Consider the following 288,358-nt stretch of genomic DNA (forward strand, 5'->3'; position numbering starts at 1 on the left):
CTCTGCCCATCTATTCAGATCTCAACTTAAATATTATGTATTAAATAGATTGTACCTGACAACCCAATCTGAAGTGGCTATCTAAAGACCATCCAGCACATCACTGTTGTTCTAGTTCTCTGCACAGCACCATTGTAATGTAGTGCTTTCCTTACATACTTAGTCAATCATTTCTTCACACAAATATGTTTAAATGAATGTATTCATATTGGTATCTGTTTAGCACTTATTTGTTTGCTCATTTTCTCCTCTCCCACCCATTCCAGAGAATTTAAGTTTATAAGAACAGGGAGCTTGCTTGTTCCATTTATCACTGTATCCCAGCTCTTATGACAATGCCTGGCATGTACTAGATACATACTTAATCAGTGAGAGTTTAATTATAAGATTATAGTCTATAAGCATTTCTCCCTGCACATTGAGTAAATATCCAGGTTACTGAATTCATTTACTAAGTTCCCACTAGTTCCACTGTTTGAGGAAAAGGGAATAAGGTAGGAATGAGAAGTATATCAGATGGGGAAGAGAGTTTGTGTTCACATCTGGCAGCATGAAAGGAAATAAAAGATTGAAATGAACTTTAGTAAAGAAAGACATTCAAAAGTCATGTCATTTGGGGCAAATGGCAGAGTAGAGATCACAGAACTCAATCCTTACACCCAAAGAACTATTAAACAGGCAGGAACTATCTGAAACAAATATTTTGAAACTCGTAGCCAGAAGAAAGTTGTACAGCACCAGGGAAGAGCAGGAGGAATAGGCTGATAAATATGATAAAGGACAATAAATTGTTCTCTTCTTGTGGCAGTTACCAGCACCCATCCCCCACTCCCAAAGCAGACTGCCTTGGGGTCCAGCCCCTGACTAGCTCACTGGTGACAGAAAGGGACATAAAAGTTCTCTTCCTCAAGAACAGTGGTTGACAGCTGGTTGGTGAGCATGGCTTTTGATTAGCAAATTTGGCTCCCTGGAGGCTCAGCTCTAAGGGCAGCTATTGCTCCAGGGGGAGTGGACAGCCATTGTTTCAATCTTCCCTGGATAGGGGCAGAGGAGTTGAATATTTAAAGATGCAGCACTTCCTCAGGGTTGCAGGAGAAGTTAACAGAATGTCTACATTTTCTGGACAAACACGGAAAGCTCAGCTTTGGGAAGCTGTCAGAGAAGTTTTTGATGCCCTTCATGACCCACTCCACAGGGCACTTTGGAGCTGGTCTTCACCGCCTTCATGGGTCCATGGTCCTGTTTTGGCTGGGAAATATGGGATGGAGAAAGTCGTTCCTGAGGTGATTTTTGAAGAATTTGCCCTCCAGATAAAACCAGTGTGAGATAATGAATGGAGAGTAAAAACTATAGAGGTGGACAATCTGGGACAAAGACCTGCTGGCTTCAGATACCCAGGAAAGGAAGGACTGCCCTATGAGAAACAGAAGGGACAGTCAAACTCTGGTAAACAGAGGGACTCCAAAATAAGTAACAAGAAAAACTCAGGAGAAGACAGAGGTCCAGAAAGATGGGGGTAACCTTGCATACCTTAGGCAGACCTTCCTGATAGGAGGGCTGAAGCTCAAGAAAATCACTGTCTTGTCACTCACTGCTTACAAAACAAAGAAATAGACATCTTGGGGAATAAATCACAGGGTTAACATTTTAAAATATTAAAATGTAAGTAAGCAACAGGGTACAAAACAAACAAAGAAATAAGAAAGGATGGCCCTTTCAAAGGAAGGGGATAAAGACTCCAACATAGAAGATATGGATGTACCAAACCATTTTAAAAATTATCTTAAAAATACTCAAAAAGATGAAGGAAAGTTCAGAGAAAGAAATAAAGGATATCAGGAAAACAATGAATGTGCAATATGAAAGTCTAAGTAGAGGTAAAGAAATTTTAAAAAGGAACCAAACAGAATTATTGGAGTTGAAGACCACAATAACTGAAATGAGAGTTTTGAGAGGAAACCCTCTTAAAAAACCCTCTCAGAAGAATCAGTGAATCAAAGACAAGACATACGAAATGAACCAGCCTGAAAAGCAGAAAGAAAAAAGAAATATTGAAAGCAAAAATAGCCAAAGGCAATTATGGGACACCATCAACACACCAATATACATATTACAGGTTTCTGAGATGGAGAATAAAGAGAGAAAGGGAAAGAAGGAAGAGTCAAAGAAATAATGGCAGAGGACTTCCCAAACTTCGCAAAAGAAGTGAATACATACATCCAAGAAGCTCAGAAAACACCTAACAGAATCAACGTGAATAAAAGTACACCCTAGCATATGTTGATTCCATGATCAATGCAAAGGATAAGGGTAGAGTTCTGAAAGCTGTGAAAGAAAAGCAACATATTATGTACAAGGGAGTTCCAATTAGGTTGAGTGCCAATTGTTTATCAGAAAACATGGAGCCAAGAAGGCTGTGGTTGAAAAACTTAAAGTGCTATGAGAAAACAACATTCAGCCAATAATTTTATATCCAGTAATGCTCTTTTTCAAAACCAAGGGAAGGATTCAGACATTCTCAGATAAACAAAAGCTGAGAGAGTTCATCACCACTAGACCTACCTTAAAAGCAATGCTAAAGGGAATTCTTCAGACTGAAAGGAAAGAACACCAAACAGTGGGACAAAGGAGCATAAGGAAATAAAGACACATAGTAAAGGTCACTTTTGGTAATTATAAACACCAGTAATATTTTATTATATTGTTCAGTATCCGACTTCATTTTTTACTTCTTATGGATGCATAAAAAAAATGACAAATTTGATTTTGGCCATACAATGTACCAAGATATAAGAGGTGTAGTAGTTAGTTTCAGGTGTCAACTTGGCCAGGTGATGGTGCCCAGTTGTTCTGTTGCTGTGGACTTAAATCATCAGCACAGTAAATTCATCTATAGCTAAGGGGATTGTCTTCTGCAATGAGTGAAATTTAATTAATTGGAGGCTTGAAAGACAAAGGTCAGAAGAGAGCCCAGCAACTTAGACCTAGATATTTGGAGATGCAGAAAGGGACTTCCCTGGGGAAAACTGTTGAAACCCAGAAGCCAGGAAAGAAGGCCAGCAGATGTTGATGTGTGCCTTCCCATGTGACAGAGAACTTCAGGTGAAAGCTACCTACATTTCCTCTAACAAACTGTAAATTTGTAACTAATAAATCTCCTTATTAAAAGCTGATCCATCTCTGATGCATTGCATTTGGCAGCTTAGCAAACTAAAATAGATTTTGGTACTAGAAGTGGAGTGCTGCTATGTTTGCAAATGATGAACATGTTGGAACAGCTTTTTAAATGGATAAGGGGAGCATTCTGAAATAATTGTAAGGAGCTTGATAAAAAAGCCTAGATTGCTTTGAAGGGACTGTTGATAGAAATATGAACTCTAAAGATACATCCATTGAAGATTGGAAGGAAGGTGACATTTGTTTTAAGGGGGCAGAGAATTTGGCAAAGTTGAATCCTGGTGCTGGATGGAATGGAGAATTTGAATGTGATGATCTAGAATACATGGCTGAGAAAATTTCCAAGCTAAATGTAGAGGATGCATCTTGGTTTCCTCTTGCAGATTACAGTAAAATGTGACATGAAAGGCTTAGGCTGAGAAGTGAACTTTTGGGTACAAAAAAACAAAACAGAAATTAATGGTCTTAAAAATTCAGGACCTTCAGAAAGTGAGACCTCAGAGAATGATGCCACATATGAGGATCTAACCAAATATGGAACCAGTCAGCCATTACAGGAAAAGAACTGGAAGTGGAGTTTTCCAGAAAGGTTTTGTGGAAGGTCCTAGTGTCTGATGACTTCGATTACTACATACTGCATACTAAGTCAACAAATTATTTGCAAGACCTGTATAAATCCAGTCCACTGCTAGTCTGGACTAAAAGGGACAGAAAAAATATTGAAGGAAGAATGGCCTCAGGGACAGAACTATGGAATCTAAGGTCTGAAGCCAAGAAAACTCCGGCCATGAGAGCAGATCTGCCTGTGCATGTGGAGTGGATGAGTTTTCCTCAGAGGCAGAGGGCAGGCCTTCTTCCTTGAAATTTAGGAATAATTCTGGTACCCCAGGCCTTGGAGAGGGTGGGGCACATTCCTTGGGGTTTGGCCTGGTTGCCACCCCATTGTTCTGAAGGGGTTGAACATGTACCATGGACATAGCAGAAAATCTGGTGCCACCCGGGCTGAAAAAAAAAATTGGTCTCCCCAAAGTTCTACAATGTTGTAACCCTTATTCCTAGGTTTGGCGAGAATTGGGCCACAGGATAGGCCCTTGGAAAGGATGGGATTGGTGCCTTCTAAAGCCCTGAGGATGAATAACTCTCAGATGTTTAAATCTAATGGAATTTGCCCTGTGGGTTTTTGGAATTGTTTAGGTCTGGTGAAACCCATTTTCCTCCGAATTTCTCCCTATGGCAATAGGATTATTTATCCTATGACTGTTCCTTCTTCATATATTGGAAACAGATAACTTGTTCTAAGTTCACTGGTCCACAGCCAAGGGAGAATTTTACTTTGGGACAGACCATGCCTGTAAATGACTTTGATGAAATTTTGTACTATTTTTGAGTTGGCATTGTATTTGTATTGTTACTGAAATGGTTGAAGGTTTTTGTAATATTGTGATGAAACGAATGTATTTTGTGTATGTAAAGATTTAGAACATTGTGTGTAGGACAGATGATAATTATTAGGGTAAAAATATATCTGTTATTATTTTCTAATTAGAGATTAAATATGGTTTAAAGTGATATGTACAATCACCAAGTTGAGGAGAGGAGGACTATGTAGTAGTTGGGTTTAGATGTCAACTTGGCCAGGTAATGGTGTCGAATTGTTCTGTTGTTGAGAACTTAAATTATCCACATGTGAAAATCATCTATGGCTGATTATATCTATAGTTAACTAAGGGAATTGCCTTCTACAATGAGTGACATTTAATTTAATTAGCTGCAAGCTTAAAAGAGAGAGGTGAGAAGAGTCCTCAGCAGCTCAGACCCAGATATTTGGAGATACAGAAAGGACATGCTCTAGGGAAAGCCATTGGAATCCAAAACCAGGAGAGAAGGCTTGTAGAAATTGCTGTCTGCCTTCCCATGTGAGAGAGAAACTCAGATGAAAGCTAGCTGCCTTTTCTCTAAGGAGCTGTGAATTTGTAGCTAAATGGGTTGGGCAACAGTGGCTCAGTGGCAGAATTCTTGCCTGCCATGCTAGAGACCCAGGTTCAATTCCCAGAGCCTGCCCCATGCCAAAAAAATAATAATAATAGAAATTAAAAAGCTGATGCATCTCTACTGTGTTGCATTCTGGCAGTTAGCAAAGTAAAACAAGTGGTAACAGGTACAAGAAATGATGGGGCACAGATGGGTCTAGGAAGGGTATATATGCATGCTATTGAAGTTAGGCTGGTATCAAACTAAATATGATTGTTGTATATTTAGATGTTAAACTTTAATCCCATAGTAACTGCAAGGACAACAGATGAAAAATATAACCAGATATAAATGAGAAGTCATTCAATATGGTACAACACAAAAAAATTAAATAAATAAAAGTAGGCTTTGGCCATGTATGGCAGAGCATGGCCCTGGACTCACCATGTCTGAGTTGATGCAGAGTCTGCAGGATTCCCAGCTCATCACTTGCTTCCAGCACCACTGTGGGTTCTTCCTGGTGCTGGACAAACGTCCCCAGGAAAATGGTGTGGGGCCTGCAGAGGGTATGGCATGGAACAGGGTCAAGAATCTCCCTGCAGTCAACCACGATGGCTGTAGCAACAAGCTAAAGAAGAGCTGCTGACTCACAGACCCACATGCAGAAGTAATTCTGAAGTATTCAAATTTTCAGCTGTTTTGAGTAAAAAAAAAAAAGAAGGTATTCTTTTTTACATTTTATTAGTTCACCCACTGGAAGGTTGGACCCTATTTGTCTGGAAGGCTGATCACTTTGGATTTTGGTGAAGTTTATTGGTCAGATGACCAAGGACATTTTGAAGTGGCCCTGTTCCTTCTCCCCTCCTGTTGTGAAACTGGAAAAGAGACCAGGATCAAAATGACCTGCCATTTGACTGTTTTACATCAAACTCTGACCACCATATGTGGCACCATGATAGAGGAGGAAGAGCCCCCCTTACAGGGAACCTGAGAGCAGCCCCTTTCATGTAGTAGATATTGGATGAAGCAGTTTGTGTTCTTCCATGCCTTCCAAACCAACAATATATTGCATAATATTTATGCAAAACAATTTTAGTTGATTTATCTAAAGCCAACTGAGAAAAATATTAGCTTTTTCCACTTTTACTATTTGAAGAGAGGCCAATAATTTCCATAGCAGTGGATGTTGGCAAGATCAATTATATATATATATATATATATATATATATATATATATATATATATATATATATATATATATATCCTTTAAGTCCCAACAGAAGGAAGATTGATAAATTCTATTGATATATTTAAGACCGTATTTAGAAATATCCTATTACAACAACTATAATATATATTGGTGAATAGTATATATTGGTTAAGCCAAGCTAGGGCTTAGCTTTTGAGCACTCCTGCTCTGTGGTATAGAACAGGCAGAAAATAGTTGAAACAAAATTGTTACCTGATTCAAACTCCAGCTTTGCCAGCCCTCTTCCATTCATTTATCCCAAAGCACTTCTTTTGATTAAATCTCTCACACAGTCACTCAACATGCTTGATCCTTTTAGGAAAATGGATTTTTTTCTGGGGAAAATCTGCCGGTTTGGTATCAGTTCTGGTCCAAAGCCTCTCTCATGATCTGGAATCTTGGAGAAGAGGAATTGAGAAATCAAGCTTCAGACCATGGCAGACAGACTCACCATGTTGCAACCAATGTCAGCTCAGGTCCATGGTCTGGCCAGCTCTGTGTTTGGAAACTGTAACACCAAACCCCTAGGATTACTGGCCCCTCCAGGAGCCAATGAGAAATATGTCTTTTTCATAATTATTCCCAACAGGCCCCTAATCCATGACCACTCTGGCCAGTGCATCTGTCCCATAACTTTCATATTAAACAGCTTTCATTTCATGCCAGTTTTGCTCATCCTTGCCTTCAACAGAATACACAGAAGGAAAATCACAGAAGAAAGTCCTGAAATAAACACCCTTAAATGACAGTGGCTAAAATCTGCCTCTGTCCCCCTGCAATATCCTTCATGACCTCAATATAGCATGGAATTTTCTCACCCAATAGATAACTCCTGCCTCCCAAGTACAATCAGAGATGTGAAGTTTCAGGAACATATGCTCTGTGTTTTTACTTTGGAAGCCTTCATCTATTTTGCTTATGCATAAATTTTCTTTCTAAAATAGAGCAAATCACTTTTGTTTGATTATGACTTATTAAAGGTTTTAAATTTTTTTTTAAAAAGTAGGCTTTAAGGTAAGTGAGGAAAATAAAGTTATAAGACTTACAAAGACTAAAGAACCAAATGGCAGAAGAAAGCCCTGTACTACCAGTATTGACATTAAATGTAAATAAATTAAACTGTCCAGTCAAAAGGCAGAGATTGCCAGCTTGGATAAATATGCATGACCCAATTATATGCTGTCTGCATTAAACTCACCATCAATTCAAAAGTACAAGTATGTTGGGAGTGAAAGAATGGGAAAAATATATATACCATATAAGTAGTAACCAAAAGAGAACTGGGCTGGCTATATAAATATCAGATAAAATAGACTTTAAGTTAGAAAGAGTTATAGGAAACAAAGATGGACCTTATATACTGATAAAGGGGGCAATCAAACAGGGAGATGTAACAGTCATAAATATGTATGTTCCTAACAGTCTACTCCCAAAATCTGTGAAGCAAGTACTGACAAATTTGAAGGGAGAAATTGATAGATCAATATTAATAGTACTAGAGTTTAACACACCATTGTCAATAATAGATAGAACATCTAGTCAGAATATCAGTAAGGAAGTACAAGACTTGAATGATATACTAATCAACTAGACCTAACAAACTTATATAAAACACTGCACCCAACAAAAACTGAATACATGTTTTTTTGAAGTGCACATGGATCATTCATCAGGATAGACCATTTGTGTGTTACCAAAAAAGTCTCAATAAATTCAAATATATTAAACTCATACAATATATATTCTCTGACCTCAACAGAATGAAGGTGGAAATCAATTGAAAAGGAGAAATGGAAAATTCCAAATATGTGGAAATTGAACAATCTATGGGTTAAAGAGAAAATAAGCAAAACATTTTGTGGTGAATGAAAACTAAAATCAACATATCAAAACTTATGCTAATTGGCCGTAGGCTCCCCGGGCCTCGCCCCGCCGCCCAAGTTCGCGCGGAGTTGGCCAGACTGGTGCGGGTCGCCCGCGCACCCCCCGCCGCGTCCCGCCCCGGCCCCGTCAGGTGTCCCGCCAGGTGTCCGGCAGGTGTCCGGCAGGTGTCCACGCCGTGGCCCCGCGCGTCCGGACGCCGCCCTGAAAGACGGCCTGGCCGAGCGCGCCACGCCCAGCAGGCCGGGCCCCAAGATGGACGGGAGCGGCGGGCGCGTCCGCCTGAAGGTGCACTACAGCGGGGACATTCTCATCAGCAGCTTGGACGCAGCGGCCACCTTCCACGCCCTCTGCGAGGAAGTGAGAGAGATGTGCAGCCTGCACGCGGGGCAGCCGCTCACCCTCAAGTGGGTGGATGACGAAGGAGACCCCTGCACCATGTACTCCCAGATGGAGCTGGAGGAGGCCTTGCGCCTGTGCTGCCAGCGCGGGGTGGAGGGGCTCGTCATTCACGTCTTCCCCAGTGTCCCCGAGCAGCCAGGCCTGCCCTGCCCAGGAGAGCACAAAAGTCAGCGCATCAGGCAGAAGAATCCATGGCCTCTGGCCAATAACAATTTGGCGACCCAGATGGGATGAATGCCAGAATCTCTGGAGCCCCAGAAGAGCAGCACTTCAGACACTTTTGGCGCCTTCAGAAAGCTTCAAAGAGAGAAAATGTTTCCAGGCCCAGACAACTGACTAGCCAACAGGACGGGCAGTCTCAGCACCCTCCCCCTCTCGGCGTGGGTCATGACTCCCAGGGGTGTGGACCTTCCTGGCAACGTGGGACAGAGATCCTGGAATGAGCTGAGACTCAGCATCAAGGGACTGAGAAAAACCCTAGAATGAGCTGAGAATTAACATCAAGGGATTGAGAGAACCTTCTCGACCAAAGGGGGAAGAATGAAATGAGACAACGTGTCAATGGCTGAGAGATTCCAACCAGAGTCAAGAGGTTATCCTGGAGGTTATTCTTATGCATTAAGTAGATATCACCTTGTTGTTCAAGATGTAGTGGAGAGGCTGGAGGGAATGGCCTGAAAATGTAGAACTGTGTTCCAGTAGCCATGTTTCTTGATGATGACTGAACAATGATACAACTTTCACAGTGAGACTCTGTGAATGTGAAAACTTTGTGTCTGATGTTCCTTTTATCTACCTTGTCAACAAACGAGCAGAACATATGGAATAAAAATAAATAATAGGGGGAACAAATGTTAAAATAAATTTAGTTTGAAATGCTAGTGGTAAATGAAAGCGAGGGGTAAGGGGTACGGTATGTATAATCTTTTTTTTCTCTGCTATTGTTTTCTTTTTCTGTTGTCTTTTTATTTCTTTTTCTAAATCGATGCAAATGTTCTAAGAAATTATGAATATGCAACTATGTGATGATATTAAGAATTACCAATTATATATGTAGAATGGAATGATATCTCAATGTTTTGTTTTGTTTGTTGTTAATTTTTTTAATTAATAAAAAAGAAAAAACTATTAAAAAAAAAAACTTATGCTAAAAGGGCAGTGCTGAGAGGGAAATCTATAGCTCAAAATGCTTACATTAAAAAGAATAAAGACTAGGGTGGGCCACGGTGGCTCAGCAGGTAAGAGTGCTTGCCTGCCATGCCCAAGAACCCGGGTTCGATTCCCAGTGCCTGCCCACATAAAAAGAATAAAGACTAGAAATCAGAGCCCTAAGCTCAGAACTGGAAAAACTAGGAAAAGAAGAGTACACCAAACCCAAGAGAGATAAGAGCAGAGGTAAATGAAATGTTCAAAAAAAAAAAAAAAACAGTAGAGAGAATCAACAAAACCGAAAGTTGGTTCTTTGAAAAGATCAACAAAACTGACAAACATTTAGCTAGTCTGACAAAGAAAAAAAGGAGGATACAAGTAATTAAAATCAGAAATGAAAACGAGGCATTGCTACTGGCTCCACTGAAATAAAAAAGAACAAAAAAAGATACTATTAACAACTGTCTGCTAATATATTGGATACTCTAGATAAAATGGACAAATTCTTAGAAACACATGAACTACCTGCATTGATTAAAGAAGAACTAGAAGATCTCAACAAACCAATTATTAGTAAAGAGATTGAACCAGTAATCAAAAAGCTTCTCAACAAAGAAATGCCCAGGACCAGATGGCTACACAGAGGTATTTCACCAAATATTCCAAGAAGACGTAACTCCAATTCTGCTCAAACTCTTCCAAAAGATTGAAGGGGATTGATCACTGCCTAAATCACCTTACCAGGCAACATCACTCTCAAAGCAAAATTGGATAGACATATCAAAAGAAAACTACAACCAATATTTCTCCTAAGTATAGATGCAAAAGTCCTCAACAAAATGCTAGCAAACCATATGCAACAGCATATTTAAAACATTATACACCATGATCAAGTGAGATTTATCCCTGTTATGCATAGTTGGTTCAAAATCAGAAAATCGATAAATGTTAATTCATCACATTAAAAGAATGAAGGGAAAGCCTGTGTAATCATCTCAATTGATGCAGAGAAGGCATTTGACAAAATCCAGCACCCTTTCTTTGATACAAACAGAATACTAGGAACAGAAGGAAATTTCTTCAACATGATGAAAGGTCTATCTGAAAAGCTCACAGTTAATATCCTACAAAATGGTGAAAGATTGAAAGTTTTCCTTCTAAGGTCAGGAAGAAAATAAGAATACCCACTGTTCCCACTGTTATTCAACATTGAACTGGAAGTTCTTGCCAGAGCAATTAGATAAGGAAAGAAATAAAAGGTATTGAATTGCAAAGAAAGAGGGAAAATTTTTCCCATTTAGAGATGATGTGATCTTATATACAGTAAATCCTGAAAAATCCACAGCAAGCTCCTACAGCTAATAAATGAATTCAGCAAAGTGGTGGGATCAACACCCAAAAATCAGTAGTGTTTCAATACACAAAAAAAAGCAACCTGAAGAAAAAAAACAAGAAAATTCTATTCACAATAGCAACTAAAAGAATCAAATATCTAGGAATAAATGTAACCAAATATGTAAAAGACATACACAGTCAACTACAATACATTGCTAAAAGGAATTAAAGAAGACCTAAATACATTAAAGGACTATCTGTGTTCCACAGATTGGAAGACTAAATATCCTTAATGTATCAATACTATCCAAAGCAATTTATGGATTCAATGCAATCTTAATCAAAATTCACCATTCTTCTTTGCAGAAATGGAAACAACAATCATCAAATTCATATGGAAGGGGTTCCAAAAACACAAAGCCTCTTAAAAAGAATAAAGAAGTTGTAGAATGCATGCTTCCTGATCTTAAAATGTATTATAAAACCATAGAAATTGAAACCACATAATACAAACACAAAACAGACATATAGATCAATGGAATTGACTTGAGAGCTCAAAAATCAACTCTCACATTTATGACTGGCCAGTTTTTAACAAAGTCATGAAGAACATTCAATTGGGAAAGAATAGTTTCTTCAACCAGTGGTTCAGAGAAAACTGGATCTATCATTTGAAAAAAAAAGGCCCCACCTCACTTTAAATACAAAAATCAACTCAAAATGAGTCAAAGACCTTAACATAGGAGCTAGAAAACTATTGAACTCCTAGAAGAAAACATAGTGAAGTATTTTCAAGGCCTTATGTCAGACAACAGTTGTTTTGACTTTATGCCCAAAGCCCAAGCAACACAATTAAAATAGGTATTTTTTAAATCAAAATTAAAAACTTTGAGCCTCAAAGGCCTTTATCATCAAAATAAAATGAAAACCTATACAATAGGAAAAAATATTTGGAAACCACATATCTGATAAAGGATTAATATCCTGAATATATAAAGAAATCCTTCAACCTAACAATAAGACAGACAATTCAATTTAAAAAGGACAAAATACTTGTACACACATCCCTCCAAAGAAGATCTACTAATGGCCAGAAAGCACAAGAAAAGATGATCATCACCACTGGCTAACAGGGAAATGCAAATCAAAATCACAATAAGATACCACTTCACATCCATTAGAATAGCTGTTATTTGTTTTTTGTTTGTTTGTTTTTGTATGGGCAGGCACTGGGAATGGCTGCTTTTTTTTTAAATGGAAAATGCTAGGTGTAGGAGAGGATGCAGAGAAATAGGAACACTCATTCATTGCTGGTGGCAAGGTAAAATGGTGCAGCTACTGTGGAAAACAGTTTGGAGGTTCCTCAAAAAAGCTAAGTATAGAACTTCCATATGAGCCAGCAATCCCACAACTGAGTATATACCCAAAAGAATTCAAAGCAGGAACTTGAACAGATATCTGCACACCAATGTTTATTGTAACATTATTTACAATTGCCAAGATATGGAAACAGGCCAAATGTCCATCAACAGATGAGTGGCTAAACAAGCTGTGGTATATACATACAATGGAATCTTACTCAGCCATAAGAATGAATGATGTTCTGGATGCATGAGTGATTCAGTGGTAGTATGCTCACTTGCCATGCAAGAGACCTGAGTTTGATTCCCAGAGCACGCACCCCCCCCAAAAAAGAATAACGTTCTGATATATGTGACAACATCGATGAACCTGGAAGACATCATGGTGAGTTTTCACCCATATGTGTCAGACACAAAAGGACAAATATTGTACAATCTCATTGATGTAACCCAATTAGAACAAGTAAACACATAGATTCAAAATCTAAAAATAGGTTACCAGGGAACTGGGTGGGGATAGGGAATGGGAAGCTAAGACTTAAAATGTACAAGTTTCTTCTTTGGAACTGTGTTTTCGTAATAGATGGTGGTAATGGGAGCAAAACATCGTGAGTGTAATTAATAGCACTGATGTATGTACTTGGAACTGATTAAAGAGGGATAATTTTAGACTGTATAAATAGTGCCAGAATAAAGAAAAGTCCATGGAACTACACTACAAAAGCAGTGAACCCTAATTTGAACCATGTACTTTAGTTAATAGCATAATTATGAAAATGTGCTGTCATCAATTGTAGTGGATGTTCCACAGTAATGCGGTGTTTTCGTGGTGTGGTGGGGTATGAGCGCTTCGCATTTTGTGCATGGCTGTTATGAAAACACACAATTTCTGTATTAAAAAAAAGAAAAGTCATATAGAAGTAATCCTGGACATCCAATATCCATCTAATAAGATAACAGAATAGATAAAAGAGAAAACAATGGAAAGAAGATACAAGGAAATATAGAAAAACATTTCTGAAAGATGAAGAAAGACAAGTGCTGAGCAGGCAGAATTTTCAAACAGGAACAAAAACTTACACATATTTTCATTATGTTTCAGATTACTGAACATAAATAGAAGATCCTAAATTTAATTGTTTGCTCATTTCCTGAAAATTATTTGAGGTTGATCTCTGGTAAAGTAAATACAAAAATGTCAAAATGATGTCTTCTAGAAGATGCTAGAGTAGGGTAGTCTATATTCACTCCTGCTCCATAGAAAAAGATATGGAATGGGGAAAAAAATGACAGGAATTGCAGCTCCAAGATGTGAATGATTGAAGAGGGTCTTCAATAATTCATAGGGAAGAGAGAGGTGGGGAGGTAGGGATGGGGAGAGCAGAATGAGTCTGATCAGCCATGACCCCCACCTGGAGTGGGTGGCAGCATGTGGGGAGCTTTGGATCTGAAGGAACTGACCATCCTTCTGCTCCAGCCTTTCCCAGCTGCTGCATGGGAAAACCTCCCCACATGGCTCACAGCTGGCAGTACCCATGGAGAGCCCAGAGATCTGCCTAGCCATCCACTCCAAAAAACTACACTCCCAGATGCAGGGAGCAGTTGCAAAAGCAGGCACTGGAAGTAGCCATCTGGTCAGATGCAGTGAATGGCAGATCCACCACAGGAGCCAGGCACTGCAGTCAGCTGCTCCCCCTAGCACTACAATTGGTGCCCCTCTCCCTAAACTGGGACTGGCCATACCCTGTCATGCACACCATCCTCCCAGCCAGCCACTGCAGTCAGGGAAGGTTGGGCATGAAGGAAAGGAGTGCATCAGGATTGCCACCTGCTGGGAAGAAGTGGTAAGTGCAGACTGGCAAACTCCCTATCTGCCTAGGTTGTTTATAATATATATTTTTTTTCTATTTTTAAATTATTAGTATCATTTGCTTTATTTTTATGTATGCATAGTTTATATATTTAAATTTTATTGATATTTATTTTTATTTCTTATTTTTATTTTTTCTCACTCAGTAGGCACCAGTCTGAGTTCATTCTCAATATATCTTGGGGTGTCTCCTTCTGACTTCAGGGCCTACTATTGCTTAGGTGTGTTTTTATATATATTTTTTATTATTTTGTGGTTGTTCTGCATGTGCTTGGAATCGAGGCCAGATCTCCCTCATAGTGGTCAGGCATTCTGACACTGAACTACCCTTGTACCCCTGCCTCACTTTTAATAGACTCTTAAGTAGAATTGTAACCCCTACATGAGATCTGGGTCTTGGTTTGGTGAGGAATTATACTGACAAACCAAGTGCAAAAGGCAGCCTTCAATACTTTAGGCAAGTGAAGGAAATTAACTTGCAAACCAACTTAATTAAGATAATCAAATGGCCCAAACATGAAAGAAAATCACAAAGCATGTGAAGATCAAGGCAGAAATGGACCAGTCAAACAACAAAATCAAAACACTGGAGGGGACACCAAATATGGAACAACTATTCAAGAATATTTATAAAGAAATAAAGACTATCAGGAAGATGCTAGAAGAGCCTAAAGATGAATTCAAGATGAAAAGAAAAATAGCAGCTCTCACAGAGATGAAAGACATAGTAGACCAAATTAGAAATTTACTAGAAACAATGCGATGACAAATTTAAAGCAGAAGGAAGAATAACTGAGCTAGAAGACAGAACAATTGAACTAGAGTGCCCAAAAGAACAAATGGCAAAAAAATCTGGAAAAATGGAATTGGCTCTTAGGGGGATGATGAACAAGAGAAGGTGCACAAATATAAGAACCAACAGTGTTGTAAAAGGAGAAGAGAAGAGTAAAGGGCTGGAAAGTTTAGTTGAAGACAAAATCAGGGAAAACTTCCCAATCCTTATAAAAGACATAACTATGCAATCAAATATACCTAATGAACCCCAAATAGAATAAATCCAAGTAGGCACACTCCAAGACATGTACTAATCAAACTGTCAAATGTTGAAGAGTAGCAGAAAGTCCTGAAAGCAACACAAGAAAACCAATCTACTACATACAAGGGAAAACACACAAGACTGACTTTGTATCACTCAACAGGCACTAGAGAGGCAGGAAGACAGTGGTCTGATGTATTAGAGATCCAGAATGAGAAAGACTTCCAGCTAAGAATTCTTTTTTCAAACAAGTCATCCTTCAAATTGAGGGAGAGATTAAAATCTTCAAGGACAAACAAAGACTGAGAGAACTAATCAACAAGAGACCTTCCTACAATTAATACTAAAAGGAGTCTTGTGACCTGAAAGAAAAAAAAAAAAAAGGAAAGGGAGGTCTGAAGGAGGGTACAAAATTGTAGAGTACCAGTAAGGGTAATTTAAAGGAAATAAGAGAGAGGGAAAAGAACATATAGATATGACCAATAAAAACTAAAGGGTAAGATGGTAGAATCAAGAAGTGCATTTACAGTAATAACTTTGAACATTAATGAATTAAACTCACCAATTAAAAGATAGTTTGGCAAAATAGATTTTAAAATATAATCTATTTATATGCTGTTTACAGAGACACATCTTAGATCCAAGGACACAAATAGATTGAAAATGAAAGGATGGGAAAAGATGTTCTATGCAAGCTGTAACCAAAAGAAAGCAGGAGTAGCTATATTAATACCAGATAAAATAGACTATAAATGTAAAGATGTCATAAGAGACAAAGAAGAATACTACATATTAATAAAAGGGACAATTCACCAAGAGGAAATAACAATCATAAATGTTTATGCTCCCAATCAAAGAGCTCCAAAGTAAGTGAGGCAATCATTGGCAAAACTGAAGAGAGCTATAGCTGTTTCAGCAATAATGATGGGAAACTTCAAAACGCCACTCTCCACTATGGATAAAACCAGAGAGAGGCTCCAAAAGGAAATAGAGAACTTAAACAATATGAAAAATGGATTAGACCTAATGACATATATAGATCATTGCACCCCAAAACACCAGGATATATCTGCTTCTTTAGTACACATGGAATATTCTCCAGGATAGATCATATTCTGAGACAGAAAATGAGACTTATAAATTTAATAAGATTGAAATTCTACAAAACAATTTCTCTGATCGCAACGGAAATTATACAGCTAAACAGCAAAAGAAGAACCCAATTATAAAATGGTCAGAGGATATAAATAGATACTTTTCTGAAGAGCAAATATAAATGACTGAAAAGCATATGAAGAGATGCTCATTTTAATTAATGATAAGGGAAATGAAAAGTAAGATGACAATGAGCTATCTCCTTACACCTATAAGAATGGCTGCTATTAAACAAACAGAAAACTACAAATGTTGGAGAGGATGTGGAGAAATTGGTACAGTTATTCGCCATTGATAGGAATGTAAAATGCATGATGATTTCTCAGAAAACTAAATATTGCCTATGACCTGGCAATACCCATACTTCATATAGACCCAGAAGAACTGAAAGCAGTGACATAAATAGACATTTGCATAATGATGTCATAGCAGCATTATTCACAATTGCCAAAAGATGGAAACAATCCAACAGTGCCCATCAACAGATGAGTGGATAAACAAACTGAGGCATATACATACAATGGAATGCTTTGCAGCAGTAAAATTAAATGAGGTCCCAAAGTACATAACAACATGGATGAACCTTGAGGACATAATGCTGAATGAAATAAATCAGTCACAGAAGGGCAGATACTGTATGATTTCATTATTATGACTCTGGTAAAGGCAATCTCAGAGGTTACACTGTAGAATATTTCAGACCTAGAGGTACACAGAGAAGAGGAAAAGCCTATCCAATGAGGTTAAACTTGAATTCAAGCGAATGGACAGAAGTGAGGGTAACAAATTAGTGGGGTTATAGGTAACATTACCAGATTGATAGTGACTATTGAAAGGAAATGTATAGGGCCATGTATCCCACCGATTTAATCTACAATTATAAATAAGTTCTTGCATGAACTATTTCAAAGATTTGATATTGGACAAAGAGTCAATAATAGAGGAGTCTAGGGGGGAAGCTAAAATTGCATGCTATGGCCAATATTAACAGGAAGGCATCAATAGTACCACAGCACTACAAAGGGCAACTAATTTTGGAAAGGGACAAGCGATAAGGGGTAATTTTGATTTTGGTGAGGCTGTGATTGTCCGTTCTTTATCTCTATGGACCACTGAAAATTGTCTAAAATTGAGAGTGCTGCTGATTCCACAACCAAGTGAGGATACTGTAAGACATCGTTTATTTATTTTGTACATTATCCATGATGCCCAATAGATGGAGGAAGCCAAAGTTTACAATGACTCAGAAGCAGAATGGCAAACTGTGATATATCTATATGATGGAATATGGTGTGGCTACAAAAAGGAAAGATGTTAAGAGGCATGTAATGAACTGAATAAACCTTAGAGACAATGTGTTATGCAAAATAAGCCAGAAACAAAGGGGCTAATATGCTAAAGTCTCTCTCAGAAAATACTTATAAGAAGACTGTAGGCCAAATTGTAAGCCCTTATAGCAGCCACACTTAGTCTGAAACTGTAAATGTATTTCTAGATTCTAACACACTGAGCTATATGTGTATTACCTGTTATTTCCCTGGAACTTTGAATAAATGTGTGACACCTAAGACCCAGAAATGGAGTGCTGCATCCACTTCATTTAAAGCCAGCATAGTTATATACAATAGGATTTAACAAACAAGTCTGCTGAATAACTGTATTGATATCTCTTCTGGCCTCTATTGTTCTGGGGCAACTAAAAGGAAAAATCTGAAACAGTGGAATGGTAATCCATAGCAAACTTTGAAATCTGTTCTTTAACTACTCATTGAAGTAATACATGTTGCATGTCAAAAAGTTAAAGGGTCAAAAAATAGTAAGCAACATAGAAGTTCAGTAAAAAGAAGATGCATTATTATGGCTATGAAATGAGCTTGAAAACAATGGGTATAAATTATAAGATTATATAGGAAGACTCCAAGAATAGTGCTTTCAAGGCAAAGAATTAAATTGGAATCATAACAGATTGTATGATTAAGAGTCTAAAAGATCTTAATTATGTAATAATACGAACAATGAAGAAGGCTGTCAGAAATTCCAGATGAACTCTACAACTCCTGGTACTAATATGAAGTAAATTAAAAAAACTTTATTTTGGACCATTGATGGAAAGACAACTCATTTAATCTTTTTTTTTTTTTTTTTGGTCCTTTTCTGTTTTATTAATAATTGTCATTCTGATGGGTGTGAGATGATATCTCATTGTGATTTTGATTTGCATTTTCCTGGTAGCAAGTGAAGTTGAGCATCTTTTCATGTGCCATTTAGCCATTTGTATTTTCTCTTCTGGGAAGTGTCTGTTATGTCTTTTGCTCATTTTGTAATTGGGCTGTTTGTCTTTTTGCTGTTGAGTTGAACAATCTCTTTACATATTCTGGATACTAGACACTTATCTGATAGGTTGTTTCCAAATATTGTCCCCCACTGTGTAGGCTATCTTTTTACTTTCTTGACAAAGTTCTTTGATGCACAAAAGTGTTTAATTTTGAGGAGTTCCCATTTATCTATTTCTTTCTTCAATGCTCATGCTTTGGGTGTAAGATCTAGGAAATCAACTCCTATTACAAGCTTTATAAGCTATTTCCCTACATTTTCTTCTAAAAGTTTTATGGTCTTAGATCTAATGTTTAGATCCATTTTGAGTTAATTTTTGCATAGGGTGTGAGATATGGATCCTCTTCCATTATTTTACATGTGAATATCCAGTTCTCCAAGCACCAACAATTGAAGAGACTGAGTAAGCTTGACTGCTTTATCAAAGATCAATTGTCCATAGAAGAGAGGGTCTATATTTGAACACTCTATTTGAGTCCATTTACTTCACAAAGTAAGTTTTTGGGATTTTAATTGGTATTGCATTGAATCTATAAATCAATTTAGGTAGAATTGAAATCTTAACTATATTTAATCTTCCAATCGTGAACATGATATGCTCTTCTATTGATTTAGGTCTTTTGTGATTTCTTTTAGTAATTTCTTGTAGTTTTCTTTGCATAGGTCTTTTTAATCCTTAGTTAAATTTATTCCTAAATATTTTATTCTTTTGGTTGTAGTTGTAAATGGAATTTTTTTCTTAATATTCCCCTCAGATTGCTCATTACTAGTGTATAGAAGCACTACAGATTTTTGAGTATTGATCTTGTAACCTGACACTTTGCTGTACTCATTTATTAGCTCTAGTAGTTTTACTGTGGATTTTTTGAGGTTCTTGACTTATAGTATAATATCATCTGCAAACAATAAGAGTTTTACTTCTTCCCTTACAATTTTGATACCTTGTATTTCTTTTTCTTGTCTAATTGCTCTGGCTAGAACTTCCAACACAATGTGGAACAACAATGGTGATAGTGGACATCTTTGTCTTGTTCCTGATCTTAGGGGGAAAGCTTTCAGTTTTTCCCCATTGAGGATGATGTTAGCTGTGGGTTTTTCATTTATTCCCTTTATCATGTTGGGGAAGTTTCCTTCTATTCCTATCCTTTGAAGTGTTTTCAACAAGAAAGGATGTTGAATTTTTTCAAATGCCTTTTCTGCATCAATTGAGATGATTATGTGGTTTCTCTGCTTTGATTTGTTGATATGGTGTATTACATTAATTGATTTTCTTATATTGAACCATCCTGCATACCTGGGATGAATCCCACTTGGTCGTGGTGCATATATCTTTTAACATGCTGCTGGATTCGATTTGCAAGAATTTTGTTGAGGATTTTTGCATATATATTCATTAGAGAGATTGCTCAATAATTTTCTTTTTTTGTAGTATCTTTGTCTAGTTTTGGTATGAGGGTGATGTTGACTTCATAGAATGAGTTAGGTAGCCTTCCCTCCTCTTCAATTTTTTGAAGAGTTTGAGCAGGATTGGTACCAATTCTTTCTTGAATGTTTGGTAGAATTCATATGTGAAGCCATCTTGTCCTGGACTTGTCTTTTGTGGAAGCTTCTTAATGACTGATTCAGCTTCTTTACTTGTGACTGGTTGTTGAGGTTGTCTATTTCTTCTCAAGTCAATGTTGGTTGTTCATGTCTTTCTAGGAAGTTGTCCACTTCATCTATGTTGTGTAGTATATTAGCATAAGGTTGTTCGTAGTATCCTTTTTTTTACCTCATTTGTTTCTGCAGGGTCAGTAGTTATGTCTCCTCTTCTATTTCTGATTTTATTTATTTACATCCTCTCTCTTCTTCATTTTGTCGACCTTGTTAAGGGTCTATCAATTTTATTGATATTCTCATAGAACCAACTTCCGGTTTTGTTAATTTTCTTGATTGTTTTCATAGTCTCAATTTCGTTTATTTCTGCTGTAATCTTCATTATTTCTTTCCTTTCACTTGCTTTGGGGTTAGTTTGCTATGTTCTTTCTCTAGTTCTTCAAAGTGAATGTTAATTCCTCAATTTTTGCTCTTTCTTTTCATTTAATCTTGATGTTTGCAATGGTCTACTTAGTGGAGAACACTTTTAGTGGTGTAGGCATATATATATTTGCTGTGAAGTCAAATGTATACTTGAGTCTACAGTAAATAATACTCACCTTTAAAAGTATTATGCTCTTGTTTCCAGCATTTAAAAACACTGTATAGCTACAGTGCCCAAAATTATATTTGCATAATATGATGTAAACTTTATACTGGCAAGTAAAGTTTCAGTTGAGAGAAATTAGAAGGGGAAGCCTGGCGAGAAGGGTATAAGAAGGTGTACGGCCAATTTCTTCATACTACTTAGAGGAGAATCATGAGGAAACTATTTAAAGATAATGGAAAAAACAACCAAGGATTTATATTTAGCATTTAAAGCTAAAAATTTTATCAACAGAAAAGCCAAATACAACAAAAATTGGAAATTAAGGGTATGAAGTACTTGGATATAAACAGAAATGTTTTCATTTTTCTGTAAAAACTTCCTTTAAATATGTTCTGTCAGATCTCCCTCTGCCTTCATTACTAACATGTGGGTAGATCCTTTAGCTTTCTGGTAACTTTCAGTTTTAAAAACAAGTCCGACTTTTGTAATGAAGGATTTTCAAGTAGGAAAACTATAAAATGGCCTAAATCAAAACTCATATAGAATTCAAAATGTTTACCTTCACCTCATGGCTCTTCCTTAGAGCAAGTTCTACATCTTGGGTCAATTCCAAACTGGGTGAAAGCAGAAGCTCCCATTCAAAATCCTGATAAAAATATATTCAATAAAAATTAAGTAAGGGAAGGAAAGCAGTTATAAGTGAGATAAATTTCTCACCTTTCATGCCATGAAATCAATTGTTTAAAGTTAATAAGTCAATAAGCAGAAGAATGTGTACTATTAAAATTATTTGGTAACCACTAAGAGATCTGAAAACAGAAATAAATGAAGCTATTCTTGGAGTGAAACTGGACAGGTGACATTTACTTTCCAGTTAATATCATTGGATACTCTGATAGTTTTACTCCCCTCCTATATATTATATTTGCACTAAAATATAGTAAAGTAAATAATGAAGTACAATATTGGGAGGGAGTGAGCACGAATGTCAAAATGTCAAATACTACTAAAAAGTTCAAGTGAGATCATTGAAAAATGATCACTGAATTCAGCAACATGAAAGTCATTGATCATTTTAAGTGTGAGGGTTCTAACAGGAATAAAGGGGAGCAGGTGCCAAATTGAAGTGGGTTAAGAATGTGTAGGTGGTGAGGAATGCAAGACAATAAATATCAGTTCTCAAAATATTTGGCTTCAAGGAATAACATAGAAGTAGGTCTATTGTTAGAAAGGAAAATGGAGTCCATATTGTTTTTAGATTTTGTTATTGCTATTTTAAGATGAGAAACAATATTTACATGTATTTGGGAAAGACCGAGATTGAATATCTGGGAAAGAAAAGCTAAATAAGTTTACTAAGAAGGGTAGAGGGAATATGATTGGGAGCAGAGAGGTGGAGAACTGGGTCTTCTCATCTTTTATAAGAAGCCCAGTTCATCTTTTATAAGGAAGGACTGGAAAGAGAATGCAATGGCCTCAATGTATGGGTAAGTGCATAGATTTGGTGTTGAAAAGTTGAGAAAATTCGTCTAGTGATTTCTATGTATCCTATGAAGAATGTAACAGTTACATTCAGGAGAATGAAGGAAGTGCAAAAATTTTGAAATAGTTTCTGCAAAGAGTCAGGGAAAGTTGATCAGTAAAGTGTAAAAAACTCCCTGGGTAGTGTCCAGGGTCCTAGCAAGATCCTTATGTTAGAAGCGGTCTGCTGAGGTTCATTTTCTCCAGAGGTTCATTTGTCTATGCACTTAGAGAAAGCAAATATTTAGGTTGATACAGTGTGTGTTTTGCCACAGAAATGTGATAAACGAAGAGCAAGGCAATGTTGCCTATTTTTAGAAAGGTATGAAAATTGTAGCAGATATATTATTTGTGAAAAAACATATCTAACTTTCCTTTTTTTCTCTAGCTGCTTGTTTTTCTCTAACTTAAATTCGAAGTTAATTTGTCTCTCAATCTCCATGTAGCACAGAGACAGAAAACGATTTCTTTAAAAAAATAAATACATGGAATCTAAGCTGGATAGGAAGGAAATCGAAGAATGAAGAGGGATAACAATTAAGGAGATGTCACAAGAGACTGGGTTTAAGTAATTGTCAGTATGGATGATTGTGGGGCTATGACTGTTCTGCCAGCTTAGTCCAGAATTGACTCTGAAATTGGATAACTCTGGCCCTGATGGTGCTGGAACTCCCTGACTCCAGATGATCAGTACTGGGGAAGATTGGTGCTGACAGTAAGGTATTGCCAGATGCAAAAGCTGACTCCAATATTGTAATACCTGAGGAACTTTCCAGACATTTTTTCCATCTCGGTTTTGTCATGTGATTTTCATTTAGATGAAGCATAAAGATATTTGGTTATTGTATTAGTTTTATTGGTTGCTTTAAAGCTAATGCTGTTTTCAATTCTTGTTCAGAAGAAAAGTAAAATTATTTCTGACAGCTTAAGCAAGGTGCTATTTAGTAGTCTAAATCCCTCTCCTATACTTAAAATTGGTTTCTGTCTCATTTTAGCATCAGTTATACAATTGTCTAACCTTTGCATTTTAAGTGAATCACAGCCACAAAAGCTTACTCAGCTGGGTTGTTTCTTAATTCTATAAACTCAAGTCAGAATTATCCATTTCCACCCACATATATCTAGCTTTCAAGTTTAAACTCCAAGAAGCATTTAAATTATTAAAGTCAGTCTTGTGAGACAAGATTTGTCACACTGTAAGACAAATAATTCTTTTAAAATTCAATGTAAATTTGAGCTTACATTGGCCAGCCAAGGCTCTCTCCCAAATCAAATCAGTAAGATAATATTTGTTATCTTTTGATGCTTTGTTTTAATGAATGAGTTTAGGGATTGCTTTTTTGTTTCTTTGTTTGTTTGTTTTTTGCATGGGCAGGCACTGGGAATTGAACCCAGGCACGGCTTTTATGTTTTATTATTTTTACTGCTCCTATAATAAAGAATTAATTTGCAGAATAATTAATTTAGCAGATATCTATTGAGTGTCTGCTATGCTTAAGACACTACACTATGTGACCAGGCATAAAAAGCAGGAATTCACAATTCTTGATGTAAGTAAATCAAGTATGCAAGTAACTACAATACATAACAACACGCACACCATCAAATATTTGTAAACCAAAGGCTATAGTGTTTCAAAAAGGACAGATCTTACAATGGTACTTAACTAAAATAGGGCAGGAGTACTGAGGATGTGAATTAAAGCAAAGACTGGCAGAATTAAGAAGATAAAAGGGGGAAGAAGATATATTAAACAGAGATGAAGAATTCCAACACAGCTGAATATTTTTTAGGCTTAGTCAATGGGAGAAATGCTCTATATTTGGCAGAAATTGAAATTTAGGAGTAATGAGTTGTTTTGTGGAGGAAGGTGATAAAGTTGGTTTAAGAAATTTTTAGTTTAAGAAGACTTTAGAGCATGCAAATAATGATGTCTAGCAGACAGTTGAAAATGTGTAGCTTTGAAGCAAAGTTAGGGAGCAGAGCTGTAGAACTGAGTCATTTTCAAGCAATAAAAGATGATACAATCTTGAAAAACAAGCAAAGAAGTAAAACAAATTTGCATGGGGTGGGTGCTATGAGCATACAAAACATGGGAAATTGTAGGGAGAAGAAAAAGTCACAGCAAAAGGAATGAATAAAGACAAAATTAATTCAAAGATGGCCAAAGAACAAAGATAATACCACACAAATCAGAAGAGAATTTTTTTCATTAATAGTAATGTGATCAATCTTGTCTAATGCTACATAGATTTTGAAAATAAAAGATTTCCAGAATCACTCAGTATTGTTAAACTTGTTAATACAGAACATTTTACTCCCAATAAGACTTGCAGCATTATATATTTTCAAACTAAGAATGATGTTTAATTCCCTCCTCAAATTTAAAAAAGGAACATAAAGCATGAGTACAAAATATCCCTGAATTTGACAGAGTCAAATTTCCGCTTTACTAGGCAAGGATTTTCAAGTGTGCTGAAATGTGATATCTCCTTCTATTGTCATGATTTCACATCCTTTTCTAATAATCATTTCCAAGTAGATATCACTAGTCTCATAGCAGAAAGTCTCCTTCTTCCAATTTGGAATCTGCTAGAATTCTGCCTTGTTCTTCAGCTTTAATAATTCAATGCCCCTTAACAGTTGGACAATGGGTTAAGAACTGGAGCTGTGGGTAATAGCTGCTAATGTTTTAAGGACCCATTTGCACTGAAAATTCAAATATACTGGAAAAAATTGAAAACCCAAGATTTCTGATTTCTGTACAGAGTTTGAAAGTCAGCATTCTGGCCCTAACAGCAAGGAAAAAACTGAACAAACTAAAAAAATGACAACTCTTCATAAATCCATCAAAGAATTGAGGCCACAGAGCCATGGCTACTTCAAGAACTGGAAAGAGAGGAGTATACAGTGAATCATATCTTACCAAGAGAACAAGCCTGGGAATGAATCTGTCTTCTGGAGCCAGTACTGATAGGAACACATAAACCATTACTGATGAATTGCTAGAGACTGATTGTGAAATAACTTGAGAGGTAAGAACTCTGAGGGGGTCCAGTCTTAATGTACTCCCATGCTTTAGTGAATTTTACCTCTGAGGGTCCCATCAGGTACTCATTGTGAAGACAGAAAGAAAATACCTTCATGCTTCCATTAGGGACAGGGGGAAAGTGGCCATTCTGATATATCCCCAATGGATTCTTTCCTCTTTATCAAAGGACAGCCATCACAAGAAATTTTTTTACCAGCACCTATTTTACTGTAGCTTAAGTGACATGGGACAAGGAAAATACCCAGCTTCAGCCCCCTCTAGACTTCCATGTAAATGAAAGTAATTACCAATGTAGGGGAAAGGAAATATCTACCTCCAGAATCTTGTAGGCTTCTTATATTACCTGGGGGTGCCGGAGGTGGGGCAGTAGGTGGAAGGAAAAAGGAGCTGAGAAGCTCTTGTGAAAGTCACAGCCCAGAGGCATAGCCTTACTAAAACACTGAGACACAATCACAGGATTAAAGGGTGCTGCTTCTTCCCATCTATGGCTACCTTATCAGGAAATCATTAGAGCTCCTATACTCCTCCTATACTATAACAGAGGAGTAAAATGAAAAAATTCCAAGACCCAAATCTGACCTAAGAAGTATCTAGGGAAACTCAGAGACAACAAGGAAGACAATAACAAGGAGACTCGAAGGAATTTTAGCCTCTGACACCCACAGCTACAGCAAAAAATAAACACAGCCTGATTCCTAACCAGATAAACAAAAAATGTCACAGGAAAAGCCTATTTACCTCAATTCCTTTTATTCAGTACATGTCCAGCTGTCAATGAAATATTATAAGGTCTACTAATGGCACAAAACACAGTCTGAAGAGACAGACCAAGCATCAGAACCAGAAATGGCAGCATTTTAGGAATTACCAAACTGAGTATTTAAAATAACAATGATTGATAAACTAAGGGCTCTAATGGGGAAAGTGAACAACATGCAGCAACAAATAGGTAATGTAAACAGAAATATGGAAATCCAAACAAATTTAATAGGAAGTGAATGACAGTAAAATGCATTGTAATAAAAATGAAGAATGTCTTTAATGAGCTCATGAGTAGACTGGACAAGGCTGAACAAAGAATCTGTGAACTTGAAGACATATCAATATAAATTCCAAGATTGAGGTGCAAAGAGAAAAAAATGAATGAAAAATATGGAACAAAATATACAAGAAGTGTGGGGTAATTCTGAAAACTGTTTATGCAATGGGAATACCAGAAGAAGAAGAAAGAGAAAAGAATGACAGAAAAAATATTTGAAGTAATAATGTATAAGAACTTTCCAAAATTAATGACAGACACCAAACCACGAATCCAGGAAACTTGAGAATACCAAGCCAGATAAATACCAAAAGATGTACACATAGTCAGGTCTTATTCAAACTGCAGAAAATTAAAGAATAAGAAAAAAATCCTGGGAGGGGGTGACTTCTAGGGGAGAAGGTGGAGTAGGAAGCTCATGAAATCACTCCTCCAAACACAACTAGTGGACAGGAAGAAATTGTCTAGAACAAATATTCTGGGGCTCCAGAGGCCAGGGGAACACTGTACAGTAACCAGGGAAGAATGGGATGAAAAGAATGAGAAACTGCAGTAAAAAACTGTAAGTAACTTGATCTGCAGTGGCGGGCAGTGTCCATCCCCTACTGTTGAGGCAGGCCACTTCAGGTCTGGTGTCAGATTGGGGACCTGAAGATGGAGAGGGACATGAAAGACCTCTTCCCCTAAAATGGGGGTGGGGGGAAGGGTGGAGCAAGGCCAAATACTCATAATGGCTTTAATCAGTTAATTTAGATTCCTGGGTCCAGGGTCTGAATTGTTCTTCTAGTGCACCCTGGACAGGAAATTCCCAGGCCGTTGTTTCAACCCCATCCCTGACAGGAGCTGAGAAAGTGGAAGTTTAACAATAGTACCTCCCTAGGGTTGCAGGGAACAGTTTGCCTAAGAGTTTCATCTATTGGGTAGGCCAGCAAAGTGCAGCTTCAGAGAACCAAGAAAAAGGGATTTTAGTATCTTTCCTGACCCTCTCCCCAGAGCCCTTTGAAGCTGCTTTGCTCTAACACAAAGCCAATCAACAAAACTCAAGATAAGAGCGAGAAACTGACCTTCAGCCTCAACTCATCAAGATAATCAGATGTCTAGATATCAGCAAAAAATTACAAGCCCTACTAAGAAACTGGGAGATTCAGCCCACTTGAAGGAACAAATTAAAAAGCAAGAAGAGACAGAATTTGGAAAACTAATCAAAGATGTTCAAAGAAATCTCCTAAGTCAATTCAAGGAGATAAAGGAAAATATGGCTGAAGAGATAAAGGATATCAAAAAGACACAAATAAGAAGACTCAGCATAAAGAAGAATTTAAAAGTATGAAAAGAAACAAAATAGTTATTATGAAAATGAGAGGCAGAATAGAAGAGTTTAAAAACACACTAGGGGCAAACAATAGCAGATTTGAACAGGCAGAAGAAATAGTCAGTGAGCTGGAAGATAGGACAGGAAACAGACAGAAGAACAGAGAGAAAAAAGAATGGAAAAAATTGAGCAGGGACTCAGGGATTTGAATAACAGCACAAAGTACACACACATATGTGTCATGCATGTCCTGGAAGTAGAAAAGGAAGGAAATGGGACAGAAAGAATATTTGAAGAAATAATGCTGAAAGTTTCCCAAATCTTATGAAAAACATAAACATACATGTTTAGAAATGCAACATATTCCAGGCAGAATAAATCCTAATAGACCTACTCTGCGATACATATTAATCAGAATATCAAATGCCAAAGATAAAGAAAGAATCCTGAAAGCAGCAAGAGATCAGTGATTTGTCATGTACAAGAGACAAGCAGTAAGATTAAGTGCTCATTTCTCATTAGAAACCATGGAGGCAAGAAGGCACTGATATAATATATTTACGGTACTGAAAGAAAAAAACTACCAGCCAAGAATTCTTTATTCAGCAAAACTGTCCTTCAAAAATGAATGAGTATTCAAAATGTTCACATGTAAACATAAACTAAGAGAGTTCAACAAGAGATCTGCCCTACAAGAAATATTAAAGTGGGTTCTGCAAAGTCAGGGAAAAAAGACAGGAGAGATAATTGGCAAAAGATGGGCACACCTCATTGTCCATCAATTGAAGAATGAATAAAATAAAATGTGGTATATGCACACATAATGGAATATTATTCAGCTGTAAGAAGGAGTACATCCTAATGCATGCCTCAATATAGATGAACCTTGAGGACATTATGTTGAGTGAAATTAGCCAGACAAGGACAAATGTATGAAATCATTGATATGAATCAATTATAATAAGCAAACAGAGTTAGAATCTAGAATACAGGTTGCCAGGAGATAGAAACAAGGTAAAGAATGGGAAGCTAACACATAATTTTGCTGAATTTCTAATTAGATTGAATGTAAATGTTTGGAAATGGATAGTCATAGTGGTAGCACATTATTATGAGTATAATTAAAAGCACTGAATTATATGTGTGAATATGGTTGAAAGGGGAAATTTTGGGTTGTATATGTCACTACAAGGTAAGCTAGAGGTAAAACATAGGACTGCGTAACATAATGAACCCTCTAGTGGATGACTGTGGTTAATAGTACAAATATAAGAATATTCTTCATGACATACAACAAATGTATGTCACTACTATATGGTTTTAGTAATAGGGTGCTATATGGGAAAATACACCAATACAAGCTATGGACTATATAATAATAATATTTTAATATTCTTTCATCAATTGTACAAAGGTACCACACCAAAGTGAAGTGTCAACAATAGGGGGGTATAAGAGGTATGGGATTTTTTCTTTTTTGGAGTAATGAAAATATTCTAAAATTGATTGTGGTGATGAATGCACAACTCTGATTTTACTGAAAGCTATTGATTTTACATTTTGATGAATTGTATGATATATGAATATAAGTCATTAAAATGCTATAATAGTGAAGAAAAAAAAAAAAGAAAATCCTGAAAAAAACCAGAGGAAAAAATGCCTTATCTATACAATGGCAAGAATAAGAATTATATTGAATTTTCCTTCAGAAACCATGTGAGCAATAGGAGAGTAGAGTGAAATATCTAGTGTTGGAAGAAAAAAATGCCAATACAGAATTCTATATCCACCAAAATTAACTTTCAAAAGTGAAGGAGAGGGCGGGCCGCGGTGGCTCAGCGGGCAAAGTGCTTGCCTGCTATGCCGGAGGACCTCGGTTCGATTCCCGGCCCCAGCCCATGTAACAAAAAACGGAAAAACAAAATACAATAAAACAAGAAAATGTTTAAAAATGTTTCCCTTTCTTCCTTCCTTCCTTCCTTCTATCCTTCCTTCCTTCCTTCTCTCTGTCTTTCCTTTAAAAAAAAAAAAAAAAGTGAAGGAGAGGGCGGGCAATGGTGGCTCAGTGGCCGAGTTCATTGCCTGTCATGCCAGAGATGCAGGTTCAATTTCCAGTGCCTGCCCATGCAATAAAAAAAAAAGAAAGAAAGAAAGTGAAGGAGAAATAAAGACTTTCTCAGACAAACAAATACTGGAAAAAAAATTGTCACCAGTAGATATGCATTGCCAGTAAGTTATTGCAAGAGAAAGAAAATAATATATGTCAGAAATTTAGATCTACATAAGAAAAGCCAGAGCATTCAAGAAGGAATATGTGAAAGTAAAATGAAATCTTTTATTTTTCATGATGTTCTTATCCATCACTAATCTAACAAATAACTGTTCAAAATAATAGTAACAACTGTATATTGGATGGCTATATGTTATGGATAAGTGAATGACAGCAATTGTATAAATGATGGGAAGGAAGAATTGTAAATACTCTGTTATAAGGAAAAATTTTAAATACTCTGTTATAAGGAATCTGCATTATCCATGAAGCAGGATTATGCCATTTGAACATGGAGTTAAATGAGCTTCAAATATTTATTATAAACACTTGGGCAACAACTAAAATAATTTTTAAAGAAAGCATAATTGATATGCATTGAGAGGAGAAGGTGGAACCATGTAAAAATTCATAAGGTAGAGTGAAAGATAAAAAAAATAAGAAAAGAGCAGAAAAGAGTTACAAATATGATACATAAAATTAATAATCATATTAAATATGAATAGTCTAAATACACCAATTAAAAGACAAAAACAAGTGCAGATAGATTAGAAACAAGTCCCAAATATGTATCATTTTTATGATACCTACCTTAATTCTAAAGACATACACTAATTAAAAGTAAAGTCAGTACCCCTTAAAATTAAGGAGCAAGAACTCTCTGAAGGGGGAATTTGAAGCAAGCTAAAACAGGGAGAGAAGGAATAGGAAAAAAAACATGAAGAAGCCCTTAAGAAAGCATGGTAATCAAGCTCAGGAGGGTCTGAGTCCTGGACAGATAACCTTCTCAGGGGCTACCCACTTACAGGAAACATCCAGCAGCAGCTGACCCAGCTGGACCCAAATGATACCCACCTAAGTCATCTACATAGAAGCGTAGAGCCAACTCACTTACCCAAATGCACTGTTTACCAACAGGCACCACCCTGGAGAGAAGGAAGGGTAGAAAATTATTTGCCTATTTGAAATATAGATTCAATGCAATCCTAATAAAAATTCCAGCAAGTTGTATTGTGGATATCCACAAAATGATTCTTAAGTTTTACAAAAAGGAGAAAGGTCCAGAATAGCCAGCATGATACTGACTAAGAACGTAATTAGAGGAAGGACAATACCCAACTTCACAACTTTCTGAAAAACTACAGTGATCAAGACAGTGTGGTGTTGGTGAAAGAACAGACAAATAGATGAATAGAACAGAAATAGACCTACACAAATAGATTCCATTCATCTTTGAGAGAAGCAAAAGACAAACAAATGGTGCTGTGTTATAACAAGTGGACATCACATGCAAAAAAGAATGAATCTAGATACAGATCTTACAACTTTCACACAAATCATGCAAAATGGATCATAGACCTAAATGTACAACACAAAACTATGAAACTTCTAGAAGATAACATAGGACAAAATCTAGGTGCTCTTGAGTTTGGTGATCACTACCAAGATTCACCAACAAAAAAAGTGATATATTCTGCTGGTTTGAAACTGTTGTTTACCCCATAAAAGCCACATTCTTTAATCCTCATTCAATATTGTTGGATGGGATCTTTTAGATTAAGTTGTTTCCCTGAGGAGGTGACCACCCAATTGTGAATGGAATCTTTTGATTAGGTGGTTTTCAAAGAGATGTGTCTTCACCCATTCAAGGTAGATCTTACTGGAGCCCTTTATGAGGGAACCATTTTGAAAAGAACTGACAGAGATCCCACACAGTCAGAAAACTTTGGAGATGCAGAAAGAATTCTCCCCTAGAGAAGTTGTTTGAAGAAGTCAGGAGAGAAAACTAGCAGTCATCACCACATGCCTTCCCAACTGGGAGAGAAACAGCTGAATGTCATCAGCCCTTTCTTGAGTCAAAGTATCTTTCCCTGAATGGCTTAGTTTGAACATTTTCATAGCCTTAGAACTATAAACTTGCAACTTAATAAGTTCCCTTTTTAAAAGCCATTCCATTTTAGTATATTGCATTCTGGAGTCTTTAACAAATTAAAACATGCATTAAACAAAAATTGATAAGTTGGACTTCATTATTTCAAAAATTTCTTCTCTGCAAAAGGGTTGGTTAAGAGAATGAAAAGGCAACCCACAGACAAGGAGAAACTATTAGAAAAAAATACCTGACAAAAAACTTGCATCCAAAATATAAAAAAATTTTTTAAAACTCAATGAGAAGAAAACAATGTTTGGTAGCTTGAAGCTGTATGTATCCAAGAAACACATGTTCTTAAGTCTAATCCATTCCTGTGGGTGTGAATCTATTGTAAGTAGGCCCTTTTGATGAGGTTACTTCTGTTAAAGTATGGCCCAGCCCAATCAGGATGGATCTTAATCTGATTACTGGAGTTATTTATAGGTAGAGTGAAATTCAAACAAAGAAAGAGGAAGCTGCAGAGGGAGCAACCAGAAGCTGAATATCAATGGACCCCCAGAAGAGAAGGGCGAGATCAGGGAATGCCAACATCAAACTTTACCAGGTGACAAGCTAAGGACCAAAAGTCTCCTCCAGCAAGCCCCAGGACACTAGACTTCATGAAGAAAGCATTGCCTCAATAATGCCTTGATTTGGACTTTTTCCTACCTCAAAACATTAGCAAATAAATTCTCATTCTTTAGCCTGACTCATTCCATGGTGTTTTCTTAAGCAGCCTAGGAAACTAAAGCACAATGCAATTTAAAAGTAGGCAAAAATCTGAAGACACCTCACCAAAGAAGATGTATAGACAGAAAAAAGATACTCAGCATTATGTCATTAGGGAATTGCAAATTAAAACACTGAGTTACCACTACTGTTAGTCTGGCTCAAATACAAATACTGACATCAAATCCTGGCAAGAATGAAGAACAACAGGAATTCTAATTAATTGCTGGTAGGAATTCAAAATGGCACAGCTACTCTGGAAGACAGTATGGCAGTTTCTTACAAAGCTACACACAAGCTTACCATATGATCCAGCAATTAAGGGTAGGTATATTACTAAAGGAGGTGAAAATGTGTGTCCACACAAAAGCCTACACATAAATTTTTATAACAGTTTTATTCATACTTCTAAAAATTGGAAGCAAACAAGATGTCTTTCAACAGATGAATAGATAAAAATTAAAACAAAAAAAATAAGATTCATCCATACAAAGGGATCTTATTCAACAATAAAAAGAAATTACTATCAAGAGCAATGCACATTGTTAAGTGAAAGAAATCAATCTGAAAAGGCTATATACTATATGATTCTAGCTACATAATGTTGTGGAAAAGGCAAACCAATAGAGATGGTAAAAATATCAGTGGTTGTACAGGATTTTGGGGAAGGGTCTGAAAGAAAAATAGGTGAAGCACAAGATATTTTAGGGCAGTAAAACTATTCTTTATTATACTATAATGGAGATACATGACATTATGCATTTGTCAAAACCCACCAAATGTGAACCCTAATGTAAACTAAGGACTTAAGTTACAAATAACATATCAATATTGGTTCATCAAGTGTAACAAATGTGGTACACTAAAGCTTGATGTTAATAATAGAGGAAATTCTGTGTGGAGGGACTGCTTACATGGGAACTTCCTGCACAATTTTTCTGTAACTTTAAACAGGCTCTAAAAATAAAGTCTACTTTTATATAGTATAGGGCAGGCCACAGTGGCTCAGCAACATACCATGTTGGAGACCCGGGTTCAATTCCAGGTGCTTACCAATGCAAAAAATATATATATGTATATACTACAACTCATATATTACAGAATATATTGAGGCCAGGACTACATAATGGATCATACAATAATAATGTACTTGATTGGATCAGATGGTGAAATTCTAGATTATTTGGGCCCAAAATGACAATGCAGAAGTAGCTGGTACAATTGCCGTGCACATGAGGGAGTGCAGGAAGAAGAGTTAGCAAGGTAGTGTTACCAGTTACAGTGCTCTTGCTAAAGATGTTGGTTTTGTCTCCCATAGAAGCTGATGTATATACAACCTACGGGGAATGGCCTTTGTGCCATGAGAACAACTATACTTGAACCAGGAATCTTGCCCTGAGGTTCATCCAAGACACATTCTTGGAACTATAAAGATTATAACCAAAAATCTCCCAGGTAGCTGTAAAACCAGAGGACCAAACTGATGTGAAGCCAGTGAGGAGTGGACTTCACAGAGGACACAGCAGTATGCAGCATGTACAATGATTTTACCCACTTAAATGGGGCTCTCCATTTAGTTCTGCTGCCCCTCCAGTATCTGGGCCCTTGCTTATGCAGGTGATGGATTTAATTTCCAGGAAGAGAATGTAACAGTCTCCTAATTTCCTGTTCTGAGTTCTTAGTGGCCAATCTGCAAAAAGTCACATTAGGTTTTCTGACATTCAAAGTTAATCTTTATTCTTAGAAGCATAAGGGTGGTCTTCCTTGTTAATGAGCATCAGTGTCATGTTTGCAGTTCATTCCACCATCAGTGAAGTGCTGATTTGACTAATGAAGAGAAAATGTATTGTTTGGGAAGACTCCTGATCATTTCTGGAACAAAATAAAATGATATGCCAGATTTTCAATGACATCCCAAATGAAAATATATTGATCATGTGTGTGATGAAGAGTACTTTTCCACACATGCTGGACTGTACTGCTTGGAAAATAAAGGTGTATTTAGTTTTGCAGAGAAAAAGAAAAAAGACACAGGAGCTGCTCCAGTTAAAGATGGAATAATGATGATAACTGTCATGGGTTGAAATGCATCATGTTGCTTAAATCTAAGTTCAGAATTATAGTAAAAATAAATGTAAAAAAGAATGGGTTGGGGGACTTCCAGGAAGATGGCCAAATGGAGTAGATCAAGTTCAGCCTTGCTCCATGGAAAAATTAGAGAAGGGATAGAAGGGTGACTGAGATGGCGATTTAAGAGGGGAAGTGAGGTGGGGGAGACTTCTGCACCACAAAGGGCAGCCCTGGTTGCAGAGGCCTAGGAAATGAGAAGCAGAAAGCTAGAGCCTGGCACGGAGGTATGGAGCCCACGGGAGTGCATGGAGGGGAGCTGGGGACTAGGAAGTAAGCCAGACCATGCTCCTTGAATGCGCTACCCTCACCAGCACAGATCCGTGACCTGCGACTCACCCCACATCCCACACACCCAAACTCTGCCACTTGCTCCCATTCCTCACACTCCAAGCACTCCTGCCCCAACAGCCCCCAGCACTCATACCTGCCCCATACCCCACAGCCCAAGTGCAGCCCGACCCACCTCTCCTGCACCCCTCCTGAGCACTACCACCCCTGCTCTAACCCCCTGCAGGCTGTTGCCAGTGCATAAAGTCTACAGGCACTAACCTCCGTACCTAGGCTACACCCACCCATAGTGTTGCACAGCCTCACCCTGCCCTCCCTGAGCTCTGTGCATCACTTTATGGCACTCTAAGTCTCACGTATGTGCACAGGCCCCCAGTCACATCGTTCAGCTCTGGGAACGCCAGTTTATGACATGCCTAGACCTCCACATATGTACAGGCCCCCAGTCATGTTCTGGGAACTTCAGTTTATGGCAGGCCTAGAACCATGTATGTGCACAGCCCTCAGTCACACTCTCCAGCTCTTAGAAGTGTCAACCTGCACAGCTGGGTCACATCTGCCCCCAACAAATGAAGGCATAATACCAACCTGTTGCCACAGCTCTATGCATGAACACAAAGAGCCCCATGCCCTAGACCAGCACACACCAGGGTTACATACCGCAGACTGGCACACCCGCACAGCTACATCCTCCTTGGTCGCTGGGCATCCACATTCATAAGCATCAGTGTAACATCCCCAACCTGCACCTATACCTCCCCTTAAATGAATCACTGCACTGTTGTGCCCTGCCAGTACCCTGCTCCCTGCTGCACATCCATTCTGCAAAGACAATACCTTAGGTTGCTCAAAGAAATCAACTCCCAAAAATAAATTAATCAAGATATTTACAGGCAATGAAGACAGCAGAAGATCACTAAGCATATCACAATGCAAACAGATATAGTCCTGCCTAATGACCAAACTAAAACACCAGAGGAGACACAGACATTGGAACAACTAATCAAAGATGTTCATACAACTATACTTAATAAAATAAGTGGTATGGCAAATGACAGAAAAGATATCAAGAAGACAGTAGAAGAGCATAAAAAGGAATTTGAAAGAATGAATAGAAAAATAATGGATATCACAGAGATTAAAGATTCTGTTGACCAAATAAAAAACATACAAGAGGCACACAACACCAGATTTGAAGAGACAGAAGAACAATATATAAGTGATATCTATATCTAGTCTTACAAGAGACTCATCTTAGACACAAGGATACAAATAGATTGAAAGTGAAAGGATGGAAAAAGATTTTCCCTGCAAGTTGTAACCAAAAGAAAGATATAGCTATCACTTATATATAATATAAAGGACAGGATAACTGACTTCAAAGACTCAAAACAGCAAATGGTAAAAAAAAAAGATGGAAAATTTGAATTGCATCTCAGGGAAAGGATAGACAAAACACAGCACAGAAATATAAGAATCACTGCTGTCCCAAAAGGAGAAGAGAAGAGTAAAAGGCTAGGAAGCAGAGGTGAAGATATAATGGGGGAAAACTTCCCAACCCTTATGAAGGGCATAAATATACAACTCAAAGAAACCCAACGAACTGCAAAAAGAAAAAATTCAAATAGGGCTTCCCCAAGACACATACTAATCACTGTGTCAGATGTTGAAGAGAAGCAGAAAATTCTGAAAGCAGCAAGAGTGAAACAAATTACTACATACAAAGGAAACCACATAAGACTGAGTTCAGACTATTCAACTAGCACCATGGAGGTGAGAAGGCAATGGTATGATATATTTAAGATCCTGAAAGAAAAAAACTTCCAGCCAAGAATTCTGTACCAAGCCAAATTGTCTTTTAAAACTGAGGGAGAGATTAAAATCTTCACAGACAAACAAGTCCTGAAAGAATTTGTCGACAAAAAAACAGCCCTACAAGGAACACTAAAGGGAGTTCTGTAGGCTGGAAAAAAAAAAAAAAAGGACAGGAGAGGGAGGTCGGGAGGAGGGCACTGAACTGAAGAGTACCACTAAGGGTAATTTGAAGGATAAAAAGAGAAAAAAGGAAAAGAATATATAGATCTGACAAATAAAATTAAAAAGAAGATGATGGATATAAGAAATGCCTTTTCAGTAATAACTTTGAATATTAATGGGCTAAGCTTACCAATTAAAAGTTACAGACTGGAAAATAGATTAAGAAACATAAACCAACTATATGCTGCTTACAAGAGACTCATCTTAGACACAAGGATACAAATAGATTGAAAGTGAAAGGATGGAAAAAGATTTCCCATGAAAATTGTAACCAAAAGAAAGCAGGAGTAACTGTACTAATATTGGACAAAATAGACTTTAAATGTAAAGACATCATAAGAGACAAAGAAGGACACTATATACTAATTAAAGAGTCAATTCACCAAGAAGATATAACAATCATAAATGTTTATGCTCCCAATCAAGGAGCTCCAAGGAACATGAGACAGAAATTGGCAAAACTGAAGGGAGCAATAGATGTTTGAACAATAGCAGTAGGAGACTTCAATACTCTCTCCTCTATAGATAGGACAACTAGACAGAAGATCAACAAGGAAATAGAGAAGTTAAATAACTTGATAAATGAATTACACCTAACAGACATATATAGGTGTTCTAGTTTGCTAGCTGCCGGAATGCTACACACCAGAGATGGATTGGCTTTTAATAAAAGGGGATTTATTTTGTTAGTTCTTCAGAGGAAAGACAGCTAAACTTTCCACTGAAGCTCTTTCTTACGTGGGAAGACACAGGATGGTCTCTGCTGGCCTTCTCTCCAGGCCTCTGGGTTCCAACAACTTTCCCCAGGGTAATTTCTTTCTGCCTCTCCAAAGGCCTGGGCTGAGCTTCAAGTGCTGAGATGAGGTATGCTGAGCTGCTTGGGCTGTGCTACATTGAGCGCTGTCATTTAAGCACCAGCCAATTAAGTCAAACGTCATTCATTGCAGCAGGCACACTTCTTAGCTGACTGCAGATGTAATTAGCAACAGATGAGGTTCACGTACCATTGGCTCATGTCCACAACAACAAAACTAGGTGCCTTCACCTGGCCAAGTTGACAAATGAATCTAACTACCACAATAGGTCATTGCACCCCAAAGCCCAAGGATATACATTTTTCTCCAGTGCTCATGGAACATTCTTCAGGGTAGAGCATATGCTGGGGTACAAAGCAGGTCTTTATAAATTTAAAAGCATTGAAATCATTCAAAGCACTTTTTCTGATCAACTTCTGGATGAAGCTGAATCTCAATGACCACCAAAGAATGAGAACATTCAAAAATATATGGCGTTTAAAAACACACTCTTACACAACCAGTGGGTCAAAGAAGAAATTGCTAGAGAAATCAGCAGCTATCTGGAGATGAATGAAAATGAGAATACAGTTTATCAGAATTTATGGGATGCAGCAAAGGCTGTGCTGAGAGGGAAATTTATTGCCCTAAATGCCTATATTTAAAAACCTATCTGTATAGCTAATTTGAACAATTCAACCTATCTGTATAGCTCATTTGAACAACTGAAACACAGAGCACAGAATAAGAAAGAGATTCTTAAATCCTGTTTAGATTATTGTAATGCCTGGATACATCTCAGAATATATTAAGCAGATAATCAAAAAGTATTGCCAAAGTCCCCTGAGGGAGGGGAGAAAAATATGAAACTTACCATCAGGGAATCCCCTGAGACTGTATCAAACTTTAGGAATACCCAAATCAATAGGCCATTACCTTGACCCTGAGGTTTATGCTTGTGAAGTTTATGTAGGTAGCAGAGAAGCTTGGACTACCTATAATCATGCCTAAGAGTTACTTCTGGAGGACCCCTGTTGTTGCTCAGATGTGGGATTAGACATGACATCCAGGTGTCAAAGTCTCCCTGTCAATGTGGGAGATGACTCCCAGAGATTAATCCAGACCTGGCACTGTGGGATCAACAATTCCATCCTGACCGAAAGGGGAAAAGGAAGTGTAATTAATAAAGTATCAGTGGCAGAGAGAATTCAAATAGAGTCTAGAGGCTACTCTGAAGGTTGCTCTTACACAAGCTTCAGGTAGATCTTGCTACCTATCATAATCTGCCAACCCCCAACCAAGACAATTCCAGCCAATCCTAAAGAACACCCAGGGCAATAGATAATATTCCACAAGGGTTCCAGGCAGTAGAGTAACTTTCCAGAAACTTCCAACTTCCAGAGGGGTCCCTGGTCAGATAAGTCCTGAAACCTAGCCCAGCCTCTCCAGAACATCAGATAATTCCATATTCCTACCCCATATTAGTGACAGACTCTTCCAATAAGAACAATTTAGAATGGCCAGAGCCCAAACACTCCTAAAGAGAAGGATGGAAAGATCAGAGGTGATGGTGGAATTATACAGAAAAGAGAGGATTTAACAAACAAATATGAATGCTGAATCATTAAATTGGTATATCTTTTAGTCTCCAGTATTTTAGAGCAACTAAAATTAAAAACCTAAACTTGTGAATTTGTAACCCATGTCAAACTCTGAAATATGCTTTACAACTAACTGTGGTGTGTGCTTTAAAATTTATAGCTTTTTGTATATATGTTATTTTTCACATAAATAAAGGAGGAAAAAGTCAAATGTGGTGATAAAAAAAATGTATATTCTAGAGCAGCTAGAAGGAAAAATCTGAGAGGATTGTGTCATAGCCCATGACAAACTCTGGGATCTGTCCTGTAACTATTTGTTCAAGAGTGCTTTCAAAGGTATTGCCTTTTTATTTCTTTGCTTTGTATATATATTATACTATAAAATTTTTTTAAAAGTTAAAAAAAAAGTACATTGACCAACAAGTTCTGGGAAAAAAATGCTATAGAAGACAAATTCATAGTGTTGATACTTTCAGTTCATGTTAAGTTTAGGAATAGGTTTGTAATTATTGGAATACATCAGCTAAGAATTGTTAGTATTTGAAATCTTAGATTTGGATAATTGGCATATGAGAATATAACAGGTTATGTTATGACTCTGTGATAGTTAAATTCATGTGTCAAGTTGGCTAGGTTATGATGTCCAATAGTTTCATCAAGATAGCATTGGAGTGATTGTTATTATGAGGATAAAGTTTTATGCATCTATGGCTGATTACATCTACAATCAACAAAGGAGATTGTCTACAGTAATGAGAGAAATTTCATCCAATCGTTTGAGAGTATTAAAGTGAGAACTGATAATTTCATCAGTTAGAAAGAAGAATTTCAATCTCTACTTTAGCCAGCCAGCTTCTCTTGGGGAATCTTTTGAAACCTTCACTGGAGTCCACAATTTGGTACCAGATCTACAGAATTTGGCCTTGCAAATCCCCATGATCATGTGAGTCAATCCCTATAAGTTTCATGATATCCACATAAATATGGATATATCCTGTTGGCTCTGTTCCTTTGGAGAACACTAAGTAATAAAACTCCACTTTGAATTGTGAAATTGAATTCAGACTCATGATATAAAGACTGTTAAATAAAATAAATTGTCCACCTTTGCTGGCAAAGCTGGAGCCTCCCCCTTTCTGGCAAGTGACAGGACCTTTTATTAAAGTTAAAAGTGAGGCTTAAAAAAAAAACAAAGTTTAAGCAATGATTGGAAGTAGACTGGTTTCCTTTTTAATATGGAACTTAAATGTCTATCAGTTATTGTAATTTCCCCTTTGGAAATTCTCTAACTGTCTTTATAAGCTAATATAATTTCCTAGCTATTGTGAGGTTCCTACTCTGATTTGAGATCTCCCTGTTCAAACAGTTTGTCTTCCAATAAATTCATTACATTGATTTTTTAAAAATTGAAGAGAAACTTTCCATATGCTCTTCCCTACTTGCAAGGTTAAAACTTCTAAAGATGGTCATAATCATGCCACAGGCCAGTTTTAAAAAGGAGACTGGAGAGCAAGCATGTAGTTTACTGTCCATATGGATTACTTTGCTCTCCCTGACACTTTCCCTTCCCACACCACTCTCATTTAAATGCATCCATACACACAAATAAAGTCAGCCTTCAAACTTGTCCTCACATGCTCTAAGTTAGATAATTCAGAAATTTCTTCTGAACATAAGTTGAAGGTATAAAGAAATGATGCAGTGGAAAGGAAGAATAATTTATTTTTACTTATAGTTAGCACAAACATTCTAATTTCAAGTAGTTTGTACCACTTTTTATCATGTTCACCACTTTGATTTAGTCATTGCAATTGCTCTAACTTGGAGCACATGACAAGTCTTATATAATATTTAAACTGCTTATTCTCTGAGAAAATGAGAGACCAAATATAAGAATAAATACATAGGGTCATATCTAATGGTTCAAGAGATTTCCTTTGGCTTGAAAATTAATCAGGAAAGATTAAATGAAATAAGTAGCCTGGGGATAATTTCCTAAATAGACCACCCATTAGAACACTTATTTTTCCTGAGATGTTACTTGGGACAAAGTCAACATACATGTGGACACTCCTCAGAATTTGAGAAAATGAGAAGCACTATCATTGAAAATATATTTTAATGCTCTTCTATCTAAACTGTCTCTTTTTTCCTGCTAAATAAACCCAACTTAGTGTTTTTTAAACTCTAATATAATTACTTCTTGTTAATAATATTTAAATATGTTTCCTTTCTGGAAAAGAGCACTGTAGCCTTGATTTATAAAATTCCAAAATATGCAACTAGAAGTGATTCTTTTATTCATACAATTATCTTTGTGTGTCTGCTCTAAGCACATATTTTAATTCCATGCCTTAATTTCACAGATGAGAACACTAAAACGCAGAGATTTTAAATGCCATAGCCAAGTTCATAATAAGGCCAAATTTGTTTTAAAAGACAGAAGTAGTCTGAGTCTGAAAACCAAGTCAGTTTAAATCCAATGAGTAATGTAATTGATTTCTCTCCTCCCTTTCTTCCAGAAAATATTAATTTAAAAATAAAAGCTACTATTACAGAACACTCAAATTGTACCTTGATGAAATAAAGAACTTTAGATAATGAAATCACTCGGCAAATCACTACATTTAGAAAGAAGCTTTGGATCCTTGCAAATCACTGAGGTCCTAAGATCAGCAGTATCTGGGGGCTTATTAGAAATACAGACTCTCAGGCGCCACTCCAAACCTACTGAATTATTTCTCCATTTTGGCGATATCCACCATTGATTTCTGTGTGCAACAAAATTTGAAAAGCACTGTTTTAGATGATCTTGGCAAAATTTTCTAATCACGAGCTAAAATATATATGTTTAAATGACATCAGTGTCATATAAACTAGGGTATCTCACTATTCAGAGTGATTGTGGTGTGATTATTTTCATAAAGTGAATCCTTAAAAAAATTACCAGATTGTTTTTACCACCAACCAAGATGGCAGTATTAAATTAGTATAAGATGTTTCAGGGTGAACTTCCAGTCTTTCCTTCTTGAGTACACTCAAACAGAACCACAACCAGACATATAGCAGTCAACTGTTATATGCCAAGGGCAAGGAGAGAGTTCTGAAAGTTGCAAATTGAAGCTATGTGTTATCTACAAAGGAGTTCCAATAAGATTAAGTCCTAATTTATCAACAGAAACTATGGAAGAGAAAAGTTAGCAGACAAAAAAAAAAGTCCTGATAAGAAAAAAATGTCAACTAAGAATTTTATATCTGACAAGTCTGTTATTTTAAAAATGAAAGGAAGATTAAGACAATACCATAAAAACAAGAGCTGAGGGGGTTCATCACACTAGACCTGCCCTACAATCAATGCTAATGGGAGTTTTCAGACTGATAGGAAACAATACCAGCTAGTATATCACACCAAAGAAATAAAAAGGACTATAAAAGAATACTGTGAACTAACAAACTACATAACCTAGAGAAAATGGGCAAACGCCTAGAAATACACAAACTACCTACACTGAGTCAAAAAAATTAGAGAATCTTAAGAGACCAATAATACATTTTAAAAATTAAATTGGTACTCAAAAACGTCCCAACAAACAAAAGCCCAGGACCAGAGGGCTCATTGGTGAATTTTGTCAAACATTCTAAGAGGAATTTATAACAAACCTGTTGAAACTCTTCCAAAAATGTGAAGAGCATACTATAATGCTAACTATGCTATTATGCTACCAACACTCTAATACTAAAGCCAGATAAAGATAGCCCAAGAAATGAAAGTTATAGATCAATATAGTTTATGAATATGGATACAAAAATCCTCAACATAATACTAGTAAACAGAATTGAGCAGGACATTAAAAGAATTGTGCACCATGATCAAGTGGGATTTATCCTAGGTGTGACAGGATGCTTCAAAATAAATAAATCCTTTAATGTCATACACCACATTAATAAAGCAAAAAGGAAAAAAAAATGATCATCTCAATTTGCACAGAAAAATCATTTGACAAAATCCAACACTACTTCTTGATAAAAACATTCAGAAATCAACGAATAGAAAGAAATAGTCAACATGATAAAAAGTATATATGAAAGTCCACAGATAACATCATACTCCAGGAGGAAAGACTGAGAGTTCTCCTCTAAGATCAGAAACAAAACAAGGATGCCCACTGTCACCATTAATATTCAACATCGTACTGGAAGTTCTTGCCAGAGCAATAAGGCAAGAGAAAGAAATAAAAAGCATCGAAATAGGAAAGGAAGAAGCACAACTTTCCCTTTTTGCAGTTGGCATGATCCTATACATGGAAAATCCTGAAAAAAAAAAAAAACAAACAACAACAAAACTACGAGAGCTAACAAACAGAGTCAGCAAAATGTCAGGGTAAAAGATCAACATGCAAAAATATCAGCAATGCTTCTAAACACTAATAATAACTAATTTGAAGTGGAAATCAAGAAAAAATCGATTGCAGTAACAACTAAAAGAATCAAATACATAGGGATAAAATTATCCAATAGTGTAAAGGACAATACACAGAAAACTACAAAATACTGCTAAAGGAAATCAAAAAAGAGCAAAATAAATGAAGGATTATTTTTTCTTCACAGACTGGTAGACAAAAAACTATTATTAAGATGTCAATTCTACCCAAAGCAATTTACAAATTCGATACAATTCCAATAAAAATTCAAATAAACTTCTCCACAGAAATGAAAAAGTCAATCATCACATTTATATGGAAGGATAAGGAGACCAAAGAACCAAAATCATCTTGAAAAAGAATAAGGAAGTAGGAGGACTCACACTTCTTTATTTTAAAGCTTATTACAAAGCTTTATACTGGCATAAGGACAGACATATAGGCCAATGGAATTGAACTATGAGTACAGAAGTAAACCTAACATCTATGGATGCCAAGTCCATGCAACTGTGAAAGAATAGTCTCTTCAGCAAATGGAGCTGGAAAAATTGGATAGCTATATGTAAAAGACCATACACAAAATATGTACATACAAAAATTAACTCAAAATGGATCAAAGACCTAAATATAAGAAATAAAACTCCCAGAAGAAAAAATAGGGAAGCATCTTCAGGACCAGTTGTTAGGCAGTGGTTTCTTAGACTTTATACCAAATGCATGAACCACAATAATGAAAAAAGAAAAAAAAGATAATGGGACTTCATCAAAATTTAAACTTTTGTGCATTGAAGAATTTCTTCATGAAAGTAAAAGGGCAAACTACAGAATGTGATAAAATATTTGTGAGCTACATACCTGATAAATGTTAAATATCTGGAATATATAAAGAAATCCTGGAACTAAACAATAAAAAGACAAACAATCCGATTTAAAATGGACAAAAGACTTTAATACACATTTCTCCAAGAAGATATACAAATGGGCCATAAACACATGAAAAGATGTTCAACATCATCAGCCATTAGGAACATGCAAATTAAAACCAAAAGATACCATTTCTCACCCACTAAAATGGCTACTATGAAAAAAATAGGAAATAGTAAGTGTTGGATAAGATGTGGAGAAATAGGAGTACTAGTTCATTGTTAGTGGGATTGTAAAATGGTGCAATAGGTGTGGAAAATACTTTAGTGTTTTCTCAGAAAGTTTATAAAATTACTATATGACCAGGCAATCCTATTTCTAGATAAATACCTAAAAGATTGAAAATAAGGACTTGAACAGATACTTGGACACTGATGTTCATAGAAGCATTATTCAAAAGTAACCCAAAAATAGGAGCAACCCAAGTGTCCATCACCACATGAATGGATAAACAAAATGCGGTAAAAGATCAACATGCAAAAATATCAGCAATGGAATATTATTCAGCCATAAAAAGGAAGAAAGTTCTGTTACATGTGACAATATGGATGAACCTTGAAGACATCATGCAGAGCAAAATAAGCCAGACACAAAAGGACAAATATTGTATAATCTTATTGATAAGAAATAATTAGAATAAGCAAATAGAAACAAGAATAGAGTCAGAATCTAGAATACAGGTATCAGAACTGGGAAGTGAATGCTCAATTGATGCAGAATATCTCTTTGAAGTGATGAAAAGATTTTGCTAATGGATGGTGATGACAGTAGCACGACATTTTACATGTGATTGATGCCATCGAGTTGTATATTTGAATGTGATTACAGGGGAAATTTTAGTCTTTAATATATGTCACTAAAATAAAAATTAAAAACAAAACATAAAATGGTGCAGCACAAATAGTGAAGTATAACATAAATGATGGACTATAGTTAATGTCACAATATTAAAATGTTCTTTCATGAATTGTAACAAGTGTACCACACTAATAGAAGATGTTAATAATAGTGTGGTATGTGGGAACTCGGTATTTTATGCATGATTGTAAACCTACAATTTCTCTAATAAAAAAAGAAAAGTCATATGAAACAATATTGGACATGCAATACATAAATTGCTCTTATTTGAAAACGTACCAGCATTGTAGTTCATTAACTCAAAGTTGATTTAGACATAATTTAATTCCATCAGATATTGTATGAAATTATCTGTTTTATTTATAGACAAGTAAATTAATTAAAAAGAAAAAATTTTCTCCTTAAAGAAAAAAACATTTACAAATTCCAAGTCTCTGTTTACATGCACGTAATTGCTATATAAGCAAGGGCAGCTATTGCTTTATTTACACACACAACTAATTGCAAATGATTCTTAGCTAGTAATTAATGTGTAACTTTAAAAAGGCAATATTTAGTTTACTTGGTTTGCCTCACTGTGCACATGAAAATAATAAAGCTGGTTAAAGCCCCTAAAGAAGACTTACTATGAATTCAGAAAAGTCCCTAATAAGCTGAATTGCAGAATTCCAATTGATTACTCATTCAATATTTTAATCTTTTCTTCCTAAAAGATCTTTTGAAAATGTTCAAGAACAGTGTTATCATGTGTATTTTATGAATTTTTAAAAATCTAAACTAAGTAGATGGGATGTTATTTCTATCAAAACTAAATCAATCGCCTGCATGTAAGGCCAATGCCTTTACCTCTAGAGTCAATATTTTGCTTTGAAAAGTAAGTCTTTATTGTCTTAAACATATAATTTTATTACTTTTAAGTATACAATATCTTGGCGTGTCCTTTGCTCATCTAACAATGACCCATTTTTGCTAGCTGTTTCCTATCTGCAATGATAGGCTTTGGTGCATATTTTGAACATTTTGCATAAAACAAAAATACTGCACACAAAATAGAAACCAACTTTATTAATGTGATGCAGATCTTTTTTGAGTATTACAATGAAAGTGCTGTCACTCATGCCTAATTCCACAGCTACATAGTTTCACTAGCCTTCTTAAAAAGGACATTAATTTAGAAAACATATGAATTTTATGATTGCTATTGTTGGACCACTGTAAAAACTATATTTTGCCCATTTCTATTAGCCTGTGAATTTTATCACTTAAAAATCTACAATCATCATTGCAAATATAATTTTGCCTGACATTTTAAACTGCCTCTGAATTTCAGAGTTTTCTAACAACAGCATTACACAATTTTCGTGGCACATACAGCATATGCTTTTATTGCATTTAAGTCCTTGGGCTTCTATATTTACTTCATACATTGAAGATCTTTCTTTAAATAGAAAGTGCTAAGGTCATTAAAAACAAACATCTACTGGAAATTTTCTTCTGTGGGCTACATATCTAATATAGAACATAGTATTATTTATTTAGTGTCCTTACTAACATCAACTTTCTAAATGAGTGAAAGTTATGACCAGAACACACACTGAAAAGAGTTAATGAATACATTACTCATCTCTATAAATGGGTTATTTATAATAATATAAATTAAAGTGAGTGCAAAATAAATATTTTGTGACCTTCTCTGGGGTGCTAATCAGTGTTGAGAGAAGTGGGTTAATAAGCAAGAAAGTTAAAAGAAAACCGAGCTTATATATAGTTTAATAGCTGTCTCCTTGAACACTATTTTACAAAGATCTTAAGAAAAAAATAATTTTTCTTCTGACTTCTTGTGCAGTGTAAATATTACCTCAGATAAATGCCATATTTTGACTAAATAAGTCTGCATAAATCAAAGACTGTTTAATGTTGGTTTCCTCAGCCTTCCTGCATTAATACAAAATTCAAACCACGATTCCCACTAAAACTCTCTATAAAATAGTATTCATGACTTCATACAGTGAGGATGATATTTTCCTTTATAAATGCCACATAAAATCTGTGGTAAATTTTTTAAATAGAAAATTTTGAAAACCCCAATGTAACCACAGATTGCCCTTCATCCCTTGTCCAATAAATTCTAACTTTAGGTTTTTATTATCTGACAGAAATCCTTTCCAGTCCTAAGGGAATGAAAAAAGAACCCTTATGTTTCTTGTTCATTTGCTGTTTTCTATTGAGAATACATTGAGCATAAACATTATATTTCATATCTGCATACGGAAAGTTTGAGGATTGTGTTTTCCCCAGAAATAATACTCTGAGAACTTAAAAAGTACTTTTATCATATGGAAGGGAAAGAAATTAATGAAGACAAATTTTTAACATACACATGTAGTTTCCAAAATATACTGAAGCCTTTGAAGGAACAAATAAAAAACAAATTATATCTATTTTAAATTGACTTTGCTATAGTGATGTTTAAGAATTTGTTTCATTAAATCGAGAATGTTAAAATTTGAACTTGTTTACATTAGCTACAAAAATGTTACATTTAAGTTCATATTAGTACGAACAGTAGATATTCATGCTCGTGAGTTAGAAAGAAGAGGAAAAATCTTTGTTACCACATTTTACATTAATGAACGTAAATTATTATTGGGAAATTTTCTGTGTGAAAAAAAGTTAAAAGAAACAGGTAGCTAATATCACAACTGTTATTTACTCTAATTGAATGTGAATGGTAACCCCTTTGGCTGATTGGCCTACGTGTGGAAATAGATTCATCTAAGAGGGACCAACCTTTTTGTGGCTGAATTTTAGCTTCTACTTTATTATCTGAGATGAAGTATCATTCTGATATCCTGTGATATCACTTCTTTCCATACAGCAATCTTCTAGTTCTTTCCACACCACATACTCAGTATTATCACTCACCTTTTCTTATTTTCGCAATTCATTTAAACAAAGATTTTGGGAGATAGAACTATTTCATGCACACATAATATTTCCTATCCATGTTTGAGAGACTGGGTCTGTGGTTTTCAGATTCTTATGGTGATATCTATAGAGATTAAGACAGATTAAATCAGTGCCCTGCTCAGTGGACTATTAAATGCTCCTTCTTACTGCTGTGTCCTACGTATAACATCTCGGCACCTTAGACTGTGAGTACAGAAAACACAGGAACACAAAAATATGGTTTTCAACATTTAAAGAAATATTTGTCACATGGTAGGGATTTCCTCATTTACCAATTAAAATATGAAACTCCATCTTCTTTTCTTTAACTGGTAGATGGTCAAAAAAAGATTTTTTTGAATAGAAGGTAAAACAGGAATAAACTGACAAGTATCTTCAGTCCTTCTCAAGGACATTAAATATTCCCTAACAAAGGTCAGGCAGAGAAACACCCTGATTTGCTTCATGTTCTTTCAGAATATTTGGGCATCTTAGGATGGCGTTAGCAATTTTGTCCTCTGAGATCACTGTAAAAAACTATATATATAACCATTTCAACCCATTTCATTAAAAAAAGGAATTATACAGATTGCACAGTCCATTAAAGCTGTCATAATCCTTCTCCTTTTATATATAGCACATGGCCACATTGTTAAAGATTAGTTATAAAAGTAATATTTAGGGCAGGCAATGGTGGCTCAGTGGCAGAGTTCTCGCGTGCCATGCTGGAGAGCCGGGTTCGATTCCTGGTGCCTGCCCACGCAAAAAAAGAAAAAAGAAAAGTAATAATTACAGCTAAAAATAATACAGATTATATTTTGACTAATGGTTTTGGTATCGTCTCTCTCTTAATTCGCTATTGAGTTGCAGAATTTATTTAACTTTTTAAAGAATTTATTTTTCTTTATTTGTATATTAATTATTAAAAAGCAAATAAAATAATATTTTAAAAACCAACACACGTAAGGAGACATGGCACAAAATTCTGTGATAGGATGCTTTTAGTTCTAATGATGAAAATGTTAAAGTGGAAAAGAAGCACTTCAATAATATGAGACAACACACATGAAGGAAAAGAAGTTAGAAAAATAGAGGGATGCTGCCTGTGAATATCAAATACAAAATTCCCATTAGCTAGTGATGTAAATGTTCTAAAAAATGATCATGGTGATGAATACACAACTATGTGATGATATTGTAAGCCACTGATCGTACACCATGTATGGAATATATGTGCTTGAAGATTTCTCAATAAAAATACATTTTTAAAAACTATGGAAAGAATGAAAAGTGGAGAGCAAAGAAAGGTGGATGTGGCAGATTGAGGTATGTATCACAGGAAAAAAACTTGTTCTTAATCTTAAAAAAAAAAAAAAAGAAATACCCATTAGCATAGCTAAAGATCAGTCACTGTATATGTGTTATACTCTATACCTTGAGTGAACACCCTTTACCCCTCTCGCCAAGTTCAGCCAAATAACAATTGAATATGTCTCTTAAAACTGGTTTTCCCTGGGACATGACTCCCAGAGGTGTGAACCTTCCTGGCAACGTGGGACAGAAATCTTAGAATGAGCTGGAACTCAGCCTCAAGGGATTGAGAAAACCTGCTTGACCAAAAGGGAGAAGAGCGAAATGAGACAAAATAAAGTGTCAATAGCTGAAAGATTCCAGAGTTGATAGGTTATCCTGGAGGTTAATCTTACACATTAAATAGATGTCACCTTGTTGGCCAAGATGTAATGGAAAGGCTGGAGGGAACTGCTTGAAAATGTGGACCTGTGTTCCAGTAGCCATGTGTCTTGAAGATGATTGTATAATGATAAAGCTTTCACAATGTGACTGTGTGATTGTGAAAACCTTGTGTCTGATGCTCCTTTTATCTACCTTATCAACAGATGAGTAAAACATATGAAATAAAAATAAATAATAGAGGAAACAAATAAAATAAATTTAGTAGATTGAAATGCTAGTGATCAATAAAAGGGAGGGGTAAAGAGCATGGTTTGTATAAATTTTTTTCTGTTGTCTTTTTATTTCTTTTTCTGAATTGATGCAAATATTCTAAGAAATGATCATGATGAATATGCAACTATGTGATGATATTGTGAATTACTGATTATATATGTAAAATGGATTGATCATATGTTAAGAATGTTTGTGTTTGTTTGTTGTTATATATGTTTTTAATTTTAAAATTAATTAAAAAAAAGAATGTAAAAAAAAAAAACTGATTTTCCGAATCAGTTAATACTGAACTTGACCAAGTTAGAAAATACACTCTCAAAAATTATCTTTACTCTTTGCCCCTTTAAAAAAGTGAGTTTATTGACAACATGGATGATATAGAGTAAGTCAGCAATCATAAATATATTCCAGTGTGTCTAGATGCCAAAAATTATAGCTTAGTTATTTAGATGTTTCATCGAATACATAATTTTCTATATAGATAATCATCTGTTTCTTTTTCTCTTTCTTTGCAATATAGATTAACTTAAACCCAAAGCATTGGAACTAATGAAATCTGGCATAATTATCAAAAGAGAGAAGCAACACGTGTCCATCAACTGGTGAATGGATAAACAATATGGGATATATACACACACTAGAATACTATTGAATCATAAAAAGGAATGAAGTTCTGATACATGAGACAACATAGGTGAACCTTGAAGACATCATGTGGAGTAATATAAGCCAGAAATAAAAGGACAAGTATTGTATTATCTCACTGATACAAATAATTAGAATAAGTAAATTCATTCAGGCAGAATCTAGGTTATAGTCTACCAGGGGATGTCACGGTGATAGAGAATAGAGAATTGAGGCTTAATATATGCAGAGTTTCCATTTGGAATGATGGAGAAGTTTTGGTAATGGATGATAGTGATTGTAACACAGCATAAAAAATGTAATTCACAGCAGTGACATATAAATCAGAATGTGGTTCAAATGGGAAATGTTAGGCTATATATATATAAAATACTAGAATAAATGTTTTGTAATCCATGAACTACACAACACAAACAGTGATCCCTAAATTAAACCATGGACTATATCACAGTTAATATTGCAACTATAAAAATGTGTTGTCATCATTGTAACAAATGTATCACACAAATACAAGGCGTTAAAAATAGGATGTCATATGGTAAACCTGTATATTATGCATGATTGTTCTACAAACCCAGAAACTCTCTAATTTAAAAAAATCAATTAACCTGAATAAATAAAATCTGAGGAAGGGACATCTAAATTATAAACCATTCTCTTGCTTGTTCTGTGGCTCACCCTTGGCAAAATTAAACCCATCTTCCCACCCCAGATTACAAGAAAATTATCTATAATTTTCAGGTATTTGTGACCTTCTATGATATATCTTGTCCTTAGGTGTTTGCATTCTAAAAGAAAAATTAAAGACACAAATGGTAATGCAAAGTAATGAAGTGCTAATAATAAAATTTTCTCCAAAATTCTTCTAGAGCAAAGAGATGAGAAAGTATTTGCTTCTCTTGAGAAATTGATACAATTTCTCCTTACAGATAATGAAACTAATTTGCTTTGACTACCCAGAATATAGAGCCAAATTTGCAGACCATTTATTAACTTTTTCAGATACTGGTGCCTCTACTTTTCCCACTCCCCAACTTTCTATTACAGTATATGTTTTTTCTGGTCCTCCTGAATTTTTATAAGCTGTCACTCTCTGGGGAATGAAGTTATATTCATGCTACCTGCCTTGCCTAGGTCTTCCAAAATATGAGTCCCATCCCACAACTACCCAATCCCACTTCCCACAAATAGTTTGGAAGTTTTCTTTTTTCAGCTCCCATATATACGATATAGTTCTCCTTTACTTGAAGGAAAATTAATTAAGAGTGATTCTAATAAAATTTTGAGATAAGATCAGCTTGTGATCCTCTCCTCTATTCTCTAGAGTCCTTCTGGTGTCAGAAGAGTTGCCATTGCAGCCTCATGCCTCTTCTCAGCTCCTCCCTCACCCTGGATCCATGTTCTCCATTTCACCAAATTTCCCATTCGTGCCCCAAAATTTGTTTAGAATTTCTCACTTCAATAATAAAATGACTTTGTAGTAAAGCTTGAGGCATGCTTATATACTTAATGTTGATCTCTTAATGTAAGCTTGACATGCATCCATGCCAAATTTCTCTTCCAGAGGAGTTGGGTCATGTTCTCCCCTTTACACGGGCCTGTGTCTGACCTCATTTATTCAAGTAAAACAGTACAAATGAACTTACTGCAATATGTGCACATTTTTCTCAACCAATATCCTGTTTAGTATGCATATTAATTGTACTTATTTTAAATACTTCTGAGAAAGTATTTCTAAGGAACACATTTAGTTTCATTTAATGTCGAACAGGAAATGAGTAATTTTCCTTTAATTTTTTTCATATTAATATAGAGAATTAATTGGCCTAAAAATAACACAGTTTTAGATAACAAAAAGTGTTTTTAGATAACACATGTATTAATGTCCAATATCCAAACTAAAACATCAAAATGTTGCATCTTCATCTAAGGCAAACACCATTGACATGCTTTCCCAAATTTCACATCAATCCACCCTCAGGCTGTACAATGCTTTCCATTAAGCAGTTGTTGCTATTCTAAATGCTGAACGTTTCATTTTGTTCTTTGCATCATTTTAACAAGTAATTAGTGTGTTTAGATATCCTTCTACAGGATCCTAAATTTTTCTCATTAGCTTTTAGCTCTGCGGTATTCAACATTCATTCTGCTTTGCTGTTAAAAAGTGTTTTAGAAACAACGCTAACATAGTACATGAGTTCTATTTGTTTTATTTACATTTGTATTAGATTGAGTAATAATTTCTCTAAACTTCCATTCTGCAATGCACACTTCCTCTTTCTACCTCTGGATATATTCAAAATGGCTTTAATAAACTTCATTTAAAGTTTTAGGGAACAGTAGTTTAACACCATTATTTAGCAGGCAATAATCTTGGAGTTAATTGTTGCAATCAGTTGACTCAAATGATCTCACAAATGAAAGGGTTTTCTGGGTTAATGCTGTAAAAACTTTACTGTTCTAAATTGTTTCCTGAATATTTTTCTTAATTATTTAAATAACATATCTCAGTAAAATTATGGTAACACAGATATCATTTTACATTTGTCCAACTCATTAACTTAATCAGATAAGAAGGTAGTAGGATTGCAAGACATGTCATTTTCCCCAATATTCAAATGAAATTACTCAGAAACTCATTTCTGTATATGAAAATGCATTTGCTTAATTATACCCTCTAATTGCCATTATTTTGAAATTCATTGAGCCAAAAGGAGTCCTACCATAAAATATTATGAAATTTGGTCTGGGTATGTAAGGCAGTATTTTATATCACTGAAACTATAGCTATATTTATTTTTTAAAGTCCATTTTGGTGGAACACTTTCAATTTAATCTAAAAAATTGTTATTTTTAAAATGTGCTATTTTTGAAACAAACTATAACTAAGCAATCACTTGTCAACTGATTCCCAGATGGTTAACTGAATTTAATTTTTTTTTGCCTATACAAATAGACCATGGCAGCAATCTAAGATTAATTACTATGATATTTGAGTTTTTACAGTTAAATTAAATTTAAAGTTGATATTTTAAAATTATCATTAAAATGGCCAGTGTTTGATTACAATTAGTCGAGATAATCAGAATTATAAAACCAAATTGTGTGAAGCTGACAAGCTGCTGAAACTAACCATAACATTTTGGAGGTGGATTAAATGAAAAGCTCTCTTTTTAACTTGAAACCACTGTGAGATAAAGAAAAGAAAGGAGCTCCAACGCACATTACAAGTAGAATTATATGACCAAAATAAGTTATTTGAGTATGCAAAACCGCTTTCAGACTAAGGTGGATATATAGTGAAATCTATATACTACCTAGATTTGGTTTATGGCAAAAATTGGCACATTTTTCTGGCAAATCCAGTTCATCATTAAATTATCAGCTATGGGAGAACCCTTTTAGCATGTTAGCTAAATTTCTTGTTGGTAACTTATCAAGGCTTATTTGAAAATTGGTTTGGTACTGCAAATAAGAAGAAGCAAGGTTTCTTTCTAGCCACAAAAAAGTTTTGTTATGTTTCCACATCTGTCCCATTTCCTGCCTGAAACATTTAGAAGCACTCTTTTGCATTATTTTTTTTCCATATTCACTACATGATCTCAGAAATCTATAAGGATTAAAATAGATATCTTACATTTGTAACTCTAGTTATATATAAGACATTAAACAGTTATACTAGAAAAAAATTACATGAAAGATTCACTTCTATCAGGTTAAGCCTTTCAAAATTTCTTAGACAAACCAAATTACTCCTACAAAATCAAAGTCAATATCCACATCTGTATGTAAAAAGCATTGATTTCAAAATGCAACTATTTGTTCTTTTCATTTCAAATTTTAAAATGGTCTCTTTTCCTTTTTCGTGTTGTAGAAGAATTTATGTGCAATATATTGTTGTTCCAGCTCAAAAAAATCTTCTGTGTGGCAGTCGTTGGCAGCCTTGTGAAAGGCAGGGAACATTATTGAATTCAACACAGTGCATTTGGTAATGCAAGGAAAGCATGAATAATATTTGGAGATCTAGCACACCTTAGTGGAAACAATTATAACTACAACTGCTTTGAAGACAGATTTTAAATTCCATTGTTTTAGTGAAATTCCATTTTTCTTAAATGGAGGAGCTTTGTTTGGATTTTTTTTCCCCCTTAACTTTGTATGGTCTTTGCCAAACTTTCCACAGATAAAAAGATGAACTTGATCATGGATCTGTGAAAGTAGACATCATCATTTCTTTTCAGAATATACATAAAATTACCTGGACAATCTCCTAAAGCTATCAAATTAGGGACAGTTCCATTTCATTTGCAGCACAGCCAAATATAAAATGTTATATTTTTATTGTTGCTGTTTAATTACTGTTGTACATTTGACCTGCAAAAGTCTGTCATGTCAACTCGAGGGGCACTTTGAAAATTTTATTTTCAATTAGGTTATACATGTTCTACCACTAACTGTTGACATCCTTTAGTTCATAATACCAAAATGTCATTCAGAAAATAAAACGTGGAAGGCTTCATATATATCCATTCTATAATATAGACAATCTCAAATGCTACCAATTTTATCTTCTGTTTTGTTCCTATCACCTTAGAGTTGAGATAGGTATGGCATTAAAAAATAAATGAAAAACATTTATTCCAAACCGTTAAGAAAATTAGCCATGTTTTCAATATATACATTTCTAGAAATCAGAATACAATATTTATGGGGCCATAGGTAAAATATATTTATTTATTATCTAGGCATCTCAACTATCTGGCTCATGACTGAAAACATGGAAATAAATAAATAATGTTTTTCAACAATTAATATTAAATATTACAGAGTACGAACTTTCAAAATTATGGAATAAAGTCACCAAATGCTATCTCCAAAAGTCAATGATAAAACTAAACAAAATTATCAAAAATAGCTCTTTCAAGACACTGGAAATGACCAAAGGCATACGTATTGGTTGTTAAAGCTGCAGAATGCAATATACCAGAAATGAAATGCGCTTTAAAAAAAGGATTTATTAAGTTGTAAGTTTACTTATAAGTAAATAAGTAAGGTTATAAGACCAGAAAAAATGTCCAAATTGATGCACCCAGAGAAAGGATTCAAGGAATCCTTTCCTTGGTTCAAGGAAGGCTGATCTGGAAAGGCACGTGGCTGGCATCCACTGGTCCTTGTTCCTGGTTCATTACTTTCCCTTCTGATGCCAGATGTTCTTCCCTGTGGGCCTTCACTTAGCTCCTCAAGGACACACTTCTGGGTTCTGGCTTGTTCAGCATCTCACAGGAAGGCACATGGCGACATCTGCTGGGCTTTGCGCATGCCTGGGCATCTGATCTGTCTGTCGGCACTCCAAGCATCTCCACACATCTGTGTCTCTGTCAGCACTGTAGCAACTGTTCTCCAAGCATCTGTATCTGAGTTTTCTCCAAAATGTTTCCTCTTTTAAAGGACTCTAGTAAACTAATCAAGACCCACCTTGAATGGGTGGAGTCACATCTCCATCTAATTAAAAGGCCACACCCACAATTGACACATCACATCTCTGTAGAGATAATCTAATCAGATTTTCTGCCCCACAATATTAAATCAGGGTTAAAAGAAACAGCTTGGGTCAGGATTAAAACATGACTTTTCTGGGGTACATAACAGTTTCAAACCAGCACAGCATATAACAAATTTATTCAAGAAAAAAACCTTAAAACTTCAGAAAGAACAGTGGGAATCTGTGACATTTTTGCCTGGTGCTAATCCCATTTCCCTTATCAACCAGCTTTGTTCGCATGGTAATCTATATGAGGGCAGGGCAAGCCATGAAAACAGCAGCCTTGCTGTTGGAAGGGATTCACCTGATTTGGAGTGGAGCACTGAACAACTCCATGCCCAGGGGTATTAGCCAAAATAGTAATGACCTCAGTGGCAAACAAACAGGGAAAGCTAATGGCACAGTTTCCCTGAGGATGCAGGCAGGCTCAAAACAAGAAAAAGAAGAGCATACCAGCTAGAAAATTAACAAGGAAATTTGGGGAATGTGACAACCTTAGTGGAACTTAATGAGTTCCATCTTCCTGGAAATCTAAAAGACTCCACAAATGTACAGGTGCAGGGGAGACAAGAGAGAGTCCTAAGTAGCCACTCACCCATACAAAAGGCCTTGAACATGCACAGTAAAAACACAAGAGAGGCTGGAAGAAAGTAAAAGCTGGGATAGACTTGTAAACTACCTGAATTTTTATATATTCTCAAACATACATTCAGATTATTCAGCAGAGGGTGGAAGCCTGAGTGGATCAAGATGTTTGGGCACAACTTTCAAACAATCATTGGCTGGTCACTAAACTATGCTGTCATGGGGTAAATGCTAGGAGACCAGGCTTAAAGGGAAAACAAGAATAAAAAAATGAGTGAAAACATCAGAGGTTATATGTTGTGGGAGAAAATAGACTCCATGTAATTAGTTCAGGCAAGATACCAAGAAAACACATGCACAAACACATACACACACACACACAGCAACAACAATAATCCACAGGGGTAGCAAATCAGAATCCAGAGTTGCTACAGGACCTTATCTAAAATGTCTAGTTATCAACAAAAAAATCAAGACAGATAAAGAAACAGAAAAGGTGACCCGTATGCAGAAAAAATAAAGCAGTTAATAGGAAGAGTCTTTGAGAGTAACCAAATGTTAGTTAGACTTTACAAAGACCTCAGAGAAGCTATTATAAATATTTCAGAGAATAAAAGAAAATCACAACAAATTAAATCAATATTAATTAATCAGCAAATAAGGAATATCAATTAAGAAATTAGAATTATACAAACAGCCAAATGGAAATTATGGGGTTGAAAAGTACAATAATTGACATGAAAAATTCAAAAGAAGAAAAAGCAGATTTGAGCAAACAAATGAAAAAATCTGTAAATTGGAGGATAAATCAACAGAAATTATCCAATCTGAAAAAAGAAGGAGAAAGGATAATGAAAATGAACAGAGCTTCAGAGGCCTGTGTACGACATCAAGCATACGAAAATATACAAAATAGGAGTGCCAGAAGGAAAGGGGAGAAAGGATCAGAAAAAAAGATCTGAAGAAATAGTGGCCATAAGCTTTACAATCTTAATGAAAAACAATATATAGGTGAAAAGAGTTCAATAAACCTCAAGTAGGATAAACACAAAATGAACCATATCTGGACACATCATTGTCACATTGTTAAATGTCAAAGACAAAGAGAAAATCTTGAAAGCATGAAGAGAAATCTGATATAATAATCATGTACAAAAGAAAAACCAATTTATAGCTGACTTGTCTTCAGAAACATTGTGGTAATCAGTGCAAAAATCTATAAATTTACTAAAAGTCATTGAATTTTACACTTACAATGGGTGACTTTTACCTTATGTAAACTAAACTTCAATGAAGTTAGTAAAAAAACTAAATACTGAAAAACCCTTTATGCTAAATACCATATATTTTAATAAATGGAGAGCCCCTATGGACCCACCCTTAGAAAAAACTTATTAACTCCCCCCCCCACACACACACCCAAGTTCTAAGAAACCTTCATTCCCGTTCATTTCCTGATTAGGAAAAAAAAAAGTGAAGGATGATGGCGATTGCTAATTTATATATTGCTAATATATATTATTAGGTGCATTATCCGGGAATCAAACCTGAGTCTCCCACATGGAAGGCGAGCATTCTACCACTGAACCACCCATGCACACTGCTACAATATATTATATTTTTAAAGTATTACATGGGAAAAATTTGTTTTGTACTAATAATAGTACAAGAGAATAAAAACTGAGGTCTGTCTCATAAACCATATGTGAGAATCAGACTGGATTTCATATTTGATAGACTTTTGAAACTTAATGCAGATAATGGAAACACCTGTAAGCCTGAACTGAAAATTCTGTAATGATGATGAATGTTCACAATACTTAACAATAAAATCACTTACAATCTTTCCAGTTACTTTGATGATCTGGGTTCTCTATACATGAAATGCAATTGTTTTGTAGTTACAGGTGGGTCAGAGTTGTGGAAACATCCAAGTTAGTAATTTGACTAATACAGTTATCATGCAAGTATAAAACACTGAGATTTTTACAGAGAAAGAAGTCTTCCTAAAAGAAAACCAAAAGAGATTCCATTTGATTTTGCCTTCTTTGCATAGTGAAAATAATACTTGAATGATTACAAATTAGTTCCAGGCTTTTGTATTCTGAAATTATATTAATAAAATTGCATTTTTTTTAAATTTTTATTTATTTATTTATTTATTTATTTATTTATTTTATTAATAAAAAAAGAATTAACAAAACAATTAGAAATCATTCCAATCTACATGTACAATCAGTAATTCTTAACAACATCACATAGTTGCATATTCATCATTTCTTAGTACATTTGCATCGATTTAGAAAAAGAAATAAAAAGACAACAGAATAAGAATTAAAACAATAGAAAGAAAATAAAAAAAACAAAAACAAAAAACGAAAAACCTATACCTCACATGCAGCTTCATCAGTGTTTTAACATAATTGCATTACAATTGGGTAGTATTGTGCTGTCCATTTCTGAGTTTTTATATCCAGTCCCGTTGTACAGTCTGTATCCCTTCAGCTCCAATTATCCCTTCTCTTTTTTTTTTTTTTAATTAACGGAAAAAAAGAAATTAACCCAACATTTAGAGATCATACCATTCTACATATGCAATCATTAATTCTTTTTTTTTTTAGAATTTCTTTTTTTTTTATTAATTAAAAAAAGAATTAACAAAACAATTAGAAATCATTCCAATCTACATGTACAATCAGTAATTCTTAATAACATCACATAGTTGCATATTCATCATTTCTTAGTACATTTGCATCGATTTAGAAAAAGAAATAAAAAGACAACAGAATAAGAATTAAAACAATAATAGAAAGAAAAAAAAACAAAAAAAACAAAAACAAAAAACCTATACCTCACATGCAGCTTCATTCAGTGTTTTAACATAATTGCATTACAATTGGGTAGTATTGTGCTGTCCATTTCTGAGTTTTTTATATCCAGTCCCGTTGTACAGTCTGTATCCCTTCATCTCCAATTATCCCTTCTCTTTTTTTTTTTTTTTAATTAACGGAATAAAAGAAATTAACCCAACATTTAGAGATCATACCATTCTACACATGCAATCATTAATTCTTAACATCATCACATAGATGCATGATCATCATTTCTTAGTACATATGCATTGGTTTAGAAGAACTAGCAACATTACCGAAAAAGCTATAGAATGTTAATATAGAGAAAAAAATAAAAGTAATAATAGTAAAATCAAAACAAAACAAAACAAAACAAAACAAAAACCTATAGCTCAGATGCAGCTTCATTCAGTGTTTTAACATGATTACTTTACAATTAGGTATTATTGTGCTGTCCATTTTTGAGTTTTTGTATCTAGTCCTGTTGCACAGTCTGTATCCCTTCAGCTTCAATTACACATTGTCTCACCCTGTTTCTAACTCCCGCTGAACTCTGTTACCAATGACATATTTCAAGTTTATTCTCGAATGTCCGTTCACATCAGTGGGACCATACAGTATTTGTCCTTTAGTTTTCGGCTGGATTCACTCAGCATAATATTCTCTAGGTCCATCCATGTTATTACATGGTTCATAAGTTTATCTTGTCTTAAAGCTGCATAATATTCCATCGTATGTATATACCACAGTTTGTTTAGCCACTCTTCTGTTGATGGAGATTTTGGCTGTTTCCATCTCTTTGCAATTGTAAATAACGCTGCTATAAACATTGGTGTGCAAATGTCCGTTTGTGTCTTTGCCCTTAAGTCCTTTGAGTAGATACCTAGCAATGGTATTGCTGGGTCGTATGGCAATTCTATATTCAGCTTTTTGAGGAACCGCCAAACTGCCTTCCACAGTGGTTGCACCCTTTGACATTCCCACCAACAGTGGATAAGTGTGCCTCTTTCTCCGCATCCTCTCCAGCACTTGCCATTTTCTGTTTTTTTGATAATGGCCATTCTGGTGGGTGTGAGATGATATCTCATTGTGGTTTTGATTTGCATTTCTCTAATGGCCAGGGACATTGAGCATCTCTTCATGTGCCTCTTGGCCATCCGTATTTCCTCTTCTGAGAGGTGTCTGTTCAAGTCTTTTTCCCATTTTGTAATTGGGTTGGCTGTCTTTTTGTTGTTGAGATGAACAATCTCTTTATAAATTCTGGATACTAGACCTTTATCTGATATATCATTTCCAAATATTGTCTCCCATTGTGAAGGCTGTCTTTCTACTTTCTTGATGAAGTTCTTTGATGCACAAAAGTGTTTAATTTTGAGGAGTTCCCATTTATTTATTTCCTTCTTCAGTGCTCTTGCTTTAGGTTTAAGGTCCATAAAACCGCCTCCAGTTGTAAGATCCATAAGATATCTCCCAACATTTTCCTCTAACTGTTTTATGGTCTTAGACCTAATGTTTAGATCTTTGATCCATTTTGAGTTAACTTTTGTATAGGGTGTGAGAGATGGGTCTTATTTCATTCTTTTGCATATGGATATCCAGTTCTCTAGGCACCATTTATTGAAGAGACTGCTCTGTCCCAGGTGAGTTGGCTTGACTGCCTTATCAAAGATCAAATGTCCATAGATGAGAGGGTCTATATCTGAGCACTCTATTCGATTCCATTGGTCGATATATCTATCTTTATGCCAATACCATGCTGTTTTGACCACTGTGGCTTCATAATATGCCTTAAAGTCAGGCAGCGCGAGACCTCCAGCTTCGTTTTTTTTCCTCAAGATGCTTTTAGCAATTCGGGGCACCCTGCCCTTCCAGATAAATTTGCTTATTGGTTTTTCTATTTCTGAAAAATAAGTTGCTGGGATTTTGATTGGTATTGCATTGAATCTGTAAATCAATTTAGGTAGGATTGACATCTTAACTATATTTAGTCTTCCAATCCATGAACACGGTATGCCCTTCCATCTATTTAGGTCTTCTGTGATTTCTTTTAGCAGTTTTTTGTAGTTTTCTTTATATAGGTTTTTTGTCTCTTTAGTTAAATTTATTCCTAGGTATTTTATTCTTTTAGTTGCAATTGTAAATGGGATTCGTTTCTTGATTTCCCCCTCAGCTTGTTCATTACTAGTGTATAGAAATGCTACAGATTTTTGAATGTTGATCTTGTAACCTGCTACTTTGCTGTACTCATTTATTAGCTCTAGTAGTTTTGTTGTGGATTTTTCCGGGTTTTCGACGTATAGTATCATATCGTCTGCAAACAGTGATAGTTTTACTTCTTCCTTTCCAATTTTGATGCCTTGTATTTCTTTTTCTTGTCTAATTGCTCTGGCTAGAACCTCCAACACAATGTTGAATAATAGTGGTGATAGTGGACATCCTTGTCTTGTTCCTGATCTTAGGGGGAAAGTTTTCAATTTTTCCCCATTGAGGATGATATTAGCTGTGGGTTTTTCATATATTCCCTCTATCATTTTAAGGAAGTTCCCTTGTATTCCTATCTTTTGAAGTGTTTTCAACAGGAAAGGATGTTGAATCTTGTCGAACGCCTTCTCTGCATCAATTGAGATGATCATGTGATTTTTCTGCTTTGATTTGTTGATATGGTGTATTACATTAATTGATTTTCTTATGTTGAACCATCCTTGCATACCTGGGATGAATCCTACTTGGTCATGATGTATAATTCTTTTAATGTGTTGTTGGATACGATTTGTTAGAATTTTATTGAGGATTTTTGCATCTGCATTCATTAGAGAGATTGGTCTGTAGTTTTCTTCTTTGGTAATATCTTTGCCTGGTTTTGGTATGAGGGTGATGTTGGCTTCATAGAATGAATTAGGCAGTTTTCCCTCCACTTCGATTTTTTTGAAGAGTTTGAGGAGAATTGGTACTAATTCTTTCTGGAACGTTTGGTAGAATTCACATGTGAAGCCATCTGGTCCTGGACTTTTCTTTTTAGGAAGCTTTTGAATGACTAATTCAATTTCTTTACTTGTGATTGGTTTGTTGAGGTCATCTATGTCTTCTTGAGTCAAAGTTGGTTGTTCATGTCTTTCCAGGAACCCGTCCATTTCCTCTAAATTGTTGTATTTATTAGCGTAAAGTTGTTCATAGTATCCTGTTATTACCTCCTTTATTTCTGTGAGGTCAGTAGTTATGTCTCCTCTTCCATTTCTGATCTTATTTATTTGCATCCTCTCTCTTCTTCTTTTTGTCAATCTTGATAGGGGCCCATCAATCTTATTGATTTTCTCATAGAACCAACTTCTGGTCTTATTGATTTTCTCTACTGTTTTCATGTTTTCAATTTCTTTTATTTCTGCTCTGATCTTTGTTATTTCTTTCCTTTTGCTTGCTTTGGGATTAGTTTGCTGTTCTTTCTCCAGTTCTTCCAATTGAACAGTTAATTCCTGCATTTTTGCCTTTTCTTCTTTTCTGATATAGGCATTTAGGGCAATAAATTTCCCTCTTACCACTGCCTTTGCTGCGTCCCATAAGTTTTGATATGTCGTGTTTTCATTTTCATTTGCCTCGAGGTATTTACGAATTTCTCTTGCAATTTCTTCTTTGACCCACTCGTTGTTTAGGAGTGTGTTGTTGAGCCTCCACGTATTTGTGAATTTTCTGGCACTCTGCCTATTATTGATTTCCAACATCATTCCTTTATGGTCCGAGAAAGTGTTGTGTAAGATTTCAATCTTTTTAAATTTGTTAAGACTTGCTTTGTGACCCAGCATATGGTCTATCTTTGAGAATGATCCATGAGCACTTGAGAAAAAGGTGTATCCTGCTGTTGTGGGATGTAATGTCCTATAAATGTCTGTTAAGTCTAGCTCCTTTAGAGTAATATTCAGATTCTCTATTTCTTTGTTGATCCTCTGTCTAGATGTTCTGTCCCTTGATGAGAGTGGTGAGTTGAAGTCTCCAACTATTATGGTGTATGAGTCTATTTCCCTTTTCAGTGTTTGCAGTATATTCCTCACGTATTTTGGGGCATTCTGATTCGGTGCGTAAATATTTATGATTGTTATGTCTTCTTGTTTAATTGTTCCTTTTATTAGTATATAGTGTCCTTCTTTGTCTCTTTTAACTGTTTTACATTTGAAGTCTAATTTGTTGGATATTAGTATAGCCACTCCTGCTCTTTTCTGGTTGTTATTTGCATGAAATATCTTTTCCCAACCTTTCACTTTCAACCTATGTTTATCTTTGGGTCTAAGATGTGTTTCCTGTAGACAGCATATAGAAGGATCCTGTTTTTTAATCCATTCTGCCAATCTATGTCTTTTGATTGGGGAATTCAGTCCATTGACATTTAGTGTTATTACTGTTTGGATAATATTTTCCTCTAACAGTTTGCCTTTTGTATTATATATATCATATCTGATTTTCCTTCTTTCTACACTCTTTTCCATATCTCTCTCTTCTGTCTTTTTGTATCTGACTCTAGTGCTCCCTTTAGTATTTCTTGCAGAGCTGGTCTCTTGGTCACAAATTCTTTCAGTGACTTTTTGTCTGAGAATGTTTTAATTTCTCCCTCATTTTTGAAGGATAATTTTGCTGGATATAGGAGTCTTGGTTGGCAGTTTTTCTCTTTTAGTATTTTAAATATATCATCCCACTGTCTTCTAGCTTCCATGGTTTCTGCTGAGAAATCTACACAAAGTCTTATTGGGTTTCCCTTGTATGTAATGGATTGTTTTTCTCTTGCTGCTTTCAAGATCTTCTCTTTCTCTTTGACCTCTGACATTCTAACTAGTAAGTGTCTTGGAGAACGCCTATTTGGGTCTAATCTCTTTGGGGTGCGCTGCACTTCTTGGATCTGTAATTTTAGGTCTTTCATAAGAGTTGGGAAATTTTCAGTGTTAATTTCTTCCATTAGTTTTTCTCCTCCTTTTCCCTTCTCTTCTCCTTCTGGGACACCCACAACACGTATATTTGTGCGGTTCATATTGTCCTTGAGTTCCCTGATACCCTGTTCAAATTTTTCCATTCTTTTCCCTATAGTTTCTGTTTCTTTTTGGAATTCAGATGTTCCATCCTCCAAATCACTAATTCTATCTTCTGTCTCTTTAAATCTATCATTGTAGCTATCCATTATTTTTTCTATGTTTGCTACTTTATCCTTCACTTCCATAAGTTCTGCGATTTGTTTTTTCAGTTTTTCTATTTCTTCTTTATGTTCAGCCCATGTCCTCTTCATGTCCTCCCTCAATTTATCGATTTCATTTTTGAAGAGGTTTTCCATTTCTGTTCGTATATTCAGCATTAGTTGTCTCAGCTCTTGTGTCTCATTTGAGCTATTGGTCTGTTCCTTTGACTGAGCCATATACTCAATCTTTTGAGCATGGACAGTTATCTTCTGCTGCTGGCGTCTGGGCATTTATTCAGATTTCTCTTGGTGTTGGACCCAGCAAGGTTGTAATATTTTTCTGTGAAATCTCTGGGTTCTGTTTTTCTTATCCTGCCCAGTAGGTGGCGCTCGTGGCACACGTTTGTCTGCGCGGGTCCCACCAGTAAAGGGTGCTGTGGGACCTTAAACTTTGGAAAACTCTCGCCGTCCTGGGGGTTCGCTAGCCGAAGCGGCTTGAGCTGGCCCGGGGTCCGAACGCAGGGAGGGTGTCTGAACGCAGGGAGGGTTGCTGGTCGCCGCAGCCAGGGAAAGAGCCCGTCCGAATTTCCTAGTCGGCCCTGGGCAACAAGCGTGGCGGGAGGACGCCAGCGGCAGCGGCCCGCCCGAGAGAGTGCACGTTCCCCGGGAGTCACGGGGTCACCGTTCTCCGCGGCCTGGGGGTTTCCGATCCAATTCTCTCAGTTGGTCCGGGGGCTGCGCGTGGTGTGGGCGCCAGTCGCCTTGGTTTCAGGGGACCACCTCTCCAATTCTCCCAGCCGGCCCGGGAAGGGGGAAGGGAGTAACTCCGGCCGCTTGCCACCCCGCCCGGTAAGGCCCGCGCGCCTCGGCGATCTCACCCGAGCTGCTTCTCTCAGCCAGCCAGCCGTTCCAGGATGGGGTACGCTGTCTTTTTTATCTCTGTTGTGGCTTTGGGCGCTTTCTGTATCGTTTCTACTCCCCTAGTAGGTGTCCTGGAGAAGAAACTAAGATCCGCGCGTCTTACTAAGCCGCCATCTTCCAGGAAGTCTCTCCAATCATTAATTCTTAACATCATCACATAGATGCATGATCATCATTTCTTAGTACATATGCATTGGTTTAGAAGAACTAGCAACATTACCGAAAAAGCTATAGAATGTTAATATAGAGAAAAAAATAAAAGTAATAATAGTAAAATCAAAACAAAACAAAACAAAACAAAACAAAAACCTATAGCTCAGATGCAGCTTCATTCAGTGTTTTAACATGATTACTTTACAATTAGGTATTATTGTGCTGTCCATTTTTGAGTTTTTGTATCTAGTCCTGTTGCACAGTCTGTATCCCTTCAGCTTCAATTACACATTGTCTCACCCTGTTTCTAACTCCCGCTGAACTCTGTTACCAATGACATATTTCAAGTTTATTCTCGAATGTCCGTTCACATCAGTGGGACCATACAGTATTTGTCCTTTAGTTTTCGGCTGGATTCACTCAGCATAATATTCTCTAGGTCCATCCATGTTATTACATGGTTCATAAGTTTATCTTGTCTTAAAGCTGCATAATATTCCATCGTATGTATATACCACAGTTTGTTTAGCCACTCTTCTGTTGATGGAGATTTTGGCTGTTTCCATCTCTTTGCAATTGTAAATAACGCTGCTATAAACATTGGTGTGCAAATGTCCGTTTGTGTCTTTGCCCTTAAGTCCTTTGAGTAGATACCTAGCAATGGTATTGCTGGGTCGTATGGCAATTCTATATTCAGCTTTTTGAGGAACCGCCAAACTGCCTTCCACAGTGGTTGCACCCTTTGACATTCCCACCAACAGTGGATAAGTGTGCCTCTTTCTCCGCATCCTCTCCAGCACTTGCCATTTTCTGTTTTTTTGATAATGGCCATTCTGGTGGGTGTGAGATGATATCTCATTGTGGTTTTGATTTGCATTTCTCTAATGGCCAGGGACATTGAGCATCTCTTCATGTGCCTCTTGGCCATCCGTATTTCCTCTTCTGAGAGGTGTCTGTTCAAGTCTTTTTCCCATTTTGTAATTGGGTTGGCTGTCTTTTTGTTGTTGAGATGAACAATCTCTTTATAAATTCTGGATACTAGACCTTTATCTGATATATCATTTCCAAATATTGTCTCCCATTGTGAAGGCTGTCTTTCTACTTTCTTGATGAAGTTCTTTGATGCACAAAAGTGTTTAATTTTGAGGAGTTCCCATTTATTTATTTCCTTCTTCAGTGCTCTTGCTTTAGGTTTAAGGTCCATAAAACCGCCTCCAGTTGTAAGATCCATAAGATATCTCCCAACATTTTCCTCTAACTGTTTTATGGTCTTAGACCTAATGTTTAGATCTTTGATCCATTTTGAGTTAACTTTTGTATAGGGTGTGAGAGATGGGTCTTATTTCATTCTTTTGCATATGGATATCCAGTTCTCTAGGCACCATTTATTGAAGAGACTGCTCTGTCCCAGGTGAGTTGGCTTGACTGCCTTATCAAAGATCAAATGTCCATAGATGAGAGGGTCTATATCTGAGCACTCTATTCGATTCCATTGGTCGATATATCTATCTTTATGCCAATACCATGCTGTTTTGACCACTGTGGCTTCATAATATGCCTTAAAGTCAGGCAGCGCGAGACCTCCAGCTTCGTTTTTTTTCCTCAAGATGCTTTTAGCAATTCGGGGCACCCTGCCCTTCCAGATAAATTTGCTTATTGGTTTTTCTATTTCTGAAAAATAAGTTGCTGGGATTTTGATTGGTATTGCATTGAATCTGTAAATCAATTTAGGTAGGATTGACATCTTAACTATATTTAGTCTTCCAATCCATGAACACGGTATGCCCTTCCATCTATTTAGGTCTTCTGTGATTTCTTTTAGCAGTTTTTTGTAGTTTTCTTTATATAGGTTTTTTGTCTCTTTAGTTAAATTTATTCCTAGGTATTTTATTCTTTTAGTTGCAATTGTAAATGGGATTCGTTTCTTGATTTCCCCCTCAGCTTGTTCATTACTAGTGTATAGAAATGCTACAGATTTTTGAATGTTGATCTTGTAACCTGCTACTTTGCTGTACTCATTTATTAGCTCTAGTAGTTTTGTTGTGGATTTTTCCGGGTTTTCGACGTATAGTATCATATCGTCTGCAAACAGTGATAGTTTTACTTCTTCCTTTCCAATTTTGATGCCTTGTATTTCTTTTTCTTGTCTAATTGCTCTGGCTAGAACCTCCAACACAATGTTGAATAATAGTGGTGATAGTGGACATCCTTGTCTTGTTCCTGATCTTAGGGGGAAAGTTTTCAATTTTTCCCCATTGAGGATGATATTAGCTGTGGGTTTTTCATATATTCCCTCTATCATTTTAAGGAAGTTCCCTTGTATTCCTATCTTTTGAAGTGTTTTCAACAGGAAAGGATGTTGAATCTTGTCGAACGCCTTCTCTGCATCAATTGAGATGATCATGTGATTTTTCTGCTTTGATTTGTTGATATGGTGTATTACATTAATTGATTTTCTTATGTTGAACCATCCTTGCATACCTGGGATGAATCCTACTTGGTCATGATGTATAATTCTTTTAATGTGTTGTTGGATACGATTTGTTAGAATTTTATTGAGGATTTTTGCATCTGCATTCATTAGAGAGATTGGTCTGTAGTTTTCTTCTTTGGTAATATCTTTGCCTGGTTTTGGTATGAGGGTGATGTTGGCTTCATAGAATGAATTAGGCAGTTTTCCCTCCACTTCGATTTTTTTGAAGAGTTTGAGGAGAATTGGTACTAATTCTTTCTGGAACGTTTGGTAGAATTCACATGTGAAGCCATCTGGTCCTGGACTTTTCTTTTTAGGAAGCTTTTGAATGACTAATTCAATTTCTTTACTTGTGATTGGTTTGTTGAGGTCATCTATGTCTTCTTGAGTCAAAGTTGGTTGTTCATGTCTTTCCAGGAACCCGTCCATTTCCTCTAAATTGTTGTATTTATTAGCGTAAAGTTGTTCATAGTATCCTGTTATTACCTCCTTTATTTCTGTGAGGTCAGTAGTTATGTCTCCTCTTCCATTTCTGATCTTATTTATTTGCATCCTCTCTCTTCTTCTTTTTGTCAATCTTGATAGGGGCCCATCAATCTTATTGATTTTCTCATAGAACCAACTTCTGGTCTTATTGATTTTCTCTACTGTTTTCATGTTTTCAATTTCTTTTATTTCTGCTCTGATCTTTGTTATTTCTTTCCTTTTGCTTGCTTTGGGATTAGTTTGCTGTTCTTTCTCCAGTTCTTCCAATTGAACAGTTAATTCCTGCATTTTTGCCTTTTCTTCTTTTCTGATATAGGCATTTAGGGCAATAAATTTCCCTCTTACCACTGCCTTTGCTGCGTCCCATAAGTTTTGATATGTCGTGTTTTCATTTTCATTTGCCTCGAGGTATTTACGAATTTCTCTTGCAATTTCTTCTTTGACCCACTCGTTGTTTAGGAGTGTGTTGTTGAGCCTCCACGTATTTGTGAATTTTCTGGCACTCTGCCTATTATTGATTTCCAACATCATTCCTTTATGGTCCGAGAAAGTGTTGTGTAAGATTTCAATCTTTTTAAATTTGTTAAGACTTGCTTTGTGACCCAGCATATGGTCTATCTTTGAGAATGATCCATGAGCACTTGAGAAAAAGGTGTATCCTGCTGTTGTGGGATGTAATGTCCTATAAATGTCTGTTAAGTCTAGCTCCTTTAGAGTAATATTCAGATTCTCTATTTCTTTGTTGATCCTCTGTCTAGATGTTCTGTCCCTTGATGAGAGTGGTGAGTTGAAGTCTCCAACTATTATGGTGTATGAGTCTATTTCCCTTTTCAGTGTTTGCAGTATATTCCTCACGTATTTTGGGGCATTCTGATTCGGTGCGTAAATATTTATGATTGTTATGTCTTCTTGTTTAATTGTTCCTTTTATTAGTATATAGTGTCCTTCTTTGTCTCTTTTAACTGTTTTACATTTGAAGTCTAATTTGTTGGATATTAGTATAGCCACTCCTGCTCTTTTCTGGTTGTTATTTGCATGAAATATCTTTTCCCAACCTTTCACTTTCAACCTATGTTTATCTTTGGGTCTAAGATGTGTTTCCTGTAGACAGCATATAGAAGGATCCTGTTTTTTAATCCATTCTGCCAATCTATGTCTTTTGATTGGGGAATTCAGTCCATTGACATTTAGTGTTATTACTGTTTGGATAATATTTTCCTCTAACAGTTTGCCTTTTGTATTATATATATCATATCTGATTTTCCTTCTTTCTACACTCTTTTCCATATCTCTCTCTTCTGTCTTTTTGTATCTGACTCTAGTGCTCCCTTTAGTATTTCTTGCAGAGCTGGTCTCTTGGTCACAAATTCTTTCAGTGACTTTTTGTCTGAGAATGTTTTAATTTCTCCCTCATTTTTGAAGGATAATTTTGCTGGATATAGGAGTCTTGGTTGGCAGTTTTTCTCTTTTAGTATTTTAAATATATCATCCCACTGTCTTCTAGCTTCCATGGTTTCTGCTGAGAAATCTACACAAAGTCTTATTGGGTTTCCCTTGTATGTAATGGATTGTTTTTCTCTTGCTGCTTTCAAGATCTTCTCTTTCTCTTTGACCTCTGACATTCTAACTAGTAAGTGTCTTGGAGAACGCCTATTTGGGTCTAATCTCTTTGGGGTGCGCTGCACTTCTTGGATCTGTAATTTTAGGTCTTTCATAAGAGTTGGGAAATTTTCAGTGTTAATTTCTTCCATTAGTTTTTCTCCTCCTTTTCCCTTCTCTTCTCCTTCTGGGACACCCACAACACGTATATTTGTGCGGTTCATATTGTCCTTGAGTTCCCTGATACCCTGTTCAAATTTTTCCATTCTTTTCCCTATAGTTTCTGTTTCTTTTTGGAATTCAGATGTTCCATCCTCCAAATCACTAATTCTATCTTCTGTCTCTTTAAATCTATCATTGTAGCTATCCATTATTTTTTCTATGTTTGCTACTTTATCCTTCACTTCCATAAGTTCTGCGATTTGTTTTTTCAGTTTTTCTATTTCTTCTTTATGTTCAGCCCATGTCCTCTTCATGTCCTCCCTCAATTTATCGATTTCATTTTTGAAGAGGTTTTCCATTTCTGTTCGTATATTCAGCATTAGTTGTCTCAGCTCTTGTGTCTCATTTGAGCTATTGGTCTGTTCCTTTGACTGAGCCATATACTCAATCTTTTGAGCATGGACAGTTATCTTCTGCTGCTGGCGTCTGGGCATTTATTCAGATTTCTCTTGGTGTTGGACCCAGCAAGGTTGTAATATTTTTCTGTGAAATCTCTGGGTTCTGTTTTTCTTATCCTGCCCAGTAGGTGGCGCTCGTGGCACACGTTTGTCTGCGCGGGTCCCACCAGTAAAGGGTGCTGTGGGACCTTAAACTTTGGAAAACTCTCGCCGTCCTGGGGGTTCGCTAGCCGAAGCGGCTTGAGCTGGCCCGGGGTCCGAACGCAGGGAGGGTGTCTGAACGCAGGGAGGGTTGCTGGTCGCCGCAGCCAGGGAAAGAGCCCGTCCGAATTTCCTAGTCGGCCCTGGGCAACAAGCGTGGCGGGAGGACGCCAGCGGCAGCGGCCCGCCCGAGAGAGTGCACGTTCCCCGGGAGTCACGGGGTCACCGTTCTCCGCGGCCTGGGGGTTTCCGATCCAATTCTCTCAGTTGGTCCGGGGGCTGCGCGTGGTGTGGGCGCCAGTCGCCTTGGTTTCAGGGGACCACCTCTCCAATTCTCCCAGCCGGCCCGGGAAGGGGGAAGGGAGTAACTCCGGCCGCTTGCCACCCCGCCCGGTAAGGCCCGCGCGCCTCGGCGATCTCACCCGAGCTGCTTCTCTCAGCCAGCCAGCCGTTCCAGGATGGGGTACGCTGTCTTTTTTATCTCTGTTGTGGCTTTGGGCGCTTTCTGTATCGTTTCTACTCCCCTAGTAGGTGTCCTGGAGAAGAAACTAAGATCCGCGCGTCTTACTAAGCCGCCATCTTCCAGGAAGTCTCTCCAATCATTAATTCTTAACATCATCACATAGATGCATGATCATCATTTCTTAGTACATATGCATTGGTTTAGAAGAACTAGCAACATTACCGAAAAAGCTATTAGAATGTTAATATAGAGAAAAAAATAAAAGTAATAATAGTAAAATCAAAACAAAACAAAACAAAACAAAACAAAAACCTATAGCTCAGATGCAGCTTCATTCAGTGTTTTAACATGATTACTTTACAATTAGGTATTATTGTGCTGTCCATTTTTGAGTTTTTGTATCTAGTCCTGTTGCACAGTCTGTATCCCTTCAGCTTCAATTACACATTGTCTCACCCTGTTTCTAACTCCCGCTGAACTCTGTTACCAATGACATATTTCAAGTTTATTCTCGAATGTCCGTTCACATCAGTGGGACCATACAGTATTTGTCCTTTAGTTTTCGGCTGGATTCACTCAGCATAATATTCTCTAGGTCCATCCATGTTATTACATGGTTCATAAGTTTATCTTGTCTTAAAGCTGCATAATATTCCATCGTATGTATATACCACAGTTTGTTTAGCCACTCTTCTGTTGATGGAGATTTTGGCTGTTTCCATCTCTTTGCAATTGTAAATAACGCTGCTATAAACATTGGTGTGCAAATGTCCGTTTGTGTCTTTGCCCTTAAGTCCTTTGAGTAGATACCTAGCAATGGTATTGCTGGGTCGTATGGCAATTCTATATTCAGCTTTTTGAGGAACCGCCAAACTGCCTTCCACAGTGGTTGCACCCTTTGACATTCCCACCAACAGTGGATAAGTGTGCCTCTTTCTCCGCATCCTCTCCAGCACTTGCCATTTTCTGTTTTTTTGATAATGGCCATTCTGGTGGGTGTGAGATGATATCTCATTGTGGTTTTGATTTGCATTTCTCTAATGGCCAGGGACATTGAGCATCTCTTCATGTGCCTCTTGGCCATCCGTATTTCCTCTTCTGAGAGGTGTCTGTTCAATATTTTTCCCATTTTGTAATTGGGTTGGCTGTCTTTTTGTTGTTGAGATGAACAATCTCTTTATAAATTCTGGATACTAGACCTTTATCTGATATATCATTTCCAAATATTGTCTCCCATTGTGAAGGCTGTCTTTCTACTTTCTTGATGAAGTTCTTTGATGCACAAAAGTGTTTAATTTTGAGGAGTTCCCATTTATTTATTTCCTTCTTCAGTGCTCTTGCTTTAGGTTTAAGGTCCATAAAACCGCCTCCAGTTGTAAGATCCATAAGATATCTCCCAACATTTTCCTCTAACTGTTTTATGGTCTTAGACCTAATGTTTAGATCTTTGATCCATTTTGAGTTAACTTTTGTATAGGGTGTGAGAGATGGGTCTTATTTCATTCTTTTGCATATGGATATCCAGTTCTCTAGGCACCATTTATTGAAGAGACTGCTCTGTCCCAGGTGAGTTGGCTTGACTGCCTTATCAAAGATCAAATGTCCATAGATGAGAGGGTCTATATCTGAGCACTCTATTCGATTCCATTGGTCGATATATCTATCTTTATGCCAATACCATGCTGTTTTGACCACTGTGGCTTCATAATATGCCTTAAAGTCAGGCAGCGCGAGACCTCCAGCTTCGTTTTTTTTCCTCAAGATGCTTTTAGCAATTCGGGGCACCCTGCCCTTCCAGATAAATTTGCTTATTGGTTTTTCTATTTCTGAAAAATAAGTTGCTGGGATTTTGATTGGTATTGCATTGAATCTGTAAATCAATTTAGGTAGGATTGACATCTTAACTATATTTAGTCTTCCAATCCATGAACACGGTATGCCCTTCCATCTATTTAGGTCTTCTGTGATTTCTTTTAGCAGTTTTTTGTAGTTTTCTTTATATAGGTTTTTTGTCTCTTTAGTTAAATTTATTCCTAGGTATTTTATTCTTTTAGTTGCAATTGTAAATGGGATTCGTTTCTTGATTTCCCCCTCAGCTTGTTCATTACTAGTGTATAGAAATGCTACAGATTTTTGAATGTTGATCTTGTAACCTGCTACTTTGCTGTACTCATTTATTAGCTCTAGTAGTTTTGTTGTGGATTTTTCCGGGTTTTCGACGTATAGTATCATATCGTCTGCAAACAGTGATAGTTTTACTTCTTCCTTTCCAATTTTGATGCCTTGTATTTCTTTTTCTTGTCTAATTGCTCTGGCTAGAACCTCCAACACAATGTTGAATAATAGTGGTGATAGTGGACATCCTTGTCTTGTTCCTGATCTTAGGGGGAAAGTTTTCAATTTTTCCCCATTGAGGATGATATTAGCTGTGGGTTTTTCATATATTCCCTCTATCATTTTAAGGAAGTTCCCTTGTATTCCTATCTTTTGAAGTGTTTTCAACAGGAAAGGATGTTGAATCTTGTCGAACGCCTTCTCTGCATCAATTGAGATGATCATGTGATTTTTCTGCTTTGATTTGTTGATATGGTGTATTACATTAATTGATTTTCTTATGTTGAACCATCCTTGCATACCTGGGATGAATCCTACTTGGTCATGATGTATAATTCTTTTAATGTGTTGTTGGATACGATTTGTTAGAATTTTATTGAGGATTTTTGCATCTGCATTCATTAGAGAGATTGGTCTGTAGTTTTCTTCTTTGGTAATATCTTTGCCTGGTTTTGGTATGAGGGTGATGTTGGCTTCATAGAATGAATTAGGCAGTTTTCCCTCCACTTCGATTTTTTTGAAGAGTTTGAGGAGAATTGGTACTAATTCTTTCTGGAACGTTTGGTAGAATTCACATGTGAAGCCATCTGGTCCTGGACTTTTCTTTTTAGGAAGCTTTTGAATGACTAATTCAATTTCTTTACTTGTGATTGGTTTGTTGAGGTCATCTATGTCTTCTTGAGTCAAAGTTGGTTGTTCATGTCTTTCCAGGAACCCGTCCATTTCCTCTAAATTGTTGTATTTATTAGCGTAAAGTTGTTCATAGTATCCTGTTATTACCTCCTTTATTTCTGTGAGGTCAGTAGTTATGTCTCCTCTTCCATTTCTGATCTTATTTATTTGCATCCTCTCTCTTCTTCTTTTTGTCAATCTTGATAGGGGCCCATCAATCTTATTGATTTTCTCATAGAACCAACTTCTGGTCTTATTGATTTTCTCTACTGTTTTCATGTTTTCAATTTCTTTTATTTCTGCTCTGATCTTTGTTATTTCTTTCCTTTTGCTTGCTTTGGGATTAGTTTGCTGTTCTTTCTCCAGTTCTTCCAATTGAACAGTTAATTCCTGCATTTTTGCCTTTTCTTCTTTTCTGATATAGGCATTTAGGGCAATAAATTTCCCTCTTACCACTGCCTTTGCTGCGTCCCATAAGTTTTGATATGTCGTGTTTTCATTTTCATTTGCCTCGAGGTATTTACGAATTTCTCTTGCAATTTCTTCTTTGACCCACTCGTTGTTTAGGAGTGTGTTGTTGAGCCTCCACGTATTTGTGAATTTTCTGGCACTCTGCCTATTATTGATTTCCAACATCATTCCTTTATGGTCCGAGAAAGTGTTGTGTAAGATTTCAATCTTTTTAAATTTGTTAAGACTTGCTTTGTGACCCAGCATATGGTCTATCTTTGAGAATGATCCATGAGCACTTGAGAAAAAGGTGTATCCTGCTGTTGTGGGATGTAATGTCCTATAAATGTCTGTTAAGTCTAGCTCCTTTAGAGTAATATTCAGATTCTCTATTTCTTTGTTGATCCTCTGTCTAGATGTTCTGTCCCTTGATGAGAGTGGTGAGTTGAAGTCTCCAACTATTATGGTGAATGAGTCTATTTCCCTTTTCAGTGTTTGCAGTATATTCCTCACGTATTTTGGGGCATTCTGATTCGGTGCGTAAATATTTATGATTGTTATGTCTTCTTGTTTAATTGTTCCTTTTATTAGTATATAGTGTCCTTCTTTGTCTCTTTTAACTGTTTTACATTTGAAGTCTAATTTGTTGGATATTAGTATAGCCACTCCTGCTCTTTTCTGGTTGTTATTTGCATGAAATATCTTTTCCCAACCTTTCACTTTCAACCTATGTTTATCTTTGGGTCTAAGATGTGTTTCCTGTAGACAGCATATAGAAGGATCCTGTTTTTAATCCATTCTGCCAATCTATGTCTTTTGATTGGGGAATTCAGTCCATTGACATTTAGTGTTATTACTGTTTGGATAATATTTTCCTCTAACAGTTTGCCTTTTGTATTATATATATCATATCTGATTTTCCTTCTTTCTACACTCTTTTCCATATCTCTCTCTTCTGTCTTTTTGTATCTGACTCTAGTGCTCCCTTTAGTATTTCTTGCAGAGCTGGTCTCTTGGTCACAAATTCTTTCAGTGACTTTTTGTCTGAGAATGTTTTAATTTCTCCCTCATTTTTGAAGGATAATTTTGCTGGATATAGGAGTCTTGGTTGGCAGTTTTTCTCTTTTAGTATTTTAAATATATCATCCCACTGTCTTCTAGCTTCCATGGTTTCTGCTGAGAAATCTACACAAAGTCTTATTGGGTTTCCCTTGTATGTAATGGATTGTTTTTCTCTTGCTGCTTTCAAGATCTTCTCTTTCTCTTTGACCTCTGACATTCTAACTAGTAAGTGTCTTGGAGAACGCCTATTTGGGTCTAATCTCTTTGGGGTGCGCTGCACTTCTTGGATCTGTAATTTTAGGTCTTTCATAAGAGTTGGGAAATTTTCAGTGTTAATTTCTTCCATTAGTTTTTCTCCTCCTTTTCCCTTCTCTTCTCCTTCTGGGACACCCACAACACGTATATTTGTGCGGTTCATATTGTCCTTGAGTTCCCTGATACCCTGTTCAAATTTTTCCATTCTTTTCCCTATAGTTTCTGTTTCTTTTTGGAATTCAGATGTTCCATCCTCCAAATCACTAATTCTATCTTCTGTCTCTTTAAATCTATCATTGTAGCTATCCATTATTTTTTCTATGTTTGCTACTTTATCCTTCACTTCCATAAGTTCTGCGATTTGTTTTTTCAGTTTTTCTATTTCTTCTTTATGTTCAGCCCATGTCCTCTTCATGTCCTCCCTCAATTTATCGATTTCATTTTTGAAGAGGTTTTCCATTTCTGTTCGTATATTCAGCATTAGTTGTCTCAGCTCTTGTGTCTCATTTGAGCTATTGGTCTGTTCCTTTGACTGAGCCATATACTCAATCTTTTGAGCATGGACAGTTATCTTCTGCTGCTGGCGTCTGGGCATTTATTCAGATTTCTCTTGGTGTTGGACCCAGCAAGGTTGTAATATTTTTCTGTGAAATCTCTGGGTTCTGTTTTTCTTATCCTGCCCAGTAGGTGGCGCTCGTGGCACACGTTTGTCTGCGCGGGTCCCACCAGTAAAGGGTGCTGTGGGACCTTAAACTTTGGAAAACTCTCGCCGTCCTGGGGGTTCGCTAGCCGAAGCGGCTTGAGCTGGCCCGGGGTCCGAACGCAGGGAGGGTGTCTGAACGCAGGGAGGGTTGCTGGTCGCCGCAGCCAGGGAAAGAGCCCGTCCGAATTTCCTAGTCGGCCCTGGGCAACAAGCGTGGCGGGAGGACGCCAGCGGCAGCGGCCCGCCCGAGAGAGTGCACGTTCCCCGGGAGTCACGGGGTCACCGTTCTCCGCGGCCTGGGGGTTTCCGATCCAATTCTCTCAGTTGGTCCGGGGGCTGCGCGTGGTGTGGGCGCCAGTCGCCTTGGTTTCAGGGGACCACCTCTCCAATTCTCCCAGCCGGCCCGGGAAGGGGGAAGGGAGTAACTCCGGCCGCTTGCCACCCCGCCCGGTAAGGCCCGCGCGCCTCGGCGATCTCACCCGAGCTGCTTCTCTCAGCCAGCCAGCCGTTCCAGGATGGGGTACGCTGTCTTTTTTATCTCTGTTGTGGCTTTGGGCGCTTTCTGTATCGTTTCTACTCCCCTAGTAGGTGTCCTGGAGAAGAAACTAAGATCCGCGCGTCTTACTAAGCCGCCATCTTCCAGGAAGTCTCTCCAATCATTAATTCTTAACATCATCACATAGATGCATGATCATCATTTCTTAGTACATATGCATTGGTTTAGAAGAACTAGCAACATTACCGAAAAAGCTATTAGAATGTTAATATAGAGAAAAAAATAAAAGTAATAATAGTAAAATCAAAACAAAACAAAACAAAACAAAACAAAAACCTATAGCTCAGATGCAGCTTCATTCAGTGTTTTAACATGATTACTTTACAATTAGGTATTATTGTGCTGTCCATTTTTGAGTTTTTGTATCTAGTCCTGTTGCACAGTCTGTATCCCTTCAGCTTCAATTACACATTGTCTCACCCTGTTTCTAACTCCCGCTGAACTCTGTTACCAATGACATATTTCAAGTTTATTCTCGAATGTCCGTTCACATCAGTGGGACCATACAGTATTTGTCCTTTAGTTTTCGGCTGGATTCACTCAGCATAATATTCTCTAGGTCCATCCATGTTATTACATGGTTCATAAGTTTATCTTGTCTTAAAGCTGCATAATATTCCATCGTATGTATATACCACAGTTTGTTTAGCCACTCTTCTGTTGATGGAGATTTTGGCTGTTTCCATCTCTTTGCAATTGTAAATAACGCTGCTATAAACATTGGTGTGCAAATGTCCGTTTGTGTCTTTGCCCTTAAGTCCTTTGAGTAGATACCTAGCAATGGTATTGCTGGGTCGTATGGCAATTCTATATTCAGCTTTTTGAGGAACCGCCAAACTGCCTTCCACAGTGGTTGCACCCTTTGACATTCCCACCAACAGTGGATAAGTGTGCCTCTTTCTCCGCATCCTCTCCAGCACTTGCCATTTTCTGTTTTTTTGATAATGGCCATTCTGGTGGGTGTGAGATGATATCTCATTGTGGTTTTGATTTGCATTTCTCTAATGGCCAGGGACATTGAGCATCTCTTCATGTGCCTCTTGGCCATCCGTATTTCCTCTTCTGAGAGGTGTCTGTTCAATATTTTTCCCATTTTGTAATTGGGTTGGCTGTCTTTTTGTTGTTGAGATGAACAATCTCTTTATAAATTCTGGATACTAGACCTTTATCTGATATATCATTTCCAAATATTGTCTCCCATTGTGAAGGCTGTCTTTCTACTTTCTTGATGAAGTTCTTTGATGCACAAAAGTGTTTAATTTTGAGGAGTTCCCATTTATTTATTTCCTTCTTCAGTGCTCTTGCTTTAGGTTTAAGGTCCATAAAACCGCCTCCAGTTGTAAGATCCATAAGATATCTCCCAACATTTTCCTCTAACTGTTTTATGGTCTTAGACCTAATGTTTAGATCTTTGATCCATTTTGAGTTAACTTTTGTATAGGGTGTGAGAGATGGGTCTTATTTCATTCTTTTGCATATGGATATCCAGTTCTCTAGGCACCATTTATTGAAGAGACTGCTCTGTCCCAGGTGAGTTGGCTTGACTGCCTTATCAAAGATCAAATGTCCATAGATGAGAGGGTCTATATCTGAGCACTCTATTCGATTCCATTGGTCGATATATCTATCTTTATGCCAATACCATGCTGTTTTGACCACTGTGGCTTCATAATATGCCTTAAAGTCAGGCAGCGCGAGACCTCCAGCTTCGTTTTTTTTCCTCAAGATGCTTTTAGCAATTCGGGGCACCCTGCCCTTCCAGATAAATTTGCTTATTGGTTTTTCTATTTCTGAAAAATAAGTTGCTGGGATTTTGATTGGTATTGCATTGAATCTGTAAATCAATTTAGGTAGGATTGACATCTTAACTATATTTAGTCTTCCAATCCATGAACACGGTATGCCCTTCCATCTATTTAGGTCTTCTGTGATTTCTTTTAGCAGTTTTTTGTAGTTTTCTTTATATAGGTTTTTTGTCTCTTTAGTTAAATTTATTCCTAGGTATTTTATTCTTTTAGTTGCAATTGTAAATGGGATTCGTTTCTTGATTTCCCCCTCAGCTTGTTCATTACTAGTGTATAGAAATGCTACAGATTTTTGAATGTTGATCTTGTAACCTGCTACTTTGCTGTACTCATTTATTAGCTCTAGTAGTTTTGTTGTGGATTTTTCCGGGTTTTCGACGTATAGTATCATATCGTCTGCAAACAGTGATAGTTTTACTTCTTCCTTTCCAATTTTGATGCCTTGTATTTCTTTTTCTTGTCTAATTGCTCTGGCTAGAACCTCCAACACAATGTTGAATAATAGTGGTGATAGTGGACATCCTTGTCTTGTTCCTGATCTTAGGGGGAAAGTTTTCAATTTTTCCCCATTGAGGATGATATTAGCTGTGGGTTTTTCATATATTCCCTCTATCATTTTAAGGAAGTTCCCTTGTATTCCTATCTTTTGAAGTGTTTTCAACAGGAAAGGATGTTGAATCTTGTCGAACGCCTTCTCTGCATCAATTGAGATGATCATGTGATTTTTCTGCTTTGATTTGTTGATATGGTGTATTACATTAATTGATTTTCTTATGTTGAACCATCCTTGCATACCTGGGATGAATCCTACTTGGTCATGATGTATAATTCTTTTAATGTGTTGTTGGATACGATTTGTTAGAATTTTATTGAGGATTTTTGCATCTGCATTCATTAGAGAGATTGGTCTGTAGTTTTCTTCTTTGGTAATATCTTTGCCTGGTTTTGGTATGAGGGTGATGTTGGCTTCATAGAATGAATTAGGCAGTTTTCCCTCCACTTCGATTTTTTTGAAGAGTTTGAGGAGAATTGGTACTAATTCTTTCTGGAACGTTTGGTAGAATTCACATGTGAAGCCATCTGGTCCTGGACTTTTCTTTTTAGGAAGCTTTTGAATGACTAATTCAATTTCTTTACTTGTGATTGGTTTGTTGAGGTCATCTATGTCTTCTTGAGTCAAAGTTGGTTGTTCATGTCTTTCCAGGAACCCGTCCATTTCCTCTAAATTGTTGTATTTATTAGCGTAAAGTTGTTCATAGTATCCTGTTATTACCTCCTTTATTTCTGTGAGGTCAGTAGTTATGTCTCCTCTTCCATTTCTGATCTTATTTATTTGCATCCTCTCTCTTCTTCTTTTGTCAATCTTGATAGGGGCCCATCAATCTTATTGATTTTCTCATAGAACCAACTTCTGGTCTTATTGATTTTCTCTACTGTTTTCATGTTTTCAATTTCTTTTATTTCTGCTCTGATCTTTGTTATTTCTTTCCTTTTGCTTGCTTTGGGATTAGTTTGCTGTTCTTTCTCCAGTTCTTCCAATTGAACAGTTAATTCCTGCATTTTTGCCTTTTCTTCTTTTCTGATATAGGCATTTAGGGCAATAAATTTCCCTCTTACCACTGCCTTTGCTGCGTCCCATAAGTTTTGATATGTCGTGTTTTCATTTTCATTTGCCTCGAGGTATTTACGAATTTCTCTTGCAATTTCTTCTTTGACCCACTCGTTGTTTAGGAGTGTGTTGTTGAGCCTCCACGTATTTGTGAATTTTCTGGCACTCTGCCTATTATTGATTTCCAACATCATTCCTTTATGGTCCGAGAAAGTGTTGTGTAAGATTTCAATCTTTTTAAATTTGTTAAGACTTGCTTTGTGACCCAGCATATGGTCTATCTTTGAGAATGATCCATGAGCACTTGAGAAAAAGGTGTATCCTGCTGTTGTGGGATGTAATGTCCTATAAATGTCTGTTAAGTCTAGCTCCTTTAGAGTAATATTCAGATTCTCTATTTCTTTGTTGATCCTCTGTCTAGATGTTCTGTCCCTTGATGAGAGTGGTGAGTTGAAGTCTCCAACTATTATGGTGTATGAGTCTATTTCCCTTTTCAGTGTTTGCAGTATATTCCTCACGTATTTTGGGGCATTCTGATTCGGTGCGTAAATATTTATGATTGTTATGTCTTCTTGTTTAATTGTTCCTTTTATTAGTATATAGTGTCCTTCTTTGTCTCTTTTAACTGTTTTACATTTGAAGTCTAATTTGTTGGATATTAGTATAGCCACTCCTGCTCTTTTCTGGTTGTTATTTGCATGAAATATCTTTTCCCAACCTTTCACTTTCAACCTATGTTTATCTTTGGGTCTAAGATGTGTTTCCTGTAGACAGCATATAGAAGGATCCTGTTTTTTAATCCATTCTGCCAATCTATGTCTTTTGATTGGGGAATTCAGTCCATTGACATTTAGTGTTATTACTGTTTGGATAATATTTTCCTCTAACAGTTTGCCTTTTGTATTATATATATCATATCTGATTTTCCTTCTTTCTACACTCTTTTCCATATCTCTCTCTTCTGTCTTTTTGTATCTGACTCTAGTGCTCCCTTTAGTATTTCTTGCAGAGCTGGTCTCTTGGTCACAAATTCTTTCAGTGACTTTTTGTCTGAGAATGTTTTAATTTCTCCCTCATTTTTGAAGGATAATTTTGCTGGATATAGGAGTCTTGGTTGGCAGTTTTTCTCTTTTAGTATTTTAAATATATCATCCCACTGTCTTCTAGCTTCCATGGTTTCTGCTGAGAAATCTACACAAAGTCTTATTGGGTTTCCCTTGTATGTAATGGATTGTTTTTCTCTTGCTGCTTTCAAGATCTTCTCTTTCTCTTTGACCTCTGACATTCTAACTAGTAAGTGTCTTGGAGAACGCCTATTTGGGTCTAATCTCTTTGGGGTGCGCTGCACTTCTTGGATCTGTAATTTTAGGTCTTTCATAAGAGTTGGGAAATTTTCAGTGTTAATTTCTTCCATTAGTTTTTCTCCTCCTTTTCCCTTCTCTTCTCCTTCTGGGACACCCACAACACGTATATTTGTGCGGTTCATATTGTCCTTGAGTTCCCTGATACCCTGTTCAAATTTTTCCATTCTTTTCCCTATAGTTTCTGTTTCTTTTTGGAATTCAGATGTTCCATCCTCCAAATCACTAATTCTATCTTCTGTCTCTTTAAATCTATCATTGTAGCTATCCATTATTTTTTCTATGTTTGCTACTTTATCCTTCACTTCCATAAGTTCTGCGATTTGTTTTTTCAGTTTTTCTATTTCTTCTTTATGTTCAGCCCATGTCCTCTTCATGTCCTCCCTCAATTTATCGATTTCATTTTTGAAGAGGTTTTCCATTTCTGTTCGTATATTCAGCATTAGTTGTCTCAGCTCTTGTGTCTCATTTGAGCTATTGGTCTGTTCCTTTGACTGAGCCATATACTCAATCTTTTGAGCATGGACAGTTATCTTCTGCTGCTGGCGTCTGGGCATTTATTCAGATTTCTCTTGGTGTTGGACCCAGCAAGGTTGTAATATTTTTCTGTGAAATCTCTGGGTTCTGTTTTTCTTATCCTGCCCAGTAGGTGGCGCTCGTGGCACACGTTTGTCTGCGCGGGTCCCACCAGTAAAGGGTGCTGTGGGACCTTAAACTTTGGAAAACTCTCGCCGTCCTGGGGGTTCGCTAGCCGAAGCGGCTTGAGCTGGCCCGGGGTCCGAACGCAGGGAGGGTGTCTGAACGCAGGGAGGGTTGCTGGTCGCCGCAGCCAGGGAAAGAGCCCGTCCGAATTTCCTAGTCGGCCCTGGGCAACAAGCGTGGCGGGAGGACGCCAGCGGCAGCGGCCCGCCCGAGAGAGTGCACGTTCCCCGGGAGTCACGGGGTCACCGTTCTCCGCGGCCTGGGGGTTTCCGATCCAATTCTCTCAGTTGGTCCGGGGGCTGCGCGTGGTGTGGGCGCCAGTCGCCTTGGTTTCAGGGGACCACCTCTCCAATTCTCCCAGCCGGCCCGGGAAGGGGGAAGGGAGTAACTCCGGCCGCTTGCCACCCCGCCCGGTAAGGCCCGCGCGCCTCGGCGATCTCACCCGAGCTGCTTCTCTCAGCCAGCCAGCCGTTCCAGGATGGGGTACGCTGTCTTTTTTATCTCTGTTGTGGCTTTGGGCGCTTTCTGTATCGTTTCTACTCCCCTAGTAGGTGTCCTGGAGAAGAAACTAAGATCCGCGCGTCTTACTAAGCCGCCATCTTCCAGGAAGTCTCTCCAATCATTAATTCTTAACATCATCACATAGATGCATGATCATCATTTCTTAGTACATATGCATTGGTTTAGAAGAACTAGCAACATTACCGAAAAAGCTATAGAATGTTAATATAGAGAAAAAAATAAAAGTAATAATAGTAAAATCAAAACAAAACAAAACAAAACAAAACAAAAACCTATAGCTCAGATGCAGCTTCATTCAGTGTTTTAACATGATTACTTTACAATTAGGTATTATTGTGCTGTCCATTTTTGAGTTTTTGTATCTAGTCCTGTTGCACAGTCTGTATCCCTTCAGCTTCAATTACACATTGTCTCACCCTGTTTCTAACTCCCGCTGAACTCTGTTACCAATGACATATTTCAAGTTTATTCTCGAATGTCCGTTCACATCAGTGGGACCATACAGTATTTGTCCTTTAGTTTTCGGCTGGATTCACTCAGCATAATATTCTCTAGGTCCATCCATGTTATTACATGGTTCATAAGTTTATCTTGTCTTAAAGCTGCATAATATTCCATCGTATGTATATACCACAGTTTGTTTAGCCACTCTTCTGTTGATGGAGATTTTGGCTGTTTCCATCTCTTTGCAATTGTAAATAACGCTGCTATAAACATTGGTGTGCAAATGTCCGTTTGTGTCTTTGCCCTTAAGTCCTTTGAGTAGATACCTAGCAATGGTATTGCTGGGTCGTATGGCAATTCTATATTCAGCTTTTTGAGGAACCGCCAAACTGCCTTCCACAGTGGTTGCACCCTTTGACATTCCCACCAACAGTGGATAAGTGTGCCTCTTTCTCCGCATCCTCTCCAGCACTTGCCATTTTCTGTTTTTGTGATAATGGCCATTCTGGTGGGTGTGAGATGATATCTCATTGTGGTTTTGATTTGCATTTCTCTAATGGCCAGGGACATTGAGCATCTCTTCATGTGCCTCTTGGCCATCCGTATTTCCTCTTCTGAGAGGTGTCTGTTCAAGTCTTTTTCCCATTTTGTAATTGGGTTGGCTGTCTTTTTGTTGTTGAGATGAACAATCTCTTTATAAATTCTGGATACTAGACCTTTATCTGATATATCATTTCCAAATATTGTCTCCCATTGTGAAGGCTGTCTTTCTACTTTCTTGATGAAGTTCTTTGATGCACAAAAGTGTTTAATTTTGAGGAGTTCCCATTTATTTATTTCCTTCTTCAGTGCTCTTGCTTTAGGTTTAAGGTCCATAAAACCGCCTCCAGTTGTAAGATCCATAAGATATCTCCCAACATTTTCCTCTAACTGTTTTATGGTCTTAGACCTAATGTTTAGATCTTTGATCCATTTTGAGTTAACTTTTGTATAGGGTGTGAGAGATGGGTCTTATTTCATTCTTTTGCATATGGATATCCAGTTCTCTAGGCACCATTTATTGAAGAGACTGCTCTGTCCCAGGTGAGTTGGCTTGACTGCCTTATCAAAGATCAAATGTCCATAGATGAGAGGGTCTATATCTGAGCACTCTATTCGATTCCATTGGTCGATATATCTATCTTTATGCCAATACCATGCTGTTTTGACCACTGTGGCTTCATAATATGCCTTAAAGTCAGGCAGCGCGAGACCTCCAGCTTCGTTTTTTTTCCTCAAGATGCTTTTAGCAATTCGGGGCACCCTGCCCTTCCAGATAAATTTGCTTATTGGTTTTTCTATTTCTGAAAAATAAGTTGCTGGGATTTTGATTGGTATTGCATTGAATCTGTAAATCAATTTAGGTAGGATTGACATCTTAACTATATTTAGTCTTCCAATCCATGAACACGGTATGCCCTTCCATCTATTTAGGTCTTCTGTGATTTCTTTTAGCAGTTTTTTGCAGTTTTCTTTATATAGGTTTTTTGTCTCTTTAGTTAAATTTATTCCTAGGTATTTTATTCTTTTAGTTGCAATTGTAAATGGGATTCGTTTCTTGATTTCCCCCTCAGCTTGTTCATTACTAGTGTATAGAAATGCTACAGATTTTTGAATGTTGATCTTGTAACCTGCTACTTTGCTGTACTCATTTATTAGCTCTAGTAGTTTTGTTGTGGATTTTTCCGGGTTTTCGACGTATAGTATCATATCGTCTGCAAACAGTGATAGTTTTACTTCTTCCTTTCCAATTTTGATGCCTTGTATTTCTTTTTCTTGTCTAATTGCTCTGGCTAGAACCTCCAACACAATGTTGAATAATAGTGGTGATAGTGGACATCCTTGTCTTGTTCCTGATCTTAGGGGGAAAGTTTTCAATTTTTCCCCATTGAGGATGATATTAGCTGTGGGTTTTTCATATATTCCCTCTATCATTTTAAGGAAGTTCCCTTGTATTCCTATCTTTTGAAGTGTTTTCAACAGGAAAGGATGTTGAATCTTGTCGAACGCCTTCTCTGCATCAATTGAGATGATCATGTGATTTTTCTGCTTTGATTTGTTGATATGGTGTATTACATTAATTGATTTTCTTATGTTGAACCATCCTTGCATACCTGGGATGAATCCTACTTGGTCATGATGTATAATTCTTTTAATGTGTTGTTGGATACGATTTGTTAGAATTTTATTGAGGATTTTTGCATCTGCATTCATTAGAGAGATTGGTCTGTAGTTTTCTTCTTTGGTAATATCTTTGCCTGGTTTTGGTATGAGGGTGATGTTGGCTTCATAGAATGAATTAGGCAGTTTTCCCTCCACTTCGATTTTTTTGAAGAGTTTGAGGAGAATTGGTACTAATTCTTTCTGGAACGTTTGGTAGAATTCACATGTGAAGCCATCTGGTCCTGGACTTTTCTTTTTAGGAAGCTTTTGAATGACTAATTCAATTTCTTTACTTGTGATTGGTTTGTTGAGGTCATCTATGTCTTCTTGAGTCAAAGTTGGTTGTTCATGTCTTTCCAGGAACCCGTCCATTTCCTCTAAATTGTTGTATTTATTAGCGTAAAGTTGTTCATAGTATCCTGTTATTACCTCCTTTATTTCTGTGAGGTCAGTAGTTATGTCTCCTCTTCCATTTCTGATCTTATTTATTTGCATCCTCTCTCTTCTTCTTTTTGTCAATCTTGATAGGGGCCCATCAATCTTATTGATTTTCTCATAGAACCAACTTCTGGTCTTATTGATTTTCTCTACTGTTTTCATGTTTTCAATTTCTTTTATTTCTGCTCTGATCTTTGTTATTTCTTTCCTTTTGCTTGCTTTGGGATTAGTTTGCTGTTCTTTCTCCAGTTCTTCCAATTGAACAGTTAATTCCTGCATTTTTGCCTTTTCTTCTTTTCTGATATAGGCATTTAGGGCAATAAATTTCCCTCTTACCACTGCCTTTGCTGCGTCCCATAAGTTTTGATATGTCGTGTTTTCATTTTCATTTGCCTCGAGGTATTTACGAATTTCTCTTGCAATTTCTTCTTTGACCCACTCGTTGTTTAGGAGTGTGTTGTTGAGCCTCCACGTATTTGTGAATTTTCTGGCACTCTGCCTATTATTGATTTCCAACATCATTCCTTTATGGTCCGAGAAAGTGTTGTGTAAGATTTCAATCTTTTTAAATTTGTTAAGACTTGCTTTGTGACCCAGCATATGGTCTATCTTTGAGAATGATCCATGAGCACTTGAGAAAAAGGTGTATCCTGCTGTTGTGGGATGTAATGTCCTATAAATGTCTGTTAAGTCTAGCTCCTTTAGAGTAATATTCAGATTCTCTATTTCTTTGTTGATCCTCTGTCTAGATGTTCTGTCCCTTGATGAGAGTGGTGAGTTGAAGTCTCCAACTATTATGGTGTATGAGTCTATTTCCCTTTTCAGTGTTTGCAGTATATTCCTCACGTATTTTGGGGCATTCTGATTCGGTGCGTAAATATTTATGATTGTTATGTCTTCTTGTTTAATTGTTCCTTTTATTAGTATATAGTGTCCTTCTTTGTCTCTTTTAACTGTTTTACATTTGAAGTCTAATTTGTTGGATATTAGTATAGCCACTCCTGCTCTTTTCTGGTTGTTATTTGCATGAAATATCTTTTCCCAACCTTTCACTTTCAACCTATGTTTATCTTTGGGTCTAAGATGTGTTTCCTGTAGACAGCATATAGAAGGATCCTGTTTTTTAATCCATTCTGCCAATCTATGTCTTTTGATTGGGGAATTCAGTCCATTGACATTTAGTGTTATTACTGTTTGGATAATATTTTCCTCTAACAGTTTGCCTTTTGTATTATATATATCATATCTGATTTTCCTTCTTTCTACACTCTTTTCCATATCTCTCTCTTCTGTCTTTTTGTATCTGACTCTAGTGCTCCCTTTAGTATTTCTTGCAGAGCTGGTCTCTTGGTCACAAATTCTTTCAGTGACTTTTTGTCTGAGAATGTTTTAATTTCTCCCTCATTTTTGAAGGATAATTTTGCTGGATATAGGAGTCTTGGTTGGCAGTTTTTCTCTTTTAGTATTTTAAATATATCATCCCACTGTCTTCTAGCTTCCATGGTTTCTGCTGAGAAATCTACACAAAGTCTTATTGGGTTTCCCTTGTATGTAATGGATTGTTTTTCTCTTGCTGCTTTCAAGATCTTCTCTTTCTCTTTGACCTCTGACATTCTAACTAGTAAGTGTCTTGGAGAACGCCTATTTGGGTCTAATCTCTTTGGGGTGCGCTGCACTTCTTGGATCTGTAATTTTAGGTCTTTCATAAGAGTTGGGAAATTTTCAGTGTTAATTTCTTCCATTAGTTTTTCTCCTCCTTTTCCCTTCTCTTCTCCTTCTGGGACACCCACAACACGTATATTTGTGCGGTTCATATTGTCCTTGAGTTCCCTGATACCCTGTTCAAATTTTTCCATTCTTTTCCCTATAGTTTCTGTTTCTTTTTGGAATTCAGATGTTCCATCCTCCAAATCACTAATTCTATCTTCTGTCTCTTTAAATCTATCATTGTAGCTATCCATTATTTTTTCTATGTTTGCTACTTTATCCTTCACTTCCATAAGTTCTGCGATTTGTTTTTTCAGTTTTTCTATTTCTTCTTTATGTTCAGCCCATGTCCTCTTCATGTCCTCCCTCAATTTATCGATTTCATTTTTGAAGAGGTTTTCCATTTCTGTTCGTATATTCAGCATTAGTTGTCTCAGCTCTTGTGTCTCATTTGAGCTATTGGTCTGTTCCTTTGACTGAGCCATATACTCAATCTTTTGAGCATGGACAGTTATCTTCTGCTGCTGGCGTCTGGGCATTTATTCAGATTTCTCTTGGTGTTGGACCCAGCAAGGTTGTAATATTTTTCTGTGAAATCTCTGGGTTCTGTTTTTCTTATCCTGCCCAGTAGGTGGCGCTCGTGGCACACGTTTGTCTGCGCGGGTCCCACCAGTAAAGGGTGCTGTGGGACCTTAAACTTTGGAAAACTCTCGCCGTCCTGGGGGTTCGCTAGCCGAAGCGGCTTGAGCTGGCCCGGGGTCCGAACGCAGGGAGGGTGTCTGAACGCAGGGAGGGTTGCTGGTCGCCGCAGCCAGGGAAAGAGCCCGTCCGAATTTCCTAGTCGGCCCTGGGCAACAAGCGTGGCGGGAGGACGCCAGCGGCAGCGGCCCGCCCGAGAGAGTGCACGTTCCCCGGGAGTCACGGGGTCACCGTTCTCCGCGGCCTGGGGGTTTCCGATCCAATTCTCTCAGTTGGTCCGGGGGCTGCGCGTGGTGTGGGCGCCAGTCGCCTTGGTTTCAGGGGACCACCTCTCCAATTCTCCCAGCCGGCCCGGGAAGGGGGAAGGGAGTAACTCCGGCCGCTTGCCACCCCGCCCGGTAAGGCCCGCGCGCCTCGGCGATCTCACCCGAGCTGCTTCTCTCAGCCAGCCAGCCGTTCCAGGATGGGGTACGCTGTCTTTTTTATCTCTGTTGTGGCTTTGGGCGCTTTCTGTATCGTTTCTACTCCCCTAGTAGGTGTCCTGGAGAAGAAACTAAGATCCGCGCGTCTTACTAAGCCGCCATCTTCCAGGAAGTCTCTCCAATCATTAATTCTTAACATCATCACATAGATGCATGATCATCATTTCTTAGTACATATGCATTGGTTTAGAAGAACTAGCAACATTACCGAAAAAGCTATAGAATGTTAATATAGAGAAAAAAATAAAAGTAATAATAGTAAAATCAAAACAAAACAAAACAAAACAAAACAAAAACCTATAGCTCAGATGCAGCTTCATTCAGTGTTTTAACATGATTACTTTACAATTAGGTATTATTGTGCTGTCCATTTTTGAGTTTTTGTATCTAGTCCTGTTGCACAGTCTGTATCCCTTCAGCTTCAATTACACATTGTCTCACCCTGTTTCTAACTCCCGCTGAACTCTGTTACCAATGACATATTTCAAGTTTATTCTCGAATGTCCGTTCACATCAGTGGGACCATACAGTATTTGTCCTTTAGTTTTCGGCTGGATTCACTCAGCATAATATTCTCTAGGTCCATCCATGTTATTACATGGTTCATAAGTTTATCTTGTCTTAAAGCTGCATAATATTCCATCGTATGTATATACCACAGTTTGTTTAGCCACTCTTCTGTTGATGGAGATTTTGGCTGTTTCCATCTCTTTGCAATTGTAAATAACGCTGCTATAAACATTGGTGTGCAAATGTCCGTTTGTGTCTTTGCCCTTAAGTCCTTTGAGTAGATACCTAGCAATGGTATTGCTGGGTCGTATGGCAATTCTATATTCAGCTTTTTGAGGAACCGCCAAACTGCCTTCCACAGTGGTTGCACCCTTTGACATTCCCACCAACAGTGGATAAGTGTGCCTCTTTCTCCGCATCCTCTCCAGCACTTGCCATTTTCTGTTTTTTTGATAATGGCCATTCTGGTGGGTGTGAGATGATATCTCATTGTGGTTTTGATTTGCATTTCTCTAATGGCCAGGGACATTGAGCATCTCTTCATGTGCCTCTTGGCCATCCGTATTTCCTCTTCTGAGAGGTGTCTGTTCAAGTCTTTTTCCCATTTTGTAATTGGGTTGGCTGTCTTTTTGTTGTTGAGATGAACAATCTCTTTATAAATTCTGGGTACTAGACCTTTATCTGATATATCATTTCCAAATATTGTCTCCCATTGTGAAGGCTGTCTTTCTACTTTCTTGATGAAGTTCTTTGATGCACAAAAGTGTTTAATTTTGAGGAGTTCCCATTTATTTATTTCCTTCTTCAGTGCTCTTGCTTTAGGTTTAAGGTCCATAAAACCGCCTCCAGTTGTAAGATCCATAAGATATCTCCCAACATTTTCCTCTAACTGTTTTATGGTCTTAGACCTAATGTTTAGATCTTTGATCCATTTTGAGTTAACTTTTGTATAGGGTGTGAGAGATGGGTCTTATTTCATTCTTTTGCATATGGATATCCAGTTCTCTAGGCACCATTTATTGAAGAGACTGCTCTGTCCCAGGTGAGTTGGCTTGACTGCCTTATCAAAGGTCAAATGTCCATAGATGAGAGGGTCTATATCTGAGCACTCTATTCGATTCCATTGGTCGATATATCTATCTTTATGCCAATACCATGCTGTTTTGACCACTGTGGCTTCATAATATGCCTTAAAGTCAGGCAGCGCGAGACCTCCAGCTTCGTTTTTTTTCCTCAAGATGCTTTTAGCAATTCGGGGCACCCTGCCCTTCCAGATAAATTTGCTTATTGGTTTTTCTATTTCTGAAAAATAAGTTGCTGGGATTTTGATTGGTATTGCATTGAATCTGTAAATCAATTTAGGTAGGATTGACATCTTAACTATATTTAGTCTTCCAATCCATGAACACGGTATGCCCTTCCATCTATTTAGGTCTTCTGTGATTTCTTTTAGCAGTTTTTTGCAGTTTTCTTTATATAGGTTTTTTGTCTCTTTAGTTAAATTTATTCCTAGGTATTTTATTCTTTTAGTTGCAATTGTAAATGGGATTCGTTTCTTGATTTCCCCCTCAGCTTGTTCATTACTAGTGTATAGAAATGCTACAGATTTTTGAATGTTGATCTTGTAACCTGCTACTTTGCTGTACTCATTTATTAGCTCTAGTAGTTTTGTTGTGGATTTTTCCGGGTTTTCGACGTATAGTATCATATCGTCTGCAAACAGTGATAGTTTTACTTCTTCCTTTCCAATTTTGATGCCTTGTATTTCTTTTTCTTGTCTAATTGCTCTGGCTAGAACCTCCAACACAATGTTGAATAATAGTGGTGATAGTGGACATCCTTGTCTTGTTCCTGATCTTAGGGGGAAAGTTTTCAATTTTTCCCCATTGAGGATGATATTAGCTGTGGGTTTTTCATATATTCCCTCTATCATTTTAAGGAAGTTCCCTTGTATTCCTATCTTTTGAAGTGTTTTCAACAGGAAAGGATGTTGAATCTTGTCGAACGCCTTCTCTGCATCAATTGAGATGATCATGTGATTTTTCTGCTTTGATTTGTTGATATGGTGTATTACATTAATTGATTTTCTTATGTTGAACCATCCTTGCATACCTGGGATGAATCCTACTTGGTCATGATGTATAATTCTTTTAATGTGTTGTTGGATACGATTTGTTAGAATTTTATTGAGGATTTTTGCATCTGCATTCATTAGAGAGATTGGTCTGTAGTTTTCTTCTTTGGTAATATCTTTGCCTGGTTTTGGTATGAGGGTGATGTTGGCTTCATAGAATGAATTAGGCAGTTTTCCCTCCACTTCGATTTTTTTGAAGAGTTTGAGGAGAATTGGTACTAATTCTTTCTGGAACGTTTGGTAGAATTCACATGTGAAGCCATCTGGTCCTGGACTTTTCTTTTTAGGAAGCTTTTGAATGACTAATTCAATTTCTTTACTTGTGATTGGTTTGTTGAGGTCATCTATGTCTTCTTGAGTCAAAGTTGGTTGTTCATGTCTTTCCAGGAACCCGTCCATTTCCTCTAAATTGTTGTATTTATTAGCGTAAAGTTGTTCATAGTATCCTGTTATTACCTCCTTTATTTCTGTGAGGTCAGTAGTTATGTCTCCTCTTCCATTTCTGATCTTATTTATTTGCATCCTCTCTCTTCTTCTTTTTGTCAATCTTGATAGGGGCCCATCAATCTTATTGATTTTCTCATAGAACCAACTTCTGGTCTTATTGATTTTCTCTACTGTTTTCATGTTTTCAATTTCTTTTATTTCTGCTCTGATCTTTGTTATTTCTTTCCTTTTGCTTGCTTTGGGATTAGTTTGCTGTTCTTTCTCCAGTTCTTCCAATTGAACAGTTAATTCCTGCATTTTTGCCTTTTCTTCTTTTCTGATATAGGCATTTAGGGCAATAAATTTCCCTCTTACCACTGCCTTTGCTGCGTCCCATAAGTTTTGATATGTCGTGTTTTCATTTTCATTTGCCTCGAGGTATTTACGAATTTCTCTTGCAATTTCTTCTTTGACCCACTCGTTGTTTAGGAGTGTGTTGTTGAGCCTCCACGTATTTGTGAATTTTCTGGCACTCTGCCTATTATTGATTTCCAACATCATTCCTTTATGGTCCGAGAAAGTGTTGTGTAAGATTTCAATCTTTTTAAATTTGTTAAGACTTGCTTTGTGACCCAGCATATGGTCTATCTTTGAGAATGATCCATGAGCACTTGAGAAAAAGGTGTATCCTGCTGTTGTGGGATGTAATGTCCTATAAATGTCTGTTAAGTCTAGCTCCTTTAGAGTAATATTCAGATTCTCTATTTCTTTGTTGATCCTCTGTCTAGATGTTCTGTCCCTTGATGAGAGTGGTGAGTTGAAGTCTCCAACTATTATGGTGTATGAGTCTATTTCCCTTTTCAGTGTTTGCAGTATATTCCTCACGTATTTTGGGGCATTCTGATTCGGTGCGTAAATATTTATGATTGTTATGTCTTCTTGTTTAATTGTTCCTTTTATTAGTATATAGTGTCCTTCTTTGTCTCTTTTAACTGTTTTACATTTGAAGTCTAATTTGTTGGATATTAGTATAGCCACTCCTGCTCTTTTCTGGTTGTTATTTGCATGAAATATCTTTTCCCAACCTTTCACTTTCAACCTATGTTTATCTTTGGGTCTAAGATGTGTTTCCTGTAGACAGCATATAGAAGGATCCTGTTTTTTAATCCATTCTGCCAATCTATGTCTTTTGATTGGGGAATTCAGTCCATTGACATTTAGTGTTATTACTGTTTGGATAATATTTTCCTCTAACAGTTTGCCTTTTGTATTATATATATCATATCTGATTTTCCTTCTTTCTACACTCTTTTCCATATCTCTCTCTTCTGTCTTTTTGTATCTGACTCTAGTGCTCCCTTTAGTATTTCTTGCAGAGCTGGTCTCTTGGTCACAAATTCTTTCAGTGACTTTTTGTCTGAGAATGTTTTAATTTCTCCCTCATTTTTGAAGGATAATTTTGCTGGATATAGGAGTCTTGGTTGGCAGTTTTTCTCTTTTAGTATTTTAAATATATCATCCCACTGTCTTCTAGCTTCCATGGTTTCTGCTGAGAAATCTACACAAAGTCTTATTGGGTTTCCCTTGTATGTAATGGATTGTTTTTCTCTTGCTGCTTTCAAGATCTTCTCTTTCTCTTTGACCTCTGACATTCTAACTAGTAAGTGTCTTGGAGAACGCCTATTTGGGTCTAATCTCTTTGGGGTGCGCTGCACTTCTTGGATCTGTAATTTTAGGTCTTTCATAAGAGTTGGGAAATTTTCAGTGTTAATTTCTTCCATTAGTTTTTCTCCTCCTTTTCCCTTCTCTTCTCCTTCTGGGACACCCACAACACGTATATTTGTGCGGTTCATATTGTCCTTGAGTTCCCTGATACCCTGTTCAAATTTTTCCATTCTTTTCCCTATAGTTTCTGTTTCTTTTTGGAATTCAGATGTTCCATCCTCCAAATCACTAATTCTATCTTCTGTCTCTTTAAATCTATCATTGTAGCTATCCATTATTTTTTCTATGTTTGCTACTTTATCCTTCACTTCCATAAGTTCTGCGATTTGTTTTTTCAGTTTTTCTATTTCTTCTTTATGTTCAGCCCATGTCCTCTTCATGTCCTCCCTCAATTTATCGATTTCATTTTTGAAGAGGTTTTCCATTTCTGTTCGTATATTCAGCATTAGTTGTCTCAGCTCTTGTGTCTCATTTGAGCTATTGGTCTGTTCCTTTGACTGAGCCATATACTCAATCTTTTGAGCATGGACAGTTATCTTCTGCTGCTGGCGTCTGGGCATTTATTCAGATTTCTCTTGGTGTTGGACCCAGCAAGGTTGTAATATTTTTCTGTGAAATCTCTGGGTTCTGTTTTTCTTATCCTGCCCAGTAGGTGGCGCTCGTGGCACACGTTTGTCTGCGCGGGTCCCACCAGTAAAGGGTGCTGTGGGACCTTAAACTTTGGAAAACTCTCGCCGTCCTGGGGGTTCGCTAGCCGAAGCGGCTTGAGCTGGCCCGGGGTCCGAACGCAGGGAGGGTGTCTGAACGCAGGGAGGGTTGCTGGTCGCCGCAGCCAGGGAAAGAGCCCGTCCGAATTTCCTAGTCGGCCCTGGGCAACAAGCGTGGCGGGAGGACGCCAGCGGCAGCGGCCCGCCCGAGAGAGTGCACGTTCCCCGGGAGTCACGGGGTCACCGTTCTCCGCGGCCTGGGGGTTTCCGATCCAATTCTCTCAGTTGGTCCGGGGGCTGCGCGTGGTGTGGGCGCCAGTCGCCTTGGTTTCAGGGGACCACCTCTCCAATTCTCCCAGCCGGCCCGGGAAGGGGGAAGGGAGTAACTCCGGCCGCTTGCCACCCCGCCCGGTAAGGCCCGCGCGCCTCGGCGATCTCACCCGAGCTGCTTCTCTCAGCCAGCCAGCCGTTCCAGGATGGGGTACGCTGTCTTTTTTATCTCTGTTGTGGCTTTGGGCGCTTTCTGTATCGTTTCTACTCCCCTAGTAGGTGTCCTGGAGAAGAAACTAAGATCCGCGCGTCTTACTAAGCCGCCATCTTCCAGGAAGTCTCTCCAATCATTAATTCTTAACATCATCACATAGATGCATGATCATCATTTCTTAGTACATATGCATTGGTTTAGAAGAACTAGCAACATTACCGAAAAAGCTATAGAATGTTAATATAGAGAAAAAAATAAAAGTAATAATAGTAAAATCAAAACAAAACAAAACAAAACAAAACAAAAACCTATAGCTCAGATGCAGCTTCATTCAGTGTTTTAACATGATTACTTTACAATTAGGTATTATTGTGCTGTCCATTTTTGAGTTTTTGTATCTAGTCCTGTTGCACAGTCTGTATCCCTTCAGCTTCAATTACACATTGTCTCACCCTGTTTCTAACTCCCGCTGAACTCTGTTACCAATGACATATTTCAAGTTTATTCTCGAATGTCCGTTCACATCAGTGGGACCATACAGTATTTGTCCTTTAGTTTTCGGCTGGATTCACTCAGCATAATATTCTCTAGGTCCATCCATGTTATTACATGGTTCATAAGTTTATCTTGTCTTAAAGCTGCATAATATTCCATCGTATGTATATACCACAGTTTGTTTAGCCACTCTTCTGTTGATGGAGATTTTGGCTGTTTCCATCTCTTTGCAATTGTAAATAACGCTGCTATAAACATTGGTGTGCAAATGTCCGTTTGTGTCTTTGCCCTTAAGTCCTTTGAGTAGATACCTAGCAATGGTATTGCTGGGTCGTATGGCAATTCTATATTCAGCTTTTTGAGGAACCGCCAAACTGCCTTCCACAGTGGTTGCACCCTTTGACATTCCCACCAACAGTGGATAAGTGTGCCTCTTTCTCCGCATCCTCTCCAGCACTTGCCATTTTCTGTTTTTTTGATAATGGCCATTCTGGTGGGTGTGAGATGATATCTCATTGTGGTTTTGATTTGCATTTCTCTAATGGCCAGGGACATTGAGCATCTCTTCATGTGCCTCTTGGCCATCCGTATTTCCTCTTCTGAGAGGTGTCTGTTCAAGTCTTTTTCCCATTTTGTAATTGGGTTGGCTGTCTTTTTGTTGTTGAGATGAACAATCTCTTTATAAATTCTGGGTACTAGACCTTTATCTGATATATCATTTCCAAATATTGTCTCCCATTGTGAAGGCTGTCTTTCTACTTTCTTGATGAAGTTCTTTGATGCACAAAAGTGTTTAATTTTGAGGAGTTCCCATTTATTTATTTCCTTCTTCAGTGCTCTTGCTTTAGGTTTAAGGTCCATAAAACCGCCTCCAGTTGTAAGATCCATAAGATATCTCCCAACATTTTCCTCTAACTGTTTTATGGTCTTAGACCTAATGTTTAGATCTTTGATCCATTTTGAGTTAACTTTTGTATAGGGTGTGAGAGATGGGTCTTATTTCATTCTTTTGCATATGGATATCCAGTTCTCTAGGCACCATTTATTGAAGAGACTGCTCTGTCCCAGGTGAGTTGGCTTGACTGCCTTATCAAAGGTCAAATGTCCATAGATGAGAGGGTCTATATCTGAGCACTCTATTCGATTCCATTGGTCGATATATCTATCTTTATGCCAATACCATGCTGTTTTGACCACTGTGGCTTCATAATATGCCTTAAAGTCAGGCAGCGCGAGACCTCCAGCTTCGTTTTTTTTCCTCAAGATGCTTTTAGCAATTCGGGGCACCCTGCCCTTCCAGATAAATTTGCTTATTGGTTTTTCTATTTCTGAAAAATAAGTTGCTGGGATTTTGATTGGTATTGCATTGAATCTGTAAATCAATTTAGGTAGGATTGACATCTTAACTATATTTAGTCTTCCAATCCATGAACACGGTATGCCCTTCCATCTATTTAGGTCTTCTGTGATTTCTTTTAGCAGTTTTTTGCAGTTTTCTTTATATAGGTTTTTTGTCTCTTTAGTTAAATTTATTCCTAGGTATTTTATTCTTTTAGTTGCAATTGTAAATGGGATTCGTTTCTTGATTTCCCCCTCAGCTTGTTCATTACTAGTGTATAGAAATGCTACAGATTTTTGAATGTTGATCTTGTAACCTGCTACTTTGCTGTACTCATTTATTAGCTCTAGTAGTTTTGTTGTGGATTTTTCCGGGTTTTCGACGTATAGTATCATATCGTCTGCAAACAGTGATAGTTTTACTTCTTCCTTTCCAATTTTGATGCCTTGTATTTCTTTTTCTTGTCTAATTGCTCTGGCTAGAACCTCCAACACAATGTTGAATAATAGTGGTGATAGTGGACATCCTTGTCTTGTTCCTGATCTTAGGGGGAAAGTTTTCAATTTTTCCCCATTGAGGATGATATTAGCTGTGGGTTTTTCATATATTCCCTCTATCATTTTAAGGAAGTTCCCTTGTATTCCTATCTTTTGAAGTGTTTTCAACAGGAAAGGATGTTGAATCTTGTCGAACGCCTTCTCTGCATCAATTGAGATGATCATGTGATTTTTCTGCTTTGATTTGTTGATATGGTGTATTACATTAATTGATTTTCTTATGTTGAACCATCCTTGCATACCTGGGATGAATCCTACTTGGTCATGATGTATAATTCTTTTAATGTGTTGTTGGATACGATTTGTTAGAATTTTATTGAGGATTTTTGCATCTGCATTCATTAGAGAGATTGGTCTGTAGTTTTCTTCTTTGGTAATATCTTTGCCTGGTTTTGGTATGAGGGTGATGTTGGCTTCATAGAATGAATTAGGCAGTTTTCCCTCCACTTCGATTTTTTTGAAGAGTTTGAGGAGAATTGGTACTAATTCTTTCTGGAACGTTTGGTAGAATTCACATGTGAAGCCATCTGGTCCTGGACTTTTCTTTTTAGGAAGCTTTTGAATGACTAATTCAATTTCTTTACTTGTGATTGGTTTGTTGAGGTCATCTATGTCTTCTTGAGTCAAAGTTGGTTGTTCATGTCTTTCCAGGAACCCGTCCATTTCCTCTAAATTGTTGTATTTATTAGCGTAAAGTTGTTCATAGTATCCTGTTATTACCTCCTTTATTTCTGTGAGGTCAGTAGTTATGTCTCCTCTTCCATTTCTGATCTTATTTATTTGCATCCTCTCTCTTCTTCTTTTTGTCAATCTTGATAGGGGCCCATCAATCTTATTGATTTTCTCATAGAACCAACTTCTGGTCTTATTGATTTTCTCTACTGTTTTCATGTTTTCAATTTCTTTTATTTCTGCTCTGATCTTTGTTATTTCTTTCCTTTTGCTTGCTTTGGGATTAGTTTGCTGTTCTTTCTCCAGTTCTTCCAATTGAACAGTTAATTCCTGCATTTTTGCCTTTTCTTCTTTTCTGATATAGGCATTTAGGGCAATAAATTTCCCTCTTACCACTGCCTTTGCTGCGTCCCATAAGTTTTGATATGTCGTGTTTTCATTTTCATTTGCCTCGAGGTATTTACGAATTTCTCTTGCAATTTCTTCTTTGACCCACTCGTTGTTTAGGAGTGTGTTGTTGAGCCTCCACGTATTTGTGAATTTTCTGGCACTCTGCCTATTATTGATTTCCAACATCATTCCTTTATGGTCCGAGAAAGTGTTGTGTAAGATTTCAATCTTTTTAAATTTGTTAAGACTTGCTTTGTGACCCAGCATATGGTCTATCTTTGAGAATGATCCATGAGCACTTGAGAAAAAGGTGTATCCTGCTGTTGTGGGATGTAATGTCCTATAAATGTCTGTTAAGTCTAGCTCCTTTAGAGTAATATTCAGATTCTCTATTTCTTTGTTGATCCTCTGTCTAGATGTTCTGTCCCTTGATGAGAGTGGTGAGTTGAAGTCTCCAACTATTATGGTGTATGAGTCTATTTCCCTTTTCAGTGTTTGCAGTATATTCCTCACGTATTTTGGGGCATTCTGATTCGGTGCGTAAATATTTATGATTGTTATGTCTTCTTGTTTAATTGTTCCTTTTATTAGTATATAGTGTCCTTCTTTGTCTCTTTTAACTGTTTTACATTTGAAGTCTAATTTGTTGGATATTAGTATAGCCACTCCTGCTCTTTTCTGGTTGTTATTTGCATGAAATATCTTTTCCCAACCTTTCACTTTCAACCTATGTTTATCTTTGGGTCTAAGATGTGTTTCCTGTAGACAGCATATAGAAGGATCCTGTTTTTTAATCCATTCTGCCAATCTATGTCTTTTGATTGGGGAATTCAGTCCATTGACATTTAGTGTTATTACTGTTTGGATAATATTTTCCTCTAACAGTTTGCCTTTTGTATTATATATATCATATCTGATTTTCCTTCTTTCTACACTCTTTTCCATATCTCTCTCTTCTGTCTTTTTGTATCTGACTCTAGTGCTCCCTTTAGTATTTCTTGCAGAGCTGGTCTCTTGGTCACAAATTCTTTCAGTGACTTTTTGTCTGAGAATGTTTTAATTTCTCCCTCATTTTTGAAGGATAATTTTGCTGGATATAGGAGTCTTGGTTGGCAGTTTTTCTCTTTTAGTATTTTAAATATATCATCCCACTGTCTTCTAGCTTCCATGGTTTCTGCTGAGAAATCTACACAAAGTCTTATTGGGTTTCCCTTGTATGTAATGGATTGTTTTTCTCTTGCTGCTTTCAAGATCTTCTCTTTCTCTTTGACCTCTGACATTCTAACTAGTAAGTGTCTTGGAGAACGCCTATTTGGGTCTAATCTCTTTGGGGTGCGCTGCACTTCTTGGATCTGTAATTTTAGGTCTTTCATAAGAGTTGGGAAATTTTCAGTGTTAATTTCTTCCATTAGTTTTTCTCCTCCTTTTCCCTTCTCTTCTCCTTCTGGGACACCCACAACACGTATATTTGTGCGGTTCATATTGTCCTTGAGTTCCCTGATACCCTGTTCAAATTTTTCCATTCTTTTCCCTATAGTTTCTGTTTCTTTTTGGAATTCAGATGTTCCATCCTCCAAATCACTAATTCTATCTTCTGTCTCTTTAAATCTATCATTGTAGCTATCCATTATTTTTTCTATGTTTGCTACTTTATCCTTCACTTCCATAAGTTCTGCGATTTGTTTTTTCAGTTTTTCTATTTCTTCTTTATGTTCAGCCCATGTCCTCTTCATGTCCTCCCTCAATTTATCGATTTCATTTTTGAAGAGGTTTTCCATTTCTGTTCGTATATTCAGCATTAGTTGTCTCAGCTCTTGTGTCTCATTTGAGCTATTGGTCTGTTCCTTTGACTGAGCCATATACTCAATCTTTTGAGCATGGACAGTTATCTTCTGCTGCTGGCGTCTGGGCATTTATTCAGATTTCTCTTGGTGTTGGACCCAGCAAGGTTGTAATATTTTTCTGTGAAATCTCTGGGTTCTGTTTTTCTTATCCTGCCCAGTAGGTGGCGCTCGTGGCACACGTTTGTCTGCGGGTCCCACCAGTAAAAGGTGCTGTGGGACCTTAAACTTTGGAAAACTCTCGCCGTCCGGGAGATTCGCTAGCTGAAACGGCTTGAGCCGGCCCGGGGTCCGAACGCAGGGAGGGTTGCTGGTCGCCGCAGCCCGGGAAAGAGCCGTCCGTATTTCCTAGTCAGCCCTGGGCGACAAGCGTGGCGGGAGGGCGCCAGCGGCAGCAGCCTGCCCAAGAGAGTGCACGTTCCCCGGGAGTCACGGGTTTGGAAGGGGCCTCCCCCACCCATCACCGTTCTCTGCGGCCTGGGGATTTCCGATCCAATTCTCTCAGTTGGTCTGGGGGGCTGCGCGTGATGTGGGTGCCAGCCGCCTTGGTTTCAGGGGACCGCCTCTCCAATTCTCCCAGCCGGCCCGGGAAGGGGGAAGGGAGTAACTCCGGCCGCTTGCCACCCTGCCCGGTGAGGCCCGTGTGCCTCAGCAATCTCACCCGAGCTGCTTCTCTCAGCCAGCCAGCCGTTCCAGAATGGGGTACGCTGTCTTTTTTATCTCTGTTGTGGCTTTGGGCACTTTCTCTATCGTTTCTACTCCCCTAGTAGGTGTCCTGGAGAAGAAACTAAGATCCGCGCGTCTTACTAAGCCGCCATCTTCCAGGAAGTGTCTAAAATTGCATTTTTAAGAAAGATTCTCCCAGTGCAAATGATCCTCCTTGGAAGCAGTTAGGCATCTCTGGAAATTGTAGCATGTAACAAATACTGTTCCAATAATATAAATTGGGGCTTAATCATTCTTTGGACTGTAAGTAAACAGTTGTGGTTTGTAATACTGAAAAACAGGAAGTCATCTCCATGTTCAAGAATAATAGGTTAATAAAGATACTATGATGTTGCCTGAGAAGGTAACCATACACCCATTGGATATTCTTAATTTCTTTAGTAATATCTTGCAGAATAAAGTAAAAATAGCACATGCAGAATAATGACTATGTTAAAGTTATATATGCATAACATGTCTAGAAAGAACTGTGGAAAGACATTACCTAAATATTAATAATGATTACATCTGCATGGTAGAATTACAGTTTAACTTTTTTAAATAATAAATTTTATTTTCAGTGCATTCTTAGGTTTACAGAATAATTGCACAGAAAGTACAGTTCCACTCCTCTCCCCATATACAGTTTCCTCTATTATTTTTTCATTACTCCAAAAAAAAATAAAAATAAGAATAAAAATTAAAAGAACACCCAAAACATCCTACAGCCCCTATACCCCTTAATATTTATTTTTTTACTGTCTTTTATTTTTTAACTTATCTGCCCATATACTGGAGAAAGAGAGTGTCAATCACAAAGTTTTCACATTCATACAGTCACACTGTAAAAGCTCTGTAGTTATTCAATCACTTTCAATGATCAGGGCTACTGGATTACAATTCAACATTTTCAGGTATCTCCCACAAGCTTCCATTATTTACTTCCAAGTTTTCTTATTCCCATGTTGCCAGGGCCAGGCTCATCCCCAGGAGTCATGTCCCACGTTGCCAAGGAGATTTGTATTCCTGGGAATCATGTCCCACTAGAGGGGAGGGGAGTGTGCTCACTTGCGGAATTGGCTTAGAGAGAGGGGCCACATATGAACAACAAAAGAGGTTCTCTGGGGGTGACTCAGGCATAACTAGAAGTAGGCTAGTATCTGCTCTGCAAAAGTAAGTTTCATGAGGGAAAGACCAAAGATCAAGGCCTTGCCCATCAAATTGGCAGTCCCCAATGATTGCAAGAACATCAGGTCTTTCCCAGGTAGGGAAGTTTATTATTTCCATCTTTTTCCACAGTGCCTTAATAGGACTTGCAAATACTTTGTAATCTTCTGCCCAAATTACTCTGGAATATTCAAGGCACCACACCAATCTGTACACACCAATACGATCTCATTCTCTATTCAAGATTCCATGTAATTATGGTATTCAAATAAGCTGACCATACAAATTAGATTAGATAATATGCTACCAAAAATATAAACTTTGCACCAAATAAACATCTTTTTCTTTGGTCCTACACAGAAGTTGAAGTTTTAAAATACAGCCAATATTATCCTTAACCCTTTAGTCTGATTTACATTAGTTCAACCCAGATTAGCTTCATTCATAGCTCTAATTGAAGTCTGATCACTTTAGTAGTGTTTTTAAGTTACTGCATGGGGTAATGCTGACCTTCATAGCTGCAGAACTCCAGCTCTGAGTCTTAGGTGTCACACAAATACCCAAAGTTCCAGGGAACAACCAGGTTATATATAAAAAGCATCTCAGAATTAAAAATAACAGGACCCTGGAACAGATGTGACACTGTGGGAGTTTACAATCTAGGAACCTTTACAATAGGCCTTCGCCTGATAACATTTGCTCTCGAATTTAATTCTCAGAGTTTGTACATTATAGTTAGTCTGTATTATTGAAGCACAATCATATTTGTCTTTTTGTTTCTGGATTATTTCATTTCATTCAGCATACTGTCCTCAAGGTTCATTTACCTTGTTGCATACCTCACAACTTCATTCCTTCTTGCAGCCATTCAGTAGTCCAATGTATGTATACACCACTGTGTGCCCTTCCATTTATCAGTCAATGTACCCTCGGACCACCTCCATCCATGGCAAATTGTGATCACAGCTGCCATAAAAACCAGTGTTGATTGCTACTATATTTTGTAACAGAGAACAATTGATAATTCTGAAAAACTGGGAATACTGAAGTAAGCATGTGATTTTCAAAAATACAATTGTTGGTGCCCATTTAGTTTAGGTATAAACAATACTACCTTCTTCTATTTGTCCTTGGTAGCATTCCTGTATTTAAGAACAGTACAATAATTGGATTTCATAATGAATAAACCCAAACTAAAAAAAACTAACTTCATTTTTAAAATTCAAATAAATCTATCAGTATGTCTCTATGTGACAACCTTCTCACTTATGAATTCTTTTTTAAAGTTGACAGACAAGAAGACAAATAGGCATTGGCAAGGAGACTTGTCTTGGGTTTAGATCCAAATTAAATGTCATTACCACTGCCTTCAATATTTCTTATGAAATACTTTCTTTGCTCTCCCTCAGGAGGAATTAACTTGCAAACACTCCCATTAAAGGTATGAAAAGGCTCTTTCAGCTATGATGTACTATAATATGATTTAGAATGGGTAAGAGTTATGTCATTGTTTTGTAAAAGAAAGAAAAATGATTGCAAATGGGGAATTAAGAAAGAGACTGGAAGCCCATAGAAAAGCTCTCATACTATTTAAAAAAAGAGTTCTTATGGAGGCCCCGCAGCAGCCGAGCCGCCCGACCTCCCTACCCCCTCTCTTTCTCCGCCGGACCGCCGCGCGGCGCACGCGCCCCGCAGCAGCCGAGCCGCCCGACCTCCCTACCCCCTCTCTTTCTCCGCCGGACCGCCGCGCGGCGCACGCGCCCCGCAGCAGCCGAGCCGCCCGACCTCCCTACCCCCTCTCTTTCTCCGCCGGACCGCCGCGCGGCGCACGCGCCCCGCAGCAGCCGAGCCGCCCGACCTCCCTACCCCCCTCCTCCCCCTCCTGCTCCGGCTGCTCTCCAACCAACACGGTGCCCTCTTCCCCCGCCTTCACCGTGCTCCTCCGCCACCAGCCTCGACAGCCTTGCCGCCCTCACCTTTCCTCCTCCAGAACAACTACTGGGGGAGCGGAGATAATACAGAGCAGCTCCCGGAGCCACGAGGGAGATCAAAGGGACAGCGTACCCCATCCTGGAACGGCTGACTATCTGGGAGAACCAGCTCCGGTGAGATCACCAAGGGGCACGGGCTTTCCTGGGTGGGACAGCAAGTGACCGGAGTCCCTCCCTTCCACCTTCCCAGGCCAGCTGGTAGAATTGGACAGGTGGTCCCCTTAGGCCGCGGCGGCTGGTGCCCCCACCACACGAGGCCCCCCGGAACAACTGAGATAGTTGGGTCGGAAATCCCCAGACTGCGGAGAACAGTGACCGGGGGATCCCTTCCAAACACGTGACTCCCCCGTCGGCTGGGAGCAGTACACTCTCCCGGGCTGCGACAGCTGGCGCCCTCCCGCCACGCTTGGTGCCCCGGGACGACTAGCTAATTTGGCCGGACGCTCTCCTGTGCTGCGACAGCCGGCGACCCGCCCCGCGTTTGGAACCCCGGGCCGGCTGGCATTCTTCCAAGACGCTTCGGTTGCCGAACCTCCCCTACGGCGAGAGTTTTCCAGAGTTGAGGGACCCACAGCAACTTTCGCTGGTGGAACCCACAGACAGGCGTGTGCCACGTGCGCCACCTACTGGGCAGGATAGGAAGAACAGAACCCAGAGACTGTGCAGAAAAATCTTTCAACCTGTGGGGTCGAACACCCGGGGAAATCTGACTAAATGCCCAGACGCCAGCAGAAGATAACGGATCACGCTCAGAAAATTGAACATGTGGCCCAGTCAAACGAAGAAACCAATAGTTCAAATGAGATACAGGAGCTGAAACAACTAATGCTGAATATACGAACAGAAATGGAAAACCTCTTCAAAAACGAAATCGATAAATTGAGGGAGGACATGAAGAAGACATGGGCTGAACATAAAGAAGAAATAGAAAAACTGAAAAAACAAATCACAGAACTTATGGAAGTGAAAGATAAAGTAGAAAAGATGGAAAAAACAATGGATACCTACAATGACAGATTTAAAGAAACAGAAGATAGAATTAGTGATTTGGAGGATGAAACATCTGAACTCCAAAAAGAAACAGAAACTATCCGGAAAAGAATGGAAAAATTTGAACAAGGTATCAGGGAACTCAAGGACAATGTGAACCGTACAAATATACGTGTAGTGGGTATCCCAGAAGGAGAAGAGAAGGGAAAAGGAGGAGAAAAACTAATGGAAGAAATTATCACTGAAAATTTCCCAACTCTTATGAAAGACCTAAAATTACAGATCCAAGAAGTGCAGCGCACCCCAAAGAGATTAGACCCAAATAGGCATTCCCCAAGACACTTACTAGTTAGAATGTCAGAGGTCAAAGAGAAAGAGAGGATCTTGAAGGCAGCGAGAGAAAAACAATCCGTCACATACAAGGGAAACCCAATAAGACTATGTGTAGATTTCTCAGCAGAAACCATGGAAGCTAGAAGACAGTGGGATGAAATATTTAAGTTACTAAAAGAGAAAAACTGCCAGCCAAGACTCCTATATCCAGCAAAATTGTCCTTCAAAAATGAGGGAGAATTTAAAACATTCTCAGACAAAAAGTCACTAAGAGAATTTGTGACCAAGAGACCAGCTTTGCAAGAAATACTAAAGGAAGCACTAGAGTCAGATACAAAAAGACAGAAGAGAGAGACATGGAGAAAAGTGTAGAAAGAAGGAAAGACAGATATGATATATATAATACAAAAGGCAAAATGGTAGAGGAAAATACTATCCAAACAGTAATAACTCTAAATGTCAATGGACTGAATTCCCCAATTAAAAGACATAGACTGGCAGAATGGATTAAAAAACAGGATCCTTCTATATGCTGTCTACAGGAAACACATCTTAGACCCAAAGATAAACATAGGTTGAAAGTGAAAGGTTGGGAAAAGATATTTCATGCAAACAACAACCAGAAAAGAGCAGGAGTGGCTATACTAATATCCAACAAATTAGACTTCAAATGTAAAACAGTTAAAAGAGACAAAGAAGGACACTATATACTAATAAAAGGAACAATTAAACAAGAAGACATAACAATCATAAATATTTACGCACCGAACCAGAATGCCCCAAAATACGTGAGGAATACACTGCAAACACTGAAAAGGGAAATAGACACATATACCATAATAGTTGGAGACTTCAATTCACCACTCTCATCAATGGACAGAACATCTACACAGAGGATCCATAAAGAAATAGAGAACCTGAATATTACTATAAATGAACTTGACTTAACAGACATTTATAGGACATTACATCCCACAACAGCAGGATACACCTTTTTTTCAAGTGCTCATGGATCATTCTCAAAGATAGACCATATGCTGGGTCACAAAGCAAGTCTTAACAAATTTAAAAAGATTGAAATCATACACAACACTTTCTCGGATCATAAAGGAATGAAGTTGGAAATCAATAATAGGCGGAGTGCCAGAAAATTCATAAATACATGGAGGCTCAACAACACACTCTTAAACAACAAGTGGGTCAAAGAAGAAATTGCAAGAGAAATTAGTAAATACCTAGAGGCAAATGAAAATGAAGACACAACATATCAAAACTTATGGGACGCAGCAAAGGCAGTGCTAAGAGGGAAATTTATTGCCCTTAAATGCCTTTATCAGAAAAGAAGAAAAGGCAAAAATGCAGGAATTAACTGTCCACTTGGAAGAACTGGAGAAAGAACAGCAAACTAATCCCAAAGCAAGCAAAAGGAAAGAAATAACAAAGATTAGAGCAGAAATAAATGAAATTGAAAACATGAAAACAATAGAGAAAATCAATAAGACCAGAAGTTGGTTCTATGAGAAAATCAACAAGATTGATGGGCCCTTAGCAAGATTGACAAAAAGAAGAAGAGAGAGGATGCAAATAAATAAGATTAGAAATGAAAGAGAAGACATAACTACTGACCTCACAGAAATAAAGGAGGTAATAACAGGATACTATGAACAACTTTACGCTAATAAATACAACAATTTAGAAGAAATGGACAGGTTCCTGGAAAGACAGGAACAACCAACTTTGACTCAAGAAGAAATAGACGACCTCAACAAACCAATCACAAGTAAAGAGATTGAATTAGTTATTCAAAACCTCCCTAAAAAGAAAAGTCCAGGACCAGACGGCTTCACATGTGAATTCTATCAAACATTCCAGAAAGAATTAGTACCTACTCTCCTCAAACTCTTCAACATAATCGAAGTGGAGGGAAAACTACCTAATTCATTCTATGAAGCCAACATCACCCTCAAACCAAAACCAGGCAAAGATATTACAAAAAAAGAAAACTACAGACCAATCTCTCTAATGAATACAGATGCAAAAATCCTCAATAAAATTCTAGCAAATCGTATCCAACAACACATTAAAAGAATTATACATCATGACCAAGTAGGATTCATCCCAGGTATGCAAGGATGGTTCAACATAAGAAAATCAATTAATGTAATACACCATATCAACAAATCAAAGCAGAAAAATCACATGATCATCTCAATTGATGCAGAGAAGGCATTTGACAAGATTCAACATCCTTTCCTGCTGAAAACACTTCAAAAGATAGGCATACAAGGGAACTTCCTTAAAATGATAGAGGGAATATATGAAAAACCCACAGCTAATATCATCCTCAATGGGGAAAAATTGAAAACTTTCCCCCTAAGATCAGGAACAAGACAAGGATGTCCACTATCACCACTATTATTCAACATTGTGTTGGAAGTTCTAGCCAGAGCAATTAGGCAAGAAAAAGAAATACAAGGCATCAAAATTGGAAAGGAAGAAGTAAAACTATCACTGTTTGCAGACGATATGATACTATATGTAGAAAACCCAGAAAAATCCACAACAAAATTACTAGAGCTAATAAATGAGTACAGCAAAGTAGCAGGCTACAAGATCAACATTCAAAAATCTGTAGCTTTTCTATACACTAGTAATGAACAAGCTGAGGTAGAAATCAAGAAACGAATCCCATTTACAATCGCAACTAAAAGAATAAAATACCTAGGAATAAATTTAACCAAAGAGACAAAAAACCTATATAAAGAAAACTACAAAAAACTGTTAAAAGAAATCACAGAAGACCTAAATAGATGGAAGGGCGTACCGTGTTCATGGATTGGAAGACTAAATATAGTTAAGATGTCAATCCTACCTAAATTGATTTACAGATTCAATGCAATACCAATCAAAATCCCAACAACATATTTTTCAGAAATAGAAAAACCAATAAGCAAATTTATCTGGAAGGGCAGGGTACCCCGAATTGCTAAAAACATCTTGAGGAAAAAAAACGAAGCTGGAGGTCTCGCGCTGCCTGACTTTAAGGCATATTATGAAGCCACAGTGGTCAAAACAGCATGGTATTGGCATAAAGATAGATATATCGACCAATGGAATCGAATAGAGTGCTCAGATATAGACCCTCTCATCTATGGACATTTGATCTTTGATAAGGCAGTCAAGCCAACTCACCTGGACCAGAACAGTCTCTTCAATAAATGGTGCCTAGAGAACTGGATATCCATATGCAAAAGAATGAAAGAAGACCCATCTCTCACACCCTATACAAAAGTTAACTCAAAATGGATCAAAGATCTAAACATTAGGTCTAAGACCATAAAACAGTTAGAGGAAAATGTTGGGAGATATCTTATGGATCTTACAACTGGAGGTGGTTTTATGGACCTTAAACCTAAAGCAAGAACACTGAAGAAGGAAATAAATAAATGGGAGCTTCTCAAAATTAAACACTTTTGTGCATCAGAGAACTTCATCAAGAAAGTTGAAAGACAGCCTACACAATGGGAGACAATATTTGGAAATGACATATCAGATAAGGGTCTAGTATCCAGAATTTATAAAGAGATTATTCAACTCAACAACAAAAAGACAGCCAACCCAATTACAAAATGGGAAAAAGACTTAAACAGACACCTACCAGAAGAAGAAATACGGATGGCCAAGAGGCACATGAAGAGATGCTCAATGTCCCTGGCCATTAGAGAAATGCAAATCAAAACCACAATGAGATATCATCTCACACCCACCAGAATGGCCATTATCAACAAAACAGAAAATGACAAGTGCTGGAGAGGATGCGGAGAAAGAGGCACACTTATTCACTGTTGGTGGGAATGTCAAAGGGTGCAACCACTGTGGAAGGCAGTTTGGCGGTTCCTCAAAAAGCTGAATATAGAATTGCCATACGACCCAGCAATACCATTGCTAGGTATCTACTCAAAGGACTTAAGGGCAAAGACACAAACGGACATTTGCACACCAATGTTTATAGCAGCGTTATTTACAATTGCAAAGAGATGGAAACAGCCAAAATCTCCATCAACAGAAGAGTGGCTAAACAAACTGTGGTATATACATACGATGGAATATTATGCAGCTTTAAGACAAGATAAACTTGTGAACCATGTAATAACATGGATGGACCTAGAGAATATTATGCTGAGTGAATCCAGCCAAAAACTAAAGGACAAATACTGTATGGTCCCACTGTTGTGAACGGACATTCGAGAATAAACTTGAAATATGTCATTGGTAACAGAGTTCAGCAGGAGTTAGAAACAGGGTAAGACAATGGGTAATTGAAGCTGAAGGGATACAGATTGTGCAACAGGACTAGATACAAAAACTCAAAAATGGACAGCACAATAATACCTAATTGTAAAGTAATCATGTTAAAATACTGAATGAAGCTGCATCTGAGCTATAGGGTTTTTTTTTGTTTTTGTTGGCTTGTTGGTTTGTTTGTTGTTGTTGTTTTTTACTATTACTACTACTTTTATTTCTTTTCTTTATATTAACATTTTATATCTTTTTCTGTTGTGTTGCTAGTTCCTCTAAACTGATGCAAATATACTAAGAAACAATGATCATGCATCTATGTGATGATGTTAAGAATTACTGAGTGCATATGTAGAATGGTATGATTTCTAAATGTTGTGTCAATTTCTTTTTTTTCTTTCCGTTAATAAAAAAAAAAAAAAAAAAGAGTTCTTATGGAAGTTGCAGAAACAATAATTGATTAACTTATAATGACTCTTATTCTCTACAAAACTTGTTGAATACCAGGGATATGAATACTTCAGTTGAACGATTATTGAATTTGAAGACTGAAAATGTTAAAACTGATGTCTTAATTTTGCTAAATATATATTAAGCTCAACTGAGACTTTTTTCCATTCTCATCCTAGAATTGAGTGCCCTGCCATTGGTCCAAATGATAGCAAATATTAAATTAATGTCTAAAATGTCTAAAAATGTACAAATAACACAAAAAAATTATTGGAAACCACTAATTCCAGTAGATACACAGAATTTTTTAAAAATCTATGAAAGGACTCTTAATCTTTGCATTGTGTTTACTTTGGCCCAGATAATTCTTTGTTGTGGAAGATTGTCTTATACATTATAGAATGGACGTATCCCTGGTCATTATCCACTAGATTCCAGTAGTATCCCCACCACACCACCAAGTTTTGACATCCAAAAATATCTTCAGACAAGGCCAAATATCCCTGAGGGGAAAAAGATCACCCCCTTTTTTGGATGAGACTTACTGAACCTTCACTATTTCGCCTAGACCTTTCTGGAAGCACATAGAAAGATGTTTTTCTTGTTATTTTCTTCGTAATATGATTTTATCCCCTCTTCCTTCTAAATGTGTAACCCCATCTTCTCTGGAACATTTATTACTACTTAAACCACTACTTTCTGTACCTCTACAATAAATTTCCCTCCGTTTAATTACTTAAATGAAAACCCTACACCCCAAAGATCATTGCTTCTGCATTTCCCTTAAGTTGAGGTTTCTTATTCAGGACAGGGAGATGGGGCCAGCAAAGTATTCAATTTTCTGTACTGTTTTCACACCAGCCCTTCTCCATATCCCTTGTACACAACAAAGCAAAAATCTTATTTCCTTGAGTGTCCTGCCATTGAGCCATACTGTTAGTTTCAGCATGCATTTGATTATAACACCAGTTACCTGTCCTTTTTACCATCATCTGTGATTTTGTGTTCTCTTCCCTTGCAACACATGAATCCCCAAATTTCTTTACAGGCTGAGTTTTATCATCCATCTGTACTAATCAGAGTTTTCTAGGGAAACAGAACCAACAGGAGATACAATGCAAATGTTATGAGACTTTTTTAATATGAATTAGCTCACATGACTGTGGAGATGGGAAAATCCAAATTCCATAGAGCAGGAATTTCAGTGAAGGTCTTTGATGAATTCCCCAGGAGAAGCTAGGTGGTTAAAGTAGATATGGAAATTCTTCCTACAGACTGCTGAAATCATCACTTCTTCTATGCCATCAAATTCACCCTTCCTGGGCGGGCGATGGTGACTCAGTGGCAGAATTCTTGCCTGCCATGCTGGAGACCCGGGTTCTATTCCTAGTGCCTGCCCATGCAAAAAAAAAAAAAAAAAAAAAATCATCTTTCCCAATAAAATTAAAATGATGAACTTAAAAATGCAAATCTCTTCGTGTTAGTCCTGTCTAAAATGCATCAACAACTGCTCAATAACTTTAGGATATCTAAACTCCTTCAAATGGTTTACAAATTCCTTTATAGTCTGCTTCTGTTGTCTGCCTTCCACCTGGAAACTATTACAACACACACATGCACACTTACAGACACAGATTTATCCAATTGCTCAACTCCAGGCATGCTGATGTCCTTTTATTCCCTAAATGCACTTTCTCCCCTCAAGACATTTCCATGAACTGTTCCTCTGGCTTGAATACTTTTCCTTATCTCTTCTTCAATTAGCTAATTCCTATTTATCCTTAGCTCTCAGCATAGATCTTACTTTTCTTGCTTTTCCCCAATTTCCACACCACCCCAAATCAAGTGGACCTCATAAGTACTTCAGTAGCTTCTGAATATTTCTAAATAAGCATACGCAAAAATGCTTATTTACTCATCTTTAACCTCTGTTAAAATGCAAGCTTTAAGAAAGGTGGAATCCTTTACATCAATAAATTCCCAAAGCTTATAGAGAATCTATTCCATAGCTGGTGCTAAATTTGTGGAATAAATGAAAGGATTTTTATAGTAGTATCATCTGAATAATTTACGTCAAGGTCATACTTAAATTGTGTTATTTGGAGGGCAACTGTGAAAAATGTTTGGTTAAATATGTTTTTTTGTTTATCTATTCTTTCATTCCCTTCAGTGTATGGAAACTTCAGAGAGCACTTTATATTTGTGAAGAACCTCTGACCATTTTCACCATTTTTATTCTGGAGCGTCTGATGATAAGATCATAGCAGATGTGCCGGTTTGAAAAGGTTTATGTACCCTAGAAAAGCCATGTTTTAATCCTAATCAACCTTGTGGGAGCAATGGTTTCATCTAATACCTGTTCAGTACTGTATGTTGGAAACTTTAATTAGTTTATCTCCATGGAGATGTGACTCAATCAAATGTGGGTATTAAACTTGATTAGGTGGAGAGATGGTTTGGTTTGGTTTTACTGGAATACATTAAAAGAAGCATTTTTGAAAAAGCTAGAGAACAGAAAGAAAGCCACTAGATTCTGAGAGCAGAGAACACTGCAGAACCATGAAGCAGAGAGTCCATCAGCCAGCAAATTTTGGAGATAAAGAAGGAAAAATGCCTCTTGAGGAGCTTCATGAAACAAGAAGCCGGAAGAGAAAGCTAGCAGACTTCACCATGTGTCCTTCCAGCTGAGAGAGAAGCCCTGAATGTCATCAGCCTTGTTGAAACTAGGTATCTTCCCTGGATGTCTTAGACTGGACATTCCTATAGGCTTGTTTTAATTGGGACACTTTCTCAGCCTTAGAACTGTAAACTAGCAACTTACTAAATTCCCGTTTTTAAAAAGCCATTCCACTTCTGTTATATTGCATTTCAGCAGCTAGCAAACTAGAACAGTAGGCATAGTCTTAATTTCCCAGCTGCTAAAGCAAATACCACAAAATGGGTTGGTTTAAGCAATGGGAATTTATTGGTTCTTGATTTTGAGGCTAGAAGTTCAAATCAAGGTGTAAGTAAGGTGATGCTTTCTCCATTGAAGACTAGGGCATTCCAGGATTGGCTGCTGGTGATCCTTTAACTTTTCAGTCACATGACAATGTACTGACTGTGTCTTCTCCTTAATTTTCTGGGTTCCATTATCTTCCAGCTTTTTACTTTTCTACATGGCTCTATTTCATAAAGCCTCCATTAATAGGCTCAAGGCCCAAACTCATCCAGTGAGAACACTCTTTAACTAAAAATATCTTCAAAAGTTCTTATTTTCAATGGGGTCTGTACTCACAGAACCGGATTAGTATTAATAACATGCTTTTTTCTCTGAGGTAGATATTTCAACTTACTACACATACAAAAAAAAAAATCTGACATCTACTTAACTACCTGTTTTGGTTTGCTAAAGCTGCCAGAATGCAATATACTAGAAATGGGTTGGCTTTTAGAATACAGCTTTATTAGCTTACAAATTTACAGTTTTAAGGCCATGAAAATGTTCCAATTAAGATAGCAACAGGATGATACCTTCTCTGAAAACAGGCCCCTGGCATCTGAGGTTCCTTTATCAGCTGAGAAGGCACATGGCCAGGTCTACTGGTCCTCTGTCTGAGTTATCTTGCTTTCAGCTTCCATGTGTCCTTGCTCGCTTCTCCAGGCTTTTCTCCATTACCATTATCTGGACGTTTCTCTCTGAGCTTTTTACAAACTTCTCTGCCTTTTATCTTCTCCTAAAGGATTCCAATAAAGGATTAAGGCCCAGCACCTTGAATTGGTGAGCCACCTCTCAATTGAAACAACCTAATCAAAAGTCCCACCCACAATAGGTCTGCACCCACAAAAACGGGTTAAAAGAACATGGTCTTTTCTGGGGTACATAATAGCTCCAAACTATCAAACTACCCATACGTTTTATTTTGAGATACAAATCAACTTGAGGAAAATGTTCAGTCCAACCAAATATTCAAAAGCTGTCACAGAGAAGAAGAGGACAGAATCTAACTAGACTTGACTTTTTGTAACTGAACCCTAACTGCATTTCAGACTGCATCTAGCTGTTATGAGATATTTTTGGATATACCCTTATGCTACCTAAAATGTTTGACTTTTCCCCTTATTAGCTCTTAATTCCTAAAATGAAAGTAAATAAATCACTTCTTATAACTAGTTAACTGTTTCATTTGGGGCTAATTACTAAAAAGGATTCAAAATGGAGTGTCTCTAATTACCACATGGCTAGTTCCTACAATCAAGAATTAAACTATCTTTAAAATTATAAAAGATATCTCCATAGTAGTTACAGTGTCTAAGATCTTTTGTAGAAGTTCTTTTAGAGGCTATATTATTTCTATGAACATCACCATATACTCTGATTATTCTTGGTAGATTACCTATTGTATGATAGACGCCTTCAAATGAAAAGAAAACAGTAAATAGATTATTTGCTCAAAATTGTTTTATTTGTTTGGAACAATATCTTACAATGTAGTGCTTCTAATTGAAAAGAAAAAGAAAATCCTTCTGACTTTGGTTTTTTTTTTTTAGTAATTATTTTACTATCACCAGTTATGGCAGCTCTGTGTGACATAATGTTTTATTCTTTCTTTTCATCGAATGAAGGGCACATTCATTCTCTTGTTCTCTTACTTCCAGTAGAAAAGTTAAACTGTTCTTTTTGTTGGAGACACTGGCAGTAACCAAGTCCCCAACACCTACAACTTGTTGGAAAGAGAATTCTTCATTCTGCTCCATCAGATTCTGTTCTCATAAGCCATATCATAATTACAAGGGTATGATAGTTACAGACTCCTCATTAAAGTTAATCAGCCTCTAATAGTAAAATGAGGGTACCTCATATTGTCCATTTATATAATGAAATACATTTCAAATAGACACATTTTTATGAAAAGTCTACAACTCATCATTTGCATACATTTTCTTGAGTAAAATCTTTCAAAATCTTCTGATTTTTCAGACTTTTGTCACATATACTCAACTACAAATCCAATTTTCAACAGCTAATATGTATTACTATATCATAACTGCTAGACATAAAGGGGGAGACCCAGAAGTACCTGTGCTGATGACATAGGATTTTTAGGCTAAACCTACATATAAAGATTAATTTAGTTTCCTCTTATTGGTTAGGATCAAACACCTTAGTTAGTAGAGTAACTTCCTCCTTTGCCTATTGAATTACTGGTATTAAGAGTAGCCACATGGCAGACTCAATTTCCAAATTGGTGGAACCATTGTTGTATTCTCTAGTGGCAGCTTCTCTCTCTTAGTAACTAAAATTTCTAGACAAGAAGAATCTAAAATTGTGGGATAGAGAAACAAAAATTTTATTAGTGGATTTCTATGGATAACAATGAGATGATTCATTCCCACTTCTACTCCTTGATTCCCAGAACCATAAATATTGGATATGGGAGAAACAGCACCATATATTGCCCATTGGTTGAGAATATATACTGTATGGTTGAGGAGATTATCACAATCTCTCAATGTATTGCTTACAAGATGGCACCATAACAGAGTCTTCAAAAAGTCTTTCTATCAGGCTGCTGTTTCAGATTGAAGAGAAATGTGGTAAGACAGGAATTACTTGAGCATAGCCAATCACTGCACTTCATATGTTGCAAAATGGGTTCCTTGGTCAGAGGAGTGGTGTGCGGTATGCCATAGCTATTAATAAGGTATTCAATAAGTTCATGGATTGTAATATTGGTAGAAGCATTGCAGGAAGAAAAGGTAAAAGTCAGTGTCCATTGTAAAGATCTGTCCCAGTAAGAACAGATGCTATCCTTTCCGTGATAGAAATGGTTCTATGTAATCAGCCTGCTATGCAGTAGTTAGTTAATGCCTCCAAGGAAAGGGGCATGTTGGGGACTCAGTGTTGGTTTCCACTGTTAGCAGATTGGACAGTCAACAATGTCTAATCCATACGGGCTTCATCCATGAGATCATTGGGCAAATATGGAGGTTTCTGAGAAAAGAAGCTGACTGAAAGCAAGAGAACACATCATCTTGTCCACCTTATTAAGCTTTTCCTCTGCAGGTGTTGCTCTTTGTTAAACATTCACATGGGATACAAATACACATATATTCTGTATCCATTCTGAGAGGTTCATTAACATACTTTTTCCCCTAACCTCTGTATCACCACTTTTACAATCATGTCCTTTCAAGTCTCTGTCTATTCAAACCATTAGTTACCCATGGTATAGTATTTAACTCTTGCCATCTCTCCTTCTAAACAAAATGAGCAACAAGGTCCACTGCTTGAAGTTCTGCCTCCTGGGAAGATTTTCCTTATCCACTGGCATTAAGGGCCAGAGTTCGGCTATTGTGCTTCAGCCACCCATGTTTGGGTGATGAAGTATAGCATGAAAAACTGCTTTTCTCAGTTAACTGCTCATGAGGAAATTCCCATTTAAACTATTGGTGCGAGTTGAGAAATAGCTAGACCATAGGATACCAAGTTACTGTGGAACCTGAACTTCCCAGATATCTATATTGGATAGCATAGTTTTATTCAAAAATTCTACAAGTCCCTGTACTATGATGCACCTATAAGTTCCTGCCAAATGATCCATACAGCAAAACTGTCCACCACTGACACTTCAGCGTATCTCCTGCATTTCCCCAAGTGACAGAAGGTAACTTGGCTCATATGTTACCTTGGGCTTGTTGTAGAGTCTCTCAAGAGGGGGAGTTTTTCAAGTTGTTTGGTAAAAATGTCAGAATAGCATACTCAGATGGTATATATTGCCACTAAAGTCCAAAGAGGTTTATGAGGTGTTATATTTCTTTCTTAGTGGTAGAAGAGACCAAATTCAGAAGCATGTCTGTCTTCATTTATCAGGGATGGTGAAACAAAATAACACACACTAGTTGGCTTAAAGAACAGAAATGTATTGTCTCACACTTCTGGAAGGTGTGTCCAAAATCAAGGTGTCAGAAGGGAAGGTGTCCTCTTACAGGGAAGGATCCATTGTATGCCTCCCCTCTGGTTTCTAGAGTATGGCCAGAAATTCATGGCATCCCTTGGCTTGTGATATCATAACTCAATCTCTGCCTCTGCCACATAGAATGCTCTCTCACACATGCTCATGCTCTCTCTTGCTCTCTCTTTGTGCTAGTTTGAATCTGTGGTGGACCCCAGAAAAGCCAGTCCTTTAATCCTCATTCAATATTGTTGAGTGGAGGCATTTTGATTGTTCCCATGGAGATGGGACCCACCAAATTGTGAGTGGTAAATTTTGATTAGAAGATTTCCATGGAGGTGTGTCTCCACCCATTGAAGGTGGAGTTGCTTAAGAATCCTTTAAAAGAGGAAACATTTTGTAGAGTGTTCCTTTTGTAGAGCCATGATAAAGCCAGCAGACACTGCCATGTTCGCCACGTGCCCTTCCAGCTTAGAGAGAAATTTTGAACGTCTTCGGCCTTTTTGAACCAAGGTGTCCTTCCCTGGATGCCTTAAATTGGACATTTCTATAGACTTGTTTTTTTTTTTTTTTTTTTTTTTTTTTTAAAGGAAAGACAGAGAGAAGGAAGGAAGTATAGAAGGAAGGAAGGAAGGAAGAAAGGGAAACATTTTCTTGTTTTTATTGTATTCTGTTTCTCCGTTTTTGTTACATGGGCTGGGGCCGGGAATCGAACCGAGGTCCTCCGGCATAGCAGGCAAGCACTTTGCCCGCTGAGCCACCGCGGCCCTATAGACTTGTTTTAATTGTGACATTTTCTCAGCCTTAGAACTGTAAACTTGCAACATATTAAATTCCCTTTTTTGAAAGCCATTCTGGTATTTTGCATTCTGGTATATTGCATTCCGGCAGCTAGCAAACTAAAACACTCTCTCTACAAATTTGCTCTCCTTCTTAATCCAATTTTGCCTCACCTTAACAAATAATATCTTCTAAGATACCATTTACAAACAAGTTCATAGTCACAGTACCAGGGGTTAAGACTTCAGCATGCCTTTTGGGGGGACACAATTTGATCCATAAAAGTAGTTGTCAGTTTAGAAAAGATATCTGAAGATACCCAAGGCCACTAGAACATTAAAAATTTCACTATAGTGGCAGATCACTGAATTTTGTGGGATTTATTTCCAACCTCTGGCATGCATATATGTCTTGCCAAGGTGACTAGAGTCATTATTACTTCCTGATCACTTTATCCAATCATCAATTTAATGATTCAATATGATGTCCTGGGGAATGAAAAGGATATAAGTCTTTGATGACTAGATTATGACATAAGCCTGGAGAGCTGAAATGGCCTTGGAAAAAAGACAATGAAGGTATATTGCTAACTCAATAATCTAAAAGCAAATCATTTCTGAAGGTTTTTAATAACAGGAATACAGAAAATCTCATTTGCCTTGTTAATACTTAATATCAGGTGCAAGCGGATGGGATGATTTGTTCCAGCAATAAATACATTGGGAACAGCAGATGCAATTGAAATCACCACCTGATTAAGTATGCAATAATCACTGTCATTCTCTAAGATCCATTTGTTTTTCTGCACAGGCTGAATAGAAAAGTTGAATGATGATATTATAGGAATCACCACCCCTGCATCTTTCAAGTCATTGGTGGAGAAATTCATCTTTGCAATCCCTCAGGGAATATGGTGTTATTTTTTATTTACTATTTTGATAGATAGAGATAGTTCAGTTACCTAAATGTGTTTTTCCCTATCACAGGCCAAGGCACTTATCTCTTGTTTTCTGAGTATGTCCATTCCAAATATGCATTTTGAATTGAGGAATAGTGTTTGTTTCAAGACCCACTGGACCCACTTTTAAGTGGACTTAAGCCAAACCCCATTGATCATTTGAGTTTATTAAGCCCCATCCATGATTGGTAGACTATAATGACACTTAAGATCTCCTAAACTAGTGTCAGTTCAGAGTCAATGCTCAGAAGGCCCTGATAAGTGTGATTATTCCCCTCATTTCCATCCACAATCATCCTGGTAATTGGCTGTAGACCTCTGTCTTAGAAAGGCTAGGAGGAACCTTTCCAGTATACATTTGTTGTAATGTAACAGATCCCTTTCTGAAAGAGATCCAGCCCCATCTTCATTCAAGGGGCCTGGATCTTTGAACTTGCTCAAACCTAAGAATTGGTAGGAAGATCACTTTTCTCAATCAATAAGCTCAGTAAACCCTCCAATATCTTCCCTAAGGTGACTTGCTTACTCACTTTATACTTTCATCATAATAAAATTCATCTACACCTGTGGTTTCAATTAACACACATAATCAAATGTCGTACTTATATCTCCAACAAAGAACACTTCTCTGCATTGCAGACTGCCCATATAACTCTTCTCTAAAACCTACCTCAGATTCAGCAAGTCTGAAGCAAAACACAGCCCCATTCCATCATTCTGCACCAGAGCAAAAGGCACCTCCATCCATCTGTTCTAGTTTGCTAGCTGCCAGAATGCAATATACCAGAAACAGAATGGCTTTTAAAAGGGGGGAATTTAATGAGTTGCTAGTTTACAGTTCTAAGGCTGAGAAAATGTCCCAATTAAAACAAGTCTATAGAAATATCCCATCAAAGGCATCCATCCAGGGAACGATACCTTGGTTCAAGAAGGCTGATGAAGTTCAGGGTTTCTCTCTCCAGTGAGAAGGCACATGGTGAACACAGTCAGGGCTTCTCTCTTGGCTGGAAGGACACATGGGACACACAGCATCATCTGCTAGCTTTCTCTCCTGACTTCTGGCTTCGTGAAGCTCCCCAGAAGACATTTTCCTTCCTCATCTCCAAAGGTCTCTGACTGGTGGACTCTCTGCTTCATGGTGCTGCAGCATTCTCTGCTCTCTCTGAATCTCTCTCCGAATCTCCTAAATATATCCTCTTTTATAGGACTGCAATAAACCAATCAAGACTCACCCAAATGGGTGGAGGCATGTTGTCACTTAATCCAGTTTAACAACCACTCTTGACTAAATCACATCATGCAAGGAGATGATCTGATTACAGTTTCAAACATTCAGTATTGAATGGGGACTATTCTGTCTTGATGAAATAGGATTTTGATTAAAACATGGCTTTTCTAGGAGGCATGCTTCCTTTCAAACCAGCACACCATCCATCTGAGTGAACTCCAACCCTAGGAGTCATCTTTAACAATCACCTTCAACTCACTCAATCCATGATAGATTCTTGAGGATTTCATCTGCTAAATACTTCCAAAGTCCACCGGTTCTCTCATTTCCACCACCATTATCCTAGGTAAACTCTGTCTTGGAGAAACAATAAGAAATAATTGTTCTAGAAAAGCACAGCCTCCACTTTAAGCTTTTTCTGCATATGGAAGGCCACAAAACTTTTCACAAATCTTAAAGGTCAATAGCCCCAATGGACATTTTTTTTTGTTTAATTATCCTTTGTCTGATCCTAAGGTTCATAAAGGATTATTTGGTTTAAATATCAGAAAGGGGTAAATACTTTAGAAGACCTTAACATTTTGCTGATCAAGACATCTCTAACTATTAACATAAAGTTATTTCATTTTTGCATCATATTACTTCTTACCAACCAAACCAACCTATATCCCTTGCATCAGGTATACTTTTATCAACTTATTCAGTTTAACAAATTCCTGGCCAGAGTTCTGTCATATGACCTCATCTAGCCAGATGGAGCCTGGAAAACATAGTCTAGCTGTGTGCCCAGGAAAAAGACAAAAGAATGAAATGGAGAAACATAGTAAAATTGCTAATACAATATTAATCAAGGATTTTCCCTACTGTTATCTTTTATAGATGTTGAATTAATTATATATTGCATTTTTCAGTTATATCATTATGTTACTTCCTTAAAAACATTTTCACTTAAGTTTTAGATGTCCATATTTTCCGTTCTATCCCCAGCCACTTTTCTGGTAGTCTGGATTCTGAGAAGTGGACAGTAGGCCACATGTGCTCACTATTTGGCTTCAGAAGCTACAACAATGGGTCAACACCTGGCCAAAACCAGGCTGTCTCAGCTTGGCTTCCTCTAAATCCAGAGCCTGTGACAAGGCTTATGAGCAGGTAATATATTTTGGAAGTGATCCTGGTGAGCAGAAGTGAGGGTATGAGAAAAATGTGGAAGGAAGAAGAAAAAAACAACATAAGGGTACACTATTGAGGTTGCTGCCCTGGACACAAAGGGTTTGAGTCTGCTTGGACCCTTCTGAGAAGTGTACAGACCCTTCCCAGAATGACCTGCTGGCAGGATGAAAGGCTGGAGTGTTTATCCATCAGCTCTCACTCCTTATTCTTTGAAGGGGTGTTAACTTCCAGGGATGTTCACCCTCTCACACTTGCAAAACCATGCACAAAAACAAAATGACAAAATGAATTGCTCCATGATGGAAAGTGAAGATTTGTGGTGAGACACTGTCAGACTGAAGTGAGTGGAAGCCTACCTGGGACCCTCCACCTCATCCACAGCTAAATTAGAGGTAAAACTGAGCAGACATATACAAGGCCATCAGATTCTCTCTCGTAGGAATTTGGAATTGGGATTCAGAATCTCCAATCGGTTGGTGGCACTTGAGCAAGCAAGAATTATAGGGGCCAAGGGGAACCATATTGGGACCACAGTTTCAGCCTGAAGAAAGATAGATCATGAACATCCAGAAGTTGCAGAGAATGGAGTGTGCTTTCCCAGATGAAAGAGTCTATTTCTTGACTTTACTTTTGTTTTGTGAGTTTTCACAAAGCTCACTGATCTGAATTCCTTGGAATCCACATGACAATTCTATATCCTCCCAATAAAAGGCAATTTTTAGTTTGTAATTCAGATATCATAGGGAGCCTCACTGCAACTCAAGGTCTGGATAAACTTAGATCCAACTTCATATATGTGGAGGCCTAAATACTTATTTCAAAATTAACATGAAATGCTCAGATTCTTTAGAGGGAGACAGGATGAACAAATAAAGCAATATGGGTATTTGAAAAGAATTGAAGTGTGTTTCTTCTGTCCATCTGATTGTTAGTAAGAAAATTCATGTCCATCACTGTCAGATTTTACAAGATGGGCTGGATACCTAATACTTTACATAAAATCTCCCAATATTAAATAATAGCATATAATTAAAATGGCTTTAAGCACTTCACAGACTAATGAAATCATATTTGTGCAAAAGATCTGACCTTGTAGCTCTAGTTTTAACTTTCGTATTATTTTCAGGTCTGAACTCTGACTTCAGACTCCTGTGTTTTCTTGAGTATCCTCTAAACTAATGATGTTGTCCCTCATGTGAAATGAAGTTCTTTCATTGATTTCTTCAATAAAATACCTTATAATGAGAATTCATGAGTTGGGTAAATTTTATTAAAGATTCTGGGAACTTCCAAGGAAGATTCACATAATGCCAATACTGTATTGTACCCTCTTCTTCTTTCCTTCTATGGGTGTGTCTCTCCCTTTCACCTTATTCTTTTTTTTCCATAGACCTGAGCATGACAAGGTGTGCCCTCTCTCTTCCAAAGACAATTGTAATTCTAAATAAAGACCCTTCTATGCAGAAATTATTCTGGCAAATATTAACAAAAAAATAAAATTGTCAGGAAGGGCAAGATGGCAGCATAGTGAGGAATGGAACTTAGTTCTTCCTATAGAGCAACTAGTAAATAGCCAAGACCTGTACAGAACAACTGGTGCGGGGACATCAGTAATCAGACACACAGTGTACACCAGTCTAGAATGGGTGGAACTGTTGAGATCCCACACAGAACTGTAAGTTTCCTAAGCCATGGAGGAAACTTCTTCCTTCGTGGGCATGGCAGCCTGGTTCCCCAAGGGTAAAGCAAACAGACTTTATTAGTAGCCAGGGCTTAGCTCAACCAAGCTCCAATTGTTGAATTAATTAACAAATTCTGACTACTGAAAGCACAGTAGTGCCCAGCACAGATAAACCTGGAATAAGCACTGAAGAAACCAGGAGTTTTCAACCTGGCAGAGAAGGGGTGGGGCTGATATAAAAAATACAAAATATATATATATATATTGAGTTGGACAGCACAAAATTATGGAAAAGAGCTGGATCCCCCAAAAAGGAGACATATAGAATCTGGGGATATATAATGTCATATAACAACTCAAGGTATTAATTGGCAAACCTGGGGAGTGGGGGTACAGCTCTGAAAAAGCTTTTTGCCTTTTTTTCTTAAACCTCTTGATAGCTCATTAGATAGAACTGCATGCCTTCTCTGGCTCTAGCCTACTCCAGGCAAGGGCAGAACTAAGGCTTGTCTGAGAGACAAAGTAACCAGTCAAGTAAAAGAGGTTAATTCCCTAAAGGGAATATCTTCCCCAAGAGAAGAGGAGTGAGTCCCAGTACAAGTGGAGGCCTTCCTTCATGGAATTCAGGCAACAGAGCTGAGAAACAAAAGCAATCAAAGCCATCCTACTACATCAGCCTGTGTCTCAACAATGCCCCTGGCAAGGAGAGTCTGCTGAAATTAAAGGCACCACATCACTTTACACTGGTGGGAAACTGTAAAAAGACAAGTGCCACATGCTGGGCAGGATATACAAAGCACAGAGTCTGGAGGCTTCATAGGAAGTCTGACAACCTTCTGGGTCTCGCCCTCACGGAAAACTGATGCTGGCTACTCTTGTCTCTTGAGACATGGACCTCCCTGGTCTGGGAAAACCTGACTTGAATTAATAAGAGCTGAGGTGATCTTCCTCAAAAAAGAGGCTCCATATAAGCTGGGCAAGAAACAGAAAAACTAGAATTTAAAAATACTGTTCACTTAAACAGAACCTATGCTACAGGCCTAGAATAAATTGAACTGAATGTTAAATATCAGAATAGAGAACAAAGCCATCCAGAAAGAAATCCCTAGGTAAAAGAGTGAAAACAACTTCCAAAATAAGCTAATTAAAGATATCAACTTCCTAGATGCCAGCAGAAAATGACAAGTCATACTAGGAAAATAGAAGATATAGCCCAGTTAAAAGGAACAAACCAATGCTTCAAATTATTGTTGGAGTTGAAACAACAAATTCAGGATGTTTGAACAGACATGCAAAATTTCATTGAAAATTAAACCAATGAGTTGAGGCAGAATATAAAAAAGACATTGGAGGTTAACCCCTGGGAGTCAGGTCCCACATAGAGGTAGGAAGGCAGTGAGTTGCTTCCCTGGCAACGTGGGATAGAAATCAACCTCAAGGGATAGAGAAAACCTTCCTACTAAAAGGGGGAAGAGAGAAATGAAACAAAATAATGTGTCAGTGGCTGAAAGATGCCAAACAAAGTTGAGAGGCTGTCCTGGAGGTGATTCTTACACATTATATAGATATCACCTTTTTGAAAAAAGAAGACATTGGGTGAACATGAAGAAAAACTAGAAAGTTTGACGAACAAATTGTAGAAGGAGTGAAAGGCACAATAGAAGAGATAAAAACAAAGGAAAACTACAACAATAAATTGGAAAAGGCAGAAGAAAGGAGTAGTCAGTCAAAGGAACATCTGAAATCAGACAGACAAAAGAAAATACATGGAAAAGGACAGAAAAATAAAACCAAGGTCTCAGGGAATTGAATGATATATTTTTAACATGAAGTGCATGAATATGTGTGCTGTGGGTGCCCCAGAAGGAAAAGAAAAGGTAAAAGGAGCAGAGAGAATAATGGAAAAAAATAATCACTTAAAGTTTCCCATATCCTATGAAAGACATAAAATTACAAATCCAAGAAATGCATTCTCCCCCAACAGGACAGATCCAAATAGATATACTGAAGATACTTACCTAATCATATTGTCAAATGTGAAAGATGAAAGAGAGAATTTTTTTTAACTTTTTTATTGTATAGCATACCATATATGCAAAGCAAAGAAATAAAAAAGCAATAATTTTCAAAGCACTATTCAACAAGTAGTTACAGGACATATCCCAGAGTTTGTCATGTGCTACCATATGATTCTCTTAGATTTTTCCTTCTAGCTGTTCCAGAATATAGGAGGCTAGGAGAAATAAATATTTTTTTATCATCACAAATGACTTTTCTTTCTTTTTTGTGATAAATAACATATATAGAAAAAAGCAATAAATTTCAAAGCACAGCACAACAATTAGTTGTAGAACATATTTCAGATTTGACAGGGGTTACAATTCCACAATTTTCAGGTTTTTACTTCTAACTGCTCTAAAATACTGGAGACTAAAAGAAGTATCAATTTAATAATTCAGAAAACATATTTATATGTAAAATCCTAACTTCACTCCACCATCACATTTGATCTTTCTATCCCCTCTTTAGGGGTTTTTTGGGCTATAGATATTCTAAATTTTCCATGTTGGAAGGGTCTGTCACTACTATGAGGTAGGGAGATGGAACTATCTGATGTTCTAAAGAGGCTGGGCCCTCTATGTTTCAGGACCTATCTGGTCCAGGGTCCCACCTGGAGGGTGTAGATTTCTGGAAAGCTATACTAGTGCATGGAATCCTTGTGGAATCTTATAGATTGCCTTAGGTGTTCTTTAGGATTGGCTGGAATGGTCCTGGTTGAGATTCAGAGAGAGCAGAGAATGCTGCAGCCCACGAAGCAGAGAGTCTGTGAACCAGCGACCTTTGGAGATGAAGAAGAAAAATGCTTCCCAAGGAGCTTCATGAAACAGGAAGCCAGAAGAAGAAGTTAGAAGATGAGCCCATGTTCACCATGTGCCCTTCCACTGAGAGAGAAACCCTAAACTTCATCAGCCTTCTTGAACTAATGTATCTTTACCTGGATGCCTTAGGTTGGACATTTCTATAGACTTGTTTAAATTGGGACATTTTCTCGGCCTTAGAACTGTAAACTAGCAACTTATTAAATTCCCCTTCTTAAAAACCATTCTGTTTCTGGTATATTGCATTCCAGAAGCCAGCAAACTGAACTACAACAAGTCTATAGAAATGTCCAATCAAAGGCATCCAGGAAAAGATACCTTGGTTCAAGAAGGCCAATGAAGTTCAGGGTTTCTCTCTCAAGTGAGAAGGTACATGGTGAACACAGTCACAGTTTCTCTCTCAGCTGAAAAGGCATGTGGTGAACATGACATCATCTGCTAGCTTTCTCTCCTGGTTCTCTGTTTCATGAAGCTCCCTGAGAGACGTTTTCCTTCTTCATCTCTGAAGGTCATTGGCTAGTGGGCTCTCTGCTTCTTGTGGCTATGTTGTTCTTCTCTAGCTCTCTCTGAATCTCTTTCATTCTGCAAAATGTTTCCTCCTCTATAGGACTCCAGAAACTTATCAAGACCCACCCAAATGAGTGGAGACATGTCATCACCTAATCCAGCTTAACAACCACATGGCCTATTGATTTGGGGGTCCCTAAAGTTTGACACAGTATCAGGAGATTTCCAGATGGTAAAGTTTAATAGTTCTATATTTTATTCTCTACTCCTTCAAGGGACTTTGTGAATACTTTTTTTTTTAGCACTTGACTTTTTTTTAAGCACTTGACTAAGGAGATATCAATTTAATGATTCAGCATTCATATTCGTTTGGTAAATCCTATCTGCACAATATAACTCCACCTTCAATTTTGATCTTTCTATCTCTCTCTTTAGAGTTGTTTGGGTTATGGCACTTATAATTTTTTTTTATCTCTGAAGTAATTCTTATGAGAACTAATTTATATTTCTAGTGTGAATCAGTGGGACATGTAGGTCTACACAACCCCTTTCAATTTTCTTCATCTTCAATATGGTTATATTATTTCTAGACCCACTAGAGAATCAACTTCACTCTTATCTATTCCCTTACATTGGAGTGCAACCTCATAGCTAACAGTTCAACCAGCTCCAGCTTTTCTGTATCTCTAAGTCCCCAATATTCTGTATTATAAACATCTGGTCATACTTTTATGCTGGTCATGAAAGTGGAATCATACAGAATCTATCCTTCTGTGTCTGGCTAATTCTTATAGGTGTGCGGTGGTATCTCATTGTAGTTTTGATCTGCATTTCCCTTATAGCCAATGAAAATGAGCATCTCTTCATGTGCTTTTCAGCCATCTGTATTTGCTCTTCAGAAAAAAATGTTTATTCATATCTTTGGCCTTTTTATAATTGGATTGTTTGTTCTTTTGTTGCTGAGTTGTATGATTTCTTTGTATATACAGGCAATCCATCATTTGTCATAATGTGATTTCCAAATATTTTCTCACATTGAATTGGCTGCTTCTTCAGCTTTTTTGCTTGTGCTTTGGTTGTAAAGTTTAGGAAGCTACCTCATACTACTAGGTCTTGAAGATGTTTCCTTACATTTTTTCTAGTAGTTTTATGGTGCTAGTTCTTATATATATGAATTTGATCCACTTTAAGTCAATTTTTGTGTAGGTAAGATAGGGGTCCTCTTTCATTCTCTTGGCTATTGATATCCAGTTCTCCCATGCCTAATTATTGAAAATACTATTTTATCCCAGTCCAGAGGATTTGGGGGTCTTGTCAAAAATTAGTTGACTATAGATTTGGCGGGTTTTTCTGCACTCTTGATTCGATCCCATTGGTCTTTGTCCCAATATCATGCTGTTTTGACCACTGTGGTTTTATAATAGGTTTTTAAGCCAGGAAGAGTTAATCATACCACTTTGTTCTTCTTTTTTAGCATGCTTTTAGCTATTCAGGGTCTATTTCCCTTCCAGATAAATTTGATAATTAGCTTTTCCAAATCTTCAAAGTAGGTTGTTGGAATTTTAATTGGTACTGTGTTGAATCTGTAGATCAATTTGGGGAGAATTGACATTATAACTATATTTAGCCCTCCTATCCATGAGCAGGGAATGTCTTTCCACCTATTTAGATCTTCTTTGTTTCTTTTAGCAATGTTATGAAGTTTTCTGTGTAAAAGTCCTTTACATCCTAGTTAAGTGCATTCCTAAGTATTTGGCTCTCTTAGTTGGTATTTGAATGGAATGATTTCCTTAACTAATTCCTCAGCTAGGTCATTGCTTGTGTGTAGAAATAATACCGATTTTTGCACAATAATTTTATATCCCACCAGCTTGCTGAATTTTTTTATTAGCTCAAGTAACTTTGCTGTAGATTTCTCAGGATCATTCAAGTATAGTATCATATCATCTGCAAATAATGAAAGTTTTACTTCTTCCTTTCCAATTTGTATGCCTTTTATTTCTTTGTCCTGCCTTATTGCTCTAGCTAGAACTTCTAAAATAATGTTGAATAATATTCAGTTTCCTAAGGAACTGCCGAACAGTGTTCCAGGGTGAGAGTGGGCATTCCTGTCTTGTTCCTGATCTTAAGGCAAAAGCTTCAATCTCTCTCCGTTGAGTATGATGCTGGCTGTCATTTTTTGATGTATTCCCTTTGTCATATTGAGGTAATTACCTTTGATTCCTATTTTTGGAGTGTTTTTATCAGAAAAAGATGCTGAATTGGTGAATGCTTTTTCAGCATCAATTGAGATTATCATTTGATTTTTCCCTTTTGATTTGTTAATGTGCTGCATTACATTAATTGATTTTCTTGTGTTGAACTATTCTTGCATTCCTCATATAAACTCACTTGGTCATTGGTGGTAGTTAGATTCATTTGTCAACTTGGCCAGGTGAAGGTACATAGATCTTTTGCTGTGGACATGCGCCAATGGTACACGAACTTCACTTGTTGCTCATTACATCTGCAGTCGGGTAAGAGGTGTGCCTGCTGTAATGCATGATGTTTGATTTAATTGGCTGGTGCTTAAATGAGAGCACTCAACTTAGCACAGCCCAAGCATCTCAGCATACCTCATCTCAGCACTTGCAGCTCAGGCCAGGCTTTTGGAGGTGCATAAAGAAATCACCCCAGAGGAAGTTGTTGGAACCCAGAGGCCTGGAAAGAAGGCTAGCAGAGATCATCCTGTGCCTTCCCACATAAGAAAGAACCTCAGCTGAAAGTTAGCTGCCTTTCCTCTGAAGAACTAACGAAATAAATCCCATTTTATTAAAAGCCAATCCATCTCTGGTGTGTTGCATTCCAGCAGCTAGCAAACCAGAGCAGTCATGGTGTATATTTATTTTAATGTGTAGCTAGATTCAATTTGCTAATATTTTATTGAGAATTTTTGTAACTATGTTCATTAGGAAGCTGACCTGTAGTTTCCCTTTCTTATAGCATCTTTACCCAGTTAGGGTATTAAAATGATAATAGCGTCATAAAATGAGTTAGGTAGAGTTCCATTTTCTTTCATTTTTTTTTTGTAAAAGTTTGAGCAGGATAGGTATTAGTTCTTTATGGAATGTTTGATAAAATTCCCCTATGAAGCCATCTGGCACTGGGCTTTTCTTTTTGGGAAGATTTTTAATGACTGATTGAATCTCTTTACTTGTGATTGTTGAGATTTTCTATTTCTTCCTGAGTCCGTGTAGCTTGTTTGTGTGTTTCCAGGAATTTTTCCATTTCATCTAAGTTGTCTGGTTTATTGGGATATAGTTGTTCATAGTATCTTCTTATGATATTTTTTATTTCTTCAGTGTCTATGGTAATGCACCCCTTCTCAATTCTGATTTTGTTTATTTGCATCTCTCTCTTTTGTTCCTGTCAATCTTGCTAGCAACCTATCAATTTTATTGATTTTCTCAAAGAACCAACCTCTGGTTTTATTGATTCTTTCTATTGTCTTTTGTTCTCCCATTCATTTATCTCTGTTTTAACCTTTGTTATTTCTCTTTTCCTATTTGCTTTGGGGTTATTTTGCTGTTCTTTCTCAAGTTGCTGCAGGATTACTGTTAAGTCCTCAATTTTTGTTCTCTCTTCTTTTTCAGTATAGGAATTTAGGGCAATAAATTTCCCTCCCACCACGGTCTCTGTGCTGCATCTCATAGTTCTGATAAGATGTATTCTCATTTTCACTCATCTCCATAGAGCTACTGATTTCTCTAGCAATTTCTTTTTGATCCACTGGTTGTTTGAGTGTGTTATTTAATCTCCATATAATTCTGAATGTTCTCATTCTTTGGTGGTTATGGAGATCCAGCTTCATTCCGTTGTGATCAGAAAAGGTGCTTTGAGTAATTTCAATGTTTTTAAATTTATAAAGATCTGTTTTGTCCCCCAGCATATGATATATCCTGGAGTATGTTCCATGAGCACTAGAGAAGAATGTATATCCGTGTGCTTTGGGGTGCAATGACCTATATATCTCTGTCAGGTGTAATTCATTTACTAAGTTATTTAATGTCTATTTCCTTGTTGATCTGCTGTCTGATTGTTCTATCTGTAGAGGAGAGTGGTGTATTGAAGTCTCCTACTATTATTGTTAAAATATCTATCACTCCCTTCAGTTTTGCCAAAGTCTGTTTTGTGTATTTTGGAGCTCCTTGACTAGAAGCATAAACATTTAGGATTGTTATATCTTCTTGGTGAATTGACCCTTTAATTAGTATATAGTGTGCTTCTTTGTCTCTTATGATGTTTTCACATTTAAAGTCTATTTTGTCCAGTATTAGTATAGCTACGCCTGCTTTCTTTTGGTTACAACTTGCATGGAAAATCTTTTCCATCCTTTTACTTTCAATATATTTGTATCCTTGTGTCCAGGATGAGTCTTTTATAAGCAGCATATAGCTGGATTATGTTTCATAATCCATCCTTCTAATATGTATCTTTGAATTAGTAAATTTAATTCATTAGCATTCAAATTTATTACTGAAAATGCATTTCCTGATTCCACCATCTTTTCTTTTTATTTTATTTCTCAGCTCTATATATTCTTTTCCTTCTTACTCTTTTTATCCTTCAAATTACCCTTAGTGGTACTCTTCAATTCTATGCCCTCCCCCGGACCTCCCTCTTTTGTCTTTTTTTTTTTCCAGCTGACAGAACTCCTTTTGGTATTTGTTGTAGGGCCAGTCTCTTGTTGACAAATTCTTTCAAGACTTCTTTGTGAAAATTTTAATCTTTCCCTCAATTTTGAAGGACAGTTTAGCTAGGTATAGAATTATTGGCAAGAAGTCTTTCTCTTTCAAGATCTTGAATACATCATACCACTGCCTTCTCAACTCCAGGGTGCTAGTTGAGTAGCAGCCTGAACTCAGTCTTATTTAATTTCCTTTACACATAGTAGATTGTTTTTCTCTTGCTGCTTTCAAGATTTTCTGCTTCTCTTCAACATTTGACAGACTGATTAGTATGTGCCTTGGGGAAGACCAATTTGGATATTCTGTTCAGAGTTCTTTGGGCTTCTTTGACTTGTGTGTTTAGGTCCTTTATGAGGTTTGGGAAGTTCTCCCCATTATTTCCTCACCTCTGCTTCCTAGCCCTTTACTCCTTTCTTCTCCTTCTGGAACACCAATGATTTTAATATTTGTATGCTTTGTTTTGTCTATCTTTTCCCTGAGTTCCCACTCAATTTTTCCATCTTTTTTGCCATTTGCTGTTTTGAGTCTTCAAAGTCAATCTGTTGTTGTGTGCCTTAGTATGTTTTTATTTGGTCAATAAAGTCTTTAATATCTGTGATATCTGCTATTTTTCTACTTATTCTATCAAATTCCTCTTTTTGCTCTTCTACTTGTCTTCTTGATCTCCTTTATGTCATTTGTTATCCTGTTTATTTTATTAAGTAAAGTTGTATGAACATCTTTGTTTAGTTGTTCCAACATCTGTGTCTCCTCTGGTGTTTTAATTTGGTCATTAGGCAAGGTTATATCTGTCTGCATTGTGATATGCTTAGTGATCTTCTGCTGTCCTCATGGCATGTAAATACATTGATTGATTTTCTTTGGAAATGGATTTCTTTCAGTAATCTAAGGTCTTGTGTTCGAAGAATGGTTGTTCAGCAGAGATCAGGGCACAGGGTTGGCACTCAGTTTGGTGGTTTGTTTCATGGCAGATATAGGCTCAGGTTGGGGGTGTTACGCTGATGTTTGTGAATGTGAGCTCCCAGTGGCCAGGGAAGATGTAGCTCTGTGGGTGCACCAGTCTTGGGGGCATAACCCTGGTGTGCACTTGTCTAAGTCATGGGGCCCTTTGTGTGCATGATTAGAGCTGTGGCAGTAGATCAGAATTATGTCTTCATGGATTGGGGGCAGATATGATCCAACTGTGCAGGTCTACACTTTCTCAGAGCTGGAAAGTATGGCTCCAAAGAGAGAATTTTGAAACCAGTAAGAGGAAAGCAATACAACACATAGATGGGAAACTTCATAAGATGATTATAGAATTCTCAGCAGAAACCATGGAGAGATGAAGGCAGTGGTATGATATATTTAAGATTCTGAAAGAGAAAAACTGCTAACCAAGAATTCTATGATTCTATGCCCATTGAAACTGTCCTTTAAAACTGAGAACATTAATATATTTAGTCACTGAGAGAACTTGTGACTAAGAGACCAGCTCTACAAGAAATACTAAAGGGAGCACTACAGGCAGATAGAAAAAGAAAGGAAAGAGAGGTCTGGAGAGGAGTGTAGAAATGAAAACTATTAGTCAAGGTAAAAAGAGAAAAAAATTAAGCATAACATATAAAATTCAAAGAGAAAATGGTAGAAGAAGTGCTGCTTTTACAATAACAGCATTAAATGTTAATGGATCAACCTTCCCAATCAAAAGACACAGACTGGTAGAATGAATTAAAAAAACAGGACCCATCTATATGCTGTGTACAGGAGACTCATTTTAGACTCAAGGACAAAAATAGGTTGAAAGTGAAAGGTTGGGAAAAGATATTTCAAGCAAACAACTACCAGAAAACAGCAAGAGTAGCTCTACTAATATCCAACAAATTAGACTTCAAATTAAAACACATAAAAGTGACAAAGAGGACACTATGTATTAATAAAAGTAACAATTCAACAAGAAAACATAACAATCATAAATATTTATGCACTGAGCCAGAGTTTCTTGAAATATACGAGGCACACATTGACAACACTGAAAGGAGAAGTAGACACCTCTACCATAATAGTTGGAGACTTCACTTCAATTCTCTGCTCTCACCAATGAATAGAACATCTAGATGAAGGATCAATAAGGAAACAGAGACTTTGAATAACATGATACATGAACTAGATTTAACAGACATTTACAGAACATTACACCCCACTGCAATAGAATACATGTTATTTTCAAGTGTTCATGGATCATTCTCAAGAATTGACCATATTCTGGGTCACAAAGCAAGTCATAATAAATTTAAAAGGATTGGAATCACACAAAACACTTTCTTGGATCATAATGGAATGAGGTTAGAAGTCAATAACAGTCAGAGGGCCAGAAAATTCACAAATGTATGGAAGCTAAGCAACACACTCTAAAACAAACAGTGCATCAAGGAAGAAATTACAAGATAAATTTATAAATATCTCAAGGCAAATGAAAATGAAAACACAAACATATTAAAATTTATAGGATGCAGCAAAGGGACTAGTGAGAGGGAAACATATTGCCTTACATACCTATATTGAAAGAGAAGACAGAGAAAATACCAGGAAATTAACTCATCACTTGGAAGAGCTAGAGAAAGAACAGCAAACTAACCCCAAAGCAAATAAAAGGAAAGAAATAAAAAAGATTAGGGCAAAATAAATGAAATTGAGAGTATGAAAACAATCAAGAAAATTAACAAAACCAGAAGTTGTTTGTTTGAAAAAAATCAATAAAACTGATAGACTGATAGGCTGGAAAAAGAAAAAGAGAGCTGCAAATAAGCAAAATCAGAAATGGAAGAGAGGACATAACCACTGATTCCACAGAAATAAAGGAGGTAATGAGAGTATAGTAAAAGCATCTATACACTAATAAACTAGACAATATAGATGAAATGGCTGACTTCCTAGAAAGGCATAAACAACTAGCATTGACTTGAGAAGACACAGATGACCTCAACAAACCAATCACAAGTAAAGAGATTGAATCACTCATCAAGAAGTTCTCAAAGAAGAAAAGTCCAGGACCAAATGGTTTCACATGTGAATTCTATCAAGCATTCAAGAAAGAATTAGTACCAATCCTTCTCAAACTCTTCAAAAAATTTAAAGAGAAGGGAAAACTACCTAACTCATTCCATGAAGCCAACATCACCATAATACTAAAGCCAGACAAAGATACTTTAAAACAAAAAATTATGTATAAATCTATTTAATGAATATAGATGCAGAAATCCTCAAAAAGATGTTTCCAAATCAAAGTCATCAGCATGTTAAAATAATTGTACACCACGATCACGTGGGATTTAATCCAGGAATGCAAGGCTGGTTCAACACAAGAAAATCAATGTAATGTAATGCTCAATATCAATAAGTCAAAGTAGAAAAACTACATGAACATCTTGATTGATGCAGAAAAGTATTTGACAAAATTTGGCATCCTTTCTTGATAAAAACACTTCAAAGGAAAGAAATAGAAGGGAATGTCTACAACATGTTAAAGAGAATAAAAAAAAAAAAAACAGCTAACATCATCCTAAATGGGGAAAGACTGAAAGCTTTCCCTCTAAGATCAGGAAAAAGACAAGGAAGCCCACTGTCAACATTTTTGTTCAACACAGTGCTGAAAGTTCTAGCCAGAACAATTACACAATAAAAAGAAATCAAAGACACCCAAAGTGGAAAAGAAAGATATATAGTATCATGTCACTGCTTACAGATGATATGATACTATATGTTGAAAACCCTAAAAAATCTACAACAAAGCTACCAGAGCTAATAAATGAAAACAGCTAAGTGGCAAGGTACAAAAATATCCAAAAATCAATAGTGTCTCTATACACTAGTGAAGAGCAATCTGAGGAAGAAATCAAGAAAAGAATTCCATTTACAATAGCAACTGAAAGAATCAAATATTTAGGAATAAATTAAACTAAAGATAAAAAAGACCTATACACAGAAAACTACAAGAAATTGCTAAAAGAAACCATGGAAGGCCTAAATAAATGAAAAAACATTCCCTGTTCATGGCTTGGAAACCTAAATATAGTTAAGATGTCAATTCTACTCAAATTGATTTATACATTCAATAAAATACCAATTAAAATCCCAAAAACTTACTTTGCAGAAATAGAAAAACAAGTAACCAAATTTATTTGGAAGGGAAGTATTCTAGTTTGCTAGCTGCTGGAATTCAATATACCAGAAATAGAAAGGTTCTTAAAAAGGGGAATTTAATAAGTCACAAGTTTACAGTTCTAGGGCCAATAAAATGTCCCAATTAAAACAAGTCTATAGAAATGTTCAATCTAAAGCATCCAGACAAAGATTCTTTGGTTCAAGAAGGCTGATGACGTTCAGGGTTTCTCTCTCAGCTGGAGAAATCTACTAGATTTCTCTTCTGGCTTCTCATTTCATGATGCTCCCTGGTAGGCATTTTCCATCTTCATCTCCAAAAGCCACTGGTTGGTGGACTTTGCTATGTGGTTCTGCAGCATTCTGTCATCCTTCTCTGCTCTCTCAGAATCTCCAAAGATTACTGGCTGGTTCTCTCAGCCTTCTGGCTTTACTCAACTCTCCTGTGGCTTTCTCATTGTTCTTTGAAAGGCATTCTCTCCAAAAATGTCTCTTCATTTATAGGATGCTAATAAACTAATCAACTCTTTTAGAATGGGTAGAGACACACCTCCATCTAATCAAGTTTAATACCCACAATTGATTGAGTCATATCTCCATGGAGATAACCTAACCAAGCTTCCAGCCCATAGTGCTGAATAAGGATTAGAAGAAACCGCTGCTCTCACAAGATTGATTAAGTTTAAAACATGGCTTTTTGAGGGTACATAATCCTTTCAAACCAACACAGGCAAGGTGCCCTGAATAGCTAAAAATATCTTGAGAAAAAAAATGAAGTGGGAAGTCTCAAACTACCTGATTTTAAGGCATAATACAAAGCTACAGTGTTCAAAACACCATGGTACTGACAAAAAGATAGATACACTGACCAATGGAATCAAATTGAGTGTTCAGAAACAGACCCTCTCATCTATGGACAATTGATGTTTGATAGAGAACTGGGCATCCATATGCAAAAGAATGAGAGTATCCATGTTTTACACCCTATACAAAAAAAATAACTCAAAATGGATCAAAGACATAAACATTGGAGTTAAGATCATAAAACTGTTAGAAGAAAATGTAGGGAATAGCTCATACATCTTGTAATAGAAGGTGGTTTCTTAGACCTTAAACCCAAAGCACAAGCATTGAAAAAAGAAATAGATAAATGGGAACTCCTCAAAATTAAACACTTTTGTGCATCAAAAAAACTTTCTGGAAGTAAAAAGGCAATCTATACAATGGAAGACAGTGTTTGGAAACCACATATCAGATAAAGGTTTAGTAACCAGAATATATAGAGATTCTTCAACTCAACAATAAAAAAGAAACATTTTAAAAATGGGCAAAAGACATGAGCAGACACTTCTCAGAAGAAGAAATAAATGGTTAAAGGGCACATGAAAAGATGCTCAACTTCACTGGCTATTAAATCAAAACTACAATGAAATATCATCTCACACCTACTAGAATCGTCCTTATAAAAAAAAAAAACAAAAAGAAAACAAGTGCTGGAGAAAGTGTGGAGATGGAGGCACACTTATCCACTGTTGGTGGGAATGTAAAATTGTACAACTGCTCTGAAAGGCAGTTTGGCAATTCCTCAGGAAGCTACTATAGAATTGCCATATGATCCAGCAATCCTGTTACTAGTATATATTCAGAGAAACTGAAGGCAAAGGCACAAATTGACATTTGCACACCAATGTTTATAGCAGCATTATTTATGGTTGCTAGGAGATGGAAACAGCATAAATATCCATTGATGGATAAGTGGCTAAACAAGCTGTGATGTACACTTATGATGGAATATCACACAGCTGCAATACCAAATAAAGTTATGAAACGTAACAGCATGGATAAACCTTGAGGATACTATGCTGAGTGAAATTAGCCAGAAACAAAAGGACTAATACTGTATGATCTCACTAATATGAACTAACATTAATGAGTGAACTTTGAGAGTTAAAGTTGAGAACAAAAGTTATCAGGAGATATAAGTAAGGTAGAAATTAAGTAATTGGTGCTGAAGGAATACAGATTGTGCAATAAAACTAATTGTAAAACTTCAGAAATAGATAGCACAATACTACCTGATGGTAGCACAAAAATATAAGTACACTGAATGAAGCTGATGTGAGTTTGGTTGAGGGAGAATGGCTGGAAATGTGTATGGAACCAGAAGGAAAGATAGAGGATAAAGACTGAGATGGCATAACTTAGGAATGCCTAGAGTGGAAAATGATGATAATTAAATGTACAAATATAAAAGCATTTTTGCATGAGGGAGAACAAATGAATGTCAACATTGCAAGGTATGGAAAATGATGGTATACAGGAAAAAATGTAATCAATGCAAACTAGGGTCTGTAGTTAACAATAACATTGTAATATTCTTCCACTGATTATACCAAAGGCATTATGCCAAAACTAAATGTCAACAGGCAGGTGGCGTGGGGGAAGGGTATGGATTCTTTGCAGAAGAAAAAGTAAATATCTTCATATAGAATATGATGGTGAAGGCATGTCTATTTACCTTGGTTGGATTGTATGATGTGTGAATAAAACTGTTTAAAAATTAACAGAGAGAAACAAGTGCTAGAGAAAATGTGGAGAAAGAAATGTACCTAATCACTGTCTGTAGGGAAGCTGAAAAGTGCAGCCCCTTCAGACAGCAGTGTGGCACTTCCACAAGAGGCTAGGAGTGGGTTTTCCATATGATCCTGCAACCCTGTTGCTGGGTATATACCAGGAGGAACTGAGTGTGGGGACAACAATGGACATTTCAACAGTGGAGCTTATAGTGGCAGTGTTTATGATTAGCAATGGATAGAGGTGGTCTAAGTATGCAGTGACTGAGGGACAGAAGGGGAACTGTGGTATATATCTATAACAGGCTACTGAGTGAATGCAAGAAGGAATGAAGCTGTCAGGCATGCAAGTAGGTGAATGAAACTTAAGGACAGTGTGTTGAATGAAATGGCAGAAACAAAAAGACAAATATTATGCCTCACTCATATGGACTAACTATAATGCACAGACTTGGAAAATTGAAGTTGAGAGCATGGCTTATCAGGTTGGGGCCTATTTTAAAGGGTCCTATATTGTAAGCTCTTACAGCAGTCACATATATTCAGAACTTGAAACTGTTATTTCTAAATTCTGAGAAACTGAGCTGTTTGTGTATAACCTGATTGGCCCTATAAACTTTGGGTATTTATGTGACACCTGACAGTCAGAGTTAGAGCTCTGAAGCTTTGAAGGTCAGCATTAATCCATATAGTAACTGTTTAAAAAGTTGAAAATGGGGTCAGACTTTGACTAAAGATATGAATGAAGCTGATCTGGATAGGACTAAGGTAAATCAGAATACAGGATGAAGGATGATATGGTCCATACTTTAAAACTTCAACTTCTGTGTGAGACAATAGGAAGAGATATTTATTTGGTGCAAAATTTATATTTTGTGTAGCATATTATCTAACTGAACATGTATGGTCAGTTTAGTTGACCACCATAAGTACATGGAATCTGGAATAGGGCATGAGATCCTGTTGGCCTGTACAGGTTAGTGTTATGCCCTAATAAATCCCAAAGGAATTTCAGCAGAAATTTAAAAGTATTTGCAAAGTCCCCTTGGAAAACTGGGAAGAAGGGAGGAAATATTCAACTTCCCTATTTCAGGAATTCCTGATATTCCCACAAGTAATGGGAACAACCAATTCAATAGGTCAAGCCCTCAATCTAGGAGTTTGCCCTGTGAAAGTTATTCCTACAAAGGAGAAACCAAACCTATTTGCAATTTTGCCTGCGTCACCCCCATAGAACCTCTTTTGTTGTTCAGGTGTGGCCTCTCTCTCTCTAAGCCAACTTGGTAGGTGAACTCTCTGCCCTCCTCACTAATTGGGACATAACTCCCAGAGACAGTATTTGAAGATTGGTTACAAATCAACTGGTGTGGGATTACAAATTGCCCAGTAAATCTCACTGGAAACATTAAACAGAACTCCCAGGATAAGCCAGGACCCAGCATCATGGGTTTGAGAAAGTCTTCTTGACCAAAAGGGGAAAGCGATAAATGAAAAATAGAGTATCAGTGGTTGACAGATTTCAAACATTGTTGAGAGGTTATCCTGGAAATTAGTCACATGCATTATATAGAAATCCCTTTTTAGTTTATAGTGCATTGGAGTATCTGGAGGGAAGTACCTGAAACTGTTGAGCCGTGTTCCAATAGCCTTAATTCTTGAAGACAATATAATAACGATACAGCTTTTACATTGTGACCGTGTGATTGCAAAAAAACAACAACACCTGGTGCTTGAACTGAGACTCCATAAAGATTTCACTCACTAGGTTTGCCTTCCTGGAACATACAATTCCTAAGGTGTTCCTAGGTTACACAAGTTCTGAAACCCAAAGGGACCAGCCTCTCTAAAATTATCAATTAATTACATCTCCCTATCCTTCAGTGTGGATGCCCCTTCCCAACATGAAAAAGTCAGAACAAGCACTCTCCAAAGATTCCTATAGATTTGGAGAAGTATTAAAGGAGATGGAGACAGTATAATAGAGAAAGTGGGATTTAACAAATGAGCATAGCTGCTGAATCACTGTATTAATACTCCTTCTAGCCTCCAGGGTTTTGGAGCAGCTAGAAGGAAAAATCTGAAATGGTGGAATTGTAGCCCATGACAAACTCCGGGATGTGTTCTGTAACTACTTGTTGAAACATGCTTTGAAAATTATTGCTTTGTCCTTTCTTTTTTTGTGTATATATATATATATTATACATTAAGAAAACATCAAAAATAAAATAAAATTTCTCCTCCTTAGTGAAAGTAAGTTGTGTTGACTGACTTTATGATTTTAGGAACAACACTATCTGTGACTAAAGCACAAATACTTACATATTTTTTTCTAAAAGAGTAAGTTAATCTTTTTTATGTAACATAGGTAGCCCTCAATCTATGCATGTGTGATACTAGTGCTAAGAAAGTTGTAGTTTAGTGAATACAGCATATAACACTTTAACACATCCATAATTGTAAACTATGTTCCAGCAAAGAGAAAAGATGAGGTGTTGGAGATGGATTAAAATAGAATTTTCATCTTCTGGCTGCTAAATTGCAATGTATTAGACCGCCATGCCTGGATATCTATAAACAGCAGAAGAGAACGCTGCCACCTCTCTAATTTAATGCTGAACTCCCAGGAGAAGTTTACTATCTGAGCTTTATCATGTATTATGGAAACAAGTATTGGCAGGCTTCCATGAAATCCATATAAGCTTTATCTCTTTCCTAGATCAGGACCTGTGACTGATAGCTGAATCTTACATAGGCTTTTACCATCCTTTTAGTAATACACTTGATGATTGAGTTGACTCCCATAAATTTAGTCCAGAGATACTACCCCACTGAGGATTTTACTGTTGATCCCCAACCATCCACCACACATGAGCATTAACATTTCATAAAAGCTCCACTTACAGATCTTCTAAAAGCTTTCTCATATATAGACTAATGCTTTTTTTAAGCTCTTTTTCTTTCTCAATAACTGAAAATAGCTATTATACTTTAATAATTCAAAACCAGAAGATGGCTTCTTTTTCTATTTCGATTTCACACTAAAATTCTTCAATACTTTATTTGGGCAGTAATAACATAAATTTATTAATCAGTGGCACTGACTTAAAATTCATAGTTGTCATCTACCTCTATAGAATCACAAATTATCAGTATTTGAAGATTGGTTACAAATCAACTGGTGTGGGATTACAAATTGCCCAACCACAAAGTGGATATAGTTTACAGACAGTGTCATTTAGCACATGCCATCTTTTTATGAATATATGAAATTATTTAGCACATTTGAAAGTTGGAAATGTACATCAATATTTAAAGATCTGGAAACAGTAGGCCAGTGTTCTCTTGTAACAATTCTACTCCAACAATCTGATAGCAATGGATATTTGTGGAACAATTTCTCTACTTCACCAGAGTCTTCTATACATTTCTGTTTTACATTAGGTGCTTTATTCATGTAGGTTTCCTGCCTGAATTTTGTGGGTGTTAGGAAACTTGACTTGTACCATTTCAGAAATTAGAAAGTCTGAGATCTGGAGAGCTTAAGTGATTCTTCTAAGAATGAACAGACAGAAAATGGGGCAAGATGGTGGCATAGGGAGGATTGGAATTTAGTTAGTCCTTTAGACCAGCTAGTAAATAGTCAGGAACTATCTGAACAGCTGTTTGTGGGACAATTGTAATGAGACACACATTATACACCAGTTTGGAATGGGGGGAGGATCCTAGATCATAACACAGAACTGTAAGTCTCCCAAACTGTGGAGGCTTGTGCCTCTCCCCAACTGACATGGCAGGTTGTTTTGCAGACATTTACCCGGGGAAAAAAAAACAGCAGTCTCTAGTTGGAGCAAGGGAAGGTAGCTCAACCAAGTGCTAATTGTGATTTTAATGGATAAAGTTAGACTGCTAAATGCAAGCTCTGAGCAAAAATAAATGCAGAGCAAGCACAAAAGGAAACTTGAGGTCTTTCTCAGCAGACAGGGGGGAAGGGTTGGTGAAAAAAAAAAGAAAGTAGGAACTTTTGGATTTGACTAAGCTCAGAATACTGGAAAAGGGCTGTGCCCCAAGAAAAGGGTCATATAGGGCCAGGCATCAACTCTGGCTCTTGATTGGTGAAACCAAGAGACTGGATATGGCTCTTAAAAGGAATTTTTTTCTTTTCTTCTCTCTTTTTCTTTTTAACTATTCTTAGCAGCCCATTAAAGAAACTCTCAGGCATTTTAAATTGCCAGCATTGACCCAGGCAGGGGTGAAATTATGATATGTCTGAGTGGCAAAAAAAAAAAAAAGAACTAGTCAGGTGAGGAAGATAACTCCCGAAAGGATGTATCTTCCTCAAGAGAAGGGGCTGCAGGGCCCAACACAAGTGGTGGCTCTCATTCAAAGAATTCAGCCCCCAGGGGCTGGAAAACAGAAAGATCTTAAGCTCACTTCCTTAAGCCCACTACCTCAGCCTCCCTCTGGCAGGTACAGGGTCTTTTAGGCACTGTTCTACTTTACATCAGTAGGGAGCTGTGGGCTGGCAAGCATCGCCTGCTAGGCAGGAAAGGAAATACACAGAGTCAAAGGGTTTCAAAGGAAAGACTGGCAACTTGCTAGGTGTTATCTTCAGGAAAACTTGATATTGACTGCACCAACCTCCTGAGATCTGGGCCTGTCTTATCTGGAAAAATCTGATTGGGGTAGATCACATGTGAGGAGATACTTCTCAAAAAAAAAAAAAGATTCTATGTGGGAAGGAAACAGATAAAGAAGAGCTGAAAAATTATAATCAGTTAAACAGAAGCCATGCTAGAGGTCTAGAATAAGTTTAATGGAATCTCAAAGAACAGATAGAGAACAAAGCCAACCAACAAGGTAAAAGAGAGAAAATGACTTCCAGAATAACTTAATCAGGTAAATAAGATGCCTAGACACCAGTAAAAAAAATCATGATTTAAACCAGAAAGTATGAAGATATGGCCCAAAGGAGAAAACTAACACTTCAAACAAGAAACAGGAGTTGAAACAAGTAACTAAAGATATATTTTTTAAAAACTTCTAAATTAATGTGTTGTGAGAGGTTATAGCAAAAGATATTTTGGCCAACCATAAAGAAGAATTTGAAAGTTTGAAAAAAAAATGGCAATACTTATGGGAATGAAAGGCACAGTAGAAGAGATTAAAAACACAATGGAGACATACAACAGCAGTGTTGAAGAGGGAGAATAAAGAATGAGTGAACTAGAGAACATGGCATCTGAAATCCTACACAAAAAAAAAAAACAGATAAGGAAAAGAATGGAAAAATATGAGCAGGGTCTCAGGGAATTGAATGACAACATGAAGCACATGAATATATCTGTTATGGGTGTCCTAGAAGGAGAAGGCAATGGAAAGGGGACAGAGAAAATAATGGAAGAATTAATCACTAAAAATTTCCCAAATCTTATGGAAGATATAAAAATATAAAATGACAGCTACAAGAAGTGTAGAATAAATCTGAATAGATCTATTCCAAGACACTTACTTATCAGATTGTCAAATTTCAAAGACAAGGAGAAAGTTCTGAAAGCAGCAAGAGAAAAGTGATCCATCATATGTAAGTGAAACTTAATAAGACTCTGTGAGGATTTCTCAGTAGAAACCATGGAGGTAGAAGTCAGTCAAAAATGTTATATTTAAGACACCAAAAGAGGGCAGGCCATGGTGGCTCAGCAGGCAGTATTCTTGCCTGCCATACTGGAGACCCAGGTTTGATTCCCAGTGCCTGCCAATGCAAAAAAAAAAGATACTGAAAGAGAAAAACTGTAAACAAAAAACTCCATATCCCAGCAAAACTCTTTTTAAATTAAGGGAGAGTTTAACATATCTTCAGACAAACAGACATTGAGATTTTTGGCTAAAAGACCTGTTCTACAAGAAATACTAAAAGGAGTACTACAGGCAGAGAGAAAAGGACAGGAGAGAGAAGCTGGGAGAAAAGTGTAGAAATGAAGACTATCAGTATAGGAAAAAAGAGAAAAAAATTAAATATGGCATATAAAATCCAAAAGACAAAATGGTAGAAGCATTGCCTGTATAATAGTAACATTAAATGTTAATAGATTAAACACTCCAGTCAAAAGACACAGACTGGAAGAATAGACTAAAAAGCAGGACCCATCTATATGCTGTCTATGGGAAACTCACTTTAGACGCAAGGACAAAAAAAGGTTGAAAGTAAAAAGTTGGAAAAAGATATTCCATGCAAACAACAACTGGAAAAGCAGAAATAGTTATACTACAACCCAACAAATTAGACTTCAAATGTAAAAAAATTAAAATAGACAAAGGACACTTTGTACTAATAAAAGGAACAATTCAACATAACAATCACAAATATTTATGCACCAAACTAGAGTGCTCCAAAATACATGAAGTAAACACTGACAACATGGAAGGGAGAAGCATACACCTCTACCAGAATAGCTGGAGACTTCAATTCCCTACTCTCATCAATAGATAGAACATCTACACAAGGATCAAATAGGAAAAAGAGATTTTGAATAATACTATAAATGAACTAGATTAAACAGACATTTACAAAACACTACACCCCACAGCAGCAGGATACATGTTATTCTAAAGTGCTCATGGATGATTCTCAAGGATAGAACATATGCTGGGTCACAAAGCAAATTTCAATAAATTTAAAAGGATTGAAATCATACAAAACATTCTCTTGGATCAAAATGGAATGAAATTGGAAATCAATAACAGCTAAGGACCAGAAAATTCACAAATATATAGAGTCTAAACAACAAACTCCTGAAAAACCAGTGGGCCAAGGAAGAAATTACAAGAGAAATCAGTAAATATCTTGAGGCAAATGAAAATGAAAATACAACAAATCAAACTTTAAGGGGTGCACCAAAGGCAGTGCTAAGGGGAAATTTATTTCCTTAAGTGTCTATGCTTGAAAAGAAGAAAGAGCAAAAATTGAGGAAGTAACTGTTCACTTGAAAGAACTAGAGAGAGAACAGCAAACTAAGTGTGGCTTTTTTTCTACAGATTAGTACTCTTTGGATACAGCTGCAAGACTTCTTGGGCTTCATTGCTTCAGGCATAGGCAGAAATAAGGTTGTTTGAGAGCTTCTCTGGAGCCTGTGCCTTCCCCAGTAGAGGCGTGGGGCCCAGCTGAGGTGGAATCACTCCCTCAAGGAATTCAGATCCCAGGGTCTGGAAAAGGGAAGTGATTAAAACCAGCCTACAACTTCTCCTCTGTCTCCACCATGTCCCCAGCAGGGAAAGTCTGCTGAACTTAAAGGTGCCACCTCACCTTATGTTGGTGGGACCTGCAGGCAGAAAAGCACCACATACTGGGCAGGATAAGATAAATGCAGAGTCTAGAGACTTCATAGGAAAGCCATTTAATCTACTGGATCTCACCCTCAGGGAAAACTGATGCAGATGACTCTTTCTCCTGAGAGGTGAACACTTTGGTCTGGGAAAATCTGACTAGTGTCTATAACACCTAAGTAGACCCTCCTAAGGGGTGGGGAAAAGGCACCATACAGGCATGGCAAGAAACAAAAAACAAGAACTGAAAAATTCTGATCTATTCAACAAAACCTAAGCTAGAGGACTAGAATAAGCTGAATTGAATGTCAAAGAACAGATAGACAACAAAGTCATTTAGCAAGAAGTTTCTAGGGAAAAAAAAAAGTGAAAAAAATCTCCAGAATAAGCTAATTAAGGTAGTCAAATGCTTAGATGCCAGCAAAAAAATAATGAATCACACTAGGAAAATTGAAGACATGGCCCAAAGGAACAAACAAACAATTCAAATGAGAATCCAGAGTTGAAACAATTAATTCAGAATGTTTGAACAGACATGGAAAACCTCATCAAAAGATCAAATCAGTGAATTGAGGGAGGATATAAAGGCAAGGAATGAACAAAAAGAAGAGATCGAAAGTCTGAAGAAACAAGTCACAAAACTTATGGGAATGAAAAACCTACAATGTCAGATTTCAAGAGGCAGAAGATAAGATTAATAAACTGGAGGACAGAACATCTGAAATCTGTCAAGCAGAAGAAAACATAGGGAAAAGAATGGAAAAATATGAGCCAGGGACTCAGGGAACAGAATGACTACATAAAGCACATGAATATACGTACTGTGGCTGTCCCAGAAGGAGAAGAGAAGGGAGAAGGAGGACAAAAACTAATGGAAGAAATTATCCCTGAAAATTCCCCAACACTTATGAAAGACTTAAAATTACAGATCCAAGAAGTGCAGTGAACCCCAAAGAGAACAGATCCAAAAAGATGTACTCCAAGACACCTACTAATCAGAATTTCAGATGTCAAAGAGAAAGAGAGAATCTTGAAAGCAGCAAGAGAAAAACAATCCATCACATACAAGAGAATCCCAATAAGCTTATGCGTAGAATGCTCAGCAGAAACCATGGAGGCGAGAAGACAGTAGGATAATATATTTAAAATACTAAAAGAGAAAAACTGCCAACAAAAAATTCTATATCCAGGAAGACTGTTCTTGAAAAATGAGGGGGAAATTAAGACATTTGCAGACAAAAATTCACTGAGAAAATTTGTGACCAAGAGACCGACTCTACAAGAAATACTAAAGGGAGCACTAGAGACAGATAAGAAAAGACAGGAGAGAGAGGTGTGGAGAAGAGTGTGCTGGTTTCAAAGGATTCATGTCCCCTAGAAAAGCCGTGTTTTAATCTAAATCCCATTTCATTAAGGCAATAATCCCAATTCAATACTGTGTGTTTGAACCTATAATTAAATCATCTCCCTGTAGATGCGATTTAATCAAGAGTGGTTTTTAAACTGGAAGAGGTGACAGCATGTCTCCACCCATTTGGGTGGGTATTGGTAAGTTTCTGGAGTCCTATAAAAGAGGAAACATTTTGGAGAATGAAAAAGGTTCAGAGAGAGCAGAGCGGAACTACATAGCCACAAGAAGCAGAGTCCGCCAATCAGCGACCTTTGGAGATGAAGAAGGAAAATGCCTCCCAGTGAGCTTCATGAAACAGGAAGCCAGGAGAAGAAGTTAGCAGATGATGTCGTGTTCACCATATGCCTTTCCAGATGAGAGAGGAACCCTGACTGTGTTCACCATGTGCCTTTCCAGATGAGAGAGAAACTCTGACTGTGTTGGCCATGTGCCCTTCTCACATGAGAGAGAAACCCTGAACTTCATTGGCTTTCCTGAACCAAGGTATCTTTCCCTGGATGCCTTTGATTGGACATTTCTATACACTTATTTTAATTGGGCATTTTCTCGGCCTTAGAACTGTAAACAAGCAACTTATTAAATTCCCCTTTTTAAAAGCTGTTCTGCTTCTGGTAAATTGCATTCTTATAGCTGGCAAAATAGAATGAAGAGTATAGAAATGAAGACTGCCAGTAAAGGTAAAAAGAAGAAAAATTTAGATACAACATGAAAAATCCAAAAGGAAAAATGGTAGAAGAAAGCACTGCCCATACAGTAATAACACTAAATGTCAATGGATTAAAATCCCCAATCAAAAGACATAGACTGGCAGAATGGATTAAAACACAGGACCTATCTATATGTTGTCTACAGAAAACACATCTTAGGCCCAAGGATAAACGTAGGTTGAAAGTGAAAGATTGGGGAAAGTTATTCCATGGAAATAACAGTCAGAAAAGAGCAGGAGTAGCTATACTGCAATACAACAAATTAGACTTCAAATGCAAAACAGCTAAAAGAGACAAAGAAGGACACTATGTATTAAAAAAAGGAACAATTCAACAAGAAGACATAGCAATCATAGATATTATGCACCAAGCCAGAATGCTCCAAAATACGTGAGACAAAAACTGAAAAGAGAAATAGACACATCTACCATAATAGTTGAAGACTTCAATACCCCAATCTCATCAATGGACAGAACATCTAGACAGATAATTAATAATGAAACAGAGATTTTGAATAATACAATAAATGAGCTAGATTTAACAGACACATATATATAGAACATTACACCCCAACAACAGCAGGATACATTTTTTCTCAAGTGCTCATGGGTCATTCTCAAGGATAGACCATACGCTGGGTCACAAAGCAAGTCTCAATAAATTTAAAAAGATTGAAATCATATAAAACACTTTCTCAGATCATAAAGGCATGCAGTTGGAAATCAATAATAGGCAGAGGACCAGAAAATTCACAAATACATTGAGGCTCAACAACCACTCTTAAACAACCAGTGGTTCAAGGAAGAAATTATTAGAAAAATCAGTAATTATCTCGAGGCAAATGAATATGAAAACACAACATATCAAAACAGATGGGATGCAGCAAAGGCAGTGCTAAGTGGGGAATTTATTGCCTTAAATGCCTATATCAAAAAAGAAGAAAGAGCAAAAATCGAGGACTTAACTGTCCACTTGGAAGAACTAGAGAAAGAAAAGCAAATTAACCCCAAAGCAAGCAATAAGGAAAGAAATATTGAAGATTAGAGCAGAAATAAATGAAATTGAGAACATAAAAACAATTGAGAAAATCAACAAAACCAGCAGGTGACTCTATGAGAAAATCAATAAGATTGATGTACTCCTAGCAAGGTTGACAAAAAGAAGAAGAGAGAAGATCCAAATAAATAAAATCATAAATGGAAGAGGAGACATAATGATTGACCCAACAGAAATAAAGGAAGTAATGAGAGGATACTATGAACAATTTTATGCTAATAAACTCGACAATGTAGATTAAATGGACAACTTCCTAGAAAGGCATGAACAACCAACATTGACTTGAGAAGAAATAAACAACCTCAACAAACCAATCACAAATAAAGAAATTGAATCAGTCATTAACAAGCTCCCCAAAAATAAAAGTCCAGGGCTAAATGTCTTCAAATGTCAATTCTACCAAACATTCAAGAAAAAATTAATACCAATCCTGCTTAAACTCTTCAAAAAAATTGAAGAGCAGGGAAAGCTACCTAACTCATTCTGAAAGCTAACAACACCCTCATGCCAAAACCACACAAAGATATTACAAGAAAAGAAAACAATCTCTCTAATGAATATAGATGCAAAAAATCCTCAAAAATTCTTACAAATTGAATTCAAGCTGCACATGAAAAAAGTTATACACCATCACCAAGTAGGATTCACCCCAGGTATGCAAGGATTGTTCAACATAAGAAAATCAATTAATGTAATACACCATGTCAACAAATCAAAGCAATAAAACCACATGATCATCTCAATTGATGCAGAAAAGGCATTTGAGAAAATTCAACATCCTTTTTTGTTAAAAACACTTCAAAGGATAGGAATAGAAGGGAATTTCCCCAACATAATAAGGGGAATATACGAAAAACTCACAGCTAACATTATCCTCAATGGGGAAAAACTGAAAACTTTCCCCCTACATCAGGAAAAAGACAAGGATGTCTACTATCACCATTGTAATTCAACGTTGTGTTGGAAGTTCTAACCAGAGCAATTAGACAAGAAAAAGAAATTCAAGGCATTAAAATTGGAAAGGAAGAAGTAAAATTCTCACAGTTTGCAGATGATATGATACTATATGTCAAAAACCCTGAAAACTCCACAGCAAAATTAGTAGAGCTAATAAATGAATACAGCAAAGTGGCAGGTTACAAGATCAACACTCAAAAATCTGTAGTGTTTCTATACACTAGTAATGAACAATCATACGGGGAAATCAAGAAACAATAAAAAATCCCATTTACAATTGTAACCAAAAGAATAAAATATTTACAAATAAACTTAACTAAAGATACAAAAGACCTATACAAAGAAAACTACAAGAACTTGTCAAAAGAAATCACAGAAGATCTAAATAAATGGAAGGGCATACTGTGTTCATGGATTGGAAGACTAAAAATAATTAAGATGTCAATTCTACCTAAACTGATTTACTGATTCAATGAAATGCCAATTAAAATTCCCAAAACATACTTTTCAGAAATAGAAAAACCAATAACCTAATTTATCTGGAGGGGCAGGGTGCCCTGAATAGCTAAAAGCATCCTGAGAAAGAATAATGAAATCAGAGGCCCCACACTACCTGACTTTAAGGCATATTATAAAGCTACAGTGGTCAAAACAGCATGGTACTGACATAAAGATAGATATACTGACCTATGGAATCAAACACAGTGCTCAGATATACACCCTCTCATCTATGGACAATTGATCTTTGATAAGGCAGTCAAGCCAACTCACCTGGGACTGAACGGTCTCTTCAATCAATGGTGCCTAGAGAACTGGATATCCACATGCAAAAGAATGAAAGAGGATCAATATCTCACACCCTATAAAAAAATTAACTCAAAGTGGATCAAAGATCTAAACATTAGATCTAAGATGATAAAACTTTTAGAAGAAAATTCAGGGAACTATCTTATCAATCTTATAATAGGAGGCAGTTTCCTAGACCTTACACCCAAAGCAAGAGCGCTGAAGAAAGAAAGAAAGAAATGGAAACTCCTCAAAATTAAACACTTTTGTGCATCAAAGATCTTCACCAAGAAAGTAAAAAGACAGTCTATGCAATGGGAGACAATATTTGGAAATGATATATCAGATAAAAGCCTATAATCCAGAATATATAAAGAGACTGTTCAACTCAACAACAAAAAGACAACTCAATTACAAAATGGGCAAAGACAAGAACAGACACTTCCCAGAAGAGGTAATAGCAATAGCTAAAAGACACATGAAAAGATGCTCAACTTCCCTGGCTATTAGGGAAATGCAAATCAAAACCACAATGAGATATCATCCTACACCTACCAGAATGGCCATTATCAATAAAACCGAAAATGACAAGTGCTGGAGAGGATGTGGAGAAAGAGGCACACTTATCCACTGTTGGTGGGAATGTCAAGTGGTACAACCACTGTGGAAGATAGTGTGGTGATTCCTCAGGAAGCTAAGTATAGAATTGCCATATGATCCAGCAATACCATTGCTAGGTATCTACTCATAGGATATGAGGGCAAGAACACAAATGGACATTTGCACACCAATGTTTATAGCAGCATTATTTACAATTGCCAAGAGATGGAAACAGCCAAAATGCCCATTAACAGACAAGTGGATAAGCAACGTGTACTATATAAATACAGTGGAATATTATACAGCTCTAAGACAGAATAAAGTCATGAAGCATGTAACAACATGGATGGACCTTAAGGACATCATACTAAGTGAGCTTAGCCAGAAACAAAAGGACAAATACTGTATGGTCTCACTGATATGAACTGACATTAGCAAATGAACTTGGAGAATTTTGGTTGGTAACAGAGACCATCAAGAGATAGAAATAGGGTAGATTTGGGTAATTGGAGCTGAAGGGATACAGATTGTGCAACAGGACTGATTGTAAAAACTCATAAATGGATAGCACAATACTGCCTAACTGTGATGCAATAATGTTAGAACACTGAATGAAACTGGAATGTGAGAATGATAGAGGGAAAAAAATGTTCATTTGGTATAAAATTTATATTTTGACTACTGCATTTCCTAATATAACTTATGTGGACAACTTAATCGAACACCATAGTACTTGGAACCTTGCATAGGGCATGAGATTTTGTAACTTTGTCCAGAGTGATGCCCAGATAAAGCCCAGAGCAATCTGAACAGTGAATAGGGAAATATGTGCACAGTCCCCTAGGGGGAATGGTGAGAAAGGGGAAAAATTCAGCTTCCCCAAGTGAAGAATTCTTGATATTCTCACGGGTAGTGGGGATGGCCAAAGCAATAGGCCGAGCCTCCAATCTTGGGGTTTCTTCATATGAAACTTAATCCCACAAAGAATAGGTTAAGCCTACTTAAAAATTAGGCCTAAGAGTCACCCCAAAGAGAACCTCCTTTGTTACTCAGATGTGGCTTCTCTCTGTCTCTCCAGCCAATACAACAAGCAAACTCACTACCCTCCCCCTGTCTATGTGGGACATGACTCCCAAGGGCGTGGACCTTCCTGGCAACATGGGACACAAATCTTAGAATGAGCTGAGACTCAGCATCAAGGGATTGAGAAAACCTTCTTGACCAAAAGGGGAAAGAGCGAAATGAAACAAAATAAACTGTCAATGGCTGAGAGATTCCAAACAGAGTCAAGAGGTTATCCTGGAGGTTATTCTTATGCATTAAATAGATATCACCTTGTTAGTCAAAATGTAATGAAAGGAACTGCCTGAAAATGTAGAGCTGTGTTCCAGTAGTCATGTTTCTTGATGATGATTGTATAATGATATAGCTTTCACAATGAGACTATGCAATTGTGAAAACCTTTTGTCTGATGCTACTTTTATCTACCTTGTCAACAGATGAGTAGAACATATGGAATAAAAATAAATAATAGGGAAAACAAATGTTAAATTAAATTTTGTTTGAAATGCTGGTGATCAATGAAAGGGAAGGGTAAGGGATATGGTATGTATGAATTTTTTTCTGCTGTCTTTTTATTTTTTTTCTGAATTGATGCAAATGTTCTAAGAAATGATCATGATGTTGAATATGCAACTATGTGATGATGTGAATTACTGATTATATATGTAGAACGGACTGATCATAAGTTAAGAATGTTTGCTTTTGTTCATTGTAATATATTTTTTAAATTTAAAAAATTAATTTAAAAAGAATAAAAAATATTTAGGAATAAATTTAACTAAGGATTCAAAAGATCTATATGGAAAAAATTGAAAAAATAGCTAAAAGAAATCATGGAAGACCTAAATGAATGAAAAGGCATAATGTGTTCATGGATTAGAAGACTAAGTATAGTTAAGATGTCGATTCTACCCAAATTCATTAATAGCTTCAATGCAATATGAATTAAAATCCCAAAAACATACTTTGTAGAAATAGAAAAATAACAAAATGTATTTGGAAGGGTAGTGTGCCCTGAACAGTGAAAAAAATATTGAGGAAGAAAAATGAAGTGGGAGGTCTCACACTACCTGACTTTAAAGCACATTATGAAGCTACAGTGGTCAAAACAGCATGTTACTGGTGTAAACATAGATATACTGACAAAAGGAATCCACTTGAATGTTCATAAATACACCTCTCCTCTATGAACAATTGATCTTTGATAAGGTGGTCAAGTCAACCCATCTGGGACAGAGTAGTCTCTTCAATAAATAATGTTTGGAGAAGTGGATGTCCATAATCAAAAGAATGAAAAGGGATCCATATCTCACACCCTATACAAAAATTAACTCAAAATTGATCAAAGACTTAAACATTAGAGGTAAGACCATAAAACTGTTAGAAGAAAATGTAGGGAAATATCTTACAAATCTTGTAATAGGAGCCTATTTCCTAGACCTTATACACAAAGCACAAACATTGAAAAAGAAATAGATAAATGGGATCACCTTGAAATTAAACCTTTTTGTGAATCAAAGAACTCTGTCAGGAAATTAAAAGGCAGCCTATACAATGTGAGACAATATTTGGAACCCACATTTCAGACAAGGGTTTAATATCCACAATATATAGAGATCCTTCATCTCAGCAATTAAAAAGTCAAACAACCCAATTTAAAAATAGGCAAAAGACATGAGCAGACACTTCTCAGAAGAAGAAATATAAATGGCTAAAAGGCACATGAAAACATGCTCAACGTCACTGGCTATTAGGGAAATGCAAATCAAAAACACAATGAGATACCATCTCACACCCACTAACCATTATCAAAAAAAATAACAGAAAACAAGTGCCGGAGAGGATGTGGAGAAGGAAATACACTTATCCACTGTTGGTGGGAATGTAAAATGGTACAACTGCTACAGAAGACAGTTTGGCAGTTCCTCGGGAAGCTAAGTATAAAATTGCCATATTATACAACAACTCCATTACTAGATATATATTCAGAGGAACTGAAGGCAAAGACACAAACAGATATTTGCACACTGATGTTTTTAACAGCATTATTTATGATTTCCAAGAGATGGAAAGAGACCAAATGCCCATCAATGGAAGAGTGGCTAAACAATCTAACAATCTGTGGTATATACAAACAATGGAATGTTACACAGCTGTAAGACAGAATAAACACATGAAGCATGTTATAATGTGGATGAACCTTGAGGACATTATATTTAGTGAAACTAGTCAGAAAGAAATGGACAAAAACTATATGGTGTCACTAATATGAACTAACATTAATGAGTGAATTTTGAGAGTTGAATTTGAGAACACAGGTTATCAGGAGATATAAATAGGGTAGATATTGGTCATTTGGTGCTGAAAGAATACAGATTGTGCAACAGGACTGATTGTAAAAATTCAGAAATGGATAGCACAATATTACCTGATTATAGCACAATAAGATAAGTACAGTGAATGAAGCTATACATGAATATGATTGAAAAAGAACAGCTGGGGGCATATATGATACCAGAAAGAAAGATAGAGGATAAAGACTAACAGCATAACTTAGGAGTGCCTAGAGTGGACAATGATGGTGATTAAATGTACAAATAAAAAATGTTTTCATATGAGGGAGAACAAAATGAATGTCAACATTGCAAGATGTTGAAAATAGATGGTTAGCAGTAAAAAAGTACTATCAGTGCAAACTAGGGTCTATAGTCAACAGTAACATTGCTATATACTTCCACTGAATGTAACAAAAGGATTATGCCAAAAGTAAATGTCAATAGGTGGAGGACAAGAGGGAGGGTATGGATTCTTTGCGCAAGAAAAGGAAATGCCTTCATACAGATTATGGTGGTGAAGTCATTTCTATTTACCTAGGTTGGATTGTATGATTTGTGAATAAAACTGTACTGTTTAAAAATGAACAGAGAGAAATAAGTGCTAGAGAAAATGCAGACAAAGATGTACCTATTCACTGTCTGTAGGGAAACTGAGAGGTGCAGCCCCTTGGAGGGCATTTGGGTTCCACAGGAGGCCAGAGATAGGGAGGAACTGAGTGTGGGGACACAAATCGACATTTGCACACTGGAGTTTAGGGTGGCAGTGCTCATGATTCACAACGGATGAAGGTGGCCTAGGGATACAATGACTGAGGGAAGAAGGGAGAACTGTGATATACACATACTATGGACCACTGAGCGACTGCAAAAAAGAATGGAGTTGTGAGGCATGCAACTGGGTGAATAAGCCATAAGGACTGTATGTTGTATGAAATATCAGAAATGAAAAGACAAATATGCCTCCCTCATATGGACTAACAATAATATAACTACTCAGTGAATTGAAGTTGAGAGCATGGGTGGGTTACGGGTTGGGGCCTATTTTAAAGGGTCCTAGATTGTAAGATCTTATAGTTGGCACATATATCCAGGACTTGAAACTGTTATTTCTACATTCTGAGATACTGAGCTTTTTGTATATAACCTTGTTAGTCCCAGAAATTTCAGGTAATTATGTGATACCTGAGACTCAGAGTTGGAGCTCTGAAACTGTGAAAGTCAGCAGTATATAGGAACTATATAAGAGTTGAAAAGGGGATCAAATTTCAACTACAAATATAAATGAAGCTGATCTGAATAGGATTAAGGTAAATCCGAATGCAGGGTAAAGGATGATATGGTCCATATTTTAAAACTTTGACTTATGTGTGACCCCAAAGGGAGAGATGTTTATTTGGTGCAAAATGTACATTTTGTGTAGCACATTGCCTAATTTAATTTGTATGGTCAGTTTAGTTGAACACCATAATTACATGGAATCTTAAATACTGTATGAGATCTTGTTAATTGTACAGCTTAATGTGATGCCCCAATAAATCCCAGAATAATTTGGACAATGAATAAAAAAAAAATTTGCAAAGTCCCCTTGGGGGACTGAGAAGAAAGGAAATATCAACTTCCCTATTTGGGAAATTCCTTATATTCTCTCAAGCAGTGAGGACAACCAACTCAACAGGCTGAGCCCCGATCTTAGAGTTCACCCCTTTGAAACTTATTCCTACAGAGGAGAAGCTAAACCTACTTATAATTATGCCTAAAAGTCACCCCCACAGAGAACCTCTTTTGTTGCTCAGATGTGGCCTCTCTCTCTCTTAAGCCAACTCAGCTGGTGAACTCACTGTTCTCCCCTCCCTACATGGGACATGAGTCCCATGGGTGTAAATCTCCCTGGCAATATAGGACATGACTCCCAGGAATGAGCCTGGCCCTGGCATTGTGAGATTAAGTAAGACTTCTTGACCAAAAGGCAGACGAGAAATGAGACAATATAAAATTTCAGTGGCTTAGAGATTTCAAATAGAGTCAAGAGGTCATTCTGGAGGTTATTCTTATCTATTTAATAGACATCCTTTATCAGTTCTTAGTGTATTGGAGTAACTAGAGGAAAATGCCTTGAAACTACTGAACTGTAATCCGGTAGCCTTGATTCCTGAAGATGATATATGATCATTACTTTTACATTATGACTATGTGATTGTGAAAACCTTATGACTGACACTCTCTTTATCCAGTGTATGGGCAGATGAGTAAGACAATAAAGACAATATATATATGATGATACTGTGAGCCACTGATTGTATACTTTGGATGATAATATGGTATGTGACTATATCTCAATAAAATTGCAATAAAAAAAGAATGAATAGACAAAAAGTGACAAAGGTAGTTGAAGCCAAATCTTTTGTCTACAATAATTTCTTTTGGACTGTACATCTTATTCCTCATGAAATGCTGCAATGTTCAAGGGATGCAGTGTGGGAAAATCCAAACTATGCTGCCATATGCTTTTTAAAAACATTTTTAAATACTTTATTACCTCTATTGCTAAAACAGCTTCAATTTAAGCAACAAATAATTTCAAAATATTTAGTTTTATGTAACGGAAATAAAAATCTTCTAATTCTCATCCGTATGACATTCCAGCAGTTTCCCTGGCCTTAGTTATAGTTTTGTTTCCTAAGTAGCATCCTTCATTAGATTTTCTTTTTATCTAACAAATTTAACACCAAAAGAGAAAAATCAATGACAAACTAATGCACTTTTTTTCTTATAACTTGAACTATTTCAAAAATGACTCTACTTTTATAACATGAAGTGTTGGCTAAGTATCTATTAAAATAATACCATTTCTGTTTTCATAGTCATAATATATTCTTGTGAATAATTATCAATGACTATTTTTAAATAAAAATGAATTAGGCTACAATATATTAAATGAAAATTTAATTGTAAATGTGTGCTAGTTTGAGAGGAAATATGCCCCCTAAAAAAGCCATGTTTTGATATAAATCCCATTTCTTAAAGGCAGACTAATCCCTATTCAATACTGTATACTTGGAACTGTAATGAGATCATCTCCCTTGTTGATGTGATTTAGTCAAGAATGGTTGTTAAACTGGATTAGGTGACATGTTGACTTTTGCCCTGAAAGACACATTTTGGACTTCCAGCTTTCAAAACTGTAAGAAAATACATTTGTGTTACTTTAAGCCACTAAATTTTTGGTAGTTTATTTCAGCAGCAATAGAAAACTAATGCAGCTCCTCACTCCAAAACTGGCACAATTGAAAAGGCCCAAAGAGCTTTTCCTTAAGTATCTTGATCCACTAGTTCCATGTTTGTGAAAACTTTCCAGAAGCAGCTCCATTGAGATCACCAGAACCCCCTTGAGAGGCTGAATAAAGCTGAGGCCATGGATCCTTGTCTGCTCTTCTTCTTTTTCTCCCTTGAGGAGCTTTCCCAGCTCTTCCACCACACCCAGCCAAAGTTCTGAGGACCATACTCTCACTTACCCCAAATCTGCATCACTTTAATTCACCCCAGACCATCAAGGTTTCCCGTGTCCTTGATAGGATACTACTTTCTTGAACACATCCCACATGTGCACCTCTATAGCTAGGCAGTCTGGGGAATGGACTCCAAGGGAATCCTCTCAGGGCATATAAACACACATGGATTAATTCCAAAACTTCAAATACAAGGAAAAGTATCACTCAAGAAGATGCTAATGTTGTGAGCCAAGGTCCCTGAGGTGGTGGCCACAGGAGGTGGCTGAGGACACCTCAGTGGAAAATCTCAAGGAGTGCTGCCTCAAGTACTGTACACATGGAACTTAGAAGACCCTAAACATATAACACATCATAAATTAATACAGACTGCTTTGGAGAAGCTGCCAAAAGATCCAAAGCCATCTTAGAAGAGCACATTCAAGATAAAGATGTTTCATTGTTAGTAAAAAAAAAAGAAAGAAAGAAAGAAAAAAAAGCATGCTCCAGACCCACTTTAAGATGGCTAATTTCTTAGCAGAAGAAACAAGAACAGAAAGCTCCAGGTGGAGATGCTATATTCTGAGTCCATCTGCAATGTTCCATCAGGTGTCTCAAAGAGAACCTGATGGAGAAAGACTTCATCTGGGGTTGGCAACCTGCTGTCATGCAAGGAGAACCAGGTGGTGGTGCAACCTAACTTGAGAGATTTCCAGACAAAACTTCAGAAAATCTTTATATCTTCTCACTGAGGTGGCACAAAAATGGTTAATACTGAACTCTGATGTAGTTGAATTATTTAAGAAGGCAAATGCTATGTCGGATGAAGATGGGAAATAGCAAGTGGATGAAACCACTCTGTGCCAGCTCACAATGCAGAGCTGTAAAGACCCTTTGACTGAACCAAATGTCAGTATCTTAGGCCACGGAGTCTTTAATCAGCATGGACACACCTCTTCCAAGCCAACAGAGGCCTCCCTAGTGGCTGCCGCTAGAGCTAGTACAGTAGATGATGACGCCAGAGGTGAGCTGTTGGGAATCTTCAAGCAGCTTTGAAGGAAAAGGAAGTTTCCTGTGGATACCCAGGTAGTTATTGTTGGACTTTTATCTGGAGAACTGGCCTTTCCTCACTAGGAGCCACACTGAGTAGATGACCTTAGGACCATCATGGCTGATCACAAGCTATGTCAGCTCTTGTTCTTGAAGAAAGGAAAGTTGTGAGGTGCACTTTAGTTTCCAAGATCATTTTTAAGTTCTCTCACTTGAACCCATGTGTCTTTTTTCCTAAATAATTAGCTGCCACATTTGTTACTCTAAAAATAAGCTCATTATGAGTGTCCCAGAGTCATGCCTGGGAGTTACAGGCTGTTGGTGGGATTGGGTGGGGGGCCCTGTTGCAGAAACCTAGAATGTCACTCACTACATCAGGGAGTCTGTAAACCGGGCAGAAAGGAAACCAAGTAGGCCTTGCCCTTCTTTTATAATTTATTTTTTTAATTCATTTTATAGAGCAGTTGAAGGTTTATAGAAAAAGCATGCACTAAGTACAGAGTTCCCATATAACCTCCATGGCACACATGGTTTTTCTTATTGCCAACATCTTGAATTGGTGTGGTACATTTGTCATAACTGATGAAATAATGTCATTGTAACTGCACTATTAACTATAATCCATTTTTATATATTAGGGTTACACTTTGGGTTGTCCTGTTCTACAGATTTGTTTGGTTGCTTTTTAATTATTGTGGTAGCACACATACAGAAAAAAAATCCCATTTTAGCCACTTTCAAGTATACAATTCAGTGATGGTAATTATATTCACGATGTTGTGCTACCAATACCATCATCCAAACCAAAGTTTCCGATCAACCCAAACAGAACTCTGTCCCAGATAAGCATCAATTCCCCATTCCCCACCCAATGGTGGATTTTCCTCCCAACATTCATGATGGAGCATAGAGCTAGGGAGTTACCTAGAAAGCAAACAGTACCATAAACAGGAAATATTGACTTACAAGCTAACAGCTTATCCAGCTTGAATCCAGAGAAGCATCCCTCCTTATTGCCAACCACAGATGAAGTCTTTCTCCATCAGGTTCTCTTTGAGACACCTGATGGAACACTCCAGATGGACTGCAGGGTGAACGGGCATGCCCTGCAGAAGGTGCAGTGTTTCCTGCGGTTGGTAAGGGCACAATTAAGAGCTGAGATCTGGCAGAAACAAACCAGTTAACAACAACAAGATTGAAAAGAAAGATGACTCAAGGAACTTCAAAAGGGAACACTCTGTCTGCCCTGCAGATAATTAAGAGACGCCCTTGAAAAATTTATGAAATCCTTAAAACTTTTTTTCACAACAAAATTGAACAGAACCTCCTTTACTACTCTCACAAATTACTATTGACGTTTTTGTCTCCATTAAATTGGATTGTCTTATGTGACCTTCCTCTAATATAACTTATTCTTGAATCACCAGGCCTTGACCTACCTCATAGCAATGTGTTGAATGTGCTTGGGAAGCAGAGCTCTGGCCCACGGGCCTGCAAATCCTTAGAAGACCCCACCAGGACCCCAAGGTCTTGTTTTCCTCGAAGCAACACTGTGCCTGTTACCTGCCTTCAGTAGCTGCTGCTCAGAGCACTGAAAACCAGTAACTGTTGGAAAAAAGTTCAAGGAAAGATACTTTTGGAATAGCTAATCCTGTGGAGTTATAATAAAACCCCTTCTGCTAAAACGTGGCTGATGAAAGGTGGCTTACGTCCACATGCACTGACTAATGCCCTCGATGTGTGCCTGGGTCTCGGTGAGTGTGGCCTTTGATCAGCTGGCATGGTTCCCTTCAGGTCTTCATTTCCTCGTGGAATTGGGGCACTATGGCAAAGAGGTAATAGGTGCCCTCCAGGTGAACAACAACCAGCAGAACCCAGCCTGCAAGTGGCTCCTGGGGGGGTGGGGGTGGGGCAGGAATGTGCTTCCCAAAGAGCTGGACAAAGGCATTGTCCCCTGACAGCACCCTCTTCCAAACCATCCTTGGTAACCACTTGTGCAGCTGGTCTGAGCAACCTCAGAGGCTGTTAGGATTTGAAGACTATGCTTGAAAATGCATTATGACCATGCAGTGGATGGGTGACCCAGAAACAGGGCCTGTTGGGCTGCAGATCTCTAGGATCTTCCAGGGTCCCCCCACCCTGCCCTACCAGCCTCTCTCAGGAAGGTCTATGGTGCATGTGGGGGGTGGGGTGAGGGACAGGGTGAAGAGGACTCCTTCTCTTTTCAGCTGGTGCCATCCTGGCTGTAACAAAAAGGCCATGGAGACCCTTAGGTTCTGCTGTGGGTAGTGAGGGGAGAAGGACCTGTATAGGAGGGAACCTGGCCTGGAAAACCCACTTGCAGAGCCTCAACCTGGCACTGCTTGAGGCAAATGTCTGCTCCCAAATTTTAAACTTATTGCTTAAAATAACTTCTGCGATAGTAGTTTATAAGTTCCTATTTTTTGTATCCAACAGATATTTACAGAAAAGTGACTGTGCTAGTCTGAATCTGTGGTGGCAGCTAGCAAACTAGAACAAATTTTGGTACTGGAGAGTGGGGTGCTGCTGCTGCAGTTTGCAAATACCAAACATGTTAGAATGCCTTTTTAAATGGATAAGGAGAAGATTCTGGAAGAGTTGTAAGACGCTTGATAGAGACGGCTTAGAATGTTTTGAAGAGACTGTTGGTAGAAATGTACCTCTGCTGAGGCCTTAGACAGAAATGAGGCACATGCTTTTGCAAACTGGAAGGAAGGTGATCCTCATTTTAAAATGGCAGATAATCTGGCAAAATTGACTAGTGGCTTTGACTGGAAGGCAGATTTTAAAAGCCATGAACTTGGGTATTTACCAGAAGAGCTGTCCAAATTAAATGTCAAAAGTGCAGCCTGGTTTCTCCTTGCAGCTTATAGTGAAATGAGACAGGAAAGAGATAAGCTGAAAATTGAACTCTCAGGTATAAAGAAACCAGAAATTGATGTCCTGGAAAATTCTGGGCTTCCAGGAAGGGAAACCCCAGAGAATAGTGCCCTGTGTGAGGATTTAACTAAATGTGAAACCAGTCAGCCATTTCAAGGAAAGTCAGGATCAGACATGGAGTTATCCAGGAAGGATTTGTGGAAATTCCTTATGTCTAATGGGCATGATCCAAGGCTACTGCATAGAACGCCAACAAGAATGCCGTGGGGCCAGTATAAACAGATCTGCTGCCGATCTAGACTGGGGGATTCAGAAAAGGGGCACATTGGAGGAAAAATAACTTCAGAGGCAAAGCCATGGAGGCTGGGGTGTAAAGTCAAGAAGCCTCAGGCTAAGAGAGCAGACCTGCCCAAGCCTGTGAAGAGGGTGAGTTTGTTCTAAAGGCAGAGGATGGGCCTTCCACCTCATTGCGGTGGAAGAGTCATGCCAACTCAGGCCTTGGAGAGGGTGAAGCACATTCCTTGAGATTTGGGGAGAGCCTTGCTACCAGCACATGGAGGGGTTGAGCATGTGCCCTGGAGATGACAGAGAGCCTGGCTGTGGTCCCACTGCTTGGAGAGGGTGGAGCTGTGAAAAAGGTGGTCTCCCCAACGTCCTCCAAGGTTGTATTCTGAGAGAAGCAGGCCTCTGTGTAGGCCCTTGGAAAGGGTGGGACTACCATTTTCTAAAGCCGTGAGGATAAATGACTCTCAGACTTTGAAATCTAATGGACTTTGCCCTGCAGGTTTTTTGATACTGTATCAAAACTGTCTTCCTTCCTTCCTATGGAAATGTGTATGTGTATCCTATGAATGTTCTTCCTTTGTATGTTGGCAGCAAAGAACTTGTTATGAGTTTTTAAAGGTCCAGAGCAAATGGAGAGAATTTTGCCTTAGGACAGACCATGCCTGTAACTGACTTGATGAGATTTTATACTGTCTCTAATTTCATACTTCATTTGTATTGCTACTGAAAGGTTAAAGGTTTTCTGATATTGTTGTGGGATGAATGTATTTTGTATTTGGAAAGAGCGTGTTTTTGGGGGGTCCAAAGGGTGGAATGTGCCAGTCTGAATCTGTGGTGGACCCCAGAAAAGCCATGACCTTTGATCCTCATTCGATATTGCTGGGTGGGAGCATTTGATTGTTTCCATGAAGATGTGACCCACCCAATTGGGGGTGGTAACTTTTGATTAAATGATTTCCATGGAGGTGTGTCTCCACCCACTGAAGGTGGAGTTGCTTACTGGACTCCTTTAAAAGAGGAAATATTTTGGAGAGAGTCCCTTCTTGGTAGAGCCATGAGAAAGACAGCAGATGCCACCATGTTCACCATATGGCCTTCCAGCTGAGAAACGTTGAATGTCATCGGCCTTCTTGAGCCAGACTATCTTTCTCCAGATGCCTTAAATTGGACATTTCTATAGACTTATTTTAATTGGAATATTTTCTTGGCCTTAGAACTGCAAACTAGCAACTTATTAAATTCCCCTTGTTAAAAGCCATTCTGTTTCTGGTATGTTGCATTCTGGCAGCTAGCAAACTAGAACAGTGACTGACTATTTCACTGGGAAATTAAATAATGATCCCGTCTCTCCAAAAGCTGTTACCTTGTAGCTCATGACCTGCTGCTTGAATTGACCTAATAAAGTTTGCTTTTTAGCGTCCATTTATTATTTTTTCTGTTGGCATTTGTTTATGGTGAAAAATAACATAAATACAAAAAAAGCAATAAATTTCAAAGCACATTGTAACAAATGGTTACAGAAAAGATTTCAAAGTTTGGTATGGGTTACAGTTCCACAATTTTAGGTTTTTCCTTGTAGCTGCTCCAGGACACTGGAAACTAAAAGAAATATCAATATAATGATTCAGCAGTCATATTCATTTGTAAAATCCTTTCTTCTCTAACTCCATCTTCTCCTTTGATATTTCTTCCAATCTTTAGGGGTATTTGGGCCATGCCCATTCTAACTTTTTCCACTTTGGAAAGGACTGTCAGTAATATGGGATGGGGGATGGAACTAGTCTGGAGAGGCTGAGAGTCTCTGAGTTTCAGGACTTATCTAGGAACCCATCTGGAGGTTGTGGGTTTCTGGAAAGTAATACTAGTTCATGGAAACTTTGTAAACTCTCAGATAATGCCATAAGTGCTCTTTAGAATTGGCAGGAATGGTTTTGGTTAGGTTTGGCAAATTGTGATAAATAGCAATATCTAGCTGTACCTTGTATAAGAGTAGCCTTCAGAGTAGCCTCTCAACTCTATTTCATCTCTCAACCACTGATACCTTATTTGTTATACTTCTATTGCCCTTCTTGTCAAGATGGCATTGCTGATTCCATGGTGCCAGGGCCAGGTTCATCCCTGGGAATCATATCCTATGCCACCAGGGAGACTTTCACTCCTGGATGTCATCTCCCATGTAGGAAAGAGGGTAAATGATTTTAATGGTAGAGTTGGGCTAAGAGAGAGAAAGGCCACATATAAGCAACAAAAGAGGTCCTCTGGAAGTAAATCTTAGGCATAGCCACAGGTAGGATTAGCTTCTCCACTGCATAAATAAGCTTCTTAAGAAAAAGCCTCAAGATCAAGGGCTTGGCCTATTGACTTGGGGGTCCCTTATGTTTGAAACAATATCATGGGATTTCCCCAGTGGTAAAGTTTAATAGTTTCATATTTTTTCTCCCAACTCTCAAGGGACTTTGCAAATACTTTTTAATTATCTACTTAACATACTCTGGGATATATCCAGGCATTACATTAAGCTATACAGAATTGCAATATATCATTCTCATTCTGGGTTCCATGTGTTTGGGTTGCTTAAATGATCTATTCAGACAGATTGAGTTAGATTATGTGCTACAAAAAATTTAGATTTTGTAGACAGTCCATTTATTATTGAAGGCTTGTTTCAATCCCAACAAATGGTGCTGCAATAATGGGATAGTACATGGAAAAAGAATGAAATGTGTCCCCCACCATGCAGCATACAAAAAAGACAACAGTCATTAGGGAGTTTTAAATATTCTCCTAAATACACACACACACACATACATATGCAAATGTTAGAATGGGGTCTCTGCCTGTCAGCTTGTCCCCCATTTCCTACATCTCACCTTGCTCACTTAACACCTACAGCCAGCCACTGTTCTCTGAAAGAAGCACTACAGGAGAATTTATTAATGTCCTTTATATTTCCAAACAAGAAAACACACACACCATTCTTAGCAGTGATCAATCTCATTTGTTTATAATAATGAGAAGATAAAAATTATCACTGAAGTTTTGTAGAAATCATTCACAACTCAAAAGAGGAGATGGAGCAAATTATTCTTACTAAAAGAGAATAAATTCAAGAAACTGTAAAGAATTTTCTAATATTGGGTTAATTTGAAAAGTATATTATTAATATAAATATGCACCAATTATCATTTAAAAAGAACACTCTAAAAATTATAAATAGTTTATGAAAACACAACAGATCTGTATACATAAAGATATTATACAACTAAATAACAAAAGAACAAGCAACCCATGTCTAAAGATATGAGTAGACATTTTTTGAAGAGCAAATACAGATAACTGAAAAGCACTTGAAGAGATATTCATTCTCATTAGCCATAGGGGAAATGCAGATCCAGACTACAATGACATATCACCTTACATCTATAAGAATGGCTGCTATTAAACAAACAGGAAACTAAAAAGGCCGGTGAGAATGTGGAGAAAGTAGCAAACTTTTGCACTGCTGGTGGGAAAGTATAATGGGACAGCTGCTAAGGAAGACAGTTTGGTAGTTCCTCAGAAAACCAAATATCAAGTTGCCCTGTGAACGGTATATACCCAGAAGAGCTGAAAGCAGTGACATAAACAGACATCTGCACACTGATGTTCATAGCAGCTATATTCACAATCACTAAAAGATGGAAACAATCCAAGTGCCTATCAATAGACGAGTGTATTCACATGTGGTATGTACATACTATGGAATATTATGAAGCAGTAAGATGAAATGATGTCCTGAACCACATACAAGATGGATGAGCCTTGAGGACATAATGCTGAATGAAATAAAGCCAGACACAAAAGGATAGATACTGTATGACTCTACTTTTATGACCATGGTAAAAGTAAAATCAGAGGCTTATAATACAGAATATAGGGGATCTAGAGATACACAGAAGCTTGAGATGGGTGAACAATTAGCTAATAAGATTGAACTTAATTGTAAGAAATAGATAGAAGTGAAGGTGGTTCAGTAGTGGGTCTATAAGTAATATCACCATATTGAAGGTGAACATGATTGAAAGGGGTTGCATAGACTCATGTGTCCCACTGATTAAAACTTACAAATATAAATAAGTTCTTGCATGAACTATTGCAAAAGTATGAATCTTGCACAAAGAATGTATAATTTTGGGCTAAAGGGGAGAAAATGCTATTGCACGCTGTTCTAGTTTGCTAGCTGCCAGAATGCTACACACCAGAGATGGATTGGCTTTTAATAAAAGGGGATTTATTTTGTTAGTTCTTCAGAGGAAAGGCAGCTAACTTTCAACTGAGGTTCTTTCTTATGTGGGAAGGCACCATGATGGTCTGTGCTGGCCTTCTCTCCAGGCCTCTTGGTTCCAGCAACTTTCCCTGGGGTGACTTCTTTCTGCAACTCCAAACGCCTGGGCTGAGCTGCAAGTGCTGAGATGAGGAATGCTGAGCTACTTGGGCTGTGCTGCATTGAGCTCTCTCATTTAAGCACGCCTCTTAGCCAACTACAGATGTAATTAACAACAGATGAGGTTCACATACCATTGGCTCATGTCCACAGCAACAAAACTAGGTGCCTTCACCTGGCCAAGTTGACAACTGAATCTAACTACCACACATACTATGGACTATATGTAACAGGAAAAAGATCAACAGTACCGCAGCAATACCATGGGTACATAATGGAGGAAGTGTCAAGAATTAGGGGGAGATTTGGATTTTTATTTGATGAGGATGTGTTTATAGGTTATCTTTCTCTTGGTAACAATGAAATTATCTAAAATTGATGGATTGTTGACTCTGGACATTATGCATGAGGCGCAGAAGATGTCAGTGGCTGAGAGAAGCACTGACTGAGAAGTAGACTGGTGAACTGATGGTATATACATATGATCAAACATTGTGCTGCTACAAAAAGGAATGAAACTGTGAGGTATGAAATGACATGATTGAGCATGTAAGACATTTGGGGAGGCAAAGTGAACCAGAAACAAAAGAGCAAATATTGTATGAACTCATTTAGAAAATACTTATGAGAAAACTAGACTGTAAGCACTCATAGCAGTCACATTTAGTCTGGAGTAGTAATTGTTATTTTTGGATTTAAGGAGCTGTTTTATATATGTACAACCTGGTATTTAGAGATATGAACGAAGCCAATCGGGTCAGGATTAAGGTAATTCAGAATATAGGGGTAAGGAAGATATTGCTTGTATTTTAGAACTTCACCTACTCTTTGAGAGTTCATATGTTTATACCTTTGAAATCAAAGCAAGAAAAGCCTATTTTGTCCAGAATCTAAATTTTCAGGAGCACATTATCTAACTCAATCTGTCTGGATAGATTATTTAAACAATCCAAACATGGATTCCAGAATAAGAATGAGACACTTTAATTCTATATACTTTAACGTCATGCTTGGATATATCCCAGAGTATATTAAGCAGATAATCTAAAGGTATTGGCAAAGTCCCTTGAGGGATGGGAGAAAAAATATGGAAATATTAAACTCTACCACTTGGGAAATGCCAGATACTGTGTTAAACATTAGGGACAACCAAATCAATAGGCCAAGCCCTTGATCTTGAGGTTTGCTCTTGTGAGGCTTATGTTTGTAGTGGAGAAGCTTAGCCTACCTATAGCTATGCCTAAGAGGCACCTCTGAAGGACCTCTTTTGTTGTTCAGATGTGACCTCACGCTCTCTAAGCCAAACTTTGCAAGTGAAACCATTGCCCTCTCCCCTACATGGGACATGACATCCAGAGATGAAATTCTCTCTGGTAGCATGGAAGATGTCCCCCAGGGATGAGTCTGGCCCTGGCACCATGGGATCAACAATGCCATCCTGACCAAAAGAGGAAAAGAAGTGTAACTAATAAGGTATAAGTGGCTGAGAGAGTTCAAATAGAGTCGAGAGGCTATTCTGGAAGTCACTGTCACACAAGCTTCAGTTAGACGTTGCTACTATCATAACTTGCCAAACCCCAACCAAAACCTTTCCTGCCAATCCTAAAGTATACCTAGGGTATTATACAATATTCTATAAAGGTTCCATGCACTAGGGTGAATTTTCAGAAACCTTCAACCTCCAAATGGGTCCCTGGACCCAGTAAGTCCTGAAATGCAAAGGGGCGAGCCTTTACAGAACATCAACTAGTTCCATCTCTCTAGCCTATATTATTGACAGCCCCTTCCAACATGAAATCATCAGAATGGCCATAGTCCAAATACCCCTAAAGAGTGAGAGAAAGGTCAAAGGTGGTGAGTTATACAGAGAAGGTTGGGTTTAACAAATGAGTATGAGTGCTGAATCAGTATACCGATATTTCTTTTAGCTCCAGTACCTTTGAGTAGCTAGAAACAAAAACTTATAACTGTGGAGTTGTAAATCCATACCAAACTTTCAGATCTGTTCTACAACTAATTGTTGCAATATGGTTTGAAATTTATTGCTTTTTTTAATCTATGTTATCTTTTGTGAAAAAAGAGAAGCAAGAGTATAATAGAGAAGATAAGATTTAAGAAATGAATATAACTGTTGAATCAATATGTTGAGATTTGTTTTGCTCTCCAGTGTTGCTGGAGCAGCTAGAGAAAAAAACGAAAACCCAAGGAACTGTAGCCCACACCAAATTTTAAAATCTGTTGCATAACCACTTGCTAAAATGTACTTGGAAATTTATTGCTTTTTTGTATACATGTTATTTTCCACAGTAAAAAAGTAGATCTATGCAAAATATCAATACAGTTGTGGAATAGGAGAATAAATGTTAATTATAGGTTTTGAGAACAAATTCAAGCAATTCTCCAATGAAGCAATATAAAAATACTTTTTAGTACAAATTGTATTTTAAAAAATGCAAGGCATTTGCCTCTTTCCGGGTAATGCGATTCATTTCCTCCCTACCACCCTTGACCCTGTTCTTGTTTTTAAAATAAACCTTTCAAAAGGAAAGAAAGCTACTCTTGCTATTTCTTTTTTTTAGCGTTGGAGCATTTCTTGGACTAAGTGTTGGTATTGCAGGAACCCCCTGTCTTGTCCCCAGCAGTCGAACCCCTCCACCACTCTTCTCTCTTGCTCCTCCTTGCACTCTAGCTCTGCTCCCCATGACCTCCTCTTTTCTTCTATTCCCCTGTCTTGCTTCATCTGTTCAGAGGAATTTGAAACTGATCACAAAATGAAAACCAAAGAAAAAATTGTACGACAGTTTTTGCTTTTTATCACTCACGTTTAACTTCACAAATAAATGATGACAAAAGCTCCACATGTCTTCCAGGAGGCCATCTGTCTGTCTCTCTCTTCTCTGTCCATAGAATTATGAAGATGATTGTTCTTCATAGATGTTGTAAGCCTAATAATGGTGATTGTAAATTATAAAGTTTGTGGGGTTTTTCTTTTTTTTTTTAAGGAAAAATATGAGAAAATGTTTTTCTCAACAAGGTTGGAGTAGCCTCCTGGACCAACTCTGCTGGAATTGGATAAGGTGTATGGGGTTGAGGCCTGAGAGGTGCAGAAGACAGGAAGGTCTCAGACACAAATGGCTGGATCAGACAACAGATGTCTGGCTCTGCCCTGAGCCCTGTCCTATGTTCCCAATTCCCCAACCTTCCATTCAGGACACTTAACCTCCTTGAGTCATACTGTCCCCACCTATGAACTGAGGACAATGGCTCTCCAACTGACCCTGACTCAGTGCCAGGACCTAAAGACCCTCCATGTGCTCAGGCTAGGGCTGGGGAAACAGGGATGCATGAGACAGAAGCAAATTAGTGATTCCCAGTATCCAAAGGAGGTGAGAATGGAGAGTGACAGACGGTTCCTGTTTGGGGGAAAGAATTGTTCTGGATGCGACAGTGATGATGGTTGCACAACATTATAATGTACCCAAGACAATCATATGCACACTTAAAAAGGGTAATCATAAGAACATATTTAATTTAATTTAATTTTTTTTAATTAAAAAATAAAACCGTATAAAAGTAAAGCACTTGCAAAAAACATAATGAAGAAGAAAAAACATAATGAAGAAGAAAAAACATGTCCTCTCTGGACAGTGGAAGTACTTTCAGGACTTAACTGGAGCAGGGAAGCTGGAGCTTTATCTGGTGCCCAGAGTCCTTCGAGCTCTTCAGTTAGTTCTTCCTGAGTTGTAAATGCTGGAAGCAGGGTTGGCATTTGGGAAATCTCTGCCTGGACAAGGAGTTGTTGCAGGTTACATATCCTCCCAATATGGCTCCAAATCCATAACTGCTAGTGCTGGTGCCAGCTCAAGAGTTATCCCTAGTCTTGGCAATGCAGTTGACTGTGGTTCCAAAGCTGGTTACAAGAGCTGGCTCCTGAAGAGGTTCTAGATTTCCAGTTGTTGCTTGCTCAGGCACTGGTGCTAGAGATGGCTTCAGCTCTGGAGTTGGTGCTATAGCTGCCTTCTCTGTAGATCCAGTACTGTTACTGGTTCTGACTCTGAAGTTGGTATTAGAGCTGTCACTGACTATAGTTCTGGTACTAGCACAGGTTTTGGAATCTGTGCTGCCACTCACTATAGCTCTAAAACTAGCACAGGAGCTGACATCTGAGCCAGCTCTATCTCTTGAGTTGATATTAGCCTGAATTCTGGAGTTGACACCTAAGCAGACTGTACCTCTGGAGCAGGTACTAGAGCGAATGCTGGTAGCAGCCCATCCTGAAGGTTGTGTTAGAATTGGTTGGTTCTACATCTGAACCTGGTGCTGATATTAGCTTGAGTTTTGGCTGCCTTAAGTGCAGGAACTAGTGCTGTAGCTTGTTGTTGCTCTAGAGCTGGTGCTAGAGTTGGCACAGAAGTGATGCACCTGGATCTACCATTGAATTTAGTATTAGAGTTGGTCCAGAAGCTGGTTCACTGTATGGATATGTGCTAGTATATTCTGAAGCTGGTTTCATGTCAGAAGATAGTGTTGGCTCTAAATCTGGAAAATGCCTTGAGCTGGAACCAAACTAAGCTTTACTTTTAGAACTGGTGTGATAATTGGTGCTAGAGTTGGCTCTGTCTCTGTAGCTGGCTGTCACTCTGGTGATGCTACTGGAGTTGACACTAGAACTAACACCAGAGCTGGAAAAAGCCCTGGACCTGGTTATTTTTCTGAAACTTTTGCCAGAGCTGACACTAACTCCATGGTGGGTGCTACAGCTTGTTCTGGAGATGGCTCTAGCTTTGGAGATGTTTCTGCCCACAACTCTGTGACTGTGACTGGTGCTGCAGCTTGTTTTAGCTCTAGAATACACTTGACATCATAGTAACAATGGCACAGAAGCTGGTGCATGAGTTTATTGTACCTTTGAAGTTATTGGAAGGACAGGACCTGAATATGGTTATAGCCACGGCTGTTCTGATGGAGCAGGTGCTGGGCATGACTCTAGATCTCTACTTGGTTTTAAACCTGGTTCTAACTCTAGAACTTTGTTAAAGCTGGAATTAGAAGTGGTTCTGGAGCCGTGTGTGTTTCTGAATCTGGTTCTAAATCTACAGCAGTCTCTGGGGCTGGACCTGGAGCTAGCTGAAATACCAGAGCTAGTGCAAGCCCTGATGCTGGATGGGGCTCTTTCCCTCCAGGTATGAATGCATGAAGAGTTCTGTGACTTGTTGGGGCACATCAGAGAATTGCTTCCTCCATTGCTTGTGTCACTCAGCTCTGAAGGAATGTTGGTCTCTGTGTAGGCTGCCTGCCCCCTAAGGCAGAGAGAATGGGTGGGCTGGCAGAAAGCCACCGAGTATTAGTCTTGCCAGATTCCCAGGATGAATGACATGGCATTGTGGGAGAGGCAAACTGGAAGCTGAGTGAAAGGCCTGGCTTTTCCTGACTCTGCCACCCAAAAGAACCCATGGGTGGCTTAACTCCTGTGCCTGCCCTGCCACTCATAAGCTGAGCCCCTCCCCACATTCTCTGTTTCATTGCGCTCCAGGCACTGCAGCTGAGCAAGGAGAAGGTGGGCATGATGCTGCATGTCAGAACCAGCATGGTGAATTCCATGTAGGACAGACTCCCTCAGGGTCAGTCTCTAGTGCATACCCTACTCATCCCCCATCTCTGTCTGGAGCCTCCTAAGCTGACCTGGCAGAGGTTTGCAGTTCCTCCTGGCCAGTCTGTCCAGTCCTGGGGTCAACATATAAGAGCTTACAATCTAGGACCCTTTATAATAGGCCCCAACCTGATAACCCATGCTCTAGATTTCAATTCACCAAGTTTGTGTATTACAGTTAGTTCATATGTATGAGGCATGATAAAATTTGTCTTTTTGTTTCTGACATTTTATTCAACATACAGTCCTTAAGTTTCATTCACCTAGTTGCATGCCTCACAACTTCCTTCCTTCTTGCAGTTGGCTCAGAAGACCATGGTATGTATATACCACAGTTCTGCTCTTCCTTTCCTCAGTGGTTGTACACTTAAGCCGCCTCCATCCATTGCAAATTGCAAACACTGCTGCCATAAACATCAGTGTGCAAATGTCCATTCATGTCTCCACATTCAGTTCCTCCAGGTATATTCTGAGCAATGGGGTTGTAGGTTCACATGGCAACCCCATCTGTAGCTTCCTAAGGAACCACCATGCTGCCCTCCAGAGGGACTGCACCTCTCAGTTTCCCTACCAGCAGTGATTAGATACATCTCTTTCTCTGCATTTTCTCTAGCACTCGTTTCTTTCTGTTCATTTTTTAGCAGTTTTATTTGCAACATCATACAGTCCAATTGAACATCATACAGTTCATCCTAAGTAAACATACATGCCTTAACCACCATAATCTATATGAAGACATTTCCTTTTTACTGCAAAGAATCCATACCCTACCCCCGTGGCCCCTCCTGTTGATATTTAGTTTTAGCATAATTCTTTGTTATACTCAGTGGAAGTATATTACACTGTTACTGTTGATTATAGATCATAGCTTACATTGATTGTACGTCTTCCTGAGTACCATCCATTTTCAACCAATTGCAATGTTGACATTCAATGTTCTCCCTCATGCAAAAATATTTTTATATTTGTACATCTAATCATCACCACTGTCCACTCTAGGCACTCCTAAGTTATACATCTCAGTCTTTATCCTTTATCTTTCCTTCTGGTTACATATGTGCCCCTAGGTGGAACGTTTTGATTAGATTATTTCCATGGAGATGTGACCCACAATTCAAGGTGGGTCTTAATCCTCTTACTGGAGTACTCTTTGAAGAGAATAAAAAGCAGTAAATCACAGAGAGAGCTCAGAGCTGACATGGAAAGCAGCTAGATGAAACCAAGACACAGGCATTTGGAGGGACAAAGCTTAGAGATGAAATCCAGCGTTTTCCATGGAGAAGCTAGATGAGGACTCTCACATGCTTAAAGAATAAGCCACTGAATCAGAAGCTGAAAGCAATGAACCAGGAGCAAGGACCAGCAGACACCATCCACATGCCTTCTCAGCTGATAGAGGCATTCCAGATTCTAGTGGCCTTTTTTCAAAGTCTGGACACCTTTATTTGGATACTTTCAGGGCCTTAGAACTGTAAATTCATAATCTAATAAATCCATCCTGTAAAAGTCTATCCATTTCTCATATATTCCGTTCTGGCAACATTAGCAATTTGAAACACAGGAGTTCCTGGTTTCTTGTTTATTATGAACTGTCTGGGGTGGGGTGTTAAATGTGACACTGCTATGTTCCTGCTGACATCTGTGGGTTCCACAGACCACCATGATGGGGTGGGTCTCCATGGGGTTTTCCTTGGGTGCCCCCCCTATTTCCCCACACAGAAAAGAAAGGCCCTGGCTTTAGACACATCAATTTCACCACTGGGCAACCTAGCCCAGGGCAGTGTCATCAAGCCCAGACCAAGCCTACAAGTCAAGTTACTCTGGGCTTGCAGACCCCAATCCCTCTCCACCGTCCAGGAAAGAAGAGAGTTTGTCATGGACAGGAGGGGACACAGGGGCTAAGGTAAAGAAAATGACCTCTGGGAGGGGCAGGAAGCATCTGAAACTTTTTAACCACACACAGGGTCACCTATCTCACAGTCAATTCTGGAGTGAGGGCTGCAGGGTCCTGCCACCACAAAGTAAGAGGGAACTCAGAGAGGGCCCAGGCAAAAATTGCCTAATGGCCTGGGACCCATCCTCACTCCCTTCTAACAAGCCCTGGGCCTGACCCAGAGCCGTGGGGTGGGATTCCAGCTGCTTTATACTCCACTAAACTGCAGCTGTGCCCCTGTCCCTAGCTGATCACTCTCCCCACTGACTACCTTGAGCCTGATCTTGCAATTTTCTGACAGCAAAAAGAAAAACACCCCAGACTGTGGTGGAAGTAGACAACTTCAGGCAGAAGCTATTCCTAGTGTCCCACTAACCCCCAATTCCCCTCCACTTGATTAAGAAGGTGTACTTCGACTGCCCTAGTGCCAACTATAAAACTCAGCCTACATCAGCTTTCCTGGGAGTTGAGCTCCAGTCTCTCTCTTGCTTTAGTCACCGTGGTATAGAGGCATTCTTATTTGTGTTACATTGTCCAGGGCAATTTTGTCTGTGACAATAGAAACCAGGTGCCCAGCTTCCAGAGGGCTGGATAGCAGCACTCCTTGTGGCTGGACCTCAGGGGTCAGCACCTCTTTCTTCCTCTCCAAACTTCATGGGAGCCATCCTCTGGGAGTCCATTTCTTCTGCCCAAACACTATCCTTGTCTCGTCTCTTACCAATGGAATGAGAAGGCCACTGAAGTAAGACTCTACTCTATTTCACAGACTTATGTTGTCTATCATTATGTCAGCATTGCACTGCTTTGATAACAGTACATATGTCTTAAGTCTTCTGATTAGGAAGTGTGAGCTCTTTTTCAAGTTTGTTTAAGTATTCAGAGTCCCTTGCATTTCCATCTGATTTCTTGGATTTTTGAAAAAAATAAAAAATAGACAGCTGAAATTTTGATAGGGATTTTGAATTAAATCTCTACATTATTTGGGGGAGTACTCCATCTTCACTCTATAAAGTCTTCCACTCCACAAATAAGGGATATTAGTTTTTTACATCTCCTTTAATTTCCCTTGGCAATTTTTGTAGTTTTCCATATAAATACTCAGCAGCTCATTCGCTGAATTTACTCAGAATGTTTTATTAATTTAATGCTACTATAAAATAAATTGTTTTCTTACTTTCCTTTTCAAATTTTTACTAGCATATGGAAATACAATTGATTCCCTGTATGTGGATCCCACAACCTTGCTGAATTCATTTTTTAGTTTTGAGTTCTTTTTTTGTTGATTCATTGGATCTTCTACATAAGACTTCATATCTTTTGTTATTAGAGGTAGTTTATCTTCCTTTCCAATCTGAAGTTCTTTTATTTCATTTTCTTGCCCGATTACCCAAGCTAGATTCTCAGGGAGCCTGTTGTGGAATCCTACAAAAGTGGAAACATTTTGGAAAAAGAGAGTGATTCAGCGAGAGCAGAGCAGAACAACATAGCAGTGAGAAACAGAGTCTACCGGCAGTAACCGTTAGAGATGAAGAAGCAAAATGCCTCCAGGGGAGCTTCATGAAACAGGAAGCCAGGAGAGGAAACTGGCAGATGATGCTGTGTTCACCATGTGCCTTTCCAGATGAGAGAGAAACTCTGACTCTGTTTGTCATGTCCCTTTTCACTTGAGAGAGAAACCTTGAACTTCATCAGCCTTCTTGAACCAAAGTATCTTTCCCTGGATGCCTTAGATTGGACATGTCTATGGACTTGTTTTAATTGGAATATTTTCTCAGCCTTAGAACTGTAATCTAGCAACTTATTAAATTCCCCTTTTTAAAAGCCATTCTGCTTCTGGTATATTACATTCAGGCAGCTAGCAAAATAGAGAATGTACCCCAGAAAAGCCATGTTCTTTCTTCGAATCCAGTCTTATTAGGGGAAGACCTATTGTTTGGGTGGGATTTTTTTGATTAAGCAGTTTCCATGGAGATGGATGGAATCCTTTGATTAGGTGGTTTCTGTGAAGGTGTACCTCCACCCATTCAAGGTAGGTCTTAAACTGCTTACTTGAGTGCTGTAAGAGTGAACCAGTTTTTTGGAAAGAGCTTCACAACTGACATAGACAGAGAGGTTTGGAAATGCATAAAGAAATGTCCCTGGTAAATCTGTTTGAAACTTGAAGCCAGAAAAGAAATCCAGCAGATGTTGCCATGTGACATCACCATGTGACAAAGAAACCACGAACATCATCAATCCTTTCTTTAAATTCAAGGTGTTTTTCTATGGATGCCTTAATTTGGAAATTTTTATAGTCTTAGAACTGTAACTTGTAATTTAATAAAGTCTTTATAAAAGCCAACCCAGGTTCTTCCGGGCCAAGATAGTGGCTTAACAATGTATGCATTTCAGTTCATCCTCCAGAACAACTTCTAAATAACCAGCAACAGTACATAACAGCTCCTGGGGCCACATCAGTGACTGGACACACAGCATACCCCAGTCTGGACCAGCTGGATTGGCTGCGAGCCCCCCCAGAACTGTGAGTTCCCGGAGCCACAGTGGCCAGCGCCCCATCCCCACAGGCTGCTTCCCAGAGGGGAAAGGAAAGAGATTTACCAGCAGCAGGGGCTGAGCCCAACCAAATGCCATTTGTGGAATTAATTAACAAATTCTGACTACTAAATATAGGCCCCCACTCAGGTGAACCTGGTCAAAGTGGAGGTTGCTCATTTTGCTCCAGCATCAAGGGGGCAGGGCTGATGGAAAAAGAAAAAAAAAGAAGAAGAAGAAGGAAACAGAGGTTTTTGCGGCTGTGTCTCTACAGAGGCTTCACTGCCTTTGGATACAGCAGCAGGGCACCTCAGGCTGCAACTGCTCTGGGCATAGGCAGAAACAAGCTAATTTGAGGGCTTGTCTGGAGCCCATACCTTCCCCTGGGGAGGGGTGAAGTCCAACTCAGGTGGAATCCCTCCCTCAAGGAATTCAGTCACCAGGACTTGGTAATTTGAAGCCATTAAAATCAGCCTACAACCTCTCCTCTGTCTCAACCATGCCCCCAGCAGGGAGGGTCTGCCAAAGTTAAAGGTACCACATCATCTTATGCTGGTGGAACCTGCAGGCAGACAAGCACCATATACTGGGCAGGATAAGAAATACAGAGTCCAGAGACTTCACAGGAAAGTCTTTCAACTTGCTGGGTCTAATCCTCAGGGAAAACTGACACAAGTGACTCTTTCCTCCTGATAGGAGGCCAGTTTGGTCTGGGAAGATCTGTCTGGGGTATATAATAACTAAGTTAGAACCTCCTAAAATTGGGGGGGGGTATCATACAAGCAGGGAAAGAAACAAGAAAACAAGAACTTAAAAATTCTCCTCTGTTAAACAAAACTCAAGCTAGAGGTCCAGATAAAGTTGAACTGAATGTCAAAGAACAGACAGACAACAAATTCATCCAGCAAGGATGGTAAAAGAAGTGAAAGCAATCTCCAGAATAAACCAATTAAGGTACTTAAATGCCTAGATGCCAGCAAAAAGTAACAAATCACACTAAGAAAATTGAAGATATGGCCCAGTCAAAGGAACAAACCAGCAATTCAAATGAGATACAGGAGCTGAAACAATTAATTCAAAAATATGAACAGACATGGAAAACCTCATCAAAAAACAAATCAATGAATTCAAGGAGGATATAAAGAAGGCAAGGAATGAACAAAAAGAAGAAATTGAAAGTCTGAAAAAACAAATCACAAAACTTATGGGAATGAAAGGCAAGGTAGAAGAGATGAAAAAACAATGGAAACCAACAATGGTAGATTTCGAGAGACAGAACATAGGATTAGTGAACTGGAGGATGGAACATCTGAAATCCAGCAAAAAAAAAAGAAAATATAAGGAAAAAAATGGAAAAATTTGAGCTGGGACTCAGGGAATTGAAAGACAATATGAAATGCATGAATATACAGGTTATGGGTGTTCCAGAAGGAGAAGAGAAGGGAAAAGGAGAAGAAAAACTAATGGAGGAAATTATCTCTGAAAATTCCCCAACTCTTATGAAAGACTTAAAATTACAGACCCAAGAAGTGCAGCATACCCCAAAGAGAATAGATCCAAATAGACATACTCCAAGACATTTACTAATCAGAATGTCAGAATCAAAGAGAAAGAGAGAATCTTGAAAGCAGCAAGAGAAAAACAATCCATCACATACAAGAGAAGCCCAAAAAGACTCTATGTAGATCTCTCAGCAGAAACCATGGAAGCAAGAAGACAGTGGGATGATATATTTAAACTACTAAAAGAGAAAAACTGCCAACAAAGAATTCTATATCCAGCAAAATTGTCCTTCAAAAATGAGGAAGAAATTAAAACATTTTCAGACAAAAAATGACTGAGAGAATTGGTGACCAAGAGACCAGCTCTGCAAGAAATACTAAAGGGAACACTAGAGACAGATATGAAAAGACAGAAGAGAGAGGTGTGGAGAAGAGTGTAGAAAGGAAGACTATGAGTAAAGGTAAAAAGAAGGAAAATTAGATAAGACATATAAAATCCAGAAGGCAAAATTGTAGAAGAAAGTACTACCCGTACAGTAATGACACTGAATGTTAATGGATTAAACTCCCCAATCAAAAAGCATAGACTGGCAGGATGGACCCATCTATATACTGTGTTTACTCAAAGGACATGAGGGCAAGGACACAAATGGACATTTGCACACCAATGTTTATAGCAGCATTATTTACAATTACCAAGAGACAGAAACAGAGAAATGTCCATCAACAGACAGGTGGCTAAACAAACTGTGGCATATACATAAGATGAAATATTATGCAGCTGTAAGACAGAATAAAGTTATGAAGTATGTAACAACATGATGGAACTTAAGGACATTATGAGTGTGATTAGCCAAAAACAAAAGGACAAATACTGTATGGTCTCACTGATATGAACTAACATTAGTGAATAAACTTAGAATATTTCATTGGTAGCAGAGACCATCAGGAGATAGAAATAGAGTAAGATACTGGGTAATTGGAGCTGAAGGGATACAGATTTGCAACAGGACTGCATATAAAAACTCAGAAATGGACAGCACAATATTACCTAACTGTAATACAATTATGTTAAAACACTGAATGAAGCTGAATGTGAGAATGATAGAGGGAAGAGGGTTGGGGGCATAAATGAAATCACAAAGAAAAATAGATGATAAAGATTGAGATGGTATAACCTAGGAATGCCTAGAGTGTATAATGATAGTGACTAAATGTACAAATTTAAAAAATGTTTTTGCTGAGGAAAAACAACAAATGTCATTACTGCAGGGTGCTGAAAATAGATGGTAATTAATATTTTAAAATTTCAACTTATGTGTGAGACTAAAGCAAAAAATGTTTATTTGTTACAAAATTTATATTTTGATTAGTGCATCTCCTAATACAACTTATGTAGATAGTTGGTTGAACACCTTAAGTACATGGAACTTTGTATAGGACATGAGATTTTGTTGGTTTGTCGAGGTGATGCCCTGATGAATCCCAGAGTTATTTGATCAGTGACTGGAAAAGTATTTGCAAAGTCCTCTTCTGGGAATGGTGAGAACGGGGGAAATTTCAACTTCCCCAAGTTGAATTCTTGATATTCTCACAAGCAGTGTGGACAACCAAAGCTATAGGCTCAGCCCCCAGTCTTGGGGTTTGTTCATATGAAACTTAACCCCACAAAAGATAGGTCAAGTCTACTTAGAATTAGGCCTAAAAGTCACCCCCAAGAGAACCTCTTTTGTTGCTCAGATGTGTCCTCTCTCTCCAATCAACACAACAAGCAAATTCACCACCCTCCCCCTGTCTATGTGGGACATGACTCCCAGGGGTGTGGACCTTCCTGGCAATGTGGGACAGAAATCCTAGAATGAGCTGAGACTAAGCACCAAGAGATTGAGAAAAACCCTAGAATGAGCTGAGACTCAGCATCAAGGGATTGAGAAGGCCTTCTCAACCAAAAGGGGGAAGAGTGAAATGAGACAAAGTGTCAATGGCTGAGAGATTCAAAAAAAGAGTTGAGAGGTTATCCTGGAGGTTATTCTTACACATTAAATAGATATCACCTTGTTAACCAAGATGTAATGGAGAGGCTGGAGGGAACTGCCTGAAAATGTAGAGCTGTGTTCCAGTAGCCATGTTTCTTGATGATGATTGTATAACGATATAGTTTTCACAACGGGACTGTGTGATCATGAAAACCTTGTGTCTGATGTTCCTTTTATCTACCTTGTCAACAAATGAGTAAAACATATGAAATAAAAATAAATAATAGGGGGAAAATGTTAAAATAAATTTAGTTTAATATGCTAGTGATCAGTGAGAGCAAGGGGTAAGGTGTATGGTATGTAAAAAATTTTTTTTCCTGTTTTCGTTTTACTTTTCTGTTGTCTTTTTATTTCTTTTCCTGAATTGATGAAAATGTTCTAAGAAATGATCATGATGATGAATATGTAACTATGTGGTGATATTGTGAATTACTGATTATATATGTAGAATGGATTGAGCATATATTAAGAATGTTTGTGTTTCATTCTTGTAATATTTTTTAATTAGTGAAAAAATTTTTAAAAAGCAAACCCATTTCTGATATACTGCATTTCAGCAGCATTAACAAACTAAAACACCTTCTATTCCTTGTTCTTTGAGCATTTTTATCACAGAAGGGTATTAAATTTTGTCAAGTGATTTTTCTGTAATTTTGACAATCTGATTTACAACAGCTTTAAATGAAACAACAAAAAAACCTCTCCCTCTGCCTCTCTCACACAAAAACATAGAACTTGTTTTTAATACTGAAATATTGCTGAAGGGTAGATGAATGGATGGCCAAGTTCCTGACCTGGTTGTCCTTTCTCCTGATTCCCATCTAATTGGGTGTGGGTCACCATCCCTAACCAGCGGCAATTAAAAGTTTGCATGTTAATAATATTTTCCAAAGATGGTGGATCTTTATGATGTGTAAGTTCCATAATTCTCTCCTCCCTTTACTCTAGAGCTAAAATACTAGCCTCAAGCTATTGTGCAAGAAATTACAGATATCAAGAGTATAAAGTTAAAATACTACAAGAAAGGGCAGTGCAATGGTGGCTCAGCAGGCAAAATTCTCACCTGCCATGCTGGAGACCCAGGTTTGATTCCTTGAGCCAGCCCATGTAAAAAAAAAGAGAGAGAGAGAGTGACTGCAAGAAATAAGCAAAAGAGATATTTACCCAAGAAATATGTTAAAGACTGTTATATTCTACCAAGATCTTTCTGAAATAGGTTTCTGTACTTTCAAGAGACTATTTCTGGTTTGCTTTCTGAGGCCTCTCACATAACTTCTTCAATTCAGGAGATGAAGTAGTGACCACTTTGCTGCCCCCTCACATGGGGGTGCCCTCTATTCCTCCTCTCAGATGTTACTGGGAAGACAGTGTCTCCCCAAGGGCAGATCTGCCCAGGCTTCTCTCAGAATTCCCAAGCAAGGCTGGTCCTGCCAAAATGGCCCTGGAAGTAGATACAAGGTCCAGAAACAACCATATCTATAGGTAGGAGAAAAACAATAAAACCATTAAATAGAGGTCCTAGTATAAACTAGACATTGTGCTTATCATTGTTATATAATTTTCACCACAAGTTTGACAGGTATGCATTGTGATGTCATTTTGACAATTTAGAATGATGAAACTCAGGAGAATTTAACAATTTGTCCAGGCAAGTTGCAGCAGACCATGTCTTTCTGTTCAGAGACTTTGATATTTCGTGGGTACATCTGACCTCTAAATTGAGTGTCCAGACTGCCCTGCATTCATGGGGTGAAAGATGTAGGGAAATCCATACTGGGTGCCCAGCAGGTAATTGGGTTCAAATGAACATCAAGGAAATTGATACAAGGGATCAGGAACATCCGTCTCAAGAACAGAAGTGATAGAAGAGGGAATGGCCATCCCAGAACATGTAAGGAATATATGCATGAATTTTGTCTGTCTATTGCTCCTTTCTCTTTCTCTCTCTCTCTCTCTCTCCCTCCCTCCCACTTCTCTCTCTCTTGCTCTTTCTCTTTCTCTCTCTCTCTCTCTCTCTCTCTCTCTCTCTCCCAATCACCCGCTCGATCTCTGTCTCTCTATCATACAGAGGCTCAAAGACATTTCTTTTTTACTAATATATCCTTTCACTGCTCTAAATTTTCCCTTAACCACTACTTTTGCTTCATCAAATTTTTCTAAGTAGTATTTTCATCTTCATTTAGTTCAAAATATCATTTAATTTCTCTTAAAACTTCTACTTTGGCCCATCTGTTCTTTTAGAAGGTGTGATTTAATCTCTAAATTTGGGGGGTTTTGCAGATTTCTGTTTTTAATCCTAGTTTAATTCCAATATGTTAGGACAGCAAACTTTGCATGACTTCTGTTTTTTTTTTTTAAGTATTTAGTGGATTTTATGGTCCAGAGGGAGGTTTTTCTTGATGACTGTGCATGTGTGCTTGAGAATAATATATTCTGCTGGGCGGGCCATGGTGGCTCAGCAGGCAAGGACGCTTGCCTGCCATGCCAGAGGACCCTGGTTCGATTCCAAGTGCCTGCCCATGTTAATAATAATAATAATAATAATAGTATATTCTGCTGCTATTCGATTAAGTATTCTATAAATGCCAGTAAATCTAGATGACAGATGATGCTGTTCATTTCAATTATGTCCTTACTGATTGTCTGCCTTTTGGATGTGCACATTAATATGAGAGGAGTGTTGCTGTCTTCAACTACATAGTGGGTTTGTTCTTTTCCCTTCGTAGTTTTATTTTATTGACTTTTGTATTCTAATGTTTGTTGGTAGGTTCATAAATGGTTAAATGGTGAATTCTCCAAGAAGACATTCTAACCTTTAACCATTAAGTAATGTCTGTCTTTAACCCTGATAATTTCCCTGTTCACAAATCTTCTTTGACTGCAATTAATAAAATTTCTCTAACATTCTTTTTTTGTATTATTCTTTTTATTTTATTTTATTTTATTTTATTTTTTATTTAAGAAAATAAACAATATACTTAGAACCACCAACAATGAATGACTTAGCTTAACCATAGGCATACGTAAATAAAGTAACCATATAATCATTGTAAAGCCTGTTTGCACAGTAGGTTTCATAAACCAATTTAAAATTAAGGCAACAAGGAAAAAAACCTACATACTCAGACAGCAAAGTTCTTAAATTCTAAGTATTAAACACCAACTTAGATACCATTTGATCAGCTGTCAAAACTGTGAAAGTTCTCAAAATATCAAATGAAAATTCTTACAAATATATGCATTGCTTTAATAAAGGCCTATGTTATGAATATGTTTCATATTTTCCTGAAATTAGGAAAATATGAAGATACAAATATTTTTACAATTAACATGGAATCTTTAACAACATAAATGGATATCTTAGCTTATCCATAGGCATCTTTAAAAAAATCTAAGTAATCATTGTAAAGCGTATTTGTACAATGTTTCATAAAACAATTTAAAATTAAAGCAAAGAAGGAAAAAACTTATAAGTACAAATATCAAAGTTATTTGAATTCTAAATATTAAGCAGTAGCTTAAATACCATTTGATTCACTATGAAAACTGCATGCATTCTTGAAATATCATTTAAAAAGTATTACAAATATCAACTTTGCTGTGGTAGTAAGCTATGTCACTAATTTTTAAAATTTTGATATCAGGAACTTATTTTATCTAATATTACTATAACTGCCTATAGTTTTTTTTAACCTTTTTTAGTTGTAAAATACATATATATATATATATACACAAAGAAAAGAAAAGAAAAAAACAATACTTTTCAAAGCACCCTTCAGCAAGGAGCTACAGAACAGTTTCCATAGTTTGTCATGGGCTAACAGGCTCTCAACTCAGATTTTTCCTTCTAACTGCTCCAAAACACTCGTGGCTTAATGAGGGTCATAATATTGGAATCATACAGTATCTGCCCTTTTGTGTCTGACTTATTTCACTCAACATTATGTGATCAAGTTTCATCCACACTGTCATATGTTTCAGGACATCATTTTGTCTAAATGCTGCATAATATTCCACCATATGTATGTACAACATTTTGTTTATCCATTCATCTGTTGATAGACACCTGTATTGTTTGCATCTCTTGGGAATTGTGAATAATGCCACTGTGAACATCAGTGTGCGATGTCTGTTCGTGTCACTGCCCTCAGCTCTTTTGGGTATATACTGATTATTTGGTATTGCTGGGTCATAAGGCATCTCAATATTTAGTTTTTTGTAGAATCACTAAACTGATTTTCACCACAGCTGAACCATTTTACATTCCCACCAACAGTAAATGAGTTCCACTTTATTTGCATCCTCTCCAACATTTATAGTTTCTTGTATGTTTAGTAGCAGCCATTCTTATAGGTGTGAGATGATATCTCAATGTCATCTTAATTTGCATTCCCCTCATAGCCAGTAAGGATGAGCAGTTCTTCAAGTGCTTTTTAGCCACCTCTATTTGCTCTTCAAAAAAGTGCCTATTCATTTCCTCTGCCCATTTTGTAATTGGGTTGCTTGTTCTTCTATTGGTGAACTGTATAATTTCTTTATGTACACAGGATAACAAGCCTTTATCCGATATGTGGTTTCCAAATATTTTCTCCAATTGACTTGGCTGCCTCTTCACCTTTTTGACAAAGTCCTTTGAGGCACAGAAGCTCTTAATCTTAAGGAGTTCCCATTTATCTATTTTTTTCTTTCACGGCTTGTGCTTTAGATGTAAAGTTTAAAATTCTACCTCCTATTACTAGATCTTGAAGATGTTTCCCTACATTTTTTTCAAGAAGTTTTATGGTACTGGCCTTTACATTTAGGTCTTTAATCCATTTTGAATTAATTTTTTGTATAGAGTGTAAGGCTGGGGTCCTCTTTCATTCTTTTGGCTATTGAAATCCAGTTCTCCCATGCTCACTTATTGAAAAGACTAGTCTGTCCCAACTCAGTGGACTTTTGGGCCTTATCAGAGATCAAATGTCCATAAATTTGTTGGTCAATCTCTGTATTCTCGGTTCTATTCCACTGGTCAGTCCTTCCATTCTTGTGCCAATACCATGCTGTTCTGCACCATTGTGGCTTTATAGTAAGCTTTAAAGTCAGGAAGTTATAGACCTCCAAGTTTGCTTTTCTTTTTTAGCATATCTTTAGCAATTCCAGGTCTCTTTTCCTTCCATATAAATTTAATAACCAGTTTCTTAACATCTTCAAAATAAGTTGCTGGGAATTTTATTTGTATTGCATTGAATCTATAGATCAGTTTGGGTAGGATTGACATCTTGACAATATTCGACTTTCTAGATACCTAATTCTTCTGTTCACTGTTCTGAACAGAATTTTTTCCTTAGTCATCACCTCAGATAGGTCATTGCTTGTGTGATTAGTTTTCACATGATCTACCTCTTTACACCCCTTTGATTATATGAAAAAGACATATTTAAAGTGTCTTTCTTTAGATGATAACACATATCAGTATAGTTGGATCTTCTTTTTTTGTTTTGTTTTGTTTTATATCCAATTTATCAGTGTTTGCTTTTAATTAGTGTATTTAGACCGTTAGAAGTTAAAGTGAATATTAACATATTTGTATTAGTGTCTGCCATATTTTAACAGTTTCCTGTTTGTTGCACTTTTTCTTTGTTTTTACCATGACCACTTTATTTGCACTCTCTGATTTTAATTGAACATTTTCTATGATTCAATTACTCTCCTCTCTTAGCACATCAATTAGACATCTTTTTTCAAATTTTTATGATGATTGTCCTAGACTTTGCAAAGCAAATTTACAGCTAATCTAGGAACACTTTCAGATAACACTATACCACTTCATGGATATCATTGTCAGCTTGTAGTAGAATATTTCTGATACTTGGTTCCAATTCCTTATAACATTGTTATCCATCATTCATTTCAGTTATCCACAAGCTATTACATCCCATTATATCATTGATTTTATTAATAGTCATGTATTAGGTCAATTAGGAATAAGTAATATAAAAGATATTTTACCTTTGTTTATTCCTTGTCTTATGCTCTTACTTTCTTTGAGAAATCTGAGCTTCTAACCTACATCATTTTACTTCTCTCCAAAGAGCATGTATGGTTTCTCAAAAGGGAAGTTTGTCAATGACAAATTTCCTCAGTTTTTGTTAGTCTGAGAAGGTCTTTGTGCTAGTTTGACAGTATTGTGTATCTCATAAAAGTCATGTCCTTTATCTTGATTCGATATTGTGGGGTGGAAACCCCTTTGACTAGATTATCCCCCATGGAGATGTGTCAAACCCAAATGTGGGTATGGTCTTTTGGTTAGATGGAGATATGACTCAGCCCATTCCATGTGGATTTTGATTATATTACTGGAGTCCTTAAAAGGAGAAATATTTTGAAGAAACCTCAGAGAGCAGATCTTGGGGAAGAATTGCTTCAGAGCTAACAGAGACATGGGTGTTTGGAGATGCTTGGAGTGCCAACAGAGAAAGCAAATGCATAGACATGGGTGGAGCCCAGCAGATGTTACCATGTGCCTTTCTATAAGATGCTAAGTCAGCCAGAACCCGGAGTTGCATCCCAGAGGAGCTAAGTGAAAAATGCCCACAAATGCTTAGTGAGGAAACCAGTGGCATCAGAAACTGGAAGCAATGGAACCAGGAACAAGGACCTACAGACACAAACCATGTGACTTCTCAGCAGATAGAAGTGTTCCAGACAACATCAACTTTTCTTGAGTGAAAGGGAACTTCTTGTTGGTAGCTTAATTTGGACATTTTCATGGCCTTAGAGCTGTGAACTTGTAATATATTAAATTCTGTTTATAAAAGCTATTTCATTTCTGGTATATTCCATTCTGGCAGCTTAACAAACTAATACAGTCTTTATTTTTCCTTTGCTATTGAAGGATATTTTACTGGATATAGAATTCTGGGGTGGTACTATTTTTCTTTCAACCCTTTAAATATTTTATTCCACCTTTCCTTGTTGCATTGATCTGAAGTCAAATTAAATATTATCCTTATCCATGTTCTTCTATAAGTTAGGTCTCCCTATCGCCTCTTCTAACATCTTCCAAAATTTTCTTTCTGTCATTGGTTTACTAAGTTTTAATGTTGTTGGCCTAGGTATTTGGCCTTTTGGATTTATTCTGCTTGGTGTTCTCTGAGTACCCTGTATCTATGGCATGATGTCTGTCATTATTTTTTTAAAAATTCTCAACCTTTATGTTTTCTTTCATTTCTTGTACTTTGGATGTTAGATCTAAGAAGCTACCACACATCACTAGATCTTGGAGATGTTTCCGTACATTTTCCTCTAGGAATGTTATAGTACTGGTCTTATATTTAGGTCACTGTTACATTTTTATTTAATTTCTGTATAGAGTTTGAAATAAAGGTCCTCTTTCATTCTTCTCCCAGTTTTCCCAACACCATTTTTTGAAGAGATTGTTCTGACCCAGTTGAGTGGACTTGGGAGTTTTGTCAAAAATCAGTGACCAGACCCAGGTTGATTTCCAGTCCATGCACTCCCCAAAAAACAAACAAGCAAGCAAAATAAACAAACAAAAATTCAACAAATGGTGCTGCAATAACTGGATACTCACATGGAAAAATAATGAAATGTGACCTCTTCATAAAGCATACAAAAAAAAAATCGATGACCATAAATACGAGGATCTATTTCTGCACCCACAATTCAATTCCATTGATCATATATCTATCTTTATTCCAGTACCATGCTGTTTTTACTACTGTGGCTTTATAATATTCTTTAAAGTCGAGAAGCATAAGTCCTGCCACGTCAATCCTTTTTTTCCAAATGCTTTTGGCTATTTGAGGGTCCTTACCCTTCCCAATGAACTTGATAATTAGCCTTTCCCTTTCCGCAAAGTAGGCCATTGAAATTTTGATTGGTATTGTACTGTGGATCGATTCAGATAGGATTGACATTTTAAAACATTTAGCCTTCAAATTCATGAACCTGGATGCTGTGCTGATTTTCAACTGTTATGTACCCCTGAAAAGTCATGCTCCTTTAATCCAATTTCATAGAGGCAGACTTACTGTTGATTGGGATCTTTTGATTAGGTTTTTTTCCATAGAGATGATACAGTGCCTATTCAGAGTGAATCTTAATTCACTTGCTAGAGTCCTTTAAGGAAGAGACATTTTGGAAAGATCCCAAAGCTGAAAGAAGTGAAGAGAGAAAGAAAATGCCCATAGAGACATTTTGGAGAGAAAAACCAGTAGACATCACCATATGCCTTCCCATGTAACAGAGAAACCCCAGATGCCAGCAGCCTTTCCTCCATGAAGGTAACCCCATTTTGGTGCCTAAATTTGGGCATTTTTATGGATTTAGAATTGTAACTTATATCTTAATAAATCTTCTTCATAAAAGCCAATCTATCAAGCGGGCCATGGTGGCTCAGCAGGTAAGAATGCTTGCCTGCCAAACCCGAGGACCTGGGTTCGATACCCAGTGCATGCCCATGTAAAAAAAAATTAAAAATAAATTTTAAAAAACCAATCTATTTCTGGTATATTGGTTTTTAACAGCTTCGGCAAACTGAAACAGATGTCCTAACATTTATTTAAGTGTTCTTTGATTTCTTTTAGTAATGTTTTGTATTTTTCTCTATCCAAGTCCCTTATATTCCTAAATTTATTCCTAGATACTTGATACTTTTAGTTACTATCCTGAATGGAATTTTTTAAAATTACTTCCTCAAATATATCATTACTAATGTATGAAAACAGTACTGTTTTTTGTGTGTTGATCTTGCATTTCACCACTTAGCTGAACCCATTTATTTGTTCAGTAGTTTTTTTTCATGTTTTTTTCAGGAATTTCTAAATATAGGATCATATTCTCTGCACGTAGTTAGAGTTGTACTTCTTCCTTTCTGATTTGGATGACTTTTATTCTTTTTCTTGCCTAATTGCTCTAGTTAGAACTTCTAGCACAATGTTGAATAACAGCGGTGACAGTGGACATCTTTGTCTTATTCCCATTCTTACAGGAAGAGTTTTCAGTCTCTCATGTGAATTATATTTGCTGTAGGCTTTTCATATATGGCCTTTATCATGTTGAGGAGGTTTCCTTCAATTTCTACTTTTTGAAGTGCTTCTATCAGGAAAGGACGCTGAATTTGTCAAATGTCTTGTCTTCATCAACCAAGATGATCATGTGGTTTTTCCTTGATTTGTTAATGTTGTGTATTACATTAATTGTTTTGCTTCTGTTTAACCACCCTTGCATACCTGGAGTAAAACCCACTTGGTCATGGTGTATAATTCTTTTAATGTGTTATTGGATTTGATTCACAGGTATCTTATTGAGTAGTATTATTTTTTAGAGAGATTGATGTATAGTTTTCTTTCCTTGGAATATCTTATAAAGCTTGATATTAGGGTGATACAGGCTTCATAGAATGAGTTTGACAGCGTTCCCACTTCTTTAACTTTTTTAGAGAGTTTCAGCATTCTTAGCATTAATTTTTCTTGGAAGGCATGGTAAACTTCACCTGTGACCCAATCCTAAAGAATACCTAGGGCAATTTATAAGATTCCACAAGGGTTCCAGGTGCTAGAGTAACTTACCACAAATCTACAACCTCCAGATGGGTTCCTGGTACAGACAAATCCTGAAAACCTAGCCCAGCCTCTCCAGAATATCTGATAGTTCCATCTCCCTATCCCATATTGGTGACAGAGCCTTCCAATATATCAAAATTTAGAATTGCATAGCCCAATCAACCCAGTGAGAGGTATGGAAAGATCAAAGACTGTGCTGGTTTGAAAAGATGTACGTCCCCTAGAAAAGCCATGTTTTAACCAAAATCGCATTTCATTAAGACAGAATAATCCCTATTCAATACTGTTTATTTGAATCTGTAATTAGATCATCTCCTTGGAGATGTGATTTAATCAATAGTGGTTGTTAAGCTGAATTAGGTGATGACATGTCTCCACCCATTTGGGTGGGTCTTTGTAAGTTTCTGGAGTCCTATAAAAGAGGAAACATTTTGAAGAATGAAAGAGATTCAGAGAGAGCAGAGCAGAATGACATAGCTATGAGAAGTAGTCTACCAGCCAGTGACATTTGGAGATGAAGAAGGAACATGCCTCCAGGGGAGCCTCATGAAACAGGAAGCAAACAAATTTGTTTGCTCTTCTTTCCCAAGTTTCCCTAGCTATTCAGTTAGGTCTTTAGTTTTAGCTCTTTCTTCCTTTTTAATGTAAGCATTTAAAGCTATGACTTTCTGTCTCAGCTCTGCCTACACTGCATCCTATTTGATATGTTTGAAAGATGTTTGTCCCCTAGAAAAGTCATGTTTTAACCAAAATCGCATTTCATTAAGGCAGAATAATCCCTATTCAATACTCATTTTCATTCATCTCAGGACATTTACTGATGTCTCCTGCAATTTCTTCTTTGATTTCCAGCATCATTCTTTTATGATTGGAGATAGTGCTTTGTACAACTTCATCCTTTTTAAATTTCTTAAAACCCATTTTGTGCCCCAGCATGTGGTCTAATCTGAAGAGTGTTCTGTGAACACTTATATCTTGCTCTTTTGGGGTGCAGTGTTCTATAGTATCTGTTTGTTAGAAAGAACACCACACTTGAAAGAGAATAAGTGCTCACCTGATTGTGGAAAAGAAAACAATTTATTCATGATCTTGCAAGAATGGGTGCCTACCTGAAAAATGGTGGCTGGCACACTGAGCAACTAAAAGCAGCAATATTTATCTGACCCGCATGTCCTTCCCCTGTTTCTCCACTGATTGGATACTCCAGAGTTTACAGCCTATCCCAATAATCCAACTAATTTGAACTTCCTGCCAAAGGTTCCCCTTTGTTCGTGTTTTACATTTTTTTTTTTTTTTAAAGGAAAGACAGAGAGAAGGAAGGAAGGATAGAAGGAAGGAAGGAAGGAAGAAAGGGAAACATCTTTAAACACTTTCTTGTTTTATTGTATTTTGTTTTTCCGTTTTTGTTACATGGGCTGGGGCCGGGAATCGAACCGAGGTCCTCCGGCATAGCAGGCAAGCACTTTGCCCGCTGAGCCACCGCGGCCCGCCCGTGTTTTACATTTTTAATGACCTTAGCCATTAAGGATTTGACACCAGTTCTAAGCTTGTGTCAGAGGCCCTGCTCTTTCCCTGCCTGCTGTCATCTTTTGTGAAAGTTAAGTTAGTTTGATTCTTACATGTCAGGTCTAGTTCATTTATCATATTATTTCCATTCTCTGTTTCCTTATTATTCCTCTGCTTAGATAGTCTGTCTATTGAAAAATGTGATTGGTTGAAGTCTCTCACTATTACTGTAGAGCTATTCATTCTCCCTTCATTTTTGCCAATATTTGCCTCATGTATTTGGGGGCCCATTGATTAGGTGCATAAATATTTTTTACTGTTATGTCTTCTGGTGGATTGCCCTTTTATTAAACTATAGTGTTTGTCCTGGTTTGAAAAATTATGTACTCCAGAAAAGCCATGTTTTAATTTCGATTCAACCTTGTAGGGCCAGACATTTCTTTTAGTCCTAATTCAATACAGTAGGTTAGAAGTTGTTTATTAGATTAATCTCTACAGAGATTAATCTTTTGGATTAGATGGAGATGTGACTACCCAATCAAGGTGGGTCTTAATTAATTATTGGAATCTTTTGAAAGGTAATACATTGTAGAGATAGCAGAGCTGACAGAGAGAGCAGGTGCAGATGCTTGGAGAACAGTTGCTTCAGAGAACAGAGACACAGATGCCCAAAGATGCTTGGAGCCCAGCAGATGTTGCCATGAGATGTTAAGCAAGTAAGAACTTGGAGAGAGCTAAAGGAAGTGAAGATTTGAAAGCAAGCCCCAGGGAAGCAAAATAAGGACCCTCCACAGGAACAAAGGCTGAAAGCAATGGAACCCAGAGGCAAGGAACTAACAGATGCCAGGCACGTGCCTTCACAGCTGACAGAGGTGTTCCAAACCATCAGCTTTCTTGAGTCAAGGTGCCTTAGTTTGGATGTTTTCTCAGTATTAGAACTGTAAACTTGTACTTCTTAAATTCCCTTTATAAAGCCATTTCACTTCTGGTATATTGATTACTGCATCTTACAAACTAATCAGGGTCCTTCTTCTTCTTATAACACTTTTGCCTTTAAAGTCTATTTTGTCTGATATTAGTACAGCTCCCCAGCTTCTCTTTGATTACTCTTTGCATGGAATATCCTTTTCCATCTTTTCACCTTCCACTTATTTGTATCTTTTGTCTAAAATGAGTCTCTTGTAAACAGCATAAAAATGGATCATATTATTTATCCATTATATCAATCAGTTTCTTTTGATGAGGAAGTTCATTAACATTCTATGTTATAATTGTACAAGCAGTATTTATTCAAACCATTTTATCCTTCGGCTTTTATTTATCAGATCTATTTTTCTCTTTTTATTCTTTTAGATACTCTTATTACTAATAATCATTTTTATATTCTCCAAGCCATTCTCTTCTCTAAGTCTTTTTCCCTTAACCCTCTATTTTGGAAGCTCTTCCTTGTTGCCTTTTTGTATTCTACCCTCCTCAATAACTTGCATCCTGAGCTATTTTTAAGGTGAGAATGGTTCCTGTAACAGATAACATCTGCATCTTCAATTGGTGTTTCTATGCCTTTGTCTAAGGAAGCCTAAGGCATTTCTTTCTTCTTCACCCACAGAGGAAAAATAATTTGTAATTGGGGTATCCTAGAGCAGGAGTGCTAAGCAAACTGTTTCACTTCCTCAAAGGCACATTGACCCGTTCCATCACAAACAAGAGGCTCAATCCACTGAGCTCTAAACAAAGCATATAGAGATCTATTTAGGAGGCCTTGAACCCAGGGATAAGTGAGACAGAAAGAATACAATCTGGTCTGTTGAATATTGTTTTAAGAGTTTCAAATGAGGAGGGGTGGGATGTATAGCAGGTATGATGGCCCTACTATTGATTAGAGACTACATGTCTTCATTTTAAATGTTTCCAATTATCAGATCTATTTGGCCTAAAAATAGGATGCCCACAATTGGAAAAGTCTCTTTTATTTCCTAGGACAGACCTACCAACTACATCGAAAGACATTTTCCCTTCTTAAAAGGCAAGGAACATTAGGGGCCTGTGCTGATGCCTTTTGAAAGTTCCAGGTGGCTACTTTCCAATGTCCATATTATTTACAGAAGTTACATGTACCAGTGTCCTGAGCCCTGGTGCCTAGAGCGTTTACTGGGGTTTATTTTGCTCAGGAAGATTTTTTTTCTTCTCAGTTTTTTCCTACTCCAAACACTTTTGTCTATCAAGATTTCTTAGTGACTTTCACCAGCAGTCCTGTAAATTAATTGGTAAAGGTTTGAGTAGCTAGGCTTATGACAAGGCTGAAATTTTTAAAAAGCCCATTGAATCTTCATTAGGACTTTGAAAATGTTATTACTATAGGAGGGGAACTAGACCAAGCCAGGACACAGAGGAGGACTGGAGGAGTTCAAAGAATACTAGAAGCTTGGCTTCCCCAATATTGGAAATTCAGGAGTACTAATTTACATATGTATGACTAAATGATAGACAAGCCAAAGGGTAAGGAGGATTAGGGTTGAGTGGTGGTGAGCCTGAAGAGAGAACACAGGGAGAGCACCCAGGGAGGAGACTCCAGGACTAGTATGGGGCCAGGAGCAGTAAGGAAACTCAGAAGAGTCATCTGGTGACTGTTTATGAGTCTTCCTTGTTTGGGGCAGGTAGGTTTGGGCTTCATCATCTGGAAGGCTTAGGGATATGTTCTGCTTTGAGAAGCCATCTAGAAAGGCAGTCTTCTCAGACAACTTTCTTCCTCTTCCAGCTCCCAGTGTCAATCCATGAGTCACCCTCATGGCAAACTCTTCTCCTGCTCCAATCTCAGTACTAAGCAGAGCAATACCTGGGGAGCTCATGCCAGCTCCATGGTCACTTCTACAGGCAACCCTACAACTGGTGCTAACATTAGCACAGGCTGTGGAGTATGAGCTAGCTTCAGAGCTGGAACTCTTGACAATACCTGAGCCAGATGCCAAACTGTATACAACACTATCCATGGCTCTGGCATCACCATCCCTAGGAGAAGTAGCAGACAGGATCAAGGCAGCTAAGGCACCAGAGGAAAGTCCAACTCTATGAAGAAATCTAACATAGTAATTAGTTTCAAACATGCTTACCAAATATTTAAATCTAACTGTTAAAATTCATACATACACAAAAGAAGGCAGTAAAAGCTAAATTAAAGGAAAAATATATAGTACATCAAGAAAACCAGTTGCAAAGTGATGAAAGTCCTACCTTTCAGTATTTACTTTAAATTTAAGTGGATTAACCATTAACCCCACAGAAATAAAGGTGATAATGAAAGGATACTATGAACAACTTTATGCAAATAAACTCAACAATGTAGATGAAATGGAAAATTTCCTAGAAAGGCATGAACAACCAACATTGAATTGAGGAAAAATAGACAATCTCAACAAACCGATCACAAGTACAGAAACTGAATCAGTCATTAAGAAGCTTCCAAGAAAAAAGTCCAGAACCAGATGGCTTCATATGTGGATTCTACCAAACATTCAAGAAAAATTAGTACCAATCCTGCTCAAACTCTTCAAAAAGTTTGAAGATGAGGGAAGGCTACCTAACTCATTCTATGAAGCCAACATCATCCTCATTCCAAAGTTAGACAAAGATACTACAAGAAAAGAAAATTACAGACCAATCTCTTTAATAAATATAGATGCAAAAATCCTCAACAATATTCTTGCAAATCAAATCCAGCAGCACATTAAAAGAATTATACACCATGACCAAGTAGGATTCATCCCAGGTATGTGGGGATGGTTCAACATAAGAAAATCAATTAATATAATATACCATATCCTGAAATCAAGGCAGAAAAACCACATGATCAGCTCGATTGATGCATAAAAGGCATTTGACAAAATTCAGCATCTTTTCTTATAGAAAACACTTCGAAAGCTAGGAATAGAAGGGAACTTTCTCAACATGATAAAGGGAACATATGAAAAACCCACAGCTAACATCATCTTCAATGGGGAAAAACTGAAAACATTTCCCCCTAAGATCAGGAACAAGACAGGGATGTCCACTCTCACTGTTGCTATTCAACATTGAAAGTTCTAGCCAAAGCAATTAGATAAGAAAAAGAAATACTAGGCATCAAAACTGGGAAGGAAGAAGTAAAACTCTCAATGTTTGCAGATGATATGGTACTATAAGTCGAAAGCCCCCAAAAATCCACTACAAAACTACTAGAGCTAACAAATGAGTACAGAAAAGTGACAGGTTACAAGATCAACACTCAAAAATCTGTAGTGTTTCTAAACACTAGTAATGAACAATCAGGGGAAAGCAATAAAAAATTCCATTTACAATGGCAACCAAAAGAATAAAATATTTAGGAATAAATTTAACTAAGAATACAAAAGACCTATACAAAGAAAACTGCAAGAAATTGCTAAAAGAAATCACATAAATAAATGGAAGGGCATACCATGTTAATGGATTGGAAGACTAAATATAGTTAAGATGTCAAGTCTACCTAAATTGATTTACAGATTCAATGCAATACCAATTAAAATCCCAAAAACTTACTTTTCAGAAATACAAAAACCAACAACCAAATTTATCTGGAAGGGCAAGTTGCCCCAAATAGCTAAAAATATGCTGAGAAAGAAAAATAAATTCGGAGGCCTCACACTACCTGACTTCATGGCATATTATGAAGCTACAGTGGTCAAAACAGCATGGTACTGGCATAAAGATGGATATACTGACCAATGGAATCAAATAGAATGTTAAGATTCTCGTCTATGGACAATTGATATTTGATAAGGCAGTCAAGCCAACTCACCTGGGACAGAAGAGTCTCTTCAATCAATGATGCCTAGAGAACTGGATATCCACATGCAAAAGAATGAAAGAGGATCCATATCTCAGATCCTATACAAAAATTAACTCAAAATGGATCAAAGACCTAAACATTAGATCTAAGACTGTAAAACTTTTAGAAGAAAATGTAGGGAAATTCTTAGCTAACTTATAATAGGAGGTGATTTCCTAGATCTTACATCCAAAGCACAAGCTTCGAAGAAATAAATAGATAAATGGGAACTCCTCAAAATTAAACACGTTTGTGCATCAAAGAACTTTGTCAAGAAAGTAAAAAGACAGCTTACACAGTGGGAGACAATATTTGGAAATGATATATCAGATAAAGATCTAGTATCCAGAATATAGAAAGAGATTGTTCAACTCAACAACAAAAAGACGAACAATTCAATTACAAAATGGACCAAAGACATGAACAGACACTTCTCAGAAGAAGGAATTCAAATGGCTAAAAGGCACATGAAAAGATGCTCAACTTTCCTGGCTAGGGAAACGCAAATCAAAACCACAATGAGATATCATCTCACACCCACCAGAATGGCTACCATCAATAAAACAGAAAGTGACAAGTGCTGGAGAGAATGTGAAGAAAGAGGCACACTTATGCACTGTTGGTGGGGATATAAAATGGTACAACTACTGTGGAGGGCAGTTTGATGGTTCCTCAGAAAGCTAAGTATAGAATTGCCATATGATCTGGCAATACCATTGCTAGGTATCTATTCACAGGACATGAGGGTATGAACACAAAGTGTCATGGCAGAGAAATTTCAACAGAGTTGAGAGGTTATCCTAGAGGTTATTCTTACATATTTTATAGATATCCCCTTTTTAGTTTAAGGTGTATTAGAGAGGTTAGAGGAAAGTGCCTGAAACTGTAGAGCTGTGTTCCAGTAGCCATGTGCTTTCGCAATGTGACTATGTGAGTGTGAAAACCTTGTGTCTTATGGTCCTTTTATCTATGGTATGGATAAATGAGTAAAACATAGGGATTAAAATAAATTAATAATAGAGGGAACAAACATTAAAATGAATTGAGCAGATTGAAATACTAGTGAACAATGAAGGGGAGTAATAAGGGATATAGGAAAAAAATAGGGGGAACAAAGGTTAAAATATATAGAGTAGATCGAAATACTAGTGGTCGGTAAGAAGGAGGGATAAGAGGTATGGTATATATGAGTTTTTTCTTTTTTCTTTCTATTTCTTTTCTGGAGTAATTCAAATGTTCTAAAAAATGATCATGGTGATGAATATACTACTATGTGATGATATTTTGAACCATTGATTGTACACCTTGCATGGAATGTTTACATGTTAAGAATGTTCATGTTTGTATGTTGTTTTGGTTTGATAATAAAAAATAAATTTAAAAAACTTACAGTAATATATATAAAAATTTTAAATGGATTAAATTGTTCAATTAAAAGGTAGAATTGGCAGACTGGATTCAAAAACATGACCCAATTATGTGCTATTGATGGTTTGGAGATTTTATCGACCCCAGAAAAGATCATGTTTTTACAATTCTTTTTTTTCATTCTTTCTTTTTTTTTTTTGCATGGGCAGGCACCGGAAATTTAACCCAGGTCTCCAGCATGGCAGGTGAGAACTCTGCCTGCTGAGCCACCGTGGCCCAAGATCATGTTTTTAAAGCTAATCTATTACAGTGGGTGAAGACCTATAGTGGGTGGGTCCTTTTGATTAGGTTATTTCATTTGAGGCATGCCTCAGTTGGGCCTTAATCCTCTTACTGGAACCATTTATAAGAGACTGAAAGATAGAGAGAAATACACAGAAACAGAGAGAGAAAGACATAGAAGCTCAGAGAGAAAGTCACAAATGGAGCAGCAAGAAGCTGAAAACCACAAAATTCAGGAGAGAAAGGAGAGGCCAGCTGATATCGCCACGAGCTTTGCCATCTAACAGTGAAGTCCAAGATCACTGGTAACAGGTATTCAGGGAGAAAGTATTGCCTATCAATGCCTTGATTTGGATATTTTCACAGCCTCTGTACTGTAAGCATGTAAGTTAATAAATCCCATGGCAAAAGCCAACCCATTTTATTGTATCTACATTTCAGTAGCTTTAGCAAACATAGCTGTCTACAGAGACTCAGTTTTGATCCAAAGACACAAGTAAGTTGAAACTAAAAGGATAGAAAAATGCATTCAATACAAATATTAACCAAAAAAGGGCTAGAGTGACTATAATGATGTCACACAAAATAGGCTTTAAGTCAAAAATTGTTGCAAGAGACAAAGAAAGGCATTATATATTGATAAGAGGGTCAATCCTTCAAGAAGATATAACAATTATGAACAAATATTCATCTAACAAGAAGGTCCCAAAATATAAGGAGCAAAATTTGATAAAAGTGGGAGAGATTTAGAATGTTCTAAGACCTTTATACCCCACTTTCAATGTTCAATAGCGAATAGACCAAGTTCAGTAAGGAAATAGAGGACTTGAATGACACTATAAACCCCACATAACAACAGCAGAATACACACATTCTTCTCCAAGGCACATGGAACATTCTCCATGATAGCCTGCATTTTAAGTCACAAGCAAATTCTAATAAATTTTAAGATACTGAAACCATGCAAAATATCTGGTATGGCCACAAAGAATGAAGTCAGAAATCAATTACTGAAGGAAAAATGAAAAATTCATAAATACATGGAAATGTAAAAATACTCAAGTAACAAATGGGTCAAAGAAGAAATCAAAGGAAAAATTAGAAAATACTCTGAGACAAATTAAAGCAAAACTAGAACATACCAAAGTGTATGGGTGCAGTAAAAGCAGTAATCAGAGAGGAATATATATGGTTGGTATATTCCTACATGAAAAAAAAATTCAAGTATATAATCTAACATTAAACTTTAAGGAACAATGTGGCAACACTCACTAAAATGACCTTCAGATTCAATGTCATTCCTATAAAATCCCAACAGCCTTTTTTTCCAAAAATGTTTGAATAACCAAAACAACACAAAGCTAGCAGAAAGAAGGAACTAATGAAGATTACAATAAAGACAAATGAATAGAGAATAAAAAAAAAACAAAGAAAAATCAATGAAACAAAAATTTTATTGAAAAGAACAATAAAATTTAAACTTTTAATTATACAGAGAATGAAAAAAAAGAAGACAAATTGCTAAAATTAGAAATAAAAATAGGAACAGTACTACTATACAAAGTAAAAAAATGATTATAACATTTGAACAATTGTATAGCAACAACTTAGATAAAGTAGTTGAAATGACAGATTCCTAGAAACATAAAGTACCTACACCAGAAGAAAAAGAAGATCTCAACCAGCCAACAAGCTCAAGCCTAGACAGCTTCACTGGTGAATTCTGCCATACATTTAGAAAATAATTAACACCAATTTTTCACAAACTCTTCCAAAAAATAAAAGAGGAAGGAACACTTCCTAACTCACCCCACAAGGCCAGCATTAACCTAATACCAGAACCATACAAAGACATCACAAGAAAAGAAAACAACAGACCAATATCACATAAATAAAAATGCTAAGAACCAGATGAGATAAAGTCAGCATAAGATAACTACAGACCAATATCCTTTATATATATAAATGCAAAGATCCTCAATAACATATTATCAAGCGAAATCTAGCAGCATATTTAAGATTATACATATGCATATGCGCTGGTTTGAAGCTATTATGTTCCCCAGAAAAGGTTTTAGGAACCGTTTGGGTCTGGCGATTCCTTGTGTTCCTTCCCATTTCTCCCTATGGAAATGGGAACATCTGTTCTATGACTGTATCTCCTTTGTATAATGGGAGCAGATAACTGTTCTGAATTTAACAGGTCCAGAGCCAGAGGAGAATTTTGCCTTAGGACAGACCATGCCTATAGCTGAAATCATATTTTGTACTGTTCCTGACTTTGTATTGTATTTGTATAGTTACTGAAACAATTTAAGTCTTTCTGATATTATGATGGAATGAATGTATTTTGCATTTGGAAAGAACATGTCTTTGGGGGTCCAAAGGGTGGAATGTGCTGGTTTGAAGCTATTATATACCCCCAGGAAAGCCATGTCCTTTCATCCTCATTCAGTATTGCTGTTTGGGATCTTTTTATTGTTTCCATGGAAATATGCCACAATAGAGGATGATAACTTTTGATTATATGGTTTCCATGGAGTTGTGTCTCCACCTGTTCAAGATGGGGTCATATAAGGGAACTCTTTAAGAAGCAGCCGTTTTGCAGAAAGCTTTACAGCCAGGAGAGCCCACACAGCCCTTACTTTGGAGATGAAAGAAAATGCCTCCAGGGAAGCCATTGAAGAAGGTGGGAGAGAAAGCTAGCAGACACTACCATGTGCCTCTCCAGTTGACAGAAGTGTTCTAGACCCATTAGCCTTTCTTGAATAAAGGTATCCTTCCATGCATGCCTTAATTTGGACATTTTCGCAGCCCTAGAACTGTAAACTTGCAACTTAATATATCTCCCTTTTTTTAAAGCCATTCTGTTTACAAACTAAAACAGCATATTACTGATACTTTATACTTACTAAATCACTTTGGTTTGGTAAATGCTGCCAGGATGCAATATAACAGAAATGGAATGGCCCCTCCAAAAGAGAATCTACTAATCCTCAAGTTCACACAGTTCCAAGGCCATAAAAATGTCCAAGGCATCCAAAGAAAAGCACCCTACTGAGATAAGCCAATGTCTGTCACATGGAAAGGCATGTGGCTGGCATCGTCTGGTCCTTATTCCTGGCTATGTCAGTTCTAGCCTCCAAAGCCAGTGACCTCCTCTCTAGGTGTCCATGGGCCTCCACTTAGGTCCTTTGGGACATAACTCTGGGTTCTGGCTTGCTTAGCATCTTATGGGAAGTCACATGGTGATATCTGCTGGGCTCTGCATTTCCAAACCTCTGTTTCTAGGCATACGTTCTCTCTGTTGGCATTTCAAACATCTCCAAATATCTTCATCTCTGTCATCTCTGAAGCAACTGTTCTCCAAGTGTCTGCATATAAGATTTCTCCAAAAGGTTTCCCCTTCTAAAGGACTCTAGTAAATTAATCGAGATACCTTGAATGGATAAAGTCACAAAAAGGTACAGCCACAATTAGGTGTGTCACTTCTCCATAGGAGTAATCTAATCAAAAGTTCACACCCACAACTGTGTGTATCACATCTCCATAAAAACAATTCAATCAAAGTTTCCACCCTAAGCAATAGGTTGGCCCCTACAAGACTAGATCAGAAAGGAAAACATGGCTTCTCTGGGATGCAAAACACTCTCAAGCCAGCACATTAAATATAATGGTAACATATGCAATCACATAGTCAGTGATTATATGAAATGACAGATGCCAGAAATGACACTGGATAAGATATGCAGCTATTTGATCATTTAAATTTCAAGATCAAGGCTGAATAATAAGACAAACTCGAACACGGTGCATCCATAATTTGTCTTCCACTTTTCAAGACATATTAATAACTACAGTATTCATTTCATCATTGCTTTTCCACCTCTAGCTTCCATCATCTGTGTAATAACTATTGCAATGTCAAAATTAATAGTATCTACATATGATTAAATCTTCCATTCTTCATCTGTTGATTAGTGGTAAAAGTTAAAAATCAATACAAGGTTAAATATGTAAACATGGTTTCTTAAAGGTCCAAGCAGTATAGATTGATTATTGTAAAATATTTTTTGACAGTGTTTTAGTTTTCCATGCAATGTGCTCATGTAAACAATGGGAATTTATTAGCTCACAGTTTTGAGGCTAGGAACAAGTCTAAATCCTGAAGACCCTGAAGACAAGCATTCTGGGTCTGGCTGCTGGCAATCCTTGGTCCTAGTTTCCTCTGTCATATGGCAATCCACATGGTACACTGACTTTTAGGTTCTGTCGTATGACAGTGCACATCGTGCATTGACCTTTATCTTCTTGCTTCACATGGCTTTCTCGCCCTGTCTCTTTGAATTTCATTCTGCTTAGGAAGGACTGTGGTAATACAATTAAGACCCACCCTGACTGAGGTGGGCTACACTGTAACTGAAGTAACCTTATCAAAAGGCCCTATTTATAATGGGTTCACATTCATAGGGATGGATTGGATTTAAGAACATGTTTTTTAGGAAAACATAGAGCTCCAAAACACCACAGACAGCTTTGTGTTTGTCTTCAATTTTCTAATTATAGTCATTTTTTCCTTGCATTTATCCCCATCACAGTAGGTATATAATAATCTAGGTGTTTTATTGAATCAACATTTCTAATGCTGCCTCAGTTTGGACTGCTGAGGTAGATCTGCTCAATGGCTATAATTCTGGGACTTTCCTCCACTGCTCTTCTAGAGGCATCACTATTTCATAGATGCCAAGATGGTTTCTGTCTTAATTTTATTTTTCATTTGTATGCAAGCCAACCTCAAATATCCTCTTTGAAAGGATGCAGAACATATTTTATGAACTTTGTAACATTATCCATTAGAACTTTAAAACTATAAATCTAATCAGATGAAGTCTTTAAAGTAGAAAACAGAATCTCTTTGTCCATTTCAGCCATCCTGCCTTTCCTGGGGAATTCATTAAAAACCTTCATCAGAGTAGTCAGTTTGAGGCCTGTCCACAGTTGCATGAGGCACTTTTATAAAATCTCATATTTACATACATCTCCTTTTGGTTCTGTTTTCCTAGAGAATCTTGACTGATAACAGCTCTCATATGCAGACTAATCAAGAGCCATCATGAACAGGTGGGGTCACATCGCTATCTAATCAAAAGGCCACACCCACAATTTGGTGTGTCACATCTCCATGGAAGTAATCTAAACCAAAGTTTGCACCCATAGCTGGGTGTTTCACATCTCCATGGAAACAATCCAATCAAAATTTCCCACCTTAAATAATAGGTCTGACCCCACAAGATTGGATCAGGATTAAAACATGGCTTAACTGGGGTACATAATGATTGCAACCTGGCACAGACCCTCAATAGGGATTAGTCTGATATTTTTCTCATGATTAGACTGGGATTATGAGTTTTGAACAGAAAGACCATAGAAATAAATTGTCTTTCTCATCATATCTTATCAAGCATGACTTACTGCTGTTGATGTTAATCTGATCACCTGGATGAGGTAATGTTTGTCACTTTAAAGTTACATTTTCCCCCTTCTCCTTTTCATACTTTAGTCTCAGAAGAAAGTCATTATGACAGCCCACACTTAATGAGTGAAGAGTCATGTTCCCCCTCCTTATGGGCAAGACTATATACATAAATAATTTAGAATTCTTCTACATGGAAGTTTGTCTCTTCTCTCCCATGCATTAATGTATTTAATTATGTATTTATTTCAGTATGGACTTATTGACATTTATTTTATGGTTTGAATTATAATTTAATACTATCTTATTTTGTTACTCAGATTTTTTATCTGGTAATGAGAGTAATGAAGCCTGGGACACTGAAACTATTTTATACAAAACTCAAAACCTGATGGAAGCCAGGTTCTATGCTGAAGCAGAGAAATGACAAGGTCAAGTTTTCAGAGGACAATAGAAGAATTAAGCAAATATAGAGTAAGAAGCCCAGAAATGAGTAAAAGCAGATAGCCATGTGCCCTCAATTCTTTAGTTAGAGTCAAAGACTTTCATTACATTCTGAGATTTTGAACACTCAGAATAGTCCCTGCATTCAAACATGAAATCCTGTTTTAGTTTAAATTCAATTTATTTCTTCAATTTAAGAGTTCACACAGCTGCAGGAAGATATTCCAACATTCAGGTGGAGCACAAGTAGGGAAATTTTGAGTAATTCCTGTTACTATGTTACTAATGAAGCCCAGATTTCAGTTGCATTTCCCTCAGTTCCTCACACTAGCCAGAAGCTTTGCAAATCAACACTGGAAACTAGGGCTTCCCAGAGGCTCTCATCCATGTGTCCCTACCTGCCAACACCTCAGTGTTAATCTGGGGATTAATTTGAGACTGGTTTTCCAGTTTGGTCTCATTTTCTGGACCTGCCAGCATCTCTTCTGCTGCTACAGTCAGTTTTATTAATTTCCATTCCCACTACTTCTGCTTTGTTTCCCCCCACTTCACTCACTTTCCCTTTTCTATAATAAGTTCTGGTTCCAGATCACTCTTCAATCCCTGGTGCAAAGTCTCCAAATATCACATTGGTGCTCAATACTTACATATATATTATACCTTATAAGGACAGTGTAAGATTTGAAGACCAATTTCATTAAATTTCAATAACAATGTCTTAAGGTAGATATCATTATCACATCACAAATTAAGAAACTGCTGTTCAGAGAGGGTTATTAATTTGTCTGACACAATATATAAGGAAGTTGAAATTCAAATCCAGATCTTCTGATTCCAAGAACCATGTTCATTCCTATAACATAATTTATACATTAAAAGATTGCTGAGTTAAACTGAATTCTTATTCTTTGGTTGAAGGGAGAATTTGGCGACCTTATGTAGTAGCATTCTTAGTATGGCCAAGAAAACCATCAGACCTGCATGTATAACCACTAGCTCAACTAGGTCATCATTTTATAGACATAATCAGAGGTGATTCTTTCATTCACAAATATGTTCTAGTAAGCATGATTTATTATCATTAATAGTTTGTAATAACAGCACTCAAAACATGACTCCACCTTTATCTTCTTTATTTAAACTGTAATTCAAAGCAAAGATATGTATTATAGGATTTGGATTAGATTTTATTTTTAATTGCAACTTTACTTTTTTGTTTTTTAAATTTCTCTGTCAAAAAGGTATTTAAAAGTCTTTTTAAAAAAATCTATCTAGACTGGGAGGTTTACTGGAGGACATTTAATAATTATGCATATTTCAAACTACGTACAGTACTTTAGGTCAGAAGTCTGACATGAATCTCACTGAGCTAAAATCAAGATGTCAGTAGGGCTGTGTTGCTTTCTAGGAAAAGATCCATTTCCTCGATCATTCAGTTTGTTGGCAGAAGTTGCACATGATAACTGTGAGACTAAAGTCCCTCTTTCTATACTGGTTATCTGCTGAGGACCATTCCTACCTTCTAGAGGCAATCACATTCCTCAGCCCATAGTCCCTTGCCTGCATCTTCAAAGCCAACAATGGTGGGTCAAGTCTCTCTTAACTTTAAAATCTTCCTCCTCCTTCTTCTTCTGTCTCATCCCTTGACCCAACCAGGAAAGGTGCTTCACTTTTAAGAGCTCATATGATTTATAGTGGACCTACCCAGATAGTCCAGGATAATTTTCCCATCTCAAGGTCTATAGCCTTATTCACACATGTAAGGTAGCATATTCACACTTTCTAGGCATTAGGGCATGGGCATCTTTAGGATACCATTATTCTACCTATCCTAACACTGCAACTTTCAATCATAGAGACTTTTTATATTAACTTCAACTCCTAAAATTAATCTGCTATATTAAAATAAACAAAATATTTTAACCTTTTCCTTCATTCTGAATTGTTTTAATATTTCTTACCAAGAGAAATTTGTGTTCTTTCCATGAAATTTAGGAACTGAATTTATATAAGAATTTCATTTCTATTGAATTGCCTAAACCATTTTCATGAATAACATATTTGCCAAGTCTGTTTGCCTTTTAGCATTTTCTCATTCAGATATTCTCTGACTTAATTTGATTTCAGAGGGATTTAGGGCTGCTTTCTCTCTTCCAGAATATTGAAGTTATGCCTTCACAGTTAACTTCTTGAGGCTTAAGAATTGTTTATGCTCTCTTCTATGTGAGGAAACTAAAATTTTAATTATGGCAGATATTATTCCATCTTTGAATAATGATAGTTAGTTTTCATCAATAGGATCTGGCTCCTGCTCAATTTCAAAAAAAAAAAAAAACACTTAAACTACTGCTTAATTAGCAACAAACTGATCTTTCCCATAACCAATTATCCAGCAAATGAATTAAATAAATCTCTGGTCAATTTTCTTCATCAATACTTAGTAACTTAGCTCCTACATTAGAAATGTCAGAAGATTAAGAGGTGCAAATAATAATCAATTGATATTACTGTAATTCTTTTTTAGTAACTCTGGTAACAGCTAGATATTAAGCTATAATTATAATATGTAGCTTAAATGAAGCATGTCTATTCTAGATATTTCTGCAACCCCCTGAAAATGTCTACTGAGGCTAGTTCTTTGTGCCTTCTCTTTCTATCCTTCTGCCTCATGATCCTATGCCTTCAAATATCACGTCTATGCAAGTGACTCTCAAATCTGTATTGCCAGATAGAATGGCCCATTCTGCCATATCTACCAAATCTATATTTGCATTCTCCTTGATAACTCAAACTCAAAATATCAAAAACTTTTCTGGACTATTTAGGGGAAGATGGAAGTAATGAAATATGGGGACTAGAAAATGCAGCTAGAGTGATCTGTTGATGTTTCCAAGGCATGTCTGATTTAATCTGATTATATATCTCTATATATCTATAACTATATATGTATATGATCTATATGCTGCCAATTCTGTTTCTCTGCAGAATCCTGACTAATACAATGGCCTAGAGTGGGATCTTCTAAACTTTCAGCCCAGACTACCCTAAAATAATTTTACATTGTGATCTAATAAATACACAAAAGTACACAATTTGAAACAAAAACTTCACATGGAAAAGTATAGTACTTCTTAATATTCTACTGTGAAATTTCACATGGAAAAGTGAAATTGTACTTTTTACAATTCTACTGTGATCTATCTTCTTTTCTTTTTGCATTTAAAACAGAAGCTGGTTACAAAGTACTAAGCTGAATTCACAATTCACTAATGAACTAGAACCTTAAGTTTGAAAACCATGAGTCTCATCTTGTACCCCTCCCTATCTAATTCTCTTCCCCGCAAATACATCATCCGTCATTTGGTTCCATAGATGGCTGCCATTCTTCCTTTCTTACAGTGCCTTTACACATGCTATTCACACTGCAAGTAAAATTACTCCACCCCACTTTTGCTCTGATTTTCCTCCTCACCTAATTAATTCTTACTCACCATTCAGATATGTGACATTATAACTTAGTGACTCTTCCCTTCACTGATCATCTAGTCTATGTCAATTTCCCTTAGTATATGCATTCATAAATGAGGATTATTTATCACAGTACATATCTTAGTTTATAATTTTATTTATATATTTGTGTGATTAAATTACTTTCAGTATTTCTTTTTTAGTTGTGAGTTCCACGAGAACAAGGATTATCGCTCATCATTATGTCTTAATTAGTGCTTGATGCATTGTGGAAGACAGCCTTCTAAATATCTCTCAAAGATCCTTGTCATATTTATTCATGCACTTAAACTCCAAACAAGAAATACAGGGCAAGAGAATAAGAGCAGCAAGAATCCACTAAAATCCCTAACTGGGGTTGGGAGTAGGAGGTTGTATGGAGGCAGTGCTACCAAAGCCCCAGAATTTGGATCATCTGGAGGAAGTTGAAACCATGGCCTGATCAGGCAACTAAAAGTTTGAAGCCTCTGGTACAGAAGAGATCAGGGAAAAATAAAGAAGGGATCTGAGGGCAAACAAGTCCAAGACTGCCTAGTAGGTTATCATCAGGTCATAGCTGCATAAAATTTTTAACTTCCAGATGACTTCAGCCATTGTAGATGCCAGATATACACATTTTGCCTTTCTAGGGTGAAAATTGGTGACCCAGTTCGAAAAAGGGTGAAGAACATGAGCTGAAAAATCATAAGTGTCACTGAACATTCTTAATAATCCTGTGAACCCTGTTCTAATACTACCAACACTTTGTCATCATCCAGTTAGAGTCAATGAATTAACTCATACCCACCAAAGTATCCATCTCCAGATTCTCAAAATCAAACTTTCTGGAGTTAATCCAGACTGGTGCTAATACAGAATTTCTGGGACTCCCATATGCCAAGATTATTGTGGGGTCAAATAAGATAAATATGTCAAGATTTTGACTATAAAAACAATGACCTCTCCATCCTGGAATACTTACAGGATTCTGGTAACTGTCAATGAAAAAGGTGAATGTGTAAGGTCTTAAACAGTTAACCATAAACTACACCTGACAAGATATACTTGAGCAGACACTTTTCCATTCATTTTTCCCTTCTGACCTCCTTGAAGATATTGTTTCTAAAGATCCAAATTTGATGGCACCTGATCAGGAGCTCATATGGTAAAAGAGCAAGTAGCAGAGTCAAACCTAATTGAACTGAAGCCACAGAAATTGTAATAATAATGGAATTGCCCTTTATTTTATTTCAGGAGAATTTCTGAGGCCCTAAAGAGGGTGTTCAGGGCTTCATAAATATTTCCCAAAAGTTGATGTTGATATTTTACGGAGGAAAACAGTTTTTCCTTCAGATGGTATGCATAATGACTTGGCTAGGAAACAAAGTTTCTTTGTGACATAAGATTTTCTGCAAGTCCATGACTGAAAATAATTTATGAGTAACAATAAATTTGTGGGTTCCTATCCAGAAAGGACTGAAGACCAAGGGAAAGTATGGACAATGAGTGAAGGCCTTTCTTGACTTGGTCTCTGGATCACTACACCTCTCAGAAAGATACAAGCCACTAGTGGTTTTCTAAATGAGAACTGGTTTGAGTCCAATGAACCCTGAGTCCAGAGAGGTAGAGCTTAGTTCACAAAACATTTTCTTGCTATTCCTACTGAATCATCCACATTATGGTCAAATAGCCAAACCCTAAGCTTTTACAGGAACACAGAAAAATCCTTTGTGTATTTGATAATATTTGATGAATTTATTTTAATATTAGCAGGCTTTATAAGCCTCCAGCAGTAGTGAATAGGTTCTGAGTCCAATTATCCAATATTAGACTGCCCCCCTAGAGTGCAGTATGCAAAACTGCTCGGCCTGTGAGCTAGGTAGGGAAGCAAACATATACAGGCAACTTTGTGGATTCTGCTTTCTTGGCCTTGACCACTCCATGGCAGAAGAAAGGAGATATGCCTAAGTAGTAAATCAAGTTACAAAGGGCTCTGAGTTCAGAGAGCCTGTGAGTTCATTTAGTTTAGCAATTCATTGCACAGTGACCTCTTAATCATCCTTGAAATTGTTCATTCCACTACATGTGCTTACATTTGTTATATATTGCTGTGACAATTATCCCAAAACTTGGTGACTTACATGAACAAATATCTGTTTCTGTGGGTCAGGAATTTGGAAGCATCTTAGTGAAGTGATTCTGTTTAAAGGTCTCTTATGAGATTGTAGTCAAGATATCAGATAGGGTCCTGCCCCAGTCAGGAGGGCAGCATGAGATAGAGGAGCTCCACCCACCCACCCACAAAGAAACTATGAACAACCAGCGAGAACTGGCAGAAATATCTTTCTCATAATTCCAGAAAGCAGTTAAAGGACTACAGTAACAAAGAGAGTGATAAATCAAGAAAAGAGAACTTAAGAACCATAAGACCACATGGAATCTTGAATAGAGTATGAGATTTTGTTGGTTTATCCAAGTTAGTATGATGCCCCAACACATCCCAGAGTAATTTGGGCAGTGAATAAACTATTTGCAAAGTCCCCTTGGGAGAATTTTTGGTGTTCTTGCAGGCAGTGGGGACAGCCAAATCAATAGGCTAGGCCCTTGATCTTGAGGCTTGCCCCTGTGAAACTTCTTCCTGCAGAGAATGGGCTAAACCTAATTGGGGTTGTGCCTAGGAGTCACTACAGAGAACCTTTTTTTGTTACTCAGATGTGGCCACTGTCTCTGGGCCAACTCAGCAAGTGGGCTCACTGCCCTCCCTCCTACATGGGACATGATTCCCAGAGGTGTAATTCCAGAGGTCCCTAGAAACATGGGACAGAGGTCCTGGGATGAGTGGGACTCAGATTCAAGGGACTAAGATAAAATTCTTGGTAAAAGAGGGAAAGGAGAAATGAGACAGAGTGAAGTTTCAGTGGCTGAGAGATTTCAAACAGAGTTGAGAGGTTATCCTGCAATATATAGATATCCTTTTTTAGTTTATGATGTATTGGAGTGGCTGGAGTGAAGTAACTGAAACTGTTGAGCTGTTTCCAGTAGCCTTGATTCTTGAACACAATTGTATAGAGATATAACTTTTACAATGTGACTGTGTGGTTGTGGAAACCTTGTGTCTGATGCTCCTTTTATCCAGGGTATGGACAGATGAGTAAAAAAAAATATGGATAAAAAGTGAATGAATAATGGGGAGGGGCAAAGGGTAAAATAGATTGGGTAGATGGAGACACTGGGGATCAATGAAAAGAAGGAGTGAGGGGTATAGTATGCATGAGCTTTTCCTTTTTTCTTTTTATTTCTTTTTCTGGAGTGATACAAATGTTTGAAAGGATGATTATGGTGATGAATACACAACTATGTGATGATATTGCAAGCCATTGATTGAACACTCTATGTGGAGTGTGTGTGGATGAAGATTTCTCAATAAAAATATTTTTTAAAAAATAGTAGAATTGAGAGAGTAAGACTCAAGAACAGAAGCCAAGATGGTGCTTAGAGAGAAGTGTGATTTAGTTCATTATCCAGAGCAGCTAATAAATAGCCAGGATCAGTACAGAACACCTGCTGGGGCCATGGCAGTGACCAGGCACACAGCATACCCCAGTCTGGACAAGCTGGACCAGCTGCAAGCTCACCCAGAACCCTAAGTTCCCCAAGCTGTGGTGGCTGACACCCCTCCCCCAAAGGCTGCTTCCCAGTGGGGACAGGAAAGAGACTTCACTAGCAGCAGGGGCTGAGTGCAACCAAGCTCCAATTGTGGAATTAATTAACAAATTCTGAGCTGAGCTGAACCTCCAGTAAAAGCTGAGGTTGCTGAATTTGTCCCCTTGCAGAAGGGGCAGGGCTGACAGGAAAAGAAAGAAAGAAAAAAAAAACAGCAGAGCTTTTTTGGATCAGATAGCACAAAATATTTGGAAGGCTCTAGGCCCTGAAAGAAAGGAGGGGGCACATAAGACCTGGAGATACACAGAGCAAAGTACCAACTTTGCTCTTGATTGGCAAATCTGAAGAATGAGGGTCATGCTCTGAAAAGGATTTTTTTCTTTTTTTCTTTTTTTTGTGGCTGTTTCTATGGCTTGACTGCTGTTTGGATACAGCTGCAGGGCTTCTAAGGTTCCAACTGCCTAGGTGTGGGCAGAATTAAGCTTATTTTACAGTTTGCCTGGAGGCTCTGCCTTCCCCAGCAGAGGGGTGGGGACCAGCCCAGGTAGAACTCCCCCCCCTCAAGGAATTCAGACCCAGGTTCTGGAAAATGGAAGCAATTAAAGCCAGCCTACATCCTCTCCTTTGTCTCAACTGCTCCCAGCAGGGAGAGTCTGCTGAAGTTAAAGGTACCATATCACCTTATGCTTGGGGGGCCTGCAGGCAGACAAGTGCCACATACTGGGCAGGATAGAAAAAACACAGTCCAGAGGCTTCATAGGAAAGTCTTTCAACCTGCTAGTTCTCACCCTCAGGGAAAACCGACACAGGTGATTCTTTCTTCCTGAGGGGAGGCCAGTTTGATCTGGGAAAATCTGACTGGGGTCTATAATACCTAAGTAGACCTTACTGAGGGGGGTAAAAAGCATCATACAGGCCGGGTAAGAAACAAAACACAAGAACTGAAAAATTCCAATCTGTTAAAGAGATCTAGCCTAAGCTAGAGGGCTAGCATAAGCTGAACTGAATGTCAAAGAAGAGATAGACAACAAAGCCATCCAGCAATAAAATCCTCGGTTAAAAAAAAAGTGAAAGCAATCTCCAGGATAAGCTAATTAAGGAAATTATATGCCTAGACCTCAGTGGAAAATAACAAATCATACTAGCAAAATTGAAGATGTGACCCAGTCAGAGGAACAAACCAGCAATTTAAATGAGATACAGGAGTTGAAACAATTAATTCAGACTGTTCAAACAGACATGAAAACCTCCTCAAAAATCAAATCAATGAATTGAGGGAGGATATAAGGAAGGCAAGGAATGAGCAAAAAGAAGAAATTAAAAATCTGAAAAAAACAAATCACAGAACTTAGGGGAAAGAAAGACACAGTAGAAGAGATGCAAAAAACAATAGAAACCTACAATGTTAGATTTCTAGAGGCAGAAGATAGGATCAGTGAACTGGAAAATGGAACATCTGAAATCCGACAAACAAAAGAAAATACAGGGAAAAGAACGGAAAAACATGAGCAGGGATTCAGGGCATTGAATGACAATATGAAGTGTATGAATACACGTGTTGTGGGTGTCCCAGAAGGAGAAGAAAAGAGAGAAGGAGGAGAAAAATTAATGGAGGAAATTATCACTGAAAATTTCCCAACTCTTATGAAAGACTTAAAATTACAGATCCAAGAGGTGCAGCGTACCCCAAACAGAATAGATTCAAATAGACATACTCCAAGACATTTACTAATGAGAAAGTCACCTCAAACAGAATAGATCCAAATGGATGTACTCCAAGAAACTAATTAAAATGTCAGATGTCAAAGAGAAAGAGAGAATCTTGAAAGCAGCAAGAGAAAAGCAATCCATCACATACAAGGGAAGCCAAATAAGACTATGCATAGATTTCTCAGCAGAAACCATGGAGATGAGAAGACAGTGAAATGATATATTTAAAATACTAAAAGAGAAAAACTGCCAACCAAAAATTCTTTTCTTTATTTTTTATTTATGATATATAACCACATACAAAGACAAACATTCTTATCATATGATCATTACATTCTTGTTTCATAAACAATAACTCACACTATCATCACATAGTTGTATATGCAAATTCATGATCATTTCTTAGAACATCTCCATCAATTCAGAAAAAGCAATAAAAAGAAAACAGAAAAAAATTCATACATACCATACCCCTTACCCCCCCTTCACCAATCACCAGCATTTCAATCTACTAAACTTATTTAAACATTTGTTCCCCCTATTATTTATTTATTTTTAATCCATGTGTTTTACTTGTCTGTCAATAAGGTAGACAAAAGGAGCATTAAACACAAGGCTTTCACAACCACAGTCACTCTGCGACAGCCATATCATCATACAATTATCTTCAAGAAACATAGCCACTGGAGCACAGCACCACATTTTCAGACAGTTCCCTCTAGTCTCTCCATTACACCTTAACTAAATATGTGATATCTATTTAACGTGTAAAAATAACCTCCAGGAAAATTTCTCGACTCTGTTTGGAATCTCTCAGTCATTGACACTTTATTTTGTCTCATTTCACTCTTCCCCCTTTTGGGCAAGACGATTTTCTCCGTCCCTTGATGCTGAGTTCCAGTTCATTCTAGGATTTCTGTCCCATGTTGCCAGGAAGGTCCGCAGCCCTGGGAGTGGTGTCCCATGTAGACAGGGGGAGGGCAGTGAGTTTGCTTGTGGTGTCAGCTGAGAGAGAGAGGACACAATTGAGCAACAGAAGAGGTTTTCTTGGGGGTGACTCTTAGGCCTAATTTTAAGTACGCTTAGCCTATCCTTTTCAGGATTAAGTTTCATATAAACAAACTCCAAGATTGGAGGCTCTTCCTATTGTTTTGGCTGCCCCGCTGTCAGTGAGACTATCAAGAATTCTCCACTTGGGAAAGTAGAATTTTCCCCCTTTCTCACCATTCCACCTAGGGGACTCTGCAAATACTTCCCTATTCACTATTCAAGTCACTTTGGGATTTATCTAGGCAAAATCCCATGCCCTATGCCAGGTTCCAAGTACTATGGTGTTCAATTAAGCTGTCCATGTAAATCATATTAGGAAATGCACTACTTGAAATATGAATTTTGTACCATATAAACATTTTTTGCTTTAGTCTCACACATATGTTAAAGTTTTAAAATATTAATTACCATCTATTTTCAACACCCCGCATTATTAACATTCCTATCTTCTTCCACATGCAGAAATATTTTTAAATTTTGCACATTTAGCCACTATCATTATGTACTCTAAGCATTCCTAGATTATACCATCTCAGTCTTTATTATCCATCTTTCCTTCTGATTTCATTTGTGCTCCCAGGCCTCCTCCCTCTGTCATTCTCACATTCAGCTTTATTCAGTGTTCTAACATTACTGTATTACAGTTAGGTAGTATTGTGCTTTCCATTTCTACTTTTTAACAATCAGTCCTGTTGCACAATCTGCATCCCATCAGCTCCAAGTACCCAATATCTATTTCTATCTCCTGATGGTCTCTGTTACCAACTGAAATTCTCCAATTACATTTGGTAATGTCAATTCACATCAGTGAGATGGTAGAGTATTTGTCCTTTTGTTTCTGGCTAAGCTCACTCCGTATAATGTCCTTAAGGTCCATCCATGTTGTTACATGCTTCATGACTTTATTCTGTCTTACAGCTGCTTAATATTCCATCATATGTGTGTACCACAGCTTGCTTAGCCACTCATCTGTTGATGGACATTTGGGCTGTTTCCATCTCTTCACAATTGTAAATAATGCTGCTATAAACATTGGTGTGCAAATGTCCATTTGTGTTCTTGCCCTCATGTCCTCTGAGTAGATATCTAGCAATGGTATTGCCAGATCATGTGGCAATTCTATACTAAGCTTCCTGAAGAACTACCACACTGCCTTCCACAGCAGTTGTACCATTTGACATTCCCATCAAAGACTGCTTCCTCGAGTGGAAAGGAAAGAGACTTTACTAACAGCAGGAGTCTAGCACAACAAAACTCCAATTGTGGAATTAATTAACAAATTCTGACTACTGAAAATAGGCCCCCAGCTCAGCTGAACCTCGAATAAAAGCAGGGTCACTGGTTTTTTCCCTGGTTCAGAGTGGGCAGGGCTGACAGAAAAAGAAAAAAGAAGAGAAAAGATTTTTTTTTTTTTTGTATCGGAAAAGGTCTGGGCCCTGTAGGAAAGGAGGGGACACATAGGACCTGGAGATACACATTTACCAACTTAAGCTCTTGACTGGCAAACCTGAGGAATGGGGTCCTGCACTGAAAAGGATTTTTCTTTTTCTCTTTAGTGGCTATGTTTCTATGGCTTGTCTACTCTTTGAATACAGCTTCGAGGCTTCTTGGGCTCTACTGCCACAGGCATAGGCAGAATTGAGCTTGTTTGAGAACTTGTATGGAGCCTGTGCCATCCCCAGGAGAGGGGTGGGGCCTAGCTCAGGTGGATACCCTCCCCCAAGGAATTCAGACCCCTGGGTCTGGAAAAGTGAAGCAATTAAAGCTAGCCTACAACCTCTCCTCTGCTCCACCCTCCCCCCAGCAGGGACAGTCTGCTGAAGTTAAAGGTCCCACCTCACCTTGTGCTGGTGGGAGCTGCAGGCAGAAAGCATCATATACTGGGCAGGATAGGAAAAATGCAAAGTCCAGACACTTCATAGGAAAACTTTTAATCGGCTGGGTCTCACCCTCAGGGAAAACTGACACAGGTGACTCTTTCTTCCTGAAAGGCGACCAGTTTGGTCTGGGAAACTCTGACTGGGGCCTATAATACCTAAGTAGACTCTCCTAAGGGGTGGGGGAATGGTACCATACAGGCAGGTCAAGAAATAGAAAAAACATGAATTGAAAAATTCTGATCTATTAAATAAAACCTAAGCTAGAGGACTAGAATACGCTGAACTTAAAGTCAAAGAACAGATAGATAAAAAAAAGTCATCCAGCAAGAAATTCCTAGGGGAAAAAAAGTAAAAACAATCTCCAGAATAAACTAATTAAAGAAATTAAATGCCCTCTCATTTTTGAAGGGAGGTTTGCTGGATATAGAATTCTTGATTTGCAGTATTTCTCATTTAGTAACTTAAATATATCATGACACTGTCTTCTTGCCCCCATGGTATCTGCTGAGAAATTTACCCATAGTCTTATTGGACTTCCCTTGTATGTGATGGATTGTTTTTCTCTTGCTGTTTTCAGGATTCTCTCTTTCTCTTTGACATCCGACATTCTGATTAGTAAGTGTCTTGGAGTGCACCTGTTTGGAGCTGTTCTAACTAGGGCATGCTGCACTTCTTGGATCTGTCATTTTAAGCCTTTCATAAGAGTTGGGGAATTTTCAGTGATAATTCCCATAACTTCTGTGATTTGTTTTCTCAGACCTTCAATTTCTCCTTTTATTCATTTCCTGCCTTCTTTATATCCTCCCTCAATTCATTGATTTGGTTTTTGATGAGGTTTTCCATGTCTGTTCATGTATTCTGAATTAATTGTTTCAGCTCCTGTATGTCATTTGAATTGTTGGTTTGTTCCTTTGACTGGGCCATTTCTTCAATTTTCCTAGTGTGATTCATTATTTTTTGCTGGCATCTTGGCATTTAATTTCCTTAATTAGTTTATTCTGGAGATTGTTTTTACTTTTTTTTTTCCCTAGGAATTTCTTGCTGGATGACTTTTTTATCTATCTGTTCTTTGACTTTAAGTTCAGCGTATTCTAGTCCTCTAGCTTAGGTTTTATTTAATAGATCAGAATTTTTCAATTCATGTTTTTTCTATTTCTTGACCTGCCTGTATGGTACCATTCCCCCACCCCTTAGGAGAGTCTACTTAGGTATTATAGGCCCCAGTCAGAGTTTCCCAGACCAAACTGGTCGCCTTTCAGGAAGAAAGAGTCACCTGTGTCAGTTTTCCCTGAGGGTGAGACCCAGCCGATTAAAAGTTTTCCTATGAAGTGTCTGGACTTTGCATTTTTCCTATCCTGCCCAGTATATGATGCTTTCTGCCTGCAGCTCCCACCAGCACAAGGTGAGGTGGGACCTTTAACTTCAGCAGACTGTCCCTGCTGGGGGGAGGGTGGAGCAGAGGAGAGGTTGTAGGCTAGCTTTAATTGCTTCACTTTTCCAGACCCAGGGGTCTGAATTCCTTGGGGGAGGGTATCCACCTGAGCTAGGCCCCACCCCTCTCCTGGGGATGGCACAGGCTCCATACAAGTTCTCAAACAAGCTCAATTCTGCCTATGCCTGTGGCAGTAGAGCCCAAGAAGCCTCGAAGCTGTATTCAAAGAGTAGACAAGCCATAGAAACATAGCCACTAAAGAGAAAAAGAAAAATCCTTTTCAGTGCAGGACCCCATTCCTCAGGTTTGCCAGTCAAGAGCTTAAGTTGGTAAATGTGTATCTCCAGGTCCTATGTGTCCCCTCCTTTCCTACAGGGCCCAGACCTTTTCCGATACAAAAAAAAAAATCTTTTCTCTTCTTTTTTCTTTTTCTGTCAGCCCTGCCCACTCTGAACCAGGGAAAAAACCAGTGACCCTGCTTTTATTCGAGGTTCAGCTGAGCTGGGGGCCTATTTTCAGTAGTCAGAATTTGTTAATTAATTCCACAATTGGAGTTTTGTTGTGCTAGACTCCTGCTGTTAGTAAAGTCTCTTTCCTTTCCACTCGAGGAAGCAGTCTTTGGGGAAAGAGTACCAACAACAACAGCTTGGGGAACTGATGGTTCTAGGTGGGCTCTCAGCCAGTCCAGCTGGTCCAGAAGGGGTATGCTGTGTGTCTGCTCACTGATGTAGCCTCACGAGTTGTTCTGTGCTGCTCCTGATTATTTATTTATTTAGCTGTTGTGGAGGATGAACTAAATCCCACACCTAGCTAAGCTTCCATCTTGGCTCTCTCTCTCTCAACCAAGAATTCTATAACCAATAAAATTTAATTTATTTATTTTAATTTCCCCCTTCAAAAATAAGGAGGAAATTAAAACATTTTCAGACAAAAATTCACTGAGAGAATTTGTGGCCTAGAAACCAACTCTGCAAGAAATATTAAAGAGAGCACTAGAGACAGATAAGAAAAGACAGGAGAGAGAGGTGTGGAGAAAAGTGTAGAAATGAAGACTATCATTAAAGGTAGAAAGAAGAAAAATTAGATATGACATATAAAATCCAAAAGGCAAAATGGTAGAAGAAAGTACTGCCTGACAGTAATAATACTAAATGTTAATGGATTAAACTTCCCAGTCAAAAGACATAGACTGGCAGTATGGATTATAAAAGAAGACCCAGCTATATGCTGTCTACAGGAAGTGCATCTTAGACCCAAGGATAAACACAGGTTGAAAGCAAAAGATTGGGAAAAGATATTCCATGCAAATAACTGTCAGAAAAGAGCAAGAGTAGCTATACTAATATCCAATAAATTAGACTTCAAATATAAAACAGTTAAAAGAGACAAACAAGGACACTATTTATTAATAAAAGGAGCAATTCAACAAGAAGACATAACAATCGTAAATATTTATGCACCGAGCCAGAATGCCCCAAAATACATGAGGCAAACACTGCAAACACTGAAAAGAGAAATAGATACATCAACCATAGTAATTGGAGACTTCAATTCCTCACTCTCATCAATGGACAGAACATCTAGACAGAGAGGATCAATAAAGAAACAGAATTTGAATAATACAATAAGTGAGCTAGACTTGTCAGACATTTATAGAACTTTACACTCTACAACAGCAGGATACACCTTTTTCTCAAATGTTCATGGATCATTCTCAAGGATAGGCCATATGCTGTGTCACAAAGCAAGTCTCAATAAATTTAAAAAGATAGAAATCATGCAAAACACTTTTTCAGATCATAAAGGAATGAAGCTGCAAATCAATAATAGGCAGAGGGCCAGAAGATTCACAAATATATGGAGGCTCAACAACACATTCTTAAACAACCAGTGGGTCAGGGAAGAAATTACAAGAGAAATCAGTAAATATCTCGAGGCAAATAAAAATGAAAACACAACATATCAAAATTATGGGATGCAGCAAAGGCAGTGCTAAGAGGGAAATTTATTGCCCTCAATGCCTATGTTAGAAAAAAAAGAAGAGCAAAATTGAGGAATTAATTTTCCACTTGGAAGAACTAGAGAAGGAACAGCAAACTAACCCTAAGCAAGAAAAGGAAAGAAATAATGAAAATTAGAGCAGAAATAAATGAAATTGACAACATGAAAACAATCGAGAAAATCAACAAAATCAGAAGTTGATTCTATGAGAAAATCAATAAGATTGATGGACCCTTAGTGAGGTTGGCAAAAAGAAGAAGAGAGAAGATGCAAATAAATAAAATTTGAAATGAAAGAGGAGAAATAACCACTGACCCTACAGAAATAAAGGAAGCAATGAGAGGATACTATGAACAACCTAATGCTAACAAACTCCACAATGCAGATGAAATGGACAATTTCTTAGAAAGCATGAACAACCAACATTAACTTGAGAAGAAATAGATGACCTCAACAAACCAATCACAGGTAAAGAAATTGAATCAGTCATTAAGAAGCTCCCAAAAAGGAAAAGTCCAGGACCAGATGACTTCACATGTGAATTCTACCAAACATTCAAGAATTAGTACCAATCCTGCTAAAACTCTTCAAAAAAATTAAAGAGGAGGGAAAGCTACCTAACTCATTCTATGAAGCCAGCATCACCCTCACACCACCACACAATGATATAATAAGAAAATAACTATACAAACCAATCTCTCTAATGAATATAGATGTAAAAATCCTCAACAAAATTCTTGCAAATCAAATCCAGCAGCACATCAAAAAAATTGTACACCACGACCTAGTAGGATTCATGCCAGGTATGCAAGGATGGTGCAACACAAGAAAATCAATTAATGTAATACACCATATCAACAAATCAAACCAGAAAAACCACATGATCATCTCAATTGATGCAGAAAGGGCATCTGACAAAATTCAACACCACTTCTTGTAGAAAACATTTCAAAGTATAAGAACAGAAGGGAACTTCCTCAACATGATAAAGGGAATATATGAAAAACCCATAGCTAACATCAGCCTCAATGGGGAAAAACTGAAAACTTTCCCCTTAAGATCAGGAACAAGACAACGTTGTCCACTATCACCACTTTTATTCAACATTGTGTTGGTAGTTCTAGGCAGAGCAATTAGACAAGAAAAAGAAATACAAGGCATCAAAATTGGAAAGGAAGAAGTAAAACTCTCACTGTTTGCAGATAATATGATGCTATATGTTGAAAACCCCAAATAATCAACAGCAAAACCACTAGAGCTAATAAATGAGTACAGCAATGTGGCAGGTTACAAGATCAATGCTCAAAAATCATTACTAGTGACTTCCGGAGAAGATGGCGGCTTAGTAAGACGCGTGGATCTTAGTTTCTCCTGCAGGACAGCTACTAGGGGAGTAGAAATGATACAGAACAGCTCCCAAAGCCACGACAGAGATAAAAAAGACAGCGTACCCCATCCTGGAACGGCTGGCTGGCTGAGAGAACCTGCTCTGGTGAGATCACCGAGGGGTGCGGGCTTCACCGGGCGGGGTGCCAAGCGGCCGGAGTCACTCCCTTCCCCCTTCCCGGGCCGGTTGGGAGAATTGGACAGGTGGTCCCCTCAAACCATGGCAGCTGGCACCCACACTACGCGCGGCTCCCCAGACCATCTGAGAGAATTGGATTGGAAATCCCCAGGCCGTGGAGAAAGGTGACAGGGGGAGGGGCCCCTTCCAAACCCGTGACTCCCCGGGAACATGCACTCTCCCGGGCGGGCCGCTGCGGCTGGTGCCCTCCTGCCACGCTTGGTGCCCCGGGCCAACTAGAAAATTCGGACGGGTGCTTTCCCGGGCTGCGGCGGCCAGCGACCCTCCCCGCGCTCGGACCCCGGGCTGGCTGGCACTCATCCAAGCTGCTTTGGCTAGCGAACCTCCCGGACGGCGAGAGTTTTCCAAAGTTAAAGGACCCACAGCACCTTTTACTGGTGGGACCCGCAGACAAACGGGTGCCACGAGTGCCACCTACTGGGCAGGATAAGAAAAACGGAGCCCAGAGATTTCACAGAAAAATCTTCCAAACTTTTGGATCCAACACCCAGGGAAATCTGTCTAAATGCGCAGATGACAGCAGAAGATAATGGATCATGCTCAAAAAATTGAAAATATGGCCCAGTCAAAGGAACAAACCAATAACTCAAATGAGATAGAGGAGCTGAGGCAACTAATGCTGAATATACGAACAGAAATGGAAAACTTCTTCAAAAACGAAATCGATAAATTGAGGGAGGACATGAAGAAGACATGGGCTGAACATAAAGAAGAAATAGAAAAACTGAAAAAACAAATCACAGAACTTATGGAAGTGAAGGACAAAGTAGAAAAGATGGAAAAAACAATGGATACCTACAATGATAGATTCAAAGAGACAGAAGATAGAATTAGTGATTTGGAGTATGGAACATCTGAATTTCAAAAACAAACAGAAACTATCGGGAAAAGAATGGAAAAATTTGAACAGGGTATCAGGAAACTCAAGGACAATATGAACCAGACAAATATACGTGTTGTGGGTGTCCCAGAAGGAGAAGAGAAGGGAAAAAGAGGAGAAAAACTAATGGAAGAAATTATAACTGAAAATTTCCCAACTCTTATGAAAGACCTAAAACTACAGATCCAAGAAGTGCAGTGCACCCCAAAGAGATTAGACCCAAATAGGCGTTCTCCAAGACACTTACTAGTTAGAATGTCAGAGGTCAAAGAGAAAGAGAGGATCTTGAAAGCAGCAAGAGAAAAACAATCCATCACATACAAGGGAAACCCAATAAGACTATGTGTAGATTTCTCAGCAGAAACCATGGAGGCTAGAAGACAGTGGGATGATATATTTAAATTACTAAAAGAGAAAAACTGCCACCAAGACTCCTATATCGAGCAAAATTGTCCTACAAAAATGAGGGAGAAATTAAAACATTCTCAGACAAAAAGTCACTGAGAGAATTTGTGACCAAGAGACCAGCTCTCCCCACATACTAAAGGGAGCACTAGAGTCAGAAACAAAAAGACAGAAGAGAGAGGTATGGAGAAGAGTGTAGAAAGAAGGAAAATCAGATATGATATATATAATACAAAAGGAAAAATGGTAGAGGAAAATATTATCCAAACAGTAATAACACTAAATGTCAATGGACTGAATTCCCCAATCAAAAGACATAGATTGGCAGAATGCATTAAAAAACAGGATCCTTCTATATGCTGTCTACAGGAAACACATCTTAGACCCAAAGATAAACATAGGTTGAAAGTGAAAGGTTGGGAAAAGATATTTCATGCAAATAACAACCAGAAAATAGCAGGAGTGGCTATACTAATATCCAACAACTTAGACTTCAAATGAAAAACAGTTAAAAGAGACAAAGAAGGACACTATCTACTAATAAAAGGAACAATTAAACAAGAAGACATAACAATCATAAATATTTACACACCGAACCAGAATGCCCCAAAATACGTGAGGAATACACTGCAAACACTGAAAAGGAAAATAGACACAAATACCATAATAGTTGGAGACTTCAATTCCCCACTCTCATCACGGACAGAACATCTGGACGGAGGATCAATAAAGAAATAGAGAATCTGAATATTACTATAAATGAGCTAGACTTAAAAGACATTTATAGGACATTACATCCCACAACAGCAGGATACACCTTTTTCTCAAGTGCTCATGGATCATTCTCAAAGATAGACCATATGCTGGGTCACAAAGCAAGTCTTAACAAATTTAAAAAGATTGAAATCATACACAATACTTTCTTGGATCATAAAGGAATGAAGGTGGAAATCAATAATAGGCGGAGTGCCAGAAAACTCACAAATACATGGAGGCTCAACAACACACTCTTAAACAACGAGTGGGTCAAAGAAGAAATTACAAGAGAAATTAGTAAATATCTCGAAGCAAATGAAAATGAAAGCACAACATATCAAAACTTATGGGATGCAGCAAAGGCAGTGCTAAGAGGGAAATTTATTGCCCTAAATGCCTATATCAGAAAAGAAGAAAAGGCAAAAATGCAGGAATTAACTATCCATTTGGAAGAACTGGAGAAAGAACAGCAAACTAATCCCAAAGCAAGCAAAAGGAAAGAAATAACAAAGATCAGAGCAGAAATAAATGAAATTGAAAACAATAGAGAAAATCAATAAGACCAGAAGTTGGTTCCATGAGAAAATCAATAAGATTGATAGGCGCTTATCAAGATTGACAAAAAGAAGAAGAGAGAGGATGCAAATAAATAAGATCAGAAATGGAAGAGGAGACATAACTACTGACCTCACAGAAATAAAGGAGGTAATAACAGGATACTATGAACAACTTTACGCTAATAAATACAACAATTTAGAGGAAATGGACGGGTTCCTGGAAAGACATGAACAACCAACTTTGACTCAAGAAGAAATAGATGACCTCAACAAACCAATCACAAATAAAGAAATTGAATTAGTCATTCAAAAGCTTCCTAAAAAGAAAAGTCCAGGACCAGATGGCTTCACATGTGAATTCAACCAAACATTCCAGAAAGAATTAGTACTAACTCTCCTCAAACTCTTCAAAAAAATTGAAGTGGAGGGAAAACTACCTAATTCATTCTATGAAGTCAACATCACCCTCATACCAAAACCAGGCAAAGATATTACAAAAAAAGAAAACTACAGACCAATCTCTCTAATGAATATAGATGCAAAAATCCTCAATAAAATTCTAGCAAATCACATCCAACAACACATTAAAAGAATTATACATCATGACCAAGTAGGATTCATTCCAGGTATGCAAGGATGGTTCAACATAAGAAAATCAATTAATGTAATACACCATATCAACAAATCAAAGCAGAAAAATCACATGATCATCTCAATTGATGCAGAGAAGGCATTTGAAAAGATTCAACATCCTTTCCTGTTGAAAACACTTGAAAAGATAGGAATACAAAGGAACTTCCTTAAAATGATAGAGGGAATATATGAAAAACCCACAGCTAATATCATCCTCAATGGGGAAAAATTGAAAACTTTCCCCCTAAGATCAGGAACAAGACAAGGATGTCCACTATCACCACTATTATTCAACATTGTGTTGGAGGTTCTAGCCAGAACAATTAGACAAGAAAAAGAAATACAAGGCATCAAAATTGGAAAGGAAGAAGTAAAACTATCACTGTTTGCAGACGATATGATACTATACGTCGAAAACCCGGAAAAATCCACAACAAAACTACTAGAGCTAATAAATGTGTACAGCAAAGTAGCAGGCTACAAGATCAACATTCAAAAATCTGTAGCATTTCTACACACTAGTAATGAACAAGCTGAGGGGGAAATCAAGAAACGAATCCCATTTACAATTGCAACTAAAAGAATAAAATACCTAGGAATAAATTTAACTAAAGAGACAAAAAGCCTATATAAAGAAAACTACAAAAAACTGCTAAAAGAAATCACAGAAGACCTAAATAGATGGACGGGCATACCGTGTTCATGGATTGGAAGACTAAATATAGTTAAGATGTCAATCCTACCTAAATTGATTTACAGATTCAATGCAATACCAATCAAAATCCCAACAACTTATTTTTCAGAAATAGAAAAACCAATAAGCAAATTTATCTGGAAGGGCAGGGTGCCCCGAATTGCTAAAAACATCTTGAGGAAAAAAAACGAAGCTGGAGGTCTCGCGCTGCCTGACTTTAAGGCATATTATGAAGCCACAGTGGTCAAAACAGCATGGTATTGGCATAAAGATAGATATATCAACCAATGGAATCGAATAGAGTTCTCAGATATAGACCCTCTCATCTATGGACATTTGATCTTTGATAAGGCAGTCAAGCCAACTCACCTGGGACAGAACAGTCTCTTCAATAAATGGTGCCTAGAGAACTGGATATCCATATGCAAAAGAATGAAAGAAGACCCATCTCTCACACCCTATACAAAAGTTAACTCAAAATGGATCAAAGATCTAAACATTAGGTCTAAGACCATAAAACAGTTAGAGGAAAATGTTGGGAGATATCTTATGAATCTTACAACTGGAGGCGGTTTTATGGACTTTAAATCTAAAGCAAGAACACTGAAGAAGGAAATAAATAAATGGGAGCTCCTCAAAATTAAACACTTTTGTGCATCAAAGAACTTCATCAAGAAAGTAGAAACACAGCTTACACAATGGGAGACAATATTTGGAAATGACATATCAGATAAAAGTCTAGTATCCAGAATTTATAAAGAGATTTTTCAACTCAACAACGAAAAGACAGCCAACCCAATTACAAAATGGGAAAAAGACTTGAACAGACACCTATCAGAAGAGGAAATACAAATGGCCAAAAGGCACATGAAGAGATGCTCAATGTCCCTGGCCATTAGAGAAATGCAAATCAAAACCACAATGAGATATCATCTCACACCCACCAGAATGGCCATTATCAACAAAACAGAAAATGACAAGTGCTGGAGAGGATGCGGAGAAAGAGGCACACTTATCCACTGTTGGTGGGAATGTCAAAGGGTGCAACCACTGCGGAAGGCAGTTTGGCGGTTCCTCAAAAAGCTGAATATAGAACTGCCATACGACCCAGCAATTCCATTGTTAGGTATCTACTCAAAGGACTTAAGGGCAAAGACACAAACGGACATTTGCACACCAATGTTTATAGCAGCATTATTTACAATTGCAAAGAGATGGAAACAGCCAAAATCTCCATCAACAGAAGAGTGGCTAAACAAACTGTGGTATATACATACGATGGAATATTATGCAGCTTTAAGACAAGATAAACTTATGAAGCATGTAATAACATGGATGGACCTAGAGAACATTATGCTGAGTGAGTCTAGCCAAAAACTAAAGGACAAATTCTGTATGGTCCCACTGATGTGAACGGACATTCGAGAATAAATTTGGAATATGTCATTGGTAGCAGAGTCCAGCAAGAAGTAGAAACAGGGTAAGATAATGGGCAATTGGAGCTGAAGGGATACAGACTGTGCAACAGGACTAGATACAAAAAACTCAAAAATGGACAGCACAATAATACCTAATTGTAAAGTAATCATGTTAAAACACTGAATGAAGCTGCATCTGAGCTATAGGTTTTTGTTTTGTTTTGTTTTGTTTTGTTTTTACTATTATTGCTTTTTTTTCTCTATATTAACATTCTATATCTTTTTTGATTGTGTTGCTAGTTCTTCTAAACTGATGCAAATGTACTAAGAAACGATGATCATGCATCTATGTGATGATGTTAAGAATTACTGATTGCATATGTAGAATGGTATGATTTCTAAATGTTGAGTTAATTTCTTTTTTTCCATTAATTAAAAAAAAGAGAGAGAGAGAGAAGGGGTAATTGAAGCTGAAGGGATACAGACTGTGCAACAGGACTGGATATAAAAACTCAGAAATGGACAGCACAATACTACCTAATTTAATGCAATTATGTTAAAACATTGAATGAAGTTGCATGTGAAGTATAGGTTTTTTTTTCCTCTCTATTATCGTTTTAATTCTTATTCTGTTGTGTTTTATTTCTTTTTCTAAATCGATGCAAATGTACTAAGAAATGATGAATTTGCAACTATGTGATGATATTAAGAATTACTGATTGTACATGTAGAATGGAATGATTTCTAAATGTTTTGTTAATTTTTTTAATTAATAAAAAAATCGTTACTAGTGTTTCTATGCACTAGTAATGAACAATCTGAGGGGGAAATAGAGAAAAAATATCCATTTACAATGGCAACCAAAAGAATAAAATATTTAGGAATAAATTTAACTAAGGATAGAAGGACCTATACAGAGAAAACTACAAGAAATTGCTAAAAGTAATCACAGAAGACCTAAATAAATGGAAGGGCATACTGTGTTCATGGATTGGAAGACTAAATATAGTTAAGATGTCAATTGATCAATGAAATTGATTTACAGATTCAATGCAATACCAATCAAAATCTCAAAAAAAAACAATAACCAAGTTTATCTGGAAGGGCAAGTCACCCTGAATAGCTAAAAATATCCTGCGAAAGAAAAATGAAGTTGGCTGTTGGTTTAGAGCATATGGTTATAGGACATCACTCCAACTTTACAAGTATTATCTTCTAGCTGATGCTGTAAATGAATTTTCAATTGATTCACTTCTATAAAGGACACCTTTTTTTTTGTATGCTGTATACCCAGGGTCATATTTCATTCTTTTCCCACGTGAGTATACCGTTATTGCAGCACCGTTTGTTGAATTTTTGTTTGTTTTTCTTTCTTTGTTCGCTTATTTGTTTTTGGGAAATGCATGGACCCAGAGTCAAACCTGGGTGTACAGCAGTGACAGGCGAGAATTCTACTACTGAACTATCCTTGCACTCCCCCAAGGGCACTTGTTTTATCAGGTGATGGGTTGAGTACATTTAAGATCAGTGAATCTCATAAGGGTAAGACCATTTTTTTTTTCTCTGTAAAATGAGTTTCCGCTCAGAAAGTACATTGCAAAACATGATTGACAGTGCGTAAGTAGTATTGTAAACAAAACTCTAAAGATATCGTCCCAAATTCCTACACTCTGATTATTCAACCAAACTAATCTAGATACTGCTGTAAAGGGACTTTTACTAATCTGCTGACCTTAAAATAAGGAGATTATCCTGGGTTATACAGATGGGCACAATGTAATCAGATGGAGTCTTTAAAAGAAAGAAAGTCAGCAGAGTCAGCAGAAGAGATGCAACAGAAGACATGCTGGAAAGATGAGGCAGAAAAGAAAGTCAAAGACATCCAAGCAGAGTGCACAAGCCAGGAATACAGGTTGACTGCAGAAACTGAAAACAACTGGAAGAGAGTCAACAAGGATATCAGGCCTCAATTATACAAATGCATGGAATTGAATGCTGTGAAAAAGCTGAATGACCCTAGAAATGAACTCTTTCCTAGATCCCCCAAAATACAGCACAACTTTGATGACAACTTGATTTTGGCCTTATGAGACTCTTCACAGAGAAGCAGCTAAGCCATGCTGTGCTAGGCTTCTGATCTATGGAAACGCTGAGATAATTATTGATGCTATTTTAAGCCACTAAATTGTTATATAACAACAATTTAGCCACTAAATTGTTATATAACTATTGTGGTAATTGTTATAGCAGCAAAAGAAAACTAATATTATGAAGTATTCAATAATTTTCTAGATAGTTTTGCTGTAAATGCATCATTATTAGGATGGCAATTGAAAACCCCAAATTGCTAATCAAGTCTACCTAGAATAAATTACTTTCCCCTATATGGTCTTATCTGTCCAGTGTAATCAACAAGGTGGCTGGTTGGTGTACTAGGGATATGTGGGAGATTGAATTGTGTACCTCAACAAAAGACATGTTCCTAAACTTAATCTGTTTTCCTGTGGTTGAAAGGGGAAGTTTAGGGTTGTGTATATGTCACTAGAAGGAAAACTAGAGGATAAAACATAAAACTGTATAACATAGTGATACAACCCTGTTGTAGTTGATGACTGTGGTTAATAGTGCAGATATAAGAAAGTTCTTCCAAGAACTAGAATACATGAATGACAATATTACAAGGTGTTAATAATAGGGTGTGTGTCAGATTGAAGAGATTATCTGCCCTAGAAAAGCCATGTTTTAATCCTGATCCATTTTGTGGAGGCAGTCATTTCTTCTAATCCCTATTCAGCACTGTAGTTGGAAATTTATTAGATTATCTCCACAGAGATGTGATGCATCCAATTGTGGGTATTAATTTTTCATTAGATGGAAATGTGACACCCTCTCCAGGTGGGTCTTGATTAGTTTACTTTGAAAAAGGAAACATTTTGGAAAAAATTTCAGAGCCACAGAGCCCATGCAGCCAGAGGCCTTCAGAGATGAAGAAGGAATACAGTCCCTAAGGGAGCATCATGAAACAAGAAGCCTGGAGAGAAAGCTAGCAGATGTTGCCATTTTTGCTATATGCCTTTCCAGTTGAGAGAGAAACCTTGAACTTCATTGGCCTTTCTTGAGTGAAGATAACCTCTTATTGGTGCCTTAATTTGGACATTTTTATCGTCTTGTTTTAATTTGAACATTTTAAATACATCTTTAGAACTGTAAACTTGCAAGTTAATGAATTCCCACTTATAAAAGCCATTCTATTTCTAGTATATCATATTTCAGCAACTTGCAAACTATGAACTATAAATAATAGTAATACTGTATTATTATTTCATCAGTCGTAACAAAGGCACCATACCAGTGCTAAGTGTCAATAATAGGGGGTATAAAGAGTATAGGATTTTTCTTTTTGAAGCAATGAAAATATTCTCAAATTGATCCTGGTGTTGAATGCAAAACTCTTATACCAAGAGTATACTTTGGATGGATTGTGTGAATAAAACTGTTTTAAAAAGAAAAGAAGGTGCTGCATTTTGTCAAATGTCATTTCTGCATCAATTACTTTACTTATAGTCTTTATATTGTGCCAAACTTGCACACCAGAAATTCCTGTTGTTTTAAGCTGCAAAATTTGTGGTACTTTTTTATGGCAGCCCCAGCAAATTAAAACTTTCCCTGCCTCCAAACATAGCCACATCCTAATCTGTGGACCAGTGACTATGATACTATAGATGGCAAAAGGGATTTTGCAGATAAGAATAAATTAAGGATCTTTAGATGGGGAGAATATCCTGGATTATCCAGGTGGACCTAATGTAATCACAAAGGTCTTTATAGGAAGAAAGCGAAGGGTTCAGGGTCACAGATGGAGAGGTGACAATGCAAGCAAAAGTTGGAGTAATGCATCGCTTGAGCCAAGGAATTAGGGCAGCCTCTAGAAGCTGGAAAAAGGAAGGAAATGGATTTTCCCTTGGAGCCTATAGGAAGAATATGGTGACACATTGGCTTTAGGACTTCTTTTATTCAGAACTTTAGGAGAATAAATTTATACTGTTTTAAGTCATTAAGTTTGTGTTATTTGTTACAGAAGCCACAAGAAACCTTGTAAACTTTTAATTATAAATTAAAGATAAAATATAACAAATATAAATCAAAATATTCAACATGACTGGACATGACTTATTACTTGATTTTAAAGCACTTACAAAAAGAAAATGAAAGCTCGAAGGGACTAATTTCTAATTTTCACTAAGTTTACTTCTGACAAAATGTTCATGACCATCACAATGAATGTCACCATAAAAAAAAAGAACAAACAGTTTGGCGTGGAAACCTGGCTCATGTTCTGTTTTAGGTAGAAGGCTAATTCACAATATTTATATCTATATTCATTGACACAAGTGAGTCTGCCAAAATGGGAAATTTAGTTTCTATGTAACATTTAAGTGAGAGTCCATTTCTAATTTGTCAACCAAAATAAGACTTTTGAGAATGAAGGGGTGCACTACTAATAATTATATTAGGACAATACGTAAAAATCAGGACTGTCCTGGCCAATTTGGACACATAATCAATATGGTTACTCTTATTTAAATGGATGTAGACATAGCCCTGAATGAACAGTTGGAAGGGAGTTGTGGAGAGAAAATAAAACAGACTCCACCTCCATATTTATCCTTCCCCTTAACTGATGTCAAAGTGTCTTTTAAAGGATCTTTTGGCTTTATGAGTCTCAGGCTAACTTTGAACACAGAAGAAGGAACTAGAAGCATTTAGATACTCAATAGAATTCTTCCCAACTCTTTGACTATCTTCTTTCACATTCTGTTTATGACTTAATTTCAATCATATTTATCATTCAAAAAACTTTTATTTTAGCAACTACTACATGCTAGGTATATTTAGAAATATATAAGAATACTTAAGAACATTCAAACAGATCCTTGAACACTGATATTCAAAGCATTATTCACAAAAGCCAAGGGTGAAAACAACCCAATTGCCCATAGAATGATGAATGGCTAAATAAAATGTGAGATATAAATACATACACAACTGAATATCATTCAGTTGAAAAAAATATTTTAAAAAGGAAATGGAGTTCTGATACATGTTACAGCATGGATGAATCTTGAAAACATTATTTTGAATGAAAAAAGCCAGACTCAGAAAGACAAACATATTATTCCACTTATATAAAATATCTAAAATAAGCAAATTAATCAATGCAAATGATGACATGCACTGGCCTTCTCTCCCAACTTCTAGGTTCAAAAGATTTTTACTGGTGCATGTCCTTACTACATCTCCAAACATCTGAGTCTGTGTCATCTCTGAGCTCTGAGCTGAGTTGTGGTGAGCTATGCTGAACTCCTTCTCTCTCTCTCTTCTGACTCTTCCTTTAAATCTCCAGACCATCATATTAAAATGTGACTCATTGTGGAAGGCACTCTCCTTAGCCAACCACAGGTGTGATCAGCCATAGATGAATTTTACATGCTGATGATTTAGGTCCATAGCAGCAGAACAACAGCCACAGGGCACCATCACTTGTCCAGCTCTTGCCAACTTGGCAATTATACATATCGTCTTGAATCATACTTAATCTCTAAGTAGAAAACAATAACAGAAAAATTTTTCACCTAATAATGCTCATCTTTCCTGCAGACAATACACCAAATCTTTCCATATACAAAATACATTCATTTCATCACAATATCACAAAGACAAAAATCATTTGAGTAACACCAACTCAAAAGTAGGACAAAATCTTATCAAAATCAGTTACAGGCATGGTCTGTTTTAAGGCAAAATTCTCCTCTGGTTATGGACCGGTGTACTTATATCAAGTTATCTGTTTCCAATATACAAAGAAGGAATAATCGTAGGATAAATGATCCCATTGCCGTAGACAGATATTGGAAGGAAAACAGGGGTCACTTGACCCAAACAATTCCAAAACTTTTCAAGGCAAACTTCATTAGATTTCAAAGTCTGAGAGTCATTCATCTCATGGCTTTAGAAAACAATCGCCCTACCCTTTCCAAGGAACAACACAGTGGCTCTGTTCTCACCAAACACTGGGATGAGGGTTGCAATATTGGACAGACAATTTTTTCAGCCCTACCCTCCTCCAGCATCTAAGTGGCACCCAGATCTCTGCCATCTCTGGGCCCCAAGTTCAACTCCTTCAGAGCAATAGGGTGGCAGCCAGGCTCCCCGCAACCCATAGAGATTGTATTCTACCCTCTCTTGGGCCTGGGCACCAGAACTCTTCCTGAACATCGAGCAGAGGCCTGCCTTCTGCCTCTGGAGCAAACTCACCCTCTGTACATGCACTGGTGGATCCACTCTCCTAGGCCAAGGTTTCTTGGCTTCAGACCTTAGCTTCCATAGTTCTGCCTCTGAGTTCATTTTTCTTTCAATATATCCATTTTCTGTCCAGACAATCAGTGGTTCCATTTATACAGATCGTGAAAAAAAACCAAAAACACTGTTGACATGGCATGCAGCATACGGTGATCAAAGCCATCAGACAATAGGATCTTTCACAGATATTTTCTGGATAACTCCATCTCTTAGTCTGGCTTGTCCTGTAGGAGATGACTGGTTCCATGTTTGTTTAAATCTTCACAAGGGGCACTGTTATCTGGGATCCCACTTTCTGGGAGCCTAGAATTTTTATAACCATCAATTTCTGTTTTGTTTCCCTTGTAACCAAGAGTTCAGTTCTCAACCTATCCCTCTCATCACATTTTACTTCAAGCTGCAAGGAGAAACCAGGCTGCAACCTCCATACTCAATTTGGTAATCTCTCCAGCCAAGTACCCCAGATCATTGCATTCAAATTCTTCCTTCTATCTGACACCAAGACTCTATTTTGCCAAATTCTCTGCCACTTCAAAAGAAGGGTGGCCATCCTTCCAATCAGCAATGGAAGTATCTTTAGAGTCTATATTTCTACCAGCAGACTCTTCAAAGCAATCTAGGCTTTCTCTATCAAGCTTCTCGTAATTCTTACAGAATCCTCCCCTTATCCATTTAAAAAGCTGTTATAAAATATTTGGTATTTGTGTATACAGTAGCACCCCACTCCTGGCAACAAAATCTGTTTTAACTTGCTAAAGCTGCTTGAATGAATACACCCGAAATATAAAAGCCAGAACTGGCTTTTATAAAGGGGATTTATTTAGTTACAAATTTACAGGTCCTTGGAGGGAGCAGTTGGCTTTTCTGGAATTCTGGAGAGTACATAGGTAGTTCAGTGACAGATTTCTTTGTTATACAGGAGGGCACATGGCAATGTCTGCTTACCTTCTTTCTTCACTTCAAGATTCAACAGCTTTCCTTGGAGCATGACAGTTCCGCATCTCCAAACATCTGGGTCTGTGTTAGCTCTGAGCTCTGAGCTGAGTTGTGGAAGGCTGTGCTGAGCTCCTTCTCTCTCTTCTTAGTCTCCTTTTAAGTTTCAAGCATATTAAAATGTCACTCATGGCAGAAAACACTCCCCTTAGCCAACCACAGATGTGATCAACCATAGGTGGATTTCACATACTGATGAATTAAGTCCACAGCAACAGAACAACTGTACACCATCACCAGGCCAAGTACATACTTGAGCCTACCTACTACAGAGTAGAACTGTGTATAGAGGGCGTAAGCCTTGAAATGAGAAACAATCTTCTGTGCATTCCAAACATAGAAAACAGCCTATAAAAGACTAAAAATTTGAAAACTTTGTGCTGAAAAAAACTATGAGAATTTTGGTATAAGAGTACATAGTGCCTGATAGGATGTGAGGTTGAAAATGAAAAGATAAGGGTAGGTGGGTTTATGAAAGATTTTGAATGCCACACCACACAGGGATTCACAGAAGCATTTCAGCAGAGCAAACATGATTAGAATTATTAAAAGTTAATTCTGGAGGGTACATGGGTAGTTCAGTCATAGAATTCTCTCCTGCCATGTGGGACTCTGGGGTTCAATTCTGGGACCATATACCAAACCCTCAAAAAAAAAATATTCTGGAAAAAATTCCCTATGATATACATATCACATATATTCCTCTCTGTGTATGTATGCATAAACATAGGAAATACATATATGTAGGGAGACACATAAAAAAAGTTATTTCTGGGTCTTTATTGGAAATCCATGAAAAAAAAATGTGACCAGACCCAGTAAAGAACTGCAAAGATTTCAGTGTACTGCCCAGAAATACCAGTAGCCCTCTATCCTGGGTGAGTATTAGAACAAATCAGGAAACATTTTTAAAATATTGATATTAGGCCACACACCCAGAGGCTTTGGCTCAGTTGACCTGGGATGGCATCTGAATTGCTGTAGATATATGTTTAAGTTCAAGGAGATTGTAACGGCACTACTAGGGTTGAGAAACACTGAGATAAGAAGCTCTGAGTTTAAGCACCAGAGTTAGGAGTGTTGTGGCTTAAAAATGAGTCCTTCAGAATAATGTCACCAAGCATGTAACAATCTGGATGAACTTTGTGGACATTATGCTGAGTGAAATTAGCCAAAAACAAAAGGACATATACTGTATGGTCTCACTAATATGAACTAGCATTAATGAGTGAATTTTGAGGAGAAAGTTAGGAACACAGGTTATCAGGAGATAGAAATAGGGTAGAGATTGGACAATTAGTGCCAAAGGAATATAGGTTGTGCAACAAGACTGACTGTAAAAATTCAGAAATGTATAGCACAACACTACTTGATTGTAGCACAATGATATAAGTACACTGAATGAAGTTAAATTTGAGTATGATTGAGGAAGAAGAGCTGGGGGACATTATGAAACCAGAAGGAAAGACAGAGAATAAAGACTGAGACAGTATAATTTAGGAATGCCTAGAGTGAACAAGGATGGTGATTAAACGTAAAAATATAAAAACATTTTTGCATGAGCGAGAACAAAAGAATGTCAGTGTTGCAGGATGTTGAAGTAGATGGTATACAGGGAAAAAGTACAATCAATGCAAGCTAGAGTCTATAGTCAACAGTAACATTCCAATATGCTTCCACTGAATGCAACAAACATCATGCCAAAACTAAATGTCAACAAGTGGAGAGTATGGGGAAGGGGTATGGATTCTTTGCAGAAGAAAAGGAAACGTCTTCATATAAATTATGGTGGCAACAGCATGTCTATATACTTGGGTAAGATTGTACGATGTGTGAATAAGATTGTTTAAAAATAAACAGAGAGAAACAAATGCTAGAGAAAATGCAGAAGAAGAGACTTACCTGTTCACTGTCAGTAGGGAAACAAAAAGGTACAGCCCCCTTTCAGGGCAGTGTGGTGGTTCCACAGGATGCCAGGGCTGAGGTTGACATATAACCCTGAAATCCTGATGCTCAGTATCTACCTAGAGAAATTTAGTGTAGGTACACAAATGGACATTTGCACACAGATGTTTATGGTGGCAGTATTTTCAGTCCACAATGGATAGAGCTGGCCTAAGGATACAACAAATGAGTAATGGAAAGGGGTACTATGGTGTATATATACAATGAACTATTGAGCGACTGCAGGAAGAAATGAAGTTGCGTGGCAGGCAACTAGGTGTCTGAAGGTTAAGGACTGTATGTTGAATGTGTCAAGAACAAAAAGACAAATATTATCATGTGCAATTCATATGGACTAACTATAATATGAAAACTTGGTGAAATTGAGAACATGAGTTATCAGGTTAGGGCCTGTTATAAAGGGTCCTAGATTGTAAGCTCTTACAGCAGTCATATATATTCAGGAACTGAAACTGTTATTCTAAATTCTGAGATACTGAGCTGTTTGTTTATAATCTGGTCATTTCCAGAAACTTTGGGTTATGTGACACCTGAGACTCAGAGTTAGAGCTCTGAAGCTATGAAAGTCAGCAGTACCTGATACAGGAACTGGTTAAAAAGTTGAAAAAGTGGTCAGACTTCAAGTAGAGATATGAATGTAGCTGATCTGGATAGGACTGAGGTAAATCAGAATACAGGGTAAAGGATGATATCATCCAATTTTAAAACTTCAATTTTTGTTTTCCAAAGGAAGAGATGTTTATTTGGTGCAAAATTTATATTTTGGTTAGTGCACTTTATAACTTAACTTGTATGATCAGTTTAGTTGATCACCATTTAAGTACATGGAATCTTGAATAAGCTGTGAAATTTTGTTGGTTTGTCCAGGTTAGTGTGATATGCTGATATATCCCAGAGGAATCTGGGCAGTGAACAAAGAAGTATTTGTGAAGTCCCCTTGGGGAACTTGGGAAAAGGAGGAAATATTCAACTTTCCCGTTTGGAGAATTTGTGATATTCTCACCAGGAGTAAGGACAAACAAATCAATAGGCCAAGCCCTCAATCTTGGGGTTCATCCCTATGAAACTTATTTCTGCAAAGGACATGCCAAGTCTACTTTAAAAAGAGTCACTCCCAGAGAACCCCTTTTGTTGCTCAGATGTAGCTTCTCTTTCTAAGTCAACTCTGCAGGTGAACACACTGCCCTCCCTCCTACTTGGGATCTGACTCTCAAGGGTATAAATCTCCCTGGTAATGTGGAACAGAGGTCCTGGGATGAGCCTCGACCTGGCATCAAGGTATTGAGAAAGTCTTCTTGACCAAAAGGAGGAAGAGAGACATGAGACAACATAAAGTTTCAGTGGCTGAGAGATTTCAAATAGAATCAAGAATTCAATAAGAATCATATCCTTATGCATTACATAGATATCCCTTTTTAGTTTATGGTGTATTAGAGTGGCTAGAGGGAAGTACCTGAAGCTGTTGAACTGTATTCCAATAACCTTGGTTCTTGAAGACAATTATATAAAGATATAACATTTACAATGTGACTGTGATTGTGAAAACTTTGTGTCTGATGCTCCTTTTATCCAGAGTATGGACAGATGAGTAAAAATAAATAAATAAATAAATAAATAAGGGAAGCAAATTGTAAAATAAATTGGGTAGATGGAAATACTAGTGGCCAATGAGAAGGTGGAGCCAGGGGTATGGTATGTATGAGTTTTTCTTTCTTCTTTTTATTTTGTTTTCTGCAGTGATGCAAATGTTGTAAAAAAAAATGATCATGGTGATGAAAACACACTATGTGATGATATTGTGAGCCACTGATTGTATACCATTTATGAAATATATGTGTATGGTGATTTCTCAATAAAAAAAAAATTTTTTTAAGTGAGTCCTTGCCCAATGGACACAGATTCAATCAGTAAGCACAATGGGATTTTGAAAAGAGAGAAGGTTTATTTACCAAAGTTAGTCTCATGGAGACAGAAAGGCTATCCTCAAATCTGTTTTCCCAAACTGGAGAAACTTTCAGTGTTTTAGAGCATTCAAACAAAGGCTGGTAGACTTAGAATAATACGCAAAGCAGTTTGAGATGATGAAGTGAGAGATTGTCTAATTACTGAGCATGTGTAGAGTGATTACATATTTAAGCTATTGCACATGTCAGGTGTACTGACCTTGACTAGAGCCGGCTTGTTTCAGCAAGGTAGTTTGGGATTTGGGGGTGTTTAGTTCTGGACTGACTCATCCTAATCAATAAGGTACTATGTGTCAGGGCAACCAACTTCAGGAGGCTATGTGCAAGGGCACCTGACTTCAGAGGACAATGTACAAGAGCACACGACTTCAGGATTGCAAAACAAGATAAGGGCATACAGATAGGGCCAGACTTGAGTTGTCTTGTTATTGCCCAGTTACAGGGTGCAGTTTCAAATTATAGCACCAGCAAAACAAGTCATCCAGGTTAACAATTCAGTGAGTGTGATTTTTGTTATTATAATTAGGCAAAGTTTTCTCCTAGATTAACCTTCTTTTTAATTGTGCATATCTTGACAGTTAAAGTCTATTAAGGCTGGTCTAGCTGAAGCTGTTAAAAACAGGAATTTATCTATAAGGTGGGGATTTTGGAGATCAGAGAAAAGAGAATTGGAAACTTCTGCAACCTAGTCATGGACAAAGCTGCTTTAAAAAGTGGTCAGCGGTAGAGGGGGGTGGGGGGTGCTTGCTGAAAAATGGGTAAGGGCCCACTACAGGGTAAGAAGATGGGTGTGAGATCGATGGTAGAATCAATGGCATATGGTGACTGGATAGATGAATGGAGGAGGGAGGTACAGGAATACATACAGAATGTAGATATATTCTAGCTTTCTGGATTGTGTGACTGAATTGACTTTGATACATTAAACATGAGATAAGGTTTCAAAAGATTTTTCCTGAGGAACAAGCTGTTTCTCAAAAGAAAATAAAAGAGAGAGAGATGGGAGTTAAATAAGTTTAAGGAAGTCAAAGTACTGCTTTAATAAGGTGCCCAGTGAATCTGGACTTCATTTGGTGGGAGAAAAGGAATTTTCAGATTTTGATCCTAAGGATACATTGCCTTCATTGTCTCCTTTCTCTAGTGGTGGAAGGGCAGATGAATGGGTAGAGAGAGAAGAAATCAAAAGAGTATTACTTTGGAAAATACACATAAAGCAATTCACAAACACTCTACTAGGAGGAGATGCTACAAACCAATATATGTTAGCATTTATTTTGTAGTGCCTATAGCAGAATGTTCTAGTTTTTATGAAATAATGAGTTGTAAGAGGATGGCCTGGGGTGTTATTGACTCTTCCTTCTCCTCTCTAATCTCTACAGACAGTGTCTTAGTTTACCAGTCTGCTGTGGCACACAGTGGGTTGTCTTAAACAACAAGAATGTATTGCCTCTCAGTTCTGAGGGTAGAAAATGCCCAAAATCAAGATATTCTGAAGGCCAGTTTTCTCCCAAAGTCTATAGAATTCTGGTGCTGACTACCAGCAGTCCTTGGCTGTATCTCTGCCTCCATCATAGGGCAATGTCCTCTCCTTTTCATCTGCTCTTCTGAGTTTTCCACTGGCTTCCACAGTTTCTCCTTGTGGGCTTTCCAACTTCTGGCTTCCAATTTCTTCTCCAGTAACATGGATTAAAGCCCATCCTCATTCAGTCAGGCTATGCCTTAACTAAAAATAACATCTTCAAGAGGTCTCATTTACAATGAGTTCACACCCACAGAAATGCAGATTAAGGTTAAGAACATTTGTTTGTCGGATAACTTAATTCAACCAATTATAGGTACTAAATGATATCATTCCTGTTTTTCATATTTGACAACTAAAAGCAAAGCTGAGGACAAAAATTTTGTATTGAAAGGATCCATCACCCTTCTTTTCCTCTTATTTTCAAATGTCATGTACTTTCTTTCATAAGTAGAAATGTATTCTTTTTCCTGAATACATCACTCTCTGATGTGAAGAAAGGGGCAGGAGAGAGGGAGTGGAGCTGAAGGAAGAATAAATAATAATTAGAAACACTTACTTGGTGCTTATTATGTGTCAAGCACTGTTCTATGCACATTACTTATATTAGTAATTTTATTTTTGTAACAACTCTGAAACAGGTGTAATTAATATCCTTATTTTGCAGATAGGAAAACAGATACATAAAAAGGTTAAATAACTTACCCCAAGCCATATAGCTAGCAAATTGCAGAGCTGGAATATAGAAACATATATGGCTTCCAGAGTCAACACTTAACCACACGAAGATGTAGCTTTTATCACACCTTTTGGCATTGGACATATGTTTTCATTGGACAAATGAAAACTGTAGAAGTTGCCTGGAGTTAAATCATCTTGTAAGCTTCCAGAAAGGGCTCTTTATAAAGCATGATTTCATTGGCTTAGGAGAAGTAATCAATGAAGAAAGAAAGGTTGAAGAACTAGAAGGGGGAATGATAGACGGAACAGTATTCAGGAGAAAGTCGAATAAGATAAGGCTTCCATATCCTACATGAAAAGATTATCATTTACAAAAAGACAAGAGGTAAGGATGCAGGTAACATTTTAGACATATATTGGGAACTGTGATGATTAATTTCATATGTCAACTTGGCTAGGCTACTCTGTACAGTAGTTAAGCAAGCACTGGCCTGATAGCCACTGTGAGAGTATGTCATAAATGGATTTGCGTCTATCAACAGTTTATTGCATCTAAAGATAATTTCAACTACATTCAACAAAGAAGATTACCCTCGATAATGTGGGGAGTGTCCTCATTCAATCAATTAAGGATATCTTAAAATATATAACTGAGGATTTCAGAATTCAGAAAGAATTTCTACCTCAAGTTCAGTCACCAGATTGCCCTGGGAATATCGACTTGCCAGACTTCAGAATCACCTTTATGTTGCCTCCCGGCCAGAGGGACATCTGTGCCTGGGAATAAAGTAATTCCCCTACTTCCCCTGTCTTGAAAAGTTGCAGGTATTCATGAGGTTAAGCCCTTCTGTAAGCTCTTTTACAAGCTCTGTTGAGCAAACAGCTAACAAATGTTCCAGTTGATTTGCAATTGTTTACCCTCGGGCTGGAGGGAGTAAAACTTCCTGGAATATCGCATGCAGAAGTTTCTGAGAAGATTGCCCCCTGTCAAGGGGGGGTAGGGAGGAAGCGGGTGTGACCTGGGGGTGGTGACCCGCTAGATAAGGGAAGTCTGAGGATACAAAAGGGAGGCAAGAAAACAGAATAGAGATCTGACTCCCAAGAAGCAGGGAGCCCTGAGTGATGGAACCATACTTGTCTCCTGAGTGCTGATTTCTTAAGTTAACCTCGACGCCCCTCTCCCAACTCGGCGTCAAGAGCCGGACGCGGCAATTGGAGGTCCCACCGAGATCGGGAACGAGGTATCATCGGACGAGGCTCCACGGTAAGGACCGGGGGAAGATCGGGAAAGAGTCCCGGGTAGGCGCGCCTGATAGTCTTAAAAGGAAGTTAAATAAAAATAATGGGGAATTATGCCTCACGAGTTCGGCTGGCTTCTGAACTGAAGGAACTAAAGGAACTAAAAGAACAGAAGGAAACATTAAGAAAACAGGGAACTGTAATTAAGTCAAGTGCCGCACTCGATTTTATTAAAATCATAGGAGATGTAAGTCCCTGGTTCCTGACAGGGGGAAATTTTAACATCACAGATTGGGAACAGTTTGGAGCAGGACATTTAGAGGAGTCTCGTGGTTCTTGGAATTCTCTGATATTTATTGCAGGAGGGAGGTCAGGAAAATGGAGAATGTTGACTGATTTGATAAAAGTTTATACTGTGGTTCAGCCTATGGAGTCATTGCAGCCTGGCTTGCCCACACCAGTTGTAATTTCTAAGAACTGATTTATTATGATAGATTTTAAAAATTGCTTCTTTGCTGTGCCTTTGGCAGAGCAGGATAAAGAAAGATTGGTTTCTGTGCTTGTTCTTGTGCCTTTATATAGGGATTCATGTACACCTGAGTCAGAAAGTATTCAGTGAGAAAGGTGCCATACCAAACGGGGGTCAGTGCTCATTGATGGTTCCTGTGGCAGGTTGGTCCCCAAAGGGGTGTGCAGTTCGGGATTGTAGTTCTGACTCAAGGTATTCTGTTAGGTTACCTTTGTTTAGTCTGAATGATTATTCTATGAGATTTATACCAATACTACAGGTAAAGTCCTATGACTCAGAATGGGAATGGCAACCCCATCTCCTTTTGTTAACTTAAATCCTCAATAAACAGCAATTTGGAAACTGGCCATGAGTTTAGCTCTTATTCATGTTTGAAAAGAGAAATATATTTTAAGAACTTTAAAACTAAAAATTCTTGTTAAAAACTATATATTGATAGTTAATGCATATTTGAAACATTAAAGTATTTTAAATATTTAACATTATTCTAGCAAATTTAATTTTGATTGTAATTACATATGTGGTAAAATATTTGTTCAAAGTAATGATTTAAGTATGAAAAATATGAAAGATGTATTTTTATTAATAGGAAAACAGAATAGTTTTATCCTAAAATGAAAAACTGTTACTAAGTGAGAAAAATATAGGACAAAGCCTAAACCAATATAATAAGTGCTGAGGGTTTGTAAAAATAAAAATTATGGTTAAAATCAAGAAAGATTTAATGAGTCTAAAATGATAATGCTTTCTTGAACTTTTAGCCTGTTCTGATAAAAAGATATAAAATTTCTAAATAATTAGTTAAAAAGCAAAAAGTCTGTGTTTTATCAAAATAACTTACGTTAACTTTTATCATGTTGTTATCTGTATATAAAATACTGATTTTCTCCTGGCAGAAACTGCTTCTTTTCTTGCCCTAAACCAGGTGGCTTAATCTATTAATCTAAGTACTATTACTATAAATGAATCTATAACTGACTAAATAATATTCAAATCATATAAAAACCTATATTCCTTTAAGCCAAAATATCTTAAGACTTTGTCCAATCTTTATATAAACTATATATGTATAAACGAAATTTATCCCAAGATAACCATGGCTTATATTGGAAGTAGATCAGATTTGAGGGTTGAATGCAAGGAAAAAATATACTTGTGGAGTCTTTTTTGTTCACCTGATGTTGCCATTACATGCAACTGATATTGCTATCACATGACCTTGATAAAAAATAGTTAAAATGTGCACTGTAGCCGGGAGGACTGGCTATCCCCCCAGAAAGAGGTGTACTTTAATAAAAATATCTAGGTCCCAGGAAGCTCCTCTTGGTCCCTAGCCAGTTCCCAGAGGACCCAACTGGGCCCCGTCATGTAAGCAAACCGAAATTTGGCCACTATTGTGAGAAAATATCATAAAAACTGCATGAAATAAATTTAAAATTAGCAAAAATGCACAACCAATTATAAAGAATCCACATTCTTGTATTCCTTTTTAATCAATCCAATGAATTCAATTTTCAAAATCTGGTCATTTGCCATGGGCACATGTTACTATTAGCACTCTGCATTCATTTTTGCTACCTGCCACTTTAGGGATTCCTAATTATATGTTACAAAACTTGTTTGATATTTTACAAGGAGATTCTGATTTATTAAGCAAAAGGCAGTTAACAGCTGCAGCTGAATGAGAGTTACAATTAATTGAACAATGCATTCAAAAAGGACAGCTTGTTCAAATAGATCTTAAAAAGCCTGTTGATTTTATTATTTTCTTTACCTTGCAATCTCCCACAGGCCTATTTTAGTAAGACGGTGTTTTAAAATGGATTTTTTTACCAGACAATTGACAAAAATGTTTAAATACATATTTGCAAAAGATTATTTCTTTAATAGCCAAAAGTCACCAAAAATATTATCAGTTAAGAAGTCATGATCCTAATCGCATAGTGTGTAATCTCACAAAGGAAGAGGTTCAAAGTCTATATATTTTCAATACCTTTTGGCAAATAGCATTAAGTGACTTTAAAGGACAAATGAATAATCATTTGCTATGTCAAAACTTTTACAATTTTTAAAAATTAACGCAATGGATTTTGCCTAAGATAGTTCCAACCTTACATAATGCCGGATCTGCCCGTTAACCTGTGGGGCAGAGATGTTCTTAATGCCATGGGAGCAGTCCTGACTACTCAAACCTTAAAAGGAAACAATCAGCCAGTAACGAACATGATGTTAGATATGGGCTGGACGCCCGGCAAGGGACTGGGCCGCTCACAACAAGGGCGGCCCCAAACTTTGCTCCCCCAAGATGAAATCACGAGAACCCCAGGGGATAGAAGAGGATTGGGTAATGAGCCTTTTTCCTAGGGGCTACTGTAGAGTGGCCTGAACCTTCACCCATAATTTGGAAAAACGACTCCCCGGTGTGGGTAGAACAGTGGCCCTTAACTAAGGAAAAACTCCAGGCCGCCCAAGATATAGTGAATGAGCAATTAGCAGCGGGACATGTTGTCCCTTCTACTTCACCATGGAATACACCAATGTTTGTGATAAAAAAGAAATCAGGGCAGTGGTGACTTTTGCAGGACTTTAGAGCAGTAAATAAAACCATGCAAATCATGGAGCCTTGCAGCCTGGGCTCCCTCATCCTGCTGCCATTCCAAAAGACTGGCACATGATAATTTTAGATCTAAAGGATTGTTTTTTCAACATACCTCTTGCTGCTCAAGATTGTCAGCGCTTTGCTTTCTCGGTACCCTCCACCAATTATCGGGAGCCTTATAAGAGATATCATTGGGTAGTTTTGCCCCAAGGCATGGCAAATAGTCCTACCTTGTGTCAACTTTTTGTTGCAGCTGTACTCACCGCTGCGACAACAATTTAAGGATGCATATATAATCCATTATGTAGATGATCTGTTAATGGCTCATTCTGACAAGGACAGACTAATAACTCTTTATGCTCAAATGCAGGCTGCTCTGCGTCAGGCAGGACTTGTAATTGCCCCCAGAAAGGTTCAATTGACATACCCCTATAATTATTTGGGTTACACTATTAATAATGTAGGAATTGCGCCTCAAAAGATTCAATTTGCCACCTCACACTTAAAGACCTTGCATCAATGGCAACGATTTCTTGGAGAGATACAATGGTTGAGGCCATAATTTTCACTTTTGACAGGGGATCTAAAGCCTCTTTTTGACCTTTTAAAAGGCGATTCAGACCCCAATTCCTCTCGAGAATTGACACCTGAGGCTAGAGGCGCTTTAGCCAAGGTTGAGCAGGCCATGCAGGATATGACACTTCAGCAGTTAAACTATGACGAGCCTCTAGAGTTCCTGGTCTTAGCATCTAAGTTTATGCCTACTGGAGTTTTTTGGCAGCATGGACCCCTTTATTGGGTACACTTGTCCGCTTCACCAGGGCACACGGTCATTCCCTATCCTGATATGGTGATTCAACTCTTATGGAAAGGTCAGGCTCTTGGTAGAGCGCTTTTCAGTAAAAATGCTGACAAAATTATATTGCCTTACACTCAAGATATGATTTCCCAACTGATACAGAATAGTGACTCCTGGTGTTTATACTTAACATCCTACCAGGGGGAGGTTTCCCAAGCCTATCCCAAACATAAATTACTACAGAGTTTTAAAATTTGTCCTTTTGTCTTCCCAAAAGTAATAAGACAGCTCCCCATCCCAGGGGCACGCCTTCTGTTTACAAGACAGCTCCAAGTCAGGCACACCAGTTGTAGTAGATGGTGAAAGAATAGAATCTGTCAATATTCCTGAGGCCTCTGCTCAGCTAGTGGAACACTCAGCTGTAATTTTAGCCCTTAAGCTGTACCCAAATGAACCCTTAAACATCTACACTGACAGTGTGTATGTTGCTAATATCATGCCCCAGTTAGAAGTGGCACCCCATGTAGGAAACTCTTCGAGAGTCGTCTCCCAACTACAGTACCTCCAAGTACTTATCTGGGCCAGAAAGGATCCTCTATTTGTGGGCCACATTTGAGGACATTCGAACTTGCCAGGTCCCCTCGCAGAAGGAAACGCCAAAGCTGATGAAGCCACCCGCTTAGTTTTCGCCTCTTTTGAGTATGATCAGGCCCTGCAGCTACATAAGAAATTCCACCTTAATGCTCACTTAGACTCCAAACTCGCTGCACAAAAGCTGAAGCAGTGCCCATTGTTTCCGTGTGCCCTACTTGCGTTCCTTTTATCCACGCTCCGTCCTTAGGTATAAATCCCAGAGGTCTTAGAGCTAACGATATCTGGCAAATGGATGTTACTCATATTAATAAGCTGGGAGCTAGGCACTGTCTACATGTGTAGGTGGACACCTACTCAGGCATGATTATGGCTACCTTACATTCGGGGGAAAAAACTAAACATGTAATAGACCACTGTACTGCTGCACTTTCGGTCTTGGGGGTGCCTTGCCACATAAAAACTGATAATGGCCCTGCTTACACTAGCAACCAATTTTCTAAATTTTGTAAAGTATGAGATATCAAACACAGCACAGGTATCCCTTATAACCCTCAAGGGCAAGCGATTGTTGAGAGAGCACATCGCCACCTCAAAACCTATTTGCAAAAAACAAAAGAGGGTGAGGTATACCAAGAGTGCCAAGGACCACAGGCATTACTCTCTCTTACATTGTTCATTTTAAACTTTTTGCTTTTGGACGACAAAGGATACAGTGCCGCGCAGCGGCATTTTTCCATTCCTGCGTCAGTTGAAGCCATGGTAAAATGGAAAGACCTTTCTACAGGTGCCTGGCAGCCTCCGGCTCCAATATTGGCCAGGGTTAGAGGCGCCGTGTGCGTCTACCCAACTGGCGCCGAAAAACCAATATGGGTGCCGGAGCGATGTGTCAGGCCTGTCCATGACCTTGAGCCAAAAGAAAGTCCCCAAGAAGTTGGGAAATGTTAAAATCGGCCTCCAGGGTTTTTACGCCCTGAGAAAATTTCGTTTTATGTTTTGCAGGAGGCGTATGGACCGTGTGAGGAAAACACAACCCCGTCATTGGATTTTCCTTGCTGTTTTTCTCCTCCTGTTTATCTTTGCCCTGCACTGTGTCATTTTGGCGGTGGCAGAACAGGAATCCAGTAACACAGCCCTGCCTTGGTTCGCTGGTACCACAACTACTGCGTTGAGGGGACAGTGACTCCTGCCGTCTTCCTCCAGAGAACAACGCTTGACAACAATTTTCCTCCTTCTGCCTGATGACTGTTTATATGCTGATCTCCCCTTTTTTGCTTCTTAGGACTTAGTGGAAACCCCAGGGAGGCGGGAGCAGGGAGGGCAGGTCGCACCCGTTCTTCTCTTCTTTCATGTCACTGCATGCGTTTCTGTTAATAAGATTCTGTACCACCTGCAACATGGGACACCCACAGAACCTCATGAAGGCCTAGTAAAGGCTGTTGGACCACCCAATGACGGGCAACTTCCCCGCTTGCCACATCTACCTAAGCCAGGAGCAGGCACCTCCAATGATGGGTCCTGTGGCAGGGGCTAGGGGTCGACCTAAGACAGGGAGTCCTTCCCAAACTTCTCAAAAGAAAAAGGGGTGAGATGTTGCCTCCCGGCCAGAGGGACATCTGTGCCTGGGAATAAAGTAATTCCCCTACTTCCCCTGTCTTGAGAAGTTGCAGGCATTCATGAGGTTAAGCCCTTCTGTAAGCTCTTTTACAAGCTCTGTTGAGCAAACAGCTAACAAATGTTCCAGTTGATTTGCAATTGTTGTTTACCCTCGGGCTGGAGGGAGTAAAACTTCCTGGAATATCGCATGCAGAAGTTTCCTAGAAGATTGCCCCCTGTCAAGGGGGTAGGGAGGAAGCGGGTGTGACCTGGGGGTGGTGAGGGAAGTCTGAAGATACAAAAGGGAGGCAAGAAAACAGAATAGAGATCTGACTCCCAAGAAGCAGGGAGCCCTGAGTGATGGAACCATACTTGTCTCCTGAGTGCTGATTTCTTAAGTTAACCTCGACGCCCCTCTCCCAACTCAGCTTCAAGAGCCGGACGCGGCACCTTTATCAGGGTTTTCAGCTTGTGGTCTGTCCTACAGAATTCAAACTTGCCAGTCACCACAGTTGCATGAGCCAATTGCACGTGTGTGTCCTCATACACACCCTTGCCTAATACATATTTTGGCACTGGGAGTAGGGTGCTGCTATTACAGATACCCAAAAATGTAGATGTGGTTTTGGATTTAAGAAATGGGTAGGGAGAGGCTGGAAGAATGTTGAGAAGCTTGATAGGAAAAGCCTAGATTGCTGTGAATAGAGCGGTAGAGAAAGCTTCTATAGTTTAAGAGAATGCATATATAGTCATAGGCAGAGAATATTAGTAGAAATAAACATTTTAAAGGTACTTTTGGCTTGGATCCCCTTGAATTGCATGGAAAACTGAAAAGGGTTTTGAGAATTTTTTTAAGAGCAATAAAACTGTCTATCTGCACTGGAAGGGACAGAGACGGGGCAAAAGGAAGGAAAAATGACTCCTAGGGAAGAACTATGGGATCAGAGTTTTAGGTTGATGAGATTTCTTCTGATCAAGGAGACGGTTCCACCCCAGCTTTAGGATAGGGTGTGGTTTCTGCCCTGGCATTTGGAAAGGGAGGGTCCACCCCAGTGTTGAGAGAGACCAAGTGTTCTGTCTGGTGAGTGTGACTACACCTTAGTGCTCAGAAAGGGTGTGTCCTATGCCCCAGGACTCAGGGAAAGCATGGTCACTGCCCAAAGCATCAATCCATAGATTGACTCTCAGACCTTGGAATCTAATGGAGTTAGATTCCCTACTGGGTTTCAGACTGGCTTGGTACCTGTGACCCCTGTGTTCCTTCCAATTTCTCCCTTCTGGAATGGCAATGTCTAACCTATGTCCATCCCACCATTCCATTTTGGTATCAGATAACATGTTTTCTAGGTTTCATGGGTCCACACGCATAGAGGAATTTTGCCCTAGAATGGACCACACCCATAATCTGTTTTGACAAGACTTTGGATTTAGAGTCATTTTTTTTTATTAATTAAAAAAAGAATTAACAAAACAATTAGAAATCATTCCAATCTACATGTACAATCAGTAATTCTTAATAACATCACATAGTTGCATATTCATCATTTCTTAGTACATTTGCATCGATTTAGAAAAAGAAATAAAAAGACAACAGAATAAGAATTAAAACAATAATAGAAAGAAAAAAAAACAAAAAAAAACAAAAACAAAAAACCTATACCTCACATGCAGCTTCATTCAGTGTTTTAACATAATTGCATTACAATTGGGTAGTATTGTGCTGTCCATTTCTGAGTTTTTATATCCAGTCCCGTTGTACAGTCTGTATCCCTTCAGCTCCAATTATCCCTTCTCTTTTTTTTTTTTAATTAACGGAAAAAAAGAAATTAACCCAGCATTTAGAGATCATACCATCCTACATATGCAATCATTAATTCTTAACATCATCACATAGATGCATGATCATCATTTCTTACTACATTTGCATTGGTTTAGAAGAACTAGCAACATAACTGAAAAAGATATAGAATGTTAATATAGAGAAAAAAATAAAAGTAATAATAGTAAAATCAAAACAAAACAAAACAAAACAAAAATCTATAGTTCAGATGCAGCTTCATTCAGTGTTTTAACATGCTTACTTTACAATTAGGTATTATTGTGCTGTCCATTTTTGAGTTTTTGTATCTAGTCCTGTTGCACAGTCTGTATCCCTTCAGCTTCAATTACCCATTGTCTTACCCTGTTTCTAACTCCTGCTGAACTCTGTTACCAATGACATATTTCAAGTTTATTCTCGAGTGTCCGTTCACATCAGTGGGACCATACAGTATTTGTCCTTTAGTTTTTGGCTGGATTGACTCAGCATAATATTCTCTAGGTCCATCCATGTTATTACATGGTTCATAAGTTTATCTTGTCTTAAAGCTGCATAATATTCCATCATATGTATATACCACAGTTTGTTTAGCCACTCTTCTGTTGATGGAGATTTTGGCTGTTTCCATCTCTTTGCAATTGTAAATAATGCTGCTATAAACATTGGTGTGCAAATGTCCGTTTGTGTTTTTGCCCTTAAGTCCTTTGAGTAGATACCTAGCAATGGTATTGCTGGGTCGTATGGCAATTCTATATTCAGCTTTTTGAGGAACCGCCAAACTGCCTTCCACAGTGGTTGCACCCTTTGACATTCCCACCAACAGTGGATAAGTGTGCCTCTTTCTCCGCATCCTCTCCAGCACTTGTCATTTTCTGTTTTGTTGATAATGGCCATTCTGGTGGGTGTGAGATGATATCTCATTGTGGTTTTGATTTGCATTTCTCTAATGGCCAGGGACATTGAGCATCTCTTCATGTGTCTCTTGGCCATCCGTATTTCCTCTTCTGAGAGGTGTCTGTTCAAGTCTTTTTCCCATTTTGTAATTGGGTTGGCTGTCTTTTTGTTGTTGAGATGAACAATCTCTTTATAAATTCTGGATACTAGACCTTTATCTGATATATCATTTCCAAATATTGTCTCCCATTGTGAAGGCTGTCTTTCTACTTTCTTGATGAAGTTCTTTGATGCACAAAAGTGTTTAATTTTGAGGAGTTCCCATTTATTTATTTCCTTCTTCAGTGCTCTTGCTTTAGGTTTAAGGTCCATAAAACCGCCTCCAGTTGTAAGATCCATAAGATATCTCCCAACATTTTCCTCTAACTGTTTTATGGTCTTAGACCTAACGTTTAGATCTTTGATCCATTTTGAGTTAACTTTTGTATAGGGTGTGAGAGATGGGTCTTCTTTCATTCTTTTGCATATGGATATCCAGTTCTCTAGGCACCATTTATTGAAGAGACTGCTCTGTCCCAGGTGAGTTGACTTGACTGCCTTATCAAAGATCAAATGTCCATAAATGAGAGGGTCTATATCTGAGCACTCTATTCGATTCCATTGGTCGATATATCTATCTTTATGCCAATACCATGCTGTTTTGACCACTGTGGCTTCATAATATGCCTTAAAGTCAGGCAGCGCGAGACCTCCAGCTTCGTTTTTTTTCCTCAAGATGTTTTTAGCAATTCGGGGCACCCTGCCCTTCCAGATAAATTTGCTTATTGGTTTTTCTATTTCTGAAAAATAAGTTGCTGGGATTTTGATTGGTATTGCATTGAATCTGTAAATCAATTTAGGTAGGATTGACATCTTAACTATATTTAGTCTTCCAATCCATGAACACGGTATGCCCTTCCATCTATTTAGGTCTTCTGTGATTTCTTTTAGCAGTTTTTTGTAGTTTTCTTTATATAGGTTTTTTGTCTCTTTAGTTAAATTTATTCCTAGGTATTTTATTCTTTTAGTTGCAATTGTAAATGGGATTCGTTTCTTGATTTCCCCCTCAGCTTGTTCATTACTAGTGTATAGAAATGCTACAGATTTTTGAATGTTAATCTTGTAACCTGCTACTTTGCTGTACTCATTTATTAGCTCTAGTAGTTTTGTTGTGGATTTTTCCGGGTTTTCGACGTATAGTATCATATCGTCTGCAAACAGTGATAGTTTTACTTCTTCCTTTCCAATTTTGATGCCTTGTATTTCTTTTTCTTGTCTAATTGCTCTGGCTAGAACCTCCAACACAATGTTGAATAATAGTGGTGATAGTGGACATCCTTGTCTTGTTCCTGATCTTAGGGGGAAAGTTTTCAATTTTTCCCCATTGAGGATGATATTAGCTGTGGGTTTTTCATATATTCCCTCTATCATTTTAAGGAAGTTCCCTTGTATTCCTATCTTTTGAAGTGTTTTCAACAGGAAAGGATGTTGAATCTTGTCGAATGCCTTCTCTGCATCAATTGAGATGATCATGTGATTTTTCTGCTTTGATTTGTTGATATGGTGTATTACATTAATTGATTTTCTTATGTTGAACCAGCCTTGCATACCTGGGATGACTCCTACTTGGTCATGATGTATAATTGTTTTAATGTGCTGTTGGATACGATTTGCTAGAATTTTATTGAGGATTTTTGCATCTGTATTCATTAGAGAGATTGGTCTGTAGTTTTCTTTTTTTGTAATATCTTTGCCTGGTTTTGGTATGAGGGTGATGTTGGCTTCATAGAATGAATTAGGTAGTTTTCCCTCCACTTCGATTTTTTTGAAGAGTTTGAAGAGAATTGGTACTAATTCTTTCTGGAACGTTTGGTAGAATTCACATGTGAAGCCATCTGGTCCTGGACTTTTCTTTTTAGGAAGCTTTTGAATGACTAATTCAATTTCTTTACTTGTGATTGGTTTGTTGAGGTCATCTATGTCTTCTTGAGTCAAAGTTGGTTGTTCATGTCTTTCCAGGAACCCGTCCATTTCCTCTAAATTGTTGTATTTATTAGCGTAAAGTTGTTCATAGTATCCTGTTATTACCTCCTTTATTTCTGTGAGGTCAGTAGTTATGTCTCCTCTTCCATTTCTGATCTTATTTATTTACATCCTCTCTCTTCTTCTTTTTGTCAATCTTGATAGGGGCCCATCAATCTTATTGATTTTCTCATAGAACCAACTTCTGGTCTTATTGATTTTCTCTACTGTTTTCATATTTTCAATTTCATTTATTTCTGCTCTGATCTTTGTTATTTCTTTCCTTTTGCTTGCTTTGGGATTAGTTTGCTGTTCTTTCTCCAGTTCTTCCAATTGAACAGTTAATTCCTGCATTTTTGCCTTTTCTTTTCTGATATAGGCATTTAGGGCAATAAATTTCCCTCTTAGCACTGCCTTTGCTGCATCCCATAAGTTTTGATATGTTGTGTTTTCATTTTCATTTGCCTCGAGGTATTTACTAATTTCTCTTGCAATTTCTTCTTTGACCCACTCATTGTTTAAGAGTGTGTTGTTGAGCCTCCAGGTATTTGTGAATTTTCTGGCATTCTGCCTATTATTGATTTCCAACTTCATTCCTTTATGATCCGAGAAAGTGTTGTGTATGATTTCAATCTTTTTAAATTTGTTAAGACTTGCTTTGTGACCCAGCATATGGTCTATCTTTGAGAATGATCCATGAGCACTTGAGAAAAAGGTGTATCCTGCTGTTGTGGGATGTAATGTCCTATAAATGTCTGTTAAATCTAGCTCATTTATGGTAATATTCAGATTCTCTATTTCTTTATTGATCCTCTGTCTAGATGTTCTGTCCATTGATGAGAGTGGGGAATTGAAGTCTCCAACTATTATGGTATTTGTGTCTATTTCCCTTTTCAGTGTTTGCAGTGTATTCCTCACGTATTTTGGGGCATTCTGGTTCGGTGCATAAATATTTATGATTGTTATGTCTTCTTGTTTAATTGTTCCTTTTATTAGTATATAGTGTCCTTCTTTGTCTCTTTTAACTGTTTTACATTTGAAGTCTAACTTGTTGGATATTAGTATAGCCACTCCTGCTCTTTTCTGGTTGTTATTTGCATGAAATATCTTTTCCCAACCTTTCACTTTCAACCTATGTTTATCTTTGGGTCTAAGATGTGTTTCCTGTAGACAGCATATAGAAGGATCCTGTTTTTTAATCCATTCTGCCAATCTATGTCTTTTGATTGGGGAATTCAGTCCATTAACATTTAGTGTTATTACTGTTTGGATAATATTTTCCTCTGCCATTTTGCCTTTTGTATTATATATATATCATATCTGACTTTCCTTCTTTCTACACTCTTCTCCATATCTCTCTCTTCTGTCTTTTTGTTTCTGACTCTAGTGCTCCCTTTAGTATTTCTTGCAGAGCTGGTCTCTTGGTCACAAATTCTCTCAGTGACTTTTTGTCTGAAAATGTTTTAATTTCTCCCTCATTTTTGAAGGACAATTTTGCTGGATATAGGAGTCTTGGTTGGCAGTTTTTCTCTTTTAATAATTTAAATATATCATCCCACTGTCTTCTAGCTTCCATGGTTTCTGCTGAGAAATCTACACATAGTCTTATTGGGATTCCCTTGTATGTGATGGATTGTTTTTGTCTTGCTGCTTTCAAGATCCTCTCTTTCTCTTTGACCTCTGACATTCTAACTAGTAAGTGTCTTGGAGAACGCCTATTTGGGTCTAATCTCTTTGGGGTGCGCTGCACTTCTTGGATCTGTAATTTTAGGTCTTTCATAAGAGTTGGGAAATTTTCAGTGAAAATTTCTTCCATTAGTTTTTCTCCTCCTTTTCCCTTCTCTTCTCCTTCTGGGACACCCACAACACGTACATTTGTGCGGTTCATATTGTCCTTGAGTTCCCTGATACCCTGTTCAAATTTTTCTATTCTTTTCCTTATAGTTTCTGTTTCTTTTTGGAATTCAGATGTTCCATCCTCCAAATCACTAATTCTATCTTCTGTCTCTTTGAATCTATCATTGTAGGTATCCATTGTTTTTTCTATCTTTTCTACTTTGTCCTTCACTTCCATAAGTTCTGTGATTTGCTTTTTCAGTTTTTCTATTTCTTCTTTATGTTCAGCCCATGTCTTCTTCATGTCCTCCCTCAATTTATCGATTTCGTTTTTGAAGAGGTTTTCCATTTCTGTTCGTATATTTAGCATTAGTTGTCTCAGCTCCTGTATCTCATTTGAACTATTGGTTTGTTCCTTTGACTGGGCCATATTTTCAATTATTTGAGCGTGATCCGTTATCTTCTGTTGGCATCTGCGCATTTAGACAGATTTCCCTGGGTATTGGATCCAAAAGTTTGGAAGATTTTTCTGTGAAATCTCTGGGTTCTGTTTTTCTTATCCTGCCCAGTAGGTGGCGCTCGTGGCACACGTTTGTCTGCGGGTCCCACCAGTAAAAGGTGCTGTGGGACCTTAAACTTTGGAAAACTCTCGCCGTCCTGGGGGTTCGCTAGCCAAAGCAGCTTGAGCCGGCCCGGGGTCCGAACGCAGGGAAGGTTGCTGGTCGCCGCAGCCAGGGAAAGAGCCCGTCCGAATTTCCTAGTTGGCCCTGGGCAACAAGTGTGGCGGGAGGGCGCCAGCGGCAGTGGCCCGCCCGAGAGATTGCACGTTCCCCGGGAGTCACGGGTTTGGAAGGGGCCTCCCGCACCCGTCACCATTCTCCGCGGCCTGGGGGTTTCCAATACAATTCTCTCAGTTGGTCCGGGGGCTGTGCGTGGTGTGGGCGCCAGCCGCCTTGGTTTCAGGGGACCACCTCTCCAATTCTCCCAGCCGGCCCGGGAAGGGGGAAGAGAGTAACTCCGGCCACTTGCCACCCCGCCCGGTAAGGCCCGCGCGCCTCGGCGATCTCACCCAAGCTGCTTCTCTCAGCCAGCCAGCCGTTCCAGGATGGGGTACGCTGTCTTTTTTATCTCTGTTGTGGCTTTGGGCGCTTTCTGTATCGTTTCTACTCCCCTAGTAGGTGTCCTGGAGAAGAAACTAAGATCCGCGCGTCTTACTAAGCCGCCATCTTCCAGGAAGTCTAGAGTCATTTTTTAAATGATTGAAGGCTTTGGAGATACTGGGATGGAGTAAAAAATATATTTTGCATGTGAGAAGAGCATGTCTTTTGGGGTCCCAAAAGGAAAACTGTTGAGGATTGAATCTTGTATACCACAAAAGACATGTTCCAGTATTAATCCATATTCCTGTGGATGTAAACCCATCTGTAAATAGGACTTTTGAAAAGAGGAGGCCAAATTGAATCAGGGTGAGCCTTAATCCCTATGCCAGGAGTCCTTGTAAGCAAAAGGAATTCAGATGCACTCAAAGAAAGCCACAGGAGGAAACAAGGAGACAGATCAACTTGTAACAGAAGCCGAGGTGCAAGCCAAGAAACCTCAAGGATTGTGGCAAGCTGGTGCCAGACCCCAGGAGAAAGCGTGGTCTGCCGAGACTTTGATTTTGGACATCTGACTGCCAAATACTAACCCACTGTGCAGTATTTATCATAACAGCCCTGGAGAACTAAGACAGGAGCCAGGTGATTCACACTGATGACCATCAGTTATCTCTGTGAAGCAGGAGGCAAAACCTGTGTTGAAAGTGGAAAGTCAGGAATGGTTTGAGTACTTAGTGTGATGACTGTTTGGAATTGCCACTTAGAGTTTGCTAAACAGGTTTGGCAGCACCAGAGACAGGATCAGCTACATAATGTGCAGGGCCCACTGCAAGGTGAAAATCAGGGTCCCTTACTCAAAAATTTTTAAGAATTTTAAGATAGCAAAAAGCAGAGCATTAAATGAAGTGCAAATCCCTATGCAACTGCCCAGTTCACACACCCAGGAAGCCAGAATGAACAAAAGTCATGGGTAAAATGTTTCTGTAAATCTATGCCAGCACCAGCTTTAATTTACACAAAGATTTCTGACTCATTCCAGTATTTCCAAACAAAACCTCTTCTCCAGGAGGAAAAAGACCAGAAATAAGTTGTTATTAAATTCCCTTTAATCACAGGCCGGTTTCCATCTATTTATTTTGGAGATGAATGAAGCATTTCCTCTCTCCTTTTCATGATGGAAATGCTGTTGATTTTATCTGTGAGCAGCTCTTGCTTATTATCCCAAAGTCTTTTGCTGGATTCCTCCATAATATTAACATCAGAAAAATTATCGACTTAAAAAGTGACTGCATTTCTTATAACCGAGAAAACATTTTTTGACAGAAAACAAAATTATTCCATTTTGAGAGATTAGAGACTATTATATGGGACACCAGGGAAAAAAAGGTTTCTTTTCTCTGAAGGAATTTTGGAGCTATCACCTATAGCTAGTTTTACCTATATTCGGGTAATGGTTAAATACCTTTGTCATATTATGTAAACTATATAGCAGTTTTTTAATTATATGTCAACTTCAGGTAATTGGCATTATTAGGGTATTTTATTCCAATATAAATCTCACTTTCTTCCAAATAAAAAAAAAACAGTGTTTTCTAAAAATAATTTTTTGGCTTTGTTGGAAATATTTGTTTTAGAACTGACAAATAAAATATTTGCTAAACATTTAAGCAACCTGACTTAAGTATAAACTCCCACAGTCATTTTCATTGCCCATGAATTCTCACAATACCAAGTGTGCCTGCTGGTTATGCTTTCAAAAATATTTGTACTATCAGACTTGCTGAAACTATTCTAACTATGTTTGTAGAGATTTTGTGACAGCCAGAATGCACCTGAAGAAACATTTTCAAAATCAATAGAATTGTAGAGATAAAAAGAATCAGGTGGTATCTTCTAGTACTCTCCCCTGCCTTAGGAAAATGTGCTAGTATAAATAGACCACTTTCAAAAATCTCTAGAAATGTAAACTACAGCCCTTTGGTATGTGTCTCAATTTTTTTTTATTGCCCTAGAAAATTCCATGGAGACAGGCTTGACTCCAACTTTGGCCCTGCTAATTATTATATCTATATTTTGAGCAGTCTGACAAAAATCTCTGAGTCTCTGTGTCTTCATCTGTACAATGGAAATTATCATTCCTAAAATGACTATGGAAGGACCTTGGAGGAAATAAAGAAAGCATTATAGAAAATGGAGCCACTTGCAATGACCTTCACTATAATGAGGAAGAAGCCTTGAACAAATCATATAACCTTCCTGAGTCACAGTCCATCAGCAATTATAGATAAATAATAATAACCACAATAACTATACTTTCAGGCATTAATGAGGATCCATGAGATTGTATCATTAAAAAAGTGATTGCTCAACTGCAAATGTAGTGAGAGAATCAGTAAGAGAGAGAGGCAAATGATGATGTAGGAAGATGACTGCACCCTCAGAAATCCCCAAAGTAATAGAAGATACAATAAGTATACACAAATAACTATAGCGTGGGAAAGATTATAAATGCCAAAAAGCAGTATATAGAAACCCCTCTCTTTTTTTTTTTATTTGTTTCTTTTATGCAGAATGATTTCTTAGGCAGTTCAGGCACCTTGTTCTGACTAACTTGCCTCCAGAAAAAAAAAGACATTGCCAGTCAGCATTCTGAGAAGCAAACAGGACCAATTACATAATTTGCAGGGCCCAGTGCAAAATTTAAATGCAAGTCTCCTATTCAAAATTATTAAGAACTTCAAAATAACCGCAGCACAGCCTTGAACTAAGCGTGGGAACTTCTGAGCTGGGAGCCCTGCACAACTGCACAGCTGACACACCCATGAAGCCAGCCTGGGATGTCAGCATAAATGAGTACATTTCCAGGAAAGATGCATACAAGGTTGTCCAAGCAGGACAGTGTGATGGCAACAGAATTCCTGCCTGCCATGCTGGAGACCCAGGTACGATTTCTGGTGCCTGCCCATGCAAAAAAAAAAAAAAAAAAAAAAAAGGCTCCAAGCAGTACAGAAAGGATCAACCCTCAAAATTACAGCCTTTGGTTAGTCTAGTGAAGGTATCATTGCTGCTGCCACAAGTACTTTATGCTATCATTCGCCAGGCTGCTGATGTGGACCTAAAAACTTAATTTTATCACAACTGCTATCAATGCTAAAGAAAATGTTCTCTGTAATCCCTGTGTTTCTGTAGGTCACTAGCTCCTGACTCCATTTTGGGGGTAGAAGCATATGACTGATGGATCCTAAGTCATGTGCCCACACTTCTAGCTGCAAAGGATGCCAGGAAAACCATATCTGGCATTTCCTTCATATGTAATGGAAGGTGGGTTCTGCCTCTCAGCAGGTTATGTAACATAGGGAATTCTCCAAACAGAAGAAGAAGGGTCCATGTGCTAGGCAACCAATAAATATGACAAACATCCATTAGAGAATTCATATTTTCTTGGGCAGGAATCAAAGTTATGGAGTTAGATTTAATTACTTATGTCACTCAATACTCATAAATTTAATCTTGTAAAGAAGACCCTGATGATAATTGATGGTAAAATATATACACATGTAGCTTCTTCTTTGCAGCTTTTTTCTATTAGAAATCTGTAAGTCCTCAATTTTTTCAATATTTTGTCAGAAATAAGATGGATACTAAGCCATTTCTTTCTTGTGACTAAAGTCATAATTGGCCAACTGCAGCACTAAAGCATTATTTTTCACTGTCCAACCACACTGTGTTGTTTAAAAGGATGATGTGCCCCAGAAGAAGCCATGTTGTAATCCTGATCCAATCTTGTGAGAGCAACTATTTCTTTTAACCCTGACACAATAATGTTGGTTGGAAATTTGATTAGGTTATCTCCACAGAGATGTGATTTACCCAATTGTGGGCATTAGCCTTGGATTGAAGGGAGATGTGACCCCACCTATTCCATGTGGGTCTTTATTAGTTAACTGGAATCCTTTAAAAGAGGGAGCATTTTGGAAAAAGCTTCAGAACAACAGGAAAGCAACAAAGCAGAGTCATGAGAACTACAGAATCCACCAGCCAGAGACCTTTGGAGATGAAGAAGGAAAACACCCTTGGAGAGCTTCAAAAAACAAGAAGCCTTGAGAGGAAGCTAGCAGATGTTGCCGTGTTTGCCATGTGCCTTCTCAGTTGAGAGAGAAACCCTGAACATCATCAGCCTTTCTTGAGTGAAGGTAACCTCTTGTTGGTGCCTTAATTTGGACATTTCTGTAGACTTGCTTTAATCTGGACAATTTTATGGTCTTAGAACTATAAACTAGCAACTTAATAAATTCCTCCTTTTTTTTAGCTTTTTTATTGTGAAACATACAAAAAGAAGCAATAAATTTCAACATACATTTTAACAGGTAGTTATGGAACAGATTTCACAGTTTGGTGTGGGTTACAGTTCCACAATTTCAGGTGTTTCCTTCTAGAGCCTGCAAGACACTGGAGACTGACAGAAACATCAATATTTGATTCAGCAGTCATGCTCATTTGTTAAATCCTATCTTCTCTGTTATACTCTGTGGTAGTCAGATTCAGTTGTCAACTTGGCCAGGTGAAGATGTTTAGTTATATTGTGGTGGACATGAACTGATGACATGTGAACCTCATCTGTTGCTGATTACATCTGCACTTGGTTAGGAGGCATGCCGGCTACAATGAATGATGTTTGACTTAACTGGTTGGTGCTTAAATGAGAGACTCAACATAGCACAGCCAAAGCAGCTCAGCCCAGGCCTTTGGAAATGCAGAAAGGAATCACCCCAGTGAAAGTTGTTAGAACCCAGAGGCCTGGAGAAAAGACCTGCAGAGATCACCCTGTGCCTTCCCACATAAGAAAGAACTTCAGTTGGAAGTTAGCTGCCTTTCCTTTGAAGAACTAATGAAATAAATCCCCTTTTATTAAAAAACAATCCATCTCTGGTGTGTTAAATTCTGGCAGCTAGCAAACTAGAACAGATTTGGTACCAGAGAGTGGGGTGCTGCTGCAGTTTGCAAATACCAGATATGTTGGAACAGTTTTGGATGGCTAAGGGAAAGATTTTGTAGGAACTATGAAAAGAATGATGGAGAAGTCCTGGAGTGCTTGAAGACTATTGGTGTAAATGGAACCACTGCCAATCTGAGCAAAGGGGGACACCAAGGGACAAATTGGAGTTTGCAGAGTGAGGACCATGGAAGCTTGGGTCTGAAGCCGAGAAACCTCAGCCAGGAGATGGACCCACCCATATACATGGAGAGGTTGAGTTTGCCCTGAGGTCAGAGGATGAGTCTCCCATCTCATTGCAGTGGAACAGTTGTGCAGCCTCAGGCCTTGGAAAAGGTATAGCATGCTCCTTGGGGACTGGGGAGAGCCTGGCTGCCACCACATGGAGAGGTTGAGCGTGTGCCCCGGAAATGGCAGAGAGCCTAGGGGTGGCCCTGATGCCTGGAGAGAGTGGAGCCAAGAAAAAGGTGGTCTCCTCAAAGTTTCCTGAGGTTGATTTGGAAAGAGGTGGGCCACTGCGTAGGCCCTTGGAAAGGGTGGAACTGCCACTTTCTAAAGACAAACGATGAATGACTTTCAGACTTTGAAATCCAATGGCATTTACCCTGCAGGTTTTGCATCTGTGTTCCTTCCAATTTCTCCCTATGGAAATGAAAACCTGTATCCTGTGAATATCCTCCTTTGCATATTGGCAGATGTATTAGTTAGTGTTCTCTAGAGAAACAGAATCAACAGGGAACACTCACAAATATAAAATTTATAAAAGTGTCTCACATGACCACAGAAACACAGAGTCCAAAATCCACAGGGCAGGCTGTGAAGCCGATGATTCCAATGGAAGGTCTGGACGATCTCCACAGGAAAGGCTCACCAGTCAAAGCAGGAAGAGAGCCTGTTTCTTCTGAATCCTCCTTAAACAGCTTCCAGTGATTAGATTAAGCATCACTCATAACAGAAGACACTTCCCTTTGGCTGACCACAAATGGAATCAGCTGTGGATGCAGCTGACATGATCATGATTTAATTCTATGAAATGTCCTCATTGCAACAGACAGGCCAGCACTTGCCCAACCAGACAAACAGGTACCACCACTTGGCCAAGTTGACGCATGAACCTGACCATGACAGCATGAGATAATGTTTTGAGATTCATAGGTCCACAACTAGAAGAGAATTTTTTGCACCTTAATATTGTATAAGGTGATGTTGCTGTGGACATGAGCCGATGGCATGTGACCCTCATCTGTTGCTGATTACATCTGCAGTCGGCTAGGAGGAGTGCCTGCTGCAATGAATGATGTTTGACTTAATGGCTGGTGCTTAAATGAGAGACTCAACATAGCACAGCCATAGCTGCTCAGAATGCCTCATTTCAGCCGTCACATCTCAGCACAGGCCTTTGGAGATGCAGAAAGGAATCACCCCGGGGAAAGTTGTTGAAACCCAGAGGCCTGGAGAGAAGGCCAGCAGAGATCACCCTGTGCTTTCCTGCATACAAAAGAACCTCAGTTGAAAGTTAGCTGCCTTTCCTCTGAAGAACTAATAAAATAAATCCCCTTTTATTAAAAGCCAATCCATCTCTGGTGTGTTGCATTCCAGGAGCTAGCAAACTAGAACATACTCCTTCTCTTTAAATAACATATATACCTAAAAGCAATACATTTCAAAGTACATCGCAACAAATAGATGTAGAAAAAAATTCACAGTTTAGTATGAGTTACAATTCCACAATATTAGATTTTTATTTCTAGCTGCTCAAAGGTACTGGAGGCTAAAAGAAATATCAGTAAAATGATTCAGGGCTCATTTGTTAAATACAACTTTCTCTGTATAACTCCACCATCACCTCTGATCTCTCTCACCCTTTGTAGGGGTGGGCTTTTGGGTTATGCCCACCCTAACTTTTTTTTTAAACTTATTTATTGTATAACACATATACAAAGCAAAGAAATAAAAAAGCAATAGTTTTCAGAGCACTCTTCAAAAAGCGGTTACAGGATAGATCCCAGAGTTTGTCACAGGCTGCCATATGATCCTTTCATATTTTTCCTTCTAGCTGCTCCAGAATATAGGAGGCTAGAGGGTTTAATACTTTTTTCTCATCACAATCAACTTTTTTTCCTTTTTTGTGAGAATAATGCACACAAAAAAAAAGCTATAAATTTTAAACACAGCACCATAATTATTTGTAGGACATATTTTAGGCTTTGACATGGGTTACAGTTTCACAATTTTAGGTTTTTACATCCAGCTGCTATTAAATACTAGAGACTAAAAGAGATCAATTTAATGATACAGCATTCACATTCATTTGTTAAGTCCTATCTTCTGTGTATAATTTCACCATCGCCTTTGATCTTTCCATGCCTCTATTTGGGGTTGTTTGGGCTATGACAATTCTAAATTTTTGCTATTGGAAGGATCTGTTATTAATATGGGATAGGGAGATGAAACTATCTGATGTTCTGGAGAGACTGGGCTAGGTTTCAGGACTTCTCTGGATCAGGGACCTATCTAGAAGATGTACGTTTCGGAAAAGTTACTCTAGTGCCTGGAACCCTTGTGAAATCCTATATACTGCCCTAAGTGTTCTTTAGGATTGGCTGGAGAAGCCCTGGTTGGGGGTTGGCAGGTCATGATAGGTAGCAAGGTCTACCTGAAACTTGCATAGGAGAAACCACCAGAGTAGCCCCTCAACTCTATTTGAACTTTCCCTGCTACTGATACTTTATTAATTACACTTCTTTTCTCCCTTTTGGTCAGCATGGAATAGTTGATTCCATGGTGCCAGGTCTTGATTCATCCCTGGGAGTCCTCTCCCACATCACCAGGGAGATTTCATTCCTGGATATCATGTCCAATGCAGGGGGAAAGGCAATGATTTCACTTGCAGAGTTGAGCTTAGAGAGACTGAGGCCACATCTGAGCAACAACAGAGGTCCTCCAGAAATAACTATTAGACATCCCTATAGTCTAAGCTTCTCCACTACCTGCATAAGCTTCACAAGAGTAAGCCTCATGATCGAGGGCATGGCCTATTGATTCGGGTGGCCCTAAGGTTTGACACAGTATCAGAGGATTCCCTAATGGTAAGGTTTAATAGTTCCACCGTCTTTCTCCCTTCCCTCAGGGGGCTTCGCCAATACTTTTTGATTATCTGTTTAATATAATCTAGGATGTTTCCAGGCACTATAATAATCTATACAGGATTAAAGGACCTCTTTCTTATTCTGTGTTCCCTGTGTTTCAGTTGTTCAAATGAGCTATATAGATAGATTGAATTAGATTATGTACTACAGAAAATTTCAGTTCCAGATCAAATAAACCTTTCTTCCATTGGTCTCAAAGAGTATGTGTGGTTCTAAAATATAGACACTGTCTTCTTTACCCCTATGTTCTGAATTACTTTAACCCCAAACTGTTCAGCTTCATTCTCATCTCTAAATATCAGTTTATATATATAAAACAACCTCTCAAAATCCAGAAACAATAATCACTGCTCCAGACTTAATGTGTCTGCTCTAAAAGCTTACAGTCTAGGCCCCTGTTTTCTTATAAGCATTTTCTAAAAGTGGCCGTACCATTGTTTTTTTTTTTGTTTCTGGCTTATTTTGTCTCACCAAATGTCCCACATGTTCATTCACATCGTTGCACGCCTCACAACACTGTTCCTTTTTGCAGCAGCCTTCTTTGTCTCTTATGATATCTTTACATTTAAAGTCTATTCTGCCCGATTAGTATAGCTACTTCAGCTTTCTTTTTTTACAACTTGCGTGGAAAATCTTTTTTCATCCTTTCACTTTCAATCTATTTGTATCCTTGTGTCTAGATGAGTCTCTTGTAAGCAGCGTATAACTGGATTATGTTTCTTAATCCATTCTGCCAATCTGTATCTTTTAATTGGTAAATTAAGTCCATTAACATTCAAAGTTATTACTGAAAAGGTGTTTCTTGATTCCACCATCTTATCTTTTTATTTTATTTGTCAGATCTATATATTCTTTTTCCTCTTTCTCTTTGTATTATTTAAATTACCCTTAGTGGTACTGTTTAATTCTGTGCCCTCTTCCAGGCCTCCCTCTCCTGTCTTTCTTTTTTCAGCTAGCAGAGCTCCTTTTATTATTTCTTGTAGGACCAGTCTCTTGTTGACAAATTCTTTCAGGACTTCTTTGTCTGTGAAAGCTTTTATCTCTTCCTCCATTTTGAAGGACACTTTGGCTGGGTACAGAATTCTTGGCTGGAAGTCTCTCTCTTTCAGAATCTTGAATATATCATACCACTGCCTTCTCGCCTCCAGAGTGCTAGTTGAGAGTCTGAACTCAGTCTTATTTGATTTCCCTTGTATGTAGTAGATTGCTTTTCTCTTGCTGCTTTCAGGATTTTCTGCTTCTCTTTAACATTTGAAAGACTGATTAGTATGTGCTTTGAGGAAGGCCTATTTGGATTCATTCTATTTGGAGTTCTTTGGGCTTCCTTTATGAGGGTTGGGAAGTTTTCCTCCATTATATCCTCAACTACTCTTTCTAATCTTTTACTCCTCTTTCTCCTTCTGGGACACCAATGATTCTTACATTTGTGTGCTTTGTTTTTTCTATCATTTCCCTGACTTCCCATTCAATTTTTTTGATCTTTTTTGCCATTTGCTGTTTTGAGTCTTCAAAGTTAATTATCCTGTCCTCTATATCACTTATTTTTTCTTCTGTCTCTTCAAATCTGGTGTTGTGTGCCCCTAGTATATTATTTACTTGGTCAACAGAGTCTTTTAATTTCTGTGATTTCCACTATTTTTCTATTTATTCTTTCAAATTCCTCTTTGTGCTCTTCTGTTGTCCTCTTGATCTTCTGTATGTCATTTGCTATCCCACTTTCTTTATTAAGTAGAGTTGTATGAACATCTTTGATTAGTTGTTCCAAGATCTGTGTCTCCTCTGGTGTTTTAATTTGGTCATTAGGCAGGGCTTTATCTGTCTGCATTGTGATTGTTTAGTGATCTTCTGCTGTCTTCATCACATTTAAACATCTTGATTGATTTACTTTGGGAGTTGATTTCTTTCAGTAATCTAAGGCCTTGTGTTTGCAGCATGGTTGTACAGCAGGGAGCAGGGCAAGGGGTGGAGCTCTCAGTACTGTGATTTCTTTCAGGGCAGATATGGGCGAAGGTTGGGGATATTACACTGATGTTTGTGAAAGTGGGCGCCCAGCAGCCAGGGAGGATGTAGCTGTCCTGGTGCATGGGGCTGGGGGTGTAACCCTGGTGTGCGCTGGTCTAAGGCACAGGACCTTTTGTGCACATGTGTAGAGCTGTGGCAGCAGGTCAGCATTAATGCCTTCGTGGATTGGGGGCAGATGTGACCCAGCTGTGCAGGTTGGCACTTTCTCAGAGCTTAGAAGTGAGGCTAGGGGATATGCACATGTGTGATTCTAGGACTGCTGTAAAATTTCGTTCCCAGTACTGAATGACATGATCGGGAGTCCATGCGCATGTGTGAGCTTGGGAGTGCCGTAAAGGGGTGTGCTGACCTCAGGGAGGGCTGGGTGAGGCTGTGCAACAAAATGGGCGGGGGGACGGGGATATCCTAGGTATAGAGGTTAGCACTCACAACCTTCATGTGCTGGCAACAGCCTGCAGGGAACAGGGAGGGGGAGGCAGTGCTCAGGAGGGGTGCAGGAGAGGTGGGTTGGGCTGCACTTGGGGTGGCAGTGTGGGACAGGTACGTGCACTGGGGACTGGTGGGGTGGGGGCGCCTGGAGTGCAGGGCATGGGAGCGGGTGACAGGCTTCAGGTGCATGAGGTGCGGGGTGAGTCACTGGTCACAGGGTTGCACTGGGGTGAGGGTAGCATGCCCAAGGGATGCGACCTGCCTTACTTCTTAGTCCCGTGTTCCCATCTGTGCACCCCCGCAGGCTCCATGGGCTCATGCCTCTGTGCCAGGCTCCAGCTTTCTGCCTTTCAGTTCCTCACTCAGCCTCTGCAAGTGGTGCAGAAGGCTCTCCCAGGTCAGCTGCACTCCTGAATTGCGACCTCAGTCGCCCTCCTGTCCCTTCTCTAACTTTTCTATGGGGCAGGGCTACTCTCGAGCTACTCTAGTTAGCCATCATCCTAGAAGTGCTATGAATTCCCCTTCTTAACAGCTGTTTCATTTCTGGTATATTGCATAATGGTAGCTTGCAAACTAGAACACACACTCTTCTTCCGGGTTATGTTCTGTCACTCCAGTCCTGCGATAGGGATTGTCCATCACTCTCCAATGCCCCTATATTCACTTTGATACCGAGAAAGATCCAGGCCCCACCAATTATAAAAACCCCTTTCCCTAGCCACAGCAGTCTGGAACAACCCTCTCTCACTTTGATGAGTGCACCTGGGGATCTTGTTAATATGCACATTCTGAGTCAACAGATGTGGACAGCATTTGAGGGTTACATATCTAACAAACTCACAAACAATGCTGATGCTTCTGATCTCTGGACAATATTTGGAGAGGCAAGGACCTAAACACCTCCTGAGGGTCTAGGATTGCACGCTTTAACAGATCAGGCCAGTTAGTCGATACATAGAAGGCCAAGGGGAGCAGAGGTGGAGAGAGAGGAGGTGATCATTTTCTTTCATCTTTGAGCTACTGTACCTGGTACCAGTTCGTCTTCACTCACCAGCTGCACAGGTGAATAAATCTACCTTTTGTTTAGATAAGGCTGAGATGGAGTTCTAAACTTGCAACCAGAAGAATACAAACAATATAAACATTCTTTGTTTATAATCGTGTCCAAGCTGTCCTAGACAAATCTGTTCCTTATCTGCTACATTTGCAATTCTACCTTAAAAAAATAATGAATTCCAATTAATGATTATAAGATATAACTAGGAAGAAATATATAATCACCAAATTTCTTGTTACATGTTTGAAATTCATTTTTTTTTATTATATTGGTCAGCCTCTAAGTAGAAGTAACATTAAGGTGATATCTTTTAAGGCTTCTCCTTGATCAACTGACTGAACAAATGCAGTTCATTAGAAAATTGTACTACCATTTTGCTGGCTTCCTGTAAATGCTTATCTCTTCACTTCTTTATAGGTAAATACATCTCTGGAACCAGGAAAAGTTCTACAATACAGCTCCAGCCTATTGTAGGGAACAGACATTTATGGAGTTAAACTAGTATTTTAAATGACATGCTATAGGATCTGTGGTCCTAAAATTTTAACAGGTTTATGTTTCTACTACCTCCGCCTATCGATAAAAACAAAACTGATTGTTTTTAATTAATATTAAAGATAAATGGAGATCACTTTTCATTTTTTAAATGCTATCTATTAAATATGTTGTCAACTAAGTCATCTGTTCACATGGCATACATTATTAATCACCCTTGGAGAATGAGGAGGGAGGAGGGGAGCGTTTTGAAGACAAGGTTAAGTGAAAACTTGAAGACACCTCCCTAGGGGAAAATGACTCATTGTTTTGAGAGATGATAGTGCCACAGTTTTCTGAAAAATAGAATAGATAATTTGATTTGTAATAAGTTCAAACAGAGTAATCAACAAATTTGCAAATGGCTATTATCCCTTTGTTAAAGCAAATTCCTTTCAGTCCAAGCAATGGTTTACTAAAGACTTCATTTTGTTAGGGTAGGATAGTGAAGACAGCAAAACAACTTAACCTGGTCATCTCTGCCTTGTGGCCCATATCTTCTTTTTCTTCCTGGAGTACTAGCCTGTGTCCCTGGACGTAGCCTCCCCTTCTCCAGCTCTACATCCCCTGAATCAAACTACACTTACTCACTATCCTGAATCCATCATTTCCTTTCCCCACACCCTTCCTCATACAAAGTTAGTGTCTCAAACACTTTAATAGATGAACAAGAAAAATGGAAGATGCTGTATTATAACCAATTTAAAGTCATAATGCAAGGGGTACCTGAACTATTGTAAGTTGTTTGCATAGTGCTGATGCAATCTGCTTTGAAAAAATGTCATACCATGCTGAGTTGTGCGTTTTTTATGTGTTAATATGAAAAGGTTTCGTTTTCTCTATATAATATAAAGCTACTCAGTGATACTAAATTTGGCTAAATAAGTCAAGGCTGCTCTATTTGCTTTCAATAAGCTTCTAATTCAAAACCTTATAGACACTGTCTCAAGGTAAAAGAAAGAACTGGTGTTACTTTTTTTTTCTGCCATTGAATTATATCAATAACTACCACTAGGGGGTGCTTTGTCTCTTCTTATTTCCTATAAGCAGTCATTAGCATATTTCTCTGAAGGCACAGAAATCCTTAAGCAGATATTTTCGTTCTTCATTGTACATGTTAGTGCATTGACTCTCAAATTTTATTTTCTCCCTTCTATGTTTGATATCTATAAGCCAATGATTTCATTTATGTTTATTGAATACTAGTTATTTTACTTTCAAATAATAACTTTTCTTGATAGAGGTTCATTCTAGATGTATTATGTCTGTCTTTGTGACTCTACTGACATAATAAGAAAAAATTATCTTCAGCACCAAAATCAATAAACTTTTCCATTCTATAAATAGATAGCAATTATAGTATATGGCTAAAAATGTAAGGAAAAAATTATTTAAGAACTCTTTAACTTGATGAAATTCCAAAACTTGGTCAGTTCATATCACACTAGTGTCTCAGAAATGTTTTCAGAAAAAGTTACAAGCGGGGCCCTTGGTCAGAAAAATTCCCCCATAGTTTTGTTTATTAAGTGCTTAGGTTTAAACAGCCTACAAAGTAGTTAAGCCCTAATAAGTTAATAGCTGTTTGAATAGCTATTGATAACTCAATATCTGCCTTTTTAATAATATATATAAACTATAGAAAAATAACATTTACTCTATTAGTTATCTATTGCTGCATAACAAATTACACCTAAAATGCAATGGCCTAAACAACAAGCATTCACTATCTCACTCTTCCTGTGGAGCTGGAATCAGTGAGGGGCGTACCACCTGGTTATGGCTCAGTGTCTCTCACGAGACATAGTCAAGGTGTCAGTTGGAGCTGTAGTTACCTGAAGGCTTGACCAGAGCTGGAGAATCCACTTCTGAGGAGGCTCATATACATGGTTGCGGACAGGAGGTCTCCATTCCTCTCTGGCTGTTGGAAAAAGGCTTTAGTTCCTTGCCACATGAACATCTCCATAAGACTGCTTGAGTATCTTCACAACACCAAGAGTAAGTGATCCAAGAGAGAGAACAAGAGGGGTGTCACCATTCTTTCATGACCCAGACTTGGAAGTCACATGCCATCACTTCTGCCATATTCTATTTGTGAGAAGCTGGTTACTAAGTCTAGTCCATGCTCAAGGACAAAGAATTAATCCACCTCTTGAAGGGAAGTATAACAAATAACTTGTGGATGCATTTTAAAACCACTACACTTACTGATAACATATGTATGCCTGTTGGGTACTACACACTCAAACTTTAGAATTAGATGAGACGCCATCACCTTCCTTTTCTGTTCCACATTGATTTTCATGTAGTACTTGTATTTTTTCATAGAAACCACTGAAAATCCAGCTTCTCGAAGGTAATTCTTCCATAACAACAATGTAGCATGATCTAATGTCAAAACCATAAGCTACCTTGCACCAGCAGGTCATGTGATATCCAACAGTTGTTGTGTTCCCTCAAATGTTTAAAATATCTCACATCACCCCTATGAGTTAGTTCACTGCATCACCTAGGGGTGACTCAGCGTACTATTTGGAAACTATAGGCTTCATAAGCTTTTTCTAAGAGATAAAAATTAAGGTTTAAAGTATGTTTACACAAGTCTTTTTAGAAATTTATCAATAGTTTCTCTAGCATTCACATTTCAGGGAGCTAATAAAAGAAAAATGAGGGCAGTACTTTTTTCATGGTATTAAAATAAGACACAGCATTTATTTCACAGTAAATATTTGTCAAATGTAAAAATATTCTTAGGGCAGGATATTTTCCTCTACCTATTTTAATCAAACAGCTGGATTTGAAGTAAAAGCAATCCAAGAATGAAAAAATGGTCAGTTTGGATGAGCCCGGACCCGACATCTTGGGAATGAGAATGCCGTCTTGACCAGAAGAAGGAAGAAAAATGCGACAAAATGAAGCCTCAGTGGCTGAGAGATTTCAAACCGTCAAAAGGTTATCCTGGAGTTTATTTTATGTATTATATAGACATCCCTTTATGATTTATAGTGTATTGGAGTGGCTGGAGAGAAGTACCTAAAACTGTTGAACTGTGTTAATGTAGCCTTGATTCTTGAAGAAAACTGTGTAAGTTATAGCTTTTACAATGTGATCATGAAAACCATGTGTCTGATGCTCCTTTTAACCAAGGTATGGACAAATGAGTAAAAACAATAAAGATAAAATGTAAATAAATAATAGGGAGAGATAAAGGGTAAAAATTGGGAGAATTGAAATAACTGTGGGTCAATGAGGGAGGGATAAGGGGTATGGAATGCATGAGTTCTTTTTTTTTCTTTTTTATTTCTTTTTCTGGAGTGATGCAAATGTTCTTAAAATGATGATGGTGATGAATACACAACTACTTGATAGTATTGAGAACTATTGTTTGTATAATATGATTGGACTGTACATAGTGTGGATATTTCTCAATAAAATTTTTTTTTGAATGTTCAGTTTGAAAAAAGAAATCAGTGTCCAAGAAATAATTTTCCCTTTTTATTAAAAAAAAAATTGTACTATTTATTTTCCTTTCCAAATATAATGATATTTAAAAAAAATAGAATGGTATTTTCAGTGTTGGGCTGGAGCCTACGCCAAATGATTACATGGTAATTCTACCTCGTCAGTCACAGGAAATTAAATCTTCAATAAAAAGAAAGCTTAGGTCATGAAAAGTTCTTCCTGCTAATGTAGCAGTTAACGCACATTTCTCTCTGCTTCTTCCTGCAAGCCCACTAAAACCACAAAAATGATTTTTTTAAAGGCACAATCCCACAAAAACAGAACAGAAGAGGTCATTTCAGCAAACTCATACTGTCCACAAAATATCGGAACACGGAAAACTGATAGCCTAATGATAAATGACTCAGGTTAGAGCTTTGTCAAGCACCAAAAGAAGAAAAAAAGCCAATTAGAAGCAAGCTGATTATGCCACAGAAATGCAGAAATTGCCATGGAGGAACCAGGAGCATCCAAATATACTGGATCTGAAAGTAGTCCTGAGAATGGGAGAATCTGTTGAACATCTGATTAAAGAATTAAAAGAACTTTAATCTCCTTCCACTGACCATGCAGCCAAAAATCTCACATGTCACAGGAAAAAGTGAATTTCCTACTAATGAGATGTTCAATAATTCTACTTTCCAAAGAATGGGTTTTTCCAGTACTACACCCTAAGAAAGCTGACTTCCAGGCTTATGCTCCATTAGGTGAGATGCTGGAGAAGTCCTGTGGGGAAAACACCTAAGCATTATAAATATTGACAATCAGTTCCTGCCTGATCATCCTTCAATAAAACTTGCCACTGGATAAGTTTCACCCATTAATATACCTTCCAATCAGCATTTTAGTACCTAATTCTTTTTAAAAATAATTTATTTTGAAATAATTTAAAACTTACATAAGAATTGCCAGATCGGTACAATGAACTCCTACATACAGTTCATTCAGAGTCTCCAATGTCAACATTTTACTAAATATGCTAACTCTTTATGTGTTGGGGAGGGGAGCCCTAGGGGCAGGATGGAGATAGCATGAGAGGGGAATTGTACACCTAATCATTCATTAGATTCTGAACCTTTTAAGAGCAAGCTTCAGACATGATATCCCATCACCCCTAAACACTCCAGTGTGTATTTCCCAAAAACAAGGACACTCTTCTGCATAACTGACCTAACAATCTTCCAAATAAGGAAATCGAAATTGCTAGAACATTGGCACACCACTACTATTCAAACAAGAGACTCCAATCATATTTTTCCAACTGCCCAGCATTGTCTCTCTTTGCTTTCTGGTCCAAGATCCTAGCCAAGAATATGTGCTACGTTTAATTCTTATATCTCTTCAGACCCTTTCAACCTGGAACATTCCTTATATATCTCTATCTTTCATATCGTTAACAGTATCAGAAGGATACAGGCATCACATATGATAGGATGACCTTCATGATGCTTCTCAGGGCCAGACTCAGGTTATGAGTCCTTGACAGGAATACCATGGGAATGATGCTGTGCTTTCCTCAGTGCATTACATCAAGAGGCACAAATGTAGTACAGAAGGAAAAAAGAAGCACTAATTCTGAAATACTAAGAAGGAAATACAAGAAAGGAAATAAAATCAGAGTTCACTATTGTCAGGAACTGGAAAGGAACTGAGATTCCACCCTACATGCAAGCTAACAAGCTATCCTGCCACAGTTTCAAGGATGCTGGCAGAAGATATGAGACTCCTGGGTCAGAGGCAAAGGATATTATTACTTGCAGCACAGCAAGCAGAATGAGCTTCATGGTTGCTCTGGTTCTCCTTGCCCCCCCCAAGTCCCAGGAGGGTGACAAAGAATGTCCCACATAGATACTGCACACACAGAGGGTTCACATCACAGCCAAGCTTAGAAAACTGCAGTCTTTTATAATGGGCCACAGCAAACCTCCATGATCTTTGCCCCAAAGGAGGACATTATCCTTGTTGTACTGGATAGCAAACAAACTTGTCATCCACACTGGAGGGAGACAGTAACTCAGTTTTCCAAAGCTGTTTATTATACATTCATCCTTGAAGTGGCTCACATAATATGTGAAAAAATGCAAGAAAACCATCAAGATTGTCTCCCTAAAACTATACGATGCAGTGAAACTGCTATTGCATGTGAGGAGCTATGCTCAAAAGGAAACCATCAGCACTACCACAACAACAACAGAGGTAAATAATGGGTTGAGGGACAAGAGTTAAGAGGAGGTTTTGATTTCGTTTTTGGTGAGGATGAGCTTATTGGTTTTCTTTCTCTTGAGAACAATGAAATTATTTAAAATTGAAAGTGTTGATGGACAGTGGACTTTGGGCCCTCTACATGATGCTTGATGCAGGTGGCTGAAGGATGCACTGATGGAGAAGTAGATTGGCAAATGGTGGTGTATACTTATGAATGAAGGGTCTGTTGCTACAAAAAGGAACAAAGTCATGAGGCATGCAACGATGTGAATGAACATGTGGGACATTTGGTGAGACAAAATAAGCCAGAAACAAAAAAGCAACAATGGTACGGTCACCTTTAGAAAATGCTTATAAGAAAACAGAGGCCTAGATTGTAAGCTTTTAGAGCAGACACATTAAGTCCAGAGTAGTGATTATTATTTTTGGATTTTGAGAGGCTATTTTATATATATAACCTGATATTTAGAGATAAGAATGAGCCAAACAGGTTGGCATTAAAGTAATTCAGAACATAGGCATTGTCTATATTTTAGAACCACACATACTCTTTGAGACCAATGGAAAAAAGTTTATTTGATCTGGAACTGAAATTTTCTGTAGTGCATAATCTTATTCAACCTATCCATATAGCTCATTTGAACAATTGAAACACAAGGAGCACAGCATAAGAAAGAGGTCCTTTAATCCTGTGTAGATTATTGTGTGCCTGGAAACACCCAAGAGTATATTAAGCAGGTAATTTAAAAGTATTGGCAAAATCCCTTGAGGGAGGGAAGAAAGAATATGGACCTATTAAACCTTACCATCATGGAATCCCCTGATACCATGTCAAACTTTACGGACACCCAAATCAGTAGGCCATGCCCTCGATCATGAGGCTTACTCTTGTGAAGCTTATGTAGGTACTGGAGAAGATTAGACTACCTATAGGCACACCTGAAAGTTACTTCTGGAGGACCTCTGTTTCTCTAAGCCCAATTCTGCAGTGAAATCATTGTCTTGCCTACTATGTGGGACATGACATCCAGGGGTGAGAGTCTCCCTGGTGATACGGGAGATGACTCCCAGGGATGAGTCCAGATCTGGCACCATGGGATCAACAATTCCATCCTAACCAAATGAGGGAAAAGAAGTGTAATTAATAAAGTATCAGTGGCAGAGAGAGTTCAAATAGAGTCAAGCTCTTATGCAAGCTTCAGGTAGACTTTACTACCTATCATAACCTACCAACCCCCAACCAAGACCATTCCAGCCAATCCTAAAGAACACCTAGGGCAATATATAAGATTCCATTAGTGTTCCAAGCACTAGTGTAACTTTCCAGAAACCTGCAAACCCCAGATGGGTCCCTGGTCCAGATAAGTCCTGAAACCTAGCCCAGCCTTTCCAAAACATTAGATAATTCCATCTCCCTACCCCATATTAGTGACAGACCCTTCCAATATGAGAAATTTTAAATGGCCATAGCCCAAACACCCCTAAAGAAAGGGATGGAAAGATCAAAGGTGATGGTGGAGTTACACAGAGAAGATAGGATTTAACAAATTAACATATATGCTGAATCATTATGTTGAATCTCTTTTAGTCTCCAGTATTTTAGAGCAGCTAGAAGTAAAAACCTAAAATTGTGAAATTGTAATCCCTGTCAAAGTCTGAAATATGTTCTACAACTAATTGTGGTGCTGTGCTTTGGAATTTATAGCATTTTTGTACATATGGTTTTTTTCCACAAAAAAAGAAGGGAAAAAAGTCGATTGTGATGATAAAAAAAATATTTAAGCCCTCTAGCCTCCTACATTCTGGAGCAGCTAGAAAGAAAAACGAGAGGAATGTGTGGTAGCTCATGACAAACTCTGGGATCTGTCCTGTAACCACTTGTTGAAAAGTGCTTTGAAAGCTGTTGTTTTTTTTATTTCTTTGCTTTGTATATATGTTATACAATACAACAAAAAAAAGTTTAAAAAAATACACTGGGGACTAGAAGAAATATCATATAGTAATTTAGCAGTCATATTCATTTATTAAATCCTATTTTCTCTGTTATAACTCCTCCTTCTCTTTTGATCCTTCCCCCAATTTATAGGGATCTTTAGACAATGTCCATTCTGACTTCATCAGGTTGAGAAGGCGTGTCAACACTAAAGGATGGGGGATGTATTTAGTTGATAATCTTAGAGAGGCTGGTCCTTCTGGACTTCAGGATCTGTCTGCCCTAGGAACCTTCTGAAAATTATAGGTTCCAGGAAAGCAAACAGTGCATGAAACTTTTACAGAACCTCAGTTTGAGCCCTAGGTGTTCTTAGAAGTTAACAGGACTGGTTGGGGTTTACCAAACCGTGGCAATTAGCACTATCCAACTGAAACTTGCATAAGAGTAGCTTCCACAATGGCCTCTTGACTCTATTTGAACTCTCTTAACCATTGATGCCTTATTTTATTTCACTTCTTTTCCCCCTTTTGGTCAGGAAGGCATTGTGGGTACCAGGACCAGACACATTCCTGGGAGTCATGTCCCACATTGTCAAGGAGAGTTTCACCCAGGAAACTCATTTCTTGAAATGGGGGCTTCTAAAGGGCAGAACGCCAGTCCTCTTATGTTAAAGAACAGATATTCATGGGAAGTTTATATGACAATCTCCTCAGGCCTGATAGATATGATTGGATTTAACTCTAGCATTCGCTGGGTATCAATGACTATGTGCCCTTCTCAAAGGATGTTGGGGAGACAGAGAATGAACTCATTGTGGTATGATGTCAGAAATAACTTGTCCAGCTGCTCTGCTCTGGGCAATATTCACAATAAGAGAAGTATGACTTTATCCAGCCTCCAGGCTGTTAACTCTCAAGAGCCCATTCATCCATGCTAGACATTATGGACAAGAGCAGAGGTGCAGGTGGGGTAAGGAAAAAAGATAGTGGAAAAATATAGAAGACTAATATATTTAAATTTCAAGAAGGGTCAACTCATTATCTCACTGAATCTTTTCCTCCACATGTAGGTCTACTGAACTAAAAATTTATTAAATTAATTAGTTAATTTAAAACATTCAGAAGTGTTTAAAGTAGAAATGAAAGTTCCCAGTGCCAGTCATCATTCCCTAGTACCACCCCACAGAAATAGCCATTTTTAACACATTGGACTATTTCCTTCCAGATTTTTTCTACAGAAATACAAAATGTATGCCCATATATGCATGCTTATATTGACATTTTTAATCTAAATAATAACATGCTACATACATTATTTTAGCTCTTGTTCACTTCATTTAAATAACTGCAAGATTGTTCTACCTGTATATAAGATCTACCTACTTTCTTTTCTCCTTCTAGTGGCTATATAGTTTTCATGATATACCATAACTTACTTAATTTCCAATTGGTGAATATTTAATTTGTGTCCAGTTTTCCCTATTATAAACAGCATTACAATAAGCACCCCTGTGAATCCATCTTTGTGCTCTTATGTGAATATTTCTGGAAGATAAATTCCTCCAGGAAGAATCTGTGTGAATTGGCATATAGAGTTTCAATATGGCAGTGCCATATAGTCTTTGTGACAATATTGTGATGTTGATAATATCACCCCCACTTTAATGACAAGGAAATTGAGAATCAGAATGTCTAGTACTTTCACCCAAGTTCAGGCAGATATTGGGTACCAGAGCTAAAATTCCTGTTGCTCTGAATACAAGTCCAAGTGTTGTTCAAGCATACAACTGCAGGAGCAGCAAGGGGAGAATGGAGCCTTCTGGAACAAGCAGCAGTAGATACAATTGAACAACCCCAAAGAAATCAAGGGTGATTACCAGGAGTAACCAGTCTGTAGATCTCCAGACTTTTGCCTTCTGCAAAGATAAGCACAGTCTAGGATGGTTTTGCAGAGAAAGCAAAGAAAAGAGGATTTGGCATCCCACTGAACCAAAGTAGCCCTAGCCACTCCATTGGCCAAATGGGAACAAGTTCTGGAAGGAGCAGGTGGACTTTTTATTGTGGTGACAATCTGGTATAGCCAATTCTTCAGTGGGAACAACAAAAAAAATCACTGAGTTACAGAAGAACTTGGAGGCTATTGCAAGTAAAATGTGAACCCTAAGGACTTTACTATATACCAAACAAAGAAACTGACCACATACTAACTACTGAAGTATAAACATAACATATAAACCTATATATACACAAGCACAGAGCATTAATTATATCTCACAAAAAGGGGTTTGGTTTTAAAACATGTCTATTCAAATATTCATCTTTTATGAGCTAAAAAAATTATTTTTCTCTCCCTCTCTCTCTCTCTCTCTCTTTCTCTCTCTGTCTTTCCTATAATTAAGTGCCATTTATTGAAGACTCATACTTCACAGCCACAATGCTAGGGACTTTCCCATATAATATATCTTCCTTTCATCTTTGCAATGAAGTTGTTTTCTTTCCCTTAAAAAAAATGGAGGAAAAAAAGAAAAAAATTAGAGAAGTTATGGGTTTACAGAACAACTGTGCATAAAATACAAGGAAAATATGGAACACATCATGAGTCTGTGTGTCATCCTGTACAAGGGTCATGCTAATCTTCTCTGTATTGTTCCATTTCTTAGTGTATGTGCTGCCAAGGTGGGCACAAAGTTGTTTCCGTTAATGTAAAAGAAAATCTATCTATAAATATACAACCAGAAACTAGCAAATATCTGCAGAACACCTTTAGTAAAATGAGGAGATCAAAATAAATAAAAAGAAAAAAAACTCAGAGAAAATAGAAACTCTGCAGGACAAAGAAAACAAAAAAGAGATCAGTTTAATAATGGGAGAATTAAGATAAATTGCATATGTGAAAATAAAAACCATATTTTAAAAAAGAATATTCTGGAAAGAAACAAAATGAATACTTGCAAATAACACAAAATTGATAATTTGTGTGGGGAGAGAAGAAGATGGATAGATGGATGGATGGATAGATGGATAGATTAGATAGATAGAAAGACAAACACAGACAGACAGACAGACAGACAGACAGATAGATAGATAGATATAGATAGATGATTGATAGATAGATAGGTAGGTAGGTAGGTAGGTAGGTAGACAGATAGATATAGATAGATAGATAGATGATAGATAGATAGATATTAGATAGAGGGATGTGATAGATTTACTATACAGGGAGATAGATGATACAGATAATAGATTTTAAAGAGAGACAAAGAGAAATGTTAAAATTTAGGAAATCTTCCATAGAGTTGAGCACTAACAAAAAAAGGATGAAAATTAGAGAGCCATACCAAGACATCAAACATTTCACACAGTGAAAATACAGGAAATCACTGAACTACCAATTTTTTTTAATTACCTCTAACTAATAAGACACAAGTTTCCAGATCAAAAGAATTCGTTGCATGCCCAGAATAATGGGTAAAAACAGACTGTATACATTATGAAATTTCAGAAAAAAGGCACAAAGAGATGACTTTTAAAAGTTTCCAGAAAAGAGGACTTCCTGGAAGATGGCGGCTTAGTAAGATGCGCGGATCTTAGTTTCTTCTCCAGGACACCTACTAGGGGAGTAGAAACGATACAGAAAGCGCCCAAAGCCACAACAGAGATAAAAAAAGACAGCGTACCCCAGCCTGGAACGGCTGGCTGGCTGAGAGAAGCAGCTCGGGTGAGATCGCCGAGGCGCGCGGGCCTTACCGGGCGGGGTGGCAAGCGGCCGGAGTTACTCCCTTCCCTTCCCGGGCCGGCTGGGAGAATTGGAGAGGCGGTCCCCTGAAACAAAGACGGCTGGCGCCCACACCACGCACAGCGCCCGGACCAACTGAGAGAATTGGATCGGAAACCCCCAGGCCGCGGAGAACGGTGACGGGTGGGGGAGGCCCCTTCTAAACCCGTGACTCCCGGGGAACGTGCACTCTCTCGGGCAGGCCGCTGCCGCTGGCGCCCTCCCGCCACGCTTGTTGCCCAGGGCCGACTAGGAAATTCGGACGGGCTCTTTCCCTGGCTGCGGCGACCAGCAACCCTCCCTGCGTTCGGACACCGGGCCGGCTCAAGCCGTTTCGGCTAGCGAACCCCCAGGATGGCGAGAGTTTTCCAAAGTTTAAGGTCCCACAGCACCTTTTACTGGTGGGACCCGCAGACAAACGGGTGCCACGAGCGCCACCTACTGGGCAGGATAAGAAAAACAAAACCCAGAGATTTCACAGAAAAATATTACAACCTTGCTGGGTCCAACACCAAGAGAAATCTGAATAAATGCCCAGACGCCAGCAGCAGAAGATAACTGTCCACGCTCAAAAGATTGAGAATATGGCTCAGTCAAAGGAACAAACCAATAGCTCAAATGAGACACAAGAGCTGAGACAACTAATGCTGAATATACGAACAGAAATGGAAAACCTCTTCAAAAATGAAATCGATAAATTGAGGGAGGACATGAAGAGGACATGGGCTGAACATAAAGAAGAAATAGAAAAACTGAAAAAACAAATCGCAGAACTTATGGAAGTGAAGGATAAAGTAGCAAACATAGAAAAAATAATGGATAGCTACAATGATAGATTTAAAGAGACAGAAGATAGAATTAGTGAATTGGAGGATGGAACATCTGAATTCCAAAAAGAAACAGAAACTATAGGGAAAAGAATGGAAAAATTTGAACAGGGTATCAGGGAACTCAAGGACAATATGAACCGCACAAATATACGTGTTGTGGGTGTCCCAGAAGGAGAAGAGAAGGGAAAAGGAGGAGAAAAACTAATGGAAGAAATTATCACTGAAAATTTCCCAACTCTTATGAAAGACCTAAAATTACAGATCCAAGAAGTGCAGCGCACCCCAAAGAGATTAGACCCAAATAGGCGTTCTCCAAGACACTTACTAGTTAGAATGTCAGAGGTCAAAGAGAAAGAGAAGATCTTGAAAGCAGCAAGAGAAAAACAATCCATTACATACAAGGGAAACCCAATAAGATTTTGTGTAGATTTCTCAGCAGAAACCATGGAAGCTAGAAGACAGTGGGATGATATATTTAACATACTAAAAGAGAAAAACTGCCAACCAAGACTCCTATATCCAGCAAAATTATCCTTCAAAAATGAGGGAGAAATTAAAACATTCTCAGACAAAAAGTCACTGAAAGAATTTGTGACCAAGAGACCAGCTCTGCAAGAAATACTAAAGGGAGCACTAGAGTCAGATACAAAAAGACAGAAGAGAGAGATATGGAAAAGAGTGTAGAAAGAAGGAAAATCAGATATGATATATATAATACAAAAGGCAAAATGTTAGAGGAAAATATTATCCAAACAGTAATAACACTAAATGTCAATGGACTGAATTCCCCAATCAAAAGACATAGATTGGCAGAATGGATTAAAAAACAGGATCCTTCTATATGCTGTCTACAGGAAACACATCTTAGACCCAAAGATAAACATAGGTTGAAAGTGAAAGGTTGGGAAAAGATATTTCATGCAAATAACAACCAGAAAAGAGCAGGAGTGGCTATACTAATATCCAACAAATTAGACTTCAAATGTAAAACAGTTAAAAGAGACAAAGAAGGACACTATTTACTAATAAAAGGAACAATTAAACAAGAAGACATAACAATCATAAATATTTACGCACTGAATCAGAATGCCCCAAAATACGTGAGGAATATACTGCAAACATTGAAAAGGGAAATAGACTCATATACCATAATAGTTGGAGACTTCAACTCACCACTCTCATCAAGGGACAGAACATCTAGACAGAGGATCAACAAAGAAATAGAGAATCTGAATATTACTATAAATGAACTAAACTTAATAGACATTTATAGGTCATTACATCCCACAACAGCAGGATACACCTTTTTCTCAAGTGCTCATGGATCATTCTCAAAGATAGACCATATGCTGGGTCACAAAGCAAGTCTTAACAAATTTAAAAAGATTGAAATCTTACACAACACTTTCTCGGACCATAAAGGAATGATGTTGGAAATCAATAATAGGCAGAGTGCCAGAAAATTCACAAATACGTGGAGGCTCAACAACACACTCCTAAACAACGACTGGGTCAAAGAAGAAATTGCAAGGGAAATTAGCAAATACCTCGAGGCGAATGAAAATGAAAACACAACATATCAAAACTTATGGGACGCAGCAAAGGCAGTGCTAAGAGGGAAATTTATTGCTCTAAATGCCTATATCAGAAAAGAAGAAAAGGCAAAAATTCAGGAATTAACTATCCATTTGGAAGAACTGGAGAAAGAACAGCAAGCTAACCCCAAAGCAAGCAAAAGGAAAGAAATAACAAAGATTAGAGCACAAATAAATGAAATTGAAAACATGAAAACAATAGAGAATATCAATAAGGCCAGAAGTTGGTTCTATGAGAAAATCAATAAGATTGATGGGCCCTTAGCAAGATTGACAAAAAGAAGAAGAGAGAGGATGTAAATAAATAAGATCAGAAATGGAAGAGGAGACATAACTACTGACCTCACAGAAATAAAGGAGGTAATAACAGGATACTATGAACAACTTTACGCTAATAAATACAACAATTTAGAGGAAATGGACGGGTTCCTGGAAAGACATGAACAACCAACTTTGACTCAAGAAGACATAGATGACCTCAACAAACCAATCACAAGTAAAGAAATTGAATTAGTCATTCAAAAGCTTCCTAAAAAGAAAAGTCCAGGACCAGATGGCTTCACATGTGAATTCTACCAAACGTTCCAGAAAGAATTAGTACCAATTCTCTTCAAACTCTTCAAAAAAATCGAAGTGGAGGGAAAACTACCTAATTCATTCTATGAAGCCAACATCACCCTCATACCAAAACCAGGCAAAGATATTACAAAAAAAGAAAACTACAGACCAATCTCTCTAATGAATACAGATGCAAAAATCCTCAATAAAATTCTAGCAAATCGTATCCAACAGCACATTAAAACAATTATACATCATGACCAAGTAGGAGTCATCCCAGGTATGCAAGGCTGGTTCAACATAAGAAAATCAATTAATGTAATACACCATATCAACAAATCAAAGCAGAAAAATCACATGATCATCTCAATTGATGCAGAGAAGGCATTCGACAAGATTCAACAGCCTTTCCTGTTGAAAACACTTCAAAAGATAGGAATACAAGGGAACTTCCTTAAAATGATAGAGGGAATATATGAAAAACCCACAGCTAATATCATCCTCAATGGGGAAAAATTGAAAACTTTCCCCCTAAGATCAGGAACAAGACAAGGATGTCCACTATCACCACTATTATTCAACATTGTGTTGGAGGTTCTAGCCAGAGCAATTAGACAAGAAAAAGAAATACAAGGCATCAAAATTGGAAAGGAAGAAGTAAAACTATCACTGTTTGCAGACGATATGATACTATACGTCGAAAACCCGGAAAAATCCACAACAAAACTACTAGAGCTAATAAATGAGTACAGCAAAGTAGCAGGTTACAAGATCAACATTCAAAAATCTGTAGCATTTCTATACACTAGTAATGAACAAGCTGAGGGGGAAATCAAGAAACGAATCCCATTTACAATTGCAACTAAAAGAATAAAATACCTAGGAATAAATTTAACTAAAGAGACAAAAAAAACTATATAAAGAAAACTACAAAAAACTGCTAAAAGAAATCACAGAAGACCTAAATAGATGGAAGGGCATACCGTGTTCATGGATTGGAAGACTAAATATAGTTAAGATGTCAATCCTACCTAAATTGATTTACAGATTCAATGCAATACCAATCAAAATCCCAACAACTTATTTTTCAGAAATAGAAAAACCAATAAGCAAATTTATCTGGAAGGGCAGGGTGCCCCGAATTGCTAAAAACATCTTGAGGAAAAAAAACGAAGCTGGAGGTCTCGCGCTGCCTGACTTTAAGGCATATTATGAAGCCACAGTGGTCAAAACAGCATGGTATTGGCTTAATTCTTTTTTTAATTAATAAAAAAAAAAAAAAAGTTTCCAGAAAAGAAAGAAGTAAAGATCTCATACAAAGAATCAATGATCAGAATGGTTTGGGATTTCTCTCTAGCAACACTGGAAAGGAATAGGCAATGAAATAATGATCTCAAAATTCTGGCTGGATATTTTCCAAATTAGAATCCTGTATCTAAGTGAACTCTCAATTGATTTGAATGGTAGAGAGGGAAAAAAAGATACCTTTCAGACATGCAAATACTCAAAGAATTGACTTTGTACCTTTTCTCAAGATGCTATTGAAAGATTGGACCCATTAATAGAGGTAATAAAGCAAGAAAAATAAAAGTCATAGATACAGGGAATGGGAGATTGAACATAAAAAAGGATGACAGGACTCCACCAGACGATTGGAATATGGATCTCAGAATAACACTGCACATTGATGTAGATGACAACTAGTTCCAAGTGAGTTAGTCAAAAGACTCTGGAAGAATTTTCAAGTAAAATGCAATGGCTGTAATACCCCCAGATAATTGGCAAGGAACTTTCCTTAAATAGGGTGTTTTCCAAACAGGGACACTTCTGAGACAGAGAATGAACATTACTATTAATTATTTCAAACTTGGATGAATGGTCACAGTAATATGAACAGAAGGATATACTAGAAAGGAAGCATAATCATAATTTTCTTCATAGCAAAACTGAAAATAGTTAATATAAATACAATAAATGTGAACACTGAATACTATTTAATAATTTCCAATATAACCATAGCAGAAAGATGAGTGCATGGAAAGGTTACACAGGGGTACCAAAGGGGCGGGAGGAGAAAGGACTAAATACTCATCCTCTACAGTGAAAAGTTGAGAGATAATACCTAAAACAAGGATATCAATAACACAGAAGCATGTTAGTTTGAGACAAAGAAGTAAATAAAAATTTCATTAGCTACCAAAACCAGCAGAGACATTACAAGAAAAGAAAATTACAGTTCTATATCACTCTATATGAAGTTCTATATGAACACAGATGCAAAAGCCCCCAATAAAATACAAGTAAATTGAAACCAACAAATATATAAACAGAATTATACATCATGAGCGAGTGTGATTTACTCCAGCATGTAAGGCAGGATCAACATTCAAAAATTAATGTAATCCATCATATCAACAGGCTTAAGAAGAAAAATTATGTGATCACATCAATAGATGCAGAAAAAAAAGCATTAACCCACTCATGATAAAAGTTCTGAGTAAATTAGGAATAGCAAGAAGTTTCTCAACCTGATAAAAAACATCTACAAAAAACCTACAAATGACATCATACTTAATGAGAAACTAGATGCTTTGTCCCTCAGCTTAAGGAAAAGAGAAGAATATCTCTTCTCACCACTCCTATTCGACATTTGAATGGATGTCCTAGCTAATGCAACAAATCCGAAAAAAAAAAAAAGGAAATAAAAGATACACACATTGGGAAAGATGACATAAAACTATCTTTGTTCACAGACAATAGGGTTGCCTATGTAGAAAAACCTCAAAGACTATACAGAATAACTCTTGAACTTAACAAGCCATTATAGCAAGATTTCAGGATACAGGGTTAATAGAGAAAAGTCTTTTGCTTTCCTATATAACTGCAAAGAACAATTGGAATTTGAAATTAAAAACACAATATCATTTACATTAATAGTCCCAAAAAATGAAATACTCAGGTATAAATCTAACAGCATATGTAGATGATCGATGTGAAGAAACTATAAAACTCTGATTAAAAAAAATCAAAGATCTAAATAATTGGAGAGATATTCCATGTTCATGGATACAAAGACTCAATATTATTACAATGTTAGTTTTACACAACTTGATATATAGATTCAATGCAATACCAATCAAAATCCCAACAAGTTGATTCTAAAGTTTATATGAAAAGGCAAAAGACCTAGAACAGTCAACACAATACTTAAAGAGAAAAAGTTGGAGGACTAGTACTGCTGACTTAAAGAATTACTATAAAACCATATTGATCAAGACACTATGGAAAGAATAGACAAATAAGTCAATAAGCAGAACAGAGAGTCCACAAATGGGCCCACACAAATAAATTCAACTAATCTTTGATGCAGGAGTAAAGTCAATTCAAAGGAGAAATTATGCTGGAACAACTGGACACTGACATCCATATGCAAAAAGTGAATCTGAACACGTATCTTACACCTTTCACAAAAATCAGCTCAAAAGGGATCATAGACCTATGTAAAATGCAAAAACTCTAAAACATCTAAAAGAAAACATAAGGGAAAATTCAGATGACTGGGTTTGCTGATGATTTCTTAGCTTCAACTCCAAAAGCACCACCCATGAAATTAAAAATTGATGTTATACCTCATTAAAATTTTAAAATTTTGCTTTTTGAAGGATACTGTGTATTAATTTGTTAAGCTGCTGGAATGCAATATACCAGAAACAGAATGGCTTTTAAGGGGGGAATTTAATAAGTTAGAAGTCTACAGTTGTAATGCTGAAAAATTGTCCAAAGTGAAGGCACCAACAAGAGGTTAACTTCACTTAAGAAAAGCTGATGCTAGAAGAAATAAAGTTGTGAAGTATGCAACTAAGTGAGTGAACCTTAAGGACAGAATGTTGAATGAAATGGCAAAAACAAAAAGACTAATACTAACATGTCTCACTCATATAGACTAACTACAATGTACAAACTCAGAGAATTGAAGCTCAGAGCATGGGTTATCAGGTTAGGCCCTATTGTAAAGAGTCCTAGATTGTAAGCTCTCACACAGTCACATGTATTCAGGAGTTGTAACTGTTATTTCTAAATTTTGAGACACTGAGATATTTGAATACAACTTGATTGTTCCCAGAAACTTTAGGTATTTATGTGACACCACATCATGGGATTGAGAAAGACTTCTTGGGCAAAAGGGAAAGAGAGAAATGAGACAAAATAAAATTTCAGTGACTGAGAGATTTCAACAGAGTCAAGATGTTATCCTTGAAGTTATTTTTGTGAATCATATAGATATCCCTTTTTAATTTATAGTGTATTTGGAGTGGTTAGATAGATGTACCTGAAAATGTTGAGCTGTGTTCCAGTAGCCTTGATTCTTGAAGATGATTGTATAATCACATAGCTTTTACATTGTGACTGTGTGATTGTCTGATGCTCATTTTATCCAGGGTATGAACAGATTGCTAAAAAAAAAAAAGTGAAAATAAATAAATAACGGGGGGAGATAAAAGGTAGAAAAAATTGGGTAGATTGAAATACTGGCAGTCAGTGAGAGGGAGGAGTAAGTATAGGGTGTGGGATGTATGAGTTTTTCTTTTTTCTTTTTATTTCTTTTTTCTGGAATGATGCAAATGTTCTTAAAATTATCATGGTGATGAATATACAACTATGTGATGATATTTTGTGAGCCATTGATTGTATACCATGCATGGACTGTATATGTGAAAATTTGTCAATAAAAAAAAATTTTTTTAAAGCCTGATACCCTCCAGACTATGTCTTTCAGATGGAAAAGCACATGGTTGGAATTGTCCCTGGGGTCCATTGCTTTCATCCTGTTTCCTGTGGATTCCTTTCTAAGCATCTGTGGGCCTTCATGTACCTCCTCTGTAACACAATCCTGGGTTCTGACTTGCTTAGCATCTCATGGGAATGCATATGGTGACATCTACTGGGCTCTGTATTTCCAAATGTCTAGGTCTTGTATTGGCTCTGTTTACTCTGTTCTCCAAGAATTGAAATCTGTGAAAACTCTGAGCTATCTCCAAAATGTTTCCTCTTTTAAAGGACTCCAGTAAACTAATCAAGACCACCTGGAATAGGTGGAATCACATCTCCATCTAATCAAAAGGTCACACCCACAATTGGGCATGCCACATTTCCATAGAAATAATCTAATCAAAAGTGTCCACCCTACTCTATTAAATCAGGATTAAAAGAAATGGCTGCCCCCACAAGACTGGATCAGGATTAAAACATGGCTTTTGGGGGTACATAATAGACTCAAACTGGCAGACACTGTTAGGAGAATGAAAGCACAAACCACAAGCCAGGAGTAGGTATTTGCAAAACACATGTGGCAAAGGACTTGTACCCAAAATACACAAAAACTCTCAAAACTCAATAATAAGAAAAAATAAACAAATTTAAAAATACACAAAAGAACTAAGCAGACACCTCATTAAAGAAAATATGTCACAGATGGCAATAAGCATATGAAAAAATGCTCAATATCACATATCATTAGTAAACTGCAAATTTAAACAATAAGATAGTACTACACACTTATTGGAATGGCTAAAATCCAAAGCACAGAAAGCATAAAATGCTGACAAGGATGTATAGCAACAAGAATTTTCTTTTATTGCTGGGGGTGGTGTGCAAAATGATGCAGGCTCTTTGAAAGACAGTTTAGTAGTTTCTCACAAAGTTAAGTAAAGATTTACCATATGATTCAGCAATTGCACTCCTAGATATTTACCCAAAGGAGTTAAGGACATATGTACCCACAAAAACCTACACAGGAATGTTTATAGTAGCTCTATGTATAAGTGCCAAAAAATGGGAAACAACCAAGATGCCCTTCCAAAGGTAAATGGATAAACAAACTGTGGCACATCCATACAGTGGAGTGTTATTCAGCAATAAAGAAATGAGCTATCAAGGCACATAAAAACATGTTAGAACCTTAAATCCATATTGCTAAGTAGAAAAGCTACATCTGTGTGATTCCAAGTATTTAACACTCGGGAATAGAGAAAACTATGGAGACAGTAAAAAGATCAGTGTTGTCATGGATTTGAGGCAGGAGATAGAGATGAATAGATGGAGCACAAAGTATTTTTAGGACATGAAAACTATTATATATAATACTTTAAAGTTGGATACATGGCATTATGCATTTGTT

At 37.7% G+C, this 288,358-nt stretch overlaps 1 long non-coding RNA gene, 1 other non-coding gene and 1 pseudogene across 2 annotated transcripts; 2 read left to right on the forward strand and 1 right to left on the reverse strand.

Annotated features, from left to right (window-relative positions):
• Positions 1-14,060: 14,060 nt before the first annotated feature.
• Positions 14,061-160,251, forward strand: LOC143647701 (ubiquitin-associated domain-containing protein 1-like; annotated as a pseudogene).
• Positions 160,252-241,294: 81,043 nt separating this feature from the next.
• On the forward strand, positions 241,295-248,688 carry LOC143648542 (uncharacterized). Its single transcript, XR_013158613.1, has 2 exons — positions 241,295-241,807; positions 247,303-248,688. It is a non-coding gene; the product is annotated as an uncharacterized LOC143648542 (long non-coding RNA).
• A 29,311-nt stretch (positions 248,689-277,999) lies between these two features.
• On the reverse strand, positions 278,000-278,106 carry LOC143648978 (U6 spliceosomal RNA). Its single transcript, XR_013158868.1, has one exon. It is a non-coding gene; the product is annotated as a U6 spliceosomal RNA (small nuclear RNA).
• Positions 278,107-288,358: the final 10,252 nt, after the last annotated feature.

The sequence above is a fragment of the Tamandua tetradactyla genome, chromosome 10 (genome assembly GCF_023851605.1).
Source record: "Tamandua tetradactyla isolate mTamTet1 chromosome 10, mTamTet1.pri, whole genome shotgun sequence".
Taxonomy (NCBI): domain Eukaryota; kingdom Metazoa; phylum Chordata; class Mammalia; order Pilosa; family Myrmecophagidae; genus Tamandua; species Tamandua tetradactyla.